Source organism: Pelophylax lessonae, assembly GCF_965119305.1.
Source record: "Pelophylax lessonae genome assembly, chromosome: 1".
Taxonomy (NCBI): Eukaryota; Metazoa; Chordata; class Amphibia; order Anura; family Ranidae; genus Pelophylax; species Pelophylax lessonae.
This window is the reverse complement of record NC_138768.1, coordinates 460,096,750-460,385,107: the sequence shown is the minus strand read 5'-3', so window position 1 is coordinate 460,385,107 and position 288,358 is coordinate 460,096,750. Positions and strand designations below refer to the sequence as shown.

The 288,358-nt window shown below is 43.1% G+C and overlaps 2 protein-coding genes across 2 annotated transcripts; one reads left to right on the top strand and one right to left on the bottom strand.

Annotated features, from left to right (window-relative positions):
* Positions 1-92,118: 92,118 nt before the first annotated feature.
* Positions 92,119-98,902, top strand: INSL3 (insulin like 3; the record flags this gene model as incomplete). The annotated part of the gene is made up of 2 exons (XM_082242815.1): positions 92,119-92,439; positions 98,631-98,902. The coding sequence occupies exons 1-2, from the start codon at positions 92,244-92,246 to the stop codon at positions 98,900-98,902; spliced, it is 468 nt and encodes a 155-aa protein (XP_082098941.1). The 5' UTR covers positions 92,119-92,243.
* Positions 98,903-102,958: 4,056 nt separating this feature from the next.
* Positions 102,959-287,677, bottom strand: JAK3 (Janus kinase 3). Its single transcript, XM_082267037.1, has 24 exons — positions 287,444-287,677; positions 269,902-270,097; positions 253,338-253,461; positions 244,109-244,226; positions 240,199-240,344; positions 228,990-229,275; positions 181,310-181,429; positions 179,514-179,671; positions 177,879-177,990; positions 173,965-174,148; positions 168,972-169,093; positions 160,403-160,534; positions 157,367-157,451; positions 143,924-144,057; positions 136,378-136,510; positions 131,954-132,105; positions 122,974-123,124; positions 122,766-122,893; positions 117,055-117,244; positions 112,612-112,736; positions 110,602-110,774; positions 110,358-110,475; positions 106,529-106,639; positions 102,959-103,340 (listed from the first exon to the last, which is right to left on the bottom strand). The coding sequence occupies exons 2-24, from the start codon at positions 270,095-270,097 to the stop codon at positions 103,227-103,229; spliced, it is 3,312 nt and encodes a 1,103-aa protein (XP_082123163.1). The 5' UTR covers positions 287,444-287,677; the 3' UTR covers positions 102,959-103,226.
* Between the last annotated feature and the right edge of the window lie 681 nt (positions 287,678-288,358).

The window sequence follows — 288,358 nt, the reverse complement described above, 5'->3', positions numbered from 1 at the left end:
CTTTTTTAAAAGTAAAACTTTTTTTTTTTTTTTTAAGGCATTTATTTAAAAGTTTGCATTAAACTTAAAAAAAAAATAAAAACGGTTGCCATCTAAAACAAGTCCCATGACAGCAAATTCGGCCTTGCCCAAATAGCAATCGGATTGTATCAGAGTAAACTACCCACAAGATAAGAAGGCCTTTATCTCCATATTATCAAGATCAGTGGCAGTTTAGATATGGGCAGTCTGAGCCAGCCAACAAACAAAAGAAAAAAAAAAAAAACAGTAAGCTAACCAAACTACAACCACACACAACTAACACTCACACACAGTTCTCTCTCCAGCCCAGGCATAGAAAAATATCAAATGAAACATAATAAAACTACAGGTAAATGGAACTTAATTATTAGGAACACCAAGTAGGCAGACATCTAGGGTCTTTGGTAGAGTAATACTTTGAGCTTGGGGTGCTTAGAGCATATCAGGCAATTGTTACTGACATCGATTACAGAACTGCCTTTTTATACTCAGCACCTCACTCCATCCTTTGCAAAAAAAAACAAGTAAAAACACTGTCCACCCAGAACACCACTCACCCTTGCTCCTGATATCCCCATATAGATAATGAAAAATAAATATATTCACCCGCGCCAAAAATGACCTCTATTAGTGAAACAGAAATACAGTATTGGTAACCCAATAAATATAAAAAATATAAAAAGTGATAAGCAGCTGCCGGGCCCCTTCCCGCTACGGAAACAAACTGAATGAAAAACGACAAGGGTAAGGTGAGAACCACGTACCCCCACAGGTTGCTCTGTTTAAACCAAGTGTAAACCAAAATATATGTGGGAATATGTGCTATTATACAGTGTGTAATAAACGAATATATATATTTTTTTACTCAAAGAAATCAATTGGTGTGAATAGTGTCCCCAATATATAAAAAAAATAGTGACCAATACTATTTAAAAATATATGACATATGTGCGGAATGCTTAAAAAAAATAAAATTAAATATGCGTGATTGTACTCTTGGTGACCAAAGGCACAAGCAATGTAAATATACCCGGCAGTATAGCTATTGTGCTGAAAAGAAGACAGTTCAGAAAAATGATAACAAGTCCAAAAGGGGTTGGGAATTCCAGGCAGAATAATCAAAGTAAAGCAAAAAATATTACAGCGCTATCAAATATGGTGCAACCCATATAAATGTAAAATAACAATAAAGTATTAAATGAATAACACTAAATAATTAGGTGAACATAAAAGTCCATAAAGTGTTGAATGTGAATCCAAAAAAAGGTGGCAAAAAGTCCCAGAAAGGTGATGTCAAAGTGGTAAGCTTGAATCCCAAGGAAGAGACAGAAAACACCCGTGATGTATATATCAAAGTGGCAGCTTACCAGAAGCTGAGGCCTCCAACCTAATGGAACGGCCACACACGCTTAGATATCAATCCGAGTGAGTCGTATCCTTCATGCACCAGGGAGACCAGATATATTCCACTACACCATATAGGATGTTTGAACTCCAGACGTAGTATCATGAATGTATAGGGGGGAAATAAGGTGCACATAGCGCAATCCCGTTTATATTACACACAAAAATGTATTTGAAAATGTACTTACAATGGGTAAATAGCATGAAGGCACATCACAGACAGAAGGCAGAGCCGCAGCGTCCCGCGTGTTTGCAAGAGCCGGCGTCTAGGGGGCGTGACAGTCGTACGTCCGGTACCGCCCGACACACTGTATAATAGCACATATTCCCACATATATTTTGGTTTACACTTGGTTTAAACAGAGCAAGCGCAGACCTGTAGGGGTAGGTGGTTCTCACCTTACCTTTGTTGTTTTTCATATCCCCGTATAACCGATTTTCAAAAATAGAACTATAGCCCTTAGGCATGGTTTAGTAAAAATATGGCAGCATCAGGGCAATACATAAACATGGTGCCACGGTCTAGAGTCAGGCTCAGAGGACAGTAGCTAAAGCCGTAAAGCAGCACCCACTGACAAGCGGAAAAGGTATGCAAACAGGTCACCCTGGGGGATGACACAGGTTCACCTGAGGTGCAGAGTTTTGCTGCATGTTAGTACCAGGTTGCGGTCCTCAGAATTGCCCAACCAGGAGGTGAGAATGCTGGGGTCCAGTAGCAGATATAGCAGGTAGAGATCAAGCAGAAGTGTAGTCAATAAACAAGCCAAAGGTCAGTAATGAATAGTTGCAGGTTGGGATTAAGCAGAAGCATAGTCAAAGAACAAGCCAAAAGTCAGTAATGAATAGTAGCGAAGATACGGATGGCAGCAAGAGAGGCAAAAGCGAGATATTGGCAAGAAAGAGCAAAATAATCTGGCAAACAGGAAGTGCAGAAATATAACTTAAATCAGGAAGTTCATGGGAGGAGCAAAGAGTTCAAGGTTCAAGACAAACATGATTCAAGGCAGGAGAATTTAAAGTGACTGTAAAGTCTCATTTTAAAAAAAAATAAATAAACATGTCATACTTACCTTCTCTGTGCAGTTGGTTTTGCACAGGGCAGCCTGGATCCTCCTCTTCTCGGATCCCTCGTTGCTGCTCTTGGCCTCTCCCTTTTGTCGAGTGCCCCAACAGCAAGAAGCTTGCCATGGGGAGCACCTGAGCCGAGCTGCAGCTTTGTGTGTCCATTCAGACACGGAGCTGCCGTTTAGCACTGCCCCCTCTGTCTCCTGATTGGCTAACTGACTTTGATTGACAGCCACAGGAGCCAATGGCACCGCGGCTATATCCCAGCCAATCAGGAGGGAGAGTCCCAGAAGGCCGAGGAACTCGTTGAAATCGCTGGAAAGAAAAGGACCTCAGGAAAGTATTAGGGGGTGTTGGGGGGGGGGGCTACTACACCCAGAAGATTTTTTTATATTAATGCAAAGAATGCATTAGGATAAAAAACCTTCTGTCTTTATAACTCCTTTAACCACTTCCCACCCTCCCTATAGGCGATTAACGGCGGGAAAGTGGTTGCATTATCCTGACCGGACCTAAAGACGGCTGCAGGATAATGCACTCTGTGCGCCCCCTTCAATGCCACCGTCAATGCCACCTACCAGTCAGGTGCCCATCAGTGCCACCTATCAGTGCCCATCAATGCCGCCTATCAGCGCCCATCAGTGCCGCCTATCAGTGCTGCATATCAGTGCCACACCATCAGTGCCACCCCATCAGTGCCTCCTCATCAGTGCCTGTCAGTGCAGCCTCATAAGTGTACGAAAAAACATATCTATTTACAAAATTGTATAACATAAACTAAAAAAACGTTTTTTTTTCAAACTTTTCGGTCTTTTTTTTATTTGTTTAGCAAAAAAGAAAAAACCTTGCGGTGATAAAATACCACCAAAAGAAAGCTCTATTTGTGGGGGGAAAATTACATAAATTTGGTTTAGGTACAGTGTTGCATGACTGTGCAACTGTCATTCAAAATGCAACAGCGCTGAAAAGCTGAAAATTGGCCTGGGCAGGAAGGGGGTGAAAGTGCCCTGTATTGAAGTGGTTAAGGAATTGTCCAGCTAACTGTCCAGCATTCTAGGTGGCTCCCAGGTTCAAATCCTGACACTGACACATGTCCAGGTAGAATAGGTTAAAATGTGGAGTCATAAACATGGCAGGTGTTTTGCTAATCTGTAAATTCAAGATGTAAGTGTATCATTGCAGAGACACAAGTTTTTGTAAAGGAAAAACATTTAAAAGAAAAAACAAACATGTTATACTTACCTGCTTTGTGTAATAGTTTTGCACAGAGCAGCACATAAGCCTCCTCTTCTCGGGTCCCCCGCTGGTGCTCTGGGCCCCTTACCTCTGCCAAGTGCCCCTATAGCAAGCCGTTTGCTATGGGGCAATAGGGCATGCCCACTCCTGAGCCAGCTCTCTGTGTCCATTGGACACAGAGAGCGCATCTCAGCCCCTTCCCTGATCCCTCCTTATTAGCTTTGATTGACAGCAGGGGGAGCCAAAGGCCAATAAGGAGGGAGAAACTAGGGAGAGCCACTGCTTTTGTGAACATCACTGGATCGAGATCCGGCTGAGGCAAGTATTAGGGGTTGCGGGGGGGGGGGCTGCACACTGAAGGTTTTAAACTTTCATGAATAGACTGCATAGAACTCCCGCTTGTGATAGTACCCAAATAAAATATACATCAATAAAGTGTAGCGCTACCCCCTCAGGAGCCGCTGAAGTAAAATGGGTCCCTTGCTCTGCCTTTCAACCCCAAGAACAAGCTCCGCTCCACTGGCACACCTGGTAATTTTCAAGTGGAATAACGTTTTGTGTTTTTTACTAGGATAGATAAACAAGTATAACTCAAAGGTGAACAGGTATAACTTACTGGTTAACAGGTATAACTCACTGCTTAACAGGTGTAATTTGGTGATGGAAGAATGCACCAAAATCAGTCAGCTGAACCCCACCAAACACAGTAAGGCTCAATGGACTGACACAATGAATGTGAATACTCAGCAGACAGGGTGATAAATCACATGGATAATGCAAACCAACTATATCATCAGCTCTAACTATCAATGTTATTGCCAACATATATTAGCTTATGACTCTGGCTGAAAACCTCTGGAATCAAATCTAGCAATATCTAATCCTCTCTAATAATAACTCAATATTTTTATAACAGGTACTCTTTAAGACAGCAGGTGCTGAAGTCCTATTCCTAGCAAGGCCTTGCTATGTCTTCACCGGCAGTTATAGCTCTTATCACTATTCAGCGTGATATTTGTAATCCTAAGGTAATATTGTATATGTAATTCTGACTGCAATCAGTGTGTCATTGATGAAGATTTATACTTGTAATTAAGGTGTCACCAGGCACTCTTCCGTCTGTCAGTGTCCACTTGAGTTTATCCTGTAAACCCAGGCAATGTGCTCTCCCACGCTCCTGCTTTTGGGAGTGATCGATGGTCGGCTGTCCTGGTCAGTCAGCTCAGCGTCCGCTGGCTCTCTGTTCAGCTCCTCTGGATCTGCTGCCGCTGTGTAGTCACCAGCATCTGTGCCGCTGATGATGGGCTCCGTTCTCGCTAGGCCGCATGTACTAGGCCTTAATTACCAACAGTGCCCCGACACACCTCTCAGGCTGGTCTGTCCTCACTGAGTCCTGGAAGCAAGAGAGAGAGCGCACTGTGAAGCAGATAGGTTTATAAGCTCTCCCATAGTCCTTTACTCCTCCAAGGCTCCCTGGGAGTACAGTTCCTTCGGCAATCCAGATAACAGTCTGCTCTCAATACAAAACTATATCTCCCACAATCCTGTTCTTCCACTTCCTGTGAGAGGCCGATCTCCTCTGCAAGCAGTCTTAAAGGTACACAGAAACAGTCTGAAGGACCAGAAAGTAAATCTGCATTATTAAAGAATGGCAGTCCGCTACAAAAGTATAATATTAATATAGGTCTGCACGGCTTATCAAATAATGTCAAAACTGTGTAGGTACAGTGCCTTGCGAAAGTATTCGGCCCCTTGAACTTTTCGACCTTTTGCCACATTTCAGGCTTCAAACATAAAGATATATAACTGTAATTTTTTTGTGAAGAATCAACAACAAGCGGGACACAATCATGAAGTGGAATGAAATTTATTGGATATTTTCAAACTTTCTTAACAAATAAAAAACTGAAAAATTGGGCGTGCAAAATTATTCAGCCCCCTTAAGTTAATACTTTGTAGCGCCACCTTTTGCTGCGATTACAGCTGTAAGTCGCTTGGGGTATATCTCTATCAGTTTTGCACACAGAGAGACTGAAATTTTTGCCCATTCCTCCTTGCAAAACAGCTCTAGCTCAGTGAGTTGGATGGAGAGCGTTTGTGAACAGCAGTTTTCAGTTCTTTCCACAGATTCTCGATTTGATTCAGGTCTGGACTTTGACTTGGCCATTCTAACACCTGGATATCTTTATTTGTGAACCATTCCATTGTAGATTTTGCTTTATGTTTTGGATCATTGTCTTGTTGGAAGACAAATATCCGTCCCAGTCTCAGGTCTTTTGCAGACTCCATCAGGTTTTCTTCCAGAATGGTCCTGTATTTGGCTCCATCCATCTTCCCATCAATTTTAACCATCTTCCCTGCCCCTGCTGAAGAAAAGCAGGCCCAAACCATGATGCTGCCACCACCATGTTTGACAGTGGGGATGGTGTGTTCAGGGTGATAAGCTGTGTTGCTTTTACGCCAAACATAACGTTTTGCATTGTTGCCAAAAGGTTCGATTTTGGTTTCATCTGACCAGAGCACCTTCTTCCACATGTTTGGTGTGTCTCCCAGGTGGCTTGTGGCAAACTTTAAACAACACTTTTTATGGATATCTTTAAGAAATGGCTTTCTTCTTGCCACTCTTCCATAAAGGCCAGATTTGTGCAGTATACGACTGATTGTTGTCCTATGGACAGAGTCTCCCACCTCAGCTGTAGATCTCTGCAGTTCATCCAGAGTGATCATGGGCCTCTTGGCTGCATCTCTGATCAGTCTTCTCCTTGTATGAGCTGAAAGTTTAGAGGGACGGCCAGGTCTTCGTAGATTTACAGTGGTCTGATACTTCTTCCATTTCAATATTATCGCTTGCACAGTGCTCTACGGGATGTTTAAAGCTTGGGAAATCTTTTTGTATCCAAATCTGGCTTTAAACTTCTCCACAACAGTATCTCGGACCTGCCTGGTGTGTTCCTTGTTCTTTATGATGCTCTCTGCGCTTTAAACGGACCTCTGAGACTATCACAGTGCAGGTGCATTTATACGGAGACTTGATTACACACAGGTGGATTCTATTTATCATCATTAGTCATTTAGGTCAACATTGGATTATTCAGAGATCCTCACTGAACTTCTGGAGAGAGTTTGCTGCACTGAAAGTAAAGGGGCTGAATAATTTTGCACGCCCAATTTTTCAGTTTTTTATTTGTTAACAAAGTTTGAAATATCCAATAAATTTTGTTCCACTTCATGATTGTGTCCCACTTGCTGTTGATTCTTCACAAAAAATTACAGTTTTATATCTTTATGTTTGAAGCCTGAAATGTGGCAAAAGGTCGCAAAGTTCAAGGGGGCCGAATACTTTCGCAAGGCACTGTAATAGTTGCAACACAATATAGTAATTTAGATCACAGCAATTCAAATATTAGTGTGCATTTTTGATTATAAAAAGGTCCTCGTGATCATTTCTAGGTGAATACAATCATGACAGTTTCATATAAAATGTGCATTTCTGACTTCAAGGAAAGTCCATACAATATAAGGTGTACAAAACCTGTGATTCCACAACTCCACTACTGCACAGAAATCTTCCACTCAAAATGTGGTCCACCTCCGTGCAAAATATGCCTTCACGCTGTACTGTGGAACTACAGTATAAACACTACAGGTCAGATGCACATTAGTGATGGGCGAACATCTGCCGGAATGGTTCCCGAACGGTTCGTGCAAACTCGCTCAAATGTTCGCGAACCTCAGGTTTGCGGCGGGCCCCATTCATTTTAATGGCAGGCGAACATGAAAAACCTCCAGGTCATATTTGCAGCCACAAAATACTTACTAGCTGTGCACACATAGTCCCACAACATGGACACTGACATACCAAAAGTATTGCTATTGGAAAAGTTGCCATAACATTTTTTTTTTTTCAGCAAAAAAAATATATATTTTTTTCTAAATCAGCCAGAAATGACAGCAGCTGGTAAATACATGTCAAATATATATAGGGTCCATTCGCACATCTGTAAAATGGGTCCGCATCCGTTCCATAATTTAGCGGAACGTTTACAGACCCATTGATTTTCAATTCCAGTCTGAAAAATTAGGCATTCACAGGATAAAGAAGTAAGTGTCAGCCAGTACAGGCACCAAAAATTAGCCAACAGGAATTCACCTGACAGCAAAGAACTTTGTATTCTGTGGCTGGAGGTACATTTGGCATTCACAGGATAAATAAGTGTCGGTCATTACAGGCCCCAAAAATTAGCCCACGGGTGTCCACCTGACAGCAAAGAACTTTGTATTCTGTGGCCGGAGGTACATTAGGCATTCACAGGATACAGAAGTAAGTGTCGGCCGTTACAGGCCCCAAAAATTAGCCCACAGGAGTTCACCTGACAGCAAAGAACTTTGTATTCTGTGGCTGGAGGTACGTTAGGCATTCACAGGAAACAGAAGTAAGTGTCGGCCAGTACAGGCCCCAAAAATTAGCTTACAGGCGTACACCTGACAGCAAAGAACTTTGTATTCTGTGGCTGGAGGTACATTAGGCAGTCACAGGATACAGAAGTAAGTGTTGGCCATTACAGGCCCCAAAAATTAGCCCACAAGCGTTCACCTGACAGCAAAGAACTTTTTATTCTGTGGCTGGAGGTACATTAGGCAGTCACAGGATACATGGCCATATAGCTCTGGGATGCCCTTCTGCGAGAAATATTTCCTTCCTGGGACCTTCCATTGTGGTGTTCCAATGGCCACAAATTTTCAAAAGGCCTCAGAGTCTACCAGTCTATATGGCAGTAGTTGGCGGGCTATCAGTTCCGACAAGCCAGCGGTCAAACGTTAGGCAAGAATCCAGCATCATCATTTTTTTACGCTCGAACATTTGGGCCACGGAAGCCTGCCTTTTTCCAAAACAACGTGAGGACGGCATGATGGAAGGTGGAGTGGAGGATAATTGTGAGGAGAGAGGAGAAGGAGAAGAGGCTGGACGGTGAGAGCCTGGAGTGTGGCTTTGTGGGTTCTGACAGGGTTGCTCCCACTGGGCTCGATGATGGGAGTCCAGGTGCCTTCTTTAGGCGGTCGTCCCTAGGTGAGTGTTGGGCTTACTGCAACTTATGCATTGACTGCAAAGGCTGCATATGGCAACACTATTGTCAGCAGCGGACACGTTTAAAAAAGCCTACACTGCGCAGCCATGTGTCGGCGTTCTGGGAGCGCCAGATGTGACCATACATGGTTGATGGCTCGCTCCTGATACATTACCAGTCTGGTTTGTCCCTCCTATGCACTGTAAGTTTGGCCTGCTTCTCCTCCCTATCTGCTGGTCCATCTCTCCCTCTGAACTCCCTCCTCTTCCTCTCTTGTGGGCACCCACGTGACATCCATAGACATATCATCATCAACGTCATCTTCCCCACCACTAACATTTTAGTAGGCAGCAACAGCGGGGACCAACCTCCTTGGGCTGATCTGGGTACTGTTGTCAGACTGCTGAGTGGCGGTTGTTGCTACCTCCTCTTCCTGATCCAATGCCAAAAATGGCTGCGCATCAGAAATAATTCCTGTGACTCAAGCGGAAGGTATATGGTGGTGGTGGTGTTGGTGGTGGTGTCTTTGGGGGTGCACACAGCAGAGAGTGAAGAGGGTGCAGATAGAGAGGATGAGGAGGGTGCATAAGAGGAAGGCTGAGTGAGCCACTCAACCAAGTCTGGTGCGTCCTTTGACGTAATCGAACGCACCTTCTGCAACTTCCCACTTTGGCTCCGGCCTGGTGCTCCTGCCCTACCCCTACCACCCCTGCGGAAGGGCCTGCCTCTTCCTCTGCCTGTCATTTTTTAAATGACCCTGTGACAAAAGTCTCTAGAGAAGCATAGTATATGTGCAAGAAGGTATATAACACCCCGCTTCAATCTGTCGTTTTGGGGGGCCATTGGTATATCACACCAGTTATAATACTTTTTTTCCCAGTAACGTTTGTCACTGTGTGTAGCAGAGGTAACGCAGCAAAAGAGGCAAAATTTCTGCAGTACCCAAATACACTATTATGAAAGTATATATAACACCCGCTTCAATCTGTCGTTTTGGGGGCCACTGGCCTATCACACCAGTTATAATAATTTTTGTCCAGTAACGTTTGTCACTGTGTGTAGCAGAGGTAACGCAGAAAAACAGAAAACAAAATTCTGCAGTACCCAAATACACTATTATGAAAGTATATATAACACCCTGCTTCAATCTGTCGTTTTGGGGGGCCACTGGTATATCACACCAGTTATAATACTTTTTTCCCAGTAACGTTTGTCACTGTGTGTAGCAGAGGTAACGCAGCGAAAGAGGCAACATTTCTGCAGTACCCAAATACACTATTATGAAAGTATATGTAACACCCGCTTCAATCTGTCGTTTTGGGGGCCACTGGCCTATCACACCAGTTATAATAATTTTTGTCCAGTAACGTTTGTCACTGTGTGTAGCAGAGGTAACGCAGCAAAACAGAAAAAAAAATTCTGCAGTACCCAAATACTCTATTATGAAAGTACATATAACACCACGCTGTCTTTTTTGGGGGGGGGGGGGGGGCACTGGTATATCACACCAGTTAAAATACTTTTTTTCCAGTAACGTTTGTCACTTTGTGTAGCAGAGGTAACGCAGCAAAACAGAAAAAAAAAATCTGCAGTGCCCAAATACACTATTATGAAATGTATATATAACATCCTGCTTCAATCTGTCGTTTTGGGGGGGCAACTGGTATATCACACCAGTTATAATACTTTTTTTCCAGTAACGTTTGTCACTGTGTGTAGCAAAGGGAACTCAGCAACATTTCTGCAATACCCAAATACACTATTATGAAAGTATATTGTTATATAACACCCCGCTTCAAATCCACTATAATATGCTTTTTATATTAGAAAGTATATTATAAGTGTATTACAAACACCCCTATATACTGCACACCAAACAATAGTACACCTATGGCAGTCTTTAAAAGGACTTTTGTGGACCTATTAGCTAGCTATTTGTGTCACTAACAGTCTGTCCCTGCTCCACACAGCAACCTCTCCCTACACTGACAAAAAGCAGAATGTAAAATGGTAGCCAGATCAGGTCTATTTATAAGGTAGGGGGTGTGTCCATGTGCTGACATGTCTGAATTGGCTGTCCTGTACCACCTTATGGATGTGTCATGGGTCAAAGTTTTTCACAATGTAAAAGAATATGGCGGTTGTGAACATCGCCATATGTTCGACGAAACGCGTACGAGCAAAGTTTGCAGCGAACCGACCGCTGGGCGAACTGCAAGACCATCTCTAATGCATATACCACTTTCTCCTGGGGTATTATGAGAGTTTAGGATATCGTGGTTGAGCTGCTTGCTTGGTAACTGAAACATGCTCAAAACAGATAAGGGACCACCATAGTGTAGTACTCCCTCTAAAAGCATTTATTAACAAAATATATATAACACACTTACGTATAATAAGGTCAGATTCACATTCAAAATTTCACTCAGGGATGTCTACAAACCCTATTAGTACTACACTGCTGGTTTGCACAATGATGTCACCTGGCTCTGCCCAACCTGTTGCTTAATTAATCACATGACTTCTTAAGGGGATGGGGCTAAGTGACTCATGCAGGGTATAAATCGTGCTGCTTTGTTTACATATCTCCATGGCAACCTTGTGCGATATTATTTCAAAACAAATGCAGGAAACTCTTTCAGCTCACAACAAATTCACAATCAACTTTCTTTAATGGATAATTTAGGATTGATTAAAATGTGTAGTGCGCTAATTCTGTGAAACTTATAAACATAAATATGTGAACAATAATAACACCAATGTCATTAATAAATAGGATGAGATATAAAACATAAAAGTCCATGAAGTTCATAAAAGGTCCATATATGCAACAGTTCACATAACTCCTTGAATGAAGAAATCCCAATACCAAACAAGTGATTTCAATGAAAACAAATGAGGGAAAGGTGTTTCAAGGTGCTTGTTAAAGTGCAGGTATTCCCCTTACCAGACGGGTGAAAAATAAGGTGCAATATATCTCCAAACAAAAAGATGCGTGCAGTGATATAGATAGCCCAGCTCTGCCCACCTCGTGGCCGTTTTGAGAGTAGATAAACTCTTACCAGATGACATAAAACTTAAGGTGTATGGATAACTTCTGGATATCTTTCAGCTCAATGGTAATGACCATCCCCCAAGCTTGCGGCTCCCTGTTGTCCCTTGGAAGTGAAACTTCATCCAGGTGTTCACAGGTGATTTCCCAAAAATAGACAAGGGGGGACTAATAGTGCATTATCCTTATAACTTTTATTGCTGATACTCAAAGATACACTTACAGTTAAGACGATATAATAAGCTACTGTCTCAGTAGAAGTCCGCTCGGAGGAAACGCGTCAGAGAGGAGGCACGCCGTCACTAACTACATCCGCGGTCCGCACTGCAGGCGGCCACGGATCTACAGGGTTCCAGCAAGCTTATTATATCGTCTGAACTGTAAGTGCATCTTTGATTACCAGCAATAAAAGTTATAAGGATAATGCACTATTAGTCCCCCCTTGTTTATTTTTGGGAAATCACCTGTGAACACCTGGATGAAGTTTCACTTCCAAGGGACAACAGGGAGCCGCAAGCTTGGGGGACGGTCATTACAATTGGGCTGAAAGATATCCAGAAGTTATCCATACACCTTAAGTTTTATGTCATCTGGTAAGAGTTTATCTACGCTCAAACCGGCCACGAGGTGGGCAGAGCTGGGCTATCTATATCACTGCACGCATCTTTTTGTTTGGAGATATATTGCACCTTATTTTTCACCCGTCTGGTAAGGGGAATACCTGCACTTTAACAAGCACCTTGAAACACCTTTCCCTCATTCGTTTTCATTGAAATCACTTGTTTGGTATTGGGATCTCTTCATTCAAGGACTTAGGTGAACTGTTGCATATATGGACCTTTTATGAACTTCATGGACTTTTATGTTTTATATCTCATCCTATTTATTAATGACATTTGTGTTATTATTGTTCACATATTTATGTTTATAAGTTTCACAGAATTAGCGCACTACACATTTTAATAATTTGTACACTTAATTATCCTCACTGGGTAATCGGATTTTAGTTGCAGCTTTTTCATCGATTTATTTATCAGCGCTCCCTTTATACATACCATAATTTAGGATTACTCAGGTATTTTCGTTCAGGTAGGGAGGGTTCTAGTGTCCATATATATACAGTATCTCACAAAAATGAGTACACCCCTCACATTTCTGTAAATATTTTATTATATCTTTTCATGTGACAACACTGAAGAAATCACACTTTACTACCATGTAAATTAGTGAGTGTACAGCGTGTATAACAGTGTAAATTTGCTGTCCCCTCAAAATAACTCAACACACAGCCATTAATGTCTAAACCGCTGGCAACAAAGGTGAGTACACCCCGAAGTAAAAATATCAAAATTGGGCCCAATTAGCCATTTTCCCTCCCCAATTTCATGGGATTCGTTAGTGTTATAAGGTCTCAGGTGTGAATTGGGAGCAGGTGTGTTAAGTTTGGTGTTATCGCTCTCACTCTCTCATACTGGTCACTGGAAGTTTAACATGGCACCTCATGGCTAAGAACTCTCTGAGGATCTGAAAAAAAAGAATTGTTGCTCTACATAAAGACGGCCTAGGCTAAAGGAAGATTGCCAAGACCCTAAAACTGAGCTGCAGCACAGTGGCCAAGACCATACAGCGGTTCACAGGACAAGTTTCACTCAGAACAGGCCTCACCAAAGAAGTTGAGTGCACGTGCTCAGCGTCATATCCAGAGGTTGTCTCTGGGAAATAGACGTATGAGTGCTGCCAGCATTGCTGCAGAGGTTGAAGGGGTGGGGGTCAGCCTGTCAGTGCTTAGACCATACGCTGTGCACTGCATCAAATTGGTCTGCATGGCTGTGGTCCCAGAAGGAAGCCTCTTCTAAGGATGATGCACAAGAAAGACCGCAAACAGTTTGCTGAAGACAAGCAGACTAAGGACATGGATTGCTGGAACCATGTCCTGTGGTCTGATGAGACCAAGATAAACTTATTTGGATAAGATGGTATCAAGCATATGTGGCGGCAACCAGGTGAGGAGTACAAAGTGTGTCTTGCCTACAGTCAAGCATGGTGGTGGGAGTGTCATGGTCTGTGGCTGCATGAGTGCTGCCGACACTGGGGAGCTACAGTTCATTGAGGGAACCATGAATGCCAACATGTACTGTGACATACTGAAACAGAGCATGATCCCCTCCCTTCAGAGACTGAGCCACAGGGCAGTATTCCAACATGATAATGACCCCAAACACCTCCAAGACAACCACAGCCTTCCTAGAGAAGCTGAGGGTAAAGGTGATGAACTGGCCAAGCATGTCTCCAGACCTAAACCCTAATAAGCATCTGTGGGGCATCCTTACACAGGAGATGGAGGAGCGCAAGGTCTCTAACATCCACTAGCTCTGTGATGTCATCATGGAGGAGTGGAAGAGGACTCTAGTGGCAATCTGTGAAGCTCTGGTGAACTCCATGCCCAAGAGGGTTAAGGTAGTGCTGGAAAATAATGGTGGCCACACAAAATATTGACACTTTGGGCCCAATTTGGCCATTTTCACTTATCACTCCTCAGAGAGTTCTTTGCCATGAGTTGCCATGTTGAACTTCCAGTGACCAGTATGAGAAAGGGAGAGCGATAACAGCAAATTTAACACACCTGCTCCCCTGAGACCTAGTAACACTAACGAGTCACATGACACAGGGAGGGAAAAAGACTATTTGAGCCCAATTTGGACATTTTCACTTAGGGATATACTCACTTTTGTTGCCAGCGGTTTAGACATTAATGGCTGTGTGCTGAGTTATTTTGAGGGAACAGCAAATTTACACTGTTATACAAGCTGTACACTCACTACTTTACATTGTAGCAAAGTGTCATTTCTTCAGTGTTGTCATATGAAGAGATATAATAATACATACATATATATATATATATATATATATATATATAAATATAATAATAAAATATTTACAAAAATGTGAGGGGTGTACTCACTTTTGTGACATACTGTATATCACTCAGTGATCTCACTGGAATGCCAATACATTCATGCAACATATTTAATCTCATAAAATCCAGTAAAAAAATGGCATAAATAAATAAAATGGATAAAAACAATCTATGTAAGCATGTTTTTTTCAATTATGTACATAGGAGGACATTGTGGTGATGTGTGATTCTGTTGTTCAGTTTAGCCTGGTGCCCATTTAATTGTCCTGGTTGAAATTTATGTATTTTCTACCAGTAAACTGTTTAACATTTTTTTTAGGTGCAGAGTCTTTTTAAGTCCCTGCTGGCAGGTGAGTTTGTTCAATAATGCCCACGAGGTCCTATTATCTCATCTGTTCCACTACCGGTCATCGTGGTATAATAAATAGGTGCTGTCCACATTTTTCAGCTCTGTTGTTGTGATGTCATGACATAGAGCGCTGTTGCATCGTGACGTTACCACTCGTGCATGCACAGTGATGTCATTGCATGGCGCCATTTTGGCGCCAAAAGTTGCGGAGGTAGGAGGGGTAATGGGGCTATGTAAGATTATGTAAGATTATGGCTCCAGGTGGCATTTCCACAGCCAGTAATGGGGGTATATAAGATCATGGCTCCAGATGGCATTTGCACAGCCAGTAATGAGGGCATAGAAGATCATGGCTCCAGATGGCATTTGCAGATTACATTTGTACTGTATTATGAACTGGCCCGAGAGACTTACCACCTATAAAGAGAGAGGTATACTGTTGCCTTTGGAAGTGGGGAATGGAGCTTATTTTTAGATGATGGCCCTCTTAATTAAATACAGCCTACCTTAGGCTAGCACATATAAAAGAGGGGAATTATATAATAAATATATAATCTGGGCCAACCTATTATATGAATGGGATTCCCTTGTATAATTCTAAATTTACAATTTAATTTTGGAGGACTATGTTATGTATTTTGCTAATTAATTATACTTATATAGACTGTATATTTCATAGAGGGGTCCGCGCAAAATGTATACTCACCTGTTGGGTTCCTTCTCCTGGTGGTGTCTAGCTGGATGCTTGAATCCTTCCATCACTGGTGATGATGTCTTCTCTATCTCTTTTTAATTGATTGTAATATGAATATGTTGCTGTATGTAAGGTACTGTATGTAAATACATGTTCATTTGGGAAGAGATGCATTTGTGATGACTGAGACTATACTGTAAGTCTAAATGATTTATGTTGCAGTTACGAATTCCCCAATTTTTCCTGAATAAGCAGGCACTAACCTGAGAAATGCTTTAAAAAGTGACACCCCATCTTATCTTCTTTGTTTGAAAACAGCATAACATCCAGTGTTGTTTCTGGTTTATCTATAGCTGTTGGGGTGTCAGGGGTATACACATTGAAATTTATGTATATACATCTCCCAGCAACATAACTGCATTAAGGATTTTTTTTTTTTTTAAATGAAATGTTTTAGCTGTTTGTTGTTAGCATGAGCATTAGTTAATTATTTTTCCATTTTCCTCCTTTTCTTACTGTATGTATTCAAAACAGAAGATGGTGATGTTAAATAATTCTCCTTTTTTCAATTTTTTTTCCTTTTCTATACTTCTATACATTTGAATTGGAAGACTGAGCCTCCAATTATGTATATATGCATGTATGAGCACATATACATTTTTTTTTTTATTCATAGCTAACTATGAACTTATGGGGGGGGGGGGGTGGCTGGACCGAGAGGGGAACAGGGTCTTGTGCGGCTGTGCGTGAGGGCCGATCAGTCTTCATATACAGTTTGTTCAATTAGACTTTGGCAAGTCGGCCTGGGAGCTGGTTGGTTTCTGTATGTTAAAAAAGAAGCTGCACTGGCTTTAGATATACATGTTCAGGGTTTGCTCCCCCAATTTTTTGCTTGGTTGCTGTATGTGGCTGTGCCGGATCCTGTGCCTGCCATTTTTAAGACATCTCCCCCAGTACTTTTATTTTGATTGAGCTGAACAAGTGGGTAGCCAATTAAGCTGGATTTAGGTCATATTTCTAATAAGTATATTTGTTTTGGCTCAAGAGGATGGAATATTTAGAGCATTCAGGTCAGTGCGGATCTCCTTAAAGGTTTTTTGTTTGTACAATCCAATATGCGTATATCTTGTTTAATAACTAGAGAAAGCTCAACTATCAAAATTAGAGTTCCTAATTGTCTACATTTCCATATTCTTCTGAATTGATTAGATTGAAAACAAACTAGCAACTGATGCATTAGTTGATATTTATCAGACAGGGCCAATCAATTCGTTTTTGACCCTCTGGGTTTTCCTTTTTATTTATTATTTCTCTTTCTTTCTTTTTCTACTTGCCTGTCTGACTGTTGCGTTGGCATAGCTTAATTTACCGCCTACGTTACCTCTATCCTACTTCCCATATATTGATGAGAACTGGCTATGCTGCCTGTTAGTTGTTTGTTTCCCTGGGGTTAACTCAGGGACATCTATAGATACATTGCATGTTCTTGGATTACTAAATCAGGGCCGGCCTTAGGTGCTTAGGCGCCCTGTGCGAGCTAATCCTGTGGCGCCCCCCCTCCTCAACTCTCGCCCCCCCCCCTAAACATGGCTGTATCTATTGAAAAACTATTTAAGAGTATAATTGCTGCTAATTGACTGCAAGTGGGTGCAGCAGCAAGATAAAAACAGGGAAAAAAATCAGTGCAAAAATAGTATTTACCATAAAATGATATATAAATATGTCACCCAAATCTGTTTCTGTAAAAAGTGCACAGTGCAAAATTAATAATTAAATCTGCATGGCTACTACAGTATACATATCATAAACCACTACTATAATAAATAACAATTAGGGTTGAGCGGACACCTAGATGTCCGTGTTCGACGGGTTCGGCCGAACTTTAAAAAAAAGTCCGGGTCCGTGTCCCGGACTTTTACCGAACTTTTCCCGGACACCGAACCCCATTGAAGTCAATGGGGACCCGAACTTTAAGGCACTAAAATGGCTCTAAAACACCAATGGAAAGGGCTAGAGTGCTGCAAATGGCAGCAAAACGTAGTTAAGAGCATGGCAAGTGCTCTGCAAACAAATGTGGATAGGGAAATAACTTAAAACAACAAAAAAAAAACAGAAAAATAAAACAATGTTCTTCATCTCTGAAGGACGAGGCCCATATGGAGTAGGAGGGAGGTTGAGGTGGTGGTGGATGTGGCGGTGTCATAGGCGTGCGCACAGGGTGTGCCTGGTGTACCTGGGCACACCCTAATCACCTAGGGCACATAGCATTATCGCTCTGTTTGCCAGTGAGGAGATGGGAAAGATCTCCCTCGCACCTGCTCTGCTCTATTTCTCTTTGCCAGCAGGGAGAGTAATGTATCGGGGCCATGTACATGTAGGCAAACACATGCATGTGTATTTCAACTTTGGGGTGCACACCCTAATGCAATAGGCTGCGCACACCTATGGGCGGTGTAGGTGGAAGCGGCGGTGGAGGAGGACCAGGGCCGGATTAAGAGCATCATGGTCTTGGTGCTGAGGATTTTGAAGGGCCTTAAGGGCCGTGCCTTGGCATGCACCCAGAGGAGGAAGGGTGCAGCCATGCATGCCTAATTCAACATGGGATGCTGTCTCTGAAGCCCATAAACACATCCATGCATCGGCAACTGTCCCTCCTTGTCCGGCCTTCGCGCTGTGTGGGGAGGTTCTGAGGGTGCTGCCTGGGGAAGCGAGCATAGAAGCCAGACTTCTGTGTTTACAAGTGACAGAAGAGCGGTCACAGTGAATATGGCCAACCCGGGGCCTATATAAAAGGTAGGGGCCTGCATGGAGCTGCAGCTCCAATAGCCCCTACGTTAATCTGGCCCTGAGGAGGAGGACGAGGTAGCCAACACTGCTTCTTTTCACAAATTTTAAATGAGGGTACACCCCAAAAGAGTGAGAAAGAGCAAAAATGGATCAATGGCTGGGTAAGGTCGGTATCCATTGCTATTCTGCACAAGGTACGGAAAAGTCCCGTGGGATCCATGCCTGGTTCATTTTAATGAACGTGAGCTTGTCCACATTGTCTCTGGACAGGCGGCTGCGCTTGTCTGTTATAACACCCCCAGCCGTGCTAAATACCCGTTCAGATAATACACTGGCTGCAGGGCACGCCAGCACCTCCAAGGCGCAAAGGGCAAGCTCAGGCCATGTGCCCAATTTGGAGACCCAGAAGTTGAAGGGGGCAGACCCCTCATTCACTACATGTAGGCGTGTGCACACATACTGCTCCACCATGTTGGTAAAATGCTGCCTCCTGCTAAGACGTTCCATCTGAGCTGCTGGTGCTGCTGTTTGTTGTGGCGTGCTGACAAAGCTTTTCCACATTTCGGCCATGCTAACCCTGCCTTCTGAGGTGCTGGCGGTGCCCTGGTTGAGTTGGCGACCTCCTCCTCCTCCTCCTCTGCCTTGTGCTTCCACTGTGGCCCCGCTGTCAGATGGGAATGCCAGCAGCATCGCGTCTACCAGCGTGCGCTTGTACTCGCGCATCTTGCGATCGCGCTCCAGTGAGTGAATTAAGGACGGTACGTTGTCCTTGTAACGGGGATCCAGCAGCGTGGCCACCCAGTAATCAGCACAAGTTAGAATGTGGGCAACTCGGCGGTCGTTGTGGAGACACTGCAGCATGTAATCGCTCATGTGTGCCAGGCTGCCCAGAGGCGACGAAAGGCTGTCCTCTGTGGGAGGTGTATCGTCCGTGTCCTCTGTATCCCCCCAGCCACGCACCAGTGATGGCCATGAGCTGGCCTGGGTGCCACCCTGCTGTGAACATGGTTCCATCTCCTCCTCCAGCTCCTCCTCCTCCTCATCCTCCTCATCCTCCAGAACTGTGCCCCTGCTGGACAATTGTGTCCCTGGCGTTTGTGTGTGCAGGAACCCACCCTCGGAGCCCCTTGCGAATGACTGCCCTGAAAGCCTTTGAAATGTTACCTCTTCATCCTCCTCCTCCTCCTCCTCATCCTGTGCCACATCCTCTTCCATCATCGCCCGAATTGTTTTTTCAAGGAGGCATAGAAGTGGGATAGTTAAGCTGAGAACGGCGTCATTGCCACTGGTCATGTTGGTGGAGTACTCAAAACAGCGCAACAAGGCACACAGGTCTCGCATGGAGGCCCAGTTATTGGTGGTGAAGTGGTGCTGTTCCGCAGAGCGACTCACGCGTGCGTGCTGCAGCTGAAACTCCACTATGGCCTGCTGCTGCTCGCACAGTCTTTGCAGCATGTGCAAGGTGGAGTTCCACCTTGTGGGCACGTCACATATGAGGCGGTGAGCGGGAAGGCCGAAGTTACGCTGCAGCCCTGCCAGGCGAGCAGCAGCAGGGTGAGAACGCCGAAAGTGCGCACAGACGGCCCGCACTTTCTGCAGCAGCTCTGACATATCGGGGTAGTTTTTAAGGAACCTCTGCACCACCAAATTCAGCACATGCGCCAGGCAAGGGATGTGCGTCAAACCGGCTAGGCCCAGAGCTGCTATGAGATTTCGCCCGTTATCGCACACCACCAGGCCGGGCTTGAGGCTCGCTGGCAGCAACCACTCATTTGTCTGCTGTTCCATGCTCCTCCACAACTCCTGCGTGGTGTGTGGTTTGTCCCCCAAACAGGCAAGTTGTAAAACTGCCTGCTGTCGTTTAGCCCTGGCCGTGCTGAAGTTGGTGGTGAAGGTATTACGCTGTCCGGATGAGGAGGCGGTAGAGGATGAGGTAGCGGAGTAGGATGAGTTAGGAACAAGAGGCAAACTGAAGCGCCCTGCAATCCTCGGTGGTGGAAGGACATGTGCCAAATTGCTATCCGCCTCAGGCCCATCCGCCACTGCATTTACCCAGTGTGCCGTTAGGGAGATATAACGCCCCTGACCGTGCTTACTGGTCCACGTATCGGTAGTTAGGTGGACCTTGGCACAGATGGCGTTGCGCAGTGCACACCTGATTTTTTCCCCCACTTGGTTGTGCAGGGAAGGGATGGCTTGCCTGGAAAAGTAGTGGCGGCTGGGCACGACGTACTGTGGGACAGCCACCGACATAAGCTTTTTAAAACTGGGCGTCTCCACCAGACAGAATGACAGCATTTCAAAGGCCAATAATTGTGAAATGCTGGCATTCAGGGCCAGGGATCGCGGGTGGGTAGGGGGGTACTTCCTCTTCCTCTCAAGTGTTTGGGAGATGGAAAGCTGAACGCTTCCACGGGACATTGTGGAGATGGTTGTTGGTGACCCAGGTGGTGGTGTTGCTGACAGATCGTCTGTTTGCGGGGTGGCAGGTGCCGGTATGACTACAGAGGTGGCTGGAGCGGCCGAGACTGCAGCAGAAGAGGAAGCAGGATGAGCCAGAGACGTTTCTTGGTTTTGAAGGTGTGTACTCCACTGCAGCTCGTGCTTTGCACTTAGATGCCTGATCATGCAGGTTGTGCTCAGGTTGAGAAGGTTTATGCCTCGCTTCAGGCTCTGATTGCACAGGGTGCAAACCACTCGTGTCCTGTCATCAGCACATTTTCTAAAGAACTTCCACGCTAGAGAACTCTTTTGAGCTGACTTTGGTGCGCTCGTTCCCTTGCTGCGTTGGGCAGTAGCAGGCGTAGTGTCTAGGGCACGGCCGCTCCGCTTCTGCACCCTGCTCCCTCTTCTGCTGTGCTGGTGGCTCTGTGCGACCACCGCCTCTTCCTCCAAACTACTCAGGTCACCTGCATGACCTTCATTCCATGTGGGGTCGAGGACCTCATCGTCCTCCACATCATCTTCCACCCAGTCTTCACCCCTGCCCTCCCTGTCGGTCTCCACAATGCTGAACGCCGCAGCAGTTGGCACCTGCGTTTCGTCATCATCGGAGACGTGCTGTGATGGTCCTTCCATGTACTCATCTTGAGAAATAAGTGGTTGGGCATCGCTGCACTCAATCTCTTCCACTTCTGGGGCAGGGCTAGGTGGATGGCCCTGGGAAACCCTGCTGACAGAGTCCTCAAAAAGAATAAGAGACTGCTCTATGGCTTGGGGCTCAGACTGCTTGCCTGATTTGCAAGGGGGTGAGGTGAAAGACGGTTGGACATTGGCTGCAGGTGCCAACTCTGACCTTTCTGCAGTAGACTGGGTGGGAGACAATGTGAAGGAACTGGAGGCACTGTCAGCAGCAAACCAATCTACTATCGCCTCTCTGTGTTCTGGCCTCATCACTTCTAGAGGCGTATGATGCCCTACCAAATACTGATGCAGGTTCTGTCGCCTACTCACACTTGAGGAAGGTGTTTCACTTGTGCGTGTAGCTGGCACAGATCGACCACATCCTCTCCTTGCAACAGGAGCTCTAGCAGCAGCACCACCACGACCCAGGCCACGGCCCCTATTTGACGCTCTCCTCATATTTCTGAAATTTAAGATCTTGCCCTAGAAAGGTCTTTATTGAATAGCGGAACAAAAGAACAACAGTATCGCACGGGTGTATCTCACAGTCAAATATGCAAACTATGCCGCAATTTAATGTTTTTTACACCAAAAGGGTGTGTATTGAATAGCGGAATAGGATAAAAAACTGTGTATCTCACACGTACAAACACAGACTAGGCCCGATTAAATTTTTTCCTACCCTAAAGGGAGGATGAGGAAGAGGAGTATGGAACAGGCAGCACCCTTAAATCTTCAGAAGTATGAGATGAACCCCAAAAACTTGGAAAGGTGGATCTCACACGTACCGACACAGACTATTCCGCAATTTAATTGAGCCACAAAGGTTTTTATTGAATAGCGGAATAGGAAATATGATCAAAAAAAAGTGTATGTTTTTCACACATACAGAAGCACACTAGGCCCCAATTACTATTGTTTGTACACCTAAAAGGATGGATGAGGAGGAGGAGGAGGAGGAGTATAGAACAGGCAGCACCCTCAAAGTTTCAGAAGTATGAGATGAACCCCAAAAACTTGGAAAGGTGGATCTCACACGTACCGACACAGACTATTCCGCAATTTAATTGAGCCCCAAAGGTTTTTATTGAATAGCGGAATAGGAAATATGATAAAAAAAAAGTGTATGTTTTTCACACGTACAGAAGCACACTAGGCCCCAATTACTATTGTTTGTACACCTAAAAGGATGGATGAGGAAGAGGAGGAGGAGGAGTATAGAACAGGCAGCACCCTCAAAGCTTCAGAAGTATGAGATGAACCCCAAAAACTTGGAAAGGTGGATCTCACACGTACCGACACAGACTATTCCGCAATTTAATTGAGCCCCAAAGGTTTTTATTGAATAGCGGAATAGGAAATATGATCAAAAAAAGTGTATGTTTTTCACACGTACAGAAGCACACTAGGGCCCAATTACTATTGTTTGTACACCTAAAAGGATGGATGAGGAGGAGGAGGAGTATAGAACAGGCAGCACCCTCAAAGCTTCAGAAGTATGAGATGAACCCCAAAAACTTGGAAAGGTGGATCTCACACGTACAGACACAGACTATTCCGCAATTTAATTGAGCCCCAAAGGTTTTTATTGAAAAGCGGAATAGGAAATATGATCAAAAAAAAGTGTATGTTTTTCACACGTACAGAAGCACACTAGGCCCCAATTACTATTGTTTGTACACCTAAAAGGATGGATGAGGAGGAGGAGGAGGAGGAGTATAGAACAGGCAGCACCCTCAAAGCTTCAGAAGTATGAGATGAACCCCAAAAACTTGGAAAGGTGGATCTCACACGTACCAACACAGACTATTCCGCAATTTAATTGAGCCCCAAAGGTTTTTATTGAATAGCGGAATAGGAAATATGATCAAAAAAAGTGTATGTTTTTCACACGTACAGAAGCACACTAGGCCCCAATTACTATTGTTTGTACACCTAAAAGGATGGATGAGGAAGAGGAGGAGGAGGAGTATAGAACAGGCAGCACCCTCAAAGCTTCAGAAGTATGAGATGAACCCCAAAAACTTGGAAAGGTGGATCTCACACGTACCGACACAGACTATTCCGCAATTTAATTGAGCCCCAAAGGTTTTTATTGAATAACGGAATAGGAAATATGATCAAAAAAAGTGTATGTTTTTCACACGTACAGAAGCACACTAGGCCCCAATTACTATTGTTTGTACACCTAAAAGGATGGATGAGGAGGAGGAGGAGGAGTATAGAACAGGCAGCACCCTCAAAGCTTCAGAAGTATGAGATTGTGTTCACTGTACCCCACAAAGATTGTGTTCACTGTACCCCACAAAGATTGTGTTCACTGTACCCCACAAAGGTTTTGTTCACTGCACCCCACAAAGATTGTGTTCACTGTACCCCACAAAGGTTTTGTTCACTGCACCCCACAAAGATTGTGTTCACTGTACCCCACAAAGATTGTGTTCACTGCACCCCAAAAGGATTGTCTTCTCTGCACCCCACAAAGATTGTGTTCACTGTACCCCACAAAGGTTTTGTTCACTGTACCCCACAAAGATTGTGTTCACTGCACTCCAAAAGGATTGTCTTCACTGCACCCCACAAAGATTGTGTTCACTGTACCCCACAAAGGTTTTGTTCACTGCACCCCACAAAGATTGTGTTCACTGTACCCCCAAAGATTTTGTTCACTGCACCCCACAAGGATTGTTTGTCTTCACTGCACCCCACAAGGATTGTCTTCACTGCACCCCACAAGGATTGTCTTCACTGCACCCCACAAAGATTGTGTTCACTGCACCCCACAAAGGTTTTGTTCACTGCACCCCACAAAGATTGTGTTCACTGCACCCCACAAAGATTGTGTTCACTGTACCCCACAAAGATTATGTTCACTGCACCCCAAAAGGATTGTCTTCTCTGCACCCCACAAAGATTGTGTTCACTGTACCCCACAAAGGTTTTGTTCACTGCACCCCACAAAGATTGTGTTCACTGTACCCCACAAAGGTTTTGTTCACTGCACCCCACAAAGATTGTGTTCACTGTACCCCACAAAGATTGTGTTCACTGTACCCCACAAAGGTTTTGTTCACTGCACCCCACAAAGATTGTGTTCACTGTACCCCACAAAGGTTGTGTTCACTGCACCCCACAAAGATTGTGTTCACTGCACCCCACAAAGATTGTGTTCACTGTACCCCACAAAGGTTTTGTTCACTGTACCCCACAAAGGTTTTTTTCACTGCACCCCACAAAGGTTTTGTTCACTGCACCCCACAAAGATTGTATTCACTGTACCCCACAAAGATTGTGTTCACTGCACTCCAAAAGGATTGTGTTCACTGTACCCCACAAAGGTTTTGTTCACTGCACCCCACAAAGATTGTGTTCCCTGTACCCCCCAAATATTTTGTTCACTGCACCCCACAAGGATTGTCTTCACTGCACCCCACAAAGATTGTGTTCACTGTACCCCACAAAGATTGTGTTCACTGCACCTTAAAAGGATTGTCTTCACTGCACCCCACAAAGATTGCGTTCACTGCACCCCACAAAGATTGTGTTCACTGCACCCCACAAAGATTGTGTTCACTGTACCCCCCAAAGATTTTGTTCACTGCACCCCACAAGGATTGTCTTCACTGCACCCCACAAGGATTGTCTTCACTGCACCCCACAAAGATTGTGTTCACTGTACCCCACAAAGATTTTGTTCACTGCACCCCACAAAGATTGTGTTCACTGTACCCCACAAAGATTTTGTTCATTGCACTCCAAAAGGATTGTCTTCACTGCACCCCACAAGGATTGTCTTTACTGCACCCCACAAGGATTGTCTTCACTGCACCCCACAAAGATTGTGTTCACTGTACCCCACAAAGATTTTGTTCACTGCACCCCACAAAGATTGTGTTCACTGTACCCCACAAAGATTTTGTTCACTGCACTCCAAAAGGATTGTCTTCACTGCACCCCACAAAGATTGTGTTCACTGTACCCCACAAAGGTTTTGTTCACTGCACCCCAAAAAGATTGTGTTCACTGTACCCCACAAAGGTTTTGTTCACTGCACCCCACAAAGATTGTGTTCACTGTACCCCACAAAGATTGTGTTCACTGTACCCCACAAAGGTTTTGTTCACTGCACCCCACAAAGATTGTGTTCACTGTACCCCACAAAGGTTGTGTTCACTGCACCCCACAAAGGTTTTGTTCACTGCACCCCACAAAGATTGTGTTCACTGCACCCCACAAAGATTGTGTTCACTGTACCCCATAAAGGTTTTGTTCACTGCACCCCACAAAGATTGTGTTCACTGTACCCCACAAAGATTGTGTTCACTGCACTCCAAAAGGATTGTCTTCACTGCACCCCACAAAGATTGTGTTCACTGTACCCCACAAAGGTTTTGTTCACTGCACCCCACAAAGATTGTGTTCACTGTACCCCACAAAGGTTTTGTTCACTGCACCCCACAAAGATTGTGTTCACTGTACCCCCCAAAGATTTTGTTCACTGCACCCCACAAGGATTGTCTTCACTGCACCCCACAAGGATTGTCTTCACTGCACCCCACAAAGATTGTGTTCACTGTACCCCACAAAGATTTTGTTCACTGCACCCCACAAAGATTGTGTTCACTGTACCCCACAAAGATTTTGTTCACTGCACTCCAAAAGGATTGTCTTCACTGCACCCCACAAAGATTGTGTTCACTGTACCCCACAAAGGTTTTGTTCACTGCACCCCACAAAGATTGTGTTCACTGTACCCCACAAAGGTTTTGTTCACTGCACCCCACAAAGATTGTGTTCACTGTACCCCACAAAGATTGTGTTCACTGTACCCCACAAAGGTTTTGTTCACTGCACCCCACAAAGATTGTGTTCACTGTACCCCACAAAGGTTGTGTTCACTGCACCCCACAAAGGTTTTGTTCACTGCACCCCACAAAGATTGTGTTCACTGCACCCCACAAAGATTGTGTTCACTGTACCCCACAAAGGTTTTGTTCACTGCACCCCACAAAGATTGTGTTCACTGTACCCCACAAAGATTGTGTTCACTGCACTCCAAAAGGATTGTCTTCACTGCACCCCACAAAGATTGTGTTCACTGTACCCCACAAAGGTTTTGTTCATTGCACCCCACAAAGATTGTGTTCACTGTACCCCACAAAGGTTTTGTTCACTGCACCCCACAAAGATTGTGTTCACTGTACCCCCCAAAGATTTTGTTCACTGCACCCCACAAGGATTGTCTTCACTGCACCCCACAAGGATTGTCTTCACTGCACCCCACAAAGATTGTGTTCACTGCACCCCACAAAGGTTTTGTTCACTGCACCCCACAAAGATTGTGTTCACTGTACCCCCCAAAGATTTTGTTCACTGCACCCCACAAGGATTGTCTTCTCTGCACCCCACAAAGATAGTGTTCACTGTACCCCCCAAAGATTTTGTTCACTGCACCCCACAAGGATTGTCTTCACTGCACCCCACAAGGATTGTCTTCACTGCACCCCACAAAGATTGTGTTCACTGTACCCCCACAAAGGTTTTGTTCACTGCACCCCACAAAGATTTTGTTCACTGCACTCCAAAAGGATTGTGTTCACTGCACCCCAAAAAGATTGTGTTCACTGCAGCCCACACACAGAAAAATGGATGTGGATCACTGACACCTGCCTATCTCCTATCCCACACCACACAGCAATATCGATTGTAGTTTGTAGAACACACTTTCCCTAAAATTCAGCAGACTCTGTCCCTAACAGGATTGAGAAGAGATCGTAGATCAGGAGAACTAAGTGCAGACCCCACCCCACACAGCAATATCGATTGTAGTTTGTAGAACACACTGACCCTATAATTCAGCAGACTCTATCCCTAAAATGCCTACAACTCGCCCTGCCTAAACACTCCGACCTGTCCCTCAATTCTATCCGGACACAAATGGTTTTTTCCTGCCTATCTTTCCCTAATCAGCAGCCAGCACGTTGATGTGTGCTCTGTCCCTGATCTAAGCAGCATAATGACGCCGCTGCGGCTGCCTCGAACTTATAAAGACTTGGTCACATGCTTCAGACGGCCAATCACAGCTACTGAGACATTTGCAGGCATGGCTGGGATGGCTTAAGGCACACCAGTTAAACGATTGTTGATTGGCTGTTGAAAGCCCGCCATGAAAAGAGCGCCAAAGCATGCAAAACCCGGAAATAAAACGACCGAACACGGATTTTTACCCGAATATACAGTAAAGTGTCCGTGTTCGTGTTCGGGTAACAAAAATCCAATTATTCGGTACGAACACGAATAATACAGTCCGTGTTCGCTCAACACTAATAACAATTAAATATTCATAACCTCTACAATGTGCAAAAAATGAATCAATATAGCATGATATAAAAATATATAAAAAATGTAGCGCCAAAGGATAAATACAATAAATATACGCAAAATGTGTCAAATAACAAAACATATATATATCTGTGAATAAATAAATACATATAGAAATGTATACAATAAAGGTGCAAGTGCTCTTAAATACTGTGTTAATAAAATAATCCAAGTGATAAGAACTACTTCAGTGGATAAAAAAATTTATGTAATAAATGACTATTGTCACAATAAGTGCTCGTGCAAAATAAATAAAGATCACACATATGCATACACTAGTGTAAATTAAAATAAGTGCAAAAGTCCATAAAAGTGGATAATATCTTCTATGCTGTGTTGGTATCAAGAGACCAAGTGCTGGTGCTTGAATAATTTAAAGTTCCTTGGTGCATAAATGGTAAAGCTGGCAGCTCACCTCCTGGTTTAGCTCACAAATTATCATGAGTCAAATACACTTATTGCACACACAGGTGCAAATAGGTATGGATAGGTAGCTTCCTCCTGTCCTCCCTCTGGATAAAGGTGCTTCAGGTAAGATAAAAATGGCCAGACCTGCAGTGTCGCTGACACAGTGAAGGGGGTCACCTCCTCACACTCCTCTCTCCACCATCATGATACGATACATGTATAAAATAAACAGATCTAGTGCTCTCTAAGACCCCGTTCACACTGGGGCGACCTGTTAGGCGACCTGGTCGCCTGACAGGTCGCCGTAGGTCGCCTGCCATAGAGAAGCTGTGGACCCGTTCTAATAGGAGCGACACAAGTAGCTCCGACTTAAAAAAAGGGTCCGGAGCTTCTTTGGGGCGACCCGGAGCGACCTGCATTGACTTCAATGTTATGAAGTCCGTGCCGGCCGATCCGAGGTCGCGGTGAGGTCACCCCGGCAAGTAGCGTCGCCCCAGTGTGAACGGGGTCTGAAACGACTCGTTTATTGGGGTAAAATAAAACAACAAAACACTCACATGAACTGGCACTCAGCCAGTGCGGGCATGGACATCGATATGGGTGCTACAGCGTGTGCAGAATCCTCCCCGTACGCATTACGTCAAAACCACAACTTCCTCAGCAGTGGTAATGCTGACACGCTGCCCACTGATATACAGTATATAGTGATAAAGCACCTCCCCTTCACCCCTGGATCAATCAGTGCTTCCACCAATCTGGATACCAGGAAGTGTAATAGGTCTAAGAATACATTGTCCAATAATCTTTATGGTGCCAGGCATACATACAATAAAAATATATGTGATCTCCCCTCCCTCCACACACAAGGGGGGTCGGGTAGTGCAAAAATGCTGGTAATATCAGCTCACTGCATCTCTACGATAACACAACGCTCCCCTCCGCATACAGGAGGTAGGGCGATACGCGCCGGTCTCAGTGACTGCAAAGATACATCCCCATAGTAACCCGACGCTCCCCTCCACACCCAGGAGGCGGAGCGATACGGGCCGGTGTCTGATTGGTCAAGTGTACGAGGGCAGGGAATGTGATGTGCACACGTCCCTATGGTTACCTGACGCTTGTCGAGACAACAGGAAGCAGGGCAGTGCAGGGCGGTGTTCCGTGAAAAAACCATACCCGTAAAAAATCCATACCCTCGTCACTTCCGGTGCACCTACGTCAGCACTACGTCATTGAACAGCTGAGGAGCAGACTAGTGCGCATGCTCGGAGGGTATGGATTTTTAACGGTAGTGTGTGTAACGTTACACCGCCTCAGCTGTTGCGGCGGTTACATTAAAACAGCTCGGCAGCAATATGAGTCATCTCCGCTCCTATCCCTGTCACTTCCCTGATCTGGGCTAGTAAATATAAAAGCGGCGGCGGGTGTATGAAAACATAAATCACGGAGCCGAGATCTCCGTCATTTAGATTTCATACACCCGCCGCCGCTTTTATATTTACTAGCCGAGATTGCTGCCGAGCTGTTTTAATGTAACCGCCGCAACAGCTGAGGCGGTGTAACGTTACACACAATACCGTTAAAAATCCATACCCTCCGAGCATGCGCACTACTCAGCTCCTCAGCTGTTCAATGATGTATCCAGAGCTGTGAGCATGCGCACTGCTACGCTGCTCAGCGGTTACTGACAGGAAGTGACCTGGGTATGGATTTCTAAAGAGGTATGGTTTTCTAACGTTACACCGGTAACCCGCCGCCCCCAGGCACAACACAGGGAGAACAAATGAAAGAGACACCGGAAAAAAACAAAACAGAGAGCCTGTCCCCATAGGGAGGTGGATCCGATGCCTCAATGAAACCCAAAATAGCGCCAGGGAAAATATACTGTGGGATCCTGCACATACTTAACCACTTAAGCCCCGGAAGATTTTACCCCCTTCCTGACCAGGGTTTTTTTTTGCGATTTTTTACTGCGTGACTTTAACGGACAATTGCGCGGTCGTGCGATGCTGTACCTAAACTAATTTCACGTCCTTTTTTTCCCACAAACAGAGCTTTCTTTTGGTGGTATTTAATCACCTGTGCGATTTTTTGATCATGCGCTATAAACAAAAAAATTTTGCAAAAATAACAATATTTTTCACTTTTTTTTATATGAAATTCCCCCCCAAAAAATGTAAAAATCTAAATTTTTAACATTTTCGGCCAATTTGTTTTATGCTACATATGTTTGGTAAAAAAAATCGCAAAAAGCGTATTTTGATTGGTTTGCGCAAAAATTATCGCGTTTACTAACAAAGGGAATGATTTTTGTCATTTTTGGTGTTTTTTTTTTACGAGTAATGGCGGCGATCTGCAATTTTTTTTGCGGTACTGCGACATTGCGGCGGACAGATCGGACCCTTGACTGACATTTTTGACACTTTTGGGGGTACCAGTGACATTACTGCAGTAATCAGTGCTATACATATGCACTGTTACTGTAAAAATGACACTGGCAGGGAAGGGGTTAACTGTATTGGAGAGGGAGGGGTTAAGTGTGTCCTAGGGGCGTGTTTCTAACTGTGATGGGACATGTCTCCTATTGTAAAAACAGAGATCAACGGTTCTACATAGTAGAACAGTCTGATCTCCATTTTTACACAGGGGAGAATGACAGGCGGCTTGTTTACATAAGCCGTCCGCCTTTCTCCCGCTCTACCGACGATCGTAGTGTGACCGGCGGACATCGGGTCCGCCGGTCACACACGCGGACTCCTCTGTGAACGAGCCGGGGCTCGCCCGCTATTGGCTCAAAAGCCGATCCCAGGGCAGCGACGTAGACCTACGTCACTCTGCCTGGCCAGGGCTGACTGCCGCAGTAAATATATTGTGCGCAGTCGGCAAGCGGTTAAAGTACCAATGATCGCTGCCCACATAATCCAATAAAACTAACTCATGACATATTAATGCAGTATTATAAGAAAAAATATATAAATACATAGAAGAAATGAATATAAAAAAATGAGTATAAAAAACATATTAACAAATAAATGCATCAGTAAAGAATATACTTCAAAATAACAATCTCACTCTTCAGTTATAAGTGACCACATAAGCTCAATATTATGGCAGATAATAAATCAGAGATATTAGAGAAAGTGGTAATGGAAGCTAAATTATATAAAAATGTATATATCCAATATACTACATAACCCATAATCCGATAATAAAATTCAATATAAAAGCTCTAAAAACACTAAAAATGTGTATATAAATGGCGCACACGCACTCCAAAAATAACATACATACACGTAAATACATATATATACATACATACACACACAAAAAAACACACACTCATATACACAGGGGAATTGGCAAGGAAATAAAGGAGTCTAAAAGTATTAAAAATCCATAAAATCATTTGTCACTAATAAAACAGTTGAGATCAAACTCAACATTTAACCCCCTTGGTGCCAAAACTTTGGCCTCAAAAATCCCTTTTTTTGTGATTCCCTTTTACTCAGCTGTCTAATAAAATCCCCTCCCCTCCAATGCATCTCTACTTTTTCGATCCCCCAAAACTGCAGTGACCTAGGATCTTTATTGTGTACCCATAGGAAGTGTTTGGAAACTTTATGTGTAGGTTTCCCTTTCTTTATATTTCTGATATGTTCAGAAACTCTAACATTTAAGCATCTAGAGGTACGTCCAATGTACTGGAGCCCACATCCGCATTGGAGCATATAGATTACTCCTGTTTTGGTACAGGTAATAAGATCCTTTATTGCATAATTTTTACCGGTACTGGTGGATGTAAACTCTTTCTTTTTTCGAGTATTACCCACTGCATGTTTACAGGCCATACAGTGGCCACAGGCATGACACCCTGAAAGGAAGGAGAAAAGAAGGATTTTCTTCCTTACAGGGGGGTCTATAACTCCTGGGGCCAGTTTGTCTTTTAATGTGGGTGTTTTTTTATAGATAAATTTAGGTATAGGGGGGTAGCACAGGTCCAAGGGTTTTGTCTCTTCTCAATATGTCCTAATGTTTAATGAAGATTTTTTCAATCTGTTTATGCTGTATATTATAATCCATAATCCATGGACTTTCTGGCTCAATCAGAAGTCTTGAAGAATCGATTCCATGAAAAGGGATATGACAAAGACATGATTGAAGAAGTGAAAAGGGAAGTGCACGAACAAAATAGAGAGGATCTTTTGAAGACAAATAATCCCAAAACAGTAGGGAATAATTTTGAATATAAATGTATTATTGGTATATTAAACCACAGTGGAAATTGTCTTATATGAGCTCCAACCAGTGAAGAACATAGCAAGGACTTGCTAGGGGGAGGGACATTGTTTCATAGTTGCTCTTAAAGGGGACATATTCTAGTTATATTGCCATATCTTTAATTAGAATACTGACGGTATAGATTAGTTCAGAGTTCTTCTTTAACTTGAGTATTGCTTTACTACAGTAGAGAATATATATATATATATATATATATATATATATATATATTTACGGAATATAGAATAACATTTTGATTATATGCTGTTTTCTGTGTCAGTCTTGCTGAACCCTAATAGTTTATGTGGGGTTTAGCTGACCGACATAACTTCACTTGCCTATTCATTGAGTAAACGTTCAAAAACTCCTTTATATTGTGTCAGAGTGTTCCTTAAAGGTTTATACACTATGTCTGTACCTAGAGTGTCAGGTAGGCTGGACGGTTCACAGGATCATGGTAGTGCTGAAGAACACCCATTAACCAGCAATCCTCAAGGGGGTAGTGCTACACACACACCTACACAGGTTGAACTGGATGGACTGGTGGTTTTATTAAACCTTAGTAACTATCTTACTATGTTTACACGCTCAAATAATTAATTAGACATTAATAACAGTTAGAAAAGCTAAACATAATACACAAATACCTCTTTTGTTTTACAAATTGCATAACTATTGAAATGCCAAGTTTGGAGAGTGACTAAATAGATTAAGCAGAAGTTTTATGGGGTGTTGATAATCTTTAAGCTGGCATAATTTCAGGAAAAGAAACACAAAGGAGTGCTGTTCTTTATATGACATGGGCTTTATTGTTTCATGCAAATAAATACAGCAGAAGTGTAATGTGGTAAAAGGACATCAAAAAATAAAACTTTTGCTTTCCTTGATGTTTTCCCTTTGAGCCCCTTTCCTATAATAGAGAGCACAAACAAAGGTATGTTAATGACAATAGAAAGATTTATACTTGGCTTCTTTTTTATTGGATTGTTTTTATGAGAAACATTCATAAAATTCATTATTCATTTAGCAACAGCAATTAGATTGCACCCCAATGTTGAAGGGTTCACAGTTGGGAACTGTCCGCCAACGACATTATTATAGCACTTACAAACCCGACCCAATCACTTCCAGCACTCACTAACCTACTGACCCAATTTGGCATGGTTTCCATGTACAAACTTAACTGCTCCACAGTGGCGTACTAACGTGGGGGCGGGGGGGGGGGGGGGGCGGGGGGGGGGGGCGGCCCGCCCCGGGTGCCACGCACTGGGAGGGGGTGTCAGGCTGCTCGGAATATCAGTCAGTGTGAAGGAGCTTCAGCTTCTTTAGTCCGCGCTGCTCGCGGGGGCGGCGGCCGGCGGGAAGAAGGTGAGCACTGAGCAGCCTCCTTCTGTGTGACTGTCTGGACTGGAGAGGAGATGGGACAGCTGGATATAGAGGGATTCATCTTTCCGTATTTCTCCTGCTGCCGTTGAATGGCCGATTCTCCTCTCCCTCCTGCAGTCAGTTAGCGGCAGCAGGAGGAATATGTAAAGATCAAATCATCTGTATGCAGCTGTCCCATCCCCTCTCCTATATAACTTGCTGGCCCCTAGTGCTCTCCAGCCCCCCCCCCCTTGCTCTTAACACCCCCCCTGCTCTAAACACCCCCCCTGCTCTAAACACCCCCCCCTGCTCTAAACACCCCCCCTGCTCTAAACACCCCCCCCTGCTCTAAACACCCCCCCCTGCTCTAAACACCCCCCCTGCTCTAAACACCCCCTTGCTCTAAACACCCCCCCCTGCTCTAAACACCCCCCCTGCTCTAAACACCCCCTTGCTCTAAACACCCCCCTGCTCTAAACACCCCCCGCTCTAAACACCCCCCCTGCTCTAAACACCCCCCCTGCTCTAAACACCCCCCTGCTCTAAACACCCCCTTGCTCTAAACACCCCCCCGCTCTAAACACCCCCCCCGCTCTAAACACCCCCCCTGCACTAAACACCCCCCCTGCTCTAAACACCCCCCCATGCTCTAAACACCCCCCCCCGCTCTAAACACCCCCCAGTGCTCTAAACACCCCTCAGTGCTCTAAACACCCCCCTGCTCTTAACACTCCCCCTGCTCTTAACCCCTCAGTGCTCTTGCCCCCCCCCCAGCGCTCCTTAGCCCCCCAGTGCTCTTCAGCTCCCCGCAGTGCTTTTCATCTCCCCCCTATGCTCTCTGGCTCCCCCAGTGCTCTCCACCCCCCTGTGCTCCCTGCCTCCCCCCTCAGTGAGTTGCAGTTCCCTCCATGCTCTCCATCCCCCTGGTTTTCCCTGCCCCCCCCCAGTGTTCTCCACCCCTGCGCCTTCCAACCCCCCTACAATGCTTTTCAAACCCCTCTTAATTCTCTCCAGTCCCCCTCCGCACCCTTCAGCTCCTCCAGTGCTCTCTGCTTGCCCTGTGCTCTCCGGCCCCCCTAATGCTCTTCTATCTTCTATCATGTCTACAGTCTCTGACCTTCTTTTGTATCATGTCTGCAGTCTCTGACCATCTCTTGTATCATGTCCTCAGTCTCTGACCATCTCTTGTATCATGTCCTCAGTCTCTGACCATCTCTTGGATCATGTCCTCAGTCTCTAACCATCTCTTGGATCATGTCCTTAGTCTCTGACCATCTCTTGGATCATGTCCTCAGTCTCTGACCATCTCTTGGATCATGTCCTCAGTCTCTGACCAACCATCTCTTGAATCATGTCCACAGTCTCTGTCCATCTCCTGTATCATGTCCTCAGTCTCTGACCATCTCCTGTGTGTTGTCTGCAGTCTCTGACCATCTCTAGTATCCCGTCCGTAGTCTCTGACCATCTCTTGTATCATATCCTCAGTCTCGGATTTCTCTTGTATTGGGTCCGTAGTCTCGGACCATCTCTTGTATCATGTCCTCAGTCTCTGACCATCTCTTGTATCATGTCCTCAGTCTCTGACCATCTCTTGTATCATGTCCTCAGTCTCTGACCATCTCTTGTATCATGTCCTCACTCTCTGACCATCTCTTGTATCATGTCCTCAGTATCTGATTTCTTTTGTTTTAGGTCCGTAGTCTCTTACCATCTCTTGCATCATGTCCTCAGTCTCTGACTATCTCCTTTAGCATGTCTCCAATCTCTTACTCAAACTTAAACACATTGATAATAGTATTAGCTATCTGTCTCTGCCAAAGGTAGGACTGTGTAGGGGAGGCAGAGAGTGCAAAAGGGGGAACTGTGATTAGAGAGACAGGGGGGGGGCAGACTGCAAGGGGCACTGTGATAGGGGGGCTGGGAAATTTGTGCAATAAATATTCTTGGAGACATTACAAATTTTTGCGGGTGTTTTTACATTTTAAAGTGGGGGGGGGGGGTGCCAGATATAGGATCCGCCCCAGGCGCCAAATGCTCTAGGTACGCCACTGCTGCTCCAAGTCCATTATGCTAGGCATTTGCCTTGAAAACTGCCTAAAACAACAAATATCTGAGATCTCCCCTTTCCCTTGGGCCCCAGCATCTTCTCTGAAATACTTAGGGATTGACCTTACAGTGTCTTCAACCACCAAGGTGAGGTTCAATCGGGAAAGAGTAATTAAGAAACTACTGGAATTATCTCTGAGCCTCCGCCCTGTCAAAGCGTCCTGGGCAAAAAGAATTGCACTTGCTAAAATGTTTCTCATGCCACATATCCTTTATTTATTCAGAGCTATCCCACTGGCTTTTCGTCAAGATCAATTCAACAGACTCCAAAAAAGCACTTAACTCATTTATTTGGAATGGTAAACACCGGAGAGTCCACCGATCCACTTTGTATGCTCCGAAGTGCTTGGCTGGTTTAAGTGCTCCTGACATAAAAAGGTATTATAAGGCCACTATTCTAGACCATTCCAAATATTGGTGGACTCATTCCCAGCAACATAGGTGGCTTCAGATCGAACAAGTGGTACTGGGTTGCCCACCCAAACACATGCTTGCAGCTCTGTGGCTACAACTACAGCCGCCAAAATTTCCCCTAAACTCGGTTAATGCAACTATCCGAGTCTGGCAATCCATCTCACAAATGTCTCAGGGTATCTCAGCAACAACTCTCAAGCTACTACCACTACAATCATTAAACTTATTATGTCAGGACCTAGGGATTGACTCTTGGGTGAATACAGGTCTAACCTCGATTGGAGACTTATACAACCAAGGCAAGCTATCCGCCCTCTCTGTACTACAAACCAGGTCTCATATATCCAATAAAGATTTCTATAAATGTCTGCGTATTCGGCACTCTTTGGAAAAAAGTCTGTGGTCTTCATCGACACTTCCTCTACAGATTATTCAAAACTATCTGCAACCATCGAAATCCCGCAAAGGGATCTCCTTTTTCTATTAGCTATTGGCAAATACATCGGATCATCAAAAGCTTCCCTCCATGGAAAAATGAGAACACCATCTTCAGTTCACGGAAGAACCCCCATGGTGGCACCAAGCTCTGAGATACCCTCTAAAATTCTCCAAATGCTTGTCTCACTGGGAATCGGCTCTTAAAATTCTTCATTTTTGGTATTAAACACCAGATTTTCCCAACACAATCGAATCGTTGCTGGAGGGATTGTGGACAATTCAGCTCGGCACCGCATATTTGGTGGTACTGCCCCGAGATCACTGCATTTTGAAGAGCAATTGATTAGCTCATCGGTCATATTACGGGGCAACAGATTTCTCTGGAGCCACAGACTGCCCTACTGGGAGTGGGGCTTCACAATTGGCATGTAGAATTCCACTCTGTCATCACACACATCTTGATAGCGGCACGATTAACGATAGCCAGAAACTGGAAATCCCGACGCACACCTACCTCTCGACATTGTATAATCATTCTGAACCAAAACATGCATATGGAATACATGTTTGCAAAGGCTCACTACAGACTAACAAAATTCTTCACACTGTGGAAACATTGGCTTAGAAATTCCGATAGTAGTCTGGACATCACATGAACTCTACAGCTATCCACCTCGGTCCCATAAACGGCAGGCACCTGAAATACATCAATCGATTCCGCCTACCTTCCCACTGTAGATGATACCAAATGTACTGAGAATATCCCAAGTTTAAAAGCAAAGCTTCTGCCTAAGATTTATTCATAACACACAAAGGATACCCCCATCTGGAAGTGCTCTAACATATATTTATGGAACTCATAAGTGATTCCTCAATTACATCCACCGCTGAGACCATATTTTTTCTGTTTTCTAGTTTAAAGAAACACATTTGCCACTGTATGTCATTACTCAATTGTTGTACATGTTCTTTATTGGACGTACTATGTGATTGTTCTATGCAGTCATGTTGACTACTTGTTATACTCAGTTGTAACATGCTACTGAATTGATAAACAAAAAAAAAATGTCAAGTTTCAAAAAAAAAAAATCATTGTTCATGCGCGGCATGAAGCTGGACAAACGATAGAAGCCGGAGCTCCGAGGGCAGCAGAGATTTTAACACACTCCCCAGGGCAATGCAACACCTAATTTTACTCTTATCTGGCAGAGCACCCCTGCTGGACCATATGCTGTATGCCTACCCCCAAGAGCCGCAAAAAGAAGCCCGTTCAACGGTCTCTGATGAACTATTTACTCCAGGTAAGAGAGCAGACCACAATGTCCCAAGATGGCCCCCAGCCGACACAGGCCTAATCCAGCCACCCAGACATAGCTGCGTCCCGGACGGCCTCCTCGGAACTGAGTGAGTACCCATCACATCTAACTGAAGCGGACCTAGAAGACAGCCTCTCCATAATGTACAACAAACTCCCACATAAGTTTCAGGCAGAACTGTACAAATCTACCAACACACTAACCCTGGATATAGCATCCCTGGGCGGCAGGACTGACATGCTGGAAACTAAACACGACGAGCTATTACTAGCCAAAGCTGACCTTCATAAAGAGCATGAGGCCCTTTCTGACACAGTCTTCCAACTCCAAGCCCACCTGGAGGACTTAGATAATAGAAATAGGAGGAACAACATCAGGGTGCGAAGGGTGCCTGAAACAGTCACAGACCTACCAGCAGCAATCAAAAAGCTGTTCCACTCCTTACTCCCGATTCACACAGAAACATCATTTGCTTGGGACAGGCTTCATAGAGCCTTAAGACCCAAACCGTCACCAGATAAACCACCAAGGGATATAGTGATGTGCCTAAAGGATTGCCTTGTCAAAGAGGATATCCTGAGAGCATCCCGCTGGAAGTGGTGGCCATCCAGATATGCCCGGATATATCCCCAGCAACCCTGCACAAAAGGAGAAGTATGAAGGAGATCACCACTGTCTTAAAATCCACAAGGATCAGATACAGATGGGGATTCCCTTTCAAATTAACAGTTCCGCACAATGGCACTACCTATACGGTGACTACCATCCCAGAAGGCAAAGATTTGCAGGTGAAATTAGGCCTAATGGATCCCCAAAACACACAGAGGCCACCAACCAACCCCTTGGCCAATTGTGATCTCCCCGCAGGGACCGGAGAAATAGACCACGCTCCAGAGACTGGTCGTCATGAGGGCTGGGACCCTCCTTAGATAACAGGATCACACCTACAGAAGCTCTGATGACAACTAGTTAGTTACTGGACTTCTTCATTCACACCAATACACACCAGGATCACCATTTCACCATTTCTCCTGCTTACCAGCCGTAAATCTCTTCACGCCCTGCTGAACTGTCCCCCTACTCACAAACGCTCATCAGATACTATACACTCCCCTTAAAGTATTTGAAGAGGGGATTTCAGAACTTGATCGCCCAAATTTTACCTTCAGTCTGAACCAAAGAAAGAATTTTGGAGCGCAAGATGAGAATTGAACTGGATAGTCCACAGGTCACATCTTCTTTGGCCTGGGGGATCTTATCCCCCAGACCCCTTGGTATTTTGATGTATTCAATGTTATTTACAGTTAAATTGTTGTTGTATCCCCATATTGTTTTATTGCTCCAAGTGCAGAGTATGTCTATAAGGTTTAGGCCACCAAGTCTCCCTTGCTCACCATTCCTTACCACCTTACCTGAGCCCCGTTACAGGACACCAAACCTGAGTGGGTCGAGAGAGGTGCGGACCCCCTTGGTCTTGGACTCAGATAGACTACCTTACGTCCTTGGTCAGGTTAATTCATATATCCCAACCATAGGCACTCCCCAAACTATTCAGACACCCCTCACACTCCATATCGAGATCATGCGATTTACCCCCACATTTCAATTATGGGGCTACGTATAATATCCCATAATGTAAGAGGATTCAAGTCTCCCCAGAAACGGAGAAAGGCCTTTTTAATTTTATAGGAGCTTGGGTGCAGACGTTATAATGTTACAGGATTTACAGGAGATACACTTCACATCTGCGAACCATCCACATTTTTTTGATAAATCTTAGAAACAGCACTACTATACCACTTATTGATAGTGATGGAGGAACATCGGCCGGGGCGGTTCATGAATGCCAGCTGCAAATTTTCTCAAAAGTCAGCGAAACGCGAGTTTGCGGCGGGCCCCATTGACTTTAATGGGAGGCGAACTTTAAAAACCTTCAGGTCATATTTGCAGCCACGAAAGACGTACTAGCACATGGACAATGTCATAACAGAAGTATTGCAACTGAAAAAGTCGCCCTAAATTATTATTTTTTTTTTTACAGCAAAAAATATATATTTTTTTTTCATAAATCAGCCAGAACTGACAGCAGCCAGTAAATACATATGGGGTCCATTCACACATCTGTAAAATGGGTCCACATCCATTCCACAATTTGGCGGAACCTTTACAGACCCATTGTTTTTCATTTCCAGTCTGAAAAATTAGGCATTCACAGGATAAAGAAGTGTCAGCCATTCCAGGCCCCAAAAATTAACCCACATGCTTTTACCTGACAGCTAAGAACGTAGTATTCTGTGCCTGAAGGTACATTAGGCATTCATAGGTAACTGAAGTAAGTGTCGGCCATAAAAGGCACCAAAAAATAGCCCACATGGGTTTACCTGACAGCTAAGAATGTAGTATTCTGTGGCTGAAGGTACATTAGGCATTCACACAGTATACAGAAGTAAGTGTCGGCCTGTATAGGCTGCAAAAATTAGCTCACATGGTTTGAACTGACAGTAAAAAACTTAGTTTTTGATGTCTAGAGGTATGGTAGGCGTTCATAGTACACAGAACCGTAAGTGTCAGCCTGTATAGCCTCCACAAATTAGCTCACATGGTTTGAACTGACAGCAAAAAACTTAGTTTTTGATGGCTAGAGGTATGGTAGCCATTCACAGTACACAGAACCGTAAGTGTCGGCCTGTATAGGCTCCAAAAATTAGCTCACATGGTTCGAACTGACAGCAAAAAACATAGTTTTTGATGGCTAGAGGTATGGTACAGTGGAGATCGAAAGTTTGGGCACCCCAGGTAAAAATTTGTATTAATGTGCATAAAGAAGCCAAGGAAAGATGGAAAAATCTCCAAAAGGCATCAAACTACAGATTAGACATTATTACAATATGTCAACAAAAGTTAGATTTTATTTCCGTCATTGACACTTTCAAAATTACAGAAAACAAAAAAATGGTGTCTGCAAAAGTTTGGGCACCCTGCAGAATTTATAGCATGCACTGCCCCCTTTGCAAGGCTGAGACTTGCCAGTTTAATGGATTGTTCTCAGTCATCGTCTGGGAAGACCAGGTGATGTCAATCTCAAAGGTTTTAAATGCCCAGACTCATCTGACCTTGCCCCAACAATCAGCACCATGGGATCTTCTAAGCAGTCTAGAAAACTGAAACTGAAAATAGTTGATGCTCACAAAGCTGGAGAAGGCTATAAGAAGATAGCAAAGCATTTTCAGATGTCAATATCCTCTGTTCGGAATGTAATTAAGAAATGGCAGTCATCAGGAACAGTGGAAGTTAAAGCAAGATCTGGAATACCAAGAAAAATATCAGACAGAACAGCTCGCAGGATTGTGAGAAAAACAATTCAAAACCCACGTTTGACTGCACGATCCCTCCAGAAAGATCTGGCAGACACTGGAGTTGTGGTACACTATTCCACTATAAAGAGATACTTGTACAAATATGGTCTTCATGGAATAGTCATCAGAAGAAAACCTCTTCTACGTCCTCACCACAAAAATCAGCGTTTGAACTTTGCAAATGAACATATAGACAAGCCTGATGCATTTTGGAAACAAGTTCCGTGGACCGATGAGGTTAAAATTGAACTTTTTGGCTGGAATGAGCAAAGGTACGTTTGGAGAAGAAGGGGCACAGAATGTAATGAAAAGAACCTCTGTCCAACTGTTAAGCATGGGGGGGGGGGGGGGGAACAATCATACTTTGGGGTTGTATTGCAGCCAGTGGCACAGGGAACATCTCACGAGTAGAAGGGAAAATGGATTCAATAAAATTTCAGCAAATTTTGGATGGTAACTTGATGCCATTTGTCAAAAAGCTGAAGTTAAAGAGAGGATGGCTTCTACAAATGGATAATGATCCTAAAAACACCTCGAAATCTATGGGGGATTACATCAAGAGGCGTTTTGCCATGACCTTCACAATCTCCTGACCTCAACATAATTGAAAATCTATGGATAGACCTTAAAAGAGCAGTGGGTGCCAGACAGCCCAGAAATCTCAAAGAACTGGAACACTTTTGTAAGGAAGAATGGGCAAAGATACCTCAAACAAGAAGTGAAAGACTCTTGGCTGGCTACAAAAAGTGTTTACAAGCTGTGAGACTTGCCAAAGGGGGCAGTACAAGATATTAACTTTGCAGAGTGCCCAAACTTTTGCAGACGCTATTTTTTTGTTTTCTGTTATTTTGAAAGTGTAAATGATGAAAATAAAATCTAAATTTTGTTGACATATTATAAGAATTTCTAATCTGTAATTTGATGCCTTTTGGAGATTTTTTTTTATCTTTCCTTGGCTTCTTTATGCACATTAATACAAATTTTTACCTGGGGTGCCCAAACTTTCGATCTCCACTGTAGGCGTTCACAGTACACAGAACCGTAAGTGTCGGTTTGTATATTCCCTGCCCGTGTTTGCTAAACCATGTGTCTGTGTAGATAACACCATGCTTCAATCTGCGGTATTGGGGGGCCACAGGTTTATCACACCAGTTCTACAAATAATTGGCCAGTATCTGTTGTCAATGTGTGTAGCACAGTTAACACAGCAAAAGAGGCTAAAATTTTGCAGGACTAAAATACAATCTTAGAAAAGTATACTGTTAAATAACACCCCGCTTCAATATGTGCTATTGGGGGGCCACTGGTCTATCACACCAGTTGTTCAAAAAATTGGCCAGTGAGTTTGGCACTGTGTGTACAAGACTTCACTCAGCAAAAGAGGCAATATTGTTGCAGGACACAAATACACTTGAAAAAGTTTACTCAGATAACACTCACTTTAATATGTGGCATTGGGGGGGAGCATTGGTGTAGCACACCAGTTCAAAAAATTGGCCAGTGAGTTTGGTGCTGTGTGTACCAGACTTCACTCAGCAAACTAGGCAATATTGTTGCATGACACAAATACACTTGAAAAAGTTTACTCAGATAACACCCCACTTCAATATGTGCCATGGGGGGGGGGGGGGCAATTGGTTTATCACACCAGTTATAATAAATTATTATAGTGTTATATACATTATTAAAGTGTTTTTGTCACTGTGGGCCTAATTCATAGTACGGCGAATTGGCGTTTCGGCGGCATTTTGCGAACCGGCGATTATTTAAGTCTGAAATTGGCATTCAAAGAACGGCGGGCGGAAAATAGCGCCTAGTGTGAGATTCATTAAGATGCAATATGGTCAGAGCGCGACTTAAAACCACGCCAGCTAAAAGCTCGACTAAAGTTTAGCCAAATTTTCCCCTGTACCCCCAAAAATCCCAAATCACTGTGGAAGGTGTGGAAGTCAATTTGGAGATGACTTGCGTTTCAAAAATGTCAAAAACTGACTTAGAAAGAGAGATATCTGCGAAAGTGTAGAAAGGTTAAACAGCTCCTCCAGCCTCGAGCTGCGAACGCGCGAATGTGCGCATGCGCAACGCCAAATAGGCTCCAAAAATTTCGCCAGCGCGATTTTGGGTCAAATTTTTTTTGAATACCGCTTGGAAATCCGCTGTCTCGCCCATAGAAAATTGCAAAAACCGGCGGAATTGGAAAAACATGCACACTTCCAACAAGGGATCCCTTAGTAAACACCATCACATTCCATACACCTTTCCTGCTAACTCAGAAATCATAGCAGTCAAATCTACAGTGTTTATATAGAACCTCCACATTATCTGAAAAAACCCACAAAATATTACATTGGGGAATTGGTCGTCAGATAGAAAAAAAATAGATGTAAAACATATTTCAAAGAAAGATTATTAGCATTTCACACATATCAAGGAAATGTCACAATTTTGACAATATTTTATGTGTTTCCAAAGAATTTTTTTAGAAATATATTGCAAATACTACATTTTCTTCCATATGGGTATGGCCAAGTGTTACCATTTTAATACACATTTAACTGAAGGTATATATATATATATATATATATATATCTATCTCATACTTGGCTAATTAGCAAAGTATGCCCAACAAACAAATAGAGCTTTAGCTCACGATATTGCTACATATTGACTGGCATCTTTTGTATTTTGTTCATGTCTTTAGATTAAAAGTTTGCTGATACACATGCCTTTTTCAAACATGAACAAAATTATTGATGTCAACATTTGGAGAATTGGAGATATCCAAGTGTTGCCCATACAGAGGGCTCCTTCCGGATTCGAACTTACAAACCTACAGCAGGAAGGCAGACTCCCTAATCATTGTGCTATTTCTCAGTGAGCGTTGGGTGTTTTCCTCATGCCGGCAAAATGCTCACATGGGAAAAGGGGCCATTGAACTGAATAGGATTGGATTTTTTGCCTGTTTTGGGAGTTGATCCTTGAGCTGGACAAATCCCCCTCAAACGCCCCCAAACGGGCTACGTTCACATGTAGGTGTTTGTGGTCTGTTTTTGGGGCTTTTTTAGGTGATTTCATATAACAATGCCTGCCCAAAAAATGCATGTCAAAACGCCTGTGAAAACGCCAGCCAAAACGCACATAAGAACGCCTGATATAATTGCCACGCCAAATTTAGGGATGTTCATGAGTGATGAGTCAGATTGTTGGCTTACATATCTGTTCAATCGTCACAATCTCACTTCCCAAATCCCAAAAGGTGTGTTTCAATTGTTTCCCTAAATATATATTTCTCTCTCTCTCTCGCTCTCTCATGTAATTGTATATATATGTATGTATTCCTGTATCTAAACATTCTAAATAATGACTAGCAAACTTGAAGAGAGAATTTTATCAATTCACATATACTATACACACCTACATACATACATACATGGATTTGGGCAGTTTAGGTCTCTCTCCTCCTCCTCATTTCTATTTCCCTTGTTTTGGCAACTGAGCATGCTCCAAAACACACACAGTTAATTTTTGGACTGGGCGTTACCATTCTGGGTGTGTGTTTGCTTGGATTATATATAGCTCACTCAGACATCAGGAAAGATTTGACCTACGAAGAGGTCCAAAATATTTGTGTGTCACATGCTTTATGGTTCACATTTGTGGCCCTTTGTTATTTATGGAGGTGAGATTTGGCTGTGTTGTGTGTTGACTCTCTGTAAGTATTTATTGCTGTTAACATAATTCTGTCAATCTGCACATGCATCTGTTGATTATGGGCTCTTTGTCGATGTATATGGTCTAAATGTTGTACAAAGGTTGTTTTTGTTTGAAAAATACAAATCTGTGGCTTCAATGGGATACTGTGGAGACTGTGCCAAAAATATGTCATGTGAAATGTTTGAGCTGTGTATTTGTGTATTAAACAGCATGTTTACAATCTTTTTTACAAATGTCTTCATGTGTCTAAATAAAGTTTTCTGGTGTCCACAAATGTATGTATTTGTATTTCTTTTTCTAAGTTAAATATGCTTAATGGTTGTGTATGGTGACTATTCGCGAATATACAAACCCACATTCTCACATTTATACATGAAACCGGAAACGAAACTTTTGGTGCGTGCACACGTTTCCGGAAATTGTCCCGGCCCTTATCGCAATCATGGCTCCTGCGCTCTACACGTCCGAAATTGTGGCATTTGTGTGTAAGGTAAGGAGGGGGTGTGAATGTGCGGGGTGCGGGATGGGGGATGGGTGGGTGGCTCGCTTATCTAGCGGGTGTGCAAGAAACTTTTGGTCTGCTGATCTGCGCATGCACTTTCTGCCTATTAGACGTGATCTAGAAGCTTCCTGTTATAGAAACTTCCTAGATGTGAACCTGTTCCCTATATATATATATATATATATATATATATATATATATATATATATATACACAAAATATATATTATAGAAAATATATATATTCGAGACAATATATATACTATGTATATATTATATACAATATATACATTATATACAATATATACATTATAGAATATGTTATATACCATATATTAGTGTATATAATAGGGAACAGGTTCACATCTCTGATCTTTCTATATAGATATAGATAGGCATACCCTGCTTTAAGTACACTCACTTTATATACAATCGTGAGTAAGGACACAGCTTGTTCAGCTTGCCATGACACTGCTCACAAACCATAAGTGACAGGGATAACAAACTTAGGGAGCAACGAGAGGGTACCCAGGACTACACCATATCCATGTTGTGGCTGGGCAGCTTGCCTAGGTAATCTATCATGTCATAGTCCTGGATCCCCTTAACATGCTCCCACATGGTTTCGGAGTAAGGCTATGTCAATGTGGCCAAAATTTACAATGGAGCTGGTGTATTTTCATGCATTGAGAAAAGAAAAAAGGGATTGCTTCACTTTAAGTACATTTTCAGTTTACATACATGCCCTGGTCCCATTGTGTACTTAAAGTGGGCTATGCCTGTATATAGATAGATTTGATTAGTTTCAACGTTTACACAAAATGAAACACAATTATCTGTGACAGATTGCTCTGACGCTTTGGAATCTGTCTAGATAAAGACAAATGTATTGACCCTTTTCATATATGCAAGATTAGAAACATTATTATATTCCCTAAATGCATAATGCCAAAAATTATTGCCTTACATACATCCATACACACTGCAAGCTCGGCCCCATTTGTCTTGTCTGACACTCTTACCATCATAAGCTGGATCTGCACACAGCAGCTAATTGGTTCACCTGAGATGGAATCAGTGATCCCAAAAATCTGGAATGGTCATGTCTTCAAAGGATTGCCTTGAACAAATCACCTCTAAAAGAAACACATGAGTGTATAATCACTTTTCTTAATGGATCACATTCCCAACACACCCATCTCACACTGCCATATGATAATGAATGGGGGTGTCCATTGCAAGTTAAATACACCCCCAGATCACATTGCTTTGTTAATTTACAGATCTAACTGGAATTTGATGGCACTGCTGTGAACCACTATGCCATCAAATTCTGCTGGGGACCTTTAAAAAGGATTATGTGTGATTGTGTGGATAATTATGCCACCTTAAATTCGCATCTCCCACATACCATGTGCAACTCTTGCAGGAATTGCGAATCAAGGATAATTCAGCACAGCATAATGAACAGACACATTGAGGAGTGTAGGAGCACAGCGTCAGATTTCCCAATCACACTATGGGGTTTTAACTCCTCCATAATTTTGCCACTTTGGAAACCAAGTGCTTACTTTATGTATACTTTTTAGACGGAACTCCAATTTCTAATAGGGTGATATCATTGCATGAGATTTCCCCTCACTTCCTGTCTTAGTGTCACCAAGACAGGAAGTGAGGGGAATATCACTGTGGGGAAATAGCTTGCAATTGTTGCCTTATAATGTCCATAGTATATATAAAAGGAAAGAATTGCTGGCTATATCCCCACGGGAGATTCCCTCATTTCCTGTCGTGGTGACACCAAGACAGGAAGTGAGGGGAAATCTCATGCAATGATATAACACTGTTACATGTTCTAGTTATGTAGCAAACTTAAGAATATACAAAGCAAACCTCTTTTTTTTCCATTTTGGCAAAATCATGGATTAATTACAAAACTATCTTTGTTTGTCCCGTGGCTTGCAGGAAAAACATTTTGCCTTGATTCCACCATCAACACAGACAGGGGAAACCCTCCTGCGGAGCCATTGTGTTCACCCGGTGCTGCCCCTGCCAGGAAAACACAGTGATTATTGCTAGTGGCTACAAGAGATGCTAGCGATAAGTGTGTGTAAAATCTGACAGACTGGTTGTACGTTGTCCTCCAGGTGATCGAGCAATCCACTTGGGTACCTTCAGCCTGGCCATACATAGTTTAAATCTGCATCTCAAATGAAGCAATCCCATTTACATATAACACTCCATAAAGGAGAATTGAGGGGCTTATCAGGTCTGCGTCAAAAATTAACAGCCACACCCAATCAGACAGCTCATGTTAAAAGGGACCTGAAAAGCAATCTGCATGGCTTGCTTTTCCAAGCATTGGCTAGTTTAGTGAGCCTGGACTAATAACAGTCACTGTAATGCTACCCATACTGCTGTCCTTTTAACATGGTGACAAAAGTTGATACCTATGCTACATGTGTGTAAAGTTACTTTCACCCTGCTAAATGGACAGCAATAAGGTTGTAAATACAGTGACTGCCTGTCCCCCCCTGATGGCGGCCCTGGGTGTGTCATGAAAGGCCAATTGAGAAAATGGCTATATCATGTAGAGGAAATCACCAGTGTGGGGCAACCTATGTCATGGAGGTAGATTTGGACATCGATGTATATGTATCACCAGAAATGGAATTCTTTGTTCTACAATATCTCAAAGACGACCTAGCATGTTATTTGAAGACTGTACTATTTTGGACATACTTGGACTCAAACATACACTGCTCTTTCCACAGCTCCTCCTCCTCTGGGGGTATGATAAAGTTAATACGCATCTTCACCAAAAGCACAAGATGATGTGTCGTGTCCGGATGAGGCTGCAGCGGAGATTTCAGTTCCAGGCTGATATGGTGGATCTGCAGCGGGCCTGGAGTGATGCCAAAAGGCGCTCACCCAGGCTCCTGATAAAGGCTGTGGAGCAAATCTCCGGTAAGTAAAAATATACATTACATGTGACCAGATAGGTTACAATTTTTTGGGTAGGTGGACATGTGTTTAGCTATGCAACAACACTAATACCAACACACCCCCCCCCCCCTCCCTCTCGCTCCTACCTTTCCTACCTCCATCAAGTGTCTCTTCACAACCTTTAATACTACTATGTACATTCGTATTTTTTATGTTTTTTTTTTTTCTTCTGCTTCTAGCCAAAGCGGACGGCCGGCACCCTCTTGTGCTTTTGGTGAAGAAGGGGAGGAGGAGGACGGCCACACTCCAATATGCCTTCAGAGACAGCGAGCCATTTGAGCAGCTGAAAATTGTGGATCGTAAGTAGAAAATAAAAATGGTAGAAATTTCAAATCTCTAATCACATTTTACAGAGCCCCCTTTACATCGGAGTCTCCAGACTTACTACACTGTAAGAGGGAAGTGTGAAGACTCTGATGTAATGAGAGTTCTGGGAACCATTATTTGAGGGGGGAAGCTGTGGACTCTGGTGTAAAAGGGAACTCTGTGGTCCCCAAAACTCCCCCATAAATCTGAGCTTACAGAGACCCTCTTACACTTCCCTTCCTCAGTCCACCACAGTCAAGGGCACAACAAGTCCCACTGCAGAAGGCTACCTGCTTGGACTTGTAATGCTCTCTGTAGGGGAATGAGGAACTACTGCCTGCTATGCTAAGACTTGTAGTGCCCTCTGTTAGTGACTAAGGATTCCTCAGTCCTCAACATTCTAGGGCACTATAAGTCTCAGCATAGTGGGCTGTCATACCTCAGTCCCTCACAGCTCGGGTCAAAAACAACACAGTTAAACATTTAAAGGACAACTCCAAACAAAACTACCAATAATGGACAGAGTCCATATGCTCTATAATGTCAAATACCCGCTACCACTCACCTTCCACCTCCGGTGCTGTCATTGTGTAGGGCAAAGGGCTCCATCTACACCATGTTTGGCTTTCATGTCAGATAGGCAGGACTTGCTCAGCTCCACTCTCTTCCTTGGCAATTGACTCTGGCGTCATTGTGGATCTTTCCTCCTCTAGAAAACCCCCAGGGGCCCTCTCCTTGTCCCCCAGCCACCCAGGGCCTTCTTCTCCTCCTCCTCCACCAACCATTTTCAGACTCTTCCAACTTCCCTGGGGCTACTCAACCACTTTGCATAGTGGACACAACAAATCTATGACCAGCCTGCAAAATATCAAGTCTGGGCCTGGTTACCTGTATGTTCCGGGTCCAGGGCGGAGCTCTCCTCCCAGAGCAACAACTGATGATAGCAGAGTGAGTTGACCGGCCAGTCACTTCCTACTGGTGCAGGTACACACCTACCGATTCCTCCACATCTTAGGATAACATGATCAGACGGCCAATCCCCAGGCAGAGAAGGAGGAGTAAGTGTCAGCGGACAACAGACACCTGGCAGACGCAGTGAAGGGACTGCAGCACACTGCTGCAACTTTTTGATCCGAGGATTGAAAGCAATCTTTTACTTGGGAGATTTCCCTGACTGCGCCCTTCGAAATGTTGGTGCTCCGCCACTGGCCGCAAGGCCCCTGTAGGTGCGAGGCCTTAGGCGCCCGCTTAATTTGCATGGTGCCCTCCTGTTTTAAAACATGGTCAATGCATCTCATTGGTGTAAGTGCACTTCTATGTTCTGAATTGTAGGGGCATTGAGTATGGTGCTAGCATGATGAGAGGTTACTGCCTATTTGTGTCCATAAATAATATATAATGTTTTTCTTTTATTTTAGAAACCAGTGATCAGGATGTGGAGGCTCAGCCTTCTCAGGCCCCCTGTAAGTAATGTGGATGTGCTGGTGTGTTGTGTATTAGGTCGAACTTGGAGGAATGATTGTTTGTTTTGTTTTCTTTTGTGGTTGATGTAACTTCAGCAAGAGAGGAGCCTCAGGCAGGGCCAAGTCGCCTGGATCCGGGCCAGGAACACATTGGTGCCCAAGAAGAGGCCAATTGGTCTGAACCGGATGAGGACCTGGGCTCTCCTCAAATGGGAAGTAAGTATTCTACATGTGTTTGTGTGTTCAATGTGTCCTGGGAAATCTAAGGGCTGTAATATCTATATTTTGCCATTGGGGTTATGTAGCAGCTGACATTGAGGATGTTAGTTGTGGAGGACTGGTGAAGAGGGGCTGCTGCTTACCCAGTCCAAAGTAACTACTACCTTCAATGTTTCCCAACTACTTTCTGTGTGCCTTTATCAAATAGCTTTGGTTCAAGGATTGTATTTGTGTCTTTGTGTTTCTAGGAGATACGACGCCATCCCCCCATGAAGGGACACCATCCCCCCATGTAGGGTCTCCCCCATCCTCCCCCACTCCAGGCTCCCCTGAACTAGTCTGTAAGTACCTAAAATTAGATTCTCACATGAATTGTGTGTGCTAGGATGATGTGTATCTAGGATAATCTAAGTTGGAGTCTAAGCAAGTGTAGTTTTGCTATATGTGACAGGAAGGTTGGTCATGAAACACTCTTGCTTAACCTTCATGTTTGAAAGGTGGTTTTGGGGAGCTTTACAGGACATGTTATCTTTTGTAAGTTATCTCAAGCCACCCTATTCTAAATTGGTGTTAGTTTCTCTACATTGGAAATGGTGTGCTTTGTACTTGTAAATTTTTTGTGGACATTGTAATTTAATCATGTCCTGATTTAGTCAACACTGAAAATGTGTGTTTGTCAATCTTTCATAAATACTCTTCCTCGGTAATGTAACACATTCCAGTTCACAATTTGTGTTCTTTTTGTGCAGTTTCTCCAGAGCCAGCCACGCCAGCCACGCCAGCCACGCCATCCACTTCAGGGGCCCAAAAAAAACCTGATGATGGTAAGTTGTGTGCTTTTCCAGTAATGTGTCTACTTAGTAAGTGGAGAAATGCTAACTGTGTATGTCCCCGCTCAGGCTTCAAGTTGTTCTAAAGGCAGCAGGTTCTTTATGTGAATGCATTCTATGCATTAGTATTCCAAGTGATAGGTGTGCATATTCCCCCTAAGACTTACTGGGACCATTTTTTACGGTCCAAATTTTTGCACTAATACTTGTCTGGAACAGACTCCCCCTCCTCCTTAACTGAGGTGACAGCATGCCAATATTGCCTCCTGATGCTGTCACTCCTAATCATTGAGACCATTGGAAGGGAGGGGGGCAAGGCTGGCTCACAGCCTAGTGCCTGAACAGGCACAGGGTGCTTGGCTTCATCTCATGTGCCTCCATAGCAAGCTGCCTGCTGTGGGGTCAAACAACAGGAGGGAGGTGCCTAGAGGTGTGTACAGGGGCCATGTAAAAAGGAGGATTGTTATTTCTCTTGTCCCCAAAAACCTAGAGAGTGTAAGTCTAACCTGATTAGTTTTCCGCAGCCCTCCCAAAATGATATGTTTCCAACACTTAGAACAGGCAGGGCTGAGGCACCAAAAACATCAGAAAAACACAATCAGCACAAAAGCAGGGAGTACGTATCCTTAACGCTACAAGCTTCACCCAGAAGAATGACGCTTGACCTGTACAAATCTGCATCACCACCATATCAATGTCTAAATAAAACGTTCAGGGAAGTGTGGAGGGGTAAGGAGTGGGTGTTAGAGCGTTTTCATGACTGCGTAACCTACAGTTAGCGTGAGTCCATTTGTTGAGAAACTTTTTCTTCTCTCTTAACACAGCTGGGATGGCGGAAAATAAAACGGTGGAGCAGACACATGTACTCCGGCCACAACTGGCCCTCCGAATTCCAAAGGGTAAGTCTCTACTATGTGTCAGGTTCAATCTATAGACAGTAAGAGGGAGAGAGAACGCTACACAAACTCCAATGGTGATAGAGATAAATGTGTGCACATGTATCGTGTTGACCAATTGAACCCAAAACACCTTACATTCTTCTAAATGATTGCTTGTGTTGACATGAAGAAAAGCCTTTTACTTAGCTTTGGTGGAACTGCTACTAACATTCCAAGCCATCTTATGTAACCTTTTGAACAATTTGCTGTGAAAGTTTGAGTTTAAGGTTTACACCAGCAATTTAGCATATTTGCTTCAGAGTGTTGATAAAAGCCAACCAATAGACTCCTAAGCATATTTGTTGAGGCACATTAATTACAATCGTTGTTTGGATCATTTTGCATAAAACTAATTGTCATGTCTTTTTCTACCCAGGACACACCCACCTCACCTATGAGGTCCTTTTGGAATATGTTACGTGGTGCATAGAACGAATTTTAGTTTTGGAACACACTTATGGGGCGGATCCAGACCCTCAGGAGCCATTTGTGAGGAATGTGTCACCCTTAAAAAGATTGTAGTTTTTATTTTTTAATTTGTTGTGTTAATTTTCCAATGTTTTTTAAATGTCACATTTCTACATTCTAAAAAAAAATATACCAAAAAAAGAAAAAAATTAAAAACCCTTTTTTTTGGGACCCAAAAAAACAAAAAAAAACAAAAAAAGCCTTGTTTTTGGCAACCAAAAAAAATATAAAAAGTTAAAAAAAACCCTTTTTTTGGGACCCAAAAAAACAAAAAAAAACAAAAAAAGCCTTGTTTTTGGCAACCAAAAAAAATATAAAAAGTTAAAAAAAAACCCTTTTTTTGGGACCCAAAAAAACAAAAAAAAACAAAAAAAGCCTTGTTTTTGGCAACCAAAAAAAATATAAAAAGTTAAAAAAAAACCCTTTTTTTGGGACCCAAAAAAACAAAAAAAAAAAAAAGCCTTGTTTTTGGCAACCAAAAAAAATATAAAAAGTTTAAAAAAACCCTTTTTTTGGGACCCAAAAAAACAAAAAAAACAAAAAAAAGCCTTGTTTTTGGCAACCAAAAAAAAAAAAATGTTTACAAAAAAGCCTTGTTGTTTTTGGCAACGGAAAAAAACAAAAATGTTTACAAAAAAGCCTTGTTGTTTTTGGTAACAAACTAAACCAAAAATGTTTACAAAAAAGCCTTGTTGTTTTTGGTAACAAACTAAACCAAAAATGTTTACAAAAAAGCCTTGTTGTTTTTGGTAACAAACTAAACCAAAAATGTTTACAAAAAAGCCTTGTTGTTTTTGGTAACAAACTAAACCAAAAATGTTTACAAAAAAGACTTGTTGTTTTTGGTAACAAACTAAACCAAAAATGTTTACAAAAAAGCCTTGTTGTTTTTGGTAACAAACTAAACCAAAAATGTTTACAAAAAAGCCTTGTTGTTTTTGGTAACAAACTAAACCAAAAATGTTTACAAAAAAGCCTTGTTGTTTTTGGTAACAAACTAAACCAAAAATGTTTACAAAAAAGCCTTGTTGTTTTTGGTAACAAACTAAACCAAAAATGTTTACAAAAAAGACTTGTTGTTTTTGGTAACAAACTAAACCAAAAATGTTTACAAAAAAGCCTTGTTGTTTTTGGTAACAAACTAAACCAAAAATGTTTACAAAAAAGACTTGTTGTTTTTGGTAACAAACTAAACCAAAAATGTTTACAAAAAAGACTTGTTGTTTTTGGCAACGGAAAAAAACAAAAATGTTTACAAAAAAGACTTGTTTTAGTGAAAACCTCAAAAAAAATTTTGGAACACAAAATATGTTTATCTAAATAAAATTAAAGTATGTTGCTCTTTGCAACACAAATGTTACATTGGCAATTTAGTTCATTCTATTATATATTGTAATATATTTTTTGTACGCTACAGTTGGTAGACACCCACATGTGTTATTAAAAAATTTATTTTATTACCCAAGTTTTCTTTTTGGTGTACACATCGAATGTCTTTTGTGTTGTATTTGTTTAGTCGAGTGGTGTGGTCTGTAATTGTTAGTATGTTGGCTTTGGTTTATGTTAGCCTTGAGACTTGTTTTGAAGCTACATTTGAAGGGAGACCTTTTCTTGGGTCGTTATGTGAACATTGAGTTATCTAAATTTACATGAAATCATATGTTTGGAGATCGAGAAGCACGTGTGTATAAATGCCTACATTAACCAGGGCCATTACTTGGCCACCAACACTCCTAAACAACCAAAGAGCAAACACAAACTAATCATTTTGCATAAAATTTTATTTCATCCCCAAAAGAAGCACTATAATAAATCATATTGTGCCACCCTCAAATTAAAAAAAAAAAATGGCCCAACAAATTGGCCAATGTAACAATCATTAACAAAACTAAACCAAATTAAACAAAAAAACAAAAAATTAAGTTGGTGGTGGTGCCTGAAGCAGTGTGGTGAGCACTGTTAAGGTTCCTGCCATCAAATGGTGGGCCAATAGTTCCATCTGGTCTGGGGTTAGCTGTAGAGTTGTGGTCAAGTGGCCCATTAGGATCATATCTTGTGTCTGAGGCTGCTGATGATGCAGGGTGTTGAACCTTGGAAATGTCCCAGACAGAAGATGTTGTGCCAATAGTCTCATCTGCTCTGGGGTCAGCCTAAGAATTTGGGCAACGTGTGCCATTAACATGAGATGGGATCGTTGCTGCTCCAAGGCTATTTGATGCTGCTGGTGGTGCAAGGGTTGTGAAGATGTGTGGGGAGTGGTGGTTGATTGGTTGTTGTGGTCCACGGTGCGGGGGCAAACGACATGTCGCATTGGTGACAAAAAAGAAGAACGGCCTGGGGAGGAGTGAAGTGATAAAGGTGTGGAGGGAATGTAGTCAGGTGGAAGGGGTACTGTGGAACCAGTGCGCATTGAGGTTGTGCAGGAGGATTGCTCATTGAGGGGTGTGGGAGTCCGAACGGAGTGTGAAGTGCTAGGAGTGGCTACAGGAGGAATTGTCCCATCCCCAGCTGCCTGACAAGTGGCCAACACTGGCATTACCCTCCCACTACCACAACCTGCAGTGGCAGGTGAGTGAGATGTTTGGGAGGGCTCTGCCAATGGGGCATCTTCAGATCCAAACAGGCATTGGCGTGTGGCCAGCACCTGAGTGTCAACACTTTGCCGATCCCGTTGATGCTGGTCTGCTAAACTTACCAAGCTGTTACGCATATCCTGTTGAACCTGTAACATATCCTGGTGAACCTGTACCATTGTTGCTACAGATTCCTGTATGAGCCCGAGCAGACGTACTGCCTCAGTAGATTGCTGAGTACGCCTCCTTAACTCATTTTGGACCTGATACTCATCAAGCAGCCTCTCGGCTACATCCAGCATAGATGGACGAAGTTGGGTAGGTGACAATCCCTCTGCATCTAAGGCTACCTGAAAGCAGAAGAAATAGTCCAAATCATTATCAAACATCATGACTAAATATTTCAGATTAGTTTGACAACTTAACACCCCAAGCAGAACGTTGAAAAGTTTGATGTGCTTCTAATGAGTACTTGTTCATTGTAAGATTATCCAAGCTAGCAACACTTCTGATAATGGGTACATATTATATTGGTAGGACTAATATGACAAAGGCAAAAAAGATTCAACATGAAGGTGTTCCCAATTAACCCTGGTGTGGTAGGTTGTTTATGCTTTTGGTAAATCTGTTACTACACCAATGACTTTATACATCTACGTATGTTGTCTAAAATCTTGCCATCAATCGGCTAGAGGACAACCCAACCAAACGATACCCATGAATTTGGACCTGGAAAATCAAAGACGGGCCGGACTTTAAAGATCCTGGATGTTTTTGGAACATTAGTGGCACACCAAATTATAACATAATTCCCTGATGTTCAAGATAGAACTCTTGTTGTGCTGGTGCATCGTCAGAATGTCATAGCACTAATTTAACACACACAATGTAAGCCACATCTAGTCCAAAATCAATGCTACCATTGAAATGTTACATGTGCACCTTGTTCCCTTATATCACATACCACAGCACTGGATGCAGAATCGTCGCCAGCTCCTGATCCAACTCCAGCTGCAACGTCAAGAGGGGCCTGATGTTCTTTTAAAAACAAAAAAAAAAAACATGTTTAGTACATAACCTTAGTCAGTAATGATTATGGCCAGATTGCCCTCCTAGCTTCATGAATGAAGCATTGAGGCCAAACATTCAAAAGTGCTTTCCTGGGCTCATAGGACACTTGCTAAACCCTCCCAAAGGTTAAGAAGGCTTGGTCTGCCTACTAATGACGGCACCCATTAATGCTGTCAACTGTGTTTTGCAGGGTAAACATCTAAAAGGCAACACTCTTTCATAAGAAAAAACATGTGTGTTAATGGGGTTAATAAGATTCCAAAAAACATTATTTGGCTAGACATACCAACACCTTCCTCCAGGCCTAGCTGCACTGGGTGTGTTCCCTGCTGCGGATCTTCTGTAAAGGACATAGCAATATGAGCTATCTTGGAAAAAAAAAAACATCTACATTGTTTGGCACAGTATGATATTGGACCTACCAGGAGGAGGGTCAGCACTGATGTCAACACCTGTGAGTCCGTCTGGTTCGCCAAGCTGCATGGGCTGTGGAGGGGCTGAGATCCGTGCTACAGATGAACAAATTGCAGGTTGGGGAAAACAAAAAAAGGACAATTGGAAGGGCAAGTATCACATTCTATTAATGTCACACATAGGATAGTAGTTAATCTTTTCCAAACAACTCACACAATTGACATCCAAGATAATATCCTACCTCGGTGCAAAGCATCCGAATCTAAGTCCTCTCTGGTAAAGATGGTATCAGGTCCTATGATGTTCAAGAAAGGTAATTGATAATCCCAGAGAGAACTTCGTGCACGTTCATCCAGCCGACCTTGTCGGTCATAAAGACCCTCCGCAGCCCATGCAATTAGCTTCTTCCGAACGGACCCACAGATGTCGTTGACCTTCTTCCGCACACTGTCACGGTGGCGAGGTGCTTCACCCAGTGCATTTACAGCATCCCGGATTTCATCCCACAATCTGTTCTTCTCTGTTACTGAGTAAGACGCGGCCCTGGTCCCATGTATCGCCTGATATCTGGCCATATAGGCGTGGACCAGGGCACAGCACTGATTGTGGGTGAAACGGGGAAGCCGGGATAATGTGGACAAGCTGACTCTGGTGGACGGACCCGCTCCAGGACTACTGTCAGAAGAGCCAGCTTGTCCACTTGGTGTGTTACCACCTCCCCCGGCTTCCTCCTCCGGGATGGGGATGGTGGACTCCCTCATGGATACAGCTGGAGCCTCCCTCACACCAGAGCCAGACGATCTGCCCACCCTGCCCCCCCTGCTCCCCCTGCCCCCCCTGGCCACCCTGGCCACCCTGGCCACCCTGCCCCTTCTCATCCTTCCAGTGGGTGGGGCCATGGGAGCACGAGGTGGGCAGAGAATCTGGCTGTCCAGCAGCAGCAAAGAGCCCCAAACTCCTAAATCTGAAATGACAAAAGAGAAAACAGAAAAAACAGGATTTGCAGATTGCTCTTCATATACAGTATAATTAGTGAACAGTTACAGAACACACTTACCTAATGGCACAAACAGACTTGGTGGTGGTGGTGGTGGTGGTGGTAGTAGTGGGCAAAGAGCAGAAGAGGCTGCAAAGAAATGGAAAAAAAAAACACATAAGAAAACGCATATGGGTACAAATCACACAAGGCCCTCCAAACACTTACCTAATGGCACAAACAGACTTGGTGGAGGGGGGGTGGTGTAATCCTTTATAGGCAAAAGGAGGCTGCAAACATTAAACATACATGAGAAATCGCATGACCTACATACGTGCACATAATAAATTACAGTTATCAGGAAAGCAAAAATGGTGTCTTTGGAAGCTGGGAAGGTAAGGGGGCAGGTTTAGATGCCAAATCTAGACTGCACACCTTTAACAAACATGAGAAAACACATGTCCAAACCACATGCACATGGGGCCAACTGCCAATGATTAAAAGACACTTGAGGGGTTCCCAAGCTATTGTGGGTTGGAGGGGATTCACCATAGACAACTTAAGCACACCCAAGATAAGTACAAATTCTCTCCTTCCTTTTTTTTGGGAGAGAGAGATACAATTGTCTTACCTCCAGATAATGTAGGTTGTGGGTCACAGGGTCTTGCTAGCACATAAGAAACATCGATCTATAACATCCAGCAGCCATATTGGCCATGTGCTCCTTTTATAGCTGGCTCACAGGTGTGATAATTAGCGGCCGTTTCTATATATATCTGCGCATTCGCGAATTTGCGCGTTCAAAATGGAGGACGATATCCCAGACGCATTAGATGGTGCAATGCTGGCATTTATCGGTGCCTTGTTTGAGGAGGCCCTGGCACAGGAGGCAGCAGAAGGTGGGGAAGCTGCAGCAGAAGGTGGGGAAGCTGCAGCAGCAGCAGCAGCACCTCCAGCAGCAGCACCTCCAGTCCGTGTGCCCTTACCTCGCCAGCCACGCATTTTTGCTCCAAGGATCTATTTGGACAAGCTGCGGGATTCTGATGTCAGGAGGAAGTTCCGGCTCGAGCGAGGAACTATTCTACACCTCTACCAGCTCATAGCAGACAAAATTGACCCGGACACACAGCGCGGCCATGCGGTGCCCGGCATGGCCAGATTGCTGGCCACTTTGTATATTTTAGGGCGTGGCAGCTTCCAAGCCACTTCGGGAAGTATCATGGGCATTAGCCAGCCCACAGTTTCAAGGGTGTTCATGTTGGTCATTAATGCCATAGTGGATATAGTGCCCAATTTTATCCACTGGCCACAGAATTAAAATGAGTGGAATGAAGTCAAGTTGGGTTTCTACCTGCGGGCACACATGCCGCAAATCCTAGGGGCAATCAATGGCACCCACATAGCCATTAGGCCACCAAGGAGCCACGAAAGTGAGTACCGGAACCGCAAGCAGTACCACTCTGTGAACGTCCAATTAGTGTGTGACGCCAAACAGCGCATCATGAGTGTCAACACTGGTCACCCAGGGTCGTGCCATGATTCCAGTATGTTAAGAACCAGTACTCTGTACGAGGTGTTTGAAAGTGGACAAATGCCCGAAGGGTGGCTTATTGGTAAAGTATTTTGTCTTAACAACATAAACTGTAAGATTACATAGACATAGGAATAAGCTACATCGGTGTACACCCTGATTTAAGCAAAGCCTACCTAAAATGGATGTGTTAGGAGTTGTCAGGCTGTTCACACACAACCAGATCAGCAGCTTAGCAGCTCACAAAAGAAAGATTTGCAAAGTTGTCTTTGAGTCCAATGAAGGTGGTTAACCAATGTGTAAATGGTGTCCTCTAGCCACCCAAAGAAAACCTACAAATGATTCCAATGGTATTGCCATATCCCCAAAGTACTTTGCATAAGTGAGTCAATATTGGTTTCCTCACTCTAGTTGCAGATATATTCCAGAAGTAAGACCTAGGCTAATGTAATAGGAACAAAATAGGGGCCAAGTTGGAACTTGCAAGAGAAACCCACCACTTTGTGTGTCCTTTTTCCCATTTGTATTAGTGATTTAGGCAGTTAGACAGAGTTGAGATGTTTCATATGATTTTTTGCAAACAGACGAGCAGGTTGTTTAGTAAAATGCCTAATTGTCTCCCATTTTGAGGAGTCATCTAAAGTCACATGATAGGAAGAACTAATGTATATTTTTCTTATTTTTCAGGGGATGCTGGTTACCCGCAGCTGACGTGGCTGATGGCTCCAATCAGGTACCCCCAGGGCCCAGCAGAGAGGAATTACAACAGGGCCTTGCGGAGAAGCCGGAGTATCATTGAGTTGACCATAGGTCTTCTCAAGTCCCGGTTTCTCTGCTTGGCCCGGCCTGGGGGTGAACTCCTGTACTCTCCTACAAAGGCTTCCAAGATCATCCTGGCGTGCTGCGTGTTGCACAACATGTGCGTTGCCCGGGATGAATCTTGGGAGCTGACGGAGGAGAGGGAGCCAGAGGTCCGTCAGCCGGCGGCCCCCAGGCGGCGGAGCACCGCTGCCGGTATGGCCACCCGGAATACCCTGGTTGCTAGCCACTTTACATGTAAGTACTGTAACCGGTCAAGATAGGGCATGTGTATTAATTAGCTAGTTAGCAGAGGTGCCACTCACAGGGAGACAGAGGGTCATTATCATCTGCCAATGACACTTGCCATTGTAGATAAAGTGTAGTCAACATTGGTAAAATTGTGTTACTTGAGCAAAAACATGCACCTCTAACCATAAACATGTTGGTATTGTGAATAGTGTAAAGGGCTGAGAAGAGCTGGCAGGTGTTTATTTGTGTCTATGCCACCTGTGTAGTTATTGATAACATGAACGGCTGCTTGGTATCTTATGGTGTTGTAATTTTCCAGAACATCAACATCTTGGAATCATGGCACGTACCATGGGAAGCCTGTGGTGATGGGCTGTCTGGCGTCACAGGTGTGTATTCAAATGTTTACATTAATGATTTCTGGTTTGTGTAAGTTGGCATAAAATGTGTTATTTCACTCGTGATGTCGAAATTAAATGAAGTTCAGAATGAAGCAAACAGGCATTAAGATGTGATTTTCATAATGAAATGTCTTATCCTTTGTTTTATTTTTCCAGGAGTGGTACTGCTTGCGGGTGTAGGTGGTAGAAACCCACCTTGATGGACTCCACTCATCTTCTTTTGTGGTCAGTGGATATTTGGTAAGGCACATGGCCAATGACCAACATGAACACCCTGGAACTTCGAAAGTGGCTTGGAAGCTGACCAGCAACCTTGCCATGCCTGTCCCCTATGAGCTGGTAGAGGTGCAGAATGGATTCTGAACTCTGCCTGAAGTTGTGGAAGACATCAGAATCCCGTAGCCATGGAGCAAAGATCGTGGTCTGGCGCTGTAAAGGCACACGGACTGGAGAGTGACAATATTATTTTGCTGCATCCCTCCTTCTGCTGTCATTCTCAAATAAATAAAGACTTTAGAATTGAACATGTGTTTTTTTGTTTTGTGTGGGTGCCTACAGACAAAAGGGCCATCCACACTGTAAGATTTAGAGAAGACTTTATCCTTCAGATTGACATTTTCTATGTAGTGCAAGGGCCTGCCTGATTGCATCCAAATTGAAAGTGTTGAGGTTTGAGCTTATATTATATGGTTTGGTTAAGTCTACAGGAAAAAGTCTAGACAAATTGTTAGTGTATGGCCCATTAAGCTGCCAAGGCCGGAGTTTTGCACTTTGCATGCTGCTTGTACTGGTGATGTGAGGGGTTGTAATGTAGAGTAGGGATGTGACAGTGTTGTGTTGAGGTGTGAGGCAAATGTAGTGTTGGACTATGAGGGTCTGTGTTGTTGAAATATGGAGAGAGTCCAATATCAGACACCTATGTTTATTGGTCAAGAAATTGTAAGAACCATGGTAAATATGTAAAGAATTGCATCTCGATAAAACTAGGACCACACTCATAAAATCAAAATTGTGTTGTTTCCATTGATGTGCTTGAAATTTGGGTAGGACACCCCCCCCCCCCCAAATTCAAGATAGTTAAAAAAAACTGTTAAAAAAAATGAGAGTGAAAAGAGATCCCAAGTGTAGTGATGTGATTTGAACCCATGACGTTGTTAACTGCAGTGAAGTTGCAAAGCACTTAGCTATTGTGCAGAATAAAGCTGTATGGTGGAAAAAAAGGAGTGTGTTAAGGCTAAAAAGCACATATAGCTAAAGAACTAAACATTGTATGGAATGTGGGAAGAAGACCATGGTAAAATTGTGAGGTTTCATCTTGCCCTGAAGTAGGGTAGGGGTTTGGTCACTTGCCTTTGGTACTTTCAATCATAAGATCGATTTGACACACAGACAAGATCAAAAAAACACTTAAAATGGTGTAAGCTTGCAAGCGCTTCTGAGTGTAACATTATTTAGCAATATATATGATGTAATCCGTTACATTTTAGCAATATAAACAAAAAAAGAAAATAAAAAAAGTAGGTGGAGATGGTAAGCCTCGAACCTACAGCAGAGGGAGATGAATTACAGACGTGTGATGTGTGCACTAATCCACTAGCCCACATCGCTATGTGAAACTGCTATAAGCACGAAGACATAAGTTTGCGAATTGGCGAAGCCGCGATCGTAAGTGAATCCCGCTGACGGCGGAATTCATTATTGCTGTTTCACTAGCCAATTCGCCGCAGCGCCAGTTAATTGATTTAAACGCGGCGAAACTGAAACACGTCATAGATGTTTGAAGTTGCAGTTTCTTTAAATCCGGCCCCCCGTGTTGTGTTGCTGCAGAAACGCTCAGTCTCACCACCACACCTGTCACAATGCTGCACAGTGCACAATAATAGGACTAATCCACTATAACATGCTTTATACAAAGTATATTATACTGTGAATTACCCCCCTCCCCCTTTTTAGTGCACTGCACAGCAATACCAAAAAATTTGCAGCCCTTTACATGACTTTTGTGGACATTAACAGAGCAATTTGTGTGTGACTGCAGCCAATCTCTAACTGCCCCTACAGCAACCAAAGGATACCTGCCCCTATAGTAAAGAGACTGTAATAGACCCTAAAACGACATTGGAGCATTTTAAATGACTTTTGTGGACATTGACAAAGTGGTTTGTGTGTGACTGCAGCCGATCTCTAACTGCCCCTACAGCAACCACAGGATACCTAGTAGACCCTATAGTAAAGAGATTGTAATAGACTCTAAAGCGACATTGGAGCATTTTAAATGACTTTTGTGGACATTGACAAAGCGATTTGTGTGTGACTGCAGCCAATCTCTAACTGCCCCTACAGCAACCACAGGATACCTGGCCCTATAGTAAAGAGACTGTAATAGACCCTAAAACAACATTGGAGCATTTTAAATGACTTTTGTGGACATTGACAAAGCAATTTCTGTGTGACTGCAGCCGATCTATAACTGCCCCTACAGCAACCACAGGATACCTTGCCCTATAGTAAAGAGACTGTAATATACCCTAAAACGACATTGGAGCATTTTAAATGACATTTGTGGACATTGACAAAGCGATTTGTGTGTGACTGCAGCCGATCTCTAACTGCCCCTACAGCAACCACAGGATACCTGCCGCTATAGTAAAGAGACTGTAATAGACCCTAAAACGACATTGGAGCATTTTAAATGACTTTTGTGGACATTGACAAAGTGGTTTGTGTGTGACTGCAGCCGATCTCTAATTGCCCCTACAGCAACCACAGGATATCTGGCCCTATAGTAAACAGACTGTAGTAGACCCTAAAACGACATTGGAGCATTTTAAATGACTTTTGTGGACATTGACAAAGCGATTTCTGTGTGACTGCAGCCGCTCTCTAACTGCCCCTAAGCAACCACAGGATACCTCTCCCTAAGCTCAAAAGATACTAGACCTATACCGAAATACCAGCCCTCAAAAGGACTTTTATAGATCTTCACAGTGCTACATGTGTCTAGCAAACTCTCCCTGATGCGCACAGCAGACCTCTCCCTACACTGGCAGAAAGCGGAATGTGAAATGGCCGCCAGATCGGGTCTATTTATAGGGTAGGGGGACTGTCCATGTGCTGGAATGTTTCAATTGGCTGTCCCGTTCCACCTGATGGCTGTGTCATGGGTCAAAGTTCAAAGAAAATGGTGGCGTGGACATATTCGCGAACATCGGCAAAAGTCCGACTTTTTGTGAATTTGCGAACAAGCAAAATTCGCCGCGAACCAACCGCCGTGCGAACTGCAAGGCCATCTCTACTTATGGGTCCAAGGCTAGGGGGTTATCGACCTTTATTAAAAACTCCCTTCTTTTTGATATAGAGTAACAGCATATGTATAAAGACCCAGCTAGTAGATTTAAAATTCTGCAGGGCTCAATACAGGGGAAGGCGATAACTATCACAAATGTATATGCACTGAATGATTCACAGAGCTCTTTTTTTCCGGGCATTCTTCTGTGTCTTGGACAGATATACCTTGACACATGTGCTGATTGGAGGTGATTTCAATCTGGTGGCACACTCCAACCTAGGCAGAAGCAGAGTGGTGAGCATGACTAACGCATTTCCCATATCTTTAACAAGATCCTTAGGATCATATCAATTGATTGACACATGGAGGGCCCTAAATGTGGGGGTGAGGGAGTATACCCGCTACTCACACCCACATGACAGCTACGCTAGGTTGGACTACATTTTTAGCTCACCTATCCTACTAGCTAACTCATCATCGGCGACGATTCATGCCTGCCCATGGTCGGACCATCATGCAGTTTCCTTCGATACAATTCACGTAGGACTCCCTCATTCCATAGCTACCTGGAGGTAGAATGACTCCCTCCTCACAGATCCTAAGACAGTCTCTCAGGTGGCAGATCACTTAAAGGATTATTTTGAAATGAATGCCACAGAGGACATTTCACCCCCTATATTGTGGGTAGACCACAAGACGGTTCTGAGAGGTAGAGGGATAGAATTAGCCACAATCAAAAATTGCCAGAAAACAGCAGAGATCTGCTCCCTTACTCATGAGCTAAATAATCGATATCACCTTCACAGCCATTCCCACTCCTCTGAGATATTGCAGCAAATTAACCAAAAAATGATTGCACTAGATAATATACTATCTGAACACACAGAAAAGTCACTACGTTTGGCCAAGGCGTGCTTTCTTTTACATAGCAATCAACCATGTTCACTTGCAAACTGCATCAGCCCCTCCAGCCGGTGCTATGTCTATAAAGGTCTATAAAGTCAGGAATGACAGGGGTCAGACGGTATCTCACCTGAAAGAGGTGTTGCAAGTTTTCACCTCATTCTATCAAACTCTACTACAGACATTCACAGACATTCTCTCCCCTAAATTGTCCCAATTATTTAACTATATCCTACAAGGAAACAAACTCCCTGATGAAATGCTCAATGCAAATATGACTATAATACCCAAACCAAACAAAGACCATACCCTTCCACAGAATTTGGGTCCTCAATGATAACCTGAAGATACTGGGCCATCTTTTAGCAGATCGTCTAGCACCAATTGTTTCCTCCCTGATAGCCCCTGAACAGGCTTCATCCCTACCAGACAAATTACGGACAATATTCGTTTAGCCAATAGGGATGGGCTTAATGTTCGAGTCGAACATAAGTTTGACTCGGACATCAGCTATTCGTGTGTTCACTGAACACACAAACAAATGGCGAGCTCGGTGGGAAGTTCGCCCGCCCAATGAGTGCCCCTTAATGCACTGCGCTGGTGCAGTGAATAAATTACTGATGATTGGCCAAAGCATGCACATGACCTGTATGCTTTGGCCAATCATAGCACAGAGTCCTGTCAGAGCCATGATTGGCCAAAGGTAGGCTGCCTTTCGCCAATTGTGGCTCAGGGGCTAAGCCCATGCCCCACACTATATAAGGCTGCTGCTTACATGGCAGCCGTATGTAGTGAATGATAATAGAGGTTAGGCAGGTAGTTAGTGGATAGTGAGTTTAGTTAGTTTAGTGCAGTCAGTGTAGTGAACAGGCATACCCCACTTTTATAATGTATGGATATGTTGTAGTCATGGGTCTCCTCTCAGTGCTCCCCAAGTTTTGTGTCCCTGTCACTTTTATTTTCGAGAGCAGTGCCATGTTAAGCTGACCAAGATTTCCTTAGACGCCAATGTTAAAGACAGGGAGCAGTGCCATGTCAAGATGACCGAGATTTCCCATAAATGCCAATGTTAAAGACAGGGAGCAGTGCCATGTCAAGATGACCGAGATTTCCCATAAATGCCAATGTTAAAGACAGGGAGCAGTGCCATGTCAAGCTGACCGAGATCTCCCATAGACGCCAATGTTAAAAAAAAAGTGAGCATTGCCATGTCAAGCTGACTGAGATTTCCCTTAGATGCCAATGTAAGATAGGGAGCAATGTCATGTCAAGCTGACCGAGATTTCCCATAGACGCCAATGTTAAAGATAGGGAGCAGTGCCATGTCAAGCTGACTGAGATTTCCCATAGACGCCAATGAGCACTGTAAGCTGAATATTGGTCTAGGCAGGAGGGGAGAGAAAGTGCCCTGTATTTAAGTGGTTAAGGGGAACCCTATGACAGAATTAAAAAAAAAAATGGTGTGGGGTCCCCCCAAAAAACCATATCAGTCCCTCTGGGATTGGTACAGATTTTAAGGGGAACTCCACACCAAAATTGAAAAGAAAAATTTGGCATGGGCCCCCCCCCCCCAAATCAATACCAGACCGTTATCCGAGCAAGCAGGATGGGGGGGAATGAGCGAGCGGGCCCCCCTCCTCCTGAACCATACCAGGCCGCGGTGCCCTTAATATGGGGAGGGTGCTTTGGGGTGCCCCCCAAAGCACCTTGTTGATGGGGAAAAGGGACTCTTCCGAACAAACCTGGGCTGTGGTTGTCGGGGTCTGCGGGAGGGGGGCTTATGGACTCTGGAAGCCCCCTTTAACAAGAAGGCCCCCAGATCCCGGTCCCCCCATGTGAATAGATATCGGGTACAACGTACCCCTACCCATTCTTCTAAAAAGTGTACAAAAAAATAAACACAAAAGCCAGTTTTTGAAAAGTCCTTTAATAAAAAATAAAAAAATAGTGTCCCCTGATGTAAATCTATCATCAATCACGTCGGCCACCGCACACATAAAATAGAAAAAAAATGAAACAAAACAAAAAAAGATGCTCCCGCCTCTTCACACGCCTCCTGGCTAATGAACCAACTGAGCGTCACGTGATGTCAGAAGGAGGCAGTGCCACCGGGTGATATAATCGGGTGTCCCCGCCCCTTTCCTATAAAAGAGCTGTCGTTGCTCAGGCGGCTAATTAGCCGGGAGGTGGGTGAAGAGGCGGGAGCGACTTTTTTTTTCTTCTATTTTTCTGGTGTGGAGGGCGATTTTTTTATTTTTATTTTTTAATAAAGGACTTGTCAAAAACTTTTTGGGTGAATGGGTAGGGGTACGATGTACCCAATATTCATTCACATGGTGGGGGGCGGGATCTGGGGCCGCTTGTCATTCTCCCTGATGTAACTGCAAAGATCATACGATCCTGCTATGTAGGATCGTATGTCTCTGTGGTTACATCACAAGCCATGCCCCCCACAGTTAGAATCACGCCCCTAGGGATACATTTAACCCACTGATCACCAATAAAGTTAACCCCTTCCCTGCCAGTGTCATTTTTACAGTAACAGTGCATATTTATAGCACTGATTACTGTAGTAATGTCACTGGTACCCCCAAAAGTGTCAAAAATGTCAGTCAAGGGTCCGATCTGTCCGCCGCAACGTCGCAGTCCCGCAAAAAAAATCGCAGTTCGCCGCCATTACTAGTAAAAAAAAACAATAAAAATGACATAAATCTTTCCCGTAGTTAGTAGACGCAATAACTTTTGCGCAAACCAATCAAAATACGCTTATTGCGATTTTTTTTTACCAAAAATATGTAGCAGAAAACAAATTGGCCAAAAATGTTAAAAAATTTTGATTTTTACATTTTTTTGGGGGGAATTTCATATAAAAAAAATTTGAAAAATATTGTTATTTTTTTAAAATTTTCGCTTTTTTTTGTTTATAGCGCAAAAAGTAAAAATCACACAGGTAATCAAATACCACCAAAAGAAACCTCTGTTTATGGGAAAAAAAGGACGTCAATTTCATTTGGGTACAGCGCCGCACGACCACGCAATTGTCTGTTAAAGTCATGCAGTGCCGAATCGCAAAATAGGCCCTGGTCTTTGAGCAGCCAAATCCTCCGGGGCTTAAGTGGTTAATAGAGTTCGCATGAACTCTTTCCCTGTTCGAGATGTTCTGGTGCAAACTGAACAGGGGGGTGTTCCGCCCATCACTATTAGCCACCTACATTATTTAAGATGCCAACTTGTTTGAATGCAAAGTACTAATCTTAGGCCTTGACATCCATAAGGCTTTTGATAGCGTCTTATGGACATATTTGGACATTGTCCTAGCTAAATTTGGATTTAGAGGCAAATATGTGCATGGCTACAAGGCTCTATATCATAACCCACATGCCAGAAAAAAGCTGCCAAGCTGTTCCTCGAACTACTTCCCCCTGGGCAGGGGTACGCGACAGGGATGCCCCTTGTCGCCCCTGATATTTGCCCTGGAGATCCTAGCAAGGGCAATCACAGCTGACCTAAATATTAGGGGTTACCAAAAGGGAGAAGAGGAGTTTAAGATAAGTCTTTACGCTGATGATGTTCTCCTATTCCTATTCCTGTAAGACCCAGTGGTATCCCTCCCAAACATGCACTCTACAGAAATTCCAAGACCTCTCGGGTTTAGGGGTGAATATGTCAAAATGCTCCGCTCCCCCAATCAACATACCGCAAGCAGTGATAACTAGCATTAAAGACTCATTTGGGTTCTCCATAACAGAGAATGCTATACAATGTTTGGGAATACGCCTAGCCCCCTCTCTACAAGCAATAAAAAATGCAAATTACCCCCAGGCCTTTACCAAAGCTAAACAATGGCTACAATTGTGGCATTCTTTTTTTTATCTCCTACCTGGGTAGAGTTGTGGCAGTGAAAATATCCATTCTTCCAAAGCTACTTATCTCTTCAGGGCCTTGCCTGTCGGTGTCTCCCATGGGGCCATAGATATAGTCCAAAGAGCCACAAATAAATGTATTTGGAGGGACAAAAAGCCAAGATGTGGTAAGCTCCTAACTATAGGCCACTGTCTCCAGGAGGCCTGGGAGTTCCAAACTTATGGCATTACTACTTGGCAGCAAGACTAGCCCAAACTACCCAGTGGCACGCCACCGCATCACAGATCCCTTAGCAAAGATTTGAGAGTGTATCCATTCGCCCATATAACCTCCAGGGCCTCCTATTGTCCTCTACGATAATGCCCAAGGATTTAAGACCCCTCAATGAAATCATAGGCCATACTATACATCTATGGTCTTTATATCAACACAATTACAAACTTAGATCCCCTAGGCCCCCTTTACTCTCGTTTATAGGAGATAAGAGATTCACTCCAGCATTTACATCTCCCAAAAATTATAACTGGTGGGAACCAAACTCCCTAACCACACTGCACGCACTAACCCAGGGGCCCAAGTTTTACACCTTTACAAACCTCCAAGAACACTTTAATATTCCGAGAAGTTAATTTTACAGTACCTCCAAATCAGACACTTTTTCGAATCCTTATACACCCTAAACGTTAGTCCTAGATTCTCAACTTGTGAATCAATATGTCACAGCTCCTCAGATAGAGGGGTAATATCGTGGTTATATGGCTACCTAAATGGACTGTACTTACCTGAGAAATCCTCAGCCATGGCCCGATGGGAGGCTGACATGGGGAGGGTGTTCTCTGTGGAGGAGTGGTCGGATATGATATTGAATATGCATAAATGCCCACGATCCTTGGCTCTGAAGAAAGCGGTGGTGAAACTACACACAAGATGCTACCTCACCCCAGATAAAATCCACAGGTTTTACGCTGGTGTTTCAGATAAGTGCTTTAGAGGATGTCTGGACACACAGGCACCATAATCCATATCTTTTGGAGTTGTCCAGCCCTCATACTAATATGGCAACAGGCAGCAAAACGGTTGCACAAATAACCGGGACTCATATTGATTTAACCCTGCAGATGCGTTTGCTCTTCGCCCCATTGCCTGTGGCATCAGCACAAACTCAAAAACTTGCACATACGCTCTTTTGCTCAGTCTTTTGGGCCATCATCCCTTGGGTTCAAGTACTCCAAAGGATGGAGTCAAAAGGACGAATGGAGCGAGTTCACCACACTATATATATGACACCATGCATATATTTGACTGTAAATGGGAGAATTGGACCTCAGGTGGTCATTGCCCAGGAGATAGATATTATAACACTTAGGATATATTACCATAAGGCTACCAACTCACACTAGCGACTACATAGCCTCCTACAGACATAAGTACCGTATTTGGTATAAGGCCTCATCTAACATTCCCCGATCTGGCCTGCACTTGGTGGCCTTTTTGTGTTCCCTTCCTCCTTTTGTTTTCCCATTTTTTTCCTTTATGCAATCTAGTTATGTAGGATGCACTAAGATAATATAAGGACACCTTACCTATTTGCAAGTGCAGTCAAGCACAGTTTATATCTTATTATAGGAGAGTACGCCTTTTTAATGTAATACTTTGCAATGTAATTTGAGGACTTGATATTGTTAAAGCGGAGTTCCGGGCACAAAAAAGATTTTTTTTTTTTGTGCCCCTCCGCTAGGTATGCCGCACCTGAAAAGGAATTGGATAGTTATTTTTTTTTTTTTGTTTACTCACCTTTTTATTGACGATCGTAAATACTCACCTATGACAGCTTCCTCCTCCAGCGCCGCGGCTCACCCCGTCACTTCCTGCCTCGCGATGATTCCTGGGAGCTAAACGTCATAGCTCCCAGGAATCAATGCTCCGCACCGGCCCCGCTCGTCATTTCCGGGCGACGCCGCATTCCCCTGCTAAACAGCTTCTGGGCATGCCCAGAAGCTGTTTAGGAATGCGGCGCCGCACCGGAAGTGACGAGAGGGGCCGGTGCAGCGCATTCTGGGACACGAAGACGCGGAAGAAGACGGAGAAGAGGACCGCGCCGGCTTCAGCTGCCCACAACCGAGATGGAAACGCTGTGGAAGAAAACTTCTAAGTAAGTATTTCTTCTAAAAGGTAAGTGCGAAACGGGACAGATCAGAGGCTAGCCATTGTGGAATGTGCTAGCCCTGACTGTCCCGGGGGTATGTTCAAAAAAAAAACGATTCTCTGCCCGGAACTCCGCTTTAACCCATACTCTATACCAATTGCTAAGTCTGTCAGGCAGTTGTTATATGTAAATGCACTGTATCCTGCTCACAAAAGTTTACTGTATGTTTGGACTCCTTGTAACTTTATTACCAAATAAAATGTTTGCATTAAAATTCATTGTTCCCCCAATGCATTGCAGATGGGGATTCACATTTAATATGCTTACAAAAATATGCAAAAGCCTCAAAGATAAATATGTATCACATAGAGGGAAAGAAATAGAGTATGGAGGAAGTAAAAATTAAATATCATTATAACATAAAGAATAGTTAAATTAACCAAACACCTGCGCAAATATGAAATATACTTGCTCATATAACAGAATACAATGACGAGAGCAGCATATTACAAAGCAAAAGCTTAGCATTAAACAAACCAAGAAAAATGAATTAACCGCGCTTTTAATAAATATGTGTTTACAACAAGCTGGACTTTGCTGTCCACAAAATATGTGAATGCCAAGTGAAATAAAGTGCTTAAAAAGTCCCAAAAACCAAGTTCAAATCATAAAGTGCAGCTGCATCCAAACGCCTCTGTGAACATATCACCCGTGACCTTTTGTGTCTCCTCTCCACCAATGGATGGATGTTTCCACTTGAAGAGAAGCGACCCAGGGGAAGTTGTCACTGGGGGCACTCCTATGTTTGTAAATGCTCATACCAGCCCATACAGAGGTAAAAGAGAAGCCTCTCATAGTGTTCTTTATTTCACTTGCCACTTCAAAGACAATTCACATATTTTTGGACAGCAATGTCCAACTTGTTGTAAGCACATGTAGCACCCTCCTAGGTAGGTGCTAGGAAAAAGCATCTATTGCTCCTTCTGCTTATCAGGGGAGCCTGATCTGTTGGGTTGCCTGTTGCATGTCTCCAGGTGTGATTCACTGGGTCTGAGGGAGTGTCCCCACTGTAAACAATGAGGGAGCTTGTTGGACAGTGGAGGAAACCCAGCCAGTGACACATTGGCTTTTGTGGGAGTCCCAGTGGGATGGAATTCTTGCAATGCATCCTGGGATTGCTCATAAAAGCCGGAGGGACATGTGACAGGGGATCTTTGGTGGGAAGCAGAGTCCCAGGAGGAGGCAGACGGCTGGTCTCTCCTCCTGCTGTGTATGAGGAAGGCGGTCTTGGGCAGTCGGCCTAGTGAACCAGGTGTGGAGCTGAGTTGCAGAGGATCCAGTGTAGCTGACGGTGGAGGTACTGGCAGAGTCTCTGGGGAAAAACAGTGAGTACTGTGGGACATGCCAAAGGGTCGGCCCAGGAAGGGGACCACTCCAGTGAAATCAGGGGATCAAGGAGCTAGCTCACACAGAGAGAGGTACAGTAAAGGGGGTGCCATGTAGAAACCTGAAGAATAGGGATAAAGGGGATGCCTAGTTGGGCCCTGAAGAGCGATTCACAGTGCAATACAAGTCCATTAAATTCTTCTTCACTGCTAGTGACAATGTGAAGTAGCGGCCTTGCCACACTCAGTTATCTCTAGACGTCCCAGCAAATTGTGCATAGTTTATTCAAGTTGGAGTATCCCACTCATCCCTTCTCCTATCCAAGTTCTCAAATAAAACTACAAAAAACCAAAACCCCTAGACTGTTTCTTGACTGAGCCAAGCACTTTGAAAATGCTAAACCGTGATGTTGTTGCTATGGGTAACCCAGGGGAATCCGTAACCAGGAGCTCCCAAGGGAGTAGTGCTACACACATATTTATTGAGAGTTTGTTTAATCATTAATCATTATAACATAAAAAAAACATTCTCATCACATTCACTAAAAAAAAAAAAAAAAAATACAATATATTATTGCCTACATACAGTATTTCACAAAAGTGAGTACACCCCTCACATTTTTGTAAATATATTTTATTACATGTTTTCATGTGACAACACTTAAAAAATTACACTTTGCTACAATGTAAAGTAGTGAGTGTACAGCTTGTATAACAGTGTAAATTTGCTGTCCCCTCAAAATAACTCAACACAGAGCCATTAATGTCTAATCCACTGGCAACAAAAGTGAGTACACCCCTAAGTGAAAATGTCCAAATTGGTCCCAATTAGCCATTTTCCCTCCCAGGTGTCATGTGACTCGTTAATGTTACAAGGTCTCAGGTGTGAATGGGGAGCAGGTGTGTTAAATTTGGTGTTGCTCATGGCAAAGAACTCTCTGAGGATCTGAAAAAAATAATTGTTGCTCTACATAAAGATGGCATTGGCTTAAAGAGGAAGTAAAGTAAAAAAAAAAAAACGTGAAAAAAAAAGCCCTGTAAAGAGAAAGGCATAATGAGCTAGTATGCATTGCATACTAGCTCATTATGTAGTACTTACCTTAAAACGAAGCCCCCGCCGTGCCGCCACCTCAGCGACAGGACGGCGACATGTCCTGCCGTCCCGCTTCCGGGTTCGCGTCCTCCGGCCATCTGATTGGCCGGAGGCGCGATTACATCACTCCCGCGCATGCGCGCGGGAGCCGCCGTTCACGGCACTGAGCTCTGAAGGAACGGCACGGGTGGCCGTTCCCTCAGAGCGCCTGCGCCGATGACGTCATCGGCAGTTTGCGCTTTAAATATCTCCTAAACGGTGCAAGTTTGGGAGATATTTATAGCACCTATAGGTAAGCCTTAATACAGGCTTACCTATAGGTAAAAGTTATACAAGAGGGTTTACAACCTCTTTAAGAAGATTGCCAAGACCCTTAAAATCTGAGATGAACAAGACTATACAGCAGTTTAACAAGACAGGTTCCCTTCAGAACAGGCCTCGCCATGGTCGACCAAAGAAATTGAGTGCATGTGCTCAGCCTCATATCCAGAGGTTGTCTTTGGGAAATAGACATACGAATGCTGCAGGCATTGCTGCAGAGGTTTAACGGGTGTGGGGTCAGCCTGTCAGTGCTCCGACCATACGCCGCACACTGCATCAAATTGGTCTGCATGGCTGTCGTCCCAGAAGGAAGTCTCTTCTTAAAGATGATGCAAAAGAAAGCCCACAAACAGTTTGCTGATTAAGGCAGACTAAGGACATGGATTACTGGAACTATGTCCTGTGGTCTGATGAGACCAAGATAAACATATTTGATTCAGATGGTGTCAATCATGTGTGGTGGCAACCAGGTGAGGAGTACAAAGACAAATGTGTCTTGCCTACAGTCAAGCATGGTGGTGGGAGTGTCATGGTCTGGGGCTGCATGAGTGCTGCTGGCACTGGAAAGCTACAGTTCATTGAGGGAACCATGAATGCCAACATGTACTGTGACATAATGAAGCAAAACATGATCCCCTCCCTTTGGAGAGTGGGCCGCAGGGCAGTATTCCAACATGATAACGACCCCAAACACACCTCCAAGACAACCACTGCTTTTCTAAAGAAGCTAAGGGTAAAGGTGATGGACTGGCCAAACATGTCTCCAGACCTAAACCCTATTGAGCATCTGTGGGGCATCCTCAAATGGAAGGTGGAGGAGTGCAAGGTCTCTAACATCCACCAGCTCCATGATGTCGTCGCGGAGGAGTGGAAGAGGACTCCAGTGGCAACCTGTGAAGCTCTGGTGAATTCCATGTCCAAGAGGATTAAGGCAGTGCTGGAAAATAATGGTGGCCACACGAAATATTGACACTTTGGGAACAATGTGGACATTTTCACTTAGCTGTGTACTCACTTTTGTTGCCAGCGGTATAGACATTAATGGCGGCACAATGGTGTAGTGGTTAGCACTTTTACCTAGCAGCAAGAGGGTCGCTGGTTCGAATTCCAACCATGACACTACCTGCCTGGAGTTTGCATGTTCTCCCTGTGCCTGCGTGGGTTTCCTCCGGGTACTCCGGTTTCCTCCCACACTCCAAAGACATGCTGGTAGGTTAATTGGATCCTGTATAAAAAAAAAAAATTGGCCCTGCTGTGTATGTATGTGAGTTAGGGACCTTAGATTGTAAGCTCCTTGAGGGCAGGGACTGATGTGAATGTGCAATGTATATGTAAAGCGCTGCGCAAATTGACTGCGCTATATAAGTACCTGAAATAAATAAAATAAATAAATAAATAATGGCTGTGAGTTGAGTTATTTTGAGGGGACAGCAAATTTACACTGTTATACAAGCTGTACACTCACTACTTTACATTGTAGCAAAGTGTTATTTCTTCAGTGTTGTCACATGAAAAGATATAATAAAATATTTACAAAAATATGAGGGGTGTACTCACTTTTGTGAGATACTGTATGTGGAGCAGATGTCAAAATATTATAAATTGGAAAAAATATTATGAATATTTGCCAAAATATAAATGCTCTTACTGCGGGATGTCTCCTTAAACAAGTAACCTTGCAGAGTGCAATTTCACTTTGCAAAGTGCACACACTGGGGTTTATTTACTAAAGGCAAATCCATTGTGCACTACAGGTGTGGAAGTGCAGCCACTGCAGATCTGAGGGGAAGCTCTAAAATTAGGGGAAGCTCTGCTGATTTCTATCATCCTAACACGAGAAAGTTTTTTTATTTTCCTTGGGCCCCGTTCACGCAGGCTTTCCGATCAGGTCTGCCATTCGATCCGTTTTTTCAGGCAGACCTGATCGGATGCTCCATGTTCCTTTATGGAGCAGCGGATATCAGCGGAGACACCTCCGCTGACACCCTCTGCTCTCCGATCTGATCCTGACTGTGAAATCAAGATGGATGGAAACCCTATTTTCCATCCGTCTGGAGGATCGGATCGGATGAAAACGGACAGGCGGTCCGTTTTCATCTGATCTCCCATAGAGGAGAGCGGGGATCTGACTGGTTTGTCTCTGCAAAGTAAGTGGAGACGGACCTGTCATCCGCCTGCTCAGCGGGGATAAATGCATAATGTGCTAGTATGCATCGCATACTAGCACATTATGTGACACTTACCTCCAACGAAGCCCACGATGTCCACGCTGCTGGCCGCATCCATGTTCACCCGTCTTCTTCCAGGTCTGCGGTCTGCGGCAGTATTACTGGGCGGAGCCTTGTGATGTCACTCCCGCGCATGCGCGTGGGAGCCGCCAGTCACGGCACTGGGCTCTGAACAAACGGCACAGGCGACAGTTTCTTCAGAGCGCATGCGCCGATGATGTCATCGACCGCATGCACTCCAAATATCTTCTAAACGGTGCAAGTTTAGGAGATATTTACAGCACCTATAGGTAAGCCTTAATATAAACTTACCTGTAGGTAAAAGTAATTAAAGTGGGTTTACAACCACTTTAAGATCTACAGCGACTGCACTTCGTAGTGCACAATGGATTTGCCTTTAGAAAATCACTTCCACTATTTGCCTTTAGTGAATAAACCCCACAGTATGTCACAGTTTTTTTTTTTTTTTTTTGACAAATCTCTATCCCTCCTGCATGCAGGCACACCTTTGTTAGTAACAATGTTTACAGACATTTGTTTAATAATATAATTACATTGCACTCCTTTACTAGTGTGACACCTACAGGATTATCTTTGAAAATACATTGTAAAGTAATGTGTTTTCAATAATATCCAACATACTCTGAATACAGTCATAGGAAGCTGGATCTATGTTTTTCTTCCTATGAAAATGTATCAGGACAACTCACTCTTACCAGATCAATGTACAGTGGTGTTTGTTGATTGAACCACTTGCACTTATATGCGGCAGGTTGGCTCTGTCCCACAAATCGATGTACCTGTACGTCATTTTGTGGGACAGCTAGGAGGGGCGTGTGTGCACACCACTTGGCCACAGGGGGAGCCAATCAGCAGGTACGGCGATCGCTCCCCGTAGAGACAGATTGGCGGTCTGCTGATGTAAACATGGCAGACCGCTGTTCTGTCTTAACGAACACAGCAGAGGCGTAACTAGAACCTTCAGGGCCCCGGTGCAAGAAACCATGAAGGGCCCCCTGGACCCCTGGCGCCCTTTACTCTAGTTGCGGGGCCCTTTATTATGGTGAGGGAAGGGAGAATTCTGAAGGGGGGGCAGCACAGAAGGGGGGGACCAGGGGAGCACACAGGGGCCCAGAGACACCAGAGACAGCAGAACACAAGTATACTGGATAGAAGAAGTGTACAAAGGGCAGCGTACAGAGGAACTAATCTCCTCCATTTTCCTCCTGCAGCTACAGAAGGAAAAAGGAGGACAGTGATTTCTCTACATGCTGCCCCCGCCGCCCCTCCTATTCAGGTGTACAGGGGAGCCACATGGGCCCCCTTGAGCATGGGGCCCGGTTGCGATTGCAACCCCTGCAACCCCTGTAGTTACGCCCCTGGAACACAGGGATCCTGTGTTGCTCCTATTTAGGAACACAGGTCTTTGTGTTCATCCATCAAGCCCCCCCCCCCCACAGTTAGAAAGCATCCCCTAGGGACACATTTAACTCTTTGATCACCCCTGGTGTTAACCCTTTCCCTTCCAGTGTCATTATTACAGTAACAGTGCATATTTTTAGCACTGATTACAGTAGTAATGTCACTGGTCCCCCCCTAAAAGTGTAGAAAATGTCAGTTGGGTGTCCGCTGCACTGTCACAGTCCTGATTGCCGCCATTACTAGTAAAAAAATAAAATAAATAAATAATAATGACATAAATCTTTCCCCTAGTTTGTAGACGCGATAATCTTTGCACAAACCAATCAATATAGGCTTATTGGGTTTTTTTTTACTTAAAATATGTAGCAGAATACATATTGGCCTAAAATCATGAAAACATTTCATTTTTAAAATTTTTTTGGGAATGTTTAATATCAGAAAATAAAAAATATTGGTGTTTTTTTTTTTTCAGAATCGTCGCACTTTTTTTGTTTATAGCACACAGCATTCTGGATACTTCTCGGGTCCCTCTTCTCTGCTCCTGGCCCCTTCCTCTTATCGTGTGCCCCCACAGCAAGCAGCTTAGTATGGGGGGGGCACCCGAGCCGAGCTGCCGCTCTGAGTGTCCTTTCAGACCCCTTCTCTCTCCTGATTGGCTCACTGACTTTGATTGACAGCTGTATCTCAGTCAATCAGGAGGGAGAGTCCCAGGATGGCCAAGGGATTTTGTGGACATCGCTGGACAGACAGGAGGCACAGGTAAGTATTAGGGGTGCTGGGGGTGCTGCTACACACAGAAGGCTTTTTATCTTAATGCATAGAATGCATTAGGATAAAAAAACCTGTCTGATTATACAACTCTTTTAATGCGTATGTTTTCCCTTACTCCCCTGCTGCATCATTCTATACTAGATTGCTTTAAAAAAGGCCTGGATTCTTTCCTGGGTGGACTTAATATAAGTGGGTACTAATATTTATAGGTAAAGTTGATCCAGGGAATATCGGATTGCCTCTCGGGGGATCAAGAAGGAATTTTTTTCCCCTGCTGTAGCAAATTGGATCATGCTTTGCTGAGGTTTTTTCGCCTTCCTCTGGATCAGCTGTGGGTATAGGATTGTCTATATGGGATTGTATGGTTGGGTTTTCATTACTGTTTTTTTTTTTTATTGGTTGAGCCAGATGGACTTTTTTTTTTTTTTCAACCTGACTAACTATGTAACTAAGCCAAACTACAGCTTCTATGAATGAGATGGGATCTATGAATAGGGACTGACAGCAATTGATAACTCTGCTCTCCTCAAAACAAAAGAGGATTACAACTAATAGAAGAAGAACCAGCACAAGGGACACATCCTACTAACTGTAAGTTATGTCCCTTGTGCTGATTTTTAGACATGTGCACTGCTGAAAAATTAGTTTTGTTTGTTTTTTTGTTTTTTCCGAGTTATCGGATCAATCGTTATGATCAGCATTCGTTACTTTGGATCATTCACAACTTCGGTTGCATTCGTAATCGGACTCGGACCATTCATTCATTCGATCATTGGTTGTATTTTTAACCTTCGATAGTTCCGATTTTTATACGTTTATTCAGTCATTAGTTATTTAATATTTATTTGTTTAAAAATAAATATTTGTTATTTCTGAGTCGGACTTGGCGTGCGGCGCTTGGATTCATTTAGTAGGCTTCAGCTACTACAAGCACACGTATTTAAAGAAAAAAAACAACAATTTCAAAAAAATCTACAATTAATAATTGTGTTAGACTTGGAAACTGTGTATAATAATAAATTAGAATCACATAATTCATTTTACACAGTTATATTAGTTTTACTGCAGCCAATCACGTAGCATGACCAGCATGCACCACTCCCTTAAATAACCCCACCCATGTAACTATTCTTTGTGGGAGTTTAGGAGCAGAGAAGAGAGGATTTCAACTATTTTTAAATAGTACTAATACATTTTTAAACTTTTTTCTAACAAATAATCCAAAAAAGTAAATAAATAAATAAATAAAGTAAATTGTATCAGAAAAAGAAAGGGATAGAGAAGGAGTATTACCACCCGGTCCTTAGAATTGGCCGGGCTTAACATGAGTATAAAGATCAACCAATATTATTATCTAGTAGATGGCTAACAAAATAAAAATCTGCAGTGCACACAGACAACAAAATAATAAAACTCACACTGTCTTACTAAAGGTAATTGCAGGAAAAAAATCTTTTTTTTTTTTTTAACCATAAAAAATTAAATCGGCAGTGCAGACTGCTGCAGAAACACAGCAAGATAGTAAAACCCACACTGTCTCACACAAGTAAAAAAAAAATACAAGTGCAGAAATCCTATTTTATTACAAAGAAGAAATAATCGTAAGCTTAATTAGAAATTAATAATTTCATGCAACTGTAGAAGAAATTAATAATTTCTCTCTCACTCTACAACTCACAAGACCACTGGTACTGCAGTGCAGACTCCTGCAGACTGAAGGAAATAAGAGATATGCTTATTCGTCAGAGATAACATATGACATCACTAATATTGCCCATCCGGAAATTGAATGAATCCGAATAAATCCAAAAGAAATATGAATGCATTCCTTATTTCTTTATATTCAGCGATAATGAATAGTCGAAAAGAAGGGAAGAACGAAAAAAATGAAATTATCCAGATGTAATCGATTTGTTCTTTCGTATTTTAATTTTTTCAGATTTTCGTTATTTAGGGGGTTTGCTATAGGCCACCTAACCAAGGGGAGGAGGTAGAGCTGGAATTCTTAGCACTAATGAGTAAAGTGGCAAAATTGGGATCAGTCGTCATATTGGGGGACTTCAATTATCCCGACATTGACTGGGAAGAGGGGACTGCACACTCACAGAAGGCCCGCCTATTCACGGAAACCTTACAGGATAATTACATGTCACAGTTGGTGGATTCTCCCACTAGAGAAAATGCAGTCCTGGATCTATTGATCACTAATGACCCAGACCTAATCTCGCAGGTAGGAGTCCAGGACAATCTGGGCTCTAGCGATCACAGGATGATCACATTTAGTATAAATAACAATATAACAAGGCAAGTGGGGAACATAAGAACCCTAAACTTCAGAAGGGCAAACTTTCCAAAATTGTACTCATTGATGGAAAGGGTAAACTGGGACCAAACCCTGGGATCCCTGACCACAGAGGAAAAATGGGAATGCTTTAGGAACATATTAGGCAAAGGCATCTTGCAGTGCATTCCTATGGGAAATAAATTTAGAAGAGACAAAGCCAAACCTGGCTGGCTAAACCGTAGCGTCAAAAAACTTATTAGGGGAAAAAAATTGGCCTTCAAGAAGTATAAATCAGAGGGCACAGTATCGGCTTTCGAGCAATACAAGGAGGCAAATAAGAAAAGTAAACAAGAAATCAAGATGGCTAAAATCAACTTTGAGAGACAAATAGCGGAGGATAGTAAAAAAAACCCAAAGAAATTCTTTAAATATATCAACAGCAAAAAAACTAGGGCAGAGCATATTGCACACATAATTAACAATGATGGGAGGATGGTTACAGAGGACACTGAAAAAGCAACCGTGCTGAATGCTTTTTTCTCGTCAGTCTTTACACAGGAAACGGAGGGGTACACTGACCATGACTGTTTGGTTAGTAGTAATACACAGGACTTGCCACTATGGCTAACAGAGGGTGAAATCAGGGAAAGGCTGGATAAACTCAACACAAACAAATCACCAGGCCCGGATGGCGTACATCCGAGAGTACTCAAGGAACTCAGTAAGGTTATATCCAGACCACTGTTCCTGATCTTTGCTGACAGTATTAGAACAGGAGATGTACCAGGGGATTGAAAGAAAGCTAACGTGATTCCGATATTCAAAAAGGGCCAGAGGCATATCCCGGGAAATTATAGGCCTGTCAGTTTGACATCAATAGTATGTAAACTTCTGGAGGGGATGATAAGGGACTATATCGTAGAGTTTGCTAAAGACAACAACATCATCAGCAGTAATCAGCACGGGTTTACAAATGGGCGTTCTTGTCAAACCAATCTATTAACATTTTACGAGGAGGTGAGCTGTGAGCTAGATAGGGGGAGACCAGTGGATGTGGTGTACTTGGATTTCGCTAAGGCGTTTGATACAGTTCCCCACAAGCGCTTAATTTATAAAATAAGATCTGCAGGTATCGACAGCAGGGTTTGCTCTTGGATACGGAATTGGCTTAAAGGGCGTGTCCAAAGAGTGGTAATAAACAGCGCATACTCAGACTGGTCTGAGGTAGTAAGCGGGGTGCCCCAGGGCTCAGTCCTGGGACCAACCTTGTTCAATTTATTCATAAACAACATTGAGGTCGGGATCAGTAGTTCGATATCAGTTTTTGCAGATGACACAAAATTGGCCAGAGCAATAACTGCACAGCATGAAGCAGATATCCTACAGAATGACCTGGACAAAATTACAGAGTGGGCACGGACATGGCAAATGAGGTTTAACGCGGAGAAGTGTAAGGTTTTGCACTTGGGGACTAAAAACATAAAAGGACAATACACGTTAGGAGGGGAACCCTTGGGGGAATCAAAAATGGAGAAGGATCTGGGAGTCTTGGTTGATGATAGATTAGGCAACAGCATGCAATGTCAAGCGGCAGCTGCCAAAGCCAGCAGAATATTGGCATGCATAAAGAAAGGGATGTATTCCAGAGATAAGACTATAATCCTTCCACTTTATAAAACTCTGGTCCGACCGCATCTGGAGTATTCTGTCCAGTTCTGGTCGCCAGTCCTCAGGAGGGATGTGTTGGAGCTGGAGAGAGTCCAGAGAAGGGCAACTAAACTAATTAGGGGATTGGAGGACCTTGACTATGAAGAGCGTCTACAATCGCTCGATTTATTCTCCCTGGAGAAGAGACGTCTGAGGGGGGACATGATAGCAATTTATAAATATCTTAATGGGGATCCCAGCTTAGAAAAAAAGCTGTTCATTCGAAGGGATTGCATGAGGACTCGAGGGCATACAATGCGATTAGAGGAGAAGCGTTTTAACCTCAGGCAACGTGGGGGGTTCTTTACTGTTAGGGCTACAAGATTGTGGAATTCTCTACCACAAGAGGTGGTTTCTGCGGGTAGTATGGTGGCTTTCAAAAGACTCTTAGACTTACATCTCAAGGATCAGAACATTCAGGGGTATGTGAGATGATTACAGCCACACACACCTACACAGGTTGAACTGGATGGACTATTGTCTTTATTCAACCTCACCTACTATGTAACTATGTAACTATGTAAGGATTTTCATTCTTTTGGATTTTCATTCTTTCTGACAATTGGTTTTGGTATGCATTTGTCAAAGAGTTTTTCGTTCCTTTGGGAGCTCCGGAATTAACGAATATGCTGAATTTCGTCCGAAAACAGATTTGTAACTAAACGAATTGCACATGTCTACTGATTTTTGTGCTTTTGATTTTGGCTGCGCTTAGAATTTAAGTGGACCTTTCGTGCAGGGTATGATAGGGATGGGGCGCCAGATGTCTCGGTACAGTGTTGTGCCATTCTCATCACCACGGCTGTGGCATGCCTGCCGGGGGGGGGGGGGGCAGTAATCAACACTAAGTAGCATTACTTAGAAGGTGGCCCGGTGTGGCTACCAGCAATATTTAGATTGACTGTGGTGTTCCAGGTGCCGAAATGCTCTCTGCATTCATTACCCAGCATTGGAGGATGCTTAAACTGTCAAGCAAAGGGATTTCTGCCCGACAGTTGGAAAATAGTCCTTGCTCGCTCCAGGAGCATGTGTTCAGCTTAATAAATACTGAACAAAAATGCTTGGAGGAGGGGGTAATCTAATTGATCAAGCCAACCACTGGGGTTGGGGGTGTTACTGTTCTATCCAGCCAATGACAATCAATGTTGGGTGGTTATGGTTCTAACCAGCCAATGCCCACTAACACTGGGGATGTTATTGTCACAGCCACCCACTAACCACAAACTCTGGAGCGGGGTTACTTTTATAGTTTTTAATTACCACGTGGTACTAGTTTAGTGGTGAGGTGGAAGGTTTATATTTTATTTCACTGTCAGGCCCCGTTCACACTGGGGCGACGCTACTTGCCGGGGTGACCTTATAGGTCACGGCGCGCTGCTCGCACCGCGACCTCGGAACGGCCGGCACGGACTTCATAACATTGAAGTCTACGCAGGTCGCTCCGGGTCGCCCCAAAGAAGCTCCGGATCCTTTTTCTAAGTCGGAGCGACTTGTGTCGCTCCTATTAGAACGGGTCCGCAGCTTCTCTATGGAAGGCGACCTACGGCGACCTGTCAGGCGACCTGGTCGCCTGACAGGTCGCCCCAGTGTGAACGGGGGCTTACTGTATGTCCCCTTGTTGATTCAATACATTTTGATACTTTTTAATGATACACTTCAGTTTCAGTGGTTTTTCTTTTCTTTTGTTTACCTCATAGTAGCCATACCCCTGCGACTCATATATATGGCACTTTTGGGCCATATTCTTTCTAAGTGGTCCTTTGTTGTTTATTTTTATAGTCAACCACCGACCACCAATGTTGGAGAGGTTACCATTACTTAATTGCTTCCATTTTTACTGCTTATACTGGGGGTTATTATTGCTGCCAATAACACCAACGCCCTTTTTTACACCCACAGCACACATCATACACCATGAAGTGACACCTAGTTTATTTTTTTTTTTTTTTATACCCTTAAGGCTTCCCTCCTAACTATATGCAGATGTAGGTAACTACGCATATATGAACACCTGCACATTGGGCAGTTGGATGTACAAAGTTCAGTATCTTTGCATAAAGTTGCAATCGTACTTACAGTTGCGGCTATCCTTCCTCCACCATTTAATTCTACTCCAATCTCTAGCATGCATGCCATTTCATTTCATGAATATTACTAAAAAAAATAATAAATAGTTCAAGTATAATGAGGAGAACAACAATTGGTTAACAGATTTGTAGATCAGCTAGCCTGGAATCAGCACAAATCCTTCAAAGGGAGTACAAAAGAAAATACCAAGAACAAATCCTGCAGCACTCACGCAAATCCTTGACACAGTGACGTATTAAAAAAAGAATGACATAACAATTATAACAATGTATCTAAACACTTTGGTCCTTTCAGAAAAATACAAATAAAAAATAAAAGTTAGCAGCTACAAAAAGACATTTCCCAGCCCAGGGATCCAATGCTGTCCTCACTCAGGCTGGTACTTTGCTGGTTTTCTGGTCCCTGGCACCTCCATCCTGGATGTGGGAAGCTGTCTGTGACTTACTGCTGTTTTACAGCTGGCTCCCTACTGGATCTGCGCGAGACACGCTGAACTTTTAGGGTGGTCCTGCAGCCTTCTGGGATGTGTGCTACGTGGCAGGGAGGGAGTACTGCAGGATTTGTGCTGCGTGGCAGGGAGGGAGTACTGCGGGATGTGTGCTGCGTGGCAGGGAGGGAGTACTTCTGGATTCTGGATGTGTGCTGCATGGCAGGGAGGGAGTACTGCAGGATGTGTGCTGCGTGGCAGGGAGGGAATACTGCGGGATGTGTGCTGCATGGCAGGGAGGGAGTACTGCAGGATGTGTGCTGCGTGGCAGGGAGGGAGTACTGCGGGATGTGTGCTGTGTGGCAGGGAGGGAGTACTGCTCCTGCATTGTCCTGGATGACATCAGAGTGCCTGCAATCACCAGAATACCTTCAAGGAGGCTGCAGGGATAATTTGAATAGTGTAGAGGTAGTCTGCAGAAGTGAGGGATTATGTAAGTAATATTTCTCTTTCTACTGGTACCTAGGCATAAACCAGCATTTAAACTTTGCGAGGGGGCAGGGGCAGCAATAAATACCCACTCCCAGAAAAAAAATCACTATAATAATATAGGAGGAGGAGGAGCAGGACTTAACTTTTCAGGTGGAGGTTTGCTTTAATAATGCAAGCGGCAGGGTCTTTCTGAAGTTTGACAGGTATACTGCTTCAGTGTGTACTTCAGGAAGTTTGCTGGTGTAGGTAAAGTGACAAGTGCAAACAAAGGGGAGAAAGAAAGTGCTGGATATATACAGCTGAGTCCAGGCCGCTGACATACGGCCACAATTCAAAAGTGAAAATGGGAGCCCTCCCTAAACACTATTATTAACTCCATAGCTGGAGTCTGAGGGGCACATGTGTTTGGGGAATAGAGGTAGTCAGATCTGACTGGAGGCGATTTTATTTATAAAATGTGAAGATGTGAGTCCAAATGGATATTTGAAAATACCATTGCTCCAATTGCCCCAAATGGACTAAAAATTAACATTGAACTGTTTGTTTGTAATTAAATTAGGTTTCCGATTGTATATGGGATAATACCAGTTTTTAATATACACTCATACATCATACCTCATATATATACAGTATCTCACAAAAAGTAAGTACACCCCCACATTTTTGTAAATATTTTATTATATCTTTTCATATGAAAATACTGAAGAAATTAAACTTTGCTACAATGTAAAGTAGTGAGTGTACAGCTTGTATAACAGTGTCAATTTGCTGTCCCCTCAAAACAACTCAGCACACAGCAATTAATGTCTAAACCACTGGCAACAAAAGTGGGTACACTTTGGAAATTTCCAAATTGGTCCAAAAAGTGTCAATATTTTGTATGGCCATCATTATTTTCCAGCACTGCCTTAACCTCCTTGGACGAGGAGTTCACCAGAGCTTCACAGGTTGCCACTGGAGTCCTCTTCCACTCCTCCATGACGACATTACAGAACTGGTGAATGTTAGAGACCTTGCACTCCTCCACCCTCCATTTGAGGATGCCCCACAGATGCTCAATAGGGTTTAGTTCTGGAGACATGCTTGGCCAGTCCATCACCTTTACCCTCATCTACTTTAGCAAGGCAGTGGTCATCTTGGAGGTGTGTTTTGGGTCGTTATCATGTTGGAATACTGACCTGCGGCCCAGTCTCTGAAGAGAGGGGCTCATGCTCTGCTTCAGTATGTCACAGTAAATGTTGGCTTTCATGGTTCCCTCAAGGAACTGTAGCTCCCCAGTGCTGGCAGCACTCATGCAGCCCCAGACTATGACACTCCCACCACAATGCTTGACTGTAGGCAAGACACACTTGTCTTTGTACTCCTCACCTGGTTACCGCCACACACGTTTGACACCATCTGAACCAAATAAGTTTATCTTGGTCTCATCAGACCACAGAACCTGGTTCCAGTAATCCATGTCCTTAGTCTGCTTGTCTTCCGCAAACTGTTTGCAGGCTTTCTTGTGCATCATCAAGAGGCTTCCTTCCTTCTTCCTTACCACCGGTAGCGGGGAAAACAATCCGGTCCTTTCCCCTCCTAGGCAGGAAGTCGAGTGAGGGAAAGATGGCCCCCACTCGACTCTATGGCCTTGAAGAACCGGAGCGACGTCATACTTCACTTCCTCCCAACGGCCTTAAAGGGCCCGTTTTTTTGATTAAAAAAATGCAATTTTTTTATTTGCTTTTTAGTGTAAATGTAAGATTTGAGGTTAATGATAATGCAGTAAAATAGATCCTCAGCAAGCAGCAACAATAACCCCCCTAAGCAACAACAGATCCCCCGAGCAACAATAGACTTCTACCAGCCAACCAACTGTAGATCTCCCAGCAACCAGCATTAATAGACCCTCCAGCAGCCAGCAACAATAGTCCCCTCTCTCAACAGTTGATCTCTCCCAGCAACAATTACCTTCCCAGCAACATAAGACAACCCCAGCAACAATAGACCCCTCCTTCAACAATAGACCCCCCTGCAACAATAGATTCCCCAGCAGGCGGCATCAATAGACCCTCCAGCATACTGCAGCACCCCTTGCCATTGCATACATTCAGGGCAGGAGGTGCCGAAACTGCGTTCCCCCGCATTCCTGCTAAAAAAAAAAAAAAGCCCTGCTGCTACCATAGTAGCATGCTAGCAACTGAAGAAAAGTAGCCCTGGAGTAGCCATAGAACCCCCTTTAAAGAAGGGTCCCCACAGATCACCTTTTAGAGCAGGGTCCCCATAGATCCCCTTTAGAGCAGGCCAGGGTCCCCATAGATCCCCTTTAGAGCAGGGTCCCCAGAGATTCCCCCTCTAGAGAAGTGTTCCCATAGATTATATGGGGACCCTTCTCTAAAGGTGGATCTATGTGGACCCTGCTCTAAAAGGTGATCTGTGGGGGCCCTTCTCTAAAGGGGGTTCTATGGGGGACCCTGCTCTAAAGGGGGGTCTATGGGGACCCTGGCCTGCTCTAAAGGAGGATCTATGGGGGACCCTGCTCTACAGGGGGAACTTTGGGGACCCTGCTGTAAAGGGGGATCTATAGGGACCCTGCTCTAAAGGGTAATTTATGGGGACCCTGGTCTGCTCTAAAAGTGAATCTATGGGGACTGTGGCCTGCTCTAAACGGGGATCTATGAGGCACCCTGCTCTAAAGGGGGATCTATGGGGACCCTGCTCTAAAGGGGATTTATGCCATAGATCCCCCTTTAGAGCAGGATCCCCATAGATCCCCCTTTAGTGCAGGGTCCCCATAGATCCCCTTTAGAGCAGGCCACCAGGGTCCCCATAGATCCCCTTTAAAGCAGGCCAGGGTCCCCATAGATGCCCCTTTAGAACAGGGTCCCCATAGATTCCCCCTTTAGAGAAGGGTCCCCATTGATTTAATGGGGACCCTTCTCTAAAGGGGCATCTATGGGGACCCTGCTCTAAAAGGTGATCTATGGGGACCCTTCTCTAAAGGGGATTCTATGGGGGACACTGCTCTAAAGGGGGATCTATGGGGACCCTGGCCTGCTCTAAAGGGGATCTATGGGGGACCCTGCTGTAAAGAGGGATCTATAAGGACCCTGCTGTGGAGGGGGATCTATAGGGACCCTGTTGTAAAGGGGGATCTATGGAGGACCCTGCTCTAAAGGGGGATCTATGGAGGACCCTGCTCTAAAGGGGAATCTATGGGACCCTGGTCTGCTCTAAAGGGGGGACTGTGGCTTGCTCTGAAAGGGGGAATCTATGGGGGACCCTGCTCTAAAGGGAGATCTATGGGGACCCTGCTCTAAAGAGGATTTATGGGGACCCTGTTCTAAAGGGGGTTCTATGGGGACCCTGCTCTAAAGGGGGATCTATTCCATAAATCCCCCTTTAGAGAAGGGTCCCCATAGATCCCCCTTTAGAGCAGACCAGGGTGCCCATAGATCCCCCTTTAGAGACGGGTCCTCATAGATCCCCCTTTAGAGAAGGGCCTTAACCTTAGTAGAGAGTAGTGTTTTTTGATGGGTTTGAAAATGGTTGAAATGTACCTTGGTGTCCTTTGCTAAGGTCTGTACTTTGGAAAATGTCCGCCACAGCCTTGGTCCGTGCCTATCCCTGCATATTACTCTTCAGTATAGTACTAATAGAGTCCTTGTAGGCATCAACCTCAAGAACCTGCATAAGCAAAATCAGGCCTCCAGCTGCAGAAACACTGACTTGGAGACAAACCAATAATGGCAGGTACCACCATGCCCTGAGTCCTTACAAATGTACCTTCTTGTCCATCATAAAACACATCCAAGTACCCCGCCAGCTGCTATGACACAACTGCATATATCCCATACCATTTGCAAAATGCCAAAACAACTACCAGGAATCTGAAGGAAGGGAGAGTGGGAAGATGTCCCAATGCAAGCTCTCCTCTGACCAAAGGCTTCCCAAGACCCCCCTTGGTGCCCACCCCCAAAGCCCCACCTACTCCTACACCATCCACCAATCCGATGACTACCACTTTATTACTAATCCACTTTATTACTAATCAAAAAAACACCTAAGTGCTGCCTGACTCCTGTACCACAATAACAAAAACAAAAGTCAACATAAAATAAAAAAATATATAAAATGTAGAAAACAATAAATAATTGATATAAAAACAAACAATTAAGGTCAAGGTAAACCATAAAAATTAACAAATCAAGAAAAGAGCTGCTGCATCCACTTAATGTGTTCCCACATTAGACAAGGGCCATATGTGTTAAATTGGTGTTGTGCTGCCCTTAATCACATTAATTGCATTTTTCAATAAATAATATTTGGCACAATAAACATATTAAAATAAAAGTGTCAGAAATCCAATATAGTATGAAAAAAATACAAAAGTCCCAATAGTGCCAATAGTCCAATCAAGTGAGTAAAACTGTGACTTCTTTATAGTGCCTCAACTCCACCAAGATACTCCAAAAATGATTATGATTCACCATCAGCCAAAGTGATCGCTCGTCTCAAATGAAGGCAATACAATTATAGGTCATAAGCAATAAAAACATCTTCCATGTGTCCTCACATCCATGCATAGGCAGGTAATAGTCCCACTAGGCTGTGCATCCCTTTAACAGGCTGGAAGATATTCTTGGCCACCTCAAAATGGGCCCCAAAATAGTGTAGTATTTATTAACCTCCCTGACGGTATGATTCTTTCGGATTTTAGGTGCTGAAAGCAGTACCATTGTTTTGCTTGTAATTCTTAAGAACAAGCAGCCCAAACCAACTATTTACATATTCTTTTTTTTTTTTTACTGTGCGTTCTTCTTTATAGCATCTTGGGTATGATAAAGTTTGAAACACAAAATCATAAATTATAATATAATAAAAAACTATAAATAAGTTAAAGTATGTATGTATGTATACATATATATATATATATATATATATATATATATATATATATATATATATATGTATATATACTGTATATATACATATATATATATATATATATATATATGTATATATGTGTATATAATATATATATATATATATATACGTATCTACATAAAAAGTACAGTAAAACTGCAGGAAAGGGCACTGGGGGGGGGGGGGGCAATCTAATGTGAATTTATTTTATTTTGAATTGTAACAGTGTGTTTGGTGTGTTTTACATTTGAATTTGCTGCCGGTTCCACCCCCCTGCGAACGTCACGTCGCAGGAGATGGAAGCCGGGGCTCACAGAGGATCGGGAGGAAGATCCGCCACTAGACACCGCCGGGACACATCGCTGGATCCCGGTGACAAGGTAAGTAACCCCGCTTTCAGGATCCAGCGATGCTTCTGACGGTACCCCGAGTGTGGCTCGGGGTCACCGCTTTTGGCTCTGAAATTTAACCCCGAGCCACGCTCGGGAATACCGCTAAGAAGGTTAACTAAATGTAATAAGTAGACAGAAGAAATTCACTTACAATGAATACAGAGTCAAAAGACTCCAAACATCACAAACACAGCGGCATTCCGCCCATACTTGCACTAGACATGTGACTTCATGGTAACCTTACCTTGTGACATCCATCCCATTCTGATTCAGCAGGGCCTATATGTAAATGAGGTCTATATGTTCATGCTTGATGAAAAATAAATCCCCTGTGAGTCTGATAAATTCTATAAAAACAATTAGAAAACGCTTTACAGTGTATGTCAACAGTATAATGGTTATGCAAGTCTTTCCTACTTAATTTGTGTTCTGAATATGCTTTCTTACTCTATCCTATACTCTATTATACACTGATCAAAATTAGCAGTGTGAACCTATTCTTAAACATGATGTGAATTTGATGCAAAATTTGGGCCTACTATATTGTTGATTGTACCTCTTCATACAAGCAACCTTTATGAGGTAAAGAATGTGGGGAAAAGGGGAAAGCGGTTTCAAGGCCCCCCTTTTCCTCATGGGACCACCGCTGCTATTAGGGTTTGAAGTCTCCCCCTCAGGTGAGGGTGTGGTCTCTGGGGGAGCCTTGTACCTGATAGGTAGGGAACCGTAGAAAGGTCTAGAAACTGCTGGAAGGCCCCCAGGGTGCTTATAAAAAGGGGGTCCTGACAGACGTCGCAGGAAAAGGACAAGCTGCGGAGCTCATCCAACCCCCCCTCCCCTTGTTAATGTGGTGGGTCATCTTTTCTTAGGAAAAGGGGGACAGTGTAATGAATATTGAGATGTGGTAATTCAGCTTGAAAAATGGTATTTAAGTTATAAGTGATATCGTTGTTCGTATGAAGTTGAAGTTTTAATAAAGTGTACTTTGAAACCAATTAATAAAGGCCGTGGCCAAAATTTTGCCAATAAAAGGTTCTAATGTGGTATTATTTTGCATGTCTGGAGATTGTTTGAGAATTAATGCTGCGTGTGGTACCATGTCCATGGTCACCACTACAGCTGTTGGCCTCCATGCTAACCTTGTTAGTTCTCTTTGTTCCCTTCCAAGGCTGCTTCTGAGAATCTCATTTCGTAACAGTCCTTGAATACATAATAGTCCATGTTATATATAAAAAGGAGTTAGTTACCGAACCTTACATCAGGTCAGGCACAAAAATATTTCATAAGCGATGAGTCTCCACTTCTGTCTCTTTGCCTTACTACTTACGTTGGCTATACCGGTTTGGTGCCAAGGCATGGAGGTTTCTGATGTTGGCATAAGGCTGTGTGGAAGAGATTTTATTCGGACAGTTGTCATGTCCTGTGGAGGATCAAGATGGAAAAGATATTCACCAGAGCCTGGACAGGAAAGATCAAATCCTAACCGTAAGTAGCTGATGTTTACCTTTTTCCATAGCATAGTCAACATATAGGGTGTTGTAAATGGCTTGAGCATCACCTTAGCAAGTGCTCATTTGAAACCTTCATGACATCATTCACATGACCAATTAGGGTAATGAGCCACCAAGAATCAGCATTTATCTGTAGCAGGTATCACAGATGTTTGCAATCAGCTGCGCCCAGGAAGCCTGGACAAATCAATGACAGACTGAAGAGTGCCACGGCTGCCCACAGCTGTTCGCATATAACTGAACATTGAGCAATTACATGAAGTTAGGGATAGATGAGCGGCCCTGGATACATACAAAAGTTCTGTGTTTAGAGTTATATTGCTGTGCCATCATAAAGACAGAAAGTGAGAAAAAACCTCACCACAGGGGACACAGTAATTAAAATCTCAGAGTGGTTCTAACTCTTCCTCACTCCATAGGGCCAGATTTACCATTTATTTATTCAAAGTATTTAAATAGCGCCAACAATTTACACAACCTTTTATATATATTTTGTACATTCACATCAGTCCCTGCCCTCAAGGAGCTTACAATCTAAGATCCCTAACTCACATTCAAAAACATACATACTATGGCCAAGATAGGCAGGAGCCAGTTCACCTAAACCAAAAGATAAGTTGTGCAAAAATTGTCACCAAACAGTAAAAAAAATGTTTTTACTCAGGGATATCTGCACTCATGTGTCCACATAAACACTATATATATATATATTACTAAATCAAAAACGTGTTGCACTATCATATAGAGTGCATAAATTCAAGAATTGGCAATTACCTTACCAGCATGTCTTTGAGTGTGGGAAGAAACCCGGAGTACCCATAGGAAACCCACGCAGGCACCAGTGTTAATTTTGACATCAAATTTTTATTTTGTTTTAGTCATAGTATTAGACATAGTATTTCGTTTTAGTCGTATTTTAGTTGACTAAAATCTCCAGTACATTTTAGTCGACTATTATCTCTGTTACATTTTTGTCAACTAAAATCAAATGGATTTAGTTAAATTGTAATGCATTATTTAGAATTTCCAAACTCATTAAATACTCCTGCAGTAAAATTCTAATAACGTAGTGGGGATGGCAGTACATGGGAAAGGGGCAGAGAACTGGTCTGGGGACACTGTTTTTTTTTTTTTTTTTGTTTACAGTGCTAAGTACTGCTAACTTGCTGGGAGGGGAAAAACACTAACCGCGTGGTTTGCAGGGCATTGTTCCAGAACTCCCAGGCATAGTTTTCATCAATTGACTTAATTTGAACTTTTAATTTTCAAGACTGAAAACATGCAGTTGATAAAAATATTTTCGATGACGAAGTTAACACTGGCAGGCACAGGGAGAACATGCAAGCTCCCGGTAGTGCTGTGGTTGGAATTTGAACCAATGACCTCAGTGCTGCAAGGCAGAAGTGTTCCCACTTACCATTAAAACCTAACTTGTTTTTCTTACTTGTGCTTTTGTGTTACTTGAAATCTTGGTTTAATCTTAAAAGAGAAGTATGGGATTTATTTTCCAAACACCACCGATCGTTCAGTTCTCACAGCTCCCTGAGCAGAGAGAGGGTGACCCCCCTACTGCATTCATTGAAGCACTGGGCTGTGGAGGGGGTGGGAGCGGCTGGCTCAGGCTCTAAGCAGCTTGCTGAGAGGCTGAGCCAGGTGCCGGTCCAGGCATGTGGGCAGATCCCAACCATATGGTCGTGATCTTTCCCAAGCCTGGACCGTCTCTGTGACGTCAGCCTGGAATCACTGGGTATTTCCAATGGCTGTCCTAAATAAGCAAAGTGACTTTAAAGTGGAGTTCCGCCTTCCCCTCCAAAAATTAAAAGTCAGCAGCTACACATACTGTAGCTGCTGACTTTTAATATTAGCACACTTACCTGTCCTGGAGTCCAGTGATGTCGGCACCGCAGCTGATGTTTCCATCAACTGTCGGGTGCTGCCGCCAACCATTGCCGTAAAGGGAACATGGCAGTGAAGCCTTGTGGCTTCATGGCCAGGTCCCTACTGTGCATGCGCGAAGCACGCTGCGTATTTCTATTAGTTTGGCAGCGGGGGAAGGAGGAGGGGGCCAAACTTCCGGAACGGACAGCCGCGGCACCGTGTCCCGGAAGTGGGGAAGGGTACCTGTCAAAAACAGGTACCCGTTCCCCCCTGAAAGGTGCCAAATGTGGCACCGGAGGGGGGGAGGAAGCAAAAGAGTGGAAATTCCACTTTTGGGTGGAACTCCGCTTTAAGTCTGAAAATCGCTATAGGTGATTCTGTCTGCAGCTGTCAAGCGAGCGAGCATGATGAAGGTTCCTTCAGCCCCTAGGGTAAAGGGGCCTTGACTGATGGAAGCATCGACAAGCAAATGGATGTGGACATAGGCATCTATGTTAATGTAGCATACTCCAACATAAAAATGCATATTAGTGCTAAAGAAAAGGCCTTCAAAAAATACAAGACTGAGGGGTCATTGGCAGCGTTCAAGTATTACAAAGAGTGTAATAAGAAATGTAAAGGCGAAATCAGGGCGGCTACAATAGAACACGAGAGACATATAGCGGAGGAGAGCAAAAAGAACCCAAAGAAATTCTTTAAGTATATAAACAGTAAGAAAGCGAGGCCAGATCACATTGGCCCCATAAAAGATGATAAGGGAAATATGGCCACTGAGGACAAAGAAAAGGCGGAAGTGTTAAATCATTTCTTCTCTTCAGTCTTCACAAAAGAATCGGGGGGCTACACGAACCTAGCTTGTAAGGCCGAACTAAACAACACACCTCAGGAAGTGCCGCCATGGCTAACAGAAGATAGACTTAGAACTAAACTAGAGAAACTTAACATAAATAAATCACCGGGACCGGATGGCTTGCACCCGAGGGTTCTTAAAGAGCTCAGCCAGGTGATTGCCAGACCCTTATTCTTGATCTTTAAGGATAGTTTACAGACGGGTATGGTGCCAGCTGATTGGAAAAAAGCCAACGTGGTACCAATATTTAAAAAGGGGCCCAGGTGTATCCCGGGGAACTATAGGCCGGGCAGCCTAACATCTGTAGTCTGCAAGATTTTGGAGGGGATATTAAGGGACCATATACAAGACTTTAGTAATGAAAACTGTATTATTAGTAGCAATCAGCATGGATTTATGAAAAATCGTTCTTGCCAAACCAATCTATTAACCTTCTAAGATGAAGTGAGCTGCCACCTAGATAAAGGTAAGCCGGTGGATGTGGTGTATCTGGACTTTGCAAAGGCCTTTGACACCGTTCCCCACAAACGCTTACTGTACAAACTAAGGAAGGTAGGTATGGACCATAAGGTGAGTACCTGGATTGAGAACTGGTTCCAGGGGAGAGTCCAGAGGGTGATGATTAATGGGGAGTACTCGGATTGGGCGGGTGTGGAAAGTGGGGTCCCCCAGGGTTCGGTCCTGGGACCAATCCTGTTTAATTTATTCATAAATGATCTAGAGGAGGGGATATCTAGTACAATCTCGGTATTTGCAGATGATACTAAACTAGGCATGCCTATATCTTCTATGCAGGATGTGGAAACCTTGCAAGCAGACCTGAACAAAATAACGGGGTGGGCAACTACATGGCAGATGAGGTTTAATGTTGAAAAATGTAAAGTAATGCACTTGGGGGCCAAAAACCAAAAAGCAAGCTACTCACTAGGGGGGGAACCTCTGGGTGAGTCTAAGATGGAAAAAGACCTGGGGGTACCGGTAGACAACAGGCTTGGCAGTGGCATGCAATGCCAAGCCGCTGCAAGTAAAGCCAACAGAATACTGGGATGTATAAAAAAGGGGATTCACTCCAGAAATAAAGAGATTATTCTTCCACTCTATAAGACTCTGGTACGGCCACATCTGGAGTATGCTGTCCAGTTCTGGGCACCGGTCCTCAGGAAGGATGTGCTGGAATTGGAAAGAGTCCAGAGAAGGGCAACAAAAATAATTAGGGGAATGGAGGACATCAGCTATGAGGAAAGGCTACAAGCACTGAACCTATTCTCTCTGGAGAAGAGAAGATTGAGGGGGGATATGATATCAATGTACAAATACTGTACTGGCGACCCTGGCATAAGGAACAAACTATTCAGAGTAAGGGAATACAATAAGACGCGTGGCCACTCACTAAAACTAGAGAAAAGGCGGTTTAACCTTAAAATGCGTAAGAGGTTCTTCACTGTAAGAGCGGTAAGGATGTGGAATTCTCTTCCACAAGCAGTCGTATCAGCAGGGAGCATTAATAGTTTCAAAAAACTGTTAGATGGTCACCTTAGAGACCACAACATACAGGGGTATACAATGTACGGTTGAAAGCAAACACACACACACACACATCATAGGTTGAACTGGATGGACTGTTGTCTTTTTTCAACCTCACTAACTATGTAACTATGTAACTATGTGATTGGCTACCTAGGTACGGGATGATAGTGCACCACCTGAATGTTGCCTTAATGGGCTATGCCCTAGGGTGGAAGTTGGGTCAGTGTAATGGTTGTTTGGCACTCATGATAAGGACAGGCTGTTTAGACTATAGCAATTTACTGTTCATGTGTGCTAACAGTCAAACTATAACTCACACTGGTTACGTTGTTATCCTGGAATTTATTAAAGCTGTGGCCTTGCCCTTTCCAACTTAAACATGAACACCATTCAGAGAATGATTTGCATTTTCTCAATGCATTCAAAGTATTCTCTGATTGGATGAAGTGGAGACAACTCTCCACCCCGTCTTATCAAAGAATGAGATGCAAACATTCTCTAAATGGCGCCTAGCTTCTGATGGGATCCCACAGGTATGGTATATGTATAGTTACATGCCTGACCAACGTAACTATGTACAATATAGTGACATGAACTACAAAGACAGTACAGATTATAGTGATTGTAAAGGAAATTTTTTTTTCTTTTTAAATAACAAACACATGTATATTTACCTGCTCTGTGCAATGGAATTTCACAGAGCAGCCCCGAAACTCCTCTTCTCAGGTCCCCTGCTGGCTCTCCTGGCTCCTCTTCTCTGTCCAGTGCCCCCATGGGTGCGTACTCGTTCCTGAGCCCTGCTGCGTCCATTGACACATACAGCAGGATTCGGCCCCGCCCCTGCTCTGTCACTAGCTTTGATTGCCAGCACTGGGAGCCAATGGCTCTCAATGCCCCAGCAAAGCCAGTGAGACACGGAAATGAGGAGAGAGAAGAGCTGCAGACGTGCACTGTGCTGGATTGAATGAAGAGCTCAGGTAAAAATAAAGAGGGGTGAGGGCCAAAATCGATGCCTAAGCATTTTTTACCTTTATGTAAGGAATGCATTAGGGTAAAAAACGTTTAGGCTTTAGAACCACTTTTAATAATATAAAATCGTTTTTTTTTTTTTAGTTTATTACTTTACCAGCTAACCATCAAATTCCTTTGGCACAATTAATAGGTAATTAAATACAGATTGTGGAAACTTAAAGTGGTTCTAAACTCAAAAAGGTTTTTACCTTAAAGCATTCTCTACATGAAGGTAAAAAAACCTTCCTATACCTGCCCCCCCCCCAAACACTTACCTGACTCCTCTGTCAGTCAAATCCTGTGATGAGAGAGCAGGGGGTGCGCCTTTGGGACCTTTTTCATAGTGACAATTTTAATTACACATTCTTCTTGCCTTAAGGATTAACTCCACTTTTGCTGAAAACATTTTTTTCCCCTCTGGGTGATCAATGTACATGGCAATGATTCAAGGATACATACTTAGTTGTAGATTCCTACCTTTTGTTATTCTGAAGAAATCCCTGTGTGTTTATCTGTGTCCATGTGGAAAGTGAATCCAATGGTAGTGATTTCATAATCATTAATCAGATGCTGCGCCTGCAGGGCTCTAATGAGGAAAGGGGCAGGCAGGGCCATTTTTTTTATTTGTTTGTTATTTAGTGTAGACTTCTGGGAAAATCACAAAATCAGGAAATTATGTATGTATGTATATTAGGCGTTCTGTATATCATCTATGCACAGAAAGCCTCCAGGTAGCCATATTGCATTGCATTTTGAAAAGGAAAGGTAGTTTTTAATAACATTCAGTTACAATATTAATTAAGTCACAATTGTATATGCTATAATATTATTATTTTTATTTATTTTTTGCAATTTTCTTTTCCCCACAAACGTGGACTTACCTTTTAATTTCTTCTTAGGTGACTTTTTGGACTGGCTAAACAGAGCTTCCTTGGAGGATCCAGATCGACTGAACTCATTGTTTGCAGAGAGCCACATGGCACCAAATCCTCCTTTCAGTTCCTTGCAGAAAGATGACCCAACAATGGAACAGCTCCATGGTGCCCTTTATGATCCACTTGTTACTGAGGAACAGCAAGGTGTTGGTCTGCGGATGAAGAGAAGTGCAGGGCCAGCTTTATCCTGCTGCCAAAGGGGCTGCACCAAGAATGAGCTCATGAAATTCTGCTAACATTCGTTTTTTCGTTTTGTATTCTTCCGCGAGATGTCTGCAGAGCAAGCACTGCTAACATTTAGCTTTACTGTAGTGAACTTCCATTTTCTTCCATTTTCCATTTTCTTTGTGGTTACTCAAACCTGATTTATTGTCATTCCCTGCTCCCTGCCTCAGCATTATAGCAATAGCATTCACATTCTGACAGGATATTGTATAATCGATTTACTAAAGGCAAATGGACTGTTGACTTTGCAAGGGAATTAGCCCCAGAGCTTAGTGAGTATATTAAAGTTCCATTCTATGAAGAATTTACTATTATTTACAAGGAAAATAGAAATAAAAACTGTATTTTTCCTTGGTTAGATTATGGAAAGCAGCAAAGCATCGATATTTTTCAGGGAAAATTCCCTTGTAAAGTGAACAGCCTATTTCCCTTTAGAAAATAAACTCCAGTGTATTCATATTATATATGGAGCATACTGTTATACAACAAACATAAATAATATGAGACACAAATCAATTGGCATTGGGACATGTCATCTTTGGATATTTTTTAAACTCATTTAAGTAGGTTTTGTATCTGGGCAATTAACAATATATGAGCAAATATCTTGGGAAAAAAATGCCAAACCTTTTTGTTGGCAAACACCTTTTTATTGATTATTAAAATAAACTGGCGAATAAGGTGTTAATTGTAGTGCTTTTATAAGTTACTCTTTTAAAAATATATATATCCTGTTTTGTATTTAGAAGGAAGTTCCTGCTTAGCAAAGGCTTTGAAAATTGCTTATTAACCAAAAATCAGAAAAAATAAAAACAATTAGAAGAAAAAAACATAATAACTGGAGAACGTGAACTGTATATTATAGCAATGCACAGTTTTTTTTTGTTGCCTGATCTTCATTTATTTTCTCCTAGCTCCATCACTATATCTGTTCTTTCTCTAAATTCTATTTATGTATATGTGGTTTAAAAAAAAAAATGAAATAAACAATTCTAGTGTATGAAATTAACTTAGAATTGGCCTGCAATTATTTTGGTGATGTTAGTATACATTGGTATCATTATGTCTATATATTATAGGTGGTTTTTTTTTTTTTTAATAAAGTGACCATTGCTTTAGAAAAATAACCAATACCTTTACAAGGTGCAGGCTTCTGGGTAGTGTTTATCATTTATTCACTTCCATCTCGCCAACACATACTTTTTAGCCGATCACTATGATGGCGTTGCCTCTATGGTCATTAGGAATGCTTGAGGTCATTGTAGCCATATTAGTGCACTTGCGACAGAGACAATTGAGTACTGTCCGTGATACTTTTTTTATTTGCACTAACATACAATTTTTCAGGACAAGCTTTCGGGGTATGTCCCCTTCTTCAAGATCCAAGCAGTGCTCAAATACTGCTTGGATCTTGAAGGACGGGACATACCCCGAAAGCTTGTCCTGAAAAATTGTATGTTAGTACTGCTTGGATCTTGAAGAAGGGGACATACCCCGAAAGCTTGTCCTGAAAAATTGTATGTTAGTGCAAATAAAAAAAGTATCACGGACAGTACTCAATTGTCTCTGTCATTAGGAATGTAAGGCAAGAAGGGGCAGGCGAGCTCCATCACTACAAGGAAGTGTCAGAGCATTGTTCTTTCCAAAACAGGGGATTTGGCTGTACAGTAGATGGTTCCAGCACTTTATACCCCCAGGTACGTCCGTTTTTATTTGGCAATTTTTACATATGGTAGCTACATTGATCCAGTTCGGATCAATGCAAGTATGTATAGTATTTTCTTGTGGGATCCCCACGAAAGCTGGAAATTGCTGTAGTAGGTATTACTAACTATATTGACTGCTGCTAGCTTCTGGGCCCCGTGCTGAGTAGGTGCCCCGCCGCTTAGCAAAGACAGGTGGCCACTCTCATGCCATGGATGCCATATGTCAGGGGGCTCCCACAGATATGGGACAAACGTACTTAGATTGGATCATGCTGGACCATCGTAACTGTGTAAAAACTGCCATACCTAAACTTCAGCTTTAAAGTAACAAAGTCACTTTTAAAGCCTGAATCTGATCAAAACCTTTATTTTTCCTCTGTGGTATAGAGATAAAAACCTATTTTCCATTTTAATTCCTGTCTATGTACTCGTTAGTGGGATTTCTCCTTTCTGTCTCGGTGACATTAAAACCAGAAATAAAGGACCCATAGCAATAGGACCCCAAGAGAGGCTTTAACCCTGGTCTACTCTAATTAAAAGTGTTTTTGTTGTTTTCTCTGCCTCCACTTTCTGCCTGATTTACTAAAAGAGTAAAAAAATAAATAAATAGTGTATATATTTTCTTCAATTATCCAGTCATGTGCAGATTAAATAAATACAGGAATTCGTTTTTCACATAAATTGGCTCATTGCAGTGAATCTTCACTGAACTTAGTGTATTAAGATTTTTAACTCCTTTAATAGAGCAGATCTGCTTTTCTAATCTGCAATGGAGTGTGAAAAAGTGCTTTATTTTATAAAGGTTTTATGCAATAAGGTAAAAAACCTTCCACATGCAGCTCCCCTGCCCCGGATACACCCCCCCCCCTCCCCCCATATATATTTACTTCAGCCAGATCTCGATCCAGTGATGTGCATGACAGCATCATCTCTCTTGGCTCTCTCTCTCTCCTCATTGGACAGACAGGCTTCTGCTGCTGTCAATCATAGCCAGTGAGGAGAGAGAGAGAAGGGGGCAGCACTGAACCATGCTGTGTGTGTCTATGGATACACAGAGTTGGCTTGGGAGCAGACACATACGAGTGCCCCCAGAGCAAGGACCTTGAAAAGAAGGATCTGGTCTGCTTTGTGCAAAACTATTGCACTGAGCAGGTAAGAATAACCTTTTTTGAATCACTTTACACAAATAATATATGTATTTCTTTATTATCTTGAGTAATGACACAGTTATTGTGAAATAAACCGGTCCATAGCAGATTTGTAAAAACTGCTCTGGTCCTTAGGGGGTGTAGAGGGATGAGAGGGCAATTGGTTAAAATAGGCACAAACAGAAAAAAAAAAAACACATTTAATGAAAGAAGTTTTAAAAATGAAAGTTTTTCCTGTATATGTATGTGTCTGTAATGGAGGCCATACATACACATGTTGATTTTATTATCCGATCGATGTGCCCTTCAATCAAAATGATTTGGAAAGCAATGAAATAGCCATAACTTCCCTTTCAATGGATTTAGACTTGATTTAGATTGGATCCAATCAAACTGAGTTATTATTGTTAGGGGTGGTTAGGGCAGAAAAATATTGTTTGTGTTTGATCGGCAGCATTGAGGTGCTTTGTTCATGAATTCAATCACATTTTGATTGTTCAGAGTATGTGATTAGACCCACAATTAAAATCAACTTCCCTGTGTAAATCATATCGATCAAATGGGTTGTCAACTATATTATTATTATATTTTTTATATATATATCATTGATCGGGAGAGATCAATTGGAAAAGAAAACCTTTATTTATTGAAGTGTGTATGACCAATATGAAACTTCCAGTTGAGTTACAGTGCTTAGAATATTTTGTAGGTACAAAAACTGTGCAACAAGTGTGTGGTGTACAGTATGCTGTGATTACATTCAGACTTTTTTAAAGCATTCCCCCTAAAACCATGCCCAATATTAAACAATATGTAGCCATGCCCACGTTTTTGCAACAGTACACCCCTCATTATCCCTTTTCCAGGCTTTCCCTAAAGTTGTGAGGTATGCAGCTTTGCCTTTCAGATATTCCCCACTTGCCTTACTCCATTTAGATATCACTAAAGCTGGCTATAGATGGGTCCTCTTTTTTCATTCAGCCAGTTAGCTGAACAAAAAAAAGAAAATGAACAGATTCCACCACCCATACAGGTAAATCCCCCCACCTAAACAAAAGGAAGGGGTGTGTAAGGGTGATAACATGAAAACCTCAATCCTACAGTTAGGACCTTCATCTTTTAATAAATAAATAGTTTAAGAGAGAATTGGATGATTTCATAGATGCAGCAACAATTCCCTTCAAATATGCAGAAAGCAGGAACAGCCCATTGCTTTTGTTTTTCTCTTTCTCATTGATTGTATTTTACAACACCCCTAAACATCCAATAAACACGAACCTCTTAATGTGTTTGAGAAAAAAACATATACAAAATGGTTCATAGATGATTCAGTGTAGAGTGTTGATGTGAGGGGCTTATTGGGATAAATGACTGTGTGCGGAGGTCTGGAAAGTTTAAGCTGAACCCAGTCAGTAAGGTACTAAAGTATAATAAATGTTATTAAAGTTATGCAGATCTGGAAATCTGTGGTTTATTCAGCTTCAGGACCCACTCTGGATCATCTTCCTCAGTTGCTCACATTGGTGTTCCAGAACACTAAATGAAGGCCTCTCAGAAGGGACGAAGGACCAACATGACAGCATCATCTTATGTACCTGAAGTGAAAGGAAAAGTTTTTATGAGCAGCACTTTTATTACTGGCACTATCATCATTTGAGCCTCCTTGTAGAAGGTAAAGTATTTACAACCAAAACTTTTTTTCTTGTAGCTTTGAAAATAGCGGGGGGGGGGGGGGGGTAGTGCCCCTGTCTGATTTTACTGCTATTCGGAGCTGTGTAGGAAGACCTCGTTTTACTTTCTGTTCTGGGGACAATCTTTCACCAGACAGGAAGTAAGGAAAAATCTGCAACCGAGAATTATACAACAATAAAACCTGGCAGCATACCCTACTTGTGACGGTACTCACTGTCACTGGCAATGAAAGACAGTAAGACTCATAGCAGATGCTAATATCATCAGCCTAACCACCTGTCTTCCACACATCGTTGAAAATGCTGATATACTCACCTGTTATCTGCAATGGGTTCTGTGTTTACACTTATGATAATGTGTATTGTACTTCAATGTCAGATACGGACAATCTGTCACTGGTGGTCTCTTCCTATTGTCTGTGTATTGAGGTGTGATGTGTATTCTGTTAAGCCTGTCTGTCCCATTGTTAATTGTTAATGAACTCACATGTTGTTTCTGTCCAGATGGCTAGATGGCTAGATAATTAGTTCAGGTTAATTCTATTTCTGTACACAATTTCATCTGCATATGACAATGTAATCAGGCACCTGACCTGGGGGGGGGGGTAATCTGATCAGGAAGGGGGTGTCCATGCTGTATAAAAATTGTGTGAGAGTATTCAATAAAGGAGAAGGTTCCTTAACCACTTAAGCCCCGGAGGATTTAGCTGCTAAAAGACCAGGGGGTTTTTTGCGATTTTTTACTGCGTGACTTTAACGGACAATTGCGCGGTCGTGTACCTAAACGAATTTGACGTCCTTTTTTTCCCACAAACAGAGCTTTCTTTTGGTGGTATTTGATCACCTGTGCGATTTTTTGATCATGCGCTATAAACAAAAAAAGAGCGTCAATTTTGCAAAAATAACAATATTTTTCACATTTTTTATATGAAATTCCCCAAAAAAATGTAAAAATTTAAATTTTTTAACATTTTCGGCCAATTTGTTTTATGCTACATATGTTTGGTAAAAAAAATCACAAAAAATGTATTTTGATTGGTTTGCGCAAAAGTTATCGCGTTTACTAACAAAGGGAAAGATTTCTGTCATTTTTGGTGTTTTTTTTTTTAACGCGTAATGGCGGCGATCTGCGATTTTTTTTGCGGTACTGCGACATTGCGGCGGACAGATCGGACCCTTGACTGACATTTTTGACACTTTTGGGGTTACCAGTGACATTACTGCAGTAATCAGTGCTATATATATGCACTGTTACTGCAAAAATGACACTGGCAGGGAAGGGGTTAACTGTATTGGACAGGGAGGGGTTAAGTGTGTCCTAGGGGTGTGATTCTAACTGTATAGGGACATTGCTATTGGTGTAAAAACAAAGATCAACGGTCCTACATAGTAGAACCGTCTGATCTTCATTTTTACACCAGGGAGAATGACGGGCGGCTTGTTTACATAAGCCGCTCCGCCTTTCTCCCTTCACCGGAGTGATCGTAGTGTGACCGGCGGACATCGGGTCTGCCGGTCACACGCACTGACTTGTCAGTGAACGAGCCGCGGCGGGCGCGCGCCTCGGCGGGCGCGCGCCCGCCCGCAATTGGCTCTCAAGTCAGTGACAGGCGAGTGACATATCCATACGTCACTCTGCCTGGCCGGGGCTGACCGCCGCAGTATATAGTCGTGCGGCGGTCGGCAACCGGTTAACTTGTACAAGCTAAGTTGTGGGCTAACTTTGTATGGGGGTGGCTAGGATTTGATACCTATGTTCAAGACTGGGAGGAAGCGGTATTCTGACAGAAGTCCACAAGCACAGTGTGGGTCGCGGTTCCGTTACACAACTTAAATTTAAAAAAATGGAAGTGAAGGAATATCTCCAATGGAGGCCCTGACTAAAGTAAAACCTGACAGTTGTTCTAAACCTTCTTTACCCTATCCAAAATGAAAAGAAAAAAAAAATGGATATAGACACACTTTGAGCCCACGTTCAAATCAGGCCAATTTGACATCCAATTTAACATGTCAAATCGCACACCAAATCTGAGTCTATTGCCGGCAACAGCACCACCCGAAAGTAGTTCCTGCACTACTTTTGCCAACTTTGGGGGCAATTTCAATAGACATATGTGCATGAACCCACACAGATGTCTCTCAAATCGCCCTCAAAGTTGGACTGAAATGCCAGTTTGAAATTGCGTGATTTCAAACCCACATTCAGTGTGAACCTAGGCTAAATCTAGGTTCAATCTTCCTACCTGCACCTTTTGTTTTTCACCTGCATAAGGTGTGCAATCGATCATGTGGTAAAATTTGGTGGGTGTGGGACTTGAATGGTGGCAATGGAGAAGCAGATAAAAGCAGGACAATGCTGGATACCCCGGTGGGTAAGTATCTGAATTAAAGCATAAGTTCACCTTTTACAAAAAATAAATGCACATCTTTTTGCTGGTAAAAGAATATGCATTTATTATTTTTTTTACACTGCACCCACGGTCAGCAGATCACAGGAACAGTGCCAGGATCCTGCAGACTTTCAGTACACTTTCTGCCTGCCCCTCCGATAGGTATATATTTCATATGATTTAGATATAATTGCTCTGTGAATGAATTACATAGTCATGTGGGCAGACAGTGGGTGCAGGGAGAGGATCCCTTGCCCACTGTCACAGGGAAGAGGGGATCATGTTACATGTTCCACCCTAAAACAGGCAGAACATGTTACAAAAGGGAAGTTAGCCTTTAAGGACAAACCAGCATCAGGTAAACAGGGATTTAAAAAAAATATAAGTGGGAGGGAGGAGAAAGAGGTGTCTCTTTAACTCTTTCCTGCCCTCCCCAGCATCCCCTTAAACAGTTCTAAATGCCCGGGGGAGGAAAGGATAGGTGCCTGTGTGACCGCTGCTGCATGTTCTCAGCGCATAAACATTGACCACCCAGCGATGCATATGTGTGGCGTGTGGGTGATAAAGTCCACCCTTTTGCCTCCACACTTATGTGTTATAAAGGGTTTCATTGGGACATAGCTGTTCATTTAGTATGGAAAAACAAAACAAACTTTACTAAGGGCTACAAAGTGCCTCTTGCAAAGCAATGTAGAAGCTCACCTGTGCAGGACAGTTTGGTGGAGAAGGCAGTCGTTTTTCAGCTCGTAACATTTCTACAAGAGCACACACTGTTTGCTGGGAATTGTGAGGCCCCATCATACGGCGGTATTCCTGAGGAAAGCAAGCGTATATAAATTTCATTCTTAACAGAGTAAAAAATAAGCCTTGATTTCCTATAATGCAGTTCCTTCACAGCCTTGTCTTCATGCAATACTAAGTAATTGAAACGTGATTTTGCAAAAGTGTTTGACACAGTTCCCCACACATGGCTAATGTGTAAGGTAAAGTCTACAGGCTTGGAAAGATCGGTTTGTAAATGGATAGAAAACTGGCTAAAAGACAGAATTCAGAGAGTAGTGGTTAATGATTCTTACTGTGAATGGTCTAAGGTTATCAGTGGTGTACCCCAAGGTTTAGTGTTGGGACCCTTACTTTTTAATATCTTTATAAATGATATAGGGTCTGGGATTAAAAGTAGCATTTCAGTCTTTGCAGAGGACACCAAGCTTTGCAGTGAAATAACTTCTTTACAGGAGGTCTCCAACTTACAAGCTAACCTAAATGGGCAACTATTTGGCAAATGAGGTTTAATATTGATAAATGTAAAGTTATGCACTTGGGGGGCTAAGAATATGCATGAATCATATATACTAGGGGGAGTAGAACTGGGGGAATCCATAGTGGAGAAAGATCTGGGTGTTCTGGTAAATCATAAGTTTAATAATAACATGCAATGCCAAGCTGTGGTTTCCAAAGCAAGCAAAGTAATTTCTTGTATTAAGATTGGCATGGACTCCAGAGAGAGAGATATCATTTTTTCCCTGTACAAATCATTTGTAACACCTCATCTGGGATATGCAGTTCAGTTTTGGGCACCAGTTCTCAAAAAGGATATCGGGGAACTGGAGAAAGTGCAGAGAAGGGCAACCAAACTGATAAGAGGCATGGAGGAGCTCAGCTATAAGGATAGATTAGAGGAACTGGATTTATTCTCTCTTGAGAAGAGGAGATTAAGGGGGGATATGATCAACATGTATAAATACATAAGGGGTCCATATAGTGAACTTGGTGTTGAGTTGTTCACTTTAACCACTTAAGCCCCGGAGGATTTGGCTGCTAAAGGACCAGGGGTTTTTTTGCGATTTTTTACTGCGTGACTTTAACGGACAATTGCGCGGTCGTGCGACGCTGTACCTAAACGAATTTGACGTCCTTTTTTTCCCACAAACAGAGCTTTCTTTTGGTGGTATTTGATCACCTGTGCGATTTTTTGATCACGCGCTATAAACAAAAAAAGAGCGTAAATTTTGCAAAAATAACAATATTTTTCACATTTTTTTATATGAAATTCCCCAAAAAAAAAAGTAAAAATCAAAATTTTTTAACATTTTTCGGCCAATTTGTTTTATGCTACCTATGTTTGGTAAAAAAAATCGCAAAAAGCGTATTTTGATTGGTTTGCGCAAAAGTTATCGCGTTTACTAACAAAGAGAAAGATTTTTGTCATTTTTGGTGTTTTTTTTTTTAACGCGTAATGGCGGCGATCTGCGATTTTTTTTTCGGTACTGCGACATTGCGGCGGACAGATCGGACCCTTGACTGACATTTTTGACACTTTTGGGGTTACCAGTGACATTACTGCAGTAATCAGTGCTATACATATGCACTGTTACTGCAAAAATGACACTGGCAGGGAAGGGGTTAACTTTATTGGGAAGGGAGGGGTTAAGTGTGTCCTAGGGGCGTGCTTTCTACTGTGTAGGGACATTGCTATTGGTGTAAAAGCAAAGATCAACCGTTCTACATAGTAGAACGGTCAGATCTTTACTTTTACACAGGGAGAACTGACAGGCAGCTTGTTTACACAAGCTGCTCTGTCTTTCTCCCTTCACAGGAGCGATCGTAGTGTGGCCGGCGGACATCGAGTCCGCCGGTCACACGCACTGACTTGCCTGTGAACGAGCCGCGGCGGGCGCGCGCCTCGGCGGGCGCGCGCCCGCTCGCTATAGGCTCGCAAGTCAGTGACAGGCGAGTGACGTACCGATACGTCACTCTGCCTGGCCGGGGCTGACCGCCGCAGTATATAGTCGTGCGGCGGTCGGCAACCGGTTAAGGTCATCACAGAGGACAAGGGGGCACTCTTTACATCTAGAGGAAAACAGATTTCATCTCCAATTATGGAAAGGTTTCTTCACCATAAGAGCTGTGCAAATGTGGAATAGACTCCCTCCAGATGTGGTTCTGACTAGCTCACTAGATTGCTTTAAAAAAGGCCTGGATTCTTTCCTGGGTGTACATAATATAAATGGGTACTAATATTTATAGGTAAAGTTGATCCAGGGAATATCCGATTGCCTCTCGGGGGATGAGGAAGGAATTTTTTTCCCCTGCTGTAGCAAATTGGATCATGCTTTGCTGGGGTTTTTCGCCTTCCTCTGGATCAACTGCGGGTATAGAATTGAGTATATGGGATTGTATGGTTGTGGGTTTTTTTTAGTTTTTTATTGGTTGAGCTAGATGGACTTGTGTCTTTTTTTTTAATCTGACTAACTACGTAACTAAGATGTGATTTTTGATGAGGTTAAAGTAAAGCTAAACTCAAAACAGATATTTAATACAGTATATTGCAGCTCATCCGCTCTTAGATGTGGTGACTACATTTTTTTTCTTTTTTTTTCTGGCTAAGAACATTTTCAACATTTTATACAGAAGAAAGATGATGGAATTGATTTACTAAAACTGAAGAGTGCAAAATCTAGTGCAGCTGTGCATAAAAATCAGATTCCATTTTTTTGGGGTTTTTTTTGTCAAAGCTTAATTGAACAAGCTGAAGTTAGAAGTTGATTGGCTACCATGTACAGCTGCACCAGATTTTGCACTCTCCAATTTTAGTAAAACAACCCCAATATCTTTCTTCTGTAAAATGCTAATATACCCATCCCCCCATGTAATGGAGATTATCAACGGCAGAAATGTTTCTTGCCATGCATGTCTCTGGATGAGTTATTTGTTATATTGAGGTTAGGGACCACAGTGTAAAAAGGGGCATTGATGAGGCAGTGTAGCTTCCACATAGATTTGCAAATATATGTTCTAACACCTCTAATTTGAATACATACTGAGGAGTTCATACAGAATGTAGACAGCAAGAGAGACAGGTACATGAATTTATCAGGCATTATGAGGGACATCACTGAGGTCAGAGTGTCCATGTGCATGTTTAGCGGCAGTAGCACAGCATCATTGTTTGCAAATATGTCTTTGTTTGCAAAAAGGTCAGTATCATAGCAAATAATGATGCATCCCCCAACCTTTTGTTTACATTCAGGATTGGGTCAGGGAACCCTCCGACCAGTAGTTGAATGGGGCTGGATGTAAGTCATGGGTTGCTAAGAAGCCATCAGCCGCCAGTGTCCTAGCAACCTAAACCTTGTGACCCACTCTGAGAACTGGCATCTCTCTGTATGTGTCTGACACACATAGCCTGGCTCAAAAGCGCATGTCTGCCTTATAGCAAACGGCATGCTATGAGGGCAGACGTAGAAGAGGAGGGGACCTCAGAAGAGAAGGATCAGGGCCACTCTTTTCATTACCATTGCACAAAGCAGGTAAGTAAGAAGTGTTGGCTATTTCTTTAGTTCATGTTTGTATCCCAGCCTAGGTGGCAATCATGGCTGTCTCCATCTGTATATAAGGACAGGAAAAGTTTTATTTGCAGGTTTACTAGGCCAAAATTAAGGAAAAAAAGCTTGAAAAAAGCTGCTGTATTTTACATTTTTGTTGTTGGGTTGTTGAGATAGATACACGTTATATTTTGTGAGGAACTTACTGATGATGGGCTGCAACTTCTTTCACAGTAGGTGAAGAGTTCATACAGAAGGACCCCAAAACTCCATACGTCTGACTCTCGGGAGTAAATATTATCTGCAAGGGATTCAGGGGCATGCCTGAAAACAGCAGGAACAAAGAAGATAAGCTGGATTAGCAGACACAGTGCAGGGAATTACACTTTCAGTATTACACACTAGGAAACACGGTTCTTTGTAATCTATTCTTTATTTTCTTTTATTTACCAAAAGATGGGGCTTTGTCCTCTTTCTCGAACCACATAGTATTCTTTATCTTGTGGCAAGATTTTTGTCAAACCGAAGTCTCCAATCTTAACATGATTCACACTCTCCACAAGAATATTCCTACTAGCCAGATCCCGATGCAGATATCGCTGCAATCCCAGGTATAGCATGCCCTAAAACAGAGGAAATTAGGAGTCATCGTGACAAAGAGAAAGGGGAACAGTGATGTCAAGGTGGCCAACACGTTTCACTAGTTAGAACTCTGAAAAAAATGGCAGGCAGAGGGCAAATGACCAGTATTGAAGGTGGTCTCTCTGCAGCTAATCTTTCCACATTACTAACCCTACATTCAGAACTATGCATTTTTTTAGTGCGTTTTGAAGTTTGCTGGAATGCATTACAGCCCATTTAACATGATTTCCTATGGTACACGTTCACATCTATGTGGTTTTCAGCCGGTGTGTTTTTGGAAAGGGTCAGGGGCTTTTTTTTCCTGCAGCAGATTGCATTTTGCGTGAAATAGGCTGTAATGGAGCTGCACCAAAAACGCAAGTGTTTTTGCCTGCTCCACTGTGTGACATTTCTTAAATAGCTAAGGGGCGGAGTCACCCGACGACTCTGCCTCCATGTGATGTCACCGACCCAGCATGCATGTGGTGCGGCGGTGCGGTAGGTGACATGAGATAGATCTACTTTGGCAGACATTGTCTTTTGTTTTTAAATAAAGAACTTGTTAAAAACTTTTGTTATGTCTTTATTTACTTTTTACACTTTTTTTGGTGAATGGGTAGGGGTACTATGGTAGAGCCTACCCTGTCCCAAAGCATGCAGCCTGGTATTGTTCAGGAGGGGAGGGGGGGCATTCGCTCGTCCCCTCCCTTTCCTGACCTGCTGGGCTGCATGCTCGATTAAGGGTCTGGTATGGATTTGGGGTAGGGTAACCGCACGCCGTTTTTTTCCCGATATTTTTGGCAATTCTTTTTTTTTTTAGATTCAGCTGTCAGCCGGGAAGCCCGCTGACAGCTGATTATTCATCATCAGTTGTTAAGGATGCGGCAGCTGGCTTCCTGGCCCGCTCTTTAGCAACCAGATTTATACAGTGTGTTTAAAGAGAAAAAAACCCAACATGCATGAAAAACAAAAATGCGGGTTTAAAAACGCAAAACACACTAAATGTTTAGAAATTCTTCTAAATGATAGAAGGAAAAATTGATTGGGCAAAATACTGTCAAATTCTTGAGGAAAATCTGGGCCTACCAAAAAGTTGTCACTGGGAAGAGGGTTTACCTTCCAACATGACAATGACCTAAAGCACACAGCAAAAATGACCACACAGTGGTTGAAGGAGAAAAAGGTGAATGTCCTTGCATGACTTAGTCAGAGCCCAGACTTAAACCCCATTGAAAATCTGTGGAATGACTTAAAGACTGCAAACCACAAACGGTCACCATCAAATGAAATTGAACTTGAGCAGTTCTGCAAACAAGAATGGGCAAATATTGCAAAGTCTAGATGTACAAAGTTAGCAGAGACATATCCCCACCGACCTAAAGGCTGTAAAAGAGCAAAAGGTGGTTTAACAAAATACTGACATAAGGGGGTTGATCCTTTTTCCAACCAGCTGTTTTTGAATTTTTTCTTTTTTTTTTCTAACACGTTGGTGTCTTTCACTTGGATGGTATAAGTTGCACTGAGTAAAAACAGCTGGATAAAACAAAAAACTGTGTCTGTCTTTATTTCCAGCTTCAAAGCAACAACGTGTGATTATTTTAAAGGGGTGATTCCTTTCTATACCCACTGTAAAACTGCTAGTGCAGATAATGAGAAAATTATATAATAAAGGGAAAAAGCCTAAAAAAAAGAAAACTACTGCAGCCACTCCATGGATTGGTAAGCTGCAATATATTACATTTGTGTTTTTAGGTATAAAATGCTACGGAAAAGCACACTGATGTTAAGTGATCTTAAAGCTGCACAGTATATTGTATGTTTTGTTTAAAAAAAGCATACCTTGCAGATCTGAGATGCATAAAGAAGGAGGTGGTGAAACTCCAGCATATCCCGGTGTTTAGGAAGATATTCCTGCAAACTACCATTAGGAAGGTATTCCATAATTAGCTGGAAACTTCGGCGACCTTATTAGGAAAATATGCGTTAAACAGGCAACTTTGCATTTACATTAAATGTAAACAAAAGAAATACATGGGATGGAAAATGCTAATTTATTGGGAGTGTGACACATACAGTTCCTTGAAAAAGTATTCATACCTCTTGAAATTTTCCACATTTTTTCATGTTACAAGTTGTAACTTACAACCAAAAAAATAGATGTTTTTTATTGGGATTTAATGTGATAGACCGGCACAAAGTGGCCCATAATTGTGGAGTAGAAGGAAAATTATAGTTTTTCAAATTTTTTACAAATAAATATCTGAAAAGTGTGGCGTGATTTGTATTCCGTCCACCTGAGTCAATACTTTGACCTTTCACTGCAATTACAGCTGCAAGTCTTTTTGGGTATGTCTCTACCAACTTTGCACATCTAGAGAGTGAAATGTTTCCCCGTTCTTATTTGCAAATAGCTCAAGCTCAGTCAGATTGGATGGAGAGTGTATGTGAACAGCAATATTCATGTCTTGCCACAGATTTCTAATTGGATTTAGGTCTGGACAATATGCTTTGATCTAAACCATTCCATTGTAGCTCTAGCATTATATTTAGGGTTGTTGTCTTGTTGGAAGGTGAACCTCCACCCCAGTCTCAAGTCATTTGCAGACTCTAACAGGTTTTCTTCTAAGATTGCCCTGTATTTGGCTCCATGCATCTTCCCATCAACTCTGACCAGCTTCCCAGTCCCTGTTAAAGAAAAGCATCTCCACAGCATGATGCTGACACCGCCATGTTTCATGGTGGGTATGGTGTGTTCAGGGTGATGTGCAGTGTTATTTTTCCGCCACACATAGCGCTTTGCTTTTAGGCCAAAAAGTTATATTTATTATATTTGCTTTTAGGCCAAAAAGTTATATTACCAAGCCATGTCTTGGTAGGCTTGCCATTGTGCCAATCATACTCTTTCCATTTTTGGATGATTAATTGAACAATGCTCAGTGAGATGTTCAAAGCTTGGAATATTTTTTTTTATAACCTAACCCTGCTTTAAACTTCTCCACAGCTTTATCCCTGACCTCCAGATAGATTGTGTAATGCGCTGCCAGGTCGCAGGATGCCTAGGCGCAAAAATTATATAGGTGCCACATCCCTCAGAATAGAAATTGGAAAAGGAGAAGAAGAATTGGACTTTATTGGCACCAGTATTAAAAATTATATATTTTTATTAGAGAATAGTATAAGATTGTTAGACAAAAAATCAAAGAAAAAAAGACAAACATACAATTCCATAAAATAAGGCGTACAGCCTCAAATATATGTGCAAATTGCGTCACACATAGTATAGTATATATAATTCTCAGATGACAACAACAATAAAATACATCACATGTTTAGTATGTTCATGAGATGGCTGTAGAAGGAAATATACAACCGTCTCTGAAATCCGTCTATACAGTGCTGATGAACAGACGTTGAGTTTATCCAGGTTGCCCTACATGTTTTGCTTATCACTGTAAGCTTCCTCTGGAGCAAGTGGTATATAAAACATCTGAGTGAGGTTCAGGTGATGAGTACTTATAAGGTAAATAGACCTTACAAGCTGTGATGTATTTTATTGTTGTTGTCATCTGAGAATTATATATACTATACTATGTGTGACGCAATTTGCACATATATTTGAGGCTGTACGCCTTATTTTATGGAATTGTATGCTTGTCTTTTTTTCTTAGATTTTTTGTCTAACAATTTTATACTATTCTCTAATAAAAATATATAATTTTTAATACTGGTGCCAATAAAGTCCAATTCTTTATCCCTGACCTGTCTGGTGCATTCCTTGGCCTTCATAAAGCTGTTTGTTCACTAAGGTTCTCTAACAAACCTCTGAGGGCTTCAAAGAACAGCTGTATTCATATTGAGATTAAACTACATACAGGTGGACTTTATTTACTAATTAGGTGATTCTGAATGCAATTGGTTCCATTCGATTAGAATTAGGGGTATCAGACTAAAGAGGGCTGAAAACAAATGCATGCCACACTTTTCAGATATTAATTTGTAAAAAATGTTAAAAACCATTTATCATTTTCTATTCACTTCACAATTATTAGCCACTTTGTGTTGGTCTATCACATAAAATCCCAATAAAATACGTATATGTTTTTGGTTGTAACATAACGAAATGTGGATAATGTCAAGGGGGTATGAATACTTTTTTCAAGGCGCTGTATACCTGTAACCTATTTTACCTGCCAAAGGAGCTGTAAAGCTGAGATAAGAAATGGCATATATAGTGTATATACAATACATGTAGTCATGCAGTCTGGTCTCGGTGTGTGATTAAAAGAATTGCAGCCTAAATAGGAATTCCCATGGAGCCCAATGCTGTCTTCCATGCAGCCGATTTCTCTTAGAGCTACGGATCCCAGACCCCACCATCTTGGATTTGGGAGCCAGCAGTGACATCCTGATGTTTCACAGCAAACACCTCACTGCTCATGCACAATGTTGCTCGGCACCAGTAGACTGGTCCTGCAGCCCCAAGGATGTGTGAGGTTGTCCCAGGAGCTTATAACCACTTATAGTGCTGCTCAAGGTGCTTTGCTGATAAAGAATCCGGTGTCTCACAGCAATGTAAGGGTGCAAGCTGTCTTGTGTTTGATCCAGAAAGCAGTGAAACATGAGGAGATGAGAGACACTGCGGTGTGCAGTGTATCTCATCCCCCTCAGGTTGTCCCAGGAGGCTGTGGGCGAGGGGAATGCAATCTGGGGCTATGCCATCCTCACCTTGTTGTGGAATAATGAAGTGGGAGGGGGTATCTGTCACAAAAAGGTACCCACTCTCCGAATAAAAACAAAACACTAATGCCTCGTTTCCACTGAGCGGATCGTTTCGGGTCGGTTCGGTACGGTACGCTAATTTGAGTGTTTCCATTATGAAAGTGGCCCATACAACCGAACCAAACCGCACCATTCCTGGCCTTGCTTCAGATGTAGGGCCATAGGAAATAGTACGGTACGGTTAGGGCGGAGCTACTGGCGTCACACAATAGATTCCAAAGATTGGCGGACAGAAAAACTTCAATGCTCATGTCAAATGAAAGAGCAAAACAAACACCTCATTTGGTGTAAATCCCGCATGGTCCCTGATGGCCCGATTTGCAGTGGAAACGCTCACCTGGATAGACCGGACCATTCTAACCCTTCCAAACTGTACCGACCCGAACCGTTCCGCTCAGTGGAAACGAGGCATAAGTTCAAATTTGTTAGGAGGGGAGGGAAAGGATGAGGAGTGAAAGTGTTTTTGAGGCCTCATGCACACTGGACATTGCTGGACCCAGCAATTTATTTCTGCCTCTAAACGCCGCTTCATATTAGCCTATGTGTTCATGCATGCATAGGCAGGATAAAAACCCACAGCCAGTATATCCAAAAGCAGTTGCATTTTGACAGAAAAAACACTTGTGAATGAGTGTTAATTGTAGGCGCGTTTAGCGCTTGAGCATTCATTTAGTTCAGTGGCTAGAATAAATGGTTATTCTGGCCAATGAAATGAATTAACGTCCAATCGATTGACGCACCTAAACGTGGCAAAGTACGTAAAAGTTGTTTACAAGCATCAAGCGTTTTTTCTGCCCGAAAATACTGTTACCAGGAGGAAAGGAGTCCAGGGTAATTAGCAAAATATTCAGTGTGCATGAGGCCTGAAGTTTAATGGAAAAAAATCCAACAGAATTTTCCATGAGCATGTATGTTCAGTTCACCAAGCACACATGCTTATGCCAGTGGAGAAGAAGGTGAGCACTGCCTGTCATCTTTGGTACCATCTCATATCAAGTTTCTCTATCAATACATTTAAGGAAATGGCTATCCCTATTCAGACAAGCGGAAATTCTTGTAAAAAAAAAAAAAAAACGCAAGCAGAAACGCGTGTTCCCGCTAGGCTCAGGTGTGAATCCAACCTTACAGCTACATGGACATATTTTTGAAAATATCACAAACCTGCAAGCAAGAAACATGCCAAAGAAGCTCCAGAACCTTTTTTTGAAATTGACCATGGTGCCTTTTTTCACAGCACATCTAGGCATCTAGGCACATTTTAAGAGCGCCAAAACAAGTGTCTGCTACCCACGCTTGGAGTGCCATTAACAATTAATGGCAGCACAAGTGTGACATGCGTCTGCAGTGCATTTCCACATGCATTTTCTGTGTGCTTTATCGCGTGTTCCAGAAAAACTAGAGGCAACTGATGCCTAAAACACTAGTACAGTGTTATATGAAACCAAACAGTACTCATAAAGAAAATTGGTGAGGATGTAAATAAGTAATACAGCTCTGCTTGACCTGCACTATAACAGATGCCTTTGTACTTGACAATGTAGTCGCTGTGGAGGGCACGCAGAATCAGGCTCTCTCTGTTGAAGTCCCGAACATGCTCAGCTGTGCTTTGCTGGAGCTTTTTTACTGCCACCAGCTCTCCTGTGTTGTCACCCAAAGGATCATATCTGCAAAGTTCAACACTGCCAAAATTACCCTGAGATAAGAGATAAAAAAGTATGAGGAATTAACAATCAGTTAGTATTTTTGAATTTGATAAAACAGATTTTGTTCTTCATTTTTTGATGCTACACCCTGTGTGGAAGTTTTTTCCTGGCATAATTCGGTATTATCAGCAAACACTGAAATTGAGCTCTTGATTCCAACATATACACTGCTCAAAAAAATTAAAGGAACACTTTTTAATCAGAGTACAGCACCAAGTCAATTAAACTCCTGGGATATTGAGCTGGTCAGTTAAGTAGCAGAGGGGGTTGTTAATCAGTTTCAGCTGCTTTGGTGTTAATAAAATTGACAACAGGTGCACTAGATGGGCAACAATAAAAGAACAACCCAAAACAGGAATGGTTTTACAGGTGGAGGCCACTGACATTTTTAGTCCTACTCATCTTTTCTGACTGTTTTTCACTAGTTTTGCATTTGGCTAGGGTCAGTGTCACTACTGGTAGCCTGAGGTGATACCTGGACCCTATAGAGGTTGCACAGGCAGTCCAACTCCTCCAGGATGGCACATCAATACGTGCCATTGTCAGAAGGTTTTCTGTGTCTCCCAGCACAGTCTCAAGAGCATAGAGGAGATTCCAGGAGACAGGCAGTTATTCTAGGAGAGCTGGATGGGGCAGTAGAAGGTCCTTAACCCATCAGAAGGACCGGTATCTGTTTCTTTGTGCAAGGAGGAACAGGATGAACACTGCCAGAGCCCTACAAAATGAATTCCAGCAAGCCACTGGTGTGCATGTCTCTGACCAAACAATCAGAAACAGACTTCATGAGGGTGGCCTGAGGGCCTGACGTTCTCTAGTGGGCCCTGTTCTCACTGCCTGGCACCGTGGGGCTCAATTTTTTCATTGAACACCAGAATTGGCAGGTCAGCCACTGGTGCCCTGTGCTTTTCACAGATGAGAGCAGGTTCACCCTGAGAACACGTGACAGACATGAAAGGGTCTGGACAAGCTGTGAAAAAACATTATGCTGCCTGTAACATCGTTCAGCATGACTGGTTTGGTGGTGGGTCAGTGATGGTCTGGAAAGGCATATCCATGGAGGGACACACAGACCTCTACAGGCTAGACAATGACACCCTTACTGCCATTAGGTTTCAGGATGAGATCCTTGGACCCATTGTCAAACCCTACCCTGGTGCAGTGGGTCCTGGGTTCCTCCTGGTGCACGACAATGCCCAGCCTGATGTGGTGAGTATACAGCCATTTCCTGGAGAGTGAAAGAATTGATACCATTGAATGGCCTCCACGCTCGCAATAAAAATTTCAGCAAAATGGACCAGCCTGCTGCATCATTTTTTCACTTTGATTTTCAGGTTGTCTTTGAGTTCAGCCCTTTGTAGGTTGATAATTTTAATTGCCATCAAACGATGTGGCATCCTTTCATTCCTAACACATTACCTAGTCCATGTCAGTATAGATATCCAGCATGGGAGATTTTTCCCCATTGAGAGAACTAATGAGTTTTCAAAGTGTTCCTTTAATTTTTTGAGCAGTGTATATCATTAAAGTGAAACTTCACTCTCTCAATCAACATTAACAATTTTTATAATCATGCTGCTAGTATTAGTAAATAAAAACGTATATCATAATTACTTGTTTTGAACTATTTTTGTTACGTTTCTTCAACTACATTCTGGTTTCTTGCCTAGGGAAATTATGTCATACTACCTTCTTCTGAAGGGGAAGAGGGGTTTTCTCAGCTAAGCACACCCTCCTGCTTGTATGCCTATACTACGGGCAATGCATTCCACGAATCATCTATCCTAACTCATGATGGCCATGGCTAGCGTTTTTTTTTTTTTTCAAATAAAGCATGGAGACATGGATTTATGGGGGAGTTGGTTTTGAATAATAAAAATGAATTAAAAAGCATTTTTGCTTTGTGGTGCTCAGATGCAGTGTCACTCTTTAACCACTTAAGCCCCGGAAGATTTTACCCCCTTCCTGACCAGGCCCTATTTTGCGATTCGGCACTGCGTGACTTTAATGGACAATTGCGCAGTCGTGCGACAATGTACCTAAAAGAATTTGACGTCCTTTTTTTCCCCCACAAACAGAGCTTTCTTTTGGTGATATTTGATCACCTCTGCGATTTTTTGATCATGCGCTATAAACAAAAAAAAGCAACAATTTTGCAAAAATAACAATATTTTTCACATTTTTTTTATATGAAATTCCCCAAAAAAATGTAAAAATCTAAATTTTTTAACATTTTTGGCCAATTTGTTTTCTACTACATATGTTTGGTAAAAAAAATCACAATACGCGTATTTTGATTGGTTTGCGCAAAAGTTATTGCGTTTACTAACTAAGGGAAAGATTTTTGTCATTTTTTTTTTTTTTTTAACGAGTAATGGCGGCGATTTTTTTTTGCAGGACTGCGACATTGTGGCGGACAGATCGGACCCTTGACTGACATTTTTGACACTTTTGGGGGTACCAGTGACATTACTACAGTAATTAGTGCTATACATATGCACTGTTACTGTAAAAATGACACTGGCAGGGAAGGGGTTAACTTTATTGGGGAAGGAGGGGTTAAGTGTGTCCCTAGAAAAATATAAAAAACAAAACACAGAGCGCTACGAAGACCTCCAGCATATGAAGGGTGGATGAACAGAACTAATAAGCAGCTGAATCCAGGGAGGAGGGGGAGGGGAGGGAAGGGGAAAAAAAAAAAAAAAAACCAACACAGGCAATAAAAAAGGTTGTAGCTGCAAATGGACATAGGCATAAAATGGTACCATACAATAGGGGACAATGGGATACCATAAATAGGTTGATGATCCTAAAAGGGATAAAGTCCGTGGGCACTGAGCTGCTCTTCCACAGATGAGGAGGAAGAATCTGTACAGACAAAAAGAAGAGGGGAGAAGCGCTCTAAGTGCAGACAATTTATTGCAGATAACAAGGCAGGTGATATACACTCACTAGACATGAAGACTGAAAAGGGTGTCCTCTGGTCACAGGAAGCCGTATGCAGTACTGTCACTGGCGGTGGGAGGGAAGAAAGCCGGCTGTCTCCCACAACATCAGGCACATATACAGACTATGTGGTGTATTGTCTGATATGTCCCTGCCAGTTGCAAACATCGCCGTCTTATTGAAGGTGGATGTGACCTTCATAGTGTCCCTCGACATTTTTCAGAAGTCCATGGAAAATCCACCGAGGGACTAAAAATTTGGGTTATTGAATCGATTCCCAAAGACTTGCCGGAGGGAGAACGATTTTCCAAATTATGTATGCGAGAGACTTTCTGGATCTATACGTTAGATGTTCTCGCTCCTCGAGGGTTAAATGAAGAATTAGACGTGCACACTATCTTATAATTATTATCAGGGTTTTCTGTTGGTCTTTATTTATTATTTTTTCATCACATCATATCAGATGATTTTTTAATATATACACTTTGGCCCTGGTTCTGGTATATAAATCTTTTATACAAACTTTATAAGGTTTACCTACTGAGCAATCAGAAGGCTTATTCCCCTATATATCATACATGTGGTACCGTAGTTGGTAATCCATATAAAAATCCTTTATACAGAAAATATAATTATTAGGATATACATATGTACACCTATATATGGGTTATATCCATCCTCCATTTTCTTATCCAATATATAAGGCTTTTTTACTCCCCCCCCCCCTCCCCCTCCCTCCTTTTATTGTTTCATTTGCTTATATGTTTCTCCATACCACAGCCTGTATAGGTATTATGCATTAGCTCTTAAAATATACCTTTTAAAGATGCTTTTTATTAACTTTTTTATTTTTATAATTGTATCGTTTTAAACCTGGAACGTTTTTACGTGTTCTTCATAAGCCTTGATGAACCCAGGCTTACCCCTATTTTACATTTATTATATGTTTTGTATTGCCTAATTGTTTGCTATCACTGTGATAAGCGGTTGTCTAGCCCACATACATGTGTATTTAAGGGCAGCCGACCGATCATACTCCACTTCTAAGTTGTTTTTAATCTCTCCCATTGCTACAAAAATGTTTGATTGGTTAGGTTATTGCTCAGTGCTGTGGGCGGTTGCCATCCCCTTACTTCAGCTGTGCCTAATTATCCTCTTGTTCAGCACTACATAAAGCCCCACAGAGACTACGGCACTCTAGCACCTGATGAAAGAGCGCGCCGGGTGCAGAGGACCCCGCGCATGCTCAGAAACGCGTCGTGCATGCCGTAACACATCGGACAGATCCCACCATCCCTGTGGGTGAGAGTGCCTCCATCCATCACTCGCAACACGGAACCGCAGATCCGAGCCGCTTGACCGCTCACCGCTGATGTTGTGGGAGACAGCCGGCTTTCTTCCCTCCCACCGCCAGTGACAGTACTGCACACGGCTTCCTGTGACCAGAGGACACCCTCCAGAGGATGGCTGCAGGATTGCTTTGACACATACAGCTTTTCAGTCTTCATGTCTAGTGAGTGTATATCACCTGCCTTGTTATCTGCAATAAATTGTCTGCACTTAGAGCGCTTCTCCCCTCTTCTTTAAGTGTGTCCCTAGGGGCGTGCTTCTTACTGTGCAGGGATGTGGCTTTTTATGTAACAGCAGAGATCTACGGTCCTACATAGCAGGACCGTATGTTCTCTGCTGTTACACGGGGAAGAATGACAGGCGGTTTTGTTTACATTAGCCGCCTGCCTTTCTCCCTCTGTAACTGATGATCGCGAGTGACCGGCGGACATCGAGTCTGCCGGTCACTCTCGCTGAGGTGTCCGTGAACAAGCGGGGGCGGGAGCGTGTTTCCGGTGGTGCGTGCTCGCCCCCTATTGGCTCACAGGCTAGTGACGTACCGGTACATCCCTTTGCCTGCACGGGACTGACCGCCGCAGTATGTGTACTTGCAGCGGTCGGCAAGCGGTTAAAGAATAAGTCCAGTCAAAACCTAATGCCAAACCTGCTCTTTGCCACATTCTAAGACTATTCTATCTAACCCTGTAAAGCAAAAATCACTGTATTTACCTTTTCTACACCCAATCCGGTCCCCAGAGACAGAAGCTCTGTGCAGGAGAGGACTGACAACAGCTGTGAAATGAATGGAAAATGACATTACCCATAGATTTACCACGGGGCTTCCATTTTCGAGTACCTCTCCGTGCCACCTCCACACCCTGAAGCCACCACTGACAGATCAGCGTGGGACTGGACCAGATTGGGTGCAGAAGAGGTAAGTACAGTGATTTTTTGCTTTACAGGATTAGACAGAATAGTGGCAGAGCAGGTTTACAGTGTTAGGTTTTGACAGGACATCATTTAAGCTTTAAACTTTAAGCAACAGATTGAACAGTATTGGCCCCAAGACAGAACCCAAGGGCACACCATTTACAGCTTTAGACCATCCCAGAATGCATAGTTACACTACAGCGTAATGACACAAATGTCACACAGATCTACTCAAATATTTCCATTAGAATTACATACAAATTCAACAATACCTTGATTGTCTAGAGATTTAAAAAAAAAAAATGTCACCTTGCCAAGAACTGATATATATTTCAGATGTCTTTCTTCATATACACTTGGGTCCTGGTATTCCCAGGCATGGTCACAAACCCTGAATCCCTCTTGTTGCCCCTTGGAATCCACTAACAGCTCATAATCTGTGAGAAGATAAAAACCTTATTTAAGTCTCCTGCCTCGAAACAATTACACATACACAAAATAAATCACTGTATCCCACCAGATGCAATGAGGTTGTTTAACTCTCGAATAACAGAACGAAATGATGGTCTTAAGGCGAGGTTGTAGGACATGCACTGCTGCTCTAAGTTTGCCAACTCTATCCAGTGTGGAGCTGGAAGTTGTGTCTGTTCTTTGTAAAACTGGAGTCTCTGTTTAAAAGAGAAATAGTTATTCAGAGACATATACAACGAGTAAATAGGGTAAAAAATCATTAACAAATGGACAAAAACAGCTTTCGATACATTATATATTGACTTATACTTATGCCACTTAGTGTCCATTCACACTGGTATGATTTGTCAGGCGACTTGGTCAGCCTGACAAGTCACGCACTGTCGCGGTCCATTGACTGGTACAGGAACCGTTCTAATAGGAGCGACACAAGTCGCTCCAACTTATAAAAAGGTTCCTGTACTACTTTGGGGCGACCTGGAGCGACTTGCATAGACATTCATTTTATGAAGTCCGTGCAAGTCGTGCCGAAGTCGTGGTGCACACGACTTCACAGGTCGCCCCCGAAGTCGTGCCGCTGCAGTGTGAACAGGCACTTATTGTGTTTTGCCTTAAAAACAATTGACATAAAGCTAGCCATATATGGCTCAGTTTTTTTTTCGATCAGCCAGGGAGCTGTTTAAAAAAAGCAGAACTGATTCCCCCACATCCACACAAGTGAGGTGGATAGAGGTATCCTCCTTGCTGTGCTATTGTATTCTGACAGTGGGACTCTTCTATACTGACCAGCGATTGGCTGAAGCGCTTATTGAACCCAAATATTCCAGCATGATTGTTTGTGAGAAGCCGATCTTCTTCTGAATGGGGGCAACCATAGATGGATCAAAATTTGGACAGTCCCTGCTAAACTGACCGAATTTCAAACTATCTATGGCCAGCTTAAGATGTAGATATACTCCCCAAAGTGAATATGTGGCCAAAATACAGACATTTAAAGTGTTACTAAACCCACAACAGTAAAACCTGTCTGTAGATGCAGAATAGCATGCTTGTTATACTCACTGTGTAAGAATGATATGTGTCACTAAATTAATGAGTGATACCAATTAGAAAAACCTAGTACCTACATCCCAATAGTAAATCTAAACTAAGGACTAAAATAAGTCCTACCACATAGTGGTCGGTTAGAGGCTTGTTGGAGGGGACGACTTTAATGGTACATATTAACCAGTAAAACAACAATTATTAAAAAGTTATAAACTTTATTAATACTTAACATACACATAGGTGGAAAAAAATAAAATTACAAAATATACAGACTATACATAGAGACACAGACATAACATATGAAAGTTTTGTCTTGAAAACACAATGCTCATATACAAGTATTACTCCTGGGTTGATCCTGCCAAAATGGCTGTTTTGGTCAACAATAGCCCAGCATGTTTCGCTGTCGCTTCCTCAGGGGCATATAAAGGAATTGTAGTAATAACTAGAGCTCTATATGAGCAGACAAATACATAAAGTTATTAATAAAACAGACATAGAACATTTACAAATATATACCAAATAAATTGGGAAAAATCTCCACTGAACAAGTGACCATCACAATCGTTCACCCATGCATACCGAAAACCACCTCATACTCACCATGAAAGAGATGGAAAAATGAATGGGATAAGTGCATGTAACCCCAGAAATATCTACCGGGGGGAGGAGTGCAGTAGCCAGGATAAAGATAAATAGGAAAAAAGGGGAAAAAAGGATAGATACCGTGATATATAAACGTATAAGATATGTTTTTTTTCAAGACAAAACTTTCATATGTTATGTAGGTAAGTAGTCTAAAAGGCTACCTATAGCGCTTGCTTTAAATTAATAAATATATAAATATATAAAACTTCATAAACAAATAATTTGCAGAGTGTTAAATTGATATTCCATAAAAAAATATTGCAAAAAAAGCCAAACTCAAAATTGTCCAATATATCTAAAGATGAGTCCTTAGTGCAAAGAATTCCCAGTGAAAGTTTCAAATAAATGTGCAATAAGGTGATTCCTCTGTGCAAAACTTCTAGACAAAAGTGCAGGTGCTCAGCGCAATGGTGAATCCTATAACAAAGGTAAGATTCAAATACTCACCAAACGTTGTGGGTCATGTGTGCCTTATAGCACCATGACCTTTCAGACTTGTATAGCCTTCCAGGCTAAAGTGATCTCTTTGGCTTGCTTCAGGGCAGGTGAAGTGATAAGGTCCCCCTCTGTCTCCTCTCCCTTAGCCAGGCAAAGATGTATACAAAAAAAGGAGCTCCAGATAGTGTATTATCTTTTAAAATTTTATTCCCAATAGGGTAAAAAAATATACAAGAGTAAAAGAAATATAGAGCAAAAAAAGGAAATATAAAGCAGAAAAAGTCGGGGTTCAGTCCTCTCAAAATTGCAGCCCTATTTTGGCCGCCTGTGAGCGTGTGTTTGCGGCGCAAGCCGATCGGTGTGGACGCTAGCGGGAGAACTTCCGGCTTGCGTTCCACCCTTAGCGCACGTCACCACGCTGTGCATTCCAAACTGACGCGTTTCGTCACTTCCGGTGACGTCTTCACACCGATCGGCTGGCCCCGCAAACACACGCTCACAGGCGGCCAAAATAGGGCTGCAATTTTGAGAGGACTGAACCCCGACTTTTTCTGCTTTATATTTCCTTTTTTTGCTCTATATTTCTTTTACGTTTGGAGTTGTTTGCTTGTATATTTTTTTACCCTATTGGGAATAAAATCTTAAAAGATAATATACTATCTGGAGCTCCTTTTTTTATATACATCTTTGCCTGGGGAGAGGAGACAGAGAGGGACCTTATCACTTCACCTGCCCTGAAGCAAGCCAAAGAGATCGCTTTAGCCTGGAAGGCTATACAAGTCTGAAATGTCATGGTGCTATAAGGCACACATGACCCACAACGTTTGGTGAGTGATTGAATCTTACCTTTGTTATAGGATTCACCATTGCGCTGAGCACCTGCACTTTTGTCTAGAAGTTTTGCACAGAGGAATCACCTTATTGCACATTTATTTGAAACTTTCACTGGGAATTCTTTGCACTAAGGACTCATCTTTAGATATATTGGACAATTTTGAGTTTGGCTTTTTTTGCAATATTGTTTTATGGAATATCAATTTAACACTCTGCAAATTATTTGTTTATGAAGTTTTATATATTTATATATTTATTAATTTAAAGCAAGCGCTATAGGTAGCCTTTTAGACTACTTACCTACATACAACCTTTTTTACTATAGCAGCTGCTAAATAATTTACACTATATTTATTTATTTATTCACTGAAGTGCAATTATTATATATATTGAAGTTCTATTTTTATTCACTATTTTAGAGCAAGCGCTATAGGTAGCCTCCTTTAGACTACTTACCCACTTTCATATGTTATGTCTATGTCTCTATGTATAGTCTGTATACTCACTGTGTAACTTAAGTGATTAATCCTGTGCATTGCATTAAAAGGCTGTATGATCCTGTATGCACAGATCCTCCCCCTCCTGCAATGTCACTCTGGACAAGTCCAGATAAGCACAGTAAGTGTAGTTCAGCTGCACATGCTTAGTTTGGTCTCTAAGGCTCAGAGAACACTTCCTGGTTTTATCTGTGCTATTCAGGTCACATGGTATTACCATCACACATTTGGGCGTGTATACAGATCCTAAATGACAGCCCAGTCCCTCCCTCCTCCCCCATGCCCAGTAACTAAAAAAGGAACTCAGTGGGTGGGATGTCACATCTTGACTGATGGATGATTTTTATTTTTGTGGGAGGGTACATGTGGTCAGCACAGGGCCAATCAGCACTGTCCAGACATGTTCAGACAGAGAATTAAGGGTCTTAAAACCTGATAGGACAATTGTGGGAGAAATGAAAACTCCTCCTACAAACTATCAGCATTCACTGATACAAGTCACAAGATTGCTCTATTTGCTTTATACAGCTGATGAGAAAAGGTATTTATCAGTTTATATTTACTAAAATAATTGCATTTCCATGTTTTGTGTACTGGAGAAGACCAGATATAGTGAATGCAGGGTTCTGGGTTTAGTAACACTTTAACTTAAAGTGATATTAAACCCAAAATCAAACATGTATACTGCAGAATAGCAATTCTTAGATGTGATGGCTGTATTAGTTTCAATTAAAGTGTTACCAAACCCAGAACCCTTCATTCACTATATCTGGTCTCCCACAGTAAAAAGACCATGGAAATGCAATTGTTTTAGTAAATATAAACTGCTAAATACCTTTTTGCATCAGCAGTATATAGCAGTCTTGTGACTTCTATCAGTGTCTGGTTAAAGCTTGTAGGAGGAGTTTTCATTCTCCTCTGACTGTCTTATGAGGCTGCATGACCCCTGATCCTCTGTCTGGACAGTGCTGATTGGCCCTGTGTTGATCACATGCACAAGAAAAAAAAAAACTCTCTAGAAATACACACCAAACTGAGCATGTGCAGTCATCAGGAGATGGATCAGGTACTGTGGAAGAAGGGGAGGAACAGAAAAGACAGTATCGAACAGCCTTTTTACACAATGCAGAGGATTGACCCCTTAGGCTCCACAGTGAGTATAACAAGCTTGCTTTACTGAATATACAGACTGATTTTCCTTTTGTGGGTTTAGTAACACTTTAATCAGCCAGAAAATCTGTTTTCAAAAAGAACAGGCTCTCTTGTACATGTAGAAGTCAGAGGGTTCAGACAAACCATTTACCACTGACCGGGCTGCTTACATCAGTCAACTTGTATTTATCTATGAAAAACTTTATCCCAAAGGAAACAAAACTGTTTGCTGTAACTGCTTAAAAAGTTGTAGCCTTTCTCCATGGTGGGTAGCACTTGTCTGCAGCGGCATTGCAGTTGGAGAGGAGGTCAGGAGGACCACGGCTCCTCTTTGGTTTCCTGGGCCACTGAGGAAGCGATCCAATTGGATGTTGCAGCTCCAAGTGACTCTGGTGGCCAATTCGGATCAGGCAGAGCCTATATAAGGCACTGGCTCCCAGACTTGGCATGCATTTGCAAGTGGGTAGAGTAGGGACAGGTACCCAGTCTAATAGGGATGGAGCTAGTGGCAGCAAAAGGTTCCTGATGAGGAGATAAAGCGTAGAATTCACAACTTCTCTGGACATCTTCCTGATAGGGCACAAGGCAGCCAGGCTGCATTCAGCCCCTCCTAAAAGGCGCTGTCAGTTCAGCTGAGATCTGCTGTCTGCACACTGTTGGGATCCCGTGAGTGTCCCCAGTTGGGCTGTCTTCACACCGGGTTTATTGTAAACTGTCTTTGAATTACTTCTTTACATTGCACTTGGACTGTATGTGTTACTGCTGCTGCACCGCGCTGCACCCCACCTACAAGCTTGCTGAGGCGGCATTTAGAGAAGAGGAGGAGCAGACAGCATTGGAGAGAACCCAGAAGAGGAAGTTTGGGGCTGCTCTGTGCAAAACCATTGCACAGAGCAGGTAAGTATAACATGTTTGTTATTTTGATAAAAATAAAAGCTTTACAAACACTTATGGGAATTACCAAGAAGCAATGCATTAAAGTTTTGGTTTTGGGTTTAATACAGCTTTACTACTTACAAATTCTTAACAAAGCAGTAATTCCACTTTTGTTAAGAAAAAAAAAACAATTAAGTCTGGGTGATCAATATATATTGCAGGGATTTAACAAACTGTTGCAGATTCCTACTTTCTGCTGTGAAGAATAAGCGGTTTGTTCTTCTTTGTCTTTTTGGATACTGATTCTGAATGGGAGTGACTTTTTAATTATAGCTAATGCACTTGCAGTGTTCTAATGAGGAAAGTTGACTGGTCTGTATCCCTTTAGAAGTGATTAAGTCTTGGGGTGTTTCTCACCAAAAATTAAATTTTTGTTGCAGAGGATGCCTAAAATTGGACGTGTATCTTAGTACAGACTTCTGGTAAAAACAGTGAGCCAATCACATAAGCAAGAAATTACATTTCTGGGGGAGCTTTGTACCAAAACGGTGTACAGAAGGCTTCCAGGTTGCCATATTGCATTGAATTTTTCAAAAAAAGATGGCGCTGGGGATTGAAAAAGGAAAGGTAATTTTTAACAGTGTTAAATTACAATATGGTTTGGGTTGCAATTGTATATACCTTTTTTTTTTTAATTTGCTACCCTTTCAGCTTTAAACAATCCCTCACTAACCCTTATGGGTGCAGGGACTGGGGAGCAATTGGCCATCAAAGTCCACTGGGGAAGCACTGACTAAAGTTCTTTCTTTCAACAGCTCAGCTTACCCTGTTCCCCATCCAAGCAGTGACTTGGCTGCCTTCCAATCTTTTAATCTCCAAAGTATACACAAATGCTGTGGTGCGATTTCCGATACAACTTGAGTCCATAGAATCAGAAGCACATTATTTTCAATGGTGCCCGTTCACCTCAATGTGACTCTGTGCTGTGCAATTTTGTCAAAGGTCCCTGTGCTACTTTGGTGCGTCTTCAGTGGGATTTGGAAAATGCAGACCACATCCAAAGTCGTACAACATAATCACATCAAAATCACATTACAGTAGTGTGAACTGAGCCTTAAAGAGGGGCAAGATGAGCTGAACTGCTTAGTAAATGACTTAAAGTTGTTATAAAGCCTTACATATACCCACTGAAGTGACTAGTCTCACAGAGACACAGAGATGAAACAAATTCTCCTACAAAAGTTCTACATGTTTATCTGCAGTCCTCTCTTCTCTATAGCCCCCTAAGGCCCCTTTCACACTTGTGCGACTTCAAAGTCGCACGATTTTACCAAGATTTTGATGCAAGTTTGATTGGGCTTGAATGTCTTTGGACCTCAAAACGCATTAAAATAGTGCCAAAGTAGTGCAGGGACTACTTTGAAGTCGGTGCGACTTCAAGTTTCACAGATATGAATGGTACTCATTGGAAATAATAGAGAACAAATTGTCATGCGTCTTTGCAGTCCCAAATCTCATTACAAGTCGCACAAGTGTGAAAGGGGCCTAAAGCACACATTTTACACAGCATTTGTTAGCTCCAGCAGGCAGAAAGCAGGAATCCGACATTACATCATGCATAGTATAAAGCAGGGAGCTGTGTAAGCAGAGACCTAAGTGGAGGGAATGGCCACCCCCCACTCTGCACTGCCTCAAAGGGAAACATGCACAGCTGAGGCTGTCAATAACCTGCTGTGTCCTAGAGGGGGGATATGACTGTCTCCTTGCATTGTCTGGTGTCCACATAGACTGTGAACTATGCAGATAGCAGAGGGAATTACAGTAGGTACTTCAGATTGACGCATGTACACACTATAAAAGGATGTGCTTTGTTAATTCTTCTTTTCAGAGGTTTACAACCACTTAAAACAGTGTCAGTGCCTTTGCTGTGAACTTTAAAGGATGAATTACTTCATAGCGCTTGCAGCTATAGAGGTCAGTGATAGTTTGTTTTAAAATTAATTTACTGCTTTTGAAGATAATGTAAATAAATTAACTTTCCTCTCTGCAACCTGTGGTTTCATCCTCTGTCTGTTATTGCTCTGTCTTGTAGTAACACAGGATGCCGCTAACCTACCAGATTGAAATTTACTGACACGGCCAAGTTTTTATTGGCAATTCCCAAAAGTTACAAAATCACAGTTTTAAGTGCACATTTTAGTATTTAGGCAACCAGTATAATATGCAATTAGCAATGTGATTTAGGGTAAAAATTAGGGCAAAAAACATATTTTGTGTTTTATTTTCGAAATAGTAAGTAAGTAGGTCAGGTACAGGACTCAGGTGGGCAAGAAATTAGAATGGGCGGCACACACACATGAAATTGACTCTCAGAGTCACACTGACAGCAGTGTGTAGCAGCACAGATGATAAAATAGGACAAAAATATTGGCGCAAAAAAAGGGGATTTAACTAAGCCTCACTGGTAATGATCGTAATAATAACAATTTAGTCCATAAGACAATCCATGGTACAAGTACATATGCAGGCTCCTTTTAGGTGACAGCTCAGTGTGCAAGAAAGAAGAAGCTTGTGGATAGCTGGGAAGGAAACACAAGCACCATCTAAGTGTAGCATAGGAAGTTTAATAGCAGCTATGTAGAAATGTACTCACAATGACAAGCCATATATTGGGCATTTGAACCGCACCGCAAGATGTCCCTGTTGGCAGAGCAGAGTCAGGATGGCCTTGGCGGCTGGGCCTTGGGAGGATGCGGCCAGTGGATGCCGGCACTTCCTAGAACAGCGGGGAGCTCACAACGGCTTGTAATGACGATGCTTCCAGGTGCAGGGAGATCTCCTAGGTGGTTTGCGGAGCATGCACTCCTTCTTCAGGCCTCACCGACATGACACATCCCCTCCTAAGTCACAGTGACACAGTGACAGTCCCTCCATGCCAGATGGTCCCTTCAGTCCAGTCCATACAGCACTGACAGTCCTGCTCCGGGCTTGCCTTGCTCCCGTGCCATAGACCAGAACGCTCGGCTCTGGCTCCCTTGCACCATAAAAATCACAGTCAGGCACCGCCAAATGCCAAACCTTTCCCCCCCGCCCTACACTGGTGCCGCACAAACTCACTGAAGCAGCCACTTGGATGGTTTCACCTGGCTCGGGACTGGAACTATGCATGCGCAGTTCTGAGCCAAGCATCACAGTCGTATTTTTTACTGGCAACCTTTTTCTGTCACTGACATTTACTGGCAGGAGAAAAGTGCCCATTTTTTACTGGCTACCTGTAAAAATACTGACAGTTGGCAAAACTGGATGGAACCATAGCCTGGAATGGGGGACACAGGCATCTGACACTCCTGGAACTTACTTATGTTATATTGAAGATGCTACCAAGTGTAGGGGGTATTACAGGATATAAAATGTTTCTAAAGAAACAAGCAAATAGTAAATCTTTTTACCAATAAAAAATAATAACCTATGTTGCAAAGACATACACGTAAGCAATCACACTTTTAATTGTTTTTCATCCTTAATAGTGCACACCTTCTCTGGTTCTTCTGCATTGAGGGGTACAATACCATCATTAAAGATCTCCCATAGAGTGACCCCAAAGCTCCAACAATCGGACTCTAGAGCTAGGTTTTTGGGATCAGATACACATTCTGGAGCCAGCCATGGAATTCTCTCTAGCAGCACTACAAATGTAAATAAGCAGGCATTTAAAAAGCATGTTAGTATGTAAACAGTATAATATAAAGCAAGTACAGTACACAAAAATGTTTTAATAGTATTGAAATATGTACAAATTTGCAAATGCTAACAATGCAAACCTTAACATATGCAGTAAGTTTGACTTTACTTTACCTTCACTAGCTGCATGCTTGTTCTGTGTCAGAACCTAGACAAGGGCAGGCAACTAGCATTTTCATAAAAAGGTCAGAAATGGCAGATGCAACAGGGATGATTTTCTAAAACTGGAGCATGCAAAATCTGGTGCAGCTGTGCATAGAAACCAATCAGCTTCCAAGTTTTATTGTCAGAGCTTAATTAAACAAGCTGAAGTTAGAAGCTGATTGGCTATCATTCACCAGATTCTGAGTGCTCAAGTTTTAGTAAATCTCCCCCAATATTTCTCTTGTGGTCTCTTAACTCCAAAACAAAGTGCTGTAATGAGGGAGAAGGAGCCATGTTTAAGGTAATGCTATTGCATGCACTGCTTGCAACACGCAACTGAAAAAAAATAAAATTCCAACCACATGCATCTGCCATTATTTAAATTTACTGGTGTATCCTGGCTAAAGAAAAGGTCTGTTTTAAATGTACAAACACATAAGCAATAACATTGTTTTTTTTTTTTTTCCAAAAAGTTTTTATTTACATTGTTTTATGATATGGACCTTTTCATATATATATATACACATACCGGTATATATATATATATATATATATATATATATATATATATATATATATATGTGTATATATATATGCATATATATATATATACACACATATATATATATATATATATATATATATATATAGATATATGCATATATATATATATATATATATATATATATATATATATATATATATATATATATATATATATATATATACACATACCGGTATATATATATATATATATATATATATATATATATATATATATATATATATATATATATATGCGCATATATATATATATATATATATATATATATATATATATATATATATATGCATATGTATATATGCATATATATATATATATATATACATATATATATATATATAATATAAAATGTGGTTTGTGTAACTTTTTTTTTTTTTTTTTTTTTAATTTCCCTCCCTAGTTCCGCTCCCATGCAGCATTGCTGCTGCAGGGAATGGAACTAGGAAGTGATCACACCGACGGAGGACGGAGGAGCGGCGGGACTCTCGGCTGGCGATCTCAGCAATGAGAGATCATCGCTGGATCGCCAGGAGAAGGTAAGAGACACCGCTGCGCTCTCTGCACATTCACCCCGAGCGTGACTCGGGGTTACCGATCCTGCAATGAAAAATCCACCCCGAGTCACGCTCGGGATTACCGCCAAGGTGGTTAACATTGTTTTATGATATGGACCTTTTCATCAGTAGTTAAAGTGACCCTGTCAAGAAAATTAAATTGGCCAGATAGTTTATCCTGCAAAATAAGAGAGTAAATAATTACGCTTTCCAGTGCCCACACTGAACGTGGGTCCAGCAAAGAAAGAGAAATCTTTCTATATCTGTTCAGAAATCAACACTTTCAGGGGTGCTGCTCTCCTGATCCCCCAGCTGCACTCATTTGTACCCCCCACTGGCCCTTTACATAATTACTGTGTCCTGTAGTGACATAGGGGGTGGCGGGCGTTACCAATGCGTTAAAGCAAAGTTACACCCAAAATTGGAACTTCCGCTTTAAATACTCCTGACCCTCTGACATGCCACATTTTGGGGGGGGGGGGGGTGGGGGGGAGCGGGTACCTTGATTTGATAGGTACCCGCTCCTACTTCCTATCGGGCCTCCTAGGCAGCTCAAGCGGAAGTTCCCCCCCCCCCCTCCCTCCCTGCAATCATCTGGGACACGTCAGAGGCCCCAGAAGATTGCCCAGCCATTCACAATGCACGGCGCTACTCGTGCATGCGCAGTGCGCACCTGGCTGTGAAGCCACAAGCTATCACAGCCGGGTGCCCACACTAGAGGAGAGGGAGAGGAGCGAGGCTTAGGGCGGCCGCATTGCTGGATCCAGGCCAGTGTGTGTTTATTAACCGGTTAAGGACTGCCCGCCGCAGTTATACTGCGGCAGGCAGCCCCACCTGCGTGAACCGACGTAGGTATACGTCGGTCGAGCGCCTGCAGCTAGGGGGTGAGTGCGCGGGGACTCCGATGCACAGGGCAGGCGGCTCCGATTGCCGCCTGGCACCCGCAATCATTCCCCATTGAGAGAGAAAGACAGACAGCCGTTGTAAACACAGCTGACCGTTCTTCTCTCTGGAATGATCACAGAGTGCCTGTGATCCTTCTATGTAGGATAATTTCACAAGCCCATCCCCCCCACAGTTAGAAACACTACCCTAGGCTTACATTTAACCCCTTAATCACCCACTGTGTTAACCCCTTCCCTGCCAGTGTCATTATTACAGTAGCAGTGCCTATTTTTAGCACTGATTACTGTCACTGGTCTCCCCAAAAGTGTCAAAAATGTCAACCTATCCATTCAAAAAAAAAAATCGAATTTCTTTATAAATTTAAGTCAATATGTATTTTGCTACATATGTTTGGTTAAAAAATCCCAATAACCATATACTGATTGGTTAGAGCATCTACAAACTATAGGATATTTCTATTCTATTATTTTCTTATTTTTTTTTTTTACTAGGTATGGCAGCAATCAGCAACTTATAGCAGGGCTGCAAAATTGCACTGGGCATTCGGACACTTTTGACACTTTTTGGGGACCAGTGACACAAATACAGTGATCAGTGCTAAACAAAAATTCACTGCCATTGTGCTGATGACACTGGCTGGGAAGGGGCTAACATCAGGGGTGATAAAAGGGTTAACTGTGTGTCTGACCAGTATTTATATGTATATATACTGTGGGAGGTGCTTTTACTAGGGGATCCATGCCTTCCCTCCTGTCAGAATGGCAATCTGCCTTGTTTACCTAGTTTGCATTCTGCCGCTCTGCTGGAGGATCGGCAGTTGCCAGCGGACATCGAGTCCACGGTACCCACCACTGGGTTCCCACTTTGTGTGATCACAGCAGGAGTGAGCCTTTGGCTGCAAGCATGCGCGCCCCCTACCCGGAAGAGCTGGTTTAAGTATATATACACACGTAATCCAGCGCAGAGGTGCTGCCCTGTAGCAGTAAAATTGCAATAGGGTGGCCCATAAGAGACGAATGAACCTCCCAGATAGTGTCTGTTAGTGCCAGATTGTCTACCACCCTATCAAAGTCCCTCTTTAAGCCGCTGATCACCACCATTACAGTATAGCATCTATAACTACATAAATTCAAGTATATATACCATAGTTTGTAGACACTATGGGGTTGATTTGCTCAAGGCAAATGGACTGCGCACTTTTGCAAGTGCAATTTCACTCTGCAAGTGCAGTTGCTTTAGGGCTTAGTAAATGAGGTAAAGCTTCACCTTGCAAAGAACACCCAATCACATGCAAGGGGAATAAAAAAAACTGCATTTTTGCTTGCACATGATTGGATGATGAAGTCAGCAGAGCTCTGCCTCATTTACTGAGCTCTGGAGCAACTGCACTTGCAGTGTTCAAACGCACTTGCAAAAGTGCACAGTCTATTTTTCTGTAGTAAACCAATCCCTATAACTTGTGCACAAATCAATCAATATACACTTATTAGTATTTTTTTCTTTACCAAATTCATGTAGCAGAATACATTTTAGTCAAAATTTATGAGGATATTTGATTTTTTGGTTTTGTTAATGTGTATGCTTTATAACATAAAACATTGTTTTGTTTTTTTGTTTTATGTAATATAAAAAAATAAAAACCCAGTGATCAAATGCCACCAAAAGAACGCTCTTTTTGCCAGTTAAAGTAGCATGGTGCTGAATAGCAAAAAAATGCTCTGGTCATGTAGGGGGAACAACCTTCCGGAGGTCAAGTGGTTAGGTAAGGATTGTATATTGACCAAAACTTTTATAGCTTCCTTTCAAGCAGAGTCAGATGTATTATGTTATAATGATTTCCCACTTACAATAGAACCAGAGTTACATGAACTGGTAACCTAGAAGATACAATAATATTAGATACAAAAAGCCATGGGACTCACACCTCATTGTTAATTCTTAATAAGAGGATGCATTGTGTGACAATATAAAAGTAGAGAATAAGGTAAATGTACAGACATTGGACAAAATGTTTGATAAATCTGATAAATGTTTTCTGAAGAGCTTACTTCCTTGATCGAGGATTTTGATGCTTATACCACGGTCACTGAGTTTAATGAAAGGGGGGGTATCCTTGTCACCTTCACGGGTCAAAAGTATTTTTTTAGCTGAAATGTTCCCATGAACTAGTTGCTTATCCTCCTGTAGAAGAGACAAGAGACATGTGTTTAAAGATATGTGTTCTTCTACATCAGGGTTTCTCAACCAAGGCTTCGTGGAACCCTAGGGTTGCTAGAGGTTCCTTGAGCAATAGGCAATTACTTAAATAGGAATTGGGATTTGAGATGTGGCGCTGCTACTGATATATTACCCAATAAGCAAATATAACTGTAAAGAGTGCACCATTCATACAAAGAAATCGGTGAAATGCATTGAGGTTTCAGCGCGACGTCATTTCCGGTTAGCGGCTGGTCAGAGAGGTATTAGACGCACGCCAGCTACAGAGCGGCGGTTCCTGGATTTTATACCATTGCCTGTATCTAGTGCCAGTAGAGGCACCTACAAATGTGAGTTACCACTTTTTAAACTCTGCACAAACCTTTAATAAAACTGATTACCCTATGAGAAGTTTCTCTACATTTCTTTGAGTACAAGCGGATATACGTGATCCTGACCCACCCCTAGAAGAAAGTGGTCCCCAAAAAGAGAGGAGATCTACAGGCACTTTAGGTCCCAGAGGCCTGAGTGCTTCTGGTGAGTGGCCACTGCTTACTAGTGGAGAATCGGATATCTACTGCACCATTAGCCTGTTGCACCAAGGGAAAAAGGATTTCTACATCACCAAGCACTATCACTGTGGATACGATGTATTATTAATTTATGTAGTGCGGTCTTGCTCATAATGTTTATTTTTTAATACTTTATATGTTTAACCCACTGGGTTATTACACTGAGCACTTTGCATCACCTCATGATGTTTTTTGGCACCTACCATGTATGATACACCATGAATTATTCATTTTTTATATATTGCAATCATTGGGATACAGCACATGTTGAGATAACAGCACAGATTGGCACTAGCACTTTAATTATTTATTTATTTATTTATTTATTCATTAGAATTGATGTTTAACATTCACAGCACTTTTTGAGTGATTTTAGTCACACCCATCTTAGTATGGGTTTTGGAGTCACCTATTTCTTTGTATGAATTGTGCATTCTTAACAGTTATATTTGCTTATTGGGTAATATATCAGTAGCAGCGCCACACCTCAAATACCAATTCCTATTTAAGTATTACCACTTAAATTGTAGGCAGCTCTACACAGGACACAGTTATTTCATCAGGGCCATACTCCTTACATTTTTCAACACAATAGGCAATTTCTGCCTCTCAGATAAGTTTCCAATGACACTATTGTTCCTTTTAGCTATCTGTAAGGTGGTAATTCTTCCCAATGATGACAAGAGTAAGGAGCATTCTTCCCACTGACTGTCACTCTAATGTGTTATGAGTTGTAGATTTTTAATTTTATCGGGGGTTCCCCAAGACCAGAAATTTATTTCAAGGGTTCCTCTGCGTTGAAAAGGTTGAGAAAGGCTGCTCTAGAGAGTGGATAGTCACTTCTTTTGATATGGGGGATATGCAATTTAGGTTGACCTGCATTTTTGTTGCATCTGGTCAGCATGAAAAAAAAACAGCCTTTTTTTTAGGAGGTTGCATATTTAAAGTGATCGTACGGGTTCAAACACAAACATAAATATACAGTGCCTTGCGAAAGTATTCGGCCCCCTTGAACTTTTCGACCTTTTGCCACATGTCAGGCTTCAAACATAAAGATATAAAATTGTAATTTTTTGTGAAGAATCAACAACAAGTGGGACACAATCATGAAGTGGAACGAAATTTATTGGATATTTCAAACTTTTTTAACAAATAAAAAACCGAAAAATTGGGCGTGCAAAATTATTCAGCCCCTTTACTTTCAGTACAGCAAACTCTCTCCAGAAGTTCAGTGAGGATCTCTGAATGATCCAATTTTGACCTAAATGATGATAAATAGAATCCACCTGTGTGTAATCAAGTCTCCGTATAAATGCACCTGCACTGTGATAGTCTGAGGTCCATTTAAAGTGCAGAGAGCATCATGAAGAACAAGGAACACACCAGGCAGGTCCGAGATACTGTTGTGGAGAAGTTTAAAGCCGGATTTGGATACAAAAAGATTTCCCAAGCTTTAAACATCCCAAGGAGCACTGTGCAAGCGATAATATTGAAATGGAAGGAGTATCAGACCACTGCAAATCTACGAAGACCTGGCCGTCCCTCTAAACTTTCAGCTTATACAAGGAGAAGACTGATCAGAGATGCAGCCAAGAGGCCCATGATCACTCTGGATGAACTGCAGAAATCTACAGCTGAGGTGGGAGACTCTGTCCATAGGACAACAATCAGTGGTATACTGCACAAATCTGGCCTTTATGGAAGAGTGGCAAGAAGAAAGTCATTTCTTAAAGATATCCATAAAAAGTGTAGTTTAAAGTTTGCCACAAGCCACCTGGGAGACACACCAAACATGTGGAAGAAGGTGCTCTGGTCAGATGAAACCAAAATTGAACTTTTTGGCAACAATGCAAAACGTTATGTTTGGCATAAAAGCAACACAGCTCATCACCCTGAACACACCATCCCCACTGTCAAACATGGTGGTGGCAGCATCATGGTTTGGGCCTGCTTTTCTTCAGCAGGGACAGGGAAGATGGTTAAAATTGATGGGAAGATGGATGGAGCCAAATACAGGACCATTCTGGAAGAAAACCTGATGGAGTCTGCAAAAGACCTGAGACTGTGATGGAGATTTGTCTTCCAACAAGACAATGATCCAAAACATAAAGCAAAATCTACAATGGAATGGTTCACAAATAAACATATCCAGGTGTTAGAATGGCCAAGTCAAAGTCCAGACCTGAATCCAATCAAGAATCTGTGTAAAGAACTGAAAAATGCTGTTCACAAACGCTCTCCATCCAACTCACTGAGCTCGAGCTGTTTTGCAAGGAGGAATGGGCAAAAATTTCAGTCTCTCGATGTGCAAAACTGATAGAGACATACCCCAAGCGACTTACAGCTGTAATCGCAGCAAAAGGTGGTGCTACAAAGTATTAACTTAGGGGGCTGAATAATTTTGCACGCCCAATTTTTCAGTTTTTTTATTAGTAAAAAAGTTTGAAATATCCAATAAATTTCGTTCCACTTCATGATTGTGTCCCACTTGTTGTTGATTCGTCACAAAAAATTACAGTTTTATATCTTTATGTTTGAAGCCTGAAATGTGGGGAAAGGTCGAAAAGTTCAAGGGGGGGCGAATACTTTCGCAAGGCACTGTATATATATATATATATATATATATATATATATATATATATATATATATATATATATATATATATATATATATACTGTATATATATATATACTGTATATATATATATATATATATATATTTTTTTTATATTTTTTTTCCAGGCACCTGCAGAAAAAAGGTAGATATAATTTGACTAAATGACTATTAAAGGCATTAAATGACTATGAAATAAAAAGTAAATAGTCATTAACATTCAGCAGCTGCTAATACTGCAGTTGCTGACTTTTATATTAGGACACTTACGGTCCAAGAATCCAGTAGTGTCTTTACCCGATCAGATTTTTCAATCTGCTATCTGCTATATTGCGGCTTCACAGCCAGGTCTCTACTGCATATGTGCGAATCGCAATGAGCTCTGTGAAAGGGCCGGCTGCGGGGGAAGGAGAAGGGTGGCTGAACTTCTGGGTGAGTTTGCCGCAGCGAACTTGTGCGGGCTAGATCATACTGGATACGTCTATTAACACACACAGTTCGACTCGGTCCCACCCCCTGTTCCCTTGTCACTAGATTTGATTGACAACAGCAGGAGCCAGTGAGGAGGAAGAGAGAGAGCTGTGCTGCTGATCTTGGGCACAGTGCTGGATCAAGATCAGGCTCAGGTAAGTATTTAGGGGGGCTGGGGGGAGCTGCACATAAAAGATTTTTATCTTAACAACTTCCACCCCGCCCACTGTACATATACTGTGGCACTCTGCCGCTGCTGGGCAAAACATGGATGTAAACACAGCCGTCTGTCATTCTCCCTTAAGCCCCGTACACACGTACCGATCGTCGTCATACAAACGTCGGCGGACGAAAGATCTGCCGATTGTACGCTTGTTAGTATGGTGCCTCCGACAGCTGTCTGCGCACATTCTGCCGACAAGAGTCTTTCTTGCAAACATGAAAATTTTTGTATGCCGACACCAGAACGGACGATTGTTCGCCAGTCAGTACAGAAATCAGCCGACAGACCGCAGATTTGCAAAACTGGGCATGCTCAGAAAAGAAAAAACACAGGGAAAGTTAACCATTACATGACATCACTTCTGCAGTCAGCTGAAGTCGGCGGACAAAATTCTTGTGCTGTCTTTGCACTTTTCAACAGACATCGACATCCCGGGGAGAAAAGACGAACGTTTGTATGACGACGATCGGTACGTGTGTACGGGGCTTTAGATTATCACAGAGGCTATGTGATCCTGCTATATAGGATCGCATGTCTCTGTGAAGATTTCACAAGCTACGCCCCCCTGACAGTTAGAATCACGCCACTAGGGATACACTTAACCCCTTGATCACCAGTAAAGTTAACCCCTTCCCTGTCAGTGTCATTTTTACAGTAACAGTGCATATTTATAGCACTGATTACTGTAGTAATGTCACTGGTACCCCCAAAAGTGTCAAAAATGTCAGTTAGGGGTCCGATCTGTCCTCTGCAGTGTCGCAGTCCCGCAAAAAAAATCACAGATCGCCGCCATTACTAGTTAAAAAAAAAAACAACAAAAATGACATAAATCTTTCCCATAGTTAGTAAACGCAATAAATTTTGCGCAAACCAATCAAAATACGTTTATTGTGATTTTTTTTACCAAAGCAGAAATCAAATTAGCCTAAAATGTTAAAACATTTTGATTTTTACATTTTTTTTTGAGAATTTCATATAAAAAAATATGAAAAATATTGTTATTTTTTTCAAAATTGATGTTATTTTTTTGTTTATAGCGCAAAAAATAAAAATCGCACAATTGATCAAATACCACCAAAAGAAAGCTCTGTTTGTGGGGAAAAAAGGACGTCAATTTCATTTGGGTACAGCGTAGCACGACCGACCAATTGTCCGTTAAAGCCACAGAGTGCCGAATGGCAAAATAGGGCCTGCTCATTGAGCAGCCAAATCCTCCGGGCTAAAGTGGTTAATGCAGAGAATGCATTAAGGTAAAAAAAAAACCTTTAGCTTTTACAACCATTTTAACTTGTTACAGCTTTCCTTGAGCCTCAGTTACACACACATTTAGCAGTTTAATTATAAAAAGTGGTTTTGCAAATAAATTAGGCTTCTGAACAATTGTTAAATATTCACATGAGAATTAGTCTGAGCACAAATGCATTTTCCCATGGCTTCTAATACGTTAGAGGCTGGCTGAAATAAATGCATTACTTCATTTGTATTTCCACTTCTGCAGCTAAACTGGAATAACAACTTCTTTATATTTGTTACATGTTCCCATTGTCATGATGCCTTCTCATCACACACATCTAAGAGGTAAGAACTATTTAAAAAACATATTTTTAGATATCTAACAAATAAAAGGAATTGCCCTGTTGCCTAACCAATCTATAAATAAACCTCACGCTTGCTAACAATGTTAACAATGGAGCTGCTGCACCTCAAACCTGAATGCCAGATCCGAAATATTATTTAACAAATAAAAGAAAGTGCGCTGTCTCCTAAATGACAATGAACTCATAACGTGAAATCCCACATATACACATGTGATAAAGCACTATTTCATAACAAAACCGCTCATCATAACTTGGTAAATTGGCAATATAAATAAATAAATGAAAATGCAATTCATCAATGACTATGAATTAGTAGAACACATCAAAAATATAATAATATAAAATCTATAAATAAATAACTAAAAAAAAAAATCATAAATAACTCAAAGGTCACTGATTAATCTTATAGAGTCCATCCATGTGCATTACTTTATAAGAATAATTAGTGACTTTAAATTAACCGCTTGCAAACCGCCGCAAGTACATATACTGCGGCGGTCAGCCCCTCACAGGCAAAGTGATGTATATATACGTCACTAGCCTGTGAGGCTCTGGGGAGCGAGCGTGCTCCCGCGCGGTCACGGACCCCCCCGCACGTGTGACCGGCGGACCAGATGTCCGCCGGTCACTCGGCGATCGTCGGTGCAGAGGGAGAAAGGCAGGCAGCTGATGTAAACAAGCTGCCTGTCATTCTCCCCTGTGTAGGAATTGAGATCATACAGTTCTGCTATGTAGGTCCATTGATCACTGTTCCTACACCTCAAGCCACAGCCAATCATAGTTAGAATCACGCCCCTAGGGACACACAAAACCCCTCCCTCTCAAAAAAAAGTTAACCCCTTCACTGCCAGTGTAATTTTACAGTAACAGTGCATATGTATAGCACTGATTACTGTAGAAATGTCACTGGTAACCCCAAAAGTATCAAAAATGTCAGTCAAGGGTCCGATCTGTCCGCCGCAATGTCGCAGTACCGCAAAAAAATTGCAGATCGCCGCCATTACGCGTTTAAAAAAAAAAATGACAAAATTGACAAAAATCTTTCCCTTTGTTAGTAAACGTGATAACTTTTGCGCAAACCAATCAAAATACGCTTTTTGCAATTTTTTTTACCAAACATAGGTAGCATAAAACAAATTGGCCGAAAATGTTAAAAAATTTTGATTTTTACATTTTTATTGGGGGAATTTCATATAAAAAAATGTGAAAAATATTGTTATTTTTGCAAAATTGACGCTCTTTTTTTGTTTATAGCGCAAGATCAAAAAATCGCACAGGTGATCAAATACCACCAAAAGAAAGCTCTGTTTGTGAGGAAAAAAAGGACGTCAAATTTGTTTAGGTACAGAGTCGCACGACCGCGCAATTGTCCGTTAAAATCACGCAGTGCCGAATCGCAAAATAGGCCCTGGTCAGGAAGGGGGTAAAATCTTCTGGGGCTTAAGTGGTTAAGAATGATTTTTTTTATTTTTTTTCATTACTTATTTATATATTAATACCAATTTTCACATTTCTGCTGTGTTATACTAATTGATAGTTATTGATGAATTCCATTTTCATTCATTTATTTATTTTGCACAATTGTTATGAGCGTTTTTGTTATGAAATCCGGTTTTATCACATGTGCATATGTGGGAGTTCACTTCATGAACTCATTGTCTTTTAAGGAGCCAGCGCACTTTTTATTTGTTAAGTAATATTTTGCATCTGACATTCAGGTTTCTTAGGGTGCAGCAGCTCCATTGTTAACATAACCAAGCCTGAGGTTTATTTTTAGATTGGTTTAGTATTTTTATGTATGCTTAACTAATGGGAACATATAGAAAAATGCACTGGGGATTACTTACATTTTACTGCAAAAAATGGAAATGCGCATTCAAGTCTATTTGTTACTAAATCCTGGAATTTATCAAGTCATACCATATAACAGAGAGCGTAGGCAAGCTGCTTGACCACTTCCAGCTTCCAGCTGACAGGAATAGGACCCTTCTGATGCTGTCTTTTTAAGTAGAGATCTAAGGCACCCAGAACTATAAACTCCTGGACCATCACAACTAGAATATAATAAATAGATTGTAATATGAAAAACTGTAAAGAACTCCAAGATAATGTGCTACAAGGTTTAAAGGATTAGTTCACTATTATCAAAAAACTGCTTATGTAGGGGCGCCTGTATATAAAATTAAACTGTGCATGCAGCTTTGACTAAAGCTGGATAATCCCCCTAATTTATAAGTGTAGGCCTTTTATGTACCTTCTGAAGCCTGACTGAAACATTTCCAGAGATGGCATCTTGCCTTGATGCTAGGACGTTGCTAAGTCACTCCAATGCATTACTGCTCACCCCCACCATCACAGGAGCGAGTTCTCAAACTCCCACACATGTGTGGTCTACTATCTCTTCCATTGCAGCATCACTGAGCTCAGAGCTAATGCATCACGGGGAAAAGAGAGCATGCAAGGGGCTTTAACCACTTGCCGACCACATACTGTAAATATACGTCGGCATAGTGGCTCTCCCAGGCAATACCACGTATCGGTACGTCATTTGCCTGGGAGGAGCTAGGGGCGAGCGCGCGCCGCTGGCAGCGCGCTCCCACCCCTGATCGTCAGCGGGGAAGCTGGAGCGTGTGTCAGGTGGCTCCGATTGCCGCCTGACACCGGCGATCTCTCCCCGCTGACAGAGAAGGACGGTCAGCTGTTGTAAACACAGCCATCCATCCTTCTCCCTGCAATGATCACAGAGCTCATGTGATCCTGCTATATAGGATCGCATGTCTCTGTGATCATCTCACAAGCCCAACCCCCCCACAGCTAGAATCACTCCCTTAGGCATACATTTAACCCCTTGATCACCAACAGTATTAACCCCTTCCCTGCCAATGGCATTATTACAGTAACAGTGCATATTTTTAGCACTGATTACTGTAGTAATGTCACTGGTACCCCCAAAAGTGTCCAAAATGTCAGTTAGGGGTCCGATCTGTCAGCTGCAATGTCGCAGTCCCGCAAAAAATCGCAGATCGCCGCCCTTACTAGTAAAAAAAACAATAGAAATGACATAAATCTTTCCCGAAGTTAATAGACGCAAAAACGTTTGCGCACACCCATCAAAATACGCTTATTGTGATTTTTTTTTACCAAAAATATGTAGCAGAAAACAAATTGGCCTTAAATGTTATAAAATTTTGATTTTTAATGTTTTTTTTTTTTTGGGAATGTTATATAGCAGAATGTGAAAAATATTGTTTTTTTTTTTTTCAAAATTGTCGCTATTTTTTTTTATTTATAGCGCAAAAAATAAAAATCGCACAGGTGATCAAATACCACCAAAAGAAAGCTCTATTTGTGGGAAAAAAAGGACATTCATTTTATTTGGGTACAGCATCGCACGACCACACAATTGTCCGTTAAAATAATGCAGTGCCGAATTACAAAATAGAGTCTGGTCATTAAGCATGAAAATCTTCCGGTCCAGAACTGGTTAAAGAGGTTCTAAACGCATTCTCTGCATTAAGGTAATAAACCTTCTGTGCCACAGGATCCCACAAGCCCCCTCTTATACTTACCTAGGCTTGATCTCGATAGAGCGCTATGCCTAAGAGCAGCAGCTCTCTTTGCTCTCTCCCTCCTCACAGGGCAGATTGATAGCAGCAGGAACCATTGGTTCCTGATGCTGTCAATCAAATCATGTGATGAGGGAACAGGGGTGATGCCAAGTCACACTGTTTGTGTTTATAGATGCTCAGGATCAAGACCACACTAGTGTCCCCATAGGAAGCAGATTCCTATGGGGGCACTCGCCGAAAAGAGGGAGCCAGGAGCGTCAGTGGGGGATCCTAGAAAAGGAGGACCAGGGCTGCACTGTCCAAAACCAGGTAAAAAAGGTTTACAATCACTTTCAGCTGGGAACTGACTGAGTAACAATGTTTCAGCAAACAAGGCAGGACCGGGTGATGCCATCTCTGGGAGTTTTTTTGTCCAGGCTTTGGAAGGTATTGTACATAAATGGCCTACACCTATAACAAGGGCAGTATTTATGTTTGATCCAAGCTGCACAGTTTGTTTTTATCTACAGAAGTCCCTTACCTGCAGTTTTTTGGTAAAGGAAGGAGAACTAACAAAGATTACATCAAGTTGCATTTTTACTGTATTACCACAAAACAAAATTAACTGCAGGGGGAGACAAGTATTAAAGCTAAATTAAACGGCACATCATTTGAAATGTATACAGTTTATACAATCAACTGTGCTACTTGCCCAAGGATTTTTGCTTTTCTGAGATTTTTAGGAACTTAAAACTAAAGAAATATTCAGGTACTTATACTAGCTGTATTTTAAAATAAAATATTTTTTTTATGTATACATGGTTGAACATAATGGTGTTTTTTTTTTTTTTTTTTTGGATAACTGTCTATTTTTTATTTATTTAAGACATTTTTCAGAACATATAAAGAGAGATCTACAAATAGATGGCAAACAAAAGAAGAAGAATTACAGCTATACAACGCGTAATGGTTTTTCTATCTGCCTGGAGTTCATCTTTATGTTTTTTTATTATAAAGAGTCGTGGGGAAAACATGAGTTCATCATTTGTTCAATATTGTGATTTCACTGGCAATATGATTATCATAAATCTTAGCACATAACATATACATTTGTTATACACTATAAAATATTGTGATGAATTTCTAAATGCGAATTGTATGCACGATGATTATTCCCAAGTGGTTACTTTATTATCAAGAATATACTGTATAGTTACTGTATATACTAGAGTATAAGTCGACCCGAATATAAGCCGAGGCCCCTAATTTTACCACAAAAAAAGTGGGAAAACGTATTGACTCGAGTATAAGCCTAGGGTGGGAAATGCAGCAGCTACTGGACCCAACTGGACCACCACGAGACACAAAACAGGGGCTGCGGGCATGGTACAGGAGATGGCGCAGGTCATGGTATAGGCAAGGAACAGGTCATGGTAAGGGTATGGCACAGGTCATGGTACAGGCATGGCACAGGTCATGGTACAGGCATGGCACAGGTCATGGTACAGGCATGGTACAGGCATGGCACAGGTCATGGTACAGCCATGGCACAGGTCATTGTACAGGAGATAGTATAGGCATAGCACAGATGATGGTGTAGGCATGGCACAGTATATACAGGCATGGCACAGTATTTACAGGCATTGCACAGTAGGTATAGGCATGACACAGTAGGTATAGGCATGGCACAGTATGTACAGGCATGGCACAGTAGGTATAGGCATGGCACAGTATGCACAGGCATGGCACAGGAGATGCAGTGCTGCGGGCATGGTACAGGAGAATGTCCTGTACCATGCCCACAGCACTGCATGAGGAAAGGCAGGGGCTGTGGAGGAGTCTCCCTTACCTTTTGGTGAGGCGCCTTTGATTCAAAAATCGCGCTGCCCGGCGCCAATACGTCACCGCGAATGCGCCGCCGATGCTCAGGAAAACCCAATCGGCTATTCCCGGGCATGCGGCATATGCTCGGTAAGACGTCGGGGCCGGGCGGCACCATTTTTAAAAAGACACTGAGACAGTGACTCGAGTATAAGCCGAGGGGGGCATTTGCAGCATGAAAAAACATGCTGAAAATCTCGGCTTATACTCGAGTATATACGGTACATAGTTAGTCTGGTTGAAAAAAGACACAAGTCCATTTAGTTCAACTAATAAAAGGAAAAAAATATATATACAATCCTATATACACAACTCTTTACCTACAGTTGATCCAGAGGAGAGCAAAAAAAAAACCACCAGCAAAGCATGATCCAATTTGCTCCAGCAGGGGAAAAATTTCCTAATATCCCTACCTGATCCCCCGAGAGGCAATCGGATATTCCCTGAATCAACTTTACCTAAGAATATTAGTATCCAGCTAAAAATAGGTACATTTAAGAAAGAATCCAGGCATTTTTTAAAGCAATCTACTGAGTTGGCCAGAACCAGCTCTTCCACATTTCTACATCCCTTACTGTGAAGAAGCCTGTGAAGTATTTGGAGATTAAATCTCTTTTCCTCCAGACGTAAAGAGTGTCCCTTGTCCTCTGTGACGACCTTAACGCCTTTGCGCCTAAGGGTAAAACAAATCTTAATGCCTAAGCACAATTTTTAAACTTTGACATGTGTCTGTAAAACCGTACATATCATCACAACTACTTTATACATCCAGGTGAATTATATCTTGTTTTTTTTTTTTCAGGATAAAAAAATACTGCCCAAAATATACTGACCCTGACCTTTACTTTGACCTTTGACCCTGGCACTGACCTAGATCAAGCCTTGGTATTTTTGTTATATTTTTCAAGGAGAGACAAAGATACAATGTAGAGAGAATGGAGAGAAACACAGGGGCAGGCTTCACAGTGACTGATCCCTGTGGTAGCCAATCAGAGCCTACAAACAGTGATCAGGTGACCCAGAATCGGGAGTACCAGGTCCCAATTGTTCGTACGGCGCCCGGAACTCTCGGTGAGATCCAGGTCTCATGGTCTATCTTTTTTTGTGTTGGGCTTAGAACTCAATTGAGGTTTACTGTTCTCCACAATCAAAGTTGTCTTTTATGTGGTATTTTAATGGATTTATAATAAAATACAATTTTTACGGAATATAGTGTCTTGTAAGACTATGTTGTGCCACCAAAGTCCATATTTTCTTTTATTTTTGTTTAATTCAATTGAGGATGAGGCACAGTTTACTACAATAGTGTCCACAGCGCCACTCTGTGGTGATACCCAACTAACCAATCCCCTTTAATATGCCCTAATGGAATGTGCCGAAAAAATATAGGGCTTATCGGGGTGCAGTACGGATACAAAGTGCTGAATTCCTGCCAAATATGTCTTAATGGTGTTGTAATAAAAGTTGAACCTGGGAGTGGCAGTAGGCTACTAAAGCCAACAGGTATTTAATGTTGTGGTAATTTAGACTGGGCTACTGGGACTGGAACGACTGGAAAGTATTCCAAGCCATAATGTACGCCTTTCTTGTGTTGGCTGATAGTGACTTGTCGATCAATGCAACTGCACAGGCCCAGTGAGTATCGAATCCATTGTTAACAGTGAGTAATACAGGGCTGGAGTGGCTATGGCGCCAGTGTCTAGAACCTGCTGGAAAAACAGTGGGTAATTAAATCGTGATAAAGTATCCGCGGCTGTATTATCTACACCGTTGATGAATTTGCAGTGAAAATGGAATTTGTATTGGAGGGATAGCCAAATGAACCTAGACATGATAAGTAATGAACTGGACCTACCTTTGTTAATGAATTTGGCGGTGGCCTGATTGTCTGTGGAGAAAACTACCGTGTTACCTGTCCATTGGTGACCCCACACCTGTGCTGCGAAACTATACAGTAACTTTCAAAAAGTGATGACGTTTGTGCAAACCTGGGAATTGCCAGACTTTCGTCTGGCCACAGTCCTGCTAACCAGTGAGTGTCAAAAATTGCTGCATAGCCTTTGGTGGCTGCATCATTGGTAATAACTTGGGGGGGGGGGGGGGAGATAACACTGACACTGCAGGGATGAACATGGCAATGCCGTTTCAACACTGAAGGAAATCTTCCCACATGTGTAAATCAGATAAGGCCGTGGGGTCTGAGAATTGATTTGATCTGAGAATAAGAGTCGGGGCTGTGGGTAACAATGCCAGCAACCTAGAAATGAAGGACCTACCTTGGGGAATAATTCTCATAGCAAAATTTAGCATACCCAGCAGTGATTTCAGTTCCTTTCTGGTACAGGCTTGGGAGATCATAAATGCATAGTTATGGTCTCGAATTTTAGTTAATTTGTCCGCAGGCAGTCTAGCCTGCATGGACTGGGTGTCTAACATAATCCCCAGAAAGGTGGGTGCAGTAGCCGGGCCCACACCTTTTTTGGCGGCCACTGGGACGTTAAGTGCAGAAAAAAGTGCCATGAGCTTCTGTAGATCAGTAGGGGCTTGTTGCAATAAAAAGGTAATTGTCTAGAATAGATAGTGAATAACCCTCTGACAGTGTGCTTCATGGACAAGAATCCAATTTAGTGCCTTCGCAAAAGGTATCAAACAGCCAGGGGCTACTTTTGGACCCAAAAGTAAGTTTGGTAGCGAAATAATACAAACCTCTCTGAAAGGAATATGGACCTTGAGCCATAGCTGAACCATTTTGTGTAAAAATCATTCTATAAGATTACTGTATTAATTTATGTATTGTGCATAGATCTTCACCCACGCAGTTCTTTCAGAAATACTTTATTTTGAGTTATAAGTCTTGTGGTTTCACAGAAATGTTATTTATGTATGTCCCAGACAAGTTTCGATCTAAGTGAGACCCAGACGTCTCGTTTTTCTGTTAACCGCCAAAGGTCCCATGACATGTCATGTAGAATCTAAATGTACTGTATAGTCTAAGGGTCACTGGGCGTGTTTTGTCTTTCAATGTATATAAGTTTGTATGAAATAAACCGATGTCAGGTCATTCTGAACGAACCATATGCTGCCTGTATATTGAGTTTTATCAGAGTGGCCTGCAGAGTCCAGAGGTTACCCGGGTCGAGTCCACAAGTCTACCGCTTGGAGTTGTTAATGCCAACACTCTCCACTTAATATTATGCCACTGCCAGAGGGAAGGCAATATGGGGAGAACCTTGAAGGCATCAGAAATGTCGACTTTAGACAGCCATGCATACTTACCCATACTGAAAATGTACTGGATAGCCTGATCAACAGATGTATATTTGAGTGAAAATTCCTCACATGGGATCAAGGAATTAAGACTAGGCACGTGACAAGAATGAAAAACTCACAAATCGTAAATTAAATGTAATTTATTGGAGAATTTACCCCTAACCAGACCAACTGGGTTAACTTTCCAGTTGTGGAATGGCGGTGTCATGAAAGCCCCTATGATAAAACCATTCTCTAGTTCGGCATGGAGTTAACAATCCATACCCGTGGCTGTCGACAGTAGATTTTTACACTCAATTGTGGATTGTGGTAATGAAATAAACCCAGCATGGAAACCCTGTGTGAAACCATCTATCAAAAACTGACTTAAAGTGGGGGAAGAGTAAGTGGCCAAACAGGCCTGCAAGTATAAAATGTTGATGCGGCTTAGTCATGTGGTCTTGGCTTGTCTCAGTGTGCAGGCAAATAGCACAGACATGCAGAGGGGGCACTGGCTATAATTGGACGTAGCTTGATTGAAATTGTTGAGAATCTGTGCTTTACTTAAAAACTGAATTGGATGCCCTAGCTTATCTAGTTGGGCTGTATGAGCTGGGGCCAAGAGTAAACTGGGGGATGTTCTAGATGTGCCTGGTAGGATGAGGGGTTCCGCGTTGGGGCATCAGTAGATAGTGTGTGTGGATGACTGGCAAGTCGCACAAACTGGAGACCTAAGTCCAACTAAATGCCGGCAAAATAACTCTGTGTCTACATTGCTCTAGTCTGTAACTATCTGGTGCTGGGCCAGAATAACGGCAGCATTGGCGGAAAAGGAGCGATGGTTGTCATAAAGCTGACCCGCTGTATTTCTCACCCCACTCGACTACCGCGTAAAGGTAGAGGTCAAGCTCCTCCCTCCTATATGGGTTTACAGAGCAGATTACATCCCTGAAAACACTAAATGTAAGGACAAAATCTGGTATGGAGAGCTTATGGTTTAGCCTGTGGTCCCTGGTCTTAACCACCACGGTGACATCACTGCAAGCATGACTTTTTGTTGGCTATATTGTGGGCAGCTATTAAAAGGAAGGCCAAATTTACATCTTTACCGTCTAAAATATCTTTATTTATGTTTACTGGTATGAAATGAGCTGGAGTGAAAAAGAGGGTACTAGCACCCTTACCTGAGGCTAATGGCACGGAGGCAGAGACAGTGGGTGTCTTGGGAACTGCTGGTGTCCCGGAAATGGAGGGGCCCCCGGGGTCGGGGATGGGGCGGCATTCCAATGCTTCTACCCTGGCTCGTAACTCAAGCAAGGAGGTCACCAATGAACTATGGGTAGTGTGAATTTGTGAGAGGGATGTGTCAACCATGCGTAAGGTGACTTGCTCAGTGTTGGTGCCTGGTGCCCTGGGGAATAATAGTCTAAAAAGTTCAGCTTTAGAAGTCAAAGCTGGGTATGAGATACCCCCTGCTCTGCAACTCGGTCATGAGCTTGGGAATGGTCCAGGATCTTAGAAAGGGCGTGATACCAAGTTCTGATACCCTGGCAGGAGATGGTGGGACAGAGGCAAAATTCTTTGATGTCCGAAGCCTGTGACATGATCTATGTAACTAAGAACGAATCTATTGTGAATATATATATATATATATATATTTTTTTTTTTAAATGTATTTATTTATTCATTTTTAACTGCTTGCCGACCGCCGCAAGTAGATTTACTGCGGCGGTCAGCCCCTACCAGGCAGAGTGACGTTAATTAACGTCACTAGCCTGGGAGGGTCTGGGGAGCGAGCGCGCGCCCGCGGAGGCGCGCTCCCGCTCCCGCGCGGTCACGCACCCCCCGCGCGTGTGACCGGCGGACCCGATGTCCGCCGGCCACTCGGCGATCGGCGGGGGAGAGGGAGAATGTCAGGCAGCTTGTGTAAACAAGCCACCTGTCATTCTCCTCGCTGTAAAGACACTGATTACTCGGATCTAGTATGTAGATCCGTTGATCAGTGTCCTTACAGCTAGAGCCACAGCCAATCACAGTAAGAATCACGCCCCTAGGGACACACACAGCCCCTCCCTCCCAAATAAAGTTAACCCCTTCACTGCCAGTGTATTTTTACAGTAACAGTGCATATGTATAGCACTGATTACTGTAGAAATGTCACTGGTAACCCCAAAAGTGTCAAAAATGTCAGTCAAGGGTCCGATCTGTCCGCCGCAATGTCGCAGTACCGCAAAAAAAATCGCAGATCGCCGCCATTACGCGTTAAAAAAAAAAACAACAAAAATGACAAAAATCTTTCCCTTTGTTAGTAAACGCGATAACTTTTGCGCAAACCAATCAAAATACGCTTTTTGCGATTTTTTTTTACCAAACATAGGTAGGATAAAACAAATTGGCCAAAAATGTTAAAAAATTTTGATTTTTACATTTTTTTTTGGGGAATTTCATATAAAAAAATGTGAAAAATATTGCTATTTTTGCAAAATTGTCGCTCTTTTTTTGTTTATAGCGCGTGATCAAAAAATCGCACAGGTGATCAAATACCACCAAAAGAAAGCTCTGTTTGTGGGAAAAAAAGGACGTCAAATTCGTTTAGGTACAGCGTCGCACGACCGCGCAATTGTCCGTTAAAGTCGCGCAGTGCTGAATCGCAAAATACCCCCTGGTCTTTTAGCAGGAAAATCCTCCGGGGCTTAAGTGGTTAAACGTGTACGTGTGAGTTATGTGGTGCAACGAGCGGACTCACTTTGGTTATAGTGAGTCAGTTGTACAAACGAAAACTGGAGTTGCACAGGACCGAAAGTGTGTCAGTTCTTAAGTGTGAAAGAGGCCGAGTTGCCTGAGGTGTACCAGGCAAATTAACAAAGTAAACTCAGGCCTTAGTTACCTGAAAACCTGTCAGGTAAGAGTTATGAGTGTTGTCATGTGTCATAATTGTATGACGTATATGTTAATGGATAAGGAGACTTGCCACCAAACAAGTAAAACAATGAACGAACATCTCAATCCGTAGGTACCGTAAGCGTGACAGGTGACAACTTTAGTGGTGTAACACCGTAAGTGACAGGATAAATGATGTATGTACAACAAAATTACTGTGTACGTGATAAGAAGCAACATTTTTGAATATATTATAATGTGTGACAATAAAGGTTGGGGAAATACCCACTTGCATTGACTGTACCGAAACTCAGACTTGTAAGTCCTGTGTATATGTAGAAACAAGAACTATGGGAAATAAGAAACAAAAGAAAACCACCACCCAGATAATATGTTACCTGGGCCCTAGGTTAAGTAACAAGATTTACCCATAGTGCAAGTGTCTAATAAATCAGACAGTATATGTGAAATATGACAGGTTAAGTGAGTATTTGTAAATGCAGCTGGATATTTAACAAACAGTACCCTAAAATATGTTAAAATATGACACAAGGTATAAATCGTATGTACTGAGGAACATATCAAATGGAACCGATAGTGCGGCAGCTACAGATATAACCAAAAAGTAAGAGATAAATGAGATGCAGATGAGTAAATATGATGTATGAATATCGTAAGTCATGAACAAAAATTAAATCGTACGTAAATATTGACGTAGTCGCAATATGATAAGCACTTAGTAAAGAGTTCAGGGAGGTTAAAGCTAGAAAAGAAAAGGAAGTAATGGTGATTGTGTTAGGCTAAACAATACGATGTGTACAGCATTTGAATCATATGAATAAATGGCATGAAAAGGCAAATGAGAAGAAATCCTTTTGCAAAAAAGGACAATATTTTTGTAAGATACTGATGCTGAAACGAAACGGTGAAAGAAAATTTACCAGGAATGAAACAATCCTATAGTAGTAACCTGCATAAATCGTGGCAAAATCAGTGCCAAGTTCGCAGAAAATTCAAACTTTCATAGAAGACTCTTGCAGACTAAGCAGCAAAACCTTGTGGCAGTGTCGGCGCCCGGAACCAGCAACGTGAAAAGTAACGCCGGCAAGATGAGAGGGTTGAGTGCATTTATGGGGCGAGACTCCTCATACAAAATCAGATGCTATACATGAACAAAATTATAAATGCAACATTTTTGTTTTTGCCCCTATTTTTCATGAGCTGAACTCTAAGATCTAAGACTTTTTCTATGTACACAAATGGCCTATTTCTCTCAAATATTGTTCACAAATCTGTCTAAATCTGTGTTAGTGAGCACTTCTCATTTGCTGAGATAATCCATCCACCTCACAGGTGTGGCATATCAAGATGCTGATTGGACAGCATGATTATTGCACAGCTGTGCCTTAGGCTGCCCACAATAAAAGGCCACTCTAAAATGTGCAGTTTTATCACATAGCACAATGTCACAGATGTCACAAGTTTTGAGGGAGCGTGCAATTGGCATGCTGACTGCAGGAATGTCCACCAGAGCTGTTGCCCATGAATTGAATGTTCAGTTCTCTACCATTAGCCATCTCCAAAGGCTTTTCAGAGAATTTGGCAGTACATCCAACCGGCCTCCCAACCGCAGACCATGTGTAATCACACCAGCCCAGGACCTCCACATCCAGAATCTTCACCTCCAAGATCGTCTGAGACCAGCCACCTGGAGAGCTGCAGCAACAATCGGTTTGCATAACCAAAGAATTTCTGTACAAACTGTCAGAAACCGTCTCAGGGAAGCTCATCTGCATGCTTGTCATCCTCATCGGGGGCTCGACCTGACTGCAGTTCTCCATCGTAACCGACTTGAGTGGGCTCACATTCGATGGCGTCTGGCACTTTGGAGAGGTGTTCTCTTCATGCATGAATCCCGGTTTTCTTAGATCTTTGCGTTTCGCTCATGAAAAATGGGGGCAAAAACAAGTGTTGCATTTATAATTTTGTTCAGTATGTATACTGTATGTTTAAAAAGATATTCATCAACCCAATTTCTACACACCTATGTTTTAGGTTTACACACCGTTGACAGCATTGAGGCTACATTCACACCTGAGCGTAGCGTTTTTTTACCACGATTTTACCGCGATTTTTACCGCGATTTACAGGCGTTTTTACAGGCGTTTTCTGTGTAGGCGTTTTTAGATTCAATAGAAACCAATGGAAAACCCCTGTAATCTGCCCAAAAAGAAGCTCATGTACTTTGAGCGTTGGGCGTTTTGCTTACAGCGTCAGAACGCTCAGATGTGAACAGGGGCCATTGAAATGAATAGGATTTGTCTTGTTGGGCGTTTTGAGAGCTGATACTAGAGCAGAAAAACTCCCCAAAAACGCCCCAAAACGCCTAGATGTGAACGGAGCCTTAAGGCAAAGAAAAAAAATTAAATATAGCTGCAGGGTATAAGAGGGCACAGAACAAAGGATTACAAATATGACAGCCATTACTAGCAAAGGGGCCACTTCAGATGAAATGTAAGTACTTTCTTTTTTTTTCTCTTACCTAAACTTAGACTTTAAGCTTCACATTGCAATTGTTTTTATTTAAGACAGAAATTGAATCTATGGAAAGTCTGAAAGTGTTCCTTAAAAATATAAAAGACACATTTTGGGGACGTTGTGGCCTTGAATGGTGTACAGATGCTCTGTGGAGTACCTGGACTTAATGCCAGCTACCCCTGGACGCGCTTGAACCCTTTTGGTATCGTTTAGTGGGTGTTACAGTCTGCCTCTGACTCCATGCACAGGATGGTTCTCCGAGGGGGGGGGGGGGAGTAGATGGAATAGAGGAGTGTAGCACTTCCTGACCCCTCCCACCCCTCGGATTTGCTTCCGGCCCTATCTTCAAATTTCCCTAAACCCCGCAAACATCTCCCCTAACACCCCCCACCTTTTTTTTTTTATTTCGACCTCTCTGTTGAGGCCCATGTGTGGTTGTTGCTCAGGGTTTTCTTCTTTGTTTTTTTTTTTTTTTTTTTTTTCCTTGAGCCTTTGTGTTGACATATTTCCTTGTTCCCATTGTGTAGGGGGAACAAGGTGGTTTACCACATTAAACTGGTAAAACTCACACATTGTGTATTTTGGGATCATTACCTCCCATTTCCAGATTTTTTGTTAGGTATCTTACCAATCTTCTCATTATACACCTCGTCTAGAGTTAACTGAACAATGTACAATGTCTAATAAAGACTTACAAATAAAAAAAAAAGACAGGAAACTAAACAGGTAATAAATGTTAATTGGAAATTGCCTGGTGTTTCACAATGTAGATATCTATTTTTGGTGTAAATCAAAGAATGCAAGTATGCATCTTATTTCTTCCAGCCGTTGACTATGTAGGTACAGTATGTGTCATAAGGCACCTGAATGTATAGTTACTTACTGGTCAAACATTTTACTCTACAATTAGTATAAGTTCAATCATCTCATATTAGCTTTTTTACACATTACCACCATATTCTAAACCAAGTTAGCATCAGAAAAAATGATGTTCTCTGTAATAGATGTGTCGTGACTGTAAAAATGTTGTGGTGAGCACCAAAGGATGTGCGTCTACGGGCTCCAGTAATGAAAATATCGCCTTGATAGGAGCCAATGCTATTTGTCTCCATATTTTTTCTTCATCATAGACTGCACTGCACAATGTGACATTCATATGATAAAATATTAGTGCAATACACAAAGCATGGAGGGGAATAAATATTTATCACTTATAAAAGCAAGAGAAAACACAAAGCGCTATGTGAAACAGTCCATGCTCACTCACTCTGTTTCCCCACACAGACTCCATGCAGTAGGACTTGGTGTTTGTGAGAGAGTTGGTTCATTATACTGGCGGCTTCTAAAAAAGACTACAGTGTGAAAAATTTAAAATTTTGATTAGTAAGGCAATAAAGTATAAACAATGTGAGTAAAACTAAATAAAACATTACATTAGTTAGTATTAAAAAGATGCCACTATGCATTGGTGAACAGAGCTGACACTTGGATTATTCAAGCATCACCTACATAAATAAAAAAAGGATTCCAGCTGTTGGTAACGCTGCCAGTGCGTCCAGCTCAATGGGACCTCTGGATTATTTGTACACTACTATGACTCTATTTCTCAGTTGTACACCTAATTCACGTACCCACCCCACCAGAAAGATAACATAAAACGTGGATGCTGCCCAAAACAGCTGGTTGCATCAAGTATAGGTTCTAAAGTGCCTGGAGGATACAAGCTTGATACTCCTATATTCTCATTTAGTGGGGTTAATTTACTAAAGACAAATAGGCTGTTCACATAGCAAAGGGAATTTCTACTTTGCAAAGGAATTTTTACTTAGCTTAGTGGATTGGGTGATACTCTGCTGACTGCCAGTCGGTGCCAAAACACTTGCCACTCAACACATTTACGAAATGAAAAACATTCATGTAAAGTGAACATGCTCTACTCCTTTAGTCAATTACACCCAAGATGTCTAGTCATATATATATATATATATATATATATATATATAATTACACACTATCCAATGACTGCCACCGTGTACACAAATCAGGGATAAAAAATGGGCCCGGGTGCACAGCAGAGACTGGAGCGCGTATAAGCCAAAAAAGAGAACGGCACTCACGGGTCTTGAAAGGTATACGCACAATGATGGTTTTAATTGACGTTTCTATGAGGCACAAGCTCCTGAGGAAGACGAGCAAACGTCAATTAAAACCGTCATTGTGCGTTTACCTTTCAAGACCCGTGAGTGCCGCTCTCTTTCTTGGTTTATATATATATATAAATATATGTGTCTTATTTTTGCTGTTCACATCCTATCTCTATACCAAAGGTTTTGATGTGCCTTAATTTGTGAGCGCAGAGAGACTTGTTTTCTTTCCTAAATGCTAAGTTGGCTTAGAGAATAAGGTGGAGCTTTGACTAATTTGAATATCGAACTAAAGAAGATTCAAAAATGAATGCAGCTTCACCTTTTCTCTAAGCAAGATGAGAATTTACTTTACAAATTGAAAATGTAAAAATCGAATCCTGTGTAGCACAATTTCCAGCATAGGTGCTGGCTGTGGGTCCCCCTGGGTCACCGGGTGCAGCAAAAGTACCTTTGAACATGTTTCTCCAAGTGTGAGCACTGAGACAAAGGACCAGTCCAGTATCTTTGGGTTTTTATGTTTATTAGGAACTTGGATGGAAGAAGGGATGAGTGGGATACTCCAACAACTGAACTATGCACAATTAGGCAGGGACTCTAGAAAATGCTGCTTGACGCTGGTTATGCCTGTTATCGCTGGCTTGACACTAGTTAACGCTGGCTGAATGCCTGTTAACGCTGACTTGACACTATGACTTTGCCTTTGACTAGCGAAGTCCTTTTTAGCTCCCTGAGGTACTCCTTCCTGAGGTAGCTGACTGTACACTTTGACTGTACTGCTGAACGCTTCAGGGCCCACACTGGCGCCCCCTTTCACTTCCCTACCTTTATCTTTAAGACTTGGCACCCCCTTTTACTGCCACAACTACTGGTTAGCTGGCTCCTGGATCCTCTTGACCTTCTGGAGTGGTCCCCTTTCCTAGGCAGACCCCTGGGCAGATCTTAAGTACTCACAATATTGTTTTTCCTGAAGACCTCTGCCCAGCAGCTTCACTCGGTCAGCAACACTCTAGATCCCTTCTCTGCAGCACAGCTCAACCTCTGGTCCCCCTAGGCCGACAGCCTGGACCACCTTCACTCTCTGACAGGAGGAGAGACAGTCGTCAGCCTCCTCCTGGGACTGATGCTCCCGCCAAAAGACGCTCTGTCACATTCTCCCCACAGATTTATATCCAATCCCAGGGTGCATTGCGGTAAACCCCATTTTTTGATACAAATGGGGGGGGTTCCTCTGGGAAGCAGAACTAAACACTTTCAATCATTAATAACTATGTTTTATCCTTATGCTGCCATCATTATTAAATAGAAAGATATTTTTAAACGTTTTCTTACATTTTTTAAATTGTTTCCTGGTTCTTAGTTAGGCCAAAATGAGGTCATACATCCCGGGAGTTTTCATGGGCATTTTTTGGTTTCATCTGGAGGAGGGGCTTTCTGAGAGGAGGTGACCCTTCTGCCGGCAGATGAATTCCAGGTAATAAATGCTGCATGAATCATGCAGGGCTGTCTTTAAGGCAGGGCAAAAGGGGCAGCTGCCCCGGGCCCAGTCATTTTTGTGGGGCCCAAAGCAGTTGTCCCTTGAACCTGCACTGCCTGAGAATAGTTGATAAGTGGATTTGGGAGGGTCCAAGAAAATGTTTTCCCGGGGTCCAATCAATAATAAAGACGGCTCTGGAATCATGCTACATGGTACATGAATCACCTGCCCTTACTCAAGATGACCATGGCCAGAAATGATAGGGTGGTGTTTTTAAAAGTAATTTATCAGGGGGTAAAAAGCATTGAGATTTGGATGGATGGTGGAGTCTATTTTGAATATTAACAAAGAATTAGTGTTTTCAGTGTGTGTTGCTCAGATACAGTTTAGGTCCACTTTAATGAGAGATAACACAAAGACATAGTCACTGCCACTCCTAAAGGTCAGCATAGCAAGAGTTGACAGTTGTAATTACAATGCAATCACAGTTTATGGTATATTACTTAACATATAATTGTCATTATCTTATCAGCTCAGAACAAAGTAAGGTATATTTGTGAAACAGTAAAGGAGTACTTATACGATGGTTAGTACCAGGAATCAGTGTCAGGAAATGACATGGCGTTATGGATTGTCAGATTTCGTTTTTTTATTATATTGAGTTAGCAAGATGTGGTCATACCTCTTGGTAATGTTGGTGGGATGCATCAAGAACTTTGAGCAATACATCCACTTCACGTTCTTCCTCTCCATCTGAATCCCTACGTATCCCATGAAATATCTTAGTAAATGAACCTTTTCCTTGGCTCTCCAGCTGTAAAGGAAAACATTTATATAAATGTTTGTATTATCCTGCCATACCCACTATATCATGTGGCTCTCCTTCTTTGTGTTAATTACCATCATCTTATCACAGATAGGCTATTTCCACATTTTACCTGCCTAGGACACAGTGGCCAGCAGCATGTATTTCCACCAGCCACCAGTGGATGTCTCTTTGCAACCATGGGCGGCACGGTGGTGTAGTGGTTAGCACTTTCACCTAGCAGCAAGAGGGTCACTGGTTCTAATCCCAACCACCACACTACCTGCCTGGAGTTTGCATCTTCTCCCTGTGCCTGCGTGGGTTTCCTCTGGGTACTCTGGTTTCCTCCCACACTCCAAAAACATGCTGGTAGGTTAACCACTTAAGCCCCAGAAGATTTTACCCCCTTCCTGACCAGGGTTTTTTTTACGATTTTTTACTGCGTGACTTTAACGGACAATTGCGCGGTCGTGCGACGCTGTACCTAAACGAATTGGACGTCCTTTTTTTCCCACAAACAGAGCTTTCATTTGGTGGTATTTGATCACCTGTGCGATTTTTACTTTTTGCGCTATAAACAAAAAAACAGCGTAAATTTTGCAAAAATAACAATATTTTTCAAATTTTTTTATATGAAATTCCCCCCAAAAAAATGTAAAAATCAAAATTTTTTAACATTTTTGGCCAATTTGTTTTCTGCTACATATGTTTGGTAAAAAAAATTGCAAAAAGCGTATTTTGATTGGTTTGCGCAAAAGTTATTGCGTTTACTAACTAAGGAAAAGATTTCTGTAATTTTTGGTGTTTTTTTTTAACGCGTAATGGCGGCGATCTGCGTTTTTTTTTGCGGTACTGCAACATTGCGGCGGACAGATCGGACCCTTGACTGACATTTTTGACACTTTTGGGGTTACCAGTGAAATTACTGCAGTAATCAGTGCTATACATATGCACTGTTACTGCAAAATGACACTGGCAGGGAAGGGGTTAACTTTATTGGGGAGGGAGGGGTTAAGTGTGTCCCTAGGGGCACACAAGCTCCTCTTGTTTGCTTCCTCCCCCCCTCCCTTGCCATTATTGGCATCTTTTTTTTGGGGGGGGGGGGGAAGCGGGTACCTGTTTTTGACAGGTACCTGTCCCCACTTTCGGGTGACCTCACTGCGGCAAGGCCCCCTGAGGTTTAGCCCCCCCTCCTCCTTTCCCTGCTGCTGGGCCATTAACAAAGCGTACCACGTTTTGCGCATGCGCAGTAGGCTTCACTGCCAATTTCTCTTACAAGGAATGGCGGCGGCAGTACCCAAGAGCGGATTGAAAGATCGTCTGGAGTGCCAACATCGTGGGCACCGTGGAAGGGCAAGTGTCCAAATATTAAAAGTCAGCAGCTACAGTATTTGTAGCTGCTGACTTTTCCTTTTTTGGTGGTGGGGGGGGGGGGGGGGGGACTTTAAGCTAAACAAAAAAAAAAGGCACACAGGCAGGATTTTTAATGGAGAGGAAACAGCTTTTGTCCACCCTCTATAGTGAGCTCCACACGCACAGCTCACAGTAGAAAATCGGCAATGCTGAAGCTGACTGCAAGCATGCATGGGAGGTATGTTACCACCACCCAGCCAGTGATGGAGACCTGGATGCCAGCCGTCCGAAAATGTCAGCAGCCTGCAAGGGAGCTCTGGGACACTATTGCTGGAACCAAGGTGAGTATAGTCTCACTTTAATTCCATTTCCTGCTTAATTTCTTTGGCACCCAGCAGAAACCTTCAGTACATCTTCACATGCCATGCATGAAAGGATGGCACAGTTAAGGAGGTCTGCATAAGTACATGAAACTGGGAAGATGTGCAGGAGTATGTAATAACAAACAAATCAGAGTGCAGGGGTCAGGAATTTATAACGTACCAAGTGTACAGGTTAGAATGACATAATGTACAGCCCAGTGTACAGAGTGCAGTGGTCAGGTGTATGTAATTTACAGCCCAGCCCAGTGTACTGACTACAGAGGTCAGCAATATGTAAACTACAGTCCAGAGTGCAGTGTAGGAGCCAGATTATGTAAGATACAACAGTAAATTATATACGCCACATGGTACAGCATACAGAATATAGTCAGGAGTATGTAAAGTACACTGTATGCTATATAATCCTAACTGCTGCATTAAGTATGCTGTGTCATATACTGCAAACACCTGACCACTGCACTACCCCTGTATACTGAGCTCTACATGATACTCATGACCCCTGATCTCTTTACCATGTGCTATAAATGACATACTTCTGACTGCTGCACTCCCAGCATACAGACTGGTCAGGATTATGTAATATATATAGCCCATTGTTCTGGGTGCAGTGGTTGGGAGTATGTAACATACAGTCCATCAGAGAGAGAGAGAGAGAGACATGCCCGCAGCTTGAAGGAAATGATAAGCATAGAGCATACATGACAGGGTGGAAGGGAAACCAGGCAGTAGGGGGTTAAATTAGTTGTTGGGATATGAGAGGTCAGGACTCTTACCTGGTTGGCAGAACAGACAAGGTGATGGGGAGGAGCAAGAGAGAGAGTAGTTGGAGGGGAGGAGTGAAGAGGCTTCACTTGCGGACTGGAGATCATAGGAGAAACGTCCCTCCCGCCCGCCTTGGTGATGCAGTTTTCTGTCGTTCTGCTAAGGAGGTTGGACATTGGGCTCCTTGATGAGGGTCCAAAACATGGTGTCGAAGGATAAAATGGTGGGACCCATCTCAGGTATGGAGTCCTATGGTTGGTCTGGTTCAGTCTAGACCAACCGGGTAGTGTAAGGTGGTAGGGGTCTGTGGTCAGTTAGGATAGTCCTTGAGGCGGTGTTTTGACAGCTGGGGACAGAACCTAACTTAATGGCACCACAGACTCCAAAGTTGTGAAGGGATGGTATCATGAAGGATCTGCAACCATTCTTTGATCTGGATTGGTTTGACTGTTTTATGTTTTTCTGTTTTTTATGGTTTTGTTTAATGCTGAGTTAGTGTTGTCATTTAAAGGTAAAGCGGGGAGTGATGGGTACTGATCAAGGTAATATGGGTAAACAGGTGGGATCTGAACTACCTTAGTCATGCAGTGGTAAAATTATTTCATGTGCAGCCCAGCATACAGAGTTCAGGGCTCAGACGTATGTAACATGCAACCTATCATACAGAGTGCAGCATTCAGGAGTACAGTCTAGCGGCCATTGAAATGTAACATATAACTATAAGAGGTATGTAACAAAATCCTGACCACTGTACTCTGTATATCACGCCATACAGCACATGCTCTTAACCCCTGAACTCTGTGTGCATTACTGTCCCCCAGTAAATTTACCTCTTTCTCCCCAAGCAAAACATTCCAAGTAGCATAGAATAGAAAATAAAATCTATGTAACTGCAACGAAAATATGCCAGTGCTTTCCAATCCGCTAAAAAGTGATCCACGGTGGACCGCTTTTCAGAGGCATTTGACCATGCCTGTTTTAAACCTGTAAATGCCGCACCAGCAGAGCAGCCCCATGTGTCACGTTCAGTCTGCCAAACATGACAAGTGGTGATTTTTGCCATGACCGTAAAGTATTGCGATTGTTACACCCCCACCTGGCTGCCTCTGCAGCTTAAGAGGGAGTAGTAAAGCACAGCTTAAAGCGGTGTTCCGCCCCGCCCCCCCTCCAAAAATGTAAAAGTCAGCAGCTACACATACTGTAGCTGCTGACTTTTAATATTAGAACACTTACCTGTCCTGGAGTCCAGCGATGTCGGCACTGCAGCCGATGTTTCCATTGGCTGTCAGATGCTGCTGCTGCCATTGCCAGTATGGGAACCCAGCAGTGAACCCTTGTGGCTTCACGGCTGGGTCCCTACTGCGCATGCGCAAAGCTCGCTGCACTTGGTTACTGGCCTAGAAGCAGAGGAAGGAGGAGGAAGGAGGAGGGGGCCGAACTTCTGACGTGCCTTGCCGCAGCGGGTCTGATGGAAGTGGGGACAGGGTACTTGTCAAAAACAGGTACCCGCTCCCCCCCTTCCCCGAAAGGTGCCAAATGTGGCACCGGAGGGGGGGAGGAGACAGATAAGCGGAAGTTCCACTTTTGAGTGGCACTCTGCTTTAACCTCCTATATTTACCCGCCTCCCGTACCCCAACTACAAGTGTAAATTACCCTAAATATACTAATTTGAACAACAACTGCTGTCACCTAATTGAAAAAATGTAACAAGTTAGATTCCTTGAGGGGAATTTATTAAGACTGGAGCAGTCAGAATCTGGAGCAGCTGTGGAAGGCAACAAATCAACTAGTTTTCATTTTCAAAGCTGAAACAGAAGTTGATTGGTTACTATGCACAACTGCTCCAGATTCTGTCTGCTCGAGATTTACCATTACATCTGAGTATTATCATAGACCTCAAATGCCATCTAGTGGTTTATGTGGAGTTGACTGTGTTGTTGTAAAGCTTCATTTTAAAATAGAAGCATGCTATGCATTGCAATTTTAAAAACTGAATCACGTTCATTTATTACAAAAATATCCAAGCCATACATGAAGTTTGAACTTTAAAGCGGAGTTCCACCCTGAAAAAAAAAATTTTTCACTGTCCGCTTGCTCTTAATAACCTGTAAAACAATTGGATAATTAATTTTTTTTTTATTCACTTACCTTCTTTTTAAAAAAAATATACTTACCTTACTTCCTCTTCCCCCCTCTGCGGACACGGCCGCCACCGTCACTTCCTTCTTGCGTTGACTCCTGGGAGCTGAACGTCATCGCTCCCAGGAATCAATGCATCGGGTCCGCTCATCAGTTCTGGCGCAAGGCGCATCATTCCCTGCTAAACAGCTTCTGGGCATGCGCAGAAGCTGTGCAGGGATGACGCGCCTGTGCCGGAACTGACGAGCGGGGCCAGTGCAGGGCATTCTGGGACCGAAGAGGACGCCCTGGCTTCAGCTGCCCACACCTGAGATGGCAGCGCTGGACAAGACATTTTCAAGGTAAGTATTTCTTCTAAAAGGTAAGTGAACCCGGGGACAGTTCAGAGGCTATCATTGCTGAAATGCACTAACCCTGACTGTCCTGGGGGTATTTTTATCAATTTTTTTTTTTTTCAGGCAGGAACTCCGCTTTAACTTTTAATTACAAAACTCAAAAATGTCTTCCTCTTGGGGAAGTTATTTTTAAAAATTCCTCATCTGAGTCCCAAGCTATCTATTCTTACAGCTTGAAAAATTAATGTTGTCAGACCTCCACCATGCATGTCTTGCATTGACAAAACAGTAACCATTATATCTGGCACATTAAAATACTTTTTTCAAAAGCTTAGTATGGCAACCCTACTTGGATAGATGGCATTTATAGTGTTTTTTTGGTAGGTTTCTATATATTTTTCTCTTTGTGGAAGTTTGGATTACTGTTTTTGTAATATACAGTATGTTGTTTTTTCAGTGGTTTATATTTTTTTCATTGCCTGCTTTTCACTTTGTTTTTTTTTCTATTGTATTGTCTGCATATTTTTAATCCATTTGCCATTGTGTGCTATTTTTGAAAGTTGTGTTCACCTGCTTACTGGTCCTACTGCTTCATGCGTAGTATTTTTACTTTTGAAAATAAGTATTCAAGTATTCATTACACTAATTCCTGTTTTTCTAATGGTAGGTAATCTTTCTGGTCACATTTTACCCAAAACTCTGCTTTTCCTGACAGGTTTTCTTTTATAAAATTCATAGGGGAAAAAAAGGTGTAGAAATGTTGTACATAACAAATAATCAGATCCCAACTATTATTTTTCTAGAAAATGTCAAAGTAGAATTCCAGGCTAAACCTAACTAGTCTTTAAAATTCTCCCCCCCCCCCCCCCCCCTGAACTAGCACCTATGCTGACTAACCTGTGTAAGAAAGATGGATATACTTAAGTCTTGTGCACACTACAAGTTGTTTTTGGGTTGAACGAAAAAATAAAAATGGACATCTCAGGTCAGAGCCGCTGTACAGCGATTTCCCCTGCTGTGCTATTGTGTTTTGACAGGGGGACACCCTCCTTTCCAGAACACTCCCTGTCAGCGCTCTCCGCCATTGGACGGACTTGCTGCCATACACACGGGTCGAATGTCGTCCAGGTTTCTATTAACCGACTCAATGTCGCCTGGCATTCCGCCTGTGTCTAGGCTTTCCGCATGTACTTCTACTTTGGAGGCTCTCAAAATTTAGAGTTAGCAATGCAGATAATATTGGGGTGCTGTGAAGTGGCTCTGAGTCTGAGCTTACGCATTTATTTGCAAATGTGTGCAAACTAAACCCCTGTTTTTAATGCATACTGTTAGGGAGGTTAATTCAGTTGGTTGCAGACTGGTTGGTAAGAAGAGCTGGGAATTTTCTTAGGTTTTGTTTGACATGCGTTGCCCTTCCATGTGCTCCTTGCTGCAAAGGCAAGTTAAAAATGGGGGCAGTGGCCATTTGTTTGTACTGTTGGAATACTGGTGAGGGGACGCACTGGACGCCTTCACTGCCATTGAGCTAAATGCTGGGTGTCCTGTGTGCCCCTGTGCCTTTAACCACTTGCCGTCTGCTCACTCGAGCACTACTGCAGCAAAGTGGTTCGTTATCGTCTGGCGACGTAGACCTACCTCGCCAGACACGCCCCCGCTGTATTCAGTCACAGCGGGAGTCGGGCCAGGGGAGGAGCAGCGGCGATCGTCCCCGATCGTCGGGGGAATCGAGTGTGGAGATCCGCCTGCTTGTGTAAACAAAGCGGGCGGATCTCCTAAGTGACAGGCAGGGTCAAATTGCAGGGTTCAGCATAGCTGAACATGCGATCTGTCCTTGTGTCACTCAGTCACCTCCCCCCACACACGTTAGTAAGCAGCAGGCATACATTAACCCCTCCCTCTCCAATAAAATTAACCCCTTCCCTGCCAGTGTCATTTTTTACAGTAACAGTGCATATATATAGCACTGATTACTGTAGTAATGTCACTGGTACCCCCAAAAGTGTCAAAAATGTCAGTCAAGGGTCCGATCTGTCCGCCACAATGTCGCAGTCCCACACAAAAAATCGCAGATCGCCGCCATTACTCGTTAAAAAAAAAACACCAAAAATGACAGAAATCTTTCCCTTAGTTAGTAAATGCAATAACTTTTGCGCAAACCAATCAAAATACGCTTATTGTGATTTTTTTTACCAAACATAGGTAGCAGAAAACAAATTGGCCAAAAATTTTAAAAAATTTGATTTTTACATTTTTTTGGGGGGAATTTCATATAAAAAAATGTGAAAAATATTGTTATTTTTTCAAAATTTACGCTCTTTTTTTGTTTATAGCGCAAAAAGTAAATATTGCACAGGTGATCAAATACCACCAAAAGAAAGCTCTGTTTGTGGAAAAAAGGACGTAAATTTCGTTTGGGTATGGCGCAATTGTCTAGAATGCAATGCGCAATTGTCAGTTAAATTCGCACAGTGCCGAATCGCAAAAAGTGGCCCAGACGTAAGAAAGCATAATCCTCTAGTGGTAAAGTGGTTAAGGAGGGGTGGACTCCCTCCAGGCTAACCTGCCCTCTGCCTATCCATTATTATGCATGTGCTTCTACTATGGAGGCTCTCAAAATTTTGTTAGGACTGCAGATAATACTGGGGTGCTATGAAGTGGCTCTGCAGCTTACGCATGTATTTGCAAATGTGTGAAAACGAAACTCCTGTTTTTAACGCATACTGTTAGAGGTTATTTGGTTGGTTGCAGGCTGGTCGGTAAGAAGAGCTGGGAATTTTCTTTGGTTTTGTTTTACCTATTTTCAGGTCCCATGATCCAGCTCCCCTGTGTCAGTCCATAGTGGCTGCAGGGGGGAGGAGGGGGAGCCAACAATGGGTGGGTAATTAGAGCCTATCTTCCGGGCTTTACTAACCATTTTTGAGCACTCTCTTATTTTTCCTGCAGCCACTGCTGGCTGACACGGGCAAGATCACATGAGTAGACCACAGCAGCCTGAACATAGGTAAGTATACACACACCTTACTTACACAGGTTAGTTAGCAAAGGTCTTAGACGGGAGAGGGAGCATTTTAGGATTAGTTAGGTTTAACCTGGAATTCTACCTTAAGAAAAAACCCAGTAGCTGCACATATAGCTACAATTACTATCAGGGTCTGTGTCAATGGGCTTTGGGTCTTAACAAAGACAAATGCAAATAGTATTTAACAGTTTAAAATGTTTCTGAGATCATTCAGAATTCATTGGCAGGTACATTTGATATAGAGATCACCTTTTCACTTGAATTTGACCAGCTTCAGCTGCTTTTCCATTTCCATAGACTTGTATGGGGAGAGAAGCAGTTCTGACATGATCAAAAGCTCAAATGCTCAACAGCTCATAGACACGGGACTCTACTTTTTACTGAAAACACCCCTGCATTTCTTTTCCTCCAGTTCATTTCATAAAAAAAACTTACCTGTTTTTATTATACTCACAAAGGCAATGTCTTTAAGGTGGATTTTGTGAAAGGTCAGTGGTGGAATGTTCCTTCTTTGTTTTGCGGGTGACATGGTCCTTTGTGGGCAGCTGGCTCGCAGTATAAGAAGGTTGGACTTTTCTGAAAGTAAATGCATTATTCAGCTCAGCTACATGCCTAATTTACCAATAAAAATGGTTATTGTCAGGGCCCCTGTTAGAAATCATGGGGTCCCTTAAAGCCTACCTTATGGGGCCCCCAAAAGTCTTACCACACCCCTGACTCCACCCAACTGCCTTAACCACTTAAGCCCTGGAATATTTTACCCCCTTCCTGACCAGGGTCTATTTTGCGATTCGGCACTACGTAACTTTAACGGACAATTGTGCGGTCATGCGACGCTGTACCCAAATTAAATTGATGTCCTTTTTTCCCACAAACAGAGCTTTCTTTTGGTGGTATTTGATCACCTGTGCGATTTTTTGATCATGCGCTATAAACAAAAAAAGAGCTACAATTTTGCAAAAATAACAATATTTTTCACATTTTTTATATGAAATTCCCCAAAAAAAATTTAAAAATCAAAATTTTTTAACATTTTAGGCCAATTTGTTTTCTGCTACGTATGTTTGGTAAAAAAAAAATCACAAAAAGCGTATTTTGATTGGTTTGCGCAAAAGTTATTGCGTTTACTAACTAAGGGAAAGATTTTTGTCATTTTTATTGTTTTTTTTTTTTTTTAACGAGTAATGGCGGCGATCTGCGATTTTTTTTGCGGGACTGCGACATTGTGGCGGACAGATCGGACCCTTGACTGACATTTTTGACACTTTTGGGGGTACCAGTGACATTACTACAGTAATCAGTGCTATACATATGCACTGTTACTGTAAAAATGACACTGGGAGGGAAGGGGTTAACTTTATTGGAGAGGGAGGGCTTAAGTGTATCCCTAGGGGCGTGCTTCTAAATGTGATTGGATGTGGCTGTGTGTGTAACAGCAGAGATCAACGGTCCTACATAGCAGGACCGTATGATCTGTGCTTTTACACAGGGCAGAATGACAGGCGGCTTGTTTACATTAGCCGCCTGCCTTTCTCCCTCTCCACCCGACGATCACGAGTGACCGGCGGACATCGGGTCCACCAGTCACACGCGCGGGCTGCTTAGTGAACGAGCGGGGGCGGGAGCGCGCCTCCAGCGGCGCACGTTCCCCCCTATTGGCTCACAGGCTAGTGACTTACCGGTACGTCACTTTGCCTGTGAGGGGCTGACCGCCGCCCTTTATAGTCGGGCGGCGGTCGGCAAGTGGTTCAAAAAAATGCAGCTTTGTCCTCCAGGTATGGTTAACTTCTATATGAAGTCTGAAGCTGCCGGCCGGCCCCCCCTGATAAGTAACCCCACAGGAGGCCTGATTATACTCTCTTATCAGTGGCCCTAGGCAGACCCAATCAGACCCTCTATTCACCTCTATGGAGCGAGGGATGTAAAGGGACTTGTGTCTGTTTACATCTGCCTACCTCTGATCTGGTACCATAAAAAAAACATAGGTGGTCCGTCCTCCTCCGTCTAGGTGGATCGGACCAGAGGGCAGTCTGGTCTAAATAGACAATGGAGTTCATTTACACCTAACTGCCCAAAGAGCAGAGTGGGCTCTGTCCATGTCCGCTCTGCATAAACTGAGTGGACATGGACCTGTCATCTGCCCGCTCTGCTCTGATCAGTGGAGAGATCCCCCCACTGAACAAAGCAGAGTCCATCCCATGTGATAAGGGCCTAAGGCAGGCCATAGAAAATGCAATTTTCTTTCCTGCAACCACGGTCAGGAGAACACAATTCTACCCCCTGGTCCCCACTAGGAGAACACAATGATTACTGGTAGCAGCTATAATAGCTGCTAGCAATAATTGCATGTAATGAAATTAACACACATGGGAGCTGTTTTACCTGCCAAAGGATTCATGACACCACTTACAGATACAAACCCAAATCCAAATTGTGAGTAAAATAGAAATGGACTAATTTACAAATCTCATAAACTTATATTTTATTCACAATATAATATAGATAACATATCAAATGTTGAAAGTGAGACATTTTGAAATGTCATGCCAAATATTGGCTCATTTTGGATTTCATGAGAGCTACACATTCCAAAAAAGTTAGGACAGGTAGCAATAAGAGGCCGGAAAAGTTAAATGTACATATAAGGAACAGGTGGAGGACCAATTTGCAACTTATTAGGTCAATTGGCAACATGATTGGGTATAAAAAGAGCCTCTCAGAGTGGCAGTGTCTCTCAGATGTGAGGATGGGCAGAGGATCACCAATTCCCCCAATGCTGCGGTGAAAAATAGTGGAGCAATATTAGAAAGGAGTTTCTCAGAGACAAATTGCAGAGTTTGAAGTTATCATCATCTACAGTACATAATATCATCCAAAGATTCAGAGAATCTGGAACAATCTCTGTGCGTAATGGTCAAGGCTGAAAAACCATATTGGATGCCCGTGATCTTCGGGCCCTTAGACGGCACTGCATCACATACAGGAATGTTACTGTAATGGAAATCACAACATGGGCTCAGGAATACTTCCAGAAAACATTGTCGGTGAACACAATCCACTGTGCAATTCACCGTTGCCGGCTAAAACTCTATTGACCAAAAAAGAAGCCATATCTAAACATGATCCAGAAGCGCAGGCGTTTTCTATGGGCCAAGGCTCATTTAAAATGGACTGTGGCAAAGTGGAAAACTGTTCTGTGGTCAGACGAATCAAAATTTGGAAAACTGGGAAGCCATGTCATTCGGACTAAAGAGGACAAGGACAACCCAAGTTGTTATCAGCATTCAATTCAGTAGACTGCATCTCTGATGGTATGGGGTCGCATGAGTGCGTGTGGCATGGGCAGCTTACACATCTGGAAAGGCACCATCAATGCTGAAAGGTATATCCAAGTTGTAGAACAACATATGCTCCCATCCAGACGTCTCTTTCAGGGAAGACCTTGCATTTTCCAACATGACAATGCCAGACCACATACTGCATCAATTACAACATCATGGCTGCGTAGAAGAAGGATCGGGGTACTGAAATGGCCAGCCTGCAGTCCAGATCTTTCACCCATAGAAAACATTTGGCGCATCATAAAGAAGAAGATGCAACAAAGAAGACCTAAGACAGTTGAGCAACTAGAAGCCTGTATTAGACAAGAATGGGACAACATTCCTATTCCTAAACTTGAGCAACTTGTCTCCTCAGTCCCCAGACGTTTGCAGACAGTTATAAAAAGAAGAGGGGGTTCCACACAGTGGTAAACATGGCCTTGTCCCAACTTTTTTGAGATGTGTTGATGCCATGAAATTTAAAATCAACTTATTTTTCCCTTAAAATGATACATTTTCTCAGTTAAACATTTGATATGTCATTTATGTTGTATTCTGAATAATATATGGAAATGTGAAACTTCCACATCATTGCATTTTGTTTTTATTCACAATTTGTACAGTGTCCCAACTTTTTTGAAATCGGGTTTGTAAAAAGAAAAAATGCAATGGTGCCAAGTCTACACCCGGCCTGCTGACTGTACGGCAAAACAGCAGCAGTAGACTGAGGGGCATATTTCTCTACTCATTGTGCTCTCTCCTCCTATCAGCATGCTTCCTTTTCTACATATTTGCATGAAGCACACCCATTGGATCTCACTCCTGATCCTGGTAATAATACCAAATCTAAATGTGTTTGCTTTGTACAGTAGTATAAATTAAATTGAATTCATTATTAATTACATTGCTGCCTTAACCGCTTGCTGACCCCCTGCCGCAGATATCCTGCGGCAGGCTGGCTCAGCTGTGTGAACCAGCACACCTGTACGGCGAGCCACGGAAGCGACCCAGGGGGTGCTGGCGTCCCCCATTTGCCAGTGGGGAAGCTGATTCACGGGGCCGTCGGCTGTGATTGCCGCCAGGCACCCGCGATCGTTTCCCGTGAAGAGTGAAGCTTGTAAACACAGCAGACCATTTATCTCTCTGCTAGCAACACAGAGCTTCTGTGTTCCTCCTATTTAGGATCACAGGTCTCTGTGTTGATGCCACAAGTACCCCCCCCCCCACAGTTAGAAAACACCCCCTAGGCTCACATTTAGCCCTTTGATAGCCCCTGGGTTAACCCCTTCCCTGCCAATGTCATTATTACAGTAACAGTGCATATTTTTAGCACTGATTGCTATAGTAATGTCACTGGTGCCCCCCAAAAGTGTCAAAAATGTCAGTTAGGGGTCCGATCTGTCTGCCACAATGTCGCAGTCCCGCTAAAAATCACAGATCACCGCCATTACTAGTAAAAAAAATAAAATAAAGAGAAATTTCATAAATCTTTCCCCTAGTTTGTAGACACGATAACTTTTGCGCAAACCAATCCAAATACGCTTATCGGGATTTTTTTTTTTACTAAAAATATGTAGCAGAATACAAATTGGCCTAAAATGATGAAAACGTTTGATTTTTAAATCTTGTTATATGGGAATGGTATATAGCAGAAAGGGAAATATAAAGTTTTTTTTTTTTTTTTTTTTCGTTTTTTTGTTTTTTTTCATGTTTTTTTTGGTTAAATCACAAAAAATAAAAGTCGCACAGGTGATCAAAAACCACCAAAAGAAAGCTCTATTTGAGTGAAAAAAGGACAGCAATTTTATTTAGGTACAGCATTGCACGACCACGCATTTGTCTGTTAAAGTAATGCAGTGCCAATTCGCAAAAAATGGCCTGGTCATTAAGGGGGCAAACCCTTCCGGTCCAGAAGTGGTAAAAGTATGTGTTTGATATCTGCATGAAGCTCAGCTTTAATTTATTTAAAAAAAAAAAGTTGCCTAAAAAATGCACACATGAAGATAAATCACATTTTTTAAGGAAACATCTTTATCCATAGTAGCTATTTATCAACAAAACAATTTGCAGAAGCTATCCTAACTTTATGTTTTAAACAGTATAATATATTTGCATGTACTTGGGCACCTTTGGGTCTAGGAGGACAGCAAACTGTGAGACACGTAGACACATTCCCCAGGCGTAGACTGTGCTGTTGGTAATATTCCAGCAAACTCCGCAAACTGGAGAAATGACGCGGGACACCAGCCAAAGAGAAAGTGTCATTCTTGCACTGAATGCAACATCCCTGGTAGTCTTTACCCAAAGGAGTCTGCAGAAGATATGACAAAAAAGTATGAAAAGTGAAAACATATAGGAGGATAATTAGATTATCTTTGTAAAAGCTGTCTGCACACAGAGTAGGTAGGTATACTGAAAAGACGTCTAATTTTGGGTGGGTGCACACAGGAAGGTTTTTTTCCCGCTCAATTCAGCGGGCTGAACAAAAAAAAACCAAAAACGTACAAATCGCCGTACTAACACATCCAATGTTCGTACAGAAGTCTCCCTGTTCTGACAGAGGGACTAATTTACTCACCAGAACATAGTGAGCAGTGTTTGCAGCCATTGGCTGCGGGCACTGATCAGATGTTTGTTTTTCAGCATGCTCTCACGACCATCTTCTGTCGGACGAGGAGCTGTACACACTGGCCAAAAGTCGGCAGGTTCCTGCTGAACCAACCGTTTTCGACCCGTGTGTACCCAGCTTAAGTCACATAAGCAATCGCTGAACACCTTAAATGATTGTTGATCCTCCGGATGGGAAGACAGTAAAAATAGGTGGCTGAGCAAAAGTTTTACTTCCCCCATGACCACGACTTCCCTTTCTTTAGGCTGGGTTCACATATATGTAGCTGTGGTTGGCAGTCTGGAGTCTGATGCGTTTCTGTTCAGGTGCGATTCAGGTGCAAATTTTAACCTAAATTTGTACCTGAACCGGACCCAAAAACGCAAAGGAGCCTTTTCAAAACCACACTGCAGCCGCATTGCACATGTGTGAACTGGCTCCATCGAAAGCCGGTCACAATCAGATGTTATGCGAATTGGATGTGGTTAAAAACCCATCAAATTTGCATATGTGTGAACCCAGCCTAAGGCCCCTTTCACACTGTGAAGTCCGTCAGCGGACTCAGTTTTCTCTGCGGGGGATCGATCCGCCGATACCCCGCTGAGCTATGTCTCTGCGCTGTGTGCGAAGACACAGCTGTCAGGTCTCGCTGTGATCTATGGGGAAATCGGATGGGAACAGACCGTCTGTCCGTTCTCATCCAATCCCATCTGATCCAATCCACTGGACGGATGGAAAATAGGGTTTCCATCCGTCCAGATTTGACGGATCAAATGTCAGCGAACATGTCTCTGCTGACATCCGATGCCCCATAGAGATACATGGGGCATCCATTCAGATCCGCCAAAAAAACGGACAGGCGGATTTGAACGGCCCGCCTGTGTGAAAGGGGCCTTAGGCCCCTTTCACACTGTTGAGTCCATCGGCGGACTCCGTTTTTCTCAGTGGGGGAGTGATCCGGCGATCCCCCGCTGAGCAGGCGGATGGCAGCTGTGTCTCCGTGCTGTGTGCGGAGACACAGCTGTCAGGTCCCACTGTTCTCTATGGGGGAATCGGATGAGAATGGACCGCCTGTCCGTTCTCATCCGATCCGATCCACTGGACGGATGGAAAATTGGGTTTCCATCCGTCCAGATTTGACGGATTGGATCGGATGTCAGCAGACATGTCTCCGCTGACATCCGATGCCCCATAGAGAAACTGACATAGTTGGAGGGAGAGCCTGAGCAGTGTCTGGAATTGAACTTGTTTTAAACAGAACTCTGTGATAACGAAAGGGGATTTGATTTAAAGCGTATCTAATCAGAGCTCTGGTGAGTTTGTTATCCAAAGGGAGCGGTATTCCACGAGGTGTGGTGACGGTCTAACATACAACTTTGTTACTGTAGCCATTACCTACCATCCTATGAAAATTAATTCTCACCTGGTGTTTATATGGACTTTATGTGGATTCTTTTGTGGATAAGTTGAAAGACTTATGTTATATATGATTCTAAATGCTGCTAATGCTGTGACTTTTTTACTAGCATATGTGTTATTTTGTTTCTTTTGTGTATAGTAGCTGTTGGTGATTTTTGATTTCATTATCATTCCATAAGTGATGGGTGGGGGTATAATTTATTACTTCTATATTGTATTCTATCATCAATCAAGACGGTGCCAGATTTTTTAACTCTCACAAGATTCCTTGTGACCAACCCATTCCTGGTGAAAAGCATTAACAAGGCGGTGGTTTCTTTGGGTGGAGACATAATGGATGCAGTTATACTGTTGATTATTGACTAAAAGTATTTAGCAGTCCATATATGATTTAAACTGTGTATGGGCATTAGGCAAGCTGAATGTACCAATTTAATGAATCGATCAACATGGGTACATCCAGCCTGCTGGGTTTTTCCCGAGGTTGCAGGTAATATATTCATTCTATGTGTCGTCTTAGGAAAAGATCGGAGTGTAGCTCTTATTCATCTATTCTCCATAATGGTGAGCAAGGATGGACTCCTTTGAGGTCGTAGCCTGTGTGTTTGCGGACAGGTGAAAGGAGCAGGTCTGGAGGGGTACCGCAGGTCTGGGAAGTTTTAACTACAATGCAGGAAATATCAGTGAAAAATCTTGAAGTCTAACCAGTCCCAATCTGGGGGTTCATGTGCACCTGGGGGGAGATTTACTAAAATCGGTGCACACAGAATTTGGTGCAGCTGTGCATAGTAACCAATCTGAATCTAGGTTTTATTGTGAAAACTTAACCACTTTAAGACCAGGCCTATTTCTGACATTTTTTGTTTACAAGTTAAAATCAGTATTTTTGCTAGAAGACTACTTAAAAACCCCCAAACATTATATATTTTTAGCAAAGACATGGAGAATAAAATGGCGGTCATTGCAATATTTTTTGTCACGCGGTATTTGCGCAGCAGTCTTTCAAACGCCATTTTTAAAAAAAAAATACGAAAAATCACATTTCACTGCATTTAAAAAAACTAAACAGTAAAGTTAGCCCATTTTTTTGTATATTGTGAAAGATGATGTCACACCGAGTAAATAGATACCCAACATGTTACGGTTTAAAATTGCGCACACCTGCGGAATGGCGACAAACTACAGTCAATAAAAATCTCCATAGGCGATGCTTTAAAAATTTTTAACGGTTAAAACGGCGTCCCCTCCCACTCGCCGGGGTAACGATCGAGCGGCTCCCGAGCCGCATCGGTCATTACCGCCAGAAAGCTGACCGTCCTCTAGCTAGAGGCATCATCCCAGTATAACCACGCAAAGCCAGCCGACGTAGGTCTACGTCGCTGGTCGTAAACAGAACAAATTGAAGTAAGAACCTGATTGGGTACTACGCACAGCTGCACCAGATTCTGTGTGCACCAGTTTTAGTAAATCTCCCCCAGGGTGTCATAAATCATTTAGTCTCATCACTTTCAAATAATATGCATAGTTCAGTGAATGTGGATTCATCCCTATATGGTGGATATCTGGATGCATTTCATTGCGCTTGATTTTGGTGATTCAGCATTACACCAGCAGCATGATCTGCTGAGTGCTATCCAAGGATATAATAACAGAAACCTTTGCCTGTCATAACAGGAAGTAGTAGCTTCTATTATGACATCCACAGTCAGATGATGGTGTATGCAACAAAGTCAACCCACAGAAGAGTTAACCCAGCAGGGATGGCAAAACAAGCCAATTTTTAGTTTGTTGGCACAATATATGGTCATCTTTAACAATGAAGTCAAAAGGGCCTAGAGATATAGTCATGATATTGTATGCCTCAAATACTGAAAGATAAGATAGATTATATATTTATTGATTCTTATAACAAAGCCACCCAAAATTGCACCTTTTTAGAGTATTAGGATAAGCCCAACTAGAGACATGATACTAATGTGACTGAAAATTACACCAAAAGCAAATAGAGTTCTACCTCCAGACACACAGTCAGCAAGAAATTGTCATAGTCTTGGGGGGAGCAACGAAGAACATAACTGCCTCCCGCGCTGCTATTTTTCTTCAGTTTGCTGATTGCAAACTCTGAGCTGAAAGAAAGACCTATATGATTAGAGTTTGTAAAAAAAAAGGCAGCTCTATTAAGTAGGAGCTCATGACAAAACACATAGTGAAGTCAAGTTTACTTTAAAATGTGTTGTCAGTTGTCTATGTACCATTTAGTAATTCTTTGCCTTGGCACATCGTAGACATCAAATATTTCTCAATAAAATCAAATACCTGGTCAATGCTACAGAAAACAAATGGCAATACGCAATGTTATCAGAGAATCTCCATTTGTCACATTTATCATTAATTTTCACGTTGTGAGTATGATGGCCTGTCTGCATGTTTCAAAAACATTGATGGATGTCTGTGGATTTATATGTTCTACTCTATGTATAACACTAATACATGTATATTGCATTTGTAGAAGAATTGATTTGTGCTCGGATCTTCCCCTGAAGAAGAAATCATCTCAGATTTCGAAACATGTCAGGATGTCTATATGAACCACGACTAGTTCGATCTCTTACAGTCTGAGACCAACATTGTTGGAATTTTTATATACTGTCTATTACTTTTACTTTACCCTATTCTTCTGGTTGGCCTATGCCCTAGATTAAGGGTGTCAAACTCCATTTCATTGAGGGCCGCACGAGCATCATGGTTGTCCTCAAAGGGCCGGTTGTATCTGTAAGCCTATATATATTTATACAGGGCATTTTTCCTCAGAGAATAGGTGCAGGAACTTAACCACGCCCCCCACTGAACTGCATCAAACTATGGGTGTGGCCAAATTTCAGACAGTGGGAGGATCTTAAAGGGGCTAAAGATACCAAGAGTGCGGTATGTGTGGAGCTCAGGGATGCACTACATACGGAGTGCAGAGTTCAGAGGTGCACTACATACAGAGTTCAGGAGTGTGCTGTGTACAGAGTGCAGTATTGAGGAGTGCGCTACATACTGAATGGAGGGTCTAGGGGTGTACTATGCACAGTGTGCAGGAATCAGCTCTCTTTCACAGGCTGTTCACATCAATCTTCCACTCCTTCCCCTGGGTGTGAGGGCCACATGAAATGACCTAAATGGCCGGCTTCGGCCTGTGGGCCTTGTGTTTGACACATGTGCCCTAGATAATCCCTGTGGGACTTTTGTGCTTTGTGTGTTGTATTATTTTTGTGATTTGGCTATGTGCCACCAATAGCCTTGACACCAACCTATTTATATTTATTTTTCACATTTATTATGCCCACTTGACTAGACAATAATGCACGTTATTTGCATAGCAAGTCTTTGATAGCTATTTTCCTCTTTTATTGTCTCACAGTGGTCTTTACTGCTATGTAAATGAATCCTATTGCAAATAAAATAAATGCTGTAGCCAAAAAAAAATTGAGATGGCATGTTTCTTTGCAGTATCTTATACAGTGTTGTCATTTCATTAATCCTTTACTGTCTTGTAGCTTATTATAAATGCAGGAACCTTCCCCATAGCTTTATTTCACAATTTTATATTGAAGAAGAATAGATGTATTGTAAATGTGTGTGTTTCGATAAATCAGTGACTTACGTGATGGGTCCATGACACTGATTCTCCAAATTCCACCTCAGCCTTGGTGGAACCACTTCCTCACAAAAATAATGGTTAGAATCTGTAGTCAATCGATAATATCCATCGACCAGAGATACAAAAGACAATGCTTCCTTCAAGACTGAAAACTGTGCCTCCTTGAACAAGAAACAAAGGGACCAATATATCAAGCAATATAGATTTCTTTGGAAAGGTTTATAAAATATGCTGATAACCCATTTTCAATACTACTGTTTAACTGTTTTATTGAGCAAAATTTGTTGTATTGGGGATTTCCGTGCAGATTAAGGAAGGATTTTTTTCATCTTATTGGTTGAACAAGATGGACTTGTTATTTTTTTCAACTAGAATAACTATGTAACTATGTTGGGTACTTCTCTTTGTTGCTCGCTGCTTATATTTAACGTGATCAGTTTTTTCTTCTAAATAGTTCAAATTTGGCAGCAGTTTTGTGAACACTGGCACAGGAAAGGGCTGCTCTAAGGAAGAACTGCTTAAGGGTGAAGCACTTTTAAGCACTCTTGGGCTCACTTTGGATATCACTTCTGGCGTACTTCACAAGGACCTTCTTTTTAAATAAATAAAAGGGTATTTTTATTAAAACTCAGGAATAATGAAACCATACAACATACAAGTATACACAGCATTAAAAGTACAAAGCTGGTGATTAAGATCAACAGATGAACAAATGCGTCATAACGGAAAAAGTTAGAGAAATGAGAAAATGTTTGGACGTAAAATCCCCTGTGTGAGGACACAGAATGCAAAAACAAATTACATTTGTCACTGAATACAATCTCCACGGTTGCACTTTAAATCATCATACCTTAAGGCTCCATTCACACCTGAGCGTATCATTTTCAAGGTTTTTTTTTTGGGCGTATTTTCCAGGTGCTTGGAGGCAGGCATTGACATCCAACAAAAACGCTTGTAATCTGCCAAAAAAGAAGCTCATGTACTTTTTAGAGCTTCAGGCGTTTTGCTTAAGGCAAGAAAACACTCATATGTGAACAGGGGACATTGAAATGAATAAGGTTTTGCTTGTTGGGCGTTTTGAGACTTCACAGATGAGCTTTTACGAGCTGAAAAATGCTCAGTTGTGAACAGGGCCTTAAGTAACTAACATAAAAAGGATGTGAAAAAAAATTTAACTTAACCTGTATGCTATGATGGGACTCTAAAACCCAACCTGATATATTTTAAGTGGTTGCAGTGTAGCGACAGTATAGGGTTTAGAGGGTCACATGTTACTCAAGACATTAACCAACTTTTGGTATCCAAGAACCAAATCAAGGGTATTAAGTAGGCTGGAGGTTATGCAAGGGCTGTTAGTAGGATGCTATCAGGATATACAGTCGACTCAAAAGCTCACAGCATCTTCACAGCATGCTGGCTCTGGCTACACCTCGTCCCAGCCAGAGGTAGAGCTTATTTTGACATAATTTATCATGCATGCTTTAGGACCTGTGTACATTTTTTTTTTTTTTTTTTACAGAACTAATTCTTGACCCATATATACAGGAATGCATGTGTAGCTTAATGCAACTTAGAAGGGGGTCAGATGCATATTTTAATGTAGTCAAAATGATGCACCCTTTTATAGAATAATTTCCTAAGCTGCATCAACACATGCAAACACATAGAAAATAATTTAGTAGGCTCCCAAATACTCATAAGCGATCAATGTCAACAGTTAAGAACTGTACACATTGTCCATAGTGGTCATGCTGTAGTAAATTGCAACACCAATCCAATTAGTACCAATCCATACTCACCAGAACTTTGTTATTTTGCTTAGTGATTGTCACAATGCGGCCTTCTGGCATTACTGGTGAGTTGGCTTGTGTTATTCTAATGTCCACAATGTCTGCAAAGTCACAAAATGGTTGCCACAACTAGAAAAAAAAATATTATGAAACTTTACAATATGTCAGGACTGTGAATAAAACACAAAAGCTTAATATTTCTGGAAATTAATGAATCTACTTTTGTTTGAATGCACTTATGCAGAGCACCTCCCGGGTGTAGTTTGTCTCACCTTTTTTTTTTTTAAATCAGAAAAATGTTTTATTGAGAGAAACACACAGCACCACAATAACCATCAAAACAATATACTGGTACCATAACAAAGAAAGGAATCACCATCCCCACATAAAGCATTGTTCTTAACTAATTCAAAAGATACTGGGTCAGCATAATTAGCACATCACCAAAATACCATACATGTTAAGAAATCTCCCCTGCCCACCCCAAATGCGGTTAGCAACCAATCTACGACAAACCTAACCGAAAAGCATGCATTTAAGATAGTAAACGATCCAGAATGAGGTCATTATGGGCCATTGCCGGGCAGTTCAACCAAGCACCCCAAATTTTAGAAAACTTTTGTGTAGAACCCCTGTGTTGGTATATAAACTTTTCTATTCTGAGAGTGCCCCCCATCTGTTCCAGCCACATCCTGTAAGTAGGCGTCTGGTCCAATCCAATGTCTCAGTATAAGAAGGCGGGCCTGGAACAGAGCGCGAGAGGCAGCCTCTCTCAGGAATCTGTCTTCCACAATTTGGTCTAGTATGCCCAAAATACAGTGCTTAGGGTCCCCAGGGATGTCCACCCCCAGGGTTCTGTTAATAGCAGAGCACACCGCGGTCCAATATCTGTGCAGCTTTGAGCAACGCCACATCAGGTGAATCAAGTTTCCCACCTCCCTCCAACAACGACCACAGAAGTTGTCATCCCGGAGGCCCATGGAATGGAGCGTCAGAGGAGTATGGTGGACCCTGAGTAGGATGTACAATTGAGACACCTGATGCGAGACATTCAAGGAGCACGTACGGACCGACTCTAAGGCCTCCTCCCACTGCTCACCCGGGATCTCCCCCACATCAGTGCTCCACTGGTCACAAGCCCTACCAGGGTATTTTTCTAAGAATGTGCTCAATAGGGAGGCATAGCAGCTGGATATGAACCCCTTGGTATCAGTGAACTGTTGCATAAGGGAAAAAATAGGAGCAGGAGACAGGTGCAACTGCCCAGTGGCAGTCTGAGCCCGCACTGCGTGCTGTAATTGGAAGTAGTAAAATTTCATAGTGTTGGGTAGGGAGAAACGGTCCTGTAACAGCTCAAAAGGTAGCAAGACCCCTTTGCGCATGATATGCTGCAGGTGAGTTACCCCCAATGAGCGCCATCTACCAGCCTGGTCCAATTTACACAATTCTGGATAGGTGCGATTACCCCAGATTGGGCTAGATTTGGTGTATCCCGTCACTTGCTGCAATTGTTTGGTCTTGTCCCACACCTTCTGCATGAGGCGATACGGCGGGTATCGCCTATTGGGTTTGGTGAGCAGCTGAGCCTCCAGTCCCTCCGGTATCCCACTCGCACCCGTAAAACCCTGCATAACCACCAATGCCGCACCGACCCGCGTCCCCGAGACCGCGCCCACTAAGTGTTGCAGTTGGGAAGCCAGATAATACAGCCACGGGTTAGGGAGGGCAAGGCCCCCCCCCCTTCCCTAGGTTTCTGCAGTTGTTCCAAGCGGACCCTAGCCGCCTTTCCCTTCCACAGCAGGGACCTAAATAGAGTATTCACGATTCGAAAGGTCTGCAATGTAATGACATTCGGGGAGTTGTGCAAGAAGTATAACAGTTGTGGCATTAAAATAAGATTTACCCTTCCCGCTAGGGCCGGCGCCATCTTGGCTGACAGGGACAGCACCACTGCCTTCTTTCTGTTTGCTCCCCCTGGTCATGGCGGCTCCGGATCGCAGCATGCAAGGTATCGCTGCGTGCAGAGGAGACTCAGGAAGCCAAATCCGGTGATCAGGATAAGGTAGCCAGCCGGGGCAAGTAGGTAATTACCCGATTATCGGCGGGAGCTCCGTGAGATGCGACTTCTCACATGCCCATGCGGGCCACGCCCCCCGTCTCACCTTTAAAGAATACATTTAAAACTGGTTTGTTTTTTTTTTTTTTTCTGGCTGCATGGGGCCCTTTTTCAATTTTTTTGTCCTCAGCCAGTTTAAAGTGGTTGTAAACCCTCACATATACCTAGTGAAGTGAATAGCCTCAGATGTTAAACAAATCCTTCTACATAGGTTTTATTTGTTTATCTGCTGTCTTCCCCTTTCTAAACTCTTTCAGAAATACAGATTATGTTTATCTGTCTCTGCATAATAAAGAGGACAGGGAGACTGCACTTACACTGTGTGAGGGCTGATTGGAGGAAAGGGACACCCCCCCCCCCCTCAACATAGGCAGAGGAGTGAAGGAACACGCAGAGCTGTATTCTGAATAGACAAGATCAGTGCTTATCTCCCTCTAAGCTCCCTCTCCGACAAAAATTTATAGCTCATGCTATCTCATGTGTCGGAGAACTTGTCAGAAGTGACTCATGCTGATAACAGAGGAACAAAAGCACCAGAAAGAAATGACACTTAGAGCTTTGGAGAGAGATAAGTAAACACTGCAGATATATGTGCTTATTTCAAGTTTCATGAATGGGGTTTACAACCACTTTTAGAATAGTATGTTGTACAAGCCCTTGTGTCATTTTGCGGAAAGATTCATCATAAAATGCTTTGACCCTTTCTGAAGGATACAATGTTTCAAGTTGTAGCTGTTAATGTCATGTTTAGGGTTGAGCGGACACCTAGATGTCCGTGTTCGACGGGTTCGGCCGAACTTTAAAAAAAAGTCCGGGTCCGTGTCCCGGACTTTTACCGAACTTTTCCCGGACACCGAACCCCTTTGAAGTCAATGGGGACCCGAACTTTAAGGCACTAAAATGGCTCTAAAACACCAATGGAAAGGGCTAGAGTGCTGCAAATGGCAGCAAAACGTAGTTAAGAGCATGGCAAGTGCTCTGCAAACAAATGTGGATAGGGAAATAACTTAAAACAACAAAAAAAAACAGAAAAATAAAACAATGTTCTTCATCTCTGAAGGACGAGGCCCATATGGAGTAGGAGGGAGGTTGAGGTGGTGGTGGATGTGGCGGTGTCATAGGCATGCGCACAGGGTGTGCCTGGTGTACCTGGGCGCACCCTAATCACCTAGGGCACATAGCATTATCGCTCTGTTTGCCAGTGAGGAGATGGGAAAGATCTCCCTCGCACCTGCTCTGCTCTATTTCTCTTTGCCAGCAGGGAGAGTAATGTATCGGGGCCATGTACATGTAGGCAAACACATGCATGTGTATTTCAACTTTGGGGTGCACACCCTAATGCAATAGGCTGCGCACACCTATGGGCGGTGTAGGTGGAAGCGGCGGTGGAGGAGGACCAGGGCCGGATTAAGAGCATCATGGTCTTGGTGCTGAGGATTTTGAAGGGCCTTAAGGGCCGTGCCTTGGCATGCACCCAGAGGAGGAAGGGTGCAGCCATGCATGCCTAATTCAACATGGGATGCTGTCTCTGAAGCCCATAAACACATCCATGCATCGGCAACTGTCCCTCCTTGTCCGGCCTTCGCGCTGTGTGGGGAGGTTCTGAGGGTGCTGCCTGGGGAAGCGAGCATAGAAGCCAGACTTCTGTGTTTACAAGTGACAGAAGAGCGGTCACAGTGAATATGGCCAACCCAGGGCCTATATAAAAGGTAGGGGCCTGCATGGAGCTGCAGCTCCAATAGCCCCTACGTTAATCTGGCCCTGAGGAGGAGGACGAGGTAGCCAACACTGCTTCTTTTCACAAATTTTAAATGAGGGTACACCCCAAAAGAGTGAGAAAGAGCAAAAATGGAACAATGGCTGGGTAAGGTCGGTATCCATTGCTATTCTGCACAAGGTACGGAAAAGTCCCGTGGGATCCATGCCTGGTTCATTTTAATGAACGTGAGCTTGTCCACATTGTCTCTGGACAGGCGGCTGCGCTTGTCTATTATAACACCCCCAGCCGTGCTAAATACCCGTTCAGATAATACACTGGCTGCAGGGCACGCCAGCACCTCCAAGGCGTAAAGGGCAAGCTCAGGCCATGTGCCCAATTTGGAGACCCAGAAGTTGAAGAGGGCAGACCCCTTATTCACTACATGTAGGCGTGTGCACACATACTGCTCCACCATGTTGGTAAAATGCTGCCTCCTGCTAAGACGTTCCATCTGAGCTGCTGGTGCTGCTGTTTGTTGTGGCGTGCTGACAAAGCTTTTCCACATTTCGGCCATGCTAACCCTGCCTTCTGAGGTGCTGGCGGTGCCCTGGTTGAGTTGGCGACCTCCTCCTCCTCTGCCTTGTGCTTCCACTGTGGCCCCGCTGTCAGATGGGAATGCCAGCAGCATCGCGTCTACCAGCGTGCGCTTGTACTCGCGCATCTTGCGATCGCGCTCCAGTGAGTGAATTAAGGACGGTACGTTGTCCTTGTAACGGGGATCCAGCAGCGTGGCCACCCAGTAATCAGCACAAGTTAGAATGTGGGCAACTCGGCGGTCGTTGTGGAGACACTGCAGCATGTAATCGCTCATGTGTGCCAGGCTGCCCAGAGGCGACGAAAGGCTGTCCTCTGTGGGAGGTGTATCGTCCGTGTCCTCTGTATCCCCCCAGCCACGCATCAGTGATGGCCATGAGCTGGCCTGGGTGCCACCCTGCTGTGAACATGGTTCCATCTCCTCCTCCAGCTCCTCCTCCTCCTCATCCTCCTCATCCTCCAGAACTGTGCCCCTGCTGGACAATTGTGTCCCTGGCGTTTGTGTGTGCAGGAACCCACCCTCGGAGCCCCTTGCGAATGACTGCCCTGAAAGCCTTGGAAATGTTACCTCTTCATCCTCCTCCTCCTCCTCATCCTGTGCCACATCCTCTTCCATCATCGCCCGAATTGTTTTTTCAAGGAGGCATAGAAGTGGGATAGTTAAGCTGAGAACGGCGTCATTGCCACTGGCCATGTTGGTGGAGTACTCAAAACAGCGCAACAAGGCACACAGGTCTCGCATGGAGGCCCAGTTATTGGTGGTGAAGTGGTGCTGTTCCGCAGAGCGACTCACGCGTGCGTGCTGCAGCTGAAACTCCACTATGGCCTGCTGCTGCTCTGCTCGCACAGTCTTTCCAGCATGTGCAAGGTGGAGTTCCACCTTGTGGGCACGTCACATATGAGGCGGTGAGCGGGAAGTCCGAAGTTACGCTGCAGCGCTGCCAGGCGAGCAGCAGCAGGGTGAGAACGCCGAAAGTGCGCACAAACGGCCCGCACTTTCTGCAGCAGCTCTGACATATCGGGGTAGTTTTTAAGGAACCTCTGCACCACCAAATTCAGCACATGCGCCAGGCAAGGGATGTGCGTCAAACCGGCTAGGCCCAGAGCTGCTATGAGATTTCTCCCGTTATCGCACACCACCAGGCCGGGCTTGAGGCTCGCTGGCAGCAACCACTCATTTGTCTGCTGTTCCATGCTCCTCCACAACTCCTGCGCAGTGTGTGGTTTGTCCCCCAAACAGGCAAGTTGTAAAACTTGAGTGCTCATAAAATCCCATCACCCGGCATTCTCTGCCTCTCACCTCCAGAACTTGACCCCACAGGGTCTAAAAGCATGAATCAATCTCCACGATGATCAGCCAAAACGATATCAATAGGACCAGACAATTGCCTCCAGCATAACGATATCTCAAAATCACAGAGGATACTCTTTCCCAATAAGCTCCAAAACATATGGATAAAAGAGGAAACAACCTAGTGCTCTCTGTTGCAGGAATAACATTTTATTGCTCAAAAAATAGTATTGCACTTACATTGTGTCCCGGTTCAATGGGCATGTAAATAGCAGAGCATGCAGCGTGCTGTGAGGTGTCTGGCTTCCGTGTTGTATGGCCGACGGACCGAGTGACCAATCCCCCGTACGCGTTACGTCTGGTGGGCGTAGACTTCTTCAGCGGGGATGCTGATAGGTCAATAGGTCCGGCTCTTTAAGCTTGAGATGGGCGGCGCCTATTTCATCATGTCCGGCGTTTCACCATCGCCATAGAGACTCGATAGTCTCTCTGGACAGGAAGCGGAAAAGGCGGGCACGATCATGATGTTTACTACAGCTAAGCCACAACTATGTGTATTGCCGTGGAAACGAACGTCTCCGATCATGATACACTCTAAAATGAATCGGCTGCAATTTATGTATTTAAAGGGAAATGTTTTAAAACACTACCTTATATAATTTTTTACTAGCCATTAAAGATTCATCAAATACAATCAATCTTTGATTATAATGATGGTCAATCGGACCTGACGGCCACACTGTTAACCAGTCACTAGATGGCAGCATACTGCATACTCTTAGGACAAACAATAATGAATGCAATATTTTATAAAACACCATGTGCATAATTATTAAAAATACATAAAGGTACAATCAAGATATTGTGACATTGAAACTTTATACTAAAAAGAATATTAAAAACATGTGTATAAAAATTTACAAATAAATAAAATGACCATAAAACTCATCTGTCTGAAATAAAACAATTAAGATCGAAATCAACATTCAAGCCCAAAGGGGTTAAAACCTTCGCCTCATAGATCCAAAAGGATTCGCGGCGACTGAGTTGTCTAATAAAATTACCACCCCTCCAATGGTAGCTGACTTTTTCAATACCCCAGAATTTTAAGGTGCTAGGATTCTTATGGTGGTAATTTTTAAAGTGCCTAGATACACTATGGGTAGTAAGTCCCTTACGTATATTGTTTACATGTTCTCCAACTCTTACATGTAGGGCTCTTGAGGTACGACCTATGTACTGTAGCCCACAGTCACACTCTAACATGTAAACTACGCCTTGCGTAGCACATGTTATCAGATTTTTTATGTTATAGCTTTTTTGTGTGACCGTGGATATGAAACTTTTTCGTTTTTTAATGTTTTTCCTACAGCTTTTACAGGTTGCGCACTTTCCACACGCATAAAAGCCTGCCAAAAACGGAAAAATGCCATTGTTTTTTACCCGGGGTGGATTGATTACTCCTGGAGCTACTTTATCTCTTAACGAGGGGGCTTTTTTTGTAGATAAACCTGGGCTGTTCTGACAAGACAGGACCCAAGATCCTGTCTTCTTTGAGAATAGCCCAATGCTTACGGACAATTTTTTCAACTTTTTTGTGCTGGATGTTGAAATCTAAGACAAGCCTGGACTGTGTATCAATTTCCTTAGATCTGGAATTTTCAAGGAGACGATCTCGCTCTGTGTTCTTAACCCATTCTAGTTCTTTCTTTATGTCTTTTTTATCGTAACCCCTCTCCAAGAACCTTCCTGTTAAAGTGTCTGATTGTGCAATAAAATCCTCCTCTGAGGTGCAGTTGCGCCTTAAGCGTGTGAACTGTCCGCGAGGGATATTGCACAACCAGGGCCGCTGTTAGAAATCATGGGGCCCCCTACAGCCTACCTGATGGGGCCCCCTTTGATCCCACCCTTGGCCCTGCCCTCTGCCCCACCCCTAGCCCGCCCTCTGCCCCACCACTGGTCCCTCCCTTGACTCCACCTGTTCTGTTTGTGTTTGCATGCACCATACAATGGACAAGGGTGGAATTGTGATGGCTCTATGGGTGACCATTTGTAAATCTGCTCTGGAAAAAAATAAAAAGTTGCAGTCCTTTTCCATAGTTTTTTCTATCCTAAACGGACATAGCGCTAGGTGTAAACCTAAATAGTGCTTTCAATTAGGTCCACAAGAAAAACTGGCAGGCGGCCCTAACTGGAAAGCTTGGAAAGTTCTAAATCTCTTCACGCCGGACGCACGCATCAATACAGCCTCTTGGCGGGTGGACCAGAATGTACACATTGCTGTGCGGAAAGCGTGCTCCCTGGACAGTTATTGGCGATTAACCACTTTACCACTAGAGCATTTTGCTGTCTTACGTCTGGGCCACTTTTTGCGATTCTGCGCTGTGCGAATTTAACTGACAATTGTGCGGTCGTGCGACGCCATACCTAAACTAAATTGACATCCTTTTTTTCCCACAAACAGAGCTTTCTTTTGGTGGTATTTGATCACCTGTGCGATTTTTACTTTTTGCGCTATAAACAAAAAAAGAGTGTAAATTTTGAAAAAATAACAATATTTTTCACATTTTTTTATATGAAATTCTCCCCAAAAAAATGTAAAAATCTAAATTTTTTTAAATTTTTGGCCAATTTGTTTTCTGCTACCTATGTTTGGTAAAAAAATTCACAATAAGTGTATTTTGATTGGTTTGCGCAAAAGTTATTGCGTTTACTAACAAAGGGAAAGATTTTTGGTGTTTTTTTTTTTTTAACGCGTAATGGCGGCGATCTGCGATTTCTTTTGCGGGACTGCGACATTTCAGCGGACAGATCGGACCCTTGACTGACATTTTTGACACTTTTGGGGGTACCAGTGACATTACTGCAGTAATCAGTGCTATAAATATGCACTGTTACTGTAAAAATGACACTGGCAGGGAAGGGGTTAAATTTATTGGAGAGGGAAGGGTTAATGTATGCCTGGTGCTTACTAACATGTGTGGGGGGAGGTGACTGAGTGACACAGGGACAGATCGCAGCTATGCTGAACCCTGCAATCTGACCCTGCTTGTCACTTGAGAGTGTGTTACCCAGCTCATCTGAATGTATATTGATTACAGCGGATGTTGGATCTTTATACACTATAATTGACCACTCCGATGCTCTTTGTGCTGTAAAGTGGGGTTTATCCCAAACACAATTACCCAGGAAGCAAATTAGGTTCCTTCAGAGAAGTTTAAAGTTCTGCCTGAATAAAAATTACTTTTGGTATGACCACAGATTTTACTTACAAGTCAAAGGTGTTGCGATGGGGGCTAAGTTTGCTCCCAGTGTGGCCAATCTTTTTATGGCCCACTGGGAGGAACAAGCTGTTTTTGCAGACTTGCCCCCACAGCTTATTTGCTATCGTCGCTACATTGACGATCTGTTCATGATTTGGCAAGGTGATATGATAAGTTTGGAGGCCTTCATGAACAGATTAAATAGTAATGTAAAAAACATCTTTTTAACGTGGAATATACAACAGGAAAATATTGTGTTTTTAGACTTGGAAATTTTTAAAATTGATGGTGGTTTTAAAACTAGGAATTATTTTAAACCCACAGATCGAAACTCTTTTATCCCCTTGGACAGTTGTCACCACAGACAATGGTTGTGCAATATCCCTCGCGGACAGTTCACACGCTTAAGGCGCAACTGCACCTCAGAGGAGGATTTTATTGCACAATCAGACACTTTAACAGGAAGGTTCTTGGAGAAGGGTTACGATAAAAAAGACATAAAGAAAGAACTAGAATGGGTTAAGAACACAGAGCGAGATCGTCTCCTTGAAAATTCCAGATCTAAGGAAATTGATACACAGTCCCGGCTTGTCTTAGATTTCAACATCCAGCACAAAAAAGTTGAAAAAATTGTCCGTAAGCATTGGGCTATTCTCAAAGAAGACAGGATCTTGGGTCCTGTCTTGTCAGAACAGCCCAGGTTTATCTACAAAAAAGCCCCCTCGTTAAGAGATAAAGTAGCTCCAGGAGTAATCAATCCACCCCGGGTAAAAAACAATGGCATTTTTCAGTTTTTGGCAGGCTTTTATGCGTGTGGAAAGTGCGCAACCTGTAAAAGCTGTAGGAAAAACATTAAAAAACGAAAACGTTTCATATCCACGGTCACACAAAAAAGCTATAACTAGTGTTGAGCGAACACGGACTGTATTATTCGTGTTCGTACCGAATAATTGGATTTTTTTTACCCGAACACGGACACGGACACTTTACTGTATGTTCGGGTAAAAATCCGTGTTCGGTCGTTTTATTTCCGGGTTTTGCATGCTTTGGCGCTCTTTTCATGGCGGGCTTTCAACAGCCAATCAACAATCGTTTAACTGGTGTGCCTTAAGCCATCCCAGCCATGCCTGCAAATGTCTTAGTAGCTGTGATTGGCCGTCTGAAGCATGTGACCAAGTCTTTATAAGTTCGAGGCAGCCGCCGCAGCAGCGTCATTCTGCTGCTTAGCTAAGGGACAGAGCACACATCAATGTGCTGGCTGCTGATTAGGGAAAGATAGGCAGGAAAAAACCATTTGTGTCCGGATAGAATTGAGGGACAGGTCGGAGTGTTTAGGCAGGGCGAGTTGTAGGCATTTTAGGGATAGAGTCTGCTGAATTATAGGGTCAGTGTCTTCTACAAACTACAATCGATATTGCTGTGTGGGGGGTGGGGTGAATCTGCACTCAATCCTGATCTACGATCTCTTCTCAATCCTGTTAGGGACAGAGTCTGCTGAATTTTAGGGAAACTGTGTTCTACAAACTACAATCGATATTGCTGTGTGGTGTGGGATTGGAGATAGGCAGGTGTCAGTGATCCACATCCATTTTTCTGTGTGTGAGCTGCAGTGAACACAATCTTTTTGGGCTGCAGTGAACACAATCTTTTTGGGCTGCAGTGAACACAATCTTTTTGGGCTGCAGTGAACACAATCTTTGTGGGGTGCAGTGAACAAAATCCTTTGTGGGGTGCAGTGAACACAATCTTTTTGGGGTGCAGTGAACAAAATCTTTTTGGGGTGCAGTGAACACAATCCTTTTTGGTGTGCAGTGAACACAATCTTTGTGGGGTGCAGTGAACAAAATCCTTTGTGGGGTGCAGTGAACACAATCTTTTTGGGGTGCAGTGAACAAAATCCTTTTTGGGGTGCAGTGAACAACATCCTTTTTGGGGTGCAGTGAACACAATCTTTTTGGGGTGCAGTGAACAAAATCCTTTGTGGGGTGCAGTGAACACAATCTTTTTGGGGTGCAGTGAACACAATCTTTTTGGGGTGGAGTGAACAACATCCTTTTTGGGGTGCAGTGAACAAAATCCTTTTTGGGGTGCAGTGAACAAAATCATTTTTGGGGTGCAGTGAACACAATCTTTTTGGGGTGCAGTGAACACAATCTTTGTGGGGTGCAGTGAACACAATCTTTTTGGGGTGGAGTGAACAACATCCTTTTTGGGGTGCAGTGAACAACATCCTTTTTGGGGTGCAGTGAACACAATCTTTTTGGGGTGCAGTGAACACAATCTTTGTGGGGTACAGTGAACAGAATCTTTGTGGGGTGCAGTGAACACAATCTTTGGGGGGTACAGTGAACACAATCTTTTTGGGGTGCAGTGAACACAATCTTTGTGGGGTACAGTGAACACAATCTTTTTGGGGTGGAGTGAACAAAATCATTTTTGGGGTGCAGTGAACAACATCCTTTTTGGGGTGCAGTGATCAAAATCCTTTTTGGGGTGCAGTGAACACAATCTTTTTGGGGTGCAGTGAACAAAATCCTTTGTGGGGTGCAGTGAACAGAATCTTTGTGGGGTGCAGTGAACACAATCTTTGGGGGGGTACAGTGAACACAATCTTTTTGGGGTGCAGTGAACACAATCTTTGTGGGGTACAGTGAACAGAATCTTTGTGGGGTGCAGTGAACACAATCTTTGGGGGGTACAGTGAACACAATCTTTTTGGGGTGCAGTGAACACAATCTTTGGGGGGTACAGTGAACACAATCTTTTTGGGGTGCAGTGAACACAATCTTTGTGGGGTGCAGTGAACACAATCTTTGGGGGGGTACAGTGAACACAATCTTTTTGGGGTGCAGTGAACAACATCCTTTTAGGGTGCAGTGAACACAATCTTTGTGGGGTGCAGTGAACAACATCCTTTTAGGGTGCAGTGAACACAATCTTTGTGGGGTACAGTGAACAGAATCTTTGTGGGGTGCAGTGAACACAATCTTTGGGGGGTACAGTGAACACAATCTTTGTGAGGTGCAGTGAACACAATCTTTGTGGGGTGCAGTGAACACAATCATTGTGGGGTGCAGTGAACTCAATCTTTGTGGGGTACAGTGAACACAATCTCATACTTCTGAAGATTTGAGGGTGCTGCCTGTTCCATACTCCCCCTACTCCTCATCTAGCCTTTTAGGGGTACAAACAATAGTAATTGGGGCCTAGTGTGGTTGTGTACGTGTGATATACATACACTTTTTTTGGATCATATTTTCTATTCCGCTATTTAATCAAAAACCTTTGGGGATCAGTTAAATTGGGGGATAGTCTGTGTTGGTACGTGTGAGAGAGATCCACCTTTCCAAGTTGTTGGGGTTCATCTCATACTTCTGAAGGTTTGAGGGTGCTGCCTGTTCCATACTCCCCCTACTCCTAGCCTTTTAGGGGTACAAACAATAGTAATTGGGGCCTAGTGTGGTTGTGTACGTGTGATATACATACACTTTTTTTGGATCATATTTTCTATTCCGCTATTTAATCAAAAACCTTTGGGGATCAGTTAAATTGGGGGATAGTCTGTGTTGGTACGTGTGAGAGAGATCCACCTTTCCAAGTTGTTGGGGTTCATCTCATACTTCTGAAGGTTTGAGGGTGCTGCCTGTTCCATACTCCCCCTACTCCTAGCCTTTTAGGGGTACAAACAATAGTAATTGGGGCCTAGTGTGGTTGTGTACGTGTGATATACATACACTTTTTTTGGATCATATTTTCTATTCCGCTATTTAATCAAAAACCTTTGGGGATCAGTTAAATTGGGGGATAGTCTGTGTTGGTACGTGTGAGAGAGATCCACCTTTCCAAGTTGTTGGGGTTCATCTCATACTTCTGAAGGTTTGAGGGTGCTGCCTGTTCCATACCCCCCCTACTCCTCATCTAGCCTTTTAGGGGTACAAACAATAGTAATTGGGGCCTAGTGTGGTTGTGTACGTGTGATATACATACACTTTTTTTGGATCATATTTTCTATTCCGCTATTTAATCAAAAACCTTTGGGGATCAGTTAAATTGGGGGATAGTCTGTGTTGGTACGTGTGAGAGAGATCCACCTTTCCAAGTTGTTGGGGTTCATCTCATACTTCTGAAGGTTTGAGGGTGCTGCCTGTTCCATACCCCCCCTACTCCTCATCTAGCCTTTTAGGGGTACAAACAATAGTAATTGGGGCCTAGTGTGGTTGTGTACGTATGATATACATACACTTTTTTTGGATCATATTTTCTATTCCGCTATTTAATCAAAAACCTTTGGGGATCAGTTAAATTGGGGGATAGTCTGTGTTGGTACGTGTGAGAGAGATCCACCTTTCCAAGTTGTTGGGGTTCATCTCATACTTCTGAAGGTTTGAGGGTGCTGCCTGTTCCATACTCCCCCTACTCCTAGCCTTTTAGGGGTACAAACAATAGTAATTGGGGCCTAGTGTGGTTGTGTACATGTGATATACATACACTTTTTTTGGATCATATTTTCTATTCCGCTATTTAATCAAAAACCTTTGGGGATCAGTTAAATTGGGGGATAGTCTGTGTTGGTACGTGTGAGAGAGATCCACCTTTCCAAGTTGTTGGGGTTCATCTCATACTTCTGAAGGTTTGAGGGTGCTGCCTGTTCCATACTCCCCCTACTCCTCATCTAGCCTTTTAGGGGTACAAACAATAGTAATTGGGGCCCAGTGTGGTTGTGTACGTGTGATATACATACACTTTTTTTGGATCATATTTTCTATTCCGCTATTTAATCAAAAACCTTTGGGGATCAGTTAAATTGGGGGATAGTCTGTGTTGGTACGTGTGAGAGAGATCCACCTTTCCAAGTTGTTGGGGTTCATCTCATACTTCTGAAGGTTTGAGGGTGCTGCCTGTTCCATACTCCCCCTACTCCTAGCCTTTTAGGGGTACAAACAATAGTAATTGGGGCCTAGTGTGGTTGTGTACGTGTGATATACATACACTTTTTTTGGATCATATTTTCTATTCCGCTATTTAATCAAAAACCTTTGGGGATCAGTTAAATTGGGGGATAGTCTGTGTTGGTACGTGTGAGAGAGATCCACCTTTCCAAGTTGTTGGGGTTCATCTCATACTTCTGAAGGTTTGAGGGTGCTGCCTGTTCCATACTCCCCCTACTCCTAGCCTTTTAGGGGTACAAACAATAGTAATTGGGGCCTAGTGTGGTTGTGTACGTGTGATATACATACACTTTTTTTGGATCATATTTTCTATTCCGCTATTTAATCAAAAACCTTTGGGGATCAGTTAAATTGGGGGATAGTCTGTGTTGGTACGTGTGAGAGAGATCCACCTTTCCAAGTTGTTGGGGTTCATCTCATACTTCTGAAGGTTTGAGGGTGCTGCCTGTTCCATACTCCCCCTACTCCTAGCCTTTTAGGGGTACAAACAATAGTAATTGGGGCCTAGTGTGGTTGTGTACGTGTGATATACATACACTTTTTTTGGATCATATTTTCTATTCCGCTATTTAATCAAAAACCTTTGGGGATCAGTTAAATTGGGGGATAGTCTGTGTTGGTACGTGTGAGAGAGATCCACCTTTCCAAGTTGTTGGGGTTCATCTCATACTTCTGAAGGTTTGAGGGTGCTGCCTGTTCCATACTCCCCCTACTCCTCATCTAGCCTTTTAGGGGTACAAACAATAGTAATTGGGGCCCAGTGTGGTTGTGTACGTGTGATATACATACACTTTTTTTGGATCATATTTTCTATTCCGCTATTTAATCAAAAACCTTTGGGGATCAGTTAAATTGGGGGATAGTCTGTGTTGGTACGTGTGAGAGAGATCCACCTTTCCAAGTTGTTGGGGTTCATCTCATACTTCTGAAGGTTTGAGGGTGCTGCCTGTTCCATACTCCCCCTACTCCTAGCCTTTTAGGGGTACAAACAATAGTAATTGGGGCCTAGTGTGGTTGTGTACGTGTGATATACATACACTTTTTTTGGATCATATTTTCTATTCCGCTATTTAATCAAAAACCTTTGGGGATCAGTTAAATTGGGGGATAGTCTGTGTTGGTACGTGTGAGAGAGATCCACCTTTCCAAGTTGTTGGGGTTCATCTCATACTTCTGAAGGTCTGAGGGTGCTGCCTGTTCCATACTCCCCCTACTCCTAGCCTTTTAGGGGTACAAACAATAGTAATTGGGGCCTAGTGTGGTTGTGTACGTGTGATATACATACACTTTTTTTGGATCATATTTTCTATTCCGCTATTTAATCAAAAACCTTTGGGGATCAGTTAAATTGGGGGATAGTCTGTGTTGGTACGTGTGAGAGAGATCCACCTTTCCAAGTTGTTGGGGTTCATCTCATACTTCTGAAGGTTTGAGGGTGCTGCCTGTTCCATACTCCCCCTACTCCTAGCCTTTTAGGGGTACAAACAATAGTAATTGGGGCCTAGTGTGGTTGTGTACGTGTGATATACATACACTTTTTTTGGATCATATTTTCTATTCCGCTATTTAATCAAAAACCTTTGGGGATCAGTTAAATTGGGGGATAGTCTGTGTTGGTACGTGTGAGAGAGATCCACCTTTCCAAGTTGTTGGGGTTCATCTCATACTTCTGAAGGTTTGAGGGTGCTGCCTGTTCCATACTCCCCCTACTCCTCATCTAGCCTTTTAGGGGTACAAACAATAGTAATTGGGGCCCAGTGTGGTTGTGTACGTGTGATATACATACACTTTTTTTGGATCATATTTTCTATTCCGCTATTTAATCAAAAACCTTTGGGGATCAGTTAAATTGGGGGATAGTCTGTGTTGGTACGTGTGAGAGAGATCCACCTTTCCAAGTTGTTGGGGTTCATCTCATACTTCTGAAGGTTTGAGGGTGCTGCCTGTTCCATACCCCCCCTACTCCTCATCTAGCCTTTTAGGGGTACAAACAATAGTAATTGGGGCCTAGTGTGGTTGTGTACGTGTGATATACATACACTTTTTTTGGATCATATTTTCTATTCCGCTATTTAATCAAAAACCTTTGGGGATCAGTTAAATTGGGGGATAGTCTGTGTTGGTACGTGTGAGAGAGATCCACCTTTCCAAGTTGTTGGGGTTCATCTCATACTTCTGAAGGTTTGAGGGTGCTGCCTGTTCCATACTCCCCCTACTCCTAGCCTTTTAGGGGTACAAACAATAGTAATTGGGGCCTAGTGTGGTTGTGTACGTGTGATATACATACACTTTTTTTGGATCATATTTTCTATTCCGCTATTTAATCAAAAACCTTTGGGGATCAGTTAAATTGGGGGATAGTCTGTGTTGGTACGTGTGAGAGAGATCCACCTTTCCAAGTTGTTGGGGTTCATCTCATACTTCTGAAGGTTTGAGGGTGCTGCCTGTTCCATACTCCCCCTACTCCTAGCCTTTTAGGGGTACAAACAATAGTAATTGGGGCCTAGTGTGGTTGTGTACGTGTGATATACATACACTTTTTTTGGATCATATTTTCTATTCCGCTATTTAATCAAAAACCTTTGGGGATCAGTTAAATTGGGGGATAGTCTGTGTTGGTACGTGTGAGAGAGATCCACCTTTCCAAGTTGTTGGGGTTCATCTCATACTTCTGAAGGTTTGAGGGTGCTGCCTGTTCCATACTCCCCCTACTCCTCATCTAGCCTTTTAGGGGTACAAACAATAGTAATTGGGGCCCAGTGTGGTTGTGTACGTGTGATATACATACACTTTTTTTGGATCATATTTTCTATTCCGCTATTTAATCAAAAACCTTTGGGGATCAGTTAAATTGGGGGATAGTCTGTGTTGGTACGTGTGAGAGAGATCCACCTTTCCAAGTTGTTGGGGTTCATCTCATACTTCTGAAGGTTTGAGGGTGCTGCCTGTTCCATACTCCCCCTACTCCTAGCCTTTTAGGGGTACAAACAATAGTAATTGGGGCCTAGTGTGGTTGTGTACGTGTGATATACATACACTTTTTTTGGATCATATTTTCTATTCCGCTATTTAATCAAAAACCTTTGGGGATCAGTTAAATTGGGGGATAGTCTGTGTTGGTACGTGTGAGAGAGATCCACCTTTCCAAGTTGTTGGGGTTCATCTCATACTTCTGAAGGTTTGAGGGTGCTGCCTGTTCCATACTCCCCCTACTCCTAGCCTTTTAGGGGTACAAACAATAGTAATTGGGGCCTAGTGTGGTTGTGTACGTGTGATATACATACACTTTTTTTGGATCATATTTTCTATTCCGCTATTTAATCAAAAACCTTTGGGGATCAGTTAAATTGGGGGATAGTCTGTGTTGGTACGTGTGAGAGAGATCCACCTTTCCAAGTTGTTGGGGTTCATCTCATACTTCTGAAGGTTTGAGGGTGCTGCCTGTTCCATACTCCCCCTACTCCTCATCTAGCCTTTTAGGGGTACAAACAATAGTAATTGGGGCCCAGTGTGGTTGTGTACGTGTGATATACATACACTTTTTTTGGATCATATTTTCTATTCCGCTATTTAATCAAAAACCTTTGGGGATCAGTTAAATTGGGGGATAGTCTGTGTTGGTACGTGTGAGAGAGATCCACCTTTCCAAGTTGTTGGGGTTCATCTCATACTTCTGAAGGTTTGAGGGTGCTGCCTGTTCCATACTCCCCCTACTCCTAGCCTTTTAGGGGTACAAACAATAGTAATTGGGGCCTAGTGTGGTTGTGTACGTGTGATATACATACACTTTTTTTGGATCATATTTTCTATTCCGCTATTTAATCAAAAACCTTTGGGGATCAGTTAAATTGGGGGATAGTCTGTGTTGGTACGTGTGAGAGAGATCCACCTTTCCAAGTTGTTGGGGTTCATCTCATACTTCTGAAGGTCTGAGGGTGCTGCCTGTTCCATACTCCCCCTACTCCTAGCCTTTTAGGGGTACAAACAATAGTAATTGGGGCCTAGTGTGGTTGTGTACGTGTGATATACATACACTTTTTTTGGATCATATTTTCTATTCCGCTATTTAATCAAAAACCTTTGGGGATCAGTTAAATTGGGGGATAGTCTGTGTTGGTACGTGTGAGAGAGATCCACCTTTCCAAGTTGTTGGGGTTCATCTCATACTTCTGAAGGTTTGAGGGTGCTGCCTGTTCCATACTCCCCCTACTCCTAGCCTTTTAGGGGTACAAACAATAGTAATTGGGGCCTAGTGTGGTTGTGTACGTGTGATATACATACACTTTTTTTGGATCATATTTTCTATTCCGCTATTTAATCAAAAACCTTTGGGGATCAGTTAAATTGGGGGATAGTCTGTGTTGGTACGTGTGAGAGAGATCCACCTTTCCAAGTTGTTGGGGTTCATCTCATACTTCTGAAGGTTTGAGGGTGCTGCCTGTTCCATACTCCCCCTACTCCTAGCCTTTTAGGGGTACAAACAATAGTAATTGGGGCCTAGTGTGGTTGTGTACGTGTGATATACATACACTTTTTTTGGATCATATTTTCTATTCCGCTATTTAATCAAAAACCTTTGGGGATCAGTTAAATTGGGGGATAGTCTGTGTTGGTACGTGTGAGAGAGATCCACCTTTCCAAGTTGTTGGGGTTCATCTCATACTTCTGAAGGTTTGAGGGTGCTGCCTGTTCCATACTCCCCCTACTCCTCATCTAGCCTTTTAGGGGTACAAACAATAGTAATTGGGGCCCAGTGTGGTTGTGTACGTGTGATATACATACACTTTTTTTGGATCATATTTTCTATTCCGCTATTTAATCAAAAACCTTTGGGGATCAGTTAAATTGGGGGATAGTCTGTGTTGGTACGTGTGAGAGAGATCCACCTTTCCAAGTTGTTGGGGTTCATCTCATACTTCTGAAGGTTTGAGGGTGCTGCCTGTTCCATACTCCCCCTACTCCTAGCCTTTTAGGGGTACAAACAATAGTAATTGGGGCCTAGTGTGGTTGTGTACGTGTGATATACATACACTTTTTTTGGATCATATTTTCTATTCCGCTATTTAATCAAAAACCTTTGGGGATCAGTTAAATTGGGGGATAGTCTGTGTTGGTACGTGTGAGAGAGATCCACCTTTCCAAGTTGTTGGGGTTCATCTCATACTTCTGAAGGTCTGAGGGTGCTGCCTGTTCCATACTCCCCCTACTCCTAGCCTTTTAGGGGTACAAACAATAGTAATTGGGGCCTAGTGTGGTTGTGTACGTGTGATATACATACACTTTTTTTGGATCATATTTTCTATTCCGCTATTTAATCAAAAACCTTTGGGGATCAGTTAAATTGGGGGATAGTCTGTGTTGGTACGTGTGAGAGAGATCCACCTTTCCAAGTTGTTGGGGTTCATCTCATACTTCTGAAGGTTTGAGGGTGCTGCCTGTTCCATACTCCCCCTACTCCTAGCCTTTTAGGGGTACAAACAATAGTAATTGGGGCCTAGTGTGGTTGTGTACGTGTGATATACATACACTTTTTTTGGATCATATTTTCTATTCCGCTATTTAATCAAAAACCTTTGGGGATCAGTTAAATTGGGGGATAGTCTGTGTTGGTACGTGTGAGAGAGATCCACCTTTCCAAGTTGTTGGGGTTCATCTCATACTTCTGAAGGTTTGAGGGTGCTGCCTGTTCCATACTCCCCCTACTCCTAGCCTTTTAGGGGTACAAACAATAGTAATTGGGGCCTAGTGTGGTTGTGTACGTGTGATATACATACACTTTTTTTGGATCATATTTTCTATTCCGCTATTTAATCAAAAACCTTTGGGGATCAGTTAAATTGGGGGATAGTCTGTGTTGGTACGTGTGAGAGAGATCCACCTTTCCAAGTTGTTGGGGTTCATCTCATACTTCTGAAGGTTTGAGGGTGCTGCCTGTTCCATACTCCCCCTACTCCTCATCTAGCCTTTTAGGGGTACAAACAATAGTAATTGGGGCCCAGTGTGGTTGTGTACGTGTGATATACATACACTTTTTTTGGATCATATTTTCTATTCCGCTATTTAATCAAAAACCTTTGGGGATCAGTTAAATTGGGGGATAGTCTGTGTTGGTACGTGTGAGAGAGATCCACCTTTCCAAGTTGTTGGGGTTCATCTCATACTTCTGAAGGTTTGAGGGTGCTGCCTGTTCCATACTCCCCCTACTCCTCATCTAGCCTTTTAGGGGTACAAACAATAGTAATTGGGGCCCAGTGTGGTTGTGTACGTGTGATATACATACACTTTTTTTGGATCATATTTTCTATTCCGCTATTTAATCAAAAACCTTTGGGGATCAGTTAAATTGGGGGATAGTCTGTGTTGGTACGTGTGAGAGAGATCCACCTTTCCAAGTTTTTGGGGTTCATCTCATACTACTGAAGATTTGAGGGTGCTGCCTGTTCCATACTCCTCCTCCTACTGCTCAACCATCCTTTTAGGGGTACAAACAATAGTAGTTGGGGCCTAGTGTGGTGGTGTACGTGCGAGATACATACACTTTCTTTTTGATCATATTTTCTATTCCGCTATTCAATTAAAACCTTTGGGGATCAATTCAATTGCGAGATAGTCTGTGTCGGTACGTGTGAGATCCACCTTTCCAAGTTGTTGGGGTTCATCTCATACTTCTGAAGATTTGAGGGTGCTGCCTGTTCCATACTCCTGCTCCTACTGCTCAACCATCCTTTTAGGGGTACAAACAATAGTAATTGGGGCCTAGTGTGGTTGTGTACGTGCGAGATACATACACTTTTTTTGATCATATTTCCTATTCCGCTATTCAATAAAAACCTTTGAGGATCAATTGAATTGCGGGATAGTCTGTGTCGGTACGTGTGAGATCCACCTTTCCAAGTTTTTGGGGTTCATCTCATACTTCTGAAGATTTGAGGGTGCTGCCTGTTCCATACTCCTCCTCCTACTCCTCATCCATCCTTTTAGGGGTACAAACAATAGTAATTGGGGCCTAGTGTGGTTGTGTACGTGCGAGATACATACACTTTTTTTGATCATATTTCCTATTCCGCTATTCAATAAAAACCTTTGAGGATCAATTGAATTGCGGGATAGTCTGTGTCGGTACGTGTGAGATCCACCTTTCCAAGTTTTTGGGGTTCATCTCATACTTCTGAAGATTTGAGGGTGCTGCCTGTTCCATACTCCTCCTCCTACTCCTCATCCATCCTTTTAGGGGTACAAACAATAGTAATTGGGGCCTAGTGTGGTTGTGTACGTGCGAGATACATACACTTTTTTTGATCATATTTCCTATTCCGCTATTCAATAAAAACCTTTGAGGATCAATTGAATTGCGGGATAGTCTGTGTCGGTACGTGTGAGATCCACCTTTCCAAGTTTTTGGGGTTCATCTCATACTTCTGAAGATTTGAGGGTGCTGCCTGTTCCATACTCCTCCTCCTACTCCTCATCCATCCTTTTAGGGGTACAAACAATAGTAATTGGGGCCTAGTGTGGTTGTGTACGTGCGAGATACATACACTTTTTTTGATCATATTTCCTATTCCGCTATTCAATAAAAACCTTTGAGGATCAATTGAATTGCGGGATAGTCTGTGTCGGTACGTGTGAGATCCACCTTTCCAAGTTTTTGGGGTTCATCTCATACTTCTGAAGATTTGAGGGTGCTGCCTGTTCCATACTCCTCCTACTCCTCATCCATCCTTTTAGGGGTACAAACAATAGTAATTGGGGCCTAGTGTGGTTGTGTACGTGCGAGATACATACACTTTTTTTGATCATATTTCCTATTCCGCTATTCAATAAAAACCTTTGAGGATCAATTGAATTGCGGGATAGTCTGTGTCGGTACGTGTGAGATCCACCTTTCCAAGTTTTTGGGGTTCATCTCATACTTCTGAAGATTTGAGGGTGCGGTCTGTTCCATACTCCTCCTACTCCTCATCCATCCTTTTAGGGGTAGAAACAATAGTAATTGGGGCCTAGTGTGGTTTTGTACGTGCGAGATACATACACTTTTTTGGATCATATTTCCTATTCCGCTATTCAATAAAAACCTTTCTAGGGCAAGATCTTACATTACAGAAATATGAGGAGACCGTCAAATAAGGGCCGTGGCCTGGGTCGTGGTGCTGCTGGTAGAGCTCCTGTTGCAAGGAGAGGACGTGGTCGATCTGTGCCAGCTACACGCACAAGTGAAACACCTTCCTCAAGTGTGAGTAGGCGACAGAACCTGCATCAGTATTTGGTAGGGCATCAAACGCCCCTAGAAGTGATGAGGCCAGAACAAGTTGAGGCGATAGTAGATTGGTTTGCTGCTGACAGTGCCTCCAGTTCCTTCACATTGTCTCCCACCCAGTCTACTGCAGAAAGGTCAGAGTTGGCACCTGCAGCCAATGTCCAACCGTCTTTCACCTCACCCCCTTGCAAATCAGGCCAGCAGTCTGAGCCCCAAGCCATAAAGCAGTCTCTTATTCTTTTTGAGGACTCTGTCAGCAGGGTTTCCCAGGGCCATCCACCTAGCCCTGCCCCAGAAGTGGAAGAGATTGAGTGCAGCGATGCCCAACCACTTATTTCTCAAGATGAGTACATGCAAGGATCATCGCAGCACGTCTCCGATGATGACGAAACGCAGGTGCCAACTGCTGCGGCGTTCAGCATTGTGGAGACCGACAAGGAGGGCAGGGGTGAAGACTGGGTGGAAGATGATGTGGAGGACGATGAGGTCCTCGACCCCACATGGAATGAACGTCATGCAGGTGACCTGAGTAGTTTGGAGGAAAAGGCGGTGGTCGCACAGAGCCACCAGCACAGCAGAAGAGGGAGCAGGGTGCAGAAGCGGAGCGGCCGTGCCCTAGACACTACGCCCGCTACTGCCCAACGCAGCAAGGGAACGAGCGCACCAAAGTCAGCTCAAAGGAGTTCTCTAGCGTGGAAGTTCTTTAGAAAATGTGCTGATGACAGGACACGAGTGGTTTGCACCCTGTGCAATCAGAGCTTGAAGCGAGGCATAAACCTTCTCAACCTGAGCACAACCTGCATGATCAGGCATCTAAGTGCAAAGCACGAGCTGCAGTGGAGTACACACCTTCAAAACCAAGAAACGTCTCTGGCTCATCCTGCTTCCTCTTCTGCTGCAGTCTCGGCCGCTCCAGCCACATCTGTAGTGATACCGGCACCTGCCACCCCGCAAACAGACGATCTGTCAGCAACACCACCACCTGGGTCACCAACAACCATCTCCACAATGTCCCGTGGAAGCGTTCGGCTTTCCATCTCCCAAACACTTGAGAGGAAGAGGAAGTACCCCCCTACCCACCCGCGATCCCTGGCCCTGAATGCCAGCATTTCAAAATTATTGGCCTTTGAAATGCTGTCATTCCGTCTGGTGGAGACGCACAGTTTTAAAAACCTTATGTCGGTGGCTGTCCCACAGTACGTCGTGCCCAGCCGCCACTACTTTTCCAGGCAAGCCATCCCTTCCCTGCACAACCAAGTGGGGGAAAATATCAGGTGTGCACTGCGCAACGCCATCTGTGCCAAGGTCCACCTAACTACGGATACGTGGACCAGTAAGCACGGTCAGGGGCGTTATATCTCCCTAACGGCACACTGGGTAAATGCAGTGGCGGATGGGCCTGAGGCGGATAGCAATTTGGCGCATGTCCTTCCACCACCGAGGATTGCAGGGCGCTTCAGTTTGCCTCCTGTTCCTAACTCCTCCTACTCCGCTTCCTCATCCTCTACCGCCTCCTCATCCGGACAGCGTAACACCTTCACCACCAACTTCAGCACGGCCAGGGGTAAACGACAGCAGGCAGTTTTACAACTTGCCTGTTTGGGGGACAAACCACACACCGCGCAGGAGTTGTGGAGGAGCATGGAACAGCAGACAAATGAGTGGTTGCTGCCAGCGAGCCTCAAGCCCGGCCTGGTGGTGTGCGATAACGGGCGAAATCTCATAGCAGCTCTGGGCCTAGCCGGTTTGACGCACATCCCTTGCCTGGCGCATGTGCTGAATTTGGTGGTGCAGAGGTTCCTTAAAAACTACCCCGATATGTCAGAGCTGCTGCAGAAAGTGCGGGCCGTTTGTGCGCACTTTCGGCGTTCTCACCCTGCTGCTGCTCGCCTGGCAGCGCTGCAGCGTAACTTCGGCCTTCCCGCTCACCGCCTCATATGTGACGTGCCCACAAGGTGGAACTCCACCTTGCACATGCTGGAAAGACTGTGCGAGCAGCAGCAGGCCATAGTGGAGTTTCAGCTGCAGCATGCACGCGTGAGTCGCTCTGCGGAACAGCACCACTTCACCACCAATAACTGGGCCTCCATGCGAGACCTGTGTGCCTTGTTGCGCTGTTTTGAGTACTCCACCAACATGGCCAGTGGCAATGACGCCGTTCTCAGCTTAACTATCCCACTTCTATGCCTCCTTGAAAAAACAATTCGGGCGATGATGGAAGAGGATGTGGCACAGGATGAGGAGGAGGAGGAGGATGAAGAGGTAACATTTCCAAGGCTTTCAGGGCAGTCATTCGCAAGGGGCTCCGAGGGTGGGTTCCTGCACACGCAAACGCCAGGGACGCAATTGTCCAGCAGGGGCACAGTTCTGGAGGATGAGGAGGATGAGGAGGAGGAGGAGCTGGAGGAGGAGATGGAACCATGTTCACAGCAGGGTGGCACCCAGGCCAGCTCATGGCCATCACTGGTGCGTGGCTGGGGGGATACAGAGGACACGGACGATACACCTCCCACAGAGGACAGCCTTTCGTTGCCTCTGGGCAGCCTGGCACACATGAGCGATTACATGCTGCAGTGTCTCCACAACGACCGCCGAGTTGCCCACATTCTAACTTGTGCTGATTACTGGGTGGCCACGCTGCTGGATCCCCGTTACAAGGACAACGTACCGTCCTTAATTCACTCACTGGAGCGCGATCGCAAGATGCGCGAGTACAAGCGCACGCTGGTAGACGCCATGCTGCTGGCATTCCCATCTGACAGCGGGGCCACAGTGGAAGCACAAGGCAGAGGAGGAGGAGGAGGAGGTCGCCAACGCAACCAGGGCACCGCCAGCACCTCAGAAGGCAGGGTTAGCATGGCCGAAATGTGGAAAAGCTTTGTCAGCACGCCACAACAAACAGCAGCACCAGCAGCTCAGATGGAACGTCTTAGCAGGAGGCAGCATTTTACCAACATGGTGGAGCAGTATGTGTGCACACGCCTACATGTAGTGAATGACGGGTCTGCCCCCTTCAACTTCTGGGTCTCCAAATTGGGCACATGGCCTGAGCTTGCCCTTTACGCCTTGGAGGTGCTGGCGTGCCCTGCAGCCAGTGTATTATCTGAACGGGTATTTAGCACGGCTGGGGGCGTTATAACAGACAAGCGCAGCCGCCTGTCCAGAGACAATGTGGACAAGCTCACGTTCATTAAAATGAACCAGGCATGGATCCCACGGGACTTTTCCGTACCTTATGCAGAATAGCAATGGATACCGACCTTACCCACCCATTGTTCCATTTTTGCTCTTTCTCACTCTTTTGGGGTGTACCCTCATTTAAAATTTTTGAAAAGAAGCAGTGTTGGCTACCTCGTCCTCCTCCTCAGGGCCAGATTAATGTAGGGGCTATTGGAGCTGCAGCTCCAGGCCCCTACCTTTTATATAGGCCCCGGGTTGGCCATATTCACTGTTACCGCTCTTCTGTCACTTGTAAACACAGAAGTCTGGCTTCTATGCTCGCTTCCCCAGGCAGCACCCTCAGAACCTCCCCACACAGCGTGAAGGCCGGACAAGGAGGGACAGTTGGCGATGCATGGATGTGTTTATGGGCTTCAGAGACAGCATCCCATGTTGAATTAGGCATGCATGGCTGCACCCTTCCTCCTCTGGGTGCATGGCAAGGCACGGCCCTTAAGGCCCTTCAAAATCCTCAGCACCAAGCCCATGATGCTGTTAATCCGGCCCTGGTCCTCCTCCACCGCCGCTTCCACCTACACCGCCCATAGGTGTGCGCAGCCTATTGCATTAAGGTGTGCACCCCAAAGTTGAAATACACATGCATGTGTTTGCCAGCAGGGAGAGTAATGTATCGGGGCCATGTACCTGTAGGCAAGGAGAAATAGAGCAGAGCAGGTCCCAGGGAGATCTTTCCCATCTCCTCACTGGCAATGCTATGTGCCCTAGGTGATTAGGGTGTGCCCAGGCACACCCAGCACACCCTGTGTGCACGCCTATGTCACCGCCACATCCACCACCACCTCAACCTCCCTCCTACTCCATATGGGCCTCGTCCTTCAGAGATGAAGAAGAACATTGTTTTATTTTTCTGTTTTTTTTTGTTGTTTTAAGTTATTTCCCTATCCACATTTGTTTGCAGAGCACTTGCCATGCTCTTAATTACGTTTTGCTGCCATTTGCAGCACTCTAGCCCTTTCCTTTGGTGTTTTAGAGCCATTTTAGTGCCTTAAAGTTCGGGTCCCCATTGACTTCAATGGGGTTCGGTGTCCGGGAAAAGTTCGGTAAAAGTCCGGGACACGGACCCGGACTTTTTTTTAAAGTTCGGCCGAACCCGTCGAACACGGACATCTAGGTGTCCGCTCAACCCTAGCTATAACATAAAAAATCTGATAACATGTGCTACGCAAGGCGTAGTTTACATGTTAGAGTGTGACTGTGGGCTACAGTACATAGGTCGTACCTCAAGAGCCCTACATGTAAGAGTTGGAGAACATGTAAACAATATACGTAAGGGACTTACTACCCATAGTGTATCTAGGCACTTTAAAAATTACCACCATAAGAATCCTAGCACCTTAAAATTCTGGGGTATTGAAAAAGTCAGCTACCATTGGAGGGGTGGTAATTTTATTAGACAACTCAGTCGCCGCGAATCCTTTTGGATCTATGAGGCGAAGGTTTTAACCCCTTTGGGCTTGAATGTTGATTTCGATCTTAATTGTTTTATTTCAGACAGATGAGTTTTATGGTCATTTTATTTATTTGTAAATTTTTATACACATGTTTTTAATATTCTTTTTAGTATAAAGTTTCAATGTCACAATATCTTGATTGTACCTTTATGTATTTTTAATAATTATGCACATGGTGTTTTATAAAATATTGCATTCATTATTGTTTGTCCTAAGAGTATGCAGTATGCTGCCATCTAGTGACTGGTTAACAGTGTGGCCGTCAGGTCCGATTGACCATCATTATAATCAAAGATTGATTGTATTTGATGAATCTTTAATGGCTAGTAAAAAATTATATAAGATAGTGTTTTAAAACATTTCCCTTTAAATACATAAATTGCAGCCGATTCATTTTAGAGTGTATCATGATCGGAGACGTTCGTTTCCACGGCAATACACATAGTTGTGGCTTAGCTGTAGTAAACATCATGATCGTGCCCGCCTTTTCCGCTTCCTGTCCAGAGAGACTATCGAGTCTCTATGGCGATGGTGAAACGCCGGACATGACGAAATAGGCGCCGCCCATCTCAAGCTTAAAGAGCCGGACCTATTGACCTATCAGCATCCCCGCTGAAGAAGTCTACGCCCACCAGACGTAACGCGTACGGGGGATTGGTCACTCGGTCCGTCGGCCATACAACACGGAAGCCAGACACCTCACAGCACGCTGCATGCTCTGCTATTTACATGCCCATTGAACCGGGACACAATGTAAGTGCAATACTATTTTTTGAGCAATAAAATGTTATTCCTGCAACAGAGAGCACTAGGTTGTTTCCTCTTTTATCCATATGTTTTGGAGTTTATTGGGAAAGAGTATCCTCTGTGATTTTGAGATATCGTTATGCTGGAGGCAATTGTCTGGTCCTATTGATATCGTTTTGGCTGATCATCGTGGGGATTGATTCATGCTTTTAGACCCTGTGGGGTCAAGTTCTGGAGGTGAGAGGCAGAGAATGCCGGGTGATGGGATTTTATGAGCACTCAAGTCACACATATTATATATTTCACCGGATCACCAGTGGACTGTGTGTTTTTCTTACCATCTATATCTTCACCTATGAACTTTTTTACTACCATATGTTTTTAATGATGTTTGTGGCTTTTTAAGGATTTACTTTAATTTGTCATAATTTATTGTAATACTGGACTGCGCTACACTATTATTTATATATGTACTGAGGGTGTTGGATTACACTTGAGTGTTAGCTGCTGGTCTAAGTCTATATTCATTCAGCGCTGAATCTTCTATTATTTTTGTTAAGTTGTAAAACTGCCTGCTGTCGTTTACCCCTGGCCGTGCTGAAGTTGGTGGTGAAGGTGTTACGCTGTCCGGATGAGGAGGCGGTAGAGGATGAGGAAGCGGAGTAGGAGGAGTTAGGAACAGGAGGCAAACTGAAGCGCCCTGCAATCCTCGGTGGTGGAAGGACATGCGCCAAATTGCTATCCGCCTCAGGCCCATCCGCCACTGCATTTACCCAGTGTGCCGTTAGGGAGATATAACGCCCCTGACCGTGCTTACTGGTCCACGTATCGGTAGTTAGGTGGACCTTGGCACAGATGGCGTTGCGCAGTGCACACCTGATTTTTTCCCCCACTTGGTTGTGCAGGGAAGGGATGGCTTGCCTGGAAAAGTAGTGGCGGCTGGGCACGACGTACTGTGGGACAGCCACCGACATAAGGTTTTTAAAACTGTGCGTCTCCACCAGACGGAATGACAGCATTTCAAAGGCCAATAATTTTGAAATGCTGGCATTCAGGGCCAGGGATCGCGGGTGGGTAGGGGGGTACTTCCTCTTCCTCTCAAGTGTTTGGGAGATGGAAAGCTGAACGCTTCCACGGGACATTGTGGAGATGGTTGTTGGTGACCCAGGTGGTGGTGTTGCTGACAGATCGTCTGTTTGCGGGGTGGCAGGTGCCGGTATCACTACAGATGTGGCTGGAGCGGCCGAGACTGCAGCAGAAGAGGAAGCAGGATGAGCCAGAGACGTTTCTTGGTTTTGAAGGTGTGTACTCCACTGCAGCTCGTGCTTTGCACTTAGATGCCTGATCATGCAGGTTGTGCTCAGGTTGAGAAGGTTTATGCCTCGCTTCAAGCTCTGATTGCACAGGGTGCAAACCACTCGTGTCCTGTCATCAGCACATTTTCTAAAGAACTTCCACGCTAGAGAACTCCTTTGAGCTGACTTTGGTGCGCTCGTTCCCTTGCTGCGTTGGGCAGTAGCGGGCGTAGTGTCTAGGGCACGGCCGCTCCGCTTCTGCACCCTGCTCCCTCTTCTGCTGTGCTGGTGGCTCTGTGCGACCACAGCCTCTTCCTCCAAACTACTCAGGTCACCTGCATGACGTTCATTCCATGTGGGGTCGAGGACCTCATCGTCCTCCACATCATCTTCCACCCAGTCTTCACCCCTGCCCTCCTTGTCGGTCTCCACAATGCTGAACGCCGCAGCAGTTGGCACCTGCGTTTCGTCATCATCGGAGACGTGCTGCGATGATCCTTGCATGTACTCATCTTGAGAAATAAGTGGTTGGGCATCGCTGCACTCAATCTCTTCCACTTCTGGGGCAGGGCTAGGTGGATGGCCCTGGGAAACCCTGCTGACAGAGTCATCAAAAAGAAGAAGAGACTGCTGTATGGCTTGGGGCTCAGACTGCTTGCCTGATTTGCAAGGGGGTGAGGTGAAAGACGGTTGGACATCGGCTGCAGGTGCCAACTGTGACCTTTCTGCAGTAGACTGGGTGGGAGACAATGTGAAGGAACTGGAGGCACTGTCAGCAGCAAACCAATCTACTATCGCCTCCACTTGTTCTGGCCTCATCACTTCTAGGGGCGTATGATGCCCTACCAAATACTGATGCAGGTTCTGTCGCCTACTCATACTTGAGGAAGGTGTTTCACTTGTGCGTGTAGCTGGCACAGATCGACCACGTCCTCTCCTTGCAACAGGAGCTCTAGCAGCAGCACCACCACGACCCAGGCCACGGCCCCTATTTGACGCTCTCCTCATATTTCTGAAATTTAAGATCTTGCCCTAGAAAGGTCTTTATTGAATAGCGGAACAAAAGAACAACAGTATCGCACGGGTGTATCTCACAGTCAAATATGCAAACTATGCCGCAATTTAATGTTTTTTACACCAAAAGGGTGTGTATTGAATAGCGGAATAGGATAAAAAACTGTGTATCTCACACGTACAAACACAGACTAGGCCCGATTAAATTTTTTCCTACCCTAAAGGGAGGATGAGGAAGAGGAGTATGGAACAGGCAGCACCCTCAAATCTTCAGAAGTATGAGATGAACCCCAAAAACTTGGAAAGGTGGATCTCACACGTACCGACACAGACTATTCCGCAATTTAATTGAGCCACAAAGGTTTTTATTGAATAGCGGAATAGGAAATATGATCAAAAAAAAGTGTATGTTTTTCACACGTACAGAAGCACACTAGGCCCCAATTACTATTGTTTGTACACCTAAAAGGATGGATGATGAGGAGGAGGAGGAGGAGGAGTATAGAACAGGCAGCACCCTCAAAGCTTCAGAAGTATGAGATGAACCCCAAAAACTTGGAAAGGTGGATCTCACACGTACAGACACAGACTATTCCGCAATTTAATTGAGCCCCAAAGGTTTTTATTGAATAGCGGAATAGGAAATATGATCAAAAAAAAGTGTATGTTTTTCACACGTACAGAAGCACACTAGGCCCCAATTACTATTGTTTGTACACCTAAAAGGATGGATGAGGAGGAGGAGGAGGAGGAGTATAGAACAGGCAGCACCCTCAAAGCTTCAGAAGTATGATATGAACCCCAAAAACTTGGAAAGGTGAATCTCACACGTACCGACACAGACTATTCCGCAATTTAATTGAGCCCCAAAGGTTTTTATTGAATAGCGGAATAGGAAATATGATCAAAAAAAAGTGTATGTTTTTCACACATACAGAAGCACACTAGGCCCCAATTACTATTGTTTGTACACCTAAAAGGATGGATGAGGAAGAGGAGGAGGAGGAGTATAGAACAGGCAGCACCCTCAAAGCTTCAGAAGTATGAGATGAACCCCAAAAACTTGGAAAGGTGGATCTCACACGTACAGACACAGACTATTCCGCAATTTAATTGAGCCCCAAAGGTTTTTATTGAATAGCGGAATAGGAAATATGATCAAAAAAAAGTGTATGTTTTTCACACGTACAGAAGCACACTAGGCCCCAATTACTATTGTTTGTACACCTAAAAGGATGGATGAGGAGGAGGAGGAGGAGGAGTATAGAACAGGCAGCACCCTCAAAGCTTCAGAAGTATGAGATGAACCCCAAAAACTTGGAAAGGTGGATCTCACACGTACCGACACAGACCATTCCGCAATTTAATTGAGCCCCAAAGGTTTTTATTGAATAGCGGAATAGGAAATATGATCAAAAAAAAGTGTATGTTTTTCACACGTACAGAAGCACACTAGGCCCCAATTACTATTGTTTGTACACCTAAAAGGATGGATGAGGAAGAGGAGGAGGAGGAGTATAGAACAGGCAGCACCCTCAAAGCTTCAGAAGTATGAGATGAACCCCAAAAACTTGGAAAGGTGGATCTCACACGTACCGACACAGACTATTCCGCAATTTAATTGAGCCCCAAAGGTTTTTATTGAATAGCGGAATAGGAAATATGATCAAAAAAAAGTGTATGTTTTTCACACGTACAGAAGCACACTAGGCCCCAATTACTATTGTTTGTACACCTAAAAGGATGGATGAGGAATAGAAGGAGGAGGAGTATAGAACAGGCAGCACCCTCAAAGCTTCAGAAGTATGAGATGAACCCCAAAAACTTGGAAAGGTGGATCTCACACGTACCGACACAGACTATTCCGCAATTTAATTGAGCTCCAAAGGATTTTATTGAATAACGGAATAGGAAATATGATCAAAAAAAGTGTATGTTTTTCACACGTACAGAAGCACACTAGGCCCCAATTACTATTGTTTGTACACCTAAAAGGATGGATGAGGAGGAGGAGGAGGAGTATAGAACAGGCAGCACCCTCAAAGCTTCAGAAGTATGAGATTGTGTTCACTGTACCCCACAAAGATTGTGTTCACTGTACCCCACAAAGATTGTGTTCACTGTACCCCACAAAGGTTTTGTTCACTGCACCCCACAAAGATTGTGTTCACTGTACCCCACAAAGGTTTTGTTCACTGCACCCCACAAAGATTGTGTTCACTGTACCCCACAAAGATTGTGTTCACTGCACCCCAAAAGGATTGTCTTCTCTGCACCCCACAAAGATTGTGTTCACTGTACCCCACAAAGGTTTTGTTCACTGCACCCCACAAAGATTGTGTTCACTGTACCCCACAAAGATTTTGTTCACTGCACCCCACAAAGATTGTGTTCACCTTACCCCACAAAGGTTTTGTTCACTGCACCCCACAAAGATTGTGTTCACTGTACCCCAAAAAGATTGTGTTCACTGTACCCCACAAAGGTTTTGTTCACTGCACCCCACAAAGATTTTGTTCACTGTACCCCACAAAGGTTGTGTTCACTGCACCCCACAAAGGTTTTGTTCACTGCACCCCACAAAGATTGTGTTCACTGTACCCCACAAAGGTTTTGTTCACTGCACCCCACAAAGATTGTGTTCACTGTACCCCACAAAGATTGTGTTCACTGCACTCCAAAAGGATTGTCTTCACTGCACCCCACAAAGATTGTGTTCACTGTACCCCACAAAGGTTTTGTTCACTGCACCCCACAAAGATTGTGTTCACTGTACCCCACAAAGGTTTTGTTCACTGCACCCCACAAAGATTGTGTTCACTGTACCCCCCAAAGATTTTGTTCACTGCACCCCACAAGGATTGTCTTCACTGCACCCCACAAGGATTGTCTTCACTGCACCCCACAAAGATTGTGTTCACTGCACCCCACAAAGATTGTGTTCACTGTACCCCACATAGATTTTGTTCACTGCACTCCAAAAGGATTGTCTTCACTGCACCCCACAAAGATTGTGTTCACTGTACCCCACAAAGGTTTTGTTCACTGCACCCCACAAAGATTGTGTTCACTGTACCCCACAAAGGTTTTGTTCACTGCACCCCACAAAGATTGTGTTCACTGTACCCCACAAAGATTGTGTTCACTGTACCCCACAAAGGTTTTGTTCACTGCACCCCACAAAGATTGTGTTCACTGTACCCCACAAAGGTTGTGTTCACTGCACCCCACAAAGGTTTTGTTCACTGCACCCCACAAAGATTGTGTTCACTGCACCCCACAAAGATTGTGTTCACTGTACCCCACAAAGATTTTGTTCACTGCACCCCACAAAGATTGTGTTCACTGTACCCCACAAAGATTGTGTTCACTGCACTCCAAAAGGATTGTCTTCACTGCACCCCACAAAGATTGTGTTCACTGTACCCCACAAAGGTTTTGTTCACTGCACCCCACAAAGATTGTGTTCACTGTACCCCACAAAGGTTTTGTTCACTGCACCCCACAAAGATTGTGTTCACTGTACCCCCCAAAGATTTTGTTCACTGCACCCCACAAGGATTGTCTTCACTGCACCCCACAAGGATTGTCTTCACTGCACCCCACAAAGATTGTGTTCACTGCACCCCACAAAGGTTTTGTTCACTGCACCCCACAAAGATTGTGTTCACTGTACCCCCCCAAAGATTTTGTTCACTGCACCCCACAAGGATTGTCTTCTCTGCACCCCACAAAGATTGTGTTCACTGTACCCCCCAAAGATTTTGTTCACTGCACCCCACAAGGATTGTCTTCACTGCACCCCACAAGGATTGTCTTCACTGCACCCCACAAAGATTGTGTTCACTGTACCCCCACAAAGGTTTTGTTCACTGCACCCCACAAAGATTTTGTTCACTGCACTCCAAAAGGATTGTGTTCACTGCACCCCAAAAAGATTGTGTTCACTGCAGCCCACACACAGAAAAATGGATGTGGATCACTGACACCTGCCTATCTCCTATCCCACACCACACAGCAATATCGATTGTAGTTTGTAGAACACACTTTCCCTAAAATTCAGCAGACTCTGTCCCTAACAGGATTGAGAAGAGATCGTAGATCAGGAGAACTAAGTGCAGACCCCACCCCACACAGCAATATCGATTGTAGTTTGTAGAACACACTGACCCTATAATTCAGCAGACTCTATCCCTAAAATGCCTACAACTCGCCCTGCCTAAACACTCCGACCTGTCCCTCAATTCTATCCGGACACAAATGTTTTTTTCCTGCCTATCTTTCCCTAATCAGCAGCCAGCACGTTGATGTGTGCTCTGTCCCTGATCTAAGCAGCATAATGACGCCGCTGCGGCTGCCTCGAACTTATAAAGACTTGGTCACATGCTTCAGACGGCCAATCACAGCTACTGAGACATTTGCAGGCATGGCTGGGATGGCTTAAGGCACACCAGTTAAACGATTGTTGATTGGCTGTTGAAAGCCCGCCATGAAAAGAGCGCCAAAGCATGCAAAACCCGGAAATAAAACGACCGAACACGGATTTTTACCCGAATATACAGTAAAGTGTCCGTGTTCGGGTAACAAAAATCCAATTATTCGGTACGAACACGAATAATACAGTCCGTGTTCGCTCAACACTAGTCATGTTACTAACCAAAATACTGTCATCTAATTTTTAGGTATGATTAGGTCCTCAGCAGATATAGGCAAAACTTTTCATTTTTTTCATTTTGGATAGAGCAAGAGAGGGTTATAACCTGTGTAATTTTTTTTTATCTCTCACCATCTGTGTCCCATAGCCAAACAGGAATTGAGAGGAAATCCCTGCAAATTAGGGGAATTACTTGGGAACCCCCAGGTCATCAGAACTAGTGCCCCCATTGGAAGATTTCCTCTCTATTACTTTTATGGGGACAACCCAAATTTGGGGATTTTTTTTTCACTTTCACTTTCTATGATAATGGTAAATAGGACAAGTGGTGAATCTCTTTAACGGGGACACAGACAGCAATAAGAATAGATGTTCTAAACCTTCTATCCACTATCCAAAACTAAAAATAATGTTTTGCCTTTAGTTATACTTTAATGCAGCCCTGGACAGATTTATTTTATTCAGTTCAATCCACTGAGTCCCCTGACACATCTGTTTCAAAGTGTACCTCTTGCTAAAAGGAAAGTTGTTAGCAGAAAGTTATGGCCATTGGCAGATTGTCCCTTGCCTGCTGTTCTTGTGAATACTGTAAACATTTGGATTGTCCATCAATTTCTGCCCCAGTGACAATGGTCCCCAGAACATGAAGTAAGTTTAAATCTGCCTAGTGGGGACACAGACAGCAATACAAACGTAACAGAGTTCCTAAAAATTCCCCACTGTACCCTAAACTTTTCACCCTTCAACCAGTTTCACTCATGCCTGCTGGACTACAAATACATTTTGCCATCATTTCAATTTACTTTTCCACTGTACTACTAAGTATAACTACTGTTTATTTGAGTGTGCTAACCTACATTTAGCACTTTTAGTCAATTTAGATTGAGTTTTTCAAAAATGCAATGCAACATTTCCACGATTTATGTCAACGTAAAGGAATGCAGATAAGGCCATATTATGAACTTAAAGCGGAGTTCCGGCCACTAAATTTTTTTTTCAATAAAAATACCCCCGGACAGTCAGGGCTAGTACATTCCACAATGGATAGCCTCTGTACTGTCCCGGGTCGCACTTACCTTTTAGAAGAAATACTTACCTTGAAAATGTCTTCTCCAGTGCTGCCATCTCGGATGTGGGCAGCTGAAGCCAGCACGTCCTCTTCTGCTTCCTCTTCCGTGTCCTCTTCTCCCAGAATGCGCCTGCACCAGCCCCGCTCGTCATTTCCAGTGCGGGCGCGTCATCTTTCCACAGCTTCTGGGCATGCCCAGAAGCTGTTTAGCAGGGAATGAGACGCCGCACCGGAAGTGACGAGCGGGGCCGGTGTAGGCGCATTGATTCCTGGGAGCGATGACGTTCAGCCACAGAGGGAGGGAGTGGAAGAAAGGTGAGTATATTTTTCTGCAATAACAAGGTAAGTAAAAAAAATAAAAAAATCGTAACTATCCATTTCTTTTTCAGGTGACCAAAAGCAAGAGGATGGCCCAAAATGGATTATGTCGATTTTGTGGCCGGAACTACGCTTTAAAAGAAGGGGGGAAACCATGTCATTGTATGAATGGAGATATTTTCAGCTAAAATATTTTGTAGGATCCTTGCCACAACCCATCAGGTCCGAGAAGGACTTGAACCTGGTGGAAAAATTATGTAACCCACAAACAAAAATAAAACACAGTATATCTCAGATATTTAAAATGCTTACTGGGATGAAGGGTCTGAAAAAGCCTCCATTCATAGAATCATGGGAAAAAGAGATAGAATCACAATTAACCAGTTCTGGACCGGAAGATTTTCCCCCCTTAACCTTCCTGGCGGTAACCCAGAGCGTGACTCGGGGTGGATTTTTCATACCAGGATCGGTAACCCCGAGTCACGCTCGGGGTGGATGTGCAGAGAGCGCAGCGGTGTTCTCTTACCTTCTCCTGGCGATCCAGCGATGATCTCTCATTGCTGTGACCGCCAGCCGAGATCCCCGCCGCTCTCCGTCGGTCTTCGTCGGTCTCCGTCGGTCTGATGACTTCCAAGTTCCGTTCCCTGCAGCAGCAATGCTGCATGGGAGCGGAACTAGGGAGGGAAATTTAAAAAAAAAAAAAAAACGTTGCACAAAACACAAACACATTACACATATATATATGCATATATATATATATATATATATATATATATATATATATATGTATATATATATATATATATATATATATATATATGTGTGTATATATATATATATATATATATATATATATATATATATATATATATGCACACACACACACATATATATATATATATATATACCTATATACACACATATATATATATAAATATATATATAAAATTATATTATTGATTCGATTATAATTCATGCGTTATATATATATATATATACACACACACATATATATATATATATATATATATATATATATATATACACACATATATATATAATATATAACGCATGAATTATAATCTAATCAATAATATAATTTTATTATATATATATTATATATTATATTATAAAATTATATTATTGATTCGATTATAACTTATGCGTTTGTGTTTCAAATTTATCACATCTGGGATGTCTTGTTTTGGTCAGGTTTAAGTCAGTAATTACTAAGAATTGTAGGCCTATAATACATAACGCCAAATTTCCATGAAAAGAATTGTACCGCTTTTGGTACAGAATTCCTGACAAAATCATACCGCCAGGGAGGTTAAGGACCAGGCCATATTTTGAGATTCGACACTGCGTTACTTTAATGGACAATTGCGTGGTCGTGCAAAGCTATACCCAAATAAAACTGATGTCCTTTTTCCCCCACAAATAGAGCTTTCGTTTGGTGGTATTAGATCACCTCTGCGATTTTTATTTTTTTTTGCGCTATAATTATAAAAAAAAAGCGACAATTCTGAAAAAAAAAACAATATTTTTCACATTTTTTAGGCCAATTTGTTTTCTGCTACATATTTTTGGTTAAAAAAAATAAGCGTGTTTTGATTGGTTTGCGCAAAAGTTATCACGTCTACTAACTACGGGAAGGATTTATGTCATTTTTATTTTATTTTATTTTTTTTTTACTAGTAATGGTGGCGATCTGCTATTTTTTTGCAGGACTGCGACATTCTGGCAGACAGATCAGACCCCTAACTGACATTTTTTGACACTTTTGGGGGTACCAGTGACATTACTACAGTAATCAGTGCTAAAAATATGCACTGTTACTGTAATAATGACACTGGCAGGGAAGGGGTTAACACTGTGGGTGATCAATGGGTTAAATGTGAGCCTAGGGGAGTGATTCTAACTGTATTGGGGTAGGGCTTATAGAATGACCATAGAGACCTGTGATCCTATATAGAAGAATCACAGGAGCTCTGTGATCATTCCAGAAGAAGAACGGTCAGCTGAGTTTACAACTCTTCTCTCTCAGCGGGGAGCGATCGCAGGTGTCAGGCGGCGCTCACCCCCTTGTTGCCGGCATGTCCTACGTTGGTTTGCGCAGGAGGGCCAGCCTGCCACAATATATATGTGGTGGGCAGTCCGGAACCGGTTAAAAGAGCAAGAAATAAACACAATACTGAGAGCTTTATACAACTCTGCGTCCGACGTAAACACCATCGAAATTAGGCCTCTTTCACACGGGCGTTCCGTATGTCCGTATATCACCCCATCCGTATGCGGGTGATATACGGACATAATGCATGTCAATGGGATTGCGGATGTCAGTGGATGACCATCCGCTGACATCCGATTTGCGTCCTTTCAGTTCTGTTCCGTTTTTTGGAACGGAACAGAACCCTATTTTTCTTCCATTTAAAAAACGTAAAGGACGCAAAATCGGATGTCAGCGGTGTCATCCGCTGAAATCTGCAATCCCATAGACAAACGTATGGGATGATATGCGGACATACGGACCGGATGACACAAGTGTCATCTGTGTCCGTAAAAAAAAAAAAAAAAGAGCCGGAGCGAATCGAAATACGGTCCGCTCCGTGTGAAAGAGGCCTTAATGTTTATCAAGATGGTATATAACGCTGGTAAAAGTAACAAAAATACCAACCAGACAAATCTCCACTCAGTTGGAGGGGATGCGGCATGCAGGGCACGATGTTCCACATTTGGTGGGACTGCCCCAAGATTCGTGACTGCTTGCTGAAGGTACAACAAAGTATTGGGGAGATCACAGGGATGGATATCATCGATGACCCATGGGTCTGCTTATTCCACAAAACCAATAAAACAAAAAAGTATTATAATAGTACCAAACTTAATAAATGCAGCAAAGGGGGAAATTCCAAAAAAAAATGGCAAGAACCAGAAAGCCCTACACTAAGACTGGCTTAAAATAATTGAATATATATATATATATATATATATATATATATATATATATATATAATATGGAGTACCTAGGCAGCAGAAGAAGATCAGACAGAAGGTTTTTCAAATAAGTGGGCAGACTTTAAAAAGTCCAGCAAATACTTATAAATTTGGGTAGAGTAGAGGAGGAAGAGAGGAAGTAGTCAAATGGAATAGAAGAGGAGGATGTACAACAGTGGAATAGATGAGTAATAGATGAGGGGAAGGGAATGAGGGAGGGTACGTGGAGGGAGGGGTTAAGTATTCAATGTTTCATTAAAACTTTCGTTTCTTTGAAACTGGTTTTTGTATATATATATTACATTGAAAATGTATAAAAAAAAACATAAACAAATGCAACATGTGGTTAGTGCATGTATTCCGGTGGAAACTAGACCTCAAAGAGTGTACTGCTCATCAAGCCAGCAATTACTAAGTAGTACCTTGCTGCATCTTGATAACCTCCAGAAAATTATACTTGGCTCCCAAGTGTCCCTCATTTGGGGGGCAGTTCCTCTTCTGAGACCAAATCTCCGTGCCACTAGTTCAGCCTCATGAAAATAAAAATATAGTAGCGCTCAAGTTAACTTTCACATAAGAGAGCGGTAAAAGCATAAAATATTATGTTATATATATATATATATATATATATATATATAATATCTATATATAGACTAATATATATGTAGTCCATAGGTCAGTGGGTAGATAAGTCCACGAAGGGAGATGTATGGGCTTCAGATGGATGTAAACAATAACATGCAGCATGGGCAGGCTCTTCACAGGAGTGAAGTGAACTCTATCTTTCCTTGTCACTTGTTTAGCCTCAGTTGCCCCTCTTTTGGTCTGATGTATACACCTCTATACAAAATGTGCTTTTTTTTTTTTTTACCCCCGTCCAGGGGTTGTTTTTTAACTTCAAATATTCATTTACCACTTGTCACTTTTTTCCATTTTTGTATATTAAAGATGATATTTTTTAAAACTTTTTGATACTGTTTTTCCTTAATTTAATATATATATTACATGCTGCCTTAAAACCCGTTGGGGGTTGATGCCTTTGGTATTCTTTTCTTCCCAGCTTCCCTGGTTGAGCAGCCTCTCCCCAGTCAGTGTACCTTATCTAGTATCTATTTTTGGTGGTTAAACACCGTTCTTTGCCCCCACCTTGGTAACACTGCGGAGTAGTATTTTATGAGCTGTGGATCACTTTTTTGCCAGTCTATGACACTGTAATTATTTCAATATCATTACTCAAGTTGTTTGTTGCACTGTATCTGCATATCTGTAACATACTGTTATTATTGGATCTGTGACTCTAACCTTCCCAATTCTATGTATCTGTAGTATATCCATCTATGCAGATACTCTCTCCCTCTGGAGATTTTGAAATAAGTTGGCAAGCATGAGCCTATACCAAGGTGAGAAATGGGCGGACCTTATGTCGGAGTATGAGACGGACTTCGAACAAAAGGATCAGGTAGAGACCCAAATCTCATCCCTATTTCAAAAACTATATCAAGTGTTAGAGAAAAAAATCAGCCATACATTGGCACACTAAATCTTTCGATCGTTACACTAGAGAATCGTTAAATCCTCTAGGGCTACGTATTCAAATTTTTCCAAATTTGGATAAAATTGGTGATGAATTCAAAGCAGCTTGGGAAGAGAATTTACAAAATTGTTCTAAAAACATGATGGCCCTCTTAACAAAAGAATATGAACAACAGACCGTCTCTCTAGATGCCGAAATTAAGAATCTCGAATTAGCCCTTATCCCGTTTGCCAAACACACTTTATATTCAAGCCTCCAGAGGAAACTACAAGACAACCTTGCCCTATACAACAAAAATATTTTACAAAAAAAGGAACAAAAATTCTGGCGGGATAAAACAGCTTTCTCAGCTGGGAAAGCCTACAGATGGAACAATCCAGTTGGCTCTGTCCCAAAGCAATCCCAAATATATAAAGAGTCTTACTATCACAATAACCAGACAAACCAATCTACCAATAGAGGTGTGAATGGCAGGCAACCTATCCGCGAATCCTCTACCAGAGGTCGCGGTAAACATAAAAGAACAAGGAACTTAAGGGGTTCCTTTGAACAGGATGTAAAGAAACGCACAGTAGAGACCGATTCGGATTATGCGTATACAGTACAACCCACCCAACCACCATCCAATCATCCCCCCTCATCTACTATCACACCGTCTTTAGAATTAGAGTCTTCATTATCAGACACATCTAGCAATACGAGCCAGTCATCGCTCCCCACAGGGGCCCACGGGCCTTTAAACTCCCTACGGGGGACCGGCCCCCCACAAAAAGGCAGGGGAGGAAGGGGTATATTGCCTCACCTGATTCGCACATAGACAATGCACTCAATGTGGTGAATCTTTCCTCGTACGCCCTGACCCCTACAGAGATACAGGTGCTATCTAGAGGCCTAAGCTTCTGTCCTGAACAAAACTTCGATTCCTTCAAAGTTATTACTGACTTACATCTATTTGCTCGTCGGCTGCTTCTTAGATGTATGTATGACAAATCAAACACCAATGTTGATACCTCAGATTGGTCCAAATACAGCATGCGAGAGTTTAAGGCCCTACGGGATCTAACCCTGCTGTACGAAGAGAACAATACACTTGATCTCATTGATCGTATAGATCTAGAGGAACTTTTAGACAATGTTGAGACAGAGGTTTCCCCCACACCACATCTCTTTAAAAAACCTTCCACCAAATTTTCTCCATTAAACACGAATCCCAATATTGCTATCTTCCTACAGCAGGTTGTAAGGGATATAGCCAAACTGGAGAAGACAGCCAAAAAGACCCTTAAGAAATGTCCCACACCTTCCAATCTATCAAACTCTGAACACTTAGCATTAAAAAATCTACAAAAAAATAACAACATCGTAATTAAACCCTCAGACAAGGGTGGCAATGTTGTTTTAATGGACATCACAGGCTACAAAGACATGTGCTTTAAAAAAGTGGGCAACCCAGAGTGGTGCAGACAGATATCTGCCAGTATGGTGGTCCGCTTCAATGAAAAATTCAATACCTTCAATGATCAGACCCTTGCGGCAGGGATCATTACCCAAGACTTGTACGACTATATCAAAACTAAATATCCCCGCACACTGACCTTTTATAGCCTTTCCGAAAATTCATAAGGACCCTACAAACCCTACCGGACACCCCATCATCTCCGGAAATGGCAGTATTGCTGAAAACCTAAGCAGAGTCATTGACTCACACCTTCAACCGCATGTACAGGCATTGCCCTCATACGTCAAAGATACAATTCATTTTTTACAAACCATAGAGGAACTCACCATCTCAGATCGAGCCCTCTTGGTTACTCTGGATGTTGGGGCACTCTACAGCAGTATACCACACCCTAAAGGTTTAGCAGCAATAAGGCGCATCTTATGTCAACACTCTATACATAACAAACCCTTTAACGATTTTATCGTAAACGGTTTGGATTACATCCTGCATCACAATTATTTTTTGTTTGACGGTTCCCACTACCTCCAGGTACAGGGCGTGGCGATGGGGACATGTTGTGCCCCATCGTACGCCAACCTGTACCTGGGGGAGTGGGAACGTATCCTCCTCTCAGGCGAGGACCTCGTCGAGTACACTGGCCAGGTTTCAACCTGGCTAAGGTACATCGACGATGTTTTTATCGTCTGGGAAGGTTCGGAAACGGCTTTGTTGTCCTTTGTAGAATTGATGAACAATAATGATTTAAATCTCAAGTTTACCTTAAACTATGACAAGAACATCATTAACTTCCTCGATGTACAGATTGGACGTACCTCCCAGGGCCGCCTCTCTAGTACACTTTACAGAAAAAGCACAGCAGGCAACACTCTGTTGCATGCAGATAGTTTTCATCCCGTCCCTCTAAAAAACTTGATTCCATTTGGACAGTACCTGTGCCTACGCAGGAACTGTTCCAGTGATGAGTCGTTTAGAAGGGAGGCCGCACTTCTCCAACACAGACTGTTAAAAAGAGGGTACAGCCGTACATGTCTTAAAAGAGCATACAATAAAGCTTTACTAAAAACTAGACAAGAACTTCTCTTTGGTCCTAAAAAGCCATCAAATCCCATTACTTCTGATCGAAATACTTCTCGCATTATTCTTCGCTACTCACGCCAGCACTCTGCCATGCGCAACATCATTAATCAACACTGGTCTATTTTGACCGATGATCCGAAAATCCAGAAATTTGTGCCCCCTACACCGGCCGTCACATTCAAACGCGCAAACTCACTCAAAGACAAGCTTACATGCAGCGAATTTCGCGACAACAACAAAAAACACCACCACGGGCACTTTTCCATGTGGGCACTGTTCTCATTGTCCATATATAGAGAAGCGCAAAACATTCAAACTCCCCAACGGGGAAACCTTTATTCCCAAACATTTTGTCAATTGCCAGACGAAGGGGGTTGTGTATATTTTCCAATGTGAATGTGGGTCATTCTACATTGGGAAGACCAAACAAGAATTCTGGAAGAGATTTTCAAAACATGTTTATAGCATGGAAATCTGTAATCTATATTTACCGTTGGGCAGACATGCGGCAGTAGCACATCATCGAATAATGCCAAAAGTTACCTGTGCGGCCCTGGAACGGGTTCATATTCCAGACCGCGGGGGCAACTGGAATAGAATCCTATTGCAGTTGGAACAGAAATGGATATACAAATTGAATGCGACTGTAGCCCCCGGCTTAAATTAATCCATTTCATTTGTCCCCTTTCTTAAGGGGTTCACCTCCGGCAAAAGCCAATAAAAAATCTCCCTTAGGTTACACCAGCATATCTGCATGTTGTTCAATGCTTTACCTGTGTCCCCCTTTCTCCTCCTTTGTTTCTTGCTACCTCTGTTATCATTGATATTTATTTCTCATCTGTTATATGAATGTTTTGTTCCCTGTGGTCAATGAGGATTCCTATGGTCTCCCTGGGTACCTTATTGAACCCCAGGGTTATGCTCAACTGATCACCCTTTGAACTGTAACAATATGTATATTACAAATACTGTACATGTGTCATTGTTTTGGCATTTATGTTTTCCATGGCTCTGTTTTCAGTACTTTTAACCAATAATGTTGTGTATTATACCAATTTCTATGCCCTTTTTGTTGGCAGAAAAAAACTTTCCATTCATGGTTATATCGTTATAATTGCTACTTATGGTTTCCCTGTGGAGGTTTAGGCTTCTTTCCTCCACCAGGTCTTCCTCCGTTGTCCCATGGCACGGACTGTGGCGTCACAGGTCTCCCAGCATGGTGAGAAGATTCGGCCACTCCATGACCGTCTCTCTGCCTCCACTTCTTGACTTCGGCCACTAGGGGGAGCATCCCCATGCTGGCGCCATTCCGGATCCCTGTCTGCCGGCCCCCTCTGCTGCGCGTGCACGGGTGTCTCTCCCGCTCATGCGCACTGGACAGGGCGGGTTGGCATGGTGACGGCTGACGCCGGCGGGAGGCTTTCGCTTCCTCTTCCGGAACGCTGAAGGAGTCACCCGGTCGGCGAGGCGGACAACACTGGCCTGGAAATGCAGGGCACCTGCGGTTAATCACGCATACAGGTACTTAAGCAACCAGGATTGCGTAGGCACAAGGATCCTCCTCTCTGGTAATACAACATTACTTGCAGGCGCTGCTTGAACGGACATGGGTGAGTGTGGAGTACTGGGCTTTGTGCAGGTTTTATTTCAATGCTTCTTCTTTTAATACATCTTCCCCATTATTCTTTCTTGTGGTGTCTCTCCAGCCTCAGATCTTACTATGGCTTTTACTCTGTGTTGTACACTGATCTTGGTGTTTGGTTTTTGCATGGTCTCTATCCAACACACACCGTTGTATCTGGGTTCTTTTTCCCATGTCACTGTTTCGTGGTCCATCCGCCCTCTCTCCTCTGAGTTGTCTGGTTTCTCCACACCTAGTTTCTGCGGATCTCGGCGTCTGTTCTCCCTTGCCCCCTCCCCCCCCCCACTCTTCTTTTCTTGTGTCCCTTCAGTCTTGCTCACTGCCCTGTTTCCCCTCGCTATCCCAGCCTGGCAAATTCAGATGTCAATACGGCTAAATAGGGTCATTGCAATATATATATATATATATATATATATATATATATATATATATATATATATATATATGTATCTTTTATTAGGTGCCTTTTGCCCTTCCATGGCGGCCTTTTACTGGTGACTCCTTGTAGGCCTGTACGCCCACTCCGTCCTGCATGGTGTAAGAGGCTATGCCTCCTAAACGTTTGAGGACCCTTCATTTAACCAACATGCTCCTTGGCTTCCAGCCGTCCATTGCTCCAATGGTAAACTTTACTACAAAGATGTTCTCAACAAGTATTGTTATTGTTTGATATGAATATGTCATTATAATGATGATATGTTTCCTTTAGATATCACAATCCCCTTGAAGAAGACCATCAGTAAGTTGAAACACGTCGGGGTTTCCGCCCCCCCACCACTTAGTGTTTGGGGTGCTTTTTGTATTTATTGTGATTATCATTTTGCAATGTCATTTACCTTTGTATTTGTATCAGCTACCAGGAGCTCATAATATACTCCCCATCCAGGGGTTGTTTTTTAACTTCGAATATTAATTTACCACTTGTCACTTTTTTCCATTTTTGTATATTAAAGATGATATTTTTTTTAAACTTTTTGATACTTTTTTTCCTTAATTTAATATATATATATATTACATGCTGCCTTAAAACCCGTTGGGGGTTGATGCCTTTGGTATCCTTTTCTTCCCAGTTTCCCTGGGTGAGCAGCCTCTCCCCAGTCAGTGTACCTTATCTAGTATTTTTTTTTTTTACTACCAAAAGTGTTATGCTGCCCTAAACTTTTTATCCAATGTCTATAATACTGCAATTGTTATTTTAAAAAAGCCAATATAATGAAAAAAGGAGATTAAGAAAGCATTTGTGTGGTTTAACTAAACCAAAAAACATAAAATAAATCCTAAAACCAAATCACCATTGCTGCTGTTCAAAAAAAATAAGTGGCCAAACGCGTCAACTTAGATTCCTGTTCCTCAGTGGCATCACGTCTGGCTAGCGATGGAACGCTAGGTTTGCGTTCCATGCCCGCCTCACGGCACGGACTGAGTGAATGACTGCCCTGCTGTTTTAGACCCCGTTCACACTGGGGCGACACTACTTGCCGGGGCGACCTCACAGGTCGCGGTGCGCAGCTCGCACCGCGACCTCGGAGCGGCCGGCACGGACTTCATATCATTGAAGTCAATGCAGGTCGCTCCAGGTCGCCCCAAAGAAGCTCCGGACCCTTTTTCTAAGTCGGAGCGACTTGTGTCGCTCCTATTAGAAGGGGTCCACAGCTACTCTATGGCAGGCGACCTACGGCAACCTGTGTGAACGGGGTCTCAGGCTTTACCCAATGCGATACTTTGTCTGCAACACTGTACGTGTAATTTTAATGATTTTTACTGATAAACAAGGCTATATTACACTATTGGGATTCTCTCTTCTCCATTTATGAGTGCCAAGCCACAAGATATATGAGATGTGACATCCTCCCACTTACCATAAACAGCCAAATAGACCCATATGCAATGTTGCTAAGGGGTCCACATCTTCTGGTAAATGCAAGCACAAGACGGTGAAAAGCACAGTTCACTGCATGAGTTTGAAGTTGTGAGGCACCTCAGCACCTTTTCTGGATCAACATTGAAATTTGTTTTGGACTTTTGCTGAGCACTTGCTTGTAACAACCATTTGTATTGAAGTTTCCCCTTTCGCATTTGTCATTCATTTTAGTTAATTTGCACTGTTTTTCGCTGTGATCTAGGATGGATTATATTTGTGTGGTTTAGCCAATTATTTTCTGCACATTAGAGCTTTGTGGCTAGTGTAAGCAGGGCCGTGGCAGGGACAAGTCCTTTGCCTACATACAGTATTGTGTGCTAAAAGGTATCCCTCATTATCATTTCAGAAAGTTGGGAGGTATGCTTGTATGTATATATCTACAAACATTGTTACTTGATTTGGTAAGCAAATTGATCTATTCATTTTTTACCAATACATCAATATCAGTAAAAGTGTTGAAGGCCTCTTGAACCTCCTTTAGGGAAAGGGAGCCTTAACTGCTGGAAGCATGGCGTCACTGTGGGTGTGAACCTAAAAGAGAAGTTAAGTAGCTCCCTTGGGATTGGCTACAAAGACCTGAGGTGACTGGGTGGAGCCTGACTCTAGGAAAAGGCTATGCTGGGGCACATCCAACTGCTCTGAGGAGATTCAGCAGTTACAAGAGTTGGCCACCCCCGCCCGTTGTGATGTTTTGTCACAGCTTTATTGGCGGTTTTGACCTTGCCAGCAATTGATGTTGCTTTATGGGCTATGCCCTCAAGTTAAATTCTGGGGTCAGTCTAATGTCTGTCTGGCACTGATGGTAAGGACAGGCCTCTTAGACTATGTAAGTTTATGTTTTATGGGTGCTCACAGTATAACCGTGACTGGCACTGTTGTTTGGTCTATTTGGAAAGTTGTTACTTTTGCAAAGTTCAAATAAAGCTGTAGCCTTGCCCTATTTCCAACTTAATCAGCTTCTGTGCCTTTTTGGGGGGGTAAGGTATTGGTTTATTAGCTTATGCTAAGTTCTCAGCACTCATGTAAGAGATGGATAACCTGATGTGGGTAAACATATACCAACTTTATATGGTCACTTTTTTCTCATGCACATGCTTACCTCACTTTCAACCTCTTTCCAGATAATGCCAGCACTCCCGGATACCCTAAGAAGCAGGTCTTTACTGTCTTTCTGTGTGCTTTTAACTTCAAATGTCTCAGTCTGAAAGTCTTGGTCCAGTTTCTCTAAATCCATAAGATACTTGATTTTTATGAGGGGAACAGTAAGCGTACTAGCGCGGATCTTCCTCAAAGAGTTCTGAACCCTCCTTCGCAGTCTTTTACGGGAAAAGAAGTTCAAATTCACAATACTTTGTCGTAGACTTTGTGGGACACAGTGTTTATAGCTGTATGGAGAAAGGAGGACAATTTAGTTATTACTATGAGGTATGGATGTTATTATACAGAAATCTAAGAAAACATTTTTTATTTTAGTTTTGGATTGAGAAGGGCAGTGTTAACCTACCTGTATGGTTTTGATTGCTGTCTGTGTCCATGCCATGGAGATTTACTCTGTGTCACCAGAAAAAGAATTGAGGGGTAATCTTCCAGTGGGGGCGCTTGTATTTGTGACAATTGTCTAACCACTAATTTCAGAATGATATACAAACAGGGTTGCTGCTACTCTGTCTGTATAAACAGCACGCTAACAGTTTTCCTAAGCACCCCTTAAAACATTTTGAAATTCCCTTTTAGGCATCATTCATACGGGTGTACTTAGGCGTACACCCATGTTAAGGACCATGTTTGCCCATACATAGGTGCGCAAGTGTTCTGTGCATCTGCATGCAAGCAGTCCTTTTCATGTCTGGCAGGGCAACCAGACTGATGGGAGACATCTAGAAGGAGCTCAGCTATAAAGAAAGATTAGAGGAACTGAATTTATTCTCTCTTGAGAAGAGGAGATTGAGGGGGGATATGATCAACATGTATAAATACATAAGGGTTTATGAAGTGAATGTGGTGTAGAGTTACTCACTTTCAAGTCATTACAGGGGACAAGGGGACGCTCTACCTCTGGGGGGAAGAGCTGTGGACATGTGGAATAAGACTCCCTCAAGAACTGGTTCTGGCTAACTCAATAGATTGTTTAGAAAAAGAGCTGGATGCATTCCTAAATCCCCAAAATATATATAACTGGATATTATTTTTTGGTTAATATCCGCAGGGGTAGTTGATGCAGAGAATATCAGATTGCCTCATTGTGGATCAGGAAGGCATTTTCCCCCCTTTGGATCAACTGTGTGGATAGAATAAGTATATATGGGGGTTTTCTTTGTGTCTTTTTTTTTTTTTTGGTTGAACTAGATGGACTTGTGACTTTTTTCAACCTGACTAACTATGTAACTATGCCAGTATGTGAACTTGGATGCAGCAGCTGCATGGACATCAGGGTGGTGCTCACCAATTTGACATCCATGTGGGTGCAAATGCTAATACTCTGCTACATGACACCAAGGTGGTGCCCCAGAGGGTCCCAAATATTTTAGGATACTAACAACTCTCTGTTGGTAATGAGATTGGTATATGCATTAACTCAACTTATTTATAGTAAAATACATGTTGATGCTATTAATGTTCACCTTTCCTCCTTTGTATTGTTGAAACTACAATATCTCACGGAAGTGAGTACACCCCTCACATTTATTGCAAATATTTTGTTATATCTTTTCATGTGACAACAACACTAAAGAAATGACACTTTGCTACGTATATGTAAATTGGTGAGTGTACAGCTTGAATAACAGTGTAAATTTCCTGTCCCCTTAAAATAACTCAACACACAGCTATTAATGTCTAAACTGCTGACAACAAAAGTGAGTACACCCCTAAGTGGAAATGTCCAAATTGGGCCAACTGTGTCAATATTTTGTGTGGCCACCATTATTTTCCAGCACTGCCTTAACCCTCTTGGGCATGAAGTTCACCAGAGCTTCACAGGTTGCCACTGGAGTCCTCTTCCACTCCTCCATGATGACATCACGGAGCTGATGGATGTTAGAGACCTTGCACTCCTCCACCTTCCATTTAAGGATGCCCCACAGATGCTCAATAGGGTTTAGGTCTGGAGACATGCTTGGCCAGTCCATCACCTTTACCCTCAGCTTCTTTAGCAAGGCAGTGGTCATCTTGGAGGTGTGTTTGTTTTATCATGTTGGAATACTGTCCTGCGGCCCAGTTTCTGAAGGGAGGGGATCATGCTCTGCTTTAGTATGTCACAGTAAATGTTGGCATTCAGGGTTCCCTCAATGAATTGTAGCTCCCCAGTGCACTCATGCAGCCCCAGACCATGACACTCCCACCACCATGCTTGACTGTAGGGAAGACACACTTGTCTTTGTACTCCTCACATGGTTAACGCCACACATGCTTGACTCCATCTGAATCAAATAAGTTTATCTTGGTCTCATCAGACCACAGGACATGGTTCCAGTAACCCATGTCCTTAGTCTGCTTGTCTGTTTGCGGCCTTTCTTGTGCATCGTCTTTAGACGACGCTTTCTTCTGGGAAGACAGCCATGCAGCCCAATTTGATGCAGTGTGCGGCGTATGGTCTGAGCACTGACAGGCTGTCCCCTCACCCCTTCAACCTCTGCAGCAATGCTGGTATCACTCATACATCTATTTCCCAAAGACAACCTCTGGATATGACGCTGAGTACGTGCATTCAACTTCTTTGGTTGACCATGGCGAGACCTGTTCTGAATGGAACCTGTCCTAGTAAACTGCTGTATGGTCTTGGCCACCATGCTGCAGCTCAGTTTCAGGGACTTGGCAAATTTCTTATAGCCCAGGCCATCTTTATGTAGAGCAACAATTCTTTTCTTCAGATCCTCAGAGAGTTCTTTGCCATGAGGTGCCATGTTGAACTTCCAGTGACCAATATGAGAGAGTGAGAGCGATAACACCAAATTTAACATATTAAAACATAAAGTGTAGCGCTAAAAACAATAAAAAATTTAAAAAATATAAAAAATAGTGTCCAACTGAATGGAAAAACTATTAATCACAATAGTGAAAGGGAAGATAGTATCCAATTGATAAAGTCCCAAAAACAGGTTGGTCTGAAATCAAATCCAAAATCATGCAAGATAATCCAAAAGGGGGGGGTTTCTTCCCATGACACCAAGGGTATGTGAAGGAAGGGGCACACCTCAGTGATGAAATAAAGGCAGCAGCTTACCAGATTTCCATGGCTGATCAACTTAATGACTCAGCCTCTCCCAGCTATATAATCAAGGCCACTGGAGATCTGATGTTACATGGATGCTTTATTCCAAAATAGACCACTTCTCAGGATTCATGGGATCAAAGCAGGAAAGGAGCACTTCTCAGTATTTCTCATCGATCATAAATTGAAATATGAAAGGAAAAAGAAAGCGAGGCCCATAGCGTGATCCCGTTTAAAAATAACAATCTTGTTTAATAAAAAAGGTACTCACAATATAACATAGGCTTCCAGGCATGTATACAATAGTTGTACAAGGGATGGATATGCGGCGTCCCGCAGACTGTCCCAGGTAGCACAGTAGTAGAGGCCGGCGAAAGATTCAAGGGGCGTGTGGACGTTGCGTCTGGAGTCGCCAAATTTAACATACCTGCTCCCCACACCTGAGACCGGGGAGGGAAAATGGCTAATTGGACCCAATTTGGACATTTTCACTTAGGGCTGTACTCACTTTTGTTGCCAGTGATTTAGACATTAATGGCTGTGTGTTGAGTTATTTTGAGGGGACAGGAAATTTACACCGTTATACAAGCTGTACACTCACAACGTTACATTGTAGCAAAGTGTCATTTCTTCAGTGTTGTCACATGAAAAGGTATAATAAAATATTTACAAAAATGTGAGTGGTATACTCACTTGTGTGATATACTATATGATTGTTTTTAAAACCTAGTCATGTGATCATGAACAATATGCATATTAATCAAATTGAGCCTCTACTTCTACTTGATGTCCCTTTCAAAAAGTGTCTCTTAAAATTTTTATGTTACAGATTATATTTCTGTACATAAAAGCAAGAAAAAAAGGAGCAAAATTGAGTGAATTAGATTAGTTCCTGGCATATAAACTTTGCCTTAAACATTTTAACTTTCTTAAAGTTTTTGTATAGAAAACAATTGATTTCTATGTGCCCTAGAAGTTTCCTGTGTGAATAGTCAATTAACTATGTTTGAACCGATCCCCTTTTGTTCAGGGAAAAAAAAAAAAAAGATTGGCTTAGTATAACTTAAAGTGGAACTTTAGTCAGAAAATGAAGTCCTGTTAGATCACTTCAGGCTGGCCCCTTTTGCAGGTACAGCTATGTAAATCATTACAAATATCTATACTGTTTAAAATCCAGTAATACACTGTCTCTGCCTGCTCTGCACCAGTGTTAATTTTGGCAGCAAATTTCAATTTAGTTTTAGTCTTAGGACTAAAATGGCATTTTAGTTTTAGTCCCATTTTAGTCTTCTGCAAGTGTTTTAGTTTTAGTCGTATTTAGTCGACTAAAACTCCAGTACATTTTAGTCGACTAAAACGTCCTACATTTTAGTCGACTAAAACTCATTTTAGTCATCTATAATCGAATGGGTGTAGTTCAATTGTAATTTGTAATGCATTATTTAAGCATTTCTCTACAATTTCCAAACTCATTATATACTACTGCTGGTCCTGTAGTGAAAAATCGAATATGTTATTATTTATGGTGGTATTAAGCTTTCAGCATGCACCAGTGTTAATTTTGGCAGCAAATTTCGATTTAGTTTTAGTTATAGTCTTTTGACTAAAATGCCATTTTAGTTTTAGTCATATTTTAGTCTTAAGACTAAAATGCCATTTTAGTTTTAGTCGTATTTTAGTCATCTGAATTGTTTTAGTCGTATTTTAGTTGACTAAAATTGTGTTAATTTAGTCGACGAAAACGTTTTAGTCGGTTTTAGTCGACGAAATTAACACTGCTCTGCACATGCTCAGTTTCTCTTTGTTTTAGGCATTTTTATTCACTGCTGAGTTTGTTGAGGTCAGTCTGCTGACAGGCTTAAGTCCATGTTCACATTAATCCTATTTGACATGCAATTTGACATTTGGAGGCAATAGCTAGCAATGGCACTGTCCGAATCGGTGCAACGCCGACTTTGAAGCTCCGCACCGATTCCCAAAAGTAGCTTCTGTACTACTTATGGCGATATGGGGGGGGGGGGGATTTCCATAGACATTTGTGCAGGAACCCGCACAGATCTCTCTGAAATGGCCCCCGAAGTCAGACTGAAATGCCAGGTTGAAATTGTGCAAGCTCAGCTGAACTCGCACACTTTCAAACTGGCCTCAATTTGAACCTAAGCTAAAGCAGAATTAAATCATCCTATCCTTTACGGCCAAGGACACTGCTTCTGTTTAAACTGCAGTTGCCATGGTGCTGCATAACACCAGCCATTTGATGGTTTGACAGTTTGGTTGAGGAAACAAACAAATGTGACAGTTAACAATCCCCGTATTTCAGGAATGTAATTGTTTTTTGAAACAGTTAAATCAATGGGTTTAGTTCCACTTTATGATTTACTGCCGTTTGGGGGCTCTGGGCTTCAGCAAAATGGGATCCTCCAGCAAGAAGCAAGTTGTTATGGGTAACGTTCTGCTTTAAAAGAAAACACAGATTGTATCAATTAATGTTGAGTTTGAATGGTAGCCGGGTAAACTATTTATCCTGGAAGCTGCAACAGTTCATTAACCACTTCTGGACCGGAAGATTTTACCCCTTAATGACCAGGCCATATTTTGCGATTCGGCACTGCGTTACTTTAATGAACAATTACACGGTCGTGCGACGCTGTACTTAAATACTTTTTTTTTCCCGCAAATAGAGCTTTCTTTTGGCGGTATTTGATTTTACTGCGATTTTAAATTTTTGTGCTATAAACAAAAAAATAACAACAATTTTGAAAAAAAAAAACAATATTTTCACATTCTGCTATATGACATTCTCAAAAAAAAAATCACATTTTTTTAAACTTTTTAGGCCAATTTGTTTTCTGCTACATATTTTTGGTGTATTTTGATTGGTTTGTGCAAAAGTAAATCGCGTCTACTAACTACGGGAAAGATTTATGTAATTTTTTATTGTTTTTTTTTTTTTTACTAGTAATGGCAGCGATCTGCGATTTTTTGCGGGACTTCGACATTGCAGCGAACAGACCGGACCCCTAACTGACATTTTTGGGGGGACCAGTGCCATTACTACAGTAATCAGTGCTAAAAATATGCACTGTTACTGTACTAATGACACTGGCAGGGAAGGGGTTAACATTTTGGGTGATCAAGGGGTTAAATGTGAGCCTAGGGGAGCGATTCTAACTGTGGGGGGGGGGTGTGGCTTCTGAAATGATCATAGAGATCTGTGATCCTATATAGAAAGATCACAGGGGCTCTGTGATCATTCCAGGGAGAAGAACGGTCAGCTGTGTTTTCAACAGCTGACCGTTCTTCTCTCTCAGTGGGGAACGATCGCGGGTGTAAGGCGGCAATCAGAGCCGCCTGACCCGTGCATCGGCTTCCCCGTTGCCGAGTGGGGGTAGGAGCGCGCAACCAGCGGGGCACGCTCGCCCCCTAGCTGCCTGTTTGCGATCGACGTAGACCTACGTAGATTTGCGCAGCAGAGCCACAATGCCACAGTAAAAAGGCGGCGGCCAGTCGGGAACCGGTTAAAGTGCACCTGTGCTCAAAAGGTTACATAGTTACGAAGTTGGTAAGGTTGAATAAAGCCACCAGTCTATCCAGTTCAACCTGTGTGGGTATGTGTATGTATTTATCTATCTACCACTTCCCACATCCCTGTATATTGTGTATGCTTAGATGACAATCTAAAACATTTTTTAAATTGTCAACACGTTCCGCTACCACCAATTGTGGAGGGGGAGTTCCACATCCTTGATTCTCTAACATTAAAGAACCCCCTATGCAGTTTAACTACTTGCCAACCAGGCCATAACAGAATAACGGCTACAATGCGGTCGGCTTATTCTGGGAGGGCGTACTATGGCTTCCTCCCAGAATTGCGCGCACACGGAAGTGTCCATATTCACCGGGTCAAAGGGACATGGCGCAACACAGATCGTGTTAAAGGGCCAATGACAGCTGCCCTTTACCATGTGATCAGTTGTCAACAAACCAGCACATGTCCGGTTCAGTTCTCTCCTTGCACGCTGTACACAGCGATCGGTACAGCGTGCGAGGAGAGGAGAGAGACTGCAGCTGAACTCATCCCCTGCCTCCTCCATGCCACATCAGATCAATTTTCAGCTTTAGCCACATCCATGCCACGTAAGTGCGCATCCATGCCACGTCAGTGCTCATCGGTGCCACATCCATGCCACATCAGTGCTCATCTGTGCCACATCCATGCAACGTCAGTGCTTATCCATGCCACATCAGTGCTAATTCGTGCCACATCCATGCCACATCAGTGCTCATCCATGCCACGTCAGTGCTTATCCATGCCACACCATGCCACACCAGTGCTCATTCGTGCCACATCCATGCCACGTTAGTGCTCATCTGTGCCACATCCATGCCACGTCAGTGCTCATCTGTGCCACATCCATGCCACGTCAGTGCTCATCCGTGCCTCATCCATGCCACATCAGTGTTCATCAGTGCCACATCAGTGCTCATCCGTGTCACATCCGTGCCACGTCAGTGCTCATCTGTGCCTCATCCATGTCACGTCAGTGCTCATCCCTGCCTCATCAGTGCTCATTCATGCCACATCAGTGCTCATTCATGCCACATCCATGCCATGTTAGTGCTCATCCGTGCCACATCAGTGCTCATCCGTGCCACATCAGTGCTCATCCATGCCATGTCAGTGCTCATCCGTGTCACATCCGTGCCACATCAGTGCTCATCCGTGCCACATCCATGCCATATCATTGCTCATCCGTGCCACATCCATGCCGCATCAGTGCTCATCCGTGCCACTACAGTGTTTATCAGTGCCTTACAGTGCCTCACAAAATTGTAATGGGAAGTCAGAAAATGACGGTGTTCCCTGCATATTGGGCCTCTGTATGTGTCCAGGCTGTGAAAAAGTCTCTCACATGTGGTATCTCCATACTCATGAGGAGTAGCAGAATGTATTTTGAGGTGTAATTTTTCCTATGTACATGCTATGTGTTAGCAATATCTTATAAATGGACAACTTTGTGTAAAAAAAAATACGTTTTCATTTTCTTTCCACATTTTCCCCCAAAAATTACATGTTTAAAAGACACATTTTGCCTCCTAGATTATGTGTTGGGGTGTTTGCTTTCCAAAATGGGGTCATTGTGTGGCCGTTTCCATTGTCTTGGTGCTCCAGGACCTTCAAAAGTGTGTTAGGTTATCAGCAAATGATATGTGTAATTTTTGCTCCTAGAACGCCTGATGGTGCTACTTGGATGTTGGGCCTCTGTATGCAGCCAGGCTGTGTAAAAGTGTCACACTTGTGGTATCACCATAGTCAGGAGGAGTAGCAGAATGTAATTTGGGGTGTAGTTGCAAGTATGCCTATACAGTGTGTGAGAAATAACTTGGTAATATTACAATTTTGTAAAAAATGAAAAAAAATCTTAATTTTGCAAAGACATGTGGAAAAAAAAAATTAGAACTTCAAAAAACTCACCATGTCTCTTAATAAATACCTTGGAATGTCTACTTTCCAAAAAGTGGCCATTTTGGGGGTATTTATACTTTACTGGCTTGTTAGGGTCTCAAGAAATTAGATAGGCCGTCAGTACATCAGGTGTGATTAATTTTCAATGATTGGCACCATAGCTTGCAGACTCTAACCTTCACAAAGACCTAATTATATATGCTTATTTGGAGTATTTTTTATCAAAGATATGTAGCAGTATAACTTTTAGGCAAAATTTATGAAGAATAATTACTACATTTGAAAAATTGTAAAATCGAAACAAAGAAAAATGCATTTTTTTTACAAACTTTTTGGTCTTTTTTCATTATAGCGCAAAAAAAAAAAAAAAAAACAATAATTAAATACCACCAAAAGAAAGCTCTATTTGTGTGGAAAAAGGAAGAAAATTTCATATGGGTACAGAGTTGCATGACGGAGTAGATTGTCATTCAAAATGTGAGAGCACTGAAAGCTGAAAATTGGTTTTGTTAGGAAGGGGATTTAAGTGCCCAGTGGGTAAGTGGTTAAGGTGAACTGCTTTTTCAACTTCATTAAGGGACCATGTGTCCTCTTGAGCAACTTAAGACTGAAATGTTTCCTCCCTATGCGGGAAACACCATTTAGATATTTATATATTGCTATCATATTTCCTCTTATGTGTCTCTTCTCCAGGGAAAATAAGCCTAATGCCTCTCTTCATAACTGATGTTCTCCAGCCCCTGTATTAGTTTTGTTGCCTTTCTCTGGACTCTATCCAGTTCCAGCACATCCTTCCTGAGGACAGGTGAGCAGAACTGTATGGCATACTCAAGATGGGGCTGAACCAGAGTTTTGTAAAGTGGTAGAATTATAGTTTGATTCCTTCAGTAAATGTCCTTTTTATTGCATGCTAATGTAGCACCCTCCTAGGTAGGTGCTAGAGAGTGACTATAGTTTTTGGCTCTGTCTGCCTATCAAAGGAGCAACAGGTAAATTCTATATTCTCTCTGCTTAACAGGGAGCAGGATCTGTGAGTTAGGCCTGCTCAATGTGCTCAGTGTGTGATTCATGTGGTCTGAGGGAGAGTACACACTGGTCCAATGGGGAGGCAAATTGTACAGTGGAGGAAACCTGGCCAATGAGTACACAGACTTTGATACAGGCCCAGGGATTGGCACAGACTGCTGTCTTGGTGCATTGTGGGGTGTAGTACTAAAAGCCAGGAGCACATTTGCTCAAGGTCTTTGGCTGGTGAGCAGAGTCCCCGAAGGAGGGTGGCGGCTGCCTCCTCTTCTGCAGTGGTTGGTGTATGGTCACAGGCAGTCGGCCTGGTGAGCCAGAAGGAAGGAGCTGAACCCAGAGGTCCAGGAGAGCTGACTAAGAGGAGTTGAGACACTGGAGAACATGAAAAGCAGTATCGTAAGTACAGGGGATCCTGTATAAGGGCCTGACCAGGAAGGAGGCCACTCCGGAGTAGAGTAGTCAGAGGACGGGTGTCAGCTGGTTGATAGAAAGGGGGTACTAGGCAAGTGCCCTGAAGAAAAGTGCCAAAGAACATTACTTTAGATTAATCTAGTGGCAGGATGAAGCTGTGGCCTTCTTGCATTCTCAGAGAGAAGTCCTCAGCATTGTGAATAGTTCAAGTGTTGGACTATCCCACTCATCCCTTCTCCCATCCCCATCTAAAATAAAACAACAACCCCTAGACTGTACATTGACTGAGCCAAGAAAGTAAAGTGTTAAGATTCTGCAAGCAGATCGGTAACCCAGGGGGACCTGAAAAGGTGAGAAGTCCAGCAGCCCCCAAGGGGGCAGGGGACTAATATTGTGCTGGCCTTGTTTGCTGCAGCTTTGCATTGTATTGTCATCTACAAGGACCTCCAGATCCTTTTCCATCCTTGATTCCCCCAGAGGTTCTCCCCTAGAGTGTAGCTGGCTTTCATATTTTTAGCCCCCAAGTACATCACTTTACATTTCCATACGTTGAACCTAATTTGCCATGTAGTTGTCCACCCTATTTTATCTCGGTATTCTTGTAAGGTTTCAATATCCTCTTGTGACGTTTATTGCTCAGCTTAGCTTAGCCTTGTATCGTCAGCTACTAAAAATGTAAAATCATATATTAATTTCCATATTGTATTTCAATTATTTCTAGCCTACTTCTATTACTATAAGTGATCTTGAAGTTTGTAAACTTACTTTGTGAAGATCCCCACACATTTACTTTATTGAACTCTGTGACATGTAGACACTATGCCCTGTGAATAGGCACTGCCATGTCACACATTTCACAGAGCCTGCCTTCTGACCTACAGAGATGCTGAGAGGTGGAGTTTCAGGAGGCAGAGTCAGTACAGGAATCACTGCTTGCAGGCAAGGTACTATGGGATATGTAGTCCTTAGAAATAGAGGAGAAGCTAAAATGCCTACACGGAACCCAGGAAGTTTGGAAAGAGATGGCCAGATGACAGACAGCACTTACAACATGAAAGAAGATTTTTCATGTAAGCTTATATTGGATTGTCAATTGAAATATGTCAAAAATATTTGTATTGTTATTACATTGCTGATGTTATAGAATGAAAGTATATATTGTGACCATAGAACTCAGTTGAGTTTAACTTTACTTACCTAACACTACTGAGAATTTGCTTTGAGGTTTTGTTATTTTCCTGTGCCAGCCTCATCATGTCTAGAACGGCTAAAGCTAGACACTGTTCCTGAACATCTAAATCTTCTGGTACTTGCATGCGACCACTTATGAAGTCATTGCGACACTGAAATTACATGATCAGATAATTTAACAAAGGGCTGTTATGATACCCACATATTCCACAGATTACAATGTGTGACAGTCTAATAATCTGGCTGTGTTTACTTCACCTTTCTTTCTTACCTTGCATGACATTCCTTGTACTGTTCTTGTGTGTATAAACCCATTTAGCACCATATATATTTACCTTCATGTATAAGGCATTATTTAACTGGTAACAAGGATGCTTATCTCGCTTAAAGTCCCACTAATCTTTAGATGTTTTTGTACCTTCTAAGTAATTTTCATTGATTGAAAAAGATTGTAAAATCAAACTTTCTTTTGAAATAATAATCTCACTACTTCTGTGCAGTGGTTTGCTCAGAGCGGCACTCCTGGCTCCTCCTCTACTCGTTTGCCACAATGGGAAGTGCTTCTTTCCTTTGCTACATGTGCAGATACATGAGAACAGCGACAACTCATCTCAGCCTGTCATTGATTTGTACAGGCCACCGCTGCACACATACACCTGTCATCTGCTCATTCTTGCTACTGGAATGTGTTGTATGCCCCTAATCGCCAAGGTGAAGCAAGCCTAACATTTACTGTATACTGTAAAGGAGGAAATTCACTACAGAGTTCTTCAATCTTACAAGTAATCACTGCATACTGAAATGTTTCTGTTTATGCTGATGAATCATTCATAATCATTCTTTTTCTGAAACCTAAATTCCAAAAAGCTAACCACTGTAAACACCCCTGTCAGTGGTAAATGGTTTGTCTCAACTCTCTAACTGCCATTTTTACTGCACAGCTTAATCTACATAGTTACATAGTAGTTGAGGTTGAATAAAGACAACAGTCCATCCAGTTCAACCTGTGTAGGTGTGTGTGTGTGTGTCAATGACGTATTTATTTCCCATAACCCTGAATGTTGTGATCCTTGAGATGCACATCCAAGAGTCTTTTAAAAGTAGCAAATTCTTGAATATAGTCCCTTATTATTCCCTCCAGTCATTTACATACTATTGACATCAGGTTGACCGGCCTATAGTTTCCTGAGATATGCCTCCGACCTTTTTTGAATATTGGTATCACATTGGCTTTCCTCCAGTCACCTGTTACAGTTCCTGCCAATACACTGTCTGCAAAGATCAGGAACTATGGTCTAGAATCTAGATATAACCCTACTGAGTTCTTTGAGTACTCTCGGGTGCAAGCCATCCCGGCCTGGTGATTTATTTGTGTTAATGTTATCAAGCCTTTCCTTGATTTCAACCTCTGTTAGCCACAGCGGCAAGTCATGTGATGTGCTGCTAACCATACAGTCATGGTCATAATAACCCTCCTTTTTTGCTGTGTAAAACTGAGGAGAAGAAAGCATTTAGTACAGTTGCCTTCTGTGTCCTCTGTAAACATCCCATTATCGTTAATTATGTGTGCAACGTGCTCTGACCTCGCTTTTTTGCTATTAATATATTTAAAGAATTTCTTAGGGTATTTTTTACTCTCCGCTGCTATGTGTCTCTCTAAGTCAATTTTAGCCATCCCAATAATGTCCCCTCCGATTTATATTTCTTATAGGCCATTTTTTTTTCTCTAATAAGCATTGTTACATTACGGTTTAGCCACCCTGGTTTGACCTTGATTCTTCTAAATTTATTTCCCATTGGAATGCACTGTGAGATACTTTTGTTTAATATGTTCCTAAAGCATTCACATTTTTCCTCCGTGTTCAGTGTTCCTAGGGTTTGGTCCCAATTTATGTTCACTATTATTGAGCACAGTTCAAGAAAGTTTGCCCTTCTGAAGTTTAGGGTTCTTATGTTCCCCTCGTGCCTTGCTATCTTATGATTTACGCTAAATGTGATGATCATCCTGTGATCGCTAGAACCCAAGTTGTCCCGGACTCCTACATCTGTGATTAGACCTGGATCGTTCGTAATTATTAGATCTAGCAATGCATTCTTTCTAGTAGGAGAATTCACCAACTGAGACATGAAGTTGTCATGCAAAACATTTGTGAAACGACGGGCCTTTAATGAGTGAGCAGTCCCCTCTTCCCAGTCAATATCAGGATAATTGAAGTTCCCCAATACGATGACTGGTCCCTGTTTTGCCGCTTTTCCCAACTGCAATAGAAATTCCAGATCTACCTCCTCCCTTTGGTTGGGGTTCCTTTAACATACCCCACTATTACTTTCCCCCTTATTTCTTCCCTATGGAGTTCTACTCACACAGATTCCACCTCTGCCCTCGTTCCTTCCACAATGCCACTCCTCTCTACCACCCTTACATTATTTTTGATAAAGAGACATACCCCTCCCCCTCTTGTTCCTTTCCTGTCCTTCCTATACACAGAATACCCTTGAATATTTGCCAGCCAATCGTGAAGGGTCAAACCAAGTTTCTGTTAATCCCACAAGGTCTATGTCCTCCTCGTATACTAACAGTTCAAATTCTTCCATTTTGTTAGCTAGGCTTTTGGTATTTGTGTATACCCCTCTCAGTGTTGTAGAAGAGGATAGTGATTTATCATTAAGCTTATTTCTGCTTGGTTTGCGGTTTGTCCGCACATTCCCCCCAGTAGTTGTTGTTACGCTTATATTTTCTCTGCTGACCCCCACAATACCTTCTGTCCTTTGCTCTCTACTGTCACTACCTCTGAGCCCTGCCCCTAAACACCTAGTTTAAAAGCCCCTCCAACTTTGTCTTTTGAGACATAACTGGTAGATTGAAAAAGAACAGACCTTCAGGCATGGATCACCAGGTGCTAATAAAGGAAAAAGCCTAAAAACAAATAACTAATGGAGCTTCCACATCTACGAATCAGTAAGCTGCAATAAATTACATTTTTATTTTTGAGTTTAGTACCAGATTGTCAGATTAGAGTACCAGGAAACACAAGAGCAACATTAGCTTCTATCCTGTCACATATTGGAAGTCAGTTAGAGGTTGGCTAACAGGGGGATTTAGGCTCCATTTACAACTGATGCGGTGGGACTGCACTGGGCTAGTTATTCCAGAGCAGTCCCACTGCAAGACAATGCCTTGTCTCTTGTGTGCCTGAATTCCACCACTGTGTTGCACTGGTGTGCAGGCACTGTTTTTTTTTTTTTTCAGCACAGCGGCCAATTGAACTTTATGAAATAAATGAAGTCAGATTGTTTGTTAAAAAAAAAAAAGAAGAATCAGTACGGTACAGAGACGTAATTCCCACTGCATCACACCGCACACCAGCCACTGCGTTATAAAGCGCTGGCTAGCCTAAAAGGACCCTTATTCAGAGTGCACCATGACTGATGGAGAAGATGGACTAACAATGGACTATTTGCATTCCACAACCAGACTTTTACATGCTGAACTTTTATGGACTGGATGTACTAATAAGTTATTACAGTATTTTTGCCAACAATATTAAACATTTATTGTAGCTCTGAACACCAACTAAATTATTATTATTATTATTATTAGTTACAGTAATTTTTCACAATGTTTTTCAAGCCAACAGATAGTGCTCCTTACTTTATTATTATTACCACTTTCCAGGGCTCAAAATATGGAAAGGGATGTATATTTTAGCATGATCCACCGAATGAAAATGGACTTCTTGATTTCCTTTGTTTTTTTCACTCACCACAAAAATCTACTACAGCACACATCTAATACATTGTATTTAACAGGAAAATGAAATATATGAAGACGGAAAAAAAAATGTATTTTCAAAAAGAACATGTAAAATGAGTGTACAACTTACAGTTACTTTATACTGCACTGCAATAAACTCACTTGTGCAAAAAGATAGTCTATTACTTGATAGCTGAGAATAGGGTCAGGAGACAAATTCATGATGCTGCAGCGGGAGGTTTTTGCTCCACCTGTGCCAATCCACTCAGGAAAGAGGAACCTTTAAAATGATATATATGTATCAGTTTGATTAATACTATTAAAGAATTAGAAACATGGACACACAGAAGAGTGATGGCAGAAAAAAGTCCAAGTGGTCCATCGAGTCTGCCCCATTTTAGTATAGATCTATGTTTGTCCCAAACATGTTTAAACCCACTTACTGTTGACTGACTCACTACCTCTGCTGTAAGTTTATTCCAAACACTAAGTCTTTTCCAAGCATCAACTACCCTTTCAGTAAAATAGAACTTTCTAAAATTAGTTTTGAACTTTCCTCCTGCTATTTTGTGGTCATGTTCCTGTGTTCTTGATATTGTCCCCTGAATCTTATTCACCTGCTCAACGTTGTTGTTGATTTACTAAATGGAAAAAAGACTCTTTACTTTGCAAGGTAAGTTTCCCCTGAGCTTAGTGAATGTGGTAAAATTTCACTTTGCAAAGAATGCCCAATCACATGCATGGAAAATTGAAAAATAAAATGTTATTGCACATAATTGGATGATGGACGTCAAGAGAGCTTCACTTAATTCAATACGCTCTGGGGAAAATTCCCTTGCAAAGATAACAGCCTAATTGTATTTAGTAAATCAACCCCATTGTGTACAAAGCTGCCCCATTGTGTCCCTGGTGGCATTTCTGTTAGTTCTGATTAATTCTTCTATAAAAACCTGCAGGTCCTGATCTGAGTCACAAATTAGGAAAGTCAATCTACTTTGCTAATTTAGCCATTGGTGAGGCAACATATACATCATGAGCACAATGAACATGTTCCAGCTAGTAGTACAGGAGGCAATCAAACACATGCCTTATTTTGTATGTATGCAATGACTTAATGTAAAATAATCTTATCAAAAGCTGTTTTAGGCTGGCTTCACAACTATGCATTGCAGTAATAGTAACCTTTTACTGTGCTGTGTGGTAACACATGACACTCCAGATGGTGCATTATAATTATTTTTGTAGCACCCTTCTAAATAGGATTACGTAAATTTAATTCTAGCTCATTGTATCCAGTGGACCTGGGGTTTTGTTGTTAGGCATACTTAATTGTGCTCACTGCAATTGGTGGAGCTGTGTTGATTAGCTACTAAAAGTTTGACCGCTCTGTCTGATTTCTGGATAACTGGATTTCTCTAGATCATAGGTGTGGAGCAATGCAAATTGCACCATAAATATGTATACAGTCCTGGCCAATCCCAGGTAGGTTGGTCATGAAGGCTGCTGGTCTTTCAGGTCTTTTCCTGTAGGAGAGAAACACAACCTAAACGGGGACTGCTTGCCCACTAAGGCTATCCTGCCATGTGCTTGCGAGGTGCTAGGCCTCAGGTGGATGTCCTGATGTCCTGATTTGCAGAAGTTACAGAGCGCTGACTGCGGGACTGCTGTTTGAAGATCTATCCTGGTATCACAGGATATTATGTGTCGTATGGATGTTGGAAGGAGGCAACCAACTTTTCAAGGACATTTTGTGAGTACAGACTGCTGTGAGAGATTCTAGAGATGGTAGGCTGCTGCCAACCCTCTAGTGTTAGAAAGACAGCTGTGTGTTTGTTAAAGGGGACATTGGCTGGTGTCCTGCAGAGCTTAGCCTATCTAGTTCTTTGTGAAAGGACTTTGCTTTAATTGCTCAAAAGAAGAGGTTTTTGTGCCTTTAGTTGCTACTACTACAAAGCCAAGTCAACAGTCTGCTTTTACAAGGACTTTGCTTGCAGTTTCTCAGAAGGAAGTTTACAGTTCTCACTTTGTTTACATAGCTCTTTTTGGAGTATCCCACTCAATTCCCCAACCCTACTCAAGTTAAATAAAAACACCAAATACAACACCCCTGGATTGCTTATTGAGCTGAAGCGTGACTGTGACTGTGTACCTGGCTGTGGGGCAAAAAAAAAAAAAGTGCAGGTCCAGTTTTGTTTCAGTTGCTGCACATTGTCAGCTCTTTTCAACTGAATGAGCTGCCTTATCATTATTCACGCTACAGCGTGAAACATACACAATAACATGAAGGAAAACAAGGTGCCTCTAAGTGCAGTATCTTACACTTTATTGAAGTAAAAGGGTTAAGATAAGAACACTTACAGAAAGTAAGCCAGAACGGATAGAAGGGGAGCTGGATTAGATCCGTGATACCGTCTGGGTTCAGGTGAGCCGATGCTCGGATGAGCGGATGTCTGGTACCCTTCTTCCTGTGTGGGCGTGTACTGCGCGGGGTGAAAGCTTCCAACAACCACGCAGAGACGCAGGCAGCTGGCATCTGACTGTGTGGGTGGATGGCAGGTTACATGTTTCAGAGCATGGTTCCCCCTCAGGATGCTCTCACACATACCACTATGGACTTACAAATCGCCCTTGATATCCTGGAGGAACTATATCTAGAAGGTAATGGACCCTTACTAGATCCTAACAACAAAGGATTGGAGGCTTTCACCTACACACAACATCTGATTCATTCTCCCCCTATTAAGCACACTTCCTTTAAACCAACATCCAATTTCTATTCTACCCAATCGAAAGGCCTGTGTCTAGAAGCACTCTATCGAGTGGTCTATTCAGAATTTCAGAACATGTGTAATAGAGATCAACATTTACACTTTCAACATAGCCTTGTACCAGCTGAAAGGTTAGCACCTGAGGCCCTCAAAACGAACGCAAACATCATTATCAAACCAGCCAACAAAGGTGGGAGCATCATAATACAAAATAAGAAAGACAATATTAGGGAAGCCTTTAGACTATTAGGGGACAAGGACACATATGCCAGATTACCTCAGGATCCCTTGCCAACATTCACCATAGAAGCCAATACATTAATACACCGGGCACAGAAAGAACAGATCATTACTGCCCATGAAGCATCATTTTTGGTCAAGAAATACCATCACACGCAATACTTTTACCATCTGCCTAAGATTCATAAGGACACCAAGACACCTCCGGGCAGACCCATAGTTGCCTCAATGGACAGTATAACCAGTAGCTTCTCCCAGTACGTGGATTTCTTTCTCCAACCACTTGTACAGGACTTACAATCTTATATTTGTGATGGTTCACATCTTTTAGAATTATTGAATCCCTAAAAGTGGCAGTCCAACTACTCTTGGCTGTCTCTAGACGTCAAGTCCCTATACACATCTATTCCACACAACATTGGCATGCATGCAGTACAAACTTTCCTAGTAGATTATCAAACCCTGCCCACCAACCAAATTCAATTCATTTTAGATGCCACAGTGTTTTGTTTGACACATCACTATTTTCAGTTTCAAGATCATTTTTATCTTCAAATCAACGGGACTGCCATGGGCACTAGTTTTGCCCCATCGTATGCCAACCTTACGATGGGTCATTGGAAATCCCTATATATCTGGACCCATAATCCCTATATGTCACATTTCGCCTTTTACAGGCGATATATTGATGATCATCATTTGGGATGGGGACACCAATGACATACCCAACTTTGTCTCTCATTGTAATAATAATAATATGGGCCTCTCCTTTTCCTCTGTTCATGACACCTGGCATTCCTGGATCTAGACCTGTACCAGGACAACGGCCAGATCTACTCCAGAACTACTACAAACCAACTTCTGGGAATTCCTTTTTGCACTATAACAATTGCCATCAACCATGCTGGCTTAATAATATACCAGAGTCAATATTGTAGGCTTTGACACAACTGTATCAAATTTACAGATTACCAGACACAATGTCAATCCCTAAGACAGAATTTTGTAGAAAAAGACTATCCAGCCTCCCTGATAGAAGAGGCATATGCTACGTACGATACCCCTGATCCTCAAATGACGGTAGTCAGTAATCAGACAAATACCATTCGTTTTACAACTCAGTTTCATAATTGACACAAACATATGGAACACATTATGTGCAAGCATTGGTCCATATTACAGCAGGACCCTCATTTGAACAATAGTATTCCACAAAACCTAGATTTGCATATAGAAAATCAAGATAGTGCCCAGTAAGCTTAAAACCAACAAATATATATCACCCTCACTTACATTTTTTTCTATTATTGGGATGTATCAATGTAAAAAAAACCCTATGCCTCACCTGTACCTTTGTCCGTCATGAACAAAAATAATTTATTATAAAAGGAACAACATATCCTATAAAACAATTCTACACCTGCTCCACAGAACATGTAGTGTATTGCCTATCCTGCCCTTGCGGCCTACACTATGTAGGCCGCACCATATGAACGCTGAGAAAGAGGTTTGGGGAACACCGCCAGGCCATTGAGGCTGGCAAAGATGAACATAGCGTCCCCAGACACTTTGCCAAACACCATGACAAATCTACTTCTGGTTTGAAGGTATGGATCCTTGAGTCCATCCCCCTACTTTCTCTGAGACGGAGAGATTTGCGCGCCTCTGCCGCAGAGAAACGTATTGGATTTATGCACTCGATGCGCTGTCACCTGGAGGCATAAATGAAGAACTTGTAGTTAATAGCTTACTGTAGAATATCTTCATTGTAAAGTAATAACTCCTTTTTTTTTTCTTTCATACATCATACCTAATATACATAATCTTTTTGATATTTCTTGAGATATATATTTTTTTCATGTATTATTATGATTTTATTCCTGCTTATAGCACTTTTTATTGTCATTGTATAATATGCCTGTTTTGTGTACATGCAATACCATTGTGTAAGCTCTCCGACCTGCTCCCCTCCTTTTGTTGCTGTTTTTAAAATAGCACATATAGTTAATTGGCTCCTCCCATTCCCGACCCCATCTGCTCATATATATGCACCATAGATCTTCAGCAGGTGGAAGTCTGATGAAGGAGCTGTGCATGCTCCGAAACTTGTAACCTGCCATCCACCCGCACAATCAGATGCCGGCTGTATGCGTCTGCGTCGTAGTGGGAAGCTTTCACCCCGCGCAGTACACGCCCACACAGAAAGCAGTGTACCGGACATCCGCTCATCCGAGCATCGGCTCACCTGATCCCGGACGGTATCACGGATCTATTCCAGCTCCCCTTCTACCTATTCTTGCTTACCTTCTGTAAGTGTTCTTAACCCTTTTTCTTCAATAAAATGTAAGATACTGCACTTAGAGGCGCCTTGTTTTCCTTCACCTTCCTATAGAGCTGCTTCTTCTCTCAAGTGCTGCCTGGGTGCAGATATCCATACGCTGTCCACTTAGATCCAGGTCTTCACCCCACGGAAGGGCCCTCATACATCTCTTATTTATATGCACAATAACATGTTTGTGGTATTGCATCCCGATGGAATATATAGGCGTGCCGAGCCCTTTATATTTAAGAATTAATATATCTTTTAAATTATTTTACTTACTTAGGGCCGGTTCACACCAGGAATCACACAGGAACGCTCTGTGTGTTCCTGTGCCATTCACATGCACTTTTGTGCAGTACCATTTCAGCCTATTCATTTTGAATAGGCTGAAATTGCAACGTACCAAAAGTAGCACATGCACTACCTTGAAAAACTCACTACAACCTCTGTACTGTGCAGTCCAGTGTGGACATAAGCACTGCGTTTGTGACCTGTATTTGGGGTGTCATTAACTTAAAGTGTTACTAAACCCACAACGGTAAAGTCAGTCTGTATATGCAGTAAAGCAGGCTTGTTATACTCACTGTGGGACTTAAGGGGTTAATACTGCGCTTTGTGTAAAAAGGCTGTTTGATCCTGCCTTCTGTGATCCTCCCCTTCTTACACTGTCCCCAATCTATCTCCTGATAGTACAGAACCTTTGGAGTCACTCTGCACATGCTCAGTTTGGTGTGTATGGCTAGATTGATTTTTTTTTTCTTGGGAGGATGCATGTAATCAGCACAGGACCAATCAGCACTGTTCAGACAGAGGGTCAGTGGTCCTGCAGCCTCATAGGACAGTCAGAGTAGAATGATAACTCCTTCTTTTAACCAGACACTGATAGAAGTCACAAGTATTTATTTTTTATAAATATATATTTATTTATTATTATTTGTATTATTATTATATAGGATTTTTTATAGCACCGTCAGTTTATGCATCGCTTTACAACTTGAGGGTAGACAATACAAATACAATACACTATAATACAGTAGGAATCAGAGAGCCTTGTTCGTTAGAGCTTAATATTTATATTTAGGAGTTTATATTTACTAAAATAATTGCATTTTTATATTCTGTGTACTGTGGGAGACCAGATATAGCGAATGCAGGGTCCTGGGTTTAGTGACACTTTAATATTTACACCTGCTGCAGATTGCAACTGCAGTATGTTTGAACCCAGCTCGGGAAACTTGTATGGAGCAGTCTGGTGTGAACTAAAGCCCCGTACACACACGCAGATCGTCGTCATACAAATGTTCGTCTTTTCTCCCCGGGATGTCGGTGTCTGTTGAAAAGTGCAAAGACAGCACAAGGACAGCACAAGAATTTTGTCTGCAGACTTCAGCTGACTGCAGAAGTGATGTCATGTAATGGTTAACTTTCCCTGTGTTTTTTATTTTCTGAGCATGCCCAGTCTTGCAAATCTGCGGTCTGTCGGCCGAATTCTGTACTGACAGGCGAACAGTCCGTTCTGGTGTCCGCAGACAAAAATTTTCATGTTTGCAAGAAAGACTTTTGTCCGCGGATTGTGCGCAGACAGCTGTCGGAGGCACCATACTAACACGCGTACAATCGGCAGATCTTTCGTCCGCCGACGTTTGTATGCCGACGATCGGTACGTGTGTACGGGCCTTAACCCTCGGGTAGATGTGACGTTGATTCCTTATAGATGCTGCATACATTTTGTTCTTTTTCTCCTCTTGTTTTTTTTTAGTTCTAATCTATATATTAAATTAACCCTGCAGTGTTACAATAAACACAATGCAATCTCTGGGTAACTTATGTTGTAATTTACTGTATTTTATTGCAGCAGTTATTTAGCAGGGATACCTTTAGAAGAAAATAGCCATTCAATTAAGAATCTTTGAAAATGTATATGAGTAATCAATGTGACAATTCAAGCAGGTAAAACTGTGTATATAAAACTGACTTTTAGCTATACTTCACAATAATATCTCACATGTACTGTATTTACTGAAAATTCTACATTTGTTTCTTTAAAGTACATATTGGTCTTAGAATAAAATCAGTCCCCTATAGTCATAAAAAGTTGTATCTTTGAGCTGACTTTTTTTTTTTTTTTTGCTCTTGTCTGGCAAACTATTATGATAGTTCTGAACAAGCAGTACAACATAAGAGCCAAAGAAGGATATACAACACATACCAATGTGAATTGTTAAAGGATAACAACATTAATTTTCAATGGTAAAAGGAATGTTTGATTATGTTTGATTAAACATTTCTGAAATTATTTCAAAGCTTAGTGTCTTTTTGTAATAGTCTAACATACCCTTATTTTCTGTTTGGATTATCTTTTACTTTTAAAGCTCAGCATGTGGGAAGGTGCAGCATGGTGCGGCGACAGTAAACACTCAGAGTCCAGTTCCAAAGAACAGTACTTGTATTAATGTTGAAGTTCAATAATTCACAACAAGCCCAGCGGGAAGGTGCCAGACTGGGAACACTCACAGAATGTAACAGGGGTGTGTAGCAGAACAGGTCTCGGACACGACAACAGCTTCTGCCTTGAGGAACAGAACTCGGCCTGCGGAGCCAATACCAAACTGGGGAGGTCTCCAGGATGGATTGCATGTCCCTATCCTTTTCTTACTAATCTGAAACCTCTCCCTGCCACTAATCTCTGTCCCTGTCAGACAGTTGACCTGTCCCTACACTTCCTACACGCGAAATGCATACCAAGCCTGGGATAGGCTCTGCCTGAGCCAAAATGGCTGCGAGAGTCACATGGAGCTGCAAGCACGCAACTGGATAGCTTTCCCAGTGACCCAGGAAACCATAGAGGAACCATGTTCCACTTGACTTCCCCTCCAACTGCAATGCTGCTGCGGTCAAGCGCCACTAACAATGGAGAAAAAAGACCGCACCTGTCTACGAGCAAGTACTGTAATATCAAATCTTCATTTAAAGTGACCAAAGGCATATTCGTTTGGGAGGGTTTAAACCCCTGTCAGGTTTTTTTTGCCACCTGTTAGGAAGTGAGAGAAAATGCCTCCATAGTAAGGAACCCCAAAGTGTCACCAGGGTCATCAGAACTAGTATCCCCATTAAGAGTCGGTTCACACTGAGGCGACACGACTCCTTACTACTTCGGGGGCGACTTGTGCATTACATTCCACCACGACTTCGGAGCGACTTGCAGGGACTTCACATAATGGAAGTCTATGCAAGTCGCTCCGAGGTCGCCCCGAAATAGTACAGGACCCTTTTTCTAAGTCGGAGCGACTTGTGCCGCTCCTATTAGAACGGGTCCTGTAGCGGTCAATGGACCGCGAGGGAGCGCGACTTGTCAGGCTGTCAAATCGCCAGACAAGTCGCGCTAATGTGAACCGGCTCTTAAAGAGGTTGTTTTTTTTTTCACCCTGAAAGAGAAAGACATAATGAGCTATTATGCATCGCATACTAGCTCATTATGAAATACTTACCTTAGAACGAGCCCCCGCCGTGCCGCCCGCTTACCTCTATTACGGGCGACATGTCCAGTCGCCCGTCTTTCGGGATCGCGGCATCCAGCCATCTGATTGGCCGGAGCCGCGGTGACGTCACTCCCGCGCACACGCGCGGGAGCCGATGGTCACGGCACGGGACTCTGAAAGAACGGCACGAGCGGCCGTTCCTTCAGAGCGCATGCGCCAGTGACGTCACTGGCTGCATGTAAGGTAAATATCTCCTAAACGGTACATGTTTAGGAGATATTTACAGTACCTATAGGTAAGCCTTATCATAGGCTTACCTATAGGTACAACTTGCAGAGGAGGGTTTACTTCCTCTTTAAGGATTTCCCCTTTATTACTGTTTTGATGTTAACCCAAAATTAGGGATTTTCTTTCACTTTCGATGATAATGGTAAACAGTACAAATAGAGAGGGGCACAGACCGCAATAAAACTGACAGGTGATCTAACCACTCTCCACTCTATCCAAAACTAAAAAAAAAATTAGGCTTCAGTAAATTTTTAACCATAAACAGCGCATCCAGCCAAACAGGGAAAAGATACCTGATTCGATAGACCACAATGTAAGTAACTCCACCATCCACAGTGAATATGTAGTTTGGATTATACCATGTCTTCAGATCTGGAGATGCCAGAGAAAATAATGACTGGTAGACTGGCAAGACTCCTACAAGGCAGTAATTGATTAAATTAGTCAAAAGGTAAAATATTGGTTATCACATACTTTTATTTTATTATTTTAAACCCTCAGCAACAAAAGGGGAAATTTGTGCAGGGTGTTATAGACACCCTTCAGAAATCCATGGAGGAATTGGATCATGGACTGGTGCCGCAGGGAGGAAATTACAGGAACCGATCCCCTGTATGGGTTTTCCTGCAGCAGCTGAAAACTTGCTTCTCTTCTTCCCCCTGCTGCTGGCTTTCAGCTGTTGCAGGTAGAGGCATACAGGGCAATGTTTCCTGCAATTTCCATACTGATCACCTCTTCCTGTCCATGATCAGATTCCCCCTTTGCCCTGCTGCCTGGGCCCCCCTTTATGTGCCCCCATGCCTTTGCGCTGCTGGCTTCATCTTCTCCCCCAAGAGTTTTCAGTTGCTGATGGCTTCTTCTCCTTTTCCTCCTGCCGGCTGCTGCAGGGTAGGGGGGGAAAGCTTCAGGAGGAAAAGCAGGTCAGGTAGGCTGTACTGGACCCCATGATTTCTCACAGCAGCCCTGAATGTGGTGGTGGTGAGGAGGGTGGTATCAGTGGCAGTAGTGAGGGGGGTGGGATCAGTGGCAGTGGATGTGGTGAGGGGGGTGGGATCAGTGGCAGCGTTGGTGGTGGGATCAGTGGCAGCAGTGGTGGTGGTGGTGAGGGGGGTGGAATCAGTTGTAGCGGTGGTGGTGGGATCAATGAAAGTGGTGGTGGTGAGGGAGGTGGGATCAGTGGCAGCTTTGATGCTGATGGGGGTGGAATCAGTGGCAGTGGTGGAGGTAAGAGGGTGGGATCAGTGGCAGCATGGGTGGTGAGGAGGGTGAGATCAGTGGTATCTGTGGTGGTGAGGGGGGATCAGTGGCAGCAGTGGTGGTGAGGGGGAATGAGATCAGTGGCAGTGGTGGTGGTAAGGGGGGATGAGATCCGTGACAGCGGTAGTGTGGGAGGGTAGGATAGGTGGCAGCAGTGGTCATGAGGGGGGTGGCAGCAGTGGAGGTGAGAGGGGTGGGATCAGTGGCAGGGGTGGTGGTGAGGGGGGTTGGATCAGTGGCAGCGGTGGTGGTAAGGGGGGATCAGTGTCAGCAGTGGTATTGAGGAAGGATCAGTGGCAGCGGTGCTAATGAGGGGGGTGCAATCAGTGGCAGCGGTGGTGGTTAGGGAGGTAGGATCAGTGGCAGCTGTAGTGGTGAGGGGGATCAGTGGCAGTGGTGATGGGGGTGAGATCAGTGGCAGCGACAGTGGGGAGGGGGTATGAATCAGTGGCAGTGGTATTGATGGGGGTGAGATCAGTGGCAGCAGTGGTGGTGAGGGGGAGTAGGATCAGTGGCAACAGTGGTGGTGAAATGGGTGGAATCAGTGGCAGTGGTGGTGGTGAGGGGGTGGGATCAGTGGCAGCTGTGAAGGTGAGGGGGGTGGAATCAGTGGCAGCTGTGGTGGTGAGGGGGGTAGAATCAGTGACAGTGGTAGTGGTGAGGGAGATGGGATCAGTGGCAGCCGTGGTGGTGAGGGGGGTGGAATCAGTGGCAGCCATGATGGTGAGGGGGATGGGATCAGTGGCAGCGGTGGTGGTGAGGGGGGTGGTATCAGTGTCAGAGGTGGTGATGAGAGGGTGGAATCAGTGGCAGTGGTGGTGATGGGGGGTGGGATCAGTGGCATTGGTGGTCTTGAGAGGGGTGAGATCAGTGCCAGCAGTAGTGGTGATGGGGGATCAGAGGCAGTGGTGGTGCCATCCTCCCCTTCACCACCACCGCTGCCTCTTACTGATTCCAATAGGGATGAAATCTGTGGGGGGGGGTGGCATCAGCAAGAATTAGTGGTGGTGGAGGATAGGATCAATTGCACTGGACCTTAGATTGTACGCTCCTTGAGGGCAGGGACTGATGTGAATGTGTAATGTATATGTAAAGCGCTGCGTAAATTGACAGCGCTATATAAGTACCTGAAATAAAAAAATAAATAAAAAAATTACTTACTCACTTTGTTAGTTGATTCCCCCTCAGCCGCTCAGCCTCAGTGCCTCTACCTATTCATACATGTCTCTGGGGATGCCTCTTCTGACATGGGGTCTCCTAGAAGAACGCAGATCTCCTCCCCCATCACTGTATTGCTCGTCAGCTGGTCAGCTGACTTTCTCCTTTAGTTTCCTGCCTCCCTAAAGTCTCCAGCTTCTCTCTTTGCAGCTATGGGCAGAGAGGATAGGTGGTGCGGTCCTCAGTGACACTGCTCAGCCTTCCCTCCATGGCGAGCGGACAACCGTGGCTGCCCCCCCCCCCCCATCACACAGTGGCGGAGTGGTCCCCTCTCAGAAACGGAAGGGACGGGCGGAATAGATGGGTGGGTGGGCCCTCTCTTAGCGGCGGAATGGATGGGCAGACAGACTGGCAGGCGGGCCCCCTCCCAGTGGCAGGTTGGGCGCTCCTGACTGATGTGTGTTCTAGGCAGCGCCTACCTTGCCTATAGGTAGCACCGGCCCTGTGTTAGCTATACATAAACCTTAACCCCGTGCCCACCGCTATACGTATATACAGTATCTCACAAAAGTGAGTACACCCCTCACATTTTTGCAAATATTTTATTCTTTTCATGTTACAACACTGAAGAAATGACACTTTGCTACAATATAAAGTAGTGAGTGTACAGCTTGTATAACATTGTAAATTTGCTGTCCCCTCAAAATAACTCAACACACAGCCATTAATGTCTAAACCACTGGCAACAAAAGTGAGTACACCCCTAAGTCAAAATGTCCAAATTGGGCCCAAAGTGTCAATATTTTGCGTGGCCACCATTATTTTCCAGCACTGCCTTAACCCTCTTGGGCATGGAGTTCACCAGAACTTCACAGGTTGCCACTAGATTCCTCTTCCACTCCTCCATGATGACATCACGAATGCCGGCAGCACTTATGCATGTCACATGACACCGGGGAGGGAAAATGGCTTATTGGGCCCAATTTGGACATTTTCACTTAGGGGTGTACTCACTTTTGTTGCCAGCGGTTTAGATATTAATGGCTGTGTGTTGAGTTATTTTGACGGGACAGCAAATTTACACTGCTATACAAGCTGTACACTCACTACTTTACATTGCACTTTTGTGAGATACTGTATATTTGTTGTGGTTTGCAAGTGGTTTATCGGGTTTATGGTTGAAGATATCAACGCTGGAATGCTTTCTGAAGAGGCGGGATGGGACAATAGCCTCCCCTTCCCTACCGTTTCTGCCGATTCGCCCGATAAATGATCCGACTGTGTTGCCAGCTGTTCCTATAGGTGATCAAAGAGTAGATCCTCTTTGATCACCTCTATGGTCTTGTAGGACACAATGAGATCACTTCCTGTCCAGGCTGGAAGAACCTTTTTTTTTTTTTTTAACCACAGATCTCTTCATAAAAGAGGACCTGTCATCCTTAATTCTATTACAAGGGACAGTGTAAAATAAAATAAAAAGTGTAAAAATAAAAAGCAAGTATCAAAGTTTGTGGCTATTCCACGGGCATGCGTCATCTTTCACATTATACAAAAAAATTGGAGTAAATATTGCTGCGTGACCTAAAAAAATAGAGTTTGTCGCTTTATTCCCTAGGGTCTCTGCTAAAAAAAAAAAATGATAATGTTTGGGGATTCTAAGTAATTTTCTAGCAAAAAATACTGATTTAAACTTGTAAACAAAAAATGCCGGAAAAATCAGGTTGTTAAACTATTTTCTGTTTTTGACTGCAAAAGTGGAAATATTCTTTCAGGGTCAATGCACACTGGGCATAAAAATGCTCCTTCTACAGGATTTTAGCATTTTTTTTCTTCAGCCTGTATAAGCAGCTCTATGTTAGCCTCAGGGCCGTCTTTAAGGCAGGGCAAAAGGGGCAGCTGCCCCGGGCCCAGTCATTGTTGTGGGGCCCAAAGCAGCTGCCCCTTGAGCCAGCACTGCCTGAAAATAGTTGATAAGTGGATTTGGGAGGGTCCAAGAAAATGTTTGCCCAGGGTCCAATCCATAATAAAGACGGCCCTGGTTAGCCTGCTTGTCCATGCACATGAGGGCATTTACAGGCATTCTGGCACAGAAGTGTTTTCAGGCAGAAAAAAAACCCATCAGAATTCTGTTTTTGAGAGGAGCTTTTGGGCAGAAACACGTCTTAAACGTGACAATTAGGAGTATCCAATGTTTGAGTTTCCATTGATGTGGACCTTGCTCGCTTGTGAGACGGATTCTAAGAGGTAGCTGGGGTTCTGCCAAAGATTCCCTGGGCTTAGTCTCTGGCTGCCCCAGGTCACTGAACAGAGAAAGGTTAGTGCCAGGTAATAGGGAACTTCAGCATGAGAGAGGCACGTCGCACTGAGCAGAGGCTCACATTGTAGAAGCATAGCTCCCAACTGTCTCTGATTTCGAGGGACTGTCCATGATTTTGAGGGACTGTCCCTGATTTGGAACAAAGTCACTCTGTCCCTCTTTCCTCCTCATTTGTTCCTCATGGTCTGATCTATATAGTTGTATATAAAATGCAATTTTTATCTTTCAAAAGTGCTAAACCTTTCATACAATTTTTTAAAATTGCTGTATTTGTAAATTTCAAAAGCCAGAATAAAGGAATAGTAGTGCTAAAAAAAAGAAAAAATCACTTGTGGGTTTACCTCATCATCTTTTTGTATAATTCTCCTTTAAGGGGGTGTGTCCTATGTCTGCATACCTTTGCTAATAGGTGTCCATCATTCCCATCTCAAAGAGTTGGGAGGTATGTAGAAGCAGCAGAGGTGCAGTGGAGATGTTGCAGAGTCTGTAGATGTAGCTGAGTTATGGTGGAGGTGCAACGGAGACTGACAATCATTCTGAGGTGCAGCAGAGGCTGCAGGCGCAGCAGAGGAGCAGCAGAGACTGGGAATTTGGTGCAAAATAGTCCTAGTGTAAGGGCTATCTACAGCGCTTGCTAAAAAATTAAATAAGTGAGTGTAAATTTATATTTATATATAAAAAATGTGCCAATGTGCAGATGTATATACAAATCAAAAAGTCAATAAAACCAATAAAATATATAGAAAATATGTAAGAAATAGCAGCAGCAGTAGTATAAAAATAGAGATTGGTACAAAATAGTCCTGGTATGAGGGCTATCTACAGCGCTTGCTAGAAATTAAATAAGTGAGTATAAATTTATGTAAATATATATAAAAATATATAAAAAATATATAAAAAAAATATAAAAAAACCACCAATGTGCAAATAAATATGCAAATCAATACTTCAAGTCCATGCATAAATCAAAAAACTTTTTTGTGCAATATATGTTTAAAAATTCAAAAAGAAAGTCCAGAAAAAACATGAGGAAAAAACTTTTTGCAAATAAATTTTCCTTGAATTAATGTGCAGCGTGCTCTTGCGGTGACTAGTAAAAAGCAGGTGCTTCAAAAAACTATCTTAAAACCTTTCTTCCCGTGCAGTAATTTATAAATTGGGTAACTTACCAGATGAAGTGGGTCTCACATATCTTATAATATTGAGACCAAAACCGCTTAATGGTAAGTTCCCTTTAAGCCTCTCCTGTGCTGTGGTCTCTCTCCCCAGCATTCTTTATAGAGGTCACTCCAAATGAGGATAAAAGGAAAGAAAACTCCAGATAGTGTGATATAGTTTGGAATTGAGGTTTAATCCAAAAAAATAGGTTTGACAATGTTATAATAGCAGGCTCCAGCAAGGAGCTACAATGCCGGTGTCCGTGACAATCACTGCAGAGCGTGCAGAGTGGCGAGCGGAGGTAAATCCGGCTTCGTTCCAAAGAAAGTCACGTGACTTACGTTGTGCGGTCCACCTTCTGACGCGTTTCGTCACATCTGGTGACGTTTTCCTCCACTCGCCACTCTGCACGCTCTGCAGTGATTGTCACGGACACCTCATGAAATGTTTTTTCTGGACTTTCTTTTTGAATTTTTAAACATATATTGCACAAAAAAGTTTTTTGATTTATGCATGGACTTGAAGTATTGATTTGCATATTTATTTGCACATTGGTGTTTTTTTTATATTTTTTTTATATATTTTTTATATATTTTTATATATATTTACATAAATTTATACTCACTTATTTAATTTCTAGCAAGCGCTGTAGATAGCCCTCATACCAGGACTATTTTGTACCAATCTCCATTTTTATACTACTGCTGCTGCTATTTCTTACATATTTTCTATATATTTTATTGGTTTTATTGACTTTTTGATTTGTATATACATCTGCACATTGGCACATTTTTTATATATAAATATAAATTTACACTCACTTATTTAATTTTTTAGCAAGCGCTGTAGATAGCCCTTACACTAGGATTATTTTGCACCAAATTTCTACATTTTCATACTACTGCTGCTGCTATTTCTTATATATTTTATCACCACATTCATATATCTTACACATATTTTCACATATTTAAAGGTAATTTATAAAAATAAGAAACTCCTAGGCACGGGGAGTATAACCTTTCTTAGAAAAGGGATACTTACTTTCACAGAGACTGGGAATGCTTCTGGAGTGCAAAAGCAGCAGAGATGAAGCAGAGTTTGAGAGAGTTTATAAGTGTAGCTGAGATGCAACAGGAGCTATAGGAACAGTAGAGATGCAGCAGTGTTTGTGGGTGTAGTTGAGATGCAGAGACTGTGAATACTGTTGGGGTACAGCAGAGACTGTAGTTTTTTCTGAGGTGCAGTGGAGATGTAGCAGAGACTTGGAATGTTGCAGGGATACAGTGAAGTAGTGGGTGCTGCGGGACTTGGCTGCGGGAACTGTGGGCGCTTAGCGGTGGATTGCTGAGGTGAATAGCTTCTGCAGCTCAGCAGAGACATTGGGCTCCATGCTCAAGCAGTAACAACATATTACACTTAGGCCCCTTTCATACATACGCACCGTTTATCAATTTTTCATCCATCGGTTGACGGATGAGAAACAGACCTCAATGCATTCCTATGGAAAATTGAATGTAAATGGATGATCATTCGTTTTCATCCGGTTTCGTGAACATCTGTTTTTTTGAACAGATGAAAGCCCTATTTTTCATCCATTTAAAAAACGGATCGTATAAAACACTGATGTAAATGGACAAACTTCCTGTTTTTGCATGAAAAAATGGCTCCGTGACTCAAGTGGTTAAGGACTCTGGCTGGCTGATGAAAAAAAAAAAAAAACGGATGAAACACAGATCCTTAATTCTTTTATAAGGGATGTTTACAAGGGACAGTGTAAAAAAAAAAAAAAAAAAAAAAAAGGGATTATGTAATTACCGTAAAATCCATTTCTCTGAGCTTATCTACGGACGCAGCACTCCATAAACTACTGGGTTATATTGCCTCCTCCAGGAGTAGGACTAGGCAGAACAAAAAACACCTGGCTACGCCAATGCAGTGTTAATTTTGGCAGCAAATTTCAATTTAGTTTTAGTCTTAGTCTTAGGACTAAAATTGCATTTTAGTTTTAGTCCTATTTTAGTCTTCTGCAAGTGTTTTCGTTTTAGTCGTATTTAGTCAACTAAAACTCCAGTATATTTTAGTCGACTAAAACGCCCTACATTTTAGTCGACTAAAACTCATTTTAGTCATCTATAATCGAATGGGTGTAGTTCAATTGTAATTTGTAATGCATTATTTAAGCATTTCTCTACAATTTCCAAACTCATTATATACTACTGCTGGTCCTGGAGTGAAAAATCGAATATGTTATTATTTATGCTTTGAGCATGCACCAGTGTTAATTTTTGGCAGCAAATTTCGATTTAGTTTTAGTTATAGTCTTTTGACTAAAATGCCATTTTAGTTTTAGTCGTATTTTAGTTTTAAGACTAAAATGCCATTTTAGTTTTAGTCGTATTTTAGTCATCTGAATTGTGTTAGTCGACGAAAACGTTTTAGTCGGTTTTAGTCGACGAAATTAACACTGCGCCAATGGGCTGTCCTCAGCTAGTATATAACCCCCCCTCTCTCTGCTCTAGGTAATCAGTTTGGTAGCAAGCAGTATTAGGAGTATCAGAACTCCATAGAGGGTGGGTGCTGTGTCCATTGATGAACTCGGAGAAATGGATTTTACGGTAAGTACAAAAATCCCATTTTCTCTTTTGTTCATCGACGGGCACAGCGCTCCATAAATCATAACTACTGGGACATCCAAAATCAGTGCCAAAAGAAAAATGAGGGATGGGGAAAATAACCCAAGGATAAACAAAAGAGCCCTTCACCAGGACACAGGAGCCTTAACTGGGTCACAAGAGCCCCATCTGAAAAATAAAAGTTTAAAGAAAAACACCCCTCAAGAGGGAACAGCCTCTCTTAACTACCTCAATACTGGGCACTTAAACCCCCTTCCTTCCCAGACCAATTTTCATCTTTTAGCGCTGTTGCATTTTGAATGACAATTGCGCGGTCATGCAACATTGTGCCTAAACCAAATTTGTGTCATTTTTTCCCCACAAATAGAGCTTTCTTTTGGTGGTATTTGATCACTGCCAGGTTTTTTCTTTTTTGGTGCACAAATAAAAAAAGACCGAAAAGTTTGAAAAAACAAAAAAAGTTTTTTTGTTTAGGTTATAAAATTTTGTGAATAGATACGTTTTTTCATGCACTGATGAGCACTGATGACGCCGCACTGACAGGCACTGATGAGGAGACACTGATAGGGTGGCACTGATGGGGTGGCACTGATATGCAGCACTGATGGGCACTGATAGGTAGCACTGATATGCAGCACTGATGGGCACTGATATGTGGCACTGATAGATAGCACTGATATGTAGCATTGGTGGGCACTGATAGGCAGCGCTGATGGGCACTGATAGGCAGCACTGATGGGCACTGATCGGCGGCACTGATGGGCACTGATAGGTGGCACTGATGGGCACTGATGGGCGGCACTGATTGGCACTGATGGGGGGCACTGATGGGCACTGATAGGCAGCACTGGTGGGCAATAATGGGCACTGGTGGGCGGCACTGGTGGATGGCAATAACGGGCACTGGTGGGCAGCACTGATATATGGCATTGGTGGGCAGCACTGATAGGAGGGCACCACTGGCAGGCTGTTTGCCATCCCTGGTGGCCATGGTGGGCATCCCTGGTGGTCATGGGTGTGCATCCCTGGTGGCTCTAGTGGCACCCCACCCCCCCCAGGGCTGCACTGGTAATCAATGTTCTGATTACCAGCACAGACCCCCCCTGTGATCAGTGAGTACTTAGAAATACTCACTGATCACCCCAGCTCCAGTATCGATCCTCTTCTTCTCCTCCCTGACAGGATCTGTCAGGGAGGAGAAGAGATCGAAGCCGTTACAACGGCTGTATTTACATTGCATGACGGCTGTGATTGGACACAGCCGTCATGTGATCAGGAGGGCCAATCACAGGGCCCTCCTGACGCATCTTGTTGCGCTGTGTCCGAGGGACACAGGCACATCGAGATCGCGCCGCTGCGCGTGCACGCGGCGACGCGATCTCGCTCCTTCTGAAGGACGTTCCGGAACGTCCATTCAGAAGGACGAGACTCCCACCCGGCCGTATATGTACAATGGCCAGGTGGGAGGTATTTAAACAGCAGCCTGCAAAACTTTGCGGCCAAAAGAAGCATCTGCAGATGCCAAAGTATCTACCTTATAGAACTCTGTGAAGGTATACACCGATGACTAAGTGGCTGCCTTGCAAACTTGCGATATTTGTGCCTGATGACAAAAGGCCCAAGAAGTACCCAGTGCCCGAGTAGAATTTGCCGTGACAGGGAAAGGCGGAACCTGACCTTTAATGGAATAGGCCTGCTAGACCTATCTGGGGATGTAAGCTGAAGAAGCAGCCAGCCCTTTCCTTGGTCTCTCCGTAACCACAAAAAGCGAGTTTGATCTCCCAAAGGACTCAGTAGCTGCCAGATACACCCGAATCACATGAACCACACAAGGTATGCAAAGCAAATTCCCTGGGATGAGCCAGCTTGGGACACAAGGAAAGTAACACAATGTCCTCATTCAAATGGAAGTCAGAGACAACTTTGGGCAGGAATGATGGACAGGGACGAAGAGCCACTTTATTCCTATGGACCACTAAATAGGGACTGCGACAGGATAATGCCACCAATTAGAATCAAACCTAGGTAAATCAATTCCCTGGACAGGGACAGGGGGGACATTAGGTAGTTTGGACATCACCTGAATCTTTGCAGGAATTAAATCCGCACAAGGAGACTCAGGACCTAAAAAAAACTGAAAAGGACAAGCTTTGTCACCCTTTCTGGGTACCCCCAAAATACTCATTTTGCGGATCTCCTTGACGATCATGAAGGAGGACCACAAGGCCGGAAACCAGCAAAGATGTCCCCCCACCCCAATAATGGGTGAGGGCAGACCTTCATGCTGTCCGGAGAAGCTAGCTCTAGGCTTACCAGACCAAGGATGCTTGGAACGTCCTAAGGAAGATTTGAAAAATCTATTTCCGTTATTCTCCGTCCCAGAAGCACAAAATTATTTTCTATGTGCTGAGAAGGAGGGCCCCCCATCTGCGACAAGGCTCCTTCCTTTTCCTAGACTATGGCAGGAAGGTACTCTTCCCCCCCGTGATACCCTTAATGATGTCATTCAGGGTAGCCCCAAACAGGCAATTGCCTTAAAAGAGCAGGTCAATGAGAGCTTTCTTAGAGGCTTGGTCTTTGGACCAATTCTTAAGCCACAGCACGTGCCTAATCACACGTTTGTTTGGACAGCACAGGAGCTGTATCCAAAGCTGCATCACAAATAAACTGCAGCCAATGGAGCAACTGGTCTGCTAAATCAACATAAGCAGCACGGACCTGCTCACCCCCCAGGCCCTGGCGCAAAAGCTTTGCCCATTCGGTTAGGGTCTAAGACACCAGGGCTGAGGTAAAGACTGGCAGCAATGTCAAACCAGCCATAGTAAACATGCTGCATGCCACAGCCTCCGCTTTCCTGTCAGCCAGGTCCTTAAAGGATGGTGATTCCTCTACTGGGATCATGGTAGCTTTGTTCAACCTGGAAACAGAAGGGTCCACCACTGGTGGACTAGTCCACTTTTTAAAAGTGACTCCTCAATAGGGTAATGTACAGCAAAACGTTTGGGGACCACAAAGGGTAATTTTGGTTGTTCCCATTCCCTACAGGAAAACCTGTCAGAATAAGGCACATGAGGAAACACCTTTGGAGTATGAGGTGACCTATGCGTACCAAACGACACAGCCATGTCTGTGGCTAAATCAGCCGCATCCTCCATTTTTAAAGTCTCACACACTGCAGTGATATGTGCGTCTACCAGTACTTTTTCATTTTCTGCTGCAACCATGGAGGAATCATCCTCACTATCGGATGGATCTGGGGGTGTAATATTAAGCACGCCTGAACAGGCCGCATCCACAGTGGCATCAGGCTCAGAATCAGATGAGACAGACTGAGCAGTGAAAGGCGGGGGACGCTTCCTCCTGGGCCTTTGCCCACACGCCACTTCCACCCAGGACATTAAGGACTCCAGGACCACTGTCAGTGCAACCATGGGAAGCTGGGGTTCCGAGGGACCTGCTACCTCCCCCTAAGGGGGTCAGTGAGGGAGATATGACCCTGAGGCTCCATAAGGAAAAGAAGACCTTGCAGTACAAAAACGATCTTTTGGCACCATTAAAGGGTCCTCCCAAGGCTCAGGGTACCTATCAGCAGAGAGAGAGATAATAGGGACCCCCAAGGACTCACCCTACTGATTGGAGGAGGGTGCAGAATTCGGACCCAGCATCACCATGGACGCCATCCCTGTTCATATGTCTCAGGCACAGGAAGAGGAAACTGAGGAGGAAGAGGAGGAGCTTCTGCATCCCCATGGGGCTTCGGTCATCTCCAGCGTCTCACGGACTAAGGGAAATTGGCCCCGTGACATCATCGGGCTACAAAAACATGGCCGCCAGCTGGAGACCAGACAGACTAAGGGAAAATGGCTGCCATCAGCTACAGATGATGAAGCATGCTGCCAAAATCTTTCCTGCACCCTCTGCAATGCTGCACCCTCTGAAAGGGGACCCCCCCTGAAGGTAGGACACATGTTAGGGGAGACTCCACTGCGCATTCTGCATTGGTCTCTGCACTGGGACTCTTCTTCACTATACCCACACTGCAAACAGTAGGGCATGCACCCAGAGCCGTCTTTTCCACTGGGCATGCCCGGCGGTTGCCCGGGGGCCCCACTTGCCAAGGGGCCCCACATGGATGGTGGCATGTCCCTGGTGGTCTAGGGCCCCCCTGTTCCGTTGTCCGCCGGCCCGGGCCCCCCCCCTTATTGCTTCCTCCCCTCCGGCAGTGGCCGTGGCTCGAGTCTGCACTGCAGTGCACACTGGTTGCTAAGGCCAGCCCGATTGGCATCTAGCAACCAGTGACATGAGCAGAGCAGACCCAGGATGCACAACGCCGCAGCGGAGGACTCGGAGAAGGATCCTCCTACTCGTCGGCTCTTCCTCCTCACTCCTCTCCTCCGGCTCCATCTCGACCCTAGAAGACTGGCTCCGCCTCCGCCTCCACCCACCTCCTCCCATGTGCAGCCGTTGTAAAGGTAAGGCTGCCACAGCCTGCCAGGCTGATTGATTAAATTATATTTTTTTTAACTTTCTCATGGCAATGATGGGATCAAATCGATGACACTACCTGTCCTGGCTGGAGGATATGCCTTACTATATATTGGTCCCTGTAATATGTATATAGTAAGGTATATATCCTCCAGGTAGTAGTTGTACTCTCTTGTAGTATAGTGTTCCCTGTAATGTGTATATAGTCTATATACATATTACAGGGAACACTATATACTACAAGAGAGTACAACTACTACCTGGAGTATATACCTTACTATATACATATTACAGGGACCAATATAGACTACAAGACAAGAGGCAACTACCTGGAGTATATACCTATATACATATTACATGGAACACTATATACTACAAGAGACTCTTGTAGTATATAGGATTCCCTGTAATATGTATATAGTAAGGTATATACTCCAGGTAGTTGTCTCTTGTAGTATATATTGGTCCCTGTAATATGTATATAGTAAGGTATATACTCCAGGTAGTTGTACTCTCTTGTAGTATATAGTGTTCCCTGTAATGTGTATATAGTCTATATACATATTACAGGGAACATTATATACTACAAGAGAGTACAACTACCTGGAGTATATACCTTACTATATACATATTACAGGGACCAATATATACTACAAGAGACAACTACCTGGAGTATATACCTTACTATATACATATTACAGGGAATCCTATATACTACAATAGACTCTTATAGTATATAGTGTTCCCTGTAATATGTATATAGTAAGGTATATACTCCAGGTAGTTGTACTCTCTTGTAGTATATATTGGTCCCTGTAATATGTATATAGTAAGGTATATACCAATAAAAATAAATATCGCCTTATCGATAACTTGCATTTTTATTCTCGTGCGTGATTGTGTAGGTAGGGGGCCCCAGTGCACTGCATTCCCCAGGGGCCTATAAGGCTCTTAAGATGGCACTGCATGCACCTAGGGTTCTCCTACACTGGGACCCTTACAGAGTGGGGATAGTGGGGGAGACCCTAGGGGTCTCCACTGCATCCTCTGCCCTGGGACCCCCACCAGGCTCCAGGTCAAAGGGAGTGAGGGAAGCCCAGCTCACTGAGGGATTTAAGGATGGGAGGAGGGAACCTGCAGGCAGGTCCAACCGTCCCTAGAGGTTACCCACGTCTACCCCAAAAAAACACCAAAATGGGAGAGGAGGGACTGGACTGTACTTACCCTTCCATGGTGCTGGTAGCGCTCCAGACAGAATCCTCACCACCGAAGTAGGGGAGCTGTCGGCCAAGGGACCGCTGCGACTTAGACCCACACCAGGTCGTATGTGAGCCTGCGAAAGGTATACCTCGCAGGCCAGCCTCTGTACGTGAGGTTATGTCACAGCCAACCTAGTGAGTAGCTGCGGTCGGCTGGCTGGGCTGGGAGGACCACTGGATCTAGATTATCCAGCCCGTTGCCTAGCCCGGAAGTTGATTGTAGATCTCCCGAGAGAAAACAACAAAAAAGATGTAAGGAAGGAGAAAAAATTGCTAGGACCAGAGATCCCAGCCGGGAGCCTAAGCCCTTACTCAGGGCTGGCCCAAGACATTGTGCTGCCTGGGTCCGAGAATGAAATTCTGCCCCCCCCCCCCCCAAAAAAAAAAAAATTCACGCCCTCCAAGAGGCCCCCACATTCTATAGGACTATGAAAGCAGTCAGAGGAGTGTGAGTGTGTATGGAGTGACAGCAAGAGCAGGACAGAGCAGTAGACACTGGGCAGATGAGCGCACCAGGCTTTCTACTGTCTATAGTGCCACAGTGCCCTGCAGGGCTGCAAACATGGTACAGGAGAATGCAGTGCTGCGGGCATGGTACAGGAGAATGTGGGGCTGTGGGCATGGTACAGGAGAATGCAGTGCTGCGGACATGCTACAGGAGAATGTAGGGCTGCAGGCATGGTACAGGAGAATGCAGTGCTGCGGGCATAATACAGAAGAATGCAGGGCTGTAGGCATGGTACAGGAGAAAACAGGGCTGCGGGCATAATACAGAAGAATGCAGGGCTGTAGGCATGGTACAGGAGAAAACAGGGCTGTGGGCATGGTACAGGAGAATGCAGGGCTGCGGGCATGGCACAGGAGAAAGCAGGGCTGCCCGGCGCCAAAAAAACAAGGTCAGCGGCCGGCCTGACATGCACATGCACACTAAGTTTTTTTAGCTAGCCGAAGAAGAGAAGAGGCGGCCGGGGGCCGCCCCACTCTGAGTGCTGCCTGGGTCCCATGTAGAAGAGAGGGGGGTTATATAGCTGAGGGCGACCCTAGTCCTACTCTTGGAGGAGACAATATAACCCAGTAGTTATGATTTATGGAGTGCTGTGTCTGTCAATGAACGAAAGAGAAAGTTAAATAAATGAGAACGAAAATTTTTAAGCGCCTCCATCACTCACAGAAGCGAATGCGTAAGTTGCACACACATATGTATACGGTATTCGCCCCACACATATGAGGCATTGCCGCAAACATTAGAGTGAGCGCAATAATGCTAGCACTAATTTTAGTGCTAGAAACTTCATCCATTTTTTTCTTTGAAAAAAAGTGACTAAACTGATCAAACGTACAATCAGGTCCACATGTGTGAAAGGGGCCTTAGGCTTAAATAAAGGATGCAGTCATGTGACATGTCCTTTGCCATGTCACCAGTGTTGGGGGTAAAGAGTTACATAGTAACGGATTACAGTAACTACATTACTTTTTTTGGTAACAAAGTAACGTAACTAGTTACAATACTAAAATTGGTAACTACACTACTTTACTAGGCTATAGGAGGTAACTACACTACTTTACTAGGCTATAGGAACGCGCTTTCCTGCGTTACCCATCCGTGCAATACAATCGTTATTTCGAAGAATAGAGAGGGATGAAGTTTATGACTTTTTGTTGCACTTTATGTTTTATTCTGTTTTTTCAGGTTTTGTTCTCATGTTTCCCAAAGCCTGTGTTTATACAATAAACTCTATGCAGAAAGAGTGTCATGTATCTTCTTCTACACGGTCAATTAAGAAAGAGGAAAGTAAAGTAATAAGTAGTGAAGTTACTTTTCAAATGCAGTAACTAGTAAAGTAATCTCGTTACAATTTACAGAAGTAACTAGTAACTAGTTAAATTTTTTGAGTAACTACCCCAACACTTCATGTCACTTGTTGCAACACTCTGGGCAAAACCTGGAAGTGCCCACAGCAAAGAGAGATAGGGGAGTTGTGATTGCGACACCTAATTGCTAGTGAGGCAGTCTATAATACTGATGGGCCAACATGAACCTGTAGAGAACATTCCATGCATTAAGGTAAAAAATATTTAGGCATCAGTGCCCCCCCCCCCCTCTTTTTGCTTGCCTGAGCCCTCATTTGATCCAGCGATGTGCCCATCTGCAGCTCTTCTGTCTCCTCACTTCCTGGTCTCACAGGCTTTGCTGAGGCAGTGGGAGCTAATGCTGTCAATCAAAGTCAGTGATTAGGAAGTGGGGGGCAGGGCCTGCTGTCTGTGTCTATCGATGCAGACAACGAGGCTTGGGAGGTCGCTCACACATGTGCCCCCATAGGAAGCGGAGAGGAGGAGCCGGAAGCACCGGCGGGGGACCCGAGAAGAGGAGGTTCGAAGTTGCTCTGTGCAATTCCACTATACACTACTTACACTACTTCCATTCCTTCACTATACCATTGCATTGAACAGGTAAGTATAAACCTGTTTGTTATTTTAAAAAATGCATTTACAATTACTTTCAGCATTTCCAGAAGGACCTCAGTAATCCAGGCAGCCTAGGTATTTCTCATGTCTCAGTATACGTAAAGTCTAACTCATATGTTCTTACCACATGATTTGGCAGCTGCTATGCACAGATACTCCGCAGAGTACTGTCCACCAGGAAATATGAGTTGTGAGTTAGATGAGTCAGAAGTTGATGGCAGGGTAGATGAGTAAAGGAGTATCTTGAGAGAGCCAGTGGCAGATGAGTAGCTGCTGCAAGAATGAGAACCACATAAAAGTGGAGCATCTTCACCGGACATCTGTAGAAACATCACAAAACATACTAAATTAAAAACATTTTAGTAAATCTCCCTCACTATACTTTCTACCCTATGAAGAATCCATTATCCTGTCATCCCTCATGTACATTGGAAACCGACTCTGGAAAAATCTTGTTCTTTAGATCCCTGTTGGACTGCTAAGACACATAGGATATTGATCAGGAGCCTTTGTAAAGAAAGTAAAACAAACCGTGTCCACCAACCAAGAAGTACAGCACAAACGTGTACCTGTGATCGGTACATACTGTATTGGCACTTTTCCACTGCAAGTACCGGCTAGTACCGGCTCGGCTCTACTCGGCCCTGCTTGGCCCGGTTTGCTTTTCCACTGCGGTACCGCATGGTATAGTGTCGGAACGGTTCGGTACGGTACGGTATAGGTTTGCTTTTCCACTAAAGTAGTACTAAAGTTAAGTGGGTGGGATAACAACGGGGTGGGTGTGATTCTCTGACCAATCAGTGGCTAATAGTGACTGCATGCAAAGGATTGTGGGATATGGTACCAGTTTGGTACCTGTTGGAACCACAATCGAGTAGGTACTGTTTTTTCAGAGCCGTACCGTACCGTACCGTTCGGTTCCATGCAGTGGAAAAGCAAACCTATACCGTACCGTACCGAACCGTTCCGACCCTATACCATGCGGTACCGCAGTGGAAAAGCACAAAAGCGTACCGAACCGGTACGGTTCCATGCAGTGGAAAAGCGCCATAAGTAGTGCATGCTCAGGTTCCTATGTAAGTACCTTTCTCTTTCAAAATATGTTTCTTTTCACAAATTTGCCAAAGAAGACTGGCAATACTCTTTGAATTTAATAAGCGCAGAGTATGCATAACCATATACATGACCTGTCTGCCTATATTTAGCCTTTCTGAATTAAAGCGGAGTTCCGGCCTCAAATACCTTTTTTAATTAAAAATACCCCTATAATACTAATCCATCGCCCTTTACAGAACCGCTATTCTCATACTTACATGGTGTATAGTATTGGATTTTAGTCAAAATCGTACTTGTCTGAGTTGTCTGAGCGCGGCCATCTTGGATGTGGGCATCTGAAGCTGCAGTGTAATCTGCTGTGTCCTTCTTCCTGATTCCAGGGAGTGTTCTGGGAGTTCTTCCTGATTCCAGCCTCCTGGGAGTGATGACAAGCAGCTCCCAGGATGCAATGCAAAGGCTGAAGTGACGTCGGTGGCCGCAGAGGGGGGAGAAGGAGGAAGTACAATCAAAAATGCCCTGAAAATAAGGTAAGAGACCCCCGAAAAAAAATTGAAAATGCCCAATTGTTGATCAGCATAGCGAGCACTCCAGGAATCACTAAAGTTGCAAAATAGGCCAGAACTCCGCTTTAAAGTGATATTAATAGCTTCTTTTAAAAATAATAATAATAATAAACATGTCCCACTGACCTGCTCTGTGCAATAGTTTTACACAGAGCAGCCCTGATCCTCTTCTTCTGGGGACTCCTGTGCTCCTGGTTCCTCCTTTTTGGCAAGTGTCCCCATAGGAAGCAGCTTCCTATGGGGGAACTCTTGAGGGCTCACTCCCAAGCCACCCTGTCTGCGTCTATTGACACAGCATTTTGACAGACAGCATCAGCAGCAGCAGCCAATGGCTCCTGCTGCTATCAATCTGCCCAGGGAGAAGGGACAGAGCTATAAGAGCCTCATGCACAGTGCTGGATCCTAAATGTGCTCAGGTAAATATAAGGGAGGGCAGGGGGGGATTCTGTTACACAGTTGTTTTGCCTTAATGCATAGAATGCATCAAGGGAAAAAAACTTTAGGCTTTAGAACCACTTTATGGCTGAGAGGCTAAGTATAGACAGACAGGTAATTTTAACCTGCGGCTACTCTCTTGAAAAATATATTGTAATGTCTCTCTGTCATGGGGGCATAATCCATATACAATGTAAAAATATTTGTGATAAAACCTAAAGAAATATGTACAGTAAAACCTTAGATTGAGAGTAACTTGGTTTGAGAGCGTTTTGCAAGACAAGCAACATTTTTATAAATGTTGACTTAATGAACAAGCGATGTCTTGATATATACTGTATACAAGTAGCGTGGCGTCACAACTGAGCATAAAAGAGAAGAGAGGCGCCTCTAAGTGTAGCAACATGGTTACATTTAATCAAGGCACAACATTTAGCAACTCACATGGTTGATGATTAAAACAGGCACATCTAAGTATGCAGGAATCCGGGGTAAAGCTGTCCACATAGACCATCCTCCACACCACCATTGACGTCATCCCTTCCACACTGCGCTCCACGAGCGCTTCAAGCCTCGCTTTCAGATCGCTCTACTGTAGGGTAGAGCCAGCAGCAAGGAGGATGGTCTATTTGGACAGCTTTACCCCGAATGCCTGCAAACATTAGATATGCCTCTTTTAATCATCAACCATTACTAAATGGTGAATCTTCATTAAATGTAACCATATTTCTACACTTAGAGGGGCCTCTCATCTCTTTTATACTCTGTAGCTGCTGGCTTTTATTCCTAATCCTTGTGTAGGCTGCCATTTGTGGATGGACATTTTATGTTTACACAACCTATCACATTGCTATAATCTTTTTATATGGACTATAAACTGAAGGATTTATGAATAAATGGTTGTGGAACAAATTATCTAAGTTTCCATTCTATTTCTTATGGGGAAATTCGCTTTGATATGCGAGTGCTTTGGATTACAAGCATGTTTCCGGAACAAATTATGCTCCCAATCCAAGGTTTTACTGTATTAGGAAATTACACTCTGTTAAACTCTGTTAATCTATTAATGCCCCATTTCCTGATGCCTTGAGAAACTATAATTAAAATGCTACAAGCCACAAACTATTAACTACTACTTGATATGCTAAGTATTACATTACATTCCCCAGACTGTGCAAAACTCTACACATCTAGAAAATGTTTTCAGGAAAAAGATTTCAACCAACGGCCACACTTTTTCTAGTTTTGTAAAGGGAAACTGTATTACATACAGAGTGTGTATATATATATATATATATATATATATATATATATATATATATATATATATATATACACACACACACACTGTTAAAAAAAATAAAGGAACACTTTGAAAACACATCTGATCTCAATAAGGAAAAATATCACAATGGATATCTATACTGCAATGGACTGGGTAATGTGACATGAACACAAAAGGATGCCACATTTTTTGATGGACATAAACATTTTCAGCCTATAGAGGGCTAAATTCAAAGACCCCCCCCCCCCCAAATCTAAGTGAAAAATGATGCAGCAGGCTAGCCCATTTTGCTGAATCTTCATCGCAGCAATTCAAAATGATATTCAGTGGTTTGTATGGCCCTCACATGCTTGTATGCATGCCTGACAAAGTTGGGGCATGCTCCCAATGAGACAACTGGTAGTGTCCCGGAGATTTTTCTCCCAGATCTGGACCAGGGCATCACTGAGCTCACAGACTGAACAGACTGAGGTGCAACCTGGTGGCATCAGATAGACCGAAACATGTCTCAAAGGTGTTCTATTTGATTTAGGTCAGGTGAACGTGGGGGGCATTCGATGGTGTCAATTCCTTCATCCTCCAGGAACTGGCTGCTTACTCTCACCAGTCACCACATGAGGCCAGGCATTGTCATGCACCAGGAGGAATCCAAGACCCACTGCACCAGCCTAGGGTCTGACAATGGGTCCAAGGATTTCATCCAGTCAGGGTGCCATTGTTTAGCCTGTAGAGGTCTGTGAATTCCACCATTGATATGTCTCCCTGGACCATCACTGACCAACCACCAAACCACCAAATCATGCTGAACGATGTTACAGGCACCATACCGTTCTCCATGGCTTCTCAAGACCCTTTCACCTCTGTCACATGTGCTCAGAGTAAACCTGCTCTCATCTGTGAAAAGCACAGGGGGCCAGTGGCGGACCTGCCAATGCTGGTTTTCAATGGCAAATGCCAATCAAGTTCCTCTGTGCCGGACACAGCAAACCTTCTGGCAATGCCACTTATTGATGTACCATCTTGGAAGAGTTGGACTGCCTGTGCAACCTCTATAGGGTCCAGGTATCGCCTCATGCTACCAGTAGTGACACTGACCCTAGCCAAATGCAAAACTAGTGAAAAACAGTCAGAAAAGATGAGTAGGGAAAGAAATGTAAGTGGCCTTCACCTGTAAAATTATTCCTGTTTTGGAGGTCATTTCATTGTTGCTCATCTAGTGCATCTGTTGTTACTTCCATTAACACCAAAGCAGCTGAAACTGATTAACAACCTCTTCTACCTAACTGACCAGATCAATATCCCAGGAGTTTAATTGACTTGTTGCTATATTCTGATTAAATAGTGTTCCTTTAATTTTTTTGAGCAGTGTATATACAGTGCCTTGAAAAAGTATTCACACCCCGTGAAATTTTCCACATTTTGTCATGTTACAACCAAACTTGTAAATGTATTTTATTGGGATTTTATGTGATAGACCGACACAAAGTGGCACATAATGTGAAGTGGAAGGTAAATGATAAATGGTTTTCAAATTTTTTTACAAATAAATCTGTGAAAAATGTGGCGTGCATTTGTATTCCCCCCCCCCTTTACTCTGATACCCTTAACTAAAATCTAGTGGAACCAATTGCCTTCAGAAGTCACCTAATTAGTAAATAGAGTCAATCTGTGTGTAATTTAATCTCAGTATAACTACAGCTGTTCTGTGAAGCCCTCAGAGGTTTGTTAGAGGACCTTAGTGAACAAACAGCATCATGAAGGCCAAGGAACACACCCAAGAGGTCAGGGATAAAGTTGTGGAGAAGGTTAAAGCAGGGTTAGGTTATAAAAAAATCTCCCAAGCTTTGAACATCTAACGGGGCATTGTTCAATCCATCATCGGAAAATGGAAATAGTTTGGCACAACTGCAAACCCACCAAGACATGGCTGTCCACCTAAGCTGACAGGCCGGGCAAGGAGAGCATTAATCAGAGAACTAGGAGAAGCAGCCAAGAGGCTCATGGGAACTCTGGAGGAGCTGCAGAGATCCACAGCTCAGGTGGGAGAATCTGTCCACGAGACAACTATTAGTCGTGCGTTCCACAAATCTGCCCTTTATGGAAGAGTGGCAAGAAGAAAGCCGTTGATGAAAGAAAGCCATAAGAAGTCCAGTATGCAATTTGTGAGTAGCCATGTAGGGGACAAAGCAAACATGTGGAAGAAGGTGCTCTCTGCTCTGGTCCGATGAGACCAAAATTGAACTTTTTGGCCTAAAAGAAAAAACGTTATGTGCGGGGAAATACTAACACTGCACATCACCCTGAACACACCATCCCCACTGTGAAACATGGTGGTGGCAGCATCATGTTGTAGGGATGCTTTTCTTCAGCAGGGACAGGGAAGCTGGTCAGAGTTGATGGGAAGATGGAGGGAGCCAAATACAGGGCAATCTTAGAAGAAAACCTGTTAGAGTCTGCAAAAGACTTGAGACTGGGGCGGAGGTTCACCTTCCAGCAGGACAACAACCCTAAACATACAACCAGAGCTACAATGGAATGGTTTAGATCAAAGCATATTTATGTGTTAGAATGGCCCAGTCACAGTACAGACCTAAATCCAATTGAGAATCTGAGACAAGACTTGAAAATTGCTGTTCACAGACACTCTCCATCCAATCTGACAGAGCTTGAGATATTTTGCAAAGAAGAATGAGCAAACATGTCACTCTCTAGATATGCAAAGCTGGTAGAGACATCCCCAAAAAGACACTGTAATTGCAGGGAAAGGGGGTTCTACAAAGTATTGATTTGGGGGGGGGGGTGAATACAAATGCACACCACACTTTTCACAGATTTATTTGTAAAAAATGTTGAAAACCATTTATCATTTTCCTTCCACTTCACAAGTATGTGCCACTTTGAGTCGGTCTATCACATAGAATCCCAATAAAATATATTTACTTTTTTGGTTGTAACATGACAAAATGTGGAAAATTTCAAGGGGTGTGAATACTTTTTCAAGGCGCTGTACACACTATATTACCAAAAGTATTGGGACGCCTGCCTTTACACGCACATGAACTTTAATGGCTTCCCAGTCTTAGTCTGTATGGTTCAATATTGAGTTGGCCTACCCTTTGCAGCTATAACAGCTTCAACTCTTCTGGGAAGGCTGTCCACACGGTTTAGGAGTGTGTCTATGGGAATGTTTGACCATTCTTCCAGAAGCGCATTTGTGAGGTCTGGCACTGATGTTGGACAAGAAGGCCTGGCTTGCATTCTCCACTCTAATTCATTGCAAAAGTGTTCTATCGGGTTGAGGTCAGTCAAGTTCCTCCACCCCTAGCTCACTCATTCATGTCTTTATGGACCTTGCTTTGTGCACTGGTCCAAATCATTTGGTGGAGGGGGAATTATGGTGTGGGGTTGTTTTTCAGGGGTTGGACTTGGCCCCTTAGTTCCAGTGAAGGGAACTCTTAACGCGTCAGCATACTAAGACATTTTGGACAATTTCATGCTCCCAACTTTGTGGGAACAGCTTGGGGATGGCCCCTTCCTGTTCCAAAATGACTGCGCACCAGTGCACAGAGCAAGGTCTATAAAGACATGGATGAGCGTATTTGGCATGGAGGAACTTGACTTGCCTGCACAGAGTCCTGACCTCAACCCAATAGAATAATTAAAGTTGAACACTGGTATATGTTCTCACCCCAAGGTTCAAAGGAGAGACACAAAAATGTCCCCATGGGACCAGGATGGGGACAGGGGAGGGAGATAGAAGAGGAAAAGAAAGGAACAGAGGGGAAAGAAGAAGGAGGATGAAGAGAAGCGTCAGTACCGCTTGATTCCACGGACATTCAGTAACTAGCTACAGGCATTCGCCCTTTTTTACGAGCGTCATGGGGGAGAAAGCCCCAGAGAAATGTTCTCCTTTGTTCTGTTATCTGATTGCCATTGGTGAGGCCCACAGGGTGTATGGGGGCATGGCATGGCTGCACTACGATGAACAGTTTAGTCAGCGTAAGGCTGTTAGGCCGTCGTTACGCTGGGATCATAAGGACATCTGCTTATGGATGACCCTCATGACCCTGGCGCAGGCTCCCAATTCGTTTTTTCCAGGGGGGAGGGCCAGGAGTCTGACTGCCCCCTGACAGCGAAAAGGCAGAGTTTTTGCTGGCAATTTAATGAAGGCGCATGTAGATTTGGCACTGGTTGCCGTTTTTAAACATGAATGTTCCCACTGTAGGGGAGCCCACCCCCTGTCTCGCTGTTTCAAAGCAGGTAAGTCCGTTCCGGCGACACTACGGGAAAAAGGCATGACTCCAGTGAGGGTGGACAGGATGTCCCCCTTTCTAAGTACATATCCGGATCTGCGGGCTGCCCGGTTATTGGAGGCGGGTTTCTCGGTGGGCTTTGTTATTCCTTGCTCCCTTACCCGGATCCTGCCTCTAGCCGACAATTTGCTGTCGGCTCAGTTGCACTCTGAGGTGGTTTCAGAAAAACTCGCAAGGAGCTGTCTTTGGGGGGTATGAGTGGCCCCTTTTCTCATCCTCCCCTCAAGGATTTGGTCATCTCGCCGTTGGGTATGGTTCAGTAGAAGGAACCCAATAAGTTCTGCTTGATACACAATCTGTCGTTCCCGAAAGGCGGGTCTGTTAACGACTCTATTGACCCTGAGGCATGTGCGGTGTCGTACACCTCCTTTGATGCAGCAGTTTTGTGGGTGCAGCATTACGGCATGGGCTCCCTCATTGCTAAGACGGACATTGAGTCGTCCTTACGGCTGTTGCCGGTTCACCTGTGTAGTTTTCAACTTTTGGGTTGCAAATGGGTCGGAGCCTTTTGCGTTGACCGCTGTCTCCTTATGGGTTGTTTTGTATCTTGCGCCCTTTTCGAGACCTTTAGCTCTTTTGTCGAATGGGTGGTATGGGACGTGGCGGTTGTCAATTTATTAAACATTATTTGGATGACTTCCTGTGCATTGACCCTCCTGCGTTCACATTGTGTGGCGTGCTGGTGGCAACCGTGCAGCACATCGCGGAGCATTTCGACATCCCTCTTGTGGCCGACAAGATGAAGGGCCCAACGTCCGTGATTCGGTTTTTGGGGATAGTCATCAATTTGCAGGCGATGGAATGTCGGCTGCTGGACGACGACTAGGTGCTCTCAAAGCTGAGGTTCAGCTAGTGTATGGCAAGCAAAAGATCATGTTGCAAGACTTGCAGTCGCTGCCTGGCAAGCTGAATTTCGCTTGCCACATTATGCCAATGGGCAGGGTCTTCTGCTGTCGGCTTTCTGCTGCCACGGCTGGAGTACGTTCCCCTGGTCATTATATTAGTTTAACTAAGGAGTACATGGAAGACTTATAGGTATGGCACTTTTTTGGGCAAATTTTAATGGTCGGTCACTCTGGATGGATGGGCCGGTTAGCAACTGCGATCTTAATCTTTACACTGACGCAGCAGGCTCCACCAGGTGTGTAGCATTTTTTGGGGGGCCGTGGAGAGCGGAACGCTGGCCCTCCGCATGGCAGGAGGTAGGTTTCTTGAAGAACTTGGTTCTTCTGCAACTCTTTCTGGTGCTGGTTACCATTGACTTATGGGGCGGGTCGTTTCGTGACCGGAAGGTTAGACTCCACTGTGATAACCTGGGGGTGGCTCAAGTCATTAATTCACTTCCTGGGTCTTCTCCGCCAGTGGTCAGGCTACTGCGTCATCTTGTTTGCATTGTCTGCAACTGAATGTCATTTGTATGTTCATCTTCCAGGTGTCAAAAATACTTTGGCTGACGCTTTATCCCATTTTCAGTTGGACAGGTTCTGGGATTTGGTGCCCTTGCGCGGAGCAACACGGAGCACCTAGTCCATAGCAACTATGACAGATTGTGTTGGCATCGCCTCTGGTTTGATTCGCAATTCCTTGAGTGGGTCCACGTGGTCTGCATACAGCAAGGTCTGGCGTGAGTGGTGGGAGCTTTTACAGCAGGCTGGGGTTGACGTGGCCAGTATGGAGGTTAGAAATGTTTTGATTTACTTCATCTGCTTGAATTTTCCTGAGGGTGTGTCAGTTGCTGCCATTAACCGCAAGTTGTCCGGTTTGGCCTTCCTATTTAAGTTGTGTGGATTGCCAGATTTCACCAAAGAGTTTTTGGTGAAACAGGCCTTGAGAGGTTATCGCAAAGGTTTCCGGAGGCCTGATGAGTACCGGCCAATCATTTTCGACATCCTGAGGACATTATTCGAGCACGTTAAGTTTGCTGTTCCAGTTATGAAAGCCTCTTGTTCCTCACGGCCTTTGCATTAGCCTTTTATGGGGCTCTTAGGGTCAGCGAGTTGGTCAGCCCATCTAAGGCTGCTCACGGGGGCTTGCGGGCGGAGAATGTCTGCTGTGACGGTTTTTCAGTGGTTCTGTTTATCTCCCAATCAAAGACGAATCAAGTCATTTGCGGCTGCTCCAGGTGTATGGCTCGCCAATTTGCCCGGTTTCTTTGGTACTTGAGTATTTACAGTTTCATCCTGAGGGGGCTGGTTCTTTTCTCATTCATCCAGACGGTTCAGCTTTGTCCACTTTTCAATTCGTTTCGGTTCTGCGGCACTGTCTGACAGCAGCGGGTTTAGTCTGCAGTTATACTTCCCACTCCTTCTGCATCGGGACGGCCACAGAAGCCGCCAGGTGGGGCTTGAACGATTCTCTTTTGCAGTGTATTGGCACGGGGGAGTCGGCTAGGTTCAAACTTTATGTCCGCCTTCACCTGGTTTACCAACTGCGTTTTTGGTGGGGTTCTTATGTAGATCTTTGTATATTTTGGTTATATGTTACAGTTGCCAATTTTGGTCATGTGCTGTTTTGGTATATTTTTTTTCAGATGCTGCTCATCTCGTTTGGATATTGGATCACTCCTTTGTGTATTGGGGGGCCAGAAGGGCTGATGTCCAGCCTAATGGTCGTCAGTTGGGCATCTCCAGGGATGAGGCGAGTATCAGGTGGATAGGTATTCCAGGTATGTTGTAGAGCAGGGTGGTCCCGGAAGTTCACAAAGTTTCCCGTTGGGACAGGGCTCCTGATGTCCTGGTTATACATGGTGGTGGAAATTACCTTGGTGTTATATCATGTCACCATCTTATTTGGGACGTCAAATTTTATGTCCTTAGACTGCGGATGGAGTTTCCTGACACGGTGGTGGTTTGGTCAGACATTGTTGGCCGGACGACTTGGCGTTTTGCTAGGTCCATGGACAAGCTGAACAAGGCTAGAGTCAAGATTAATAAGGAAGTGGGCAGGTTCATTGTGCGTAACGGTGGTATCGTGGTTAGGCAGAGATAGCTTGAGATGATACCTGGCGGTATCTACGCGGTGGCGGTGTGCATTTTAACGCAGTGGGCAAAGATCTCTGGTCCCTTGGTTTACAGGACGGGGTGCAGAGGGCCTTGCATTTTTGGAGGGGCACAAAGGTGTGAGGTTTCCCACTTTGTGCTGTGGTGGTTGGGGTCTTTGGAGGCGTGTGCCTATCAGTTTAGGGACCCATCTAAGGTATGGAGTCACCTGTGGAATGCCAGTTAATGGTGGTGTAACTGGTAGGTTAAAATTGTGAGGTATCTGCAGAATGTTGAGGTCGTCCCTGAGCCGGAGTGCTGCGGCTGGGGACCGTTTAGGTAGTTACGCAGATACAAAGTCGATAATTGATATTGATACTTGGTGCCTCCAAAGATCGGCAACCTCATGTTTCTTGTTATTGTATTATTATTTTTGGTTCCTGTTTTAACTAATGATTGTTATATTTTGTTTGGTCTTAATAAATGGCCGTTACGGCCAAATTTTACTCCAACCATTGTGTTTTGGCATTTTTTCTACAGAGTTGGGGTAAAAGGGGATTGGGTTGGTTAGAGGTTAAGATGAGTTTGAGGATTACATCTGGTGTGCCTTAGTCAAGTACATTCTGAAGCAAAAAAAAATAAAAAAATAAGCGAAGGGCTTGCATGACTAGGTAGGCAGTGTAAGCAGGAGAGATAGGGTTAAGAAAGTTCAGGAAAAGTTCAGTCAGTCTTCTACCCAATTAGGGGTTTTTATTTATCCTGTGGGAGGGACTGGTAGGGTGGTCTTGGAGAGGGCAGTACATCTTCACAGCATTCTGTAAAACATGTGGGGAGGAACGTTCCCTCCCGCCCAAATATCGGATTTATGCTTATGTATGTGGTCTTCATGATTTGGCGGTTGGGGTCTTTGGAGGCGTTAAAAAAATCTGCTGTGCTTATCAGTTTAGGGACCCATCTAAGGTATGGAGTCACCTGTGGAATGCCAAGTAATGGTGGTTTAACTGGTAAAATTGTGAGGTATCTGCAGAATGTTGAGGTCATCCGCGAGCCGGTGTGGTGTGGCTGGGGACCATTTAAGTAGTTACGCAGATACAAAGTCGATAATTGATACTTGGTGCCTCCAAAGATCGGCAACCTCATGTTTCTTGTTATTGTATTATTATTTTTGGTTCCTGTTTTAAGGAATGTTTGTTATATTTTGTTTGGTTTTAATAAATGGCCGTTATGGCCAATTTTTACACCAAGGATTGTGTTTTGACATTTTTTCTACAGAGTTGAGGTAAAAGGATATTGGGTTGGTTAGAGGTTAAGATGAGTTTGAGGATTACATCTGGGGTGCCTTAGTCATGTATTGCTAATGCTAAAACCTTTGAATTGAGTATACTGCTGTAAATAGTTTGTAACCCTCTAAGTGCTAACTTGAGCCATTCTCAAAGTATTCAAAACAACTGTGTTTTTTTAAATATTATGTCCATTACCCTTCTTTTTCTCTATGCTGGGTAATACTGGTGTAGCACACCCCCTAAGGAGCTGCAGATGAGCTGGAATCTCCCTACCCTGCGCAGCAAGGCACATCAGATTTTCACAGGCACTCCAAAAACAGAGAACAGTCTGCAGCTTTGTTTTGTGGTTTATTGAGGGTTAATACTTGGGGGAGGATGGGAAATTTATTGGATGCCCACTTGACTTCAGCAAACAAACTGGGCAACACTTCAGGGACATCTTTCATATACACAGTCTATATACACTTCCCAGCTGAAACACTGTTTGTGGATCTGACAGTCACAGTCAAATTTTTGGCAATGTCCCTTTGCAGGCAGGAACTCGAAGCCCCTTGTTGTGTAGAAATTACAGTGATAAGCTTTCATTACTCCTCCCAGAACTACCTCTCCAGGCACTGCCAACCCACCTGGCTGCAGCTACCCCTTTTACTAGCCCTCTAGGCTAACATTCCTCCACAGTCCTCCTTACTGTCTCTCACCAGCCCACCCAGCTGACTCTCAGGAGATCTCCCAGGAAATTGATTAAAGACTTGGCACAATGCGGTCTTCAGGGAAACCCGGCTACATGTGGAAGTCTCCCCCAGTCTTCCTAAGTCTCCAGTAGTGCTGCTGTGTTTACACTGTCCTCGCACTTGCTCCCGTGCCTCCAGGAAGGGCTTTCTCTGTGTGTTATATCAGGATCCTCCCAGCACCCGAGCCCCGGTCCAAGGCCCCCCCCCCCCAGACTAGGGGGTACCCCAGAGGGCCACCAACAGTCTCCACAGCACTATATCCCGTTCTTCCACCTGATTGCCCCTGCTGGCATGGCCTATGTCTATTTATGCTGGCCCATTGCTGGAATATGGCTGAGGCCTCAAAAATATACAAGGCAGCCCCTCCTTACTCCCACCTTCCAGCTCTGGAAGTTTCTACAAATTTCTAGACCAGGGGGAAGTGCCAGGGGGAACTGACAGATGAGTCATTCAGCCCTGAGTAACTGAACCCTGACCCAGATTCACAGCTCAGGCTTAGCCCTGAGCTAAACTGAATTTTCCTACACTAAAATACCTACTCTAAAAAACCTATCTTACACCTAGCACACACTAGAGGGTGCTACACTGGTAACCGGTTTGGTGAACATATTTGGTCTACCGTCTAACAATGTCTGAACCTAGAGTGTCAGTAGGGTTGAGTAGTTTGCAAGGTCAGGGCAGCACCAGAGGACAAGCATCATCCAGTGACTCCAATGGGGGTGGCGCTACATTTGGACCCTCCATCCTTTCTCTTCACTGCCCCCCATCCTCGGTCCTCAGTCCCCCCCCCATCCTTAGGCTTCACAGTCCTCCCATCCTCAGTCTTCTCAGTCCCCCCTCAACCTCAGTCTTCTCAGTCCCCCTCATCCTCAGTCTTCTCAGTCCCCCTCCAACTCATCTGCACAGTCCTCCCCATCCTCAAGCTTCACAGCCCCCATCTTCAGGTTTCACAGTTCCCCCCATCATTTGTCTTCACAGTTCCCCCCGTCCTCAGGCTTTACAGCCACAATCCTCAGTCTTCTCAGCTCCCTCCAGCTCATCTGCACAGTCCCTCCATCCTCAGGCTTCACAGCCCCCCCATCCTCAGACTGTAATGCCCTCCATCCTCAGGCTTTACTATCAACTCATCTTCAGGCTTTACTGCCCCACTCATCCTCAGGCTTCCTGCCCCCCATCTTCAGGCTTCACTGGCCCCACATCCTCAGGCTTCATTACCCTCCTTCTCAGTCCTCACAGTCTCCCCCCACCATCCTCAGGCTTCACAGTCCCCACCATCTTCAGACTGTACAGCCCCCCATCCTCAGTCCCCCCTCCCCCATCCTCAGTCTTCCCAGCCCCCTCCAGCTCATCTGCACAGTCCCCTCCACTCTCTAAATTCACATCAGTCTCAGATCTCTCTTACACACATAGTGAACTTCTTTCTTCTAGGCTCCAGTGGATGACATCAACACCCCTTTCCCCACAGAGAAACCCACCACTAGCTTTAGTTGCTCTAGCTACAGTAACAGGATCTGGGTGAGTGACATGACTACAGCGATTCAGGCATGTCTCATCCATGGGTGCAGAGTGGGTCCGAAAAAAAATGGGCCCCATCCCCACTGTGCACACATGGATGATATGCTACTGCTCTGTGCCCTGGGCTGTATATGACATGCTCCTGATCACTGCACTGAGTATGCTGAGCTGTATATGGCATGCTCCAGATTACTGAACTCTGTATGCCAGGCTTTATAGGACATGCTCCTGACCACTGCACTTTATACCCTCAGATGTATATGACTTGCTCCTGACCACTGTACTCTGTATGCTGAGCTGTATATGACATATTCCTGACCTTTGAACTTTAACCTCCCATGGACGAAATTAGGGATGCACCGATCTGATATTAGGATCGGATATCGGCGCCGATACTGCCACAATATCTGGATCGGGGGATCGGTAAAATTAACCAATCCACGGGCCGATCCGGTTTTGCTGAGTCTCGGCTCAGCTGCCCCTTACTTGCATGGAGCCGCCGATCCACGGGCCGATCCGGTTTTGCTGAGTTCCGGCTCAGCCGTCCCTTACTTGGTGTAGTAGTAGTATGGGATGGGAGCCGCTACTTCCTGTATAGGTCTGGCTGACAGGCGGAGTGATATCAGATGCACTCCGCCTGTGAATGGAGGAGCCATACACATGAAGCAGCGACTTTGCTCTGTACTGAAGCCGCATGCATATTGTGTATGTGTGTAGTTCCGGATCGGTATCGGCAGATACACAATGCCAGATATTGGTATCGGGACAAGAAAATCTGGATCGGTGCACCCCTAGACTAAATGTGAGAAATAATGTGTATATGTATCATACAATCATTCCAACACATATCACATACACTGCATATATACTTTGAGGAAAATATGCTTAAAAATTGTTTACCATTTGCCAATAAGAAAAAAAAAATGTCCCTGGATTTCATTTTCAAAATCTGGTCACCTTATCTTACTTTGCACTTTGTATATAATTAGAACTTCACCAAATAAGGGGAATTTATCAGTAGACAGCCCATGGTGTGTGCTTTGCATATACATTGCAGAGTTGCAGACAAATCTGTTTTTAATACGTAGGTAAACATAGTACTCTGAAGCTTAGACTTTGAGTAATAAGATATCATTTTACAAACCTCAGGGCAAATGTGTTGATATTTAACCCTCGTTTTAATCTAAGACTAACTGTGGACCCTTGCCCTAACCTGGGACCAGCTGTGAACCCTTTTCCTAGACTGAGACGAATTATGAACCCATGCCCTAACCTAGAACCTACTGTGAACTCTTGTCCTAACCTGAGTAGTGATGGACGAACATCGCCCGGGGTGGTTCGCGAACGCCAGCCGCAAATTTTCTCAAAAGTCCGCAAACCGCGAGTTCGCGGCAGGCTCCATTGACTTTAATGGGAGGCGGACTTTAAAAACCTTTAGGTCATATTTGCAGCCACAAAATACATACTAGCTGTGCAGAAATAGTCCCAGCACATGGACAATGTCATAACAGAAGTATTGCAATTGAAAAAGTTGCCCTAAAATTTTTTTTTTTTTTACAGCAAAAAATATATATATTTTTTTCATAAATCAGCCAGAACTGACTGCAGCCAGTAAATACATTGTCTAATACATATAGGGTCCATTCACATTGACAGAATGATTTCTGTGTGACTGCAGCCGATCTCTAACTGCCCCTAAAGCAACCACAGGATACCTGCCCCTATAGTAAAGAGACTGTAATAGACCCTAAAACGACATTGGAGCATTTTAAATGACTTTGGTGGACATTGACAAAGCGATTTGTGTGTGACTGCAGCCAATCTCTAACTGCCCCTAAAGCAACCACAGGATACCTGGCCCTATAGTAAAGAGACTGTAATAGACCCTAAAACTACATTGGAGCATTTTAAATGACTTTTGTGGACATTGACAAAGCGATTTCTGTGTGACTGCAGCCGATCTCTAACTGCCCCTAAAGCAACCACAGGATACCTCTCCCTAAGCTCTAAAGATACTAGACCTATACCGAAATACCAGCCCTCAAAAGGACTTTTGTGGACATTGACAGAGCGATTTGTGACTGCAGCCGATCTCTAACTGCCCTTAAAGCAACCACTGAATACCTCTCCCTAAGCTCAAAAGATACTAGTAGACCTATACCGAAAAATACCAGCCCTGAAAAGGACTTTTGTGGATCTTCACAACGCTATATGTCTCTAGCAAACTCTCCCTGACGAGCACAGCAGACCTCTCCCTACACTGGCAGAAAGCGGAATGTGAAATGGCCGCCAGATCGGGTCTATTTATAGGGTAGGGGGACTGTCCATGTGCTGGAATGTTTCAATTGGCTGTCCCGTTCCACCTGACGGCTGTGTCACGGGTCAAAGTTCTCCCCAATGTAAGCAAATATGGCCGCCGCGAACGACGCCATGTGTCCGAAAATTTGGCGGGCAGCGAACAAGCAAAATTTGCCACGAACGGCAAGGCCATCTCTAAACCTGAGACTAACTGTGGACCCTTATCCAAGCCTAAGACCAAACCTATACAACCTCATTGAATGGAGGGTCCTTTCACACGAGCTGTCCACTCCCCGGACTCCGCTTTTCTCAGCCGCTGAGCAGGCGGATGACAGATCCATCTCCACTCACTGTCAGGGTCCTGCTTTCCTCTATAGGGAGATCGGATTAAAACAGACCACCTGTCTGTTTTCATCTGATCCCATTCGATCCTCCAGACGGATGGAAAATAGGGTCACCATCCGTCTGGATATGGCAGACAGGATCGAATCGTATAGCAGCTGGTGTCAGCAGACATGTCACCGCTGACATCCTCCACTCCATAGGGGTGAATGGAGGGTGCGATCAGGTCTACTGAGGTCTACTGAGAGGCGGACCTGATCGGAAAGCCCGTGTGAAAGGCCCCTTTTGAGTGCTAATTCTTAACTGCAGAAGCCGGTAGCAACCAACCTGAATTAATGTTGTCCTTGTCTATCTTAAGCAGTGCAAAATCCCTATTGCTTGCTATAGTAGACTGGATGTAAAAGACATCACCCTTTATCATAAAAGGACAATGGACTCCTATCAAAGCCTACAACCAGCAAGAAAGTAAAGAGAAATGTTTACTGACACTAATTTACAAACAATAAAAAAGTTATGTAGAGTAAATTAATCTAAAACGTAAAAAAAGCATTTCATGCCAGGGGCTTTCTTATCCCCATCAGCAACCTCCATCAACTAGCCTTGATTAGCTCTGCCTTAAACAGCCTCCTAAAAAAACTGCATGTTCTAAAGTCATAAGAAGTTCACTATAGACCTGTGCAATCACAGACAAAAATGAACATGACAACAGCACGACTATTTCATGATTTTTATCATTTTTAGAAAACGACTGACATTGGACTTGTAGTGATACCAGACTGAAAATGCTACAATTTTTTTCAATAATTTTGTGTCAGCAAGATCAATTAAAATATATTTATAACTTTGTATAAAAATCAACTTCATTACCTTATAAACGGTCTTGTACCAATTTCTTGCAAATATACAACAGCAGCGGCCACACAGTTCACTTCTTCTTCTCCCAGTAAGCGTGTATACAACTCATGTGTATGTAAGAAGAATTTTTTTGGAACTAATTACATCTTGGAAACAGTCTAAATTTTAGTGAGTGTAAATATGGTGATATGAAATTATTAACGGGTGCACTATTTCTACATGTTTGTCTTTCACTTACTGGTATGTGTTCTTGGTACCTTTTGTATCTGTGTATCTTGATCTCTTTGTGCTCATATGTGTATCTGCCTATCTTGATGTGTTTCATGCATACTTCCTGCCAAAAGAAAAAAGTCTCACCACATGTAGCTTCCTGTGCGAAAGAGCAAGCTGCTAACAAACTTGTATCTATGTATGTATGTAGGCATATAGAATCTGTCAATATCCATTTCTGTATCATTTACAATTACATAGTGCAAGAGATACAAACGATGCACAATAAATCCAAATGTTTGACGTATACAATTAAAATATATCTACAGACATTTTTTTTTAAATTATGGATAGAATTGGAAAGAGTTGGACCCTATGCCAAGTTTATATTGCTATTTGTGTCCTCATTGGGGAGATTTGCCCCTCTATTTCTGCTGATGGCCATTGTCACTGTAAAAGAAAGGCAGAGTAAAATGTAAGAGCAAGGGGTAAGGGGAAACCTTTGGGAGATTTCTTCTAAATTGTGTCTCTGGGGACGAAAAGGTACATTTCCTCAATAGTACACAGACAGCAAAAAAAAAAAAAAAAAAAAAAGGATCTGGCTGCGATTAGGGATATTCTGTTCAAAACTAAAAAAAAAATAAATAATAATAATAATAATTTGGCTATACATACAAAGTGATACAAGTGATCAGAAATCCAATATTTTTTAGATAA

What these genes read in the sequence shown, in the direction of transcription:
- JAK3 (XM_082267037.1), bottom strand. Translation starts at nt 270,097, where the DNA reads ATGTCCGGTGAAGATGCTCCACTTTTATGTGGTTCTCATTCTTGCAGC. An exon ending in ATGCAGAAGAACCAGAGAAG is followed by an intron (nt 123,125 to 131,953) that starts GTGTGCACTATT and finishes TCTTTTAAACAG; the next exon opens with AGACTCCAGTTTTACAAAGA. An exon ending in ATGCATCTCAGATCTGCAAG is followed by an intron (nt 110,775 to 112,611) that starts GTATGCTTTTTT and finishes CCTCTGTTTTAG; the next exon opens with GGCATGCTATACCTGGGATT.